This window comes from Triturus cristatus, chromosome 5_1 (genome assembly GCF_964204655.1).
Source record: "Triturus cristatus chromosome 5_1, aTriCri1.1, whole genome shotgun sequence".
Taxonomy (NCBI): domain Eukaryota; kingdom Metazoa; phylum Chordata; class Amphibia; order Caudata; family Salamandridae; genus Triturus; species Triturus cristatus.
Genome location: NC_140587.1, coordinates 73466117 through 73754474, shown reverse-complemented (window position 1 = coordinate 73754474; position 288358 = coordinate 73466117). Strand labels below are relative to the sequence as shown.

General features: G+C 48.4%; 2 long non-coding RNA genes across 4 annotated transcripts; one reads left to right on the top strand and one right to left on the bottom strand.

The window, feature by feature from the left end:
• Positions 1 to 132736: 132736 nt before the first annotated feature.
• Positions 132737 to 146025, bottom strand: LOC146830213 (uncharacterized). 3 transcript variants are annotated; one of them, XR_014961386.1, is made up of 6 exons: positions 135511 to 135582; positions 134824 to 134913; positions 134622 to 134711; positions 134457 to 134529; positions 133599 to 133685; positions 132737 to 133161 (listed from the first exon to the last, which is right to left on the bottom strand). It is a non-coding gene; the product is annotated as an uncharacterized LOC146830213 (long non-coding RNA). The 3 variants fall into 3 exon arrangements; XR_014961384.1 differs by lacking the exons at positions 134824 to 134913; positions 135511 to 135582 and adding an exon at positions 145773 to 146025; XR_014961385.1 differs by lacking the exons at positions 134457 to 134529; positions 134824 to 134913; positions 135511 to 135582 and adding an exon at positions 145773 to 146025.
• On the top strand, positions 144079 to 266042 carry LOC146830212 (uncharacterized). Its single transcript, XR_014961383.1, has 2 exons — positions 144079 to 144287; positions 264348 to 266042. It is a non-coding gene; the product is annotated as an uncharacterized LOC146830212 (long non-coding RNA).
• The last annotated feature ends 22316 nt before the right edge of the window (positions 266043 to 288358 follow it).

Below are 288358 nucleotides of genomic sequence, written 5' to 3'. Positions count from 1 at the left end.
GAGTTAGCTTGTCAAGCTTAGAGCCCGAGCCTGCAGAGCACACACACACATCTCAGAGTTAGCTTGTCAAGCTTAGAGCCTGCAGAGCGCACACACAGATCTCAGAGTTAGCTTGCCAAGCTTAGAACCTGAGCCTGAAGAGCGCACACACAGATCTCAGAGTTAGCTTGCCAAGCTTAGAGCCTGCAGAGCGCACACACAGATCTCAGAGTTAGCTTGTCAAGCTTAGAGCCTGCAGAGTGCACACACAGATCTCAGAGTTAGCTTGCCAAGCTTAGAGCCTGAACCTGCAGAGCACACACACATCTCAGAGTTAGCTTGTCAAGCTTAGAGCCTGAGCCTGCAGAGCGCACACACAGATCTCAGTTAGCTTGTCAAGCTTAGAGCCTGCAGAGCGCACACACAGATCTCAGAGTTAGCTTGCCAAGCTTAGAGCCTGAGCCTAAAGAGCGCACACACATCTCAGAGTTAGCTTGCCAAGCTTAGAGCCTGAGCCTGCAGAGCGCACACACAGATCTCAGAGTTAGCTTGCCAAGCTTAGAGCCTGCAGAGCGCACACACATCTCAGAGTTAGCTTGCCAAGCTTAGAGCCTGAGCCTGCAGAGCGCACACACACATCTCAGAGTTAGCTTGCCAAGCTTAGAGCCTGCGGAGCGCACACACAGATCTCAGAGTTAGCTTGCCAAGCTTAGAGCCTGAGCCTGCAGAGCGCACACACATCTCAGAGTTAGCTTGCGAAGCTTAGAGCCTGAGCCTGCAGAGTGCACACACACATCTCAGAGTTAGCTTGCCAAGCTTAGAGCCTGCAGAGCGCACACACATCTCAGAGTTAGCTTGCCAAGCTTAGAGCCTGAGCCTGCAGAGCGCACACACATCTCAGAGTTAGCTTGCCAAGCTTAGAGCCTGAGCCTGCAGAGCGCACACACATCTCAGAGTTAGCTTGCCAAGCTTAGAGCCTGAGCCTGCAGAGCGCACACACACATCTCAGAGTTAGCTTGCCAAGCTTGGAGCCTGAACCTGCAGAGGGCACACAGATCTCAGAGTTAGCTTGCCAAGCTTAGAGCCTGCAGAGCGCACACACATCTCCGCGTTAGCTTGCCAAGCTTGGAGCCTGAGCTTGCAGAGTGCACACAAATCTGAGGGTTGGTTTGCGAAGCTTAGAGCCTGAACCTGCAGAGTACACACTGATCTCAGAGTTAGCTTGCCAAGCTTAGGGGCATATTATCAAGGTCCGGCGTTAAAATGATCGCCACTTTATCGGCAGAAAACTGCAGCTAAAGCGGCGATAATGGGCTTGATAATATGCTGCAGAGAATTCCCATAGAAGCCCATGTTCTGGTGTGAACATGGGCTTCTATTGGAATTCTCAAGGGCATATTATCAAGCCCATTATCGCCATTTTAGCGACAGTTTTCTGCCGATAAAGCGGTGATAATTTTAACGCCGGACCTTGATAATATGCCCCTTAGAGGCTGAGACTGCAGAGCGCACACACATCTCAGAGGTAGCTTGCCAAGCTTAGAGCCTGAGCCTTTAGAGCGCACACACATCTCAGAGTTAGCTTGCCAAGCTTAGAGCCTAAGCCTGCAGAGCGCACACACATCTCAGAGTTAGCTTGCCAAGCTTAGAGCCTGAGCCTGCAGAGCGCACACATATCTCAGAGTTAGCTTGCCAAGCTTGGAGCCTGAACCTGCAGAGGGCACACAGATCTCAGAGTTAGCTTGCCAAGCTTAGAGCCTGAGCCTGCAGAGCGCACACACATCTCAGAGTTAGCTTGCGAAGCTTAGAGCCTGAGCCTGCAGAGTGCACACACAGATCTCAGAGTTAGCTTGCCAAGCTTAGAGCCTGCAGAGCACACACACAGATCTCAGAGTTAGCTTGCAAAGCTTAGAGCCTGAGCCTTTAGAGCGCACACACATCTCAGAGTTAGCTTGCCAAGCTTAGAGCCTAAGCCTGCAGAGCACACACACATCTCAGAGTTAGCTTGCAAAGCTTAGAGCCTGAGCCTTTAGAGCGCACACACATCTCAGAGTTAGCTTGCCAAGCTTAGAGCCTAAGCCTGCAGAGCGCACACACACATCTCAGAGTTAGCTTGCCAAGCTTAGAGCCTAAGCCTGCAGAGCACACACACATCTCAGAGTTAGCTTGCCAAGCTTAGAGCCTGAGCCTGCAGAGCGCACACACATCTCAGAGTTAGCTTGCCAAGCTTAGAGCCTAAGCCTGCAGAGCACACACACATCTCAGAGTTAGCTTGCCAAGCTTAGAGCCTGAGCCTGCAGAGCGCACACACATCTCAGAGTTAGCTTGCCAAGCTTAGAGCCTAAGCCTGCAGAGCGCACACACATCTCAGAGTTAGCTTGCCAAGGTTAGAGCCTAAGCCTGCAGAGCGCACACACATCTCAGAGTTAGCTTACCAAGCTTAGAGCCTGAGCCTGAAAAGCGCACACATCTCAGAGTTAGCTTGCCAAGCTTGGAGCCTGAACCTGTAGAGTGCACACAGATCTCAGAGTTAGCATGCCAAGCTTGGAGCCTGAACCTGCAGAGCATACAAAGATCTCAGAGTTAGCATGCCAAGCTTGGAGCCTGATCATGTACAGTACACACAGATTTCAGCGTTAGCTTGCCAAGCTTGAAGCCTCAACCTGCAGAGTACACACAGGTCTTAGAGTTAGCTTGCCAAGCTTTAAGCCTGAGCTTGCAGAGTGCACACAAATCTGAGGGTTGGTTTGCGAAGCTTAGAGCCTGAACCTGCAGAGTACACACTGATCTCAGAGATAGCTTTCCAAGCTTGGAGCCTGAACCTGCAGGGCACACACAGATCTCAGAGATAGCTTTCCAAGCTTGGAGCCTGAACTTGCAGAGTGAACACAGATCTCAGAATTAGTGTCCCAAGCCTGGAGCCTTGTTAGAAATTGGATTTCTGCTTGGCAGAGGTAGGCACCCTGTCCAAGAAGTAACCACAATCCTAGTCAGGGTAAGTCAGATACACACCCTAAATTAACCTGTCCTCAGCCTCTGGTAGCTTGAAACAGAGCAGTCAGGCTTAACTTAATAGGCAATGTTTAAAGTAATTGTGCAACATTGAATACAGGGAAACCATGAAAGCACCACACAGAAATATACCACACCTGGTTAGAAAAATAGAGCATATTCATTTTGAAGAAAACAAGACCAAAACGACAAAAATCCAATAGTAGAACTGGACTTATGAATTTTTAAACAATATCTACAAATATGATGTTTAAAGCGCAACGGGCCAACTGTGGCCATCTGGTCGTGATTGACCGGGGTAAAACCGAATGTTTACTCTGATCGCGATGAAGTGCGGGTTGGATGCAGGGGCCAACCTTGTCCTGCTGAAAAAGTAGCTTGGTTGGAGAATGCTTTGATGTCGAGGCGAGATGCGAGGAGCAGGGAGGTAATGCATCAGGTTCAATCCTTAGGACTCATAGGCGATGCATTGTCATTGAGACGTGCACTGAGTGATGCGTCGTTGTCGAGCAGCACTGGATGTAGTCTACGTGTTGTTATCGAAACCACACAGCAGGCAATGCAATGTCCTTGTAGCAGGTGATGCGTTGACACCGAAGGAGATATGTCAGTTCCGACCGGCACAACAGCGGGGATGCATGGATTTTGAAGGTACAGCATAGAAAAACCTACTTCCAAGGGCCCAGGACTAAATTGGCACCACTTGGTAGGGCAAGACTCACAGATGGCAGAGTCCAAGTGCTGTTGCATGATTGCTGGAAGTCTTTGATGTCCCTGAGAATTTAGAACAGGAGGCAAGCGGAAGCCCTTGGAGTCACTCTGGGTTCAAGTGCTGTAGGTCCAGTTCTCCAATCAAACCACAAAAAGATGGCCAGAGGAGACTTGGAGACCAGCAGGAGTTAACCCCCCAATACTCATCATATACTCAAACAAACATCTGGGTCTGATAGAGAGAAGAGAGACAACAAGAGTTGGTGTACCTAACGGATGTGGGGTGTGCCTTTATAGGACAAATTCCCTCACCCACCAGAGGTGGCATGCTTCATCATTGAGAACCTCCTCACACTGGGATGCCTAGTCACAGTGCGGGCTACAACCCTGTCACTAGAGGGAGGGGCTGAGAGATGTTTTCAGAGGTATAATAAATACCTTTCTAATGAGCACGATATGATGAGGGAAGCAGGGAATGAGTAAAGGGTGTGTAAATTGAAACTGGCTCCTCGGTACATAACACAGTTTATTCATACATCCCTGGGGACGGATTAAAATCAAACAGAGGCAGACGGGCATGATCATACCCGCTGGATTTTCTCAAAAGAGTAGGTTGACATGTTTCAGACTTTGACTCTCCCCAGAGGTGTTGCGGAATTCCTCAGGACCTATACCACAGTGCTCCTGCTTACCTGCTAAAAGTGATAGACTAAATATGATGGTACAAAGATACAAAACCAGCAGTCCAATTGTAAATCCAAGATAGGGATTCACTTGTAGTTTCCTGAAAGAAATACCATGTATAGTGTTAGCCATTTACCAGAAACAACAGCTAGGAAGAACCAAATCTCAATCAACAGCCATGCAAACCGATTAAGATATTGTAGGATTTCTATGTACATATTTTCTATACATCATCCATGCAACACACCCTGTGCCCTCGTGGAACAACTAAGGGGACAGGTGACTGTAACGGGGGTGGTCAAGACGTACCCACTAACGTCATGCTTGAGGCTTCAACTCAGGTAACACTCTCCCCTACAGTAGCATCATAGGAGAGAACAAGAAAATAAAAGAACAAAAGATATAATTTGTTTTTTTGAAATTGGGAGTAATTAATACTGCCGAGAATCAAATTGACTTCAAAGATGTTAAAAACTAAAGCTAAGTACAGATAGGTGGTGCTGATACCAGGAGCCAATTAATTCCTGTCTGCACAGCTGACCCCTAGGTATTGTGTTGTAATTGCATTTATATAGCGCTTACTACCCCTGACAAGGCGTTGAAGCTCTTTTTCGGCGAGTGGCATGCTACTCTGGAACCCCAAAGGATTAGTGGTGAATTAGCATAATGAAATATGAAATTAAATTGTGCAATGGATTCTTTAGTCTGTTATTTGGATTGAGAAAGATAGTGGGGGGATGGAAGAGGGAAGGGTTTGGATTCATATAGCACCTGCTACCCCTGAAGAGGTGTTGAAGCACATTTCGATGAGTGGCACGCTACTCCTGAACCCAAACAGGATTAGTGGGGAATTACTACATGTAAATATGAAATCAATTTGAGTGGTGGACATGTGAGTCTGTTATTTGGATAGTAAAATGATAGTGGAGGGATAGTAGAGGGAAGGGTTTGCATTTATATAGCGCTCGCTACCCCCTGATGAGGTGTTGAAGCACTTTTTGGCTGGTAGCTACTCCGGAACCAAAACAGGATTAGTGGGGAATTAGTCTATGGAAATAGGAAATTCATTTAAACGGTGGGCATAGTCTGTTATATGGATTGATAAGGAATAGTGGGGAAATAGAAGAGGAAGGGTGTGGGAAGTATTTTTTTCTTTGGGAGTTCAAATCAGTAGTAGAGGGTTTGGGATGAGTTAAATGGAAGAGTGAGGTGAGGGTTTAGAAAGGTTTGTTTGGGAGATCTGAATAGTGAAAGAGGTATGAGATGATGCAAGGAGGAGTAGAGGAGGGAAGTCTCCAAAGGGTTATTTTAGGTGTCACATTTTTACAATGGGGTTTGGGATGAATGAGAGAGTTGAGGCAGAGGATTTGGGGGCATATTATCAAGCCAGGCGATAAAATTATCGCCGCGTTAGCGGCAGAAAACTGCCGCTAAAGCGGCGATAATGGGCTTCATAATATGCTCTATGGAATTCCAATTGAAGCCCATGTTAGACTCCTTCACATTTAACATGGGTTTCAATTGGAATTCCGTAGAGCATATTATCAAGCCCATTATCACCGCTTTAGCGGCAGTTTTCTGCCGCTAAAGCGGCAATAATTTTATCGCCTGGCTTGTTAATATGCCCCATAGTGAGAGAGGTATAGGTTGAGAAACAGGGTAGTGCATTGGAGAGTAGTGGAATGAGGTTTGTGATGAATCAGAGTGGGGGTAGAGGATATATTACAGAACTCACTTGATAAACTCTTGCGGAAGTTGGAGGACAATGAGGGAGAACAAGGCACAGGCAGAAAATTTAGAGAACACACAATAGCAAAAAACATCTAGAGGGAGGGGGGACACAAACCTTGCCCATCAGGATAACCACACCACAACACAGGGTACACTCTAGCTCTGTATCCCCGCACTGGGACTCACATATGTTAACAGATTAGATACACTCTGAAAAGCGCAAGCACTAAGGCCAACCCAGCAAACACCCCTGTGTACAATCCTAAACCACCAAGGAGCTGTCATTTAAAGCCCTGTCCACCTAAAGCTGCTTCCCACCCTGCGACGCTGCTGGCCTGTGCACATAAAGTGACCCCAACACCACCACTCGTATTATTATCTATACCAAACCTGATCTCAGAAAATCGCAATACTGCACCAAAAGGCTACAGTTTTGTGGTTGTTTTAAAGTATTAAAACCTAAAATTAACAATGGCATAGCAGCATAAACGCCGCAGTATTGTTAGGAGAAATACCCTGCCTACCCTGTTCTATGAACACAGGCCTCTGTGCCCTGAACCTGCTCACCATTGGAGCAACAAACATGCCTATTTTGCTTAGTGCATACCAGCCCCAAATAGTTGGCCCCAACAACCACCAGACAGCATGTACGCACCACCAACTGACCGCGTGCTCGAACGACCGCCCCTTCATGACCATGGCCCCTGTACATACGGGGTAAAAGATTTTCAAGATATTCCTGGAATTCTCAGCCACTTTAGTGATCATTTACTTAGAATCATGACCTGATGCCAAGAATATGACGTTACCGGGGACTTCCCGTCCCATGGTTTCATACCCCCTCCCACTCCAAATCCCATTCCTTTGGAGGCACACAGCTCTATAATCACATTTTCTTTGTATTTTCCCCATTACTCCAGCCCCCTTACCTGTGGAGTCCTGTACAAGGGCTGTCCGCGGCTGCCGGGACTGACGGGTCAGTGGTGTCCCCACGGCTGCGCAGCCCCCCCTGCCTCCAGCTCCAGGTGGACCTCCATATTGTGGGGAGGGGGCTCAGTCAGGACCCTCGTTGGGTAGCCGGGGTAGGCAGGGGCGGACATAGTCAGCAACTGGTTCAGAGTCAGGGTGGCGGTTGGGGAACCCACTAGGAAGTTCTGGGGGCCTCCAGGGTAGGGCTTGGCATGATGGTAGGGCAAGTACAAATTAATATAAATATATGAAGTGAGCCAATTGTCACAGCGGTGTGATGGCTCGTTCCGCTTTGAAACCACCTGTCATCAATGCCTATAAAAGGTCCTCGGACCTGCATTTAAACGAAGAGAATGCCGCTGCCCGCGTCCCACGCAGTGGGACATCAGCAGGGCAGCATTCTAGTGGCCGCCCGTCGGAGCCTTCCCCCCCTTGCTGCCTCGCGCGCGAGGCCTACACCCACTTGGGAAAAACCCCTATCGCGTGGAGCTGGGGGCGGGGCGGGGGCGCGGCTTACTCCCTACTCTACTTAGTGGGCTCTCTCGCCCAGTTCCTCCTCTGTCTCCGGCGCGCCGCCCCCTGCCTGGACACGCGTTCTTTTTTGCGTTGCAGGCGGAGTTACAGGGCGATCTGGATGCAGACTGGTACAGTAAGGGTACCTCTGCGACAGGCGGTACAGTAAGGGTACCCCTGTCCGGCACAGTAAGGGTGCCCGAGCCAAGGTCCAGGAGCCGAAGGGGGTTCTGGGAAGACCGCGACGGCGCCCCGTTAGTCCTTCGGGCGGTTGGGGGGCCTGACCAACCGGGGGTGGCCACAACACGCTCCGCCCCTGTCGGAAGGGGCGGGAGTAGGAGGCAGATCACGTGACCCAGTGGATGATCTGCAGATATTTATGTGCCACACTGCCGGGCATCGACCCACCGTGTGTGCTGGCTCACCAGGCGGGCGGGCAGCAAGGGGCTGCCTGCCCTGGATCGCCCGTAAGATAACCCAATTTTATTCATACTGTGTTGTATGAAATAAACCTGCAGCAGTTCTTCACCCACAAATAAAGTGTCAGTGTAATCTTTGGGTGATGTCTGTGTATGCGTGTTGACTGAAGCGGATGACGGTGTGGTCACTAAATACAACCCTCCTTGATGTGACTGTCTCAAAATGCTAGCGCACTGGATGTTCTCTGGTGATTAAAGTCTAGGCATGCAAATAACCCTGCAGTTCTCTCACAGGTGCGCAGCTGTGGGACCCTGGCTACAAATAATCAGAGCGTTTCTAAGAAACCCAGCCACAACACAAGCAAAAGCCGACCAACGCCATAAATCCACCCCTGCTGGAGATAGCAGTACCACCCCCCACGCCAGGTCAAAGGGCAGCGGCCATCGCACTGCTCTGCTTTAAGTAGCCAGTGCAGCTGCAGAGGTACCATGCCTCATGGGAGAGGTAGTACTTTTGTTGCTTGGATACCAAGGGTCACATGACGGCCTTGGTACTGTGGGGCATTATAGTGTTGGTATTAGCGTGGGGTATAAGTGAACGGAATTTTTGATTTTTTTCACGGCCAAACCACCCGACCATGAGTACTATTGGGAGGGCTGCATGACCCGACTTGATACACTAATTACGATTACTCGAGTAATCAGAGGACTACAAACCCACATAGCCTCATGGGAAAGATAGTCGAGGATTTCCAAAAAGTCACATGACATCCATGGTTCTATGGGAACTGTAATGTTCCGTTACAAGCTTGGTTCTATGGGAATTATGTAGTGTGAGTACAACCCTCAGAAGACAAAGATGACATTTCCAGTGAACAGGTTTAGTATTAGCGTGAATGCGACCCGTCAGAAGGGTGATGCAAATGAATGGATGGCGAAACCACCCGACCAATCATCATGCTAGTATTTTTCCTCAACAGCATGACACTTCTGCGCAGCTACAGTCACGGAATGGATAACCACGGAATCTCCTCATTGAGGCCATAGATGTGACTACGTAGCCTGAAAACCCATTTCTGTTCTCTGACAAATGAACTGGGAAGCATTTGCGTTGGGGGGGGGGGTATATTTGGCTTCTCTAAAACAGTCCATCTCAAGTCAACAGCTGAGTGACCCTTTTCAATGATATGATTTGCAATCTTTGTTGTTTGCCTCTTGCATCTTATTGTGCTCTTATGTTCTGTGATGCAAATTCTGATTTTGTACGTTGTCATCACACGTACTTGAGGCCACAAGGACATGTGATTAGGTAAACAATCGCTCGCTGTACAGTTTGTGTGCAGTCGCTGTTGCTAACAGTTTGTCTTTAAGATTGCCACTCCTTTTAAATGTGAATAAGGGGCGTGAAATTGACCTGTTTCCTTTGTTCAGGATACGTCAGTTCTTGCAAATTGTTTTCTTTATAAACCCACGGAAACTGCTGTAAGTGTTGACACACCAACCTTCCAGTTGGAGGTTTAGGTGGAGTGATGTCAAAGTCAGCCTCTTGATTGTTGTTCTTGGCTCTTTTGGCCGACTGGCGTATGAGACGTGCAGGATATTGTGTTTCTATCAGGTGGCCTGAGGGTGTTTTGGCATGCTCTCTGTATTTCTGAAAGGTAGAACAATTGCGTCTGACACGTAAAAACTGGCCAAACGGCATATTGTCTCTTATTACCATTGGTTGATAGGTCTCATAGGGCAGCAGGGCGGTCCGTGCCATAGGCTACTTTATAACTCTGTTTCCAACGAGCCTGCTTTAGGGAGTATCAGAAGATCCATAAAAGGTAGTCTCTCTACGCTAAATCCCCATGTGAATCACTAAAATGCCACTGGTGGAAACAGTTAATGGAAGAAGCATCTCTATGCCAAATGACGAAAATGGCGTCTATGTAGAGCTTCCACATACCCAGATGGGAGCCAAATGGGTTGTCAGGGCTGAGGATGTGTTCTGTATCAAAAGCATTCATGTAAACATTTGCCGGGCTGGGAGCAAAGGAGTTTTCCATGGAAGTCCCTGACGTCTGCAAATAAAAGCATTCTTCAAACTGAAAGAAATTCTCCCTCATCGCAAGATTGATGTATTTCATAATGAGGAGAGTGAAAGGCTGAAACATGGAGACTTACTCTTTTGGGAAAATCCAGCGGGTATGATCATGCCTAGCTGCCTCTCTGTTTGATTTTAATCCTGACCCAGGGACGTATGAATAAATTGTGTTGTGTACCTTAGAGACAGTTTTACTTTACACACCCTTCACCCATTCCCTGCTTCCCTCACCATATTATGCTCATTAGAAAGGTATTTTTTATACCTCTGAAAACATCTCTGATCCCCTCCCTCTAGTGAGGGAGTTGCAGCCCACACCGTCACCAGGCATAAAGATGCGAGGAGGTTCCCAATGAAGCATGCCACACTGGTGGGAGAGGGAATTCATCCTATAAAGGGAACACCCCATATCAGTCAGGTACACAACTCTCATAGTTTCTTTCTACAAGACCCAGGTTTTTTTGTGGCTATGATAAGTATTGGGGAGTCAATTCCTGCTGGTTCCTAAATCTCCTCTGGCCCTTTTTGTGTGGTTTGGTAGGTCCAGTTCTTCTCACTCAGGCAGAGAGGGCAACAGGTAGCAGACAGGTCAACACAGAAGAAAAGCAGGTCTTCCAGAGCAGCAGTCCAGCAGAGTGGAAGTCCTTCAGCAGCACAGCAATCACTTCTTCATGGCAGAGTATCCACAGGTACAGAAGTGCACTGTGTTGGTAGGGTCAGAATTCCAGTTTTTATACCCAGTGGTGGTGTCTTTGAAGGAAGTGGGGGAGACTTCAAAGAGGGGATTTGAAGTGCACAGAGGTCCTCCTTTTCCTGCCCTGGCTCCAGACTCACTTCAGGGGGTTAAGCAGTCCTTTGTAAGATGACAGGACACAGCCCATTCAGGTGTTAGTGAGAGACTGAGTCCAGCTCCTGCTTCCCATCCTGCCCAGAATGGTCCATCAGGATATGGATGGCCCATCAGTCACACCTAAGCTCCCTTTGAGTTTGGCTGTCTAGAGGTAAACTACAATTTGCAGCTGTCACCCACCCCAAACATTTATTGGAGGCAGTCAGCAGAAAAATGCCAACTTGCTAAAGGTGACATTTTAAAAGTTGTAATCATAAATCAAACATTACCATTAAAAAGGATTTATTATTACAAGTCCGGAGTTATCAAACATGATAGATTAACTCCCTTCCAATTGGGATTTACACATATTAGATGTAACAAGGAATCCCAAATGGTAATCTATGAGAGGGGTAGGTCTCAAAGTAGTGGAAAAGAAATTTTGGAGTTTTTCACTACTAGGACATGTAAAACTAATAAGTATATGCCATGCCTTTTACTTACCCAGGACTTTGCTCTGTGGGCAACCTAGGGCCTACTTGTGAGGTGATTTATATGTAAGAAAAGGGGAGTTTAAGGCTTGGCAATGGGTTCCAAATGCCAAGTCGACATGGCAGTAAAACTGAACATGCAGACCCTGCAGTGGCAGGCCTGAGGCAGGTTTTAATGGGTTACTGAAGTGGGTGTCACAATCAATGCTGTGGGCCCACTAGTAACATTTAATTCACAGGCCCTGGCACGTGTAGTGTAGTTTACTTGGGACATATAGGTAAATAAATATTTCAATTGTGGTTAAGCCAATGGTACCATGTTTTAGGGATAGAGGACACGCACTAGTTAGCAGTAGTAAAGTGCCCAGAGTCCTAAAGCCAACAGAAATGAGGTCAGAAAAAGGGGAGGAGGAAGGCAAAGCTTTTGGGGGTGGCCCTAACAAATGGGCCATTTCCAACAAGCCTGAACATGCAGAGTAAACACAGATCTCAGAGGTAGCTTGGCAAACTTGGAGCCAGTGACCTACATGTTTTCTATGGGATTCTGCAGCAGTTTAATTTACCACTATCATCTTACTGGGATCAGAATGGCTGTGCATGTAGGCACATGGCTCATGAACGTTACACCCAGACCATCAAATAAGGAGCACTAACTCGTTAAACTATTTTCTGAGATTGAGACTTGTGATCTATGGATCAAACAAGAGTTTTACCCCCTGATCTTACCTACTGGTAATGGAGCTTGGGACACCTAGATTGTACACGAGTGCTGTAAAATACGTTTAACGCATGCACATGTGGAGAGCATCGCCATGAGCTAAAATCATTCTCAATTTCAATTTCAAAAAAGCTTTATTTCGATATCCAGTATCTTGAAAGCATTTCATCCAATACATACATTAAATAGAAAAAGTTAAAAAGATATAAAACATCAGTTAAAAGAGTAAAAGCGACCAACATTAAGCTCATCACATACAAAATACCTACAAATCTAGAAATAGAAATTGCAATCTTTGGTTGAGTACCCTTCTAATCGGGGGGAGCCCTTTTTCCTGTTGGTGCCAAATAGCTCTCGAGTATAAAGTGACTGTGCAATGGATAGGGAAAGGGGACATAGCAATAGCGATAAGAGCATAATTGAATACTAAACTTTGTTCAGATATTTGAATCTAACAATCCAGGCACGACCAAGATATTTGGCTACACCACAGGCGAAAAGAGTTCGCGGTTCGGCCTTCAAGATGCGTAAGGCAATACAATAGTCATGTGTTCCCAGATCTCTGCAAATAGGTTTTAACCATTTTGCCCTTGCACTTTTATAGGCAGGGCAAGCGAACAAAAAGTGGGCTAAGCTTTCAGTCGGGGCTTTGCAGCAGGGGCACCTCAAAGGTGTTTGATAGGGGGTGCTCCATGCCGCTGTGAGTTCTCTAACCGGCAGAGAGCCAACCCTGAACTGAATATATAGCGCTCTATCTCGTGGTGTTGTTATAAAGTTGAGGTATGGTTCAAAAGACGCACAGTTCTTATGGAGAAAAAATTCTTCCGACATTCTGCCAATTCTTGGGTTGCTAAGTTCTTGTGCATCAACCCAGGCCCAGTAGTATTTTTTAAGTTCTGCCTTGCCAGGGGCAGTTTGCATGTCCCAATGTGCCTTTAGACCTAAGGCATAAATAGATTTTTTGATATTGGCCAGCCAGCTGATTTTTTTGCTGACATCTAAAGTCATGATTTCTGTTAGAGCTGCAAAATAATTGGCCAATTCAGGGGTCCGACATAGACGGGCCCAAAAGAGCAGAGGTCGTAGTCTCGCTATGTCTTTAAAAGAATGTCTGCCTAGGTCTTTTAGTAGTGGTTTTAAAGGCGTGTTTCTGGGAACCATCACTAGTTCCCTTAGGAACTTGTGCTCGGACTTGCAAATGCTTTCGCTATTTTCGAAGCCCCACAATTCTGCTCCATAGAGGGCGGAACTGACTGCCTTAGCTGCATAAATTGACAGCGCAGGGGCCACAGGTCTGCTCGACGACAGGCGATGTTTTTTGCTTAGAATGCCTGTAACACGCTTGTGACTTAGGAGCATTTTGTCAATATTAAACCTCCATCGCATTTTTTCGTCCAGTCTTATTCCCAAGTAATCAAACATTGGGACTTTTTCCAAAGTTGTTCCTTCTAAACGGAAATTATTTCTGAAAGGTTTGTAGGGATTTAACGCCATAAGTTTGGTTTTGGCGGTATTTATAGTCAAGCCCCTAGTTTGACAAAAATAATAAAATCTATCAAGGAGTTTCTGAAGCCCTGCTGGCGTTTTAGAAATGAGGAGCGTGTCATCTGCAAAAAGTAGAGTAGGAACCCGTCCGCCCGCCAGGGCTGGAGCATCAGATGGAAATTCCTGTAAATGGCTAACGACCCCATTAATGTATAAGGAAAATAATGTGGGGGCCAGTACACAGCCCTGTCTGATTCCTCTATTTACCGTGATCCTATCTGTTTTTTGACCCTGGGATCCCCACCTCGCTTGGGCGAAGTTATCTTCGTGTAATCGAATCAAGATATTCAATAGTAGGGGGGGCATCCCCATATCTTCCAACATGTGACAGAGCTGGGCACGGGGGACCAGGTCAAAGGCAGTCTTTAAGTCAATAAATGCCAAATAGAGACTGCCTTTGCCAAATAAAACTACCTTCCAATAGATTAAAACAAGTCTGAAGGCTTGGTCCACTGTCCCTGTACATGCCCTGAATCCAGCTTGGTATTGAGAGAGTATATTTTCTTCCTCAATCCATTGCTGGATTCGCTGTAACAAAATCCTACCAACTACTTTTTGTATGACATCTATCAAGCTGATAGGACGATAGTTGGCGGGGTTGTCCCTGGCACCTTTTTTAAAAATTGGGACAACCTCAGCGCCCTTCCATGAATCTGGCACTGGACTCCCTCTAGCGATTGAATTGATTAGGAGAGTGATATAGTTGGCCCAGTTCCGGGGATCTGCGAGAAGGAGGTCTCCTGGAAGGCCATCTGGTCCGGGAGCTTTGGATGGAAGTATTTTCTTTATGGCCTTCTCGGCTTCTTCTAAAGTAAAGATATCAGTGGGGTTCGGGATAGGATGGGAAATAGTTTGTTTGGAAGTCCTACTACTCCCCGGGATGTCAGGTTCTGAGTACAGGGTCTTAAAATGATTGAACCAATCCTCAGCTAAAATATGATTGGGAATCATGTCAGGGTCCTCAGTATCGACCCATCTGGCCTTGTTCCATAAGAGCTTGGCATCCCTAGCCAGACTTGCATCCTTTAGGTCTTGCCAGTAGGATTCATCCCAGTCAAGTTTAGCTTGGCGAATTGCGGATTTGTAGGCCTTTCTAGCCTCTCTAACTAGAGGACAGTTTTTGCTTTTAATCGCCATAATAACGTCATTTTTTTCCCCTACAATCACCATTGTACCAGGTATGAGATTTTTTGGTTCTGCGGATTGTCTTACCTTGGGTATCAATTGTAAAAAAAGCTCCTATCTGAGCTATCATGTTGTTATACAAAATTGGTATTTTCGTTAAACCCTCTGATTCCTTGCTGGCCTCGGATAGTAAGCGAGTTCTTGCACTTAGAGCTTGGCTTATGCCAGCAATCGATGAATCTTGAGCAAGAACTTTGGGCCATTTGAGAGATCTTCTGGAGTTAGAGGGCACTAGTTCTTTTGTAATCAGCAGGGGGTTTAGAGGTTGACAGTTGGAGGTGAGAGGAGCCCAGGGATTCGTTATGGTCATACTTAGAATGTTGTGGTCACTGTCGATGGAGGAAACCACTTCCATGTCCGGTGCTAGTTTCCATAACCTCAGATCCAGTAGGATGTAGTCAATTCTCGAAGAGCTGCCAATCCTATTAAATGTGTTTGCACCTGTAATATCAGAGGGAGTTCTTCCGTTCACTGCTCTAATACCAAACTCGAGTGTTAGGGCATTGATCTGGATTGCGAGCTGAGACCATTTCTTGATTGGGGGTAAATTTAACAAAGGGACTCCATGCTTATTGTCTGCGTCGACTTGCCCCAACAAATCCTCTCAATCTAAGGGTTCAAAGGTACAATTAAGATCAGCTCCAATCATGATACATGAATTTGGGGAGCAGTTAGCTAGTTCCTGTTCTAGATAGGATACAGTATTTGACAACTTGCCCCCAGAAGTACCTCTTATGTATGCATTAAACAGGTCCACAGTTGTACCACTTCTATGACCCTTGATCGTGAGCCGTATGATATCCAGATTGTCACAATGACGTTCAGTAAGTGCGCACCCCATATCTATTTTAACCCAAATGGTAAGGCCTCCAGAAGGCCTCCCCTTCCCCATAGAGATAGCAGGTTTGAAGAAACAAACATAACCAGATTTATATAGTGGAGAAAAGCTCCATGTTTCTTGAAACATACAAATATGAAATTTCTCAATCAGGGTGTTCCAATCAGGTAAAAGGGCTTTCTTGTAAAGACCTGCAATGTTCCAAGAAAGTACCTTAATCTGTGTTGATGGAATTCCATTGTGGGGAAGATTGGAACATTTCGGGTGAGATAAGATCGATGACTGGTCGTGAGTATTATTAGCTGATACCTCCCTCACAGTTGTTGAGCCAATAGACGAGTGATTATTGATATGGGCAGGTGATGTTTGGGAAACTTGGGCTTCGCCAATAATGATGTTTAGACCAATGTTATCAGAGATGGTAGATATATTAGATGATAAAGCATGATCAGACTCCCTACGGGCAGTCAACCCTAGTCAGACTACAGCTTCAAGTAGAGAGCTGTTAGGGGTAGGTAACAACTGGACTTTATCGTGAGCCCTGGCCATAGCGGTTGTAGGGAAACGCTTGACCTGTATAGCGGAGGAGACAGGTGAGCAGGATCTATATTCTAGTGCCAGGAGATTTTCTGCCAGCCTGGGATTGACCAGGGTAAGCTCGATGCAGTCCCAAGATTGACTGATCGACGTGCATCTTCTCACCCTGGCCAAATCCTCCCTGATCAGCGAACGACAGCCCCTAACATGACGCAACCAGTGGATGGATTTATTTAATAATGAATCGGTATTTTCAAACTTAGTGCCTATTTTGGGTACATTAACCATGTAAACTGTCTGGGCTTGAGGGTTGGAGGGTGTCGGTTCCAATTTTGGTCAAAAGAGTGCATGGCCACCGCTGAAGGAAGTGGGTAAGATATTCGTTGGGCTTCTATGTTTTGCTACCACTTGAGAATAGAAGGGTTTGTGTAAAGTATTAGTAGGGTGTTGCCCAAGAGAGTTTACAGATGAATTAAGTAGAGCCTTGTTAGGGCGTTGGAGGGGGTGGGAGAGGATTTTGAGGCGTAAAACTTTCTGGGTGGTTTCCTAGCGGTGCAATGCAGTGTGAATTATGAAGTGTATGATTGGTACTTGGGTGCAGGGTACTGTTAGTGACTAGAAGTTTGACAGTAGTCACCAGCTCCTCTATAGTTGATTTCAAAGAGCCAACCTCCTCCCTGAGTGATTTGACCATGTTGTTAAGGGTCTTAAAGGATAGTGGATCTTTATTGTTTGCCTCATTTTGTTTCTGATTCAGGGTGACAATAGGATATATTGTTTGAACATCGTCTGTATTATCAGATGTGTAATCGGATCCTCCTGCTAGTACTGCAAAACGATTTGTGCATGTAATTGGAGAGACTATATCAGACACTCCACCATGAGAGGGAGCAGGAGCCGATTGGGGTGAGGAGCCAGGTGGATTGGAAACTGGCTCTGGTTGGGTGGGCTTACTACAGGCAACAGTTTCCTTACATTGCGGTTTTTGGAACATTAACGGCATGACCAGAGGGTGTGGGGCTGGCATATCTTTGTGGGGTGCCAAATTGGAAGAGTCGGTGTTAGCTGACGGACCGGCCCCCACAATCCCCTCACATTCAGAAATGAGGGAGTCAATCCTATCGATGACACAGTTATTAGGACTAGTTTTTTTCTTAGCTTGCTTCCTAGCTTTTTTCTCTTTGCCTGCCCTGTTATTAGGGCCATTTGGCCCACCCGCACCCTCTATTTCCTTTCTTTTGCCCATTAGAGGATCACAGTGGTGACAGGGTGTGCTTTAGGTTAATAACAATTGGCACAAGTCTGCAAGCACGACCCTCACAATGTCCCGATATTGCTTCCGCATACCCTATACAAGGGCATGTATATTACTCAATCCTTAGTCAATACACGTTAGTACAGTACCTGATGTGTCCAACCTTTAGGGTCCGAAATGTTCTGGGTGTTGCCGTAGATCAGGGTACAGGAGCCTGGGGGGGAACTGGAAAATAATGGGGCCCAGCCCGGCCTCCTCTGGCCTCTGACGGCCGCAGACGGTCCCGCCCTTCTCCCGGGCTTCTCCCAGCATGTACCGCGCGCATCCTCACGGGGCGAGGGACCGAGCCGCTGTTTATGCGCCACCTGGCGCGTGGTGACCTCACGACCTGGCGCCCTAGCACAGGGAATCCTGGGGCATGTAGTTTGAGGCTCCGACGAAGTGGAGCCCGGCCAGTCCCTTCTTCCACTTGCGTTGCGGGCAGACAGGCAGGCAGGGGGAACTATGCCCGATCACAGAGGCTGCAGGATGGCGTGAGGGCTGCAGCGGCGAGATGACAACCAAAGGGTGCAGCAGGGGAACAGGGGGCTCCGCACCGAGCCGCCGTTTATGCGCCTCCTGGCACGTGGTGACCTCACGACCTGGCGCCCTAGCACAGGGAATCCTGGGGCATGTAGTTTGAGGCTCCGACGAAGCGGAGCCCGGCCAGTCCCTTCTTCCACTCGCGTTGCGGGCAGACAGGCAGGCAGGGGGAACTATGCCCGATCACAGAGGCTGTAAGATGGCGTGAGGGCTGCAGCGGCGAGATGACAACCAAAGGGTGCAGCAGGGGAACAGGGGGCTCCGCACCCAGCCGCCGTTTATGCGCCTCCTGGCGTGTGGTGACCTCACGACCTGGCGCCCTAGTACAGGGAATCCTGGGGCATGTAGTTTGAGGCTCCGACGAAGCGGAGCCCGGCCAGTCCCTTCTTCCACTCGTGTTGCGGGCAGACAGGCAGGCAGGGGGAACTATGCCCGATCACAGAGGCTGCAGGATGGCGTGAGGGCTGCAGCGGCGAGATGACAACCAAAGGGTGCAGCAGGGGAAAAATCATTCTGTGAAGTACTTTATTAAACTAAGCACTTGGACATCCAGATGAAATATTACATGTCTGTGCAATGCTTTAAATTGACTACTTGAAGTGGTAACAAAAGTGTGTTAGGATTACCAGCTCAATGGTTCTCACTTGATCAAACTCAAGTGATGAAGGGATGAGTTCTGTATGTTAGTTATACAGATCTCAACAGTAGGTGCATTAGCCTACTCAGCTATCCATGAGTGGGAGATGCTTTGGCTCATACTGAAGTACTTTAAGCGAGGTTCACCCCTGAGGGGGCTGCGAGGGTTCCAGCGCTGAGACACCAGTGCACAGTTCAGGTTAGGTTCCAGGTTCCCAGTTCCAGGTTCTCAGTACTGGGGCGACGGTGCGTGGTGTGAGTGAGCACATAGGGGCACTCTTAGAGCTCAGTGGATGTCTCAATCCCGTGATAATAGTGCACGGTACACATCAGGCGGTGCTTGATCAGAGCCAGTGGTTGCAGGTGTGACCCTCCGGCACAAAAGATGGAAGAGAAAGATGGAAAATCAGTGAGAAAGCAGGGATGAAAAAGAACCTACAAGAGTGAGATGAAGGGGCAGAGAGTGTCTGGAGATGGATTAAGGAGGTGTGAGGTGGAGTCAAGATTATGCAGCCTTGATATTCGTAACCATGTCTTTGATAGCGCTGGTCCCGGGCTTCTGAGCAAAACTTTGGGCCCTGGCTCTTATCTTTTTTACAAATTAAGCACTGAAATCAGAATAGAAGTGGACTGTGGGACCTCTATGGATGTCTCCACAGTGCACATGGCACTGACAGTGCAGGTCAGTCAGTGCAGGGTAGGATACAGGGATAATATAGCCTGGTTTAATTATAAAAGGTCACATTCATTTAGGCACACAGAGATTGCGTGAAATGCCCAAAACCACAGCATGCTGATCCGACACTGATACTCAAACCAGAATCCACAGTTCCTAAGTTGGCCATAAACCCACATCCTCTTCGCTTGGGCTCCCTACAACTATGTCTTTCCCCACTGCCCCACTACTCTAAGCTCCTTACCCACCTTGTCAGACCAACCCACGCCACCTAAACAAGGTGAAAATAAATAAGCTAATAGTTTAGATTTGGAACACCAATTGTTTCGAAATATATGCCAGAGGTTTGGAAGGAACAATATTAAAGCCGAAAGGAGATCTGGCCAACTGGTGGAACAGCTGGCTGGCCAATGGAGTTCCTGAACCTAGCTTTACCACTTGATCACACTGAGTCCTGCACAAGCTGCTTAACCCTCCATGTCCAAATCCATTTTTCTGCAAAAGGTATAACATTACAGCTTGTATAGTATGAAAGATTTCCAAAAAAAGCGAGATCAAAGGTTTACAAGTTTTCATTAGCTACATGCACTTGTTCTGTGGTGTGAGATTATTGAGAGTGCGCTAGTCTTATAAATCAAAAACAGGTTGCAACTCCTGGCAGACACAGAACATCAATCTGAGCCAGCTGCAGACGCAGTCAACAAGAAATGGAAACAGGTCTCTTCAATATATGTGAAGGTCGTTGAAACATGCCTGGCGACCAAGACATCAAAGATGAAAGAATAGATAAGACATGACAAGCTACTGAAGACAGGAGGGCAACAGAGAAGAAACTCATGGAGGTCAAATCTGATGCAACAGCACATTAAAGTAAACAGAGCAGTCAAAAGAATAACAAGAGAAGACACGTCGGCGTACATGGATAGCCTTAACAGCCAGGAAGAGTAGTCAGCCAGTTGAGGAGAATGAAAGAAGGTCTTCAAGATCATAAAAATAGTCAATGGTAAATCTCGTACAACATACAACACCCCTATCATGGACAAGCAAAGTAGACTTCTCACAAGAGAGAAAGAGCAGGAAGCATGCTGGGCCGAGCACGTCAAAGAAGTCTTGAACAGACCAGCACCAACAAGCGAAGCAGACATCCCAGAAACAGAGACAGACTTGGATGTGAACACGACCCCGCCACAGAAAGAAGAAATCACCACTGGCATCTGATCTCTCAAGAACAGAAATGCTCTTGGCCAAGACATCCTGAATGCAGAAAAATTCAAGGCAGACCCTGAAGCATCAGCGAAGGTCCTCCAACAACTGTTTACATCAATTTGGGAGGGAAATAAAATACCAGATAACTAGAACCGATATATCATTATGCAGATTCAAGAAGGGGGACATTAACCAAGTCCAACAACTGGCACATAATCACACTTCTGTGAATCCCAGTAAAATCCTGGCAAAAATCATTTGTGATGCTTGGGGCAAGCAGTTAAAAAAAGAACAGGGTCGGTTAGACACAGTCAATCAGATAATTACTCTATGCAGCACCATAGAGCAGTGCACGGGGTGACAGTGGCAACTATATATCAACTTCACTTATTTTGGGAAAACCTTTGACAGTATCCACCGTGGCATATACTGACAGCCTCTGGTGTATTCTGAGAGCTTCTGGCATATACTGAGAGCCTCTGGCATATACGTAGAACCTATGGCATATACTGAGAGTCTATAGTGTATACTTAGAGCCTATGACATATACTGAGAGCCTATGGCATATACTCACAGCCTATGGCATATACGGAGAGCCTATGGCTTATATTCAGAGCCTCTGGCATATACGAAGGGCCTATGGAGTATACTGAGAGCCTATGGTGTATAGTAAAAGCCTATGTCATATAGTGAGAACCTATGGCATATACTGAGAGTCTATGGTGTATACGGAGAGCCTATGGCACATACTGAGAGTCTATAGTGTAAACCGAGAGCCTCTGCCGAAAACTGAGAGCCTATGGTGTATACAGATAGCTTATGGCATATATTCAGAGCCTCTGGCGTATACTGAGAGACTCTGGTGTATACTGATATCCTCTGATGTATGCTGAGAGCCTATGGTGTATACAGAGAGCCTATGGCACATAATGAGACTCTATGGCATATACTGAGAGTCTATAGCGTAAACGGACAGCCTCTGGTGTATACTGATAGCCTATAGCATATATTCAGAGCCTCTGGCGTATACTGAGAGCCTCTGGTGTATACTGATATCCTCTGATGTATGCTGAGAGCCTATGGTGTATACTGAGAGCCTATGGCGTATACAGAAAGCCTCTGCATAAACTGAGAGCCTATGGTGTATAATGAAAGCCTATGGCGCATACTGAGAGCCTCTGGTGTATACTGAGAGCCTCTAGTGTATTGAGAGCCTCTGGCGTGTACTGAGAGCCTCTGGCGTGTACTGAGAGCCTATGGAGTATACTGAGAGCATGTGGCGTGTACTGAGAGCCTCTGGTGTATACTGAGAACCTAAGGCATGTACTGAGAGCCTCTGACGTGTACTGGGAGCTTATGGAGTATACTGAGAGCCTCTGGCGTGTACTGAGAGCCTCTGGCATGTACTGAGAGCCTCTGGCATGTACTGAGAGCCTATGGAGTATACTGAGAGCCTCTGGTGCATATTGAGAGCCTATGGAGTATACTGAGAGCCTCTAGTGTACACAGAGCCTCTGGCATGTCCTTAGAGCCTCTGGTGTATACTGAGAGCCTCTGGCATATACTGAGAGCCTCTGGGGTATACAGAGAGCCTATGGCATGTACTGAGAGCATGTGCATGTTCAGAGAGCCTATAACATATACTGAGAGCCTCTGGTGTATACTGAGAGCCTCTGGCATGTACTTAGAGCCTCTGGTGTATACTGAGAGCCTCTGGCATATACTGAGAGCCTCTGGTGCATATTGAGAGCCTATGGAGTATACTGAGAGCCTCTTGTGTACACTGAGAGCCTCTGGCATGTCCTTAGAGCCTCTGGTGAATACTGAGAAACTATGGCCGATAAAGAGAGTCTGTGGTGTATACTGAGAGCCCATGGTGTAAAATGAGAGCCTAAGGGGTATACAGAGAGCCTCTGGTGTATTCTGGGAGTCTATGGAGTATACTGATATCCTCTGATATATGCTGAGAGCCTACAGTGTATACAGAGAGCCTCTGACATATACTGAGATCCTTTAGTGTATACTGAGAGCCTCTGGCGTGTTCTGAGAGCCTCTGCCGTACACTGAGAGCATATTATGTATACTGACAACCTATGGTGTATACTGAGAGACTATGGTGTATACCGAGGGCCTATGGTGTACCCTGAGAGCTTCTGGTGCATACTGAGAGCCTGTGGCGTATACAGAGACCCTATGGTGTATACTGAGAGCCTCTGGCATATACAGAGACCCTCTGGTGTATATTGAGAGCCTATGGAGTATACTGAGAGCCTCTTGTGTACACTGAGAGCCTCTGGTGTACACTGAGAGCCTCTGGCATGTCCTTAGAGCCTCTGGTGAATACTGAGAAACTATGGCCGATAGAGAGTCTGTGGTGTATACTGAGAGCCCATGGTGTAAAATGAGAGCCTAAGGGGTATACAGAGAGCCTCTGGTGTATTCTGGGAGTCTATGGAGTATACTGATATCCTCTGATATATGCTGAGAGCCTACAGTGTATACAGAGAGCCTCTGGCGTGTTCTGAGAGCCTCTGGTGTATACTGAGAGCCTCTGCCGCACACTGAGAGCCTATTATGTATATTGACAACCTATCGTGTATACTGAGAGAATATGGTGTATACCGAGAGCCTATGGTGTACCCTGAGAGCTTCTGGTGCATACTGAGAACCTGTGGCGTATACAGAGACCCTATGGTGTATACTGAGAGCCTCTGGCAAATACAGAGACCCTATGGTGTATACTGAGAGCCTATGGAGTATACTGAGAGCCTCTGGCGTATAGTAAGAGCCTCTGGTGTATACTGGGTGTCTCTGGTGTATACTGAGACCATATGGAATGTTCTGAGAGCCTCTGGTGCATACTGATAGCCTCTGCCATACACTGAGAGCCTATGGTGTATACTGAGAACCTATGGTGTATACTGAGAGCCTATGGTGTATACCGAGAGCCTCTGGTGTATCCTGAGAGATTCTGGTGCATACTGAGAGCCTGTGGTGTATACTGAGAGCTTAGGTGTATATTGAGAGCCTTTGGCATATACAGAGACACTATGGTTTATACTGAGAGCCTATGAAGTATACTGAGAACCTCTGGCATATACTGAGAGCCTCTGGTGTATAATAAGAGCCTCTGGTGTATACTGAGAGTCTCTGGTGTATACTGAGAGCCTTTGGCATATATTGAGAGACTCTGGTGTATACTGAGAGCCTATGATGTTTACAGAGAGCCTATGGTGTATACTGAGAGCCTCTGGTGTATACTGAGATTCTCTGGCATATTCTGAGAGTCTCTAGTGTATACTAAATGCCTCTGGCATATACCAAGAGTCTCTGGTTTATATCGAGAGCATATGGAGTATACTGAGAGCCTCTGGTGTAAACTTAGAGCCTACGGAGTATACTAAGACCCTCTGGTGTATACTGAGAGCCTATGGAGTATACTGAGAGCCTCTGGCATATAATGAGAGCTTATGGTGTATACTGAGATCGTCTGGCGTATATTGAGAGCCTATAGTGTATAATGAGAGCCTATGGCATATACGGAGTACCTCTGGTGTATACTGAGAGCCTATGGAACATACTGAGAGCCTATCAAGCCTATGGCATATACAGAGAGCCTATGGCATATACTTAGAGCCTATTGCGTATACGAGAGACTATGGTGTATACCGAGAGCCTATGGTGTATGTGGTGAGAATATGGTGTATACTGACAACCTCTGGCATAAACTGAGGGCCTATGACACGTACGGTGTGCCTATGGCATACACTGAGAGCCAATAGTGTATACTGAGAGCCTCCGGTGTATACTGAGAGCCTATGGTGTGTACTGAGGGCATATGGCATATTCTGAGAGCCTATGGCATATACTGAGAGACTCTGGTGAATACTGAGAAACTATGGCAGATACAGAGAGTCTATGGTGTATACTGAGAGCCTATGGTGTGAATGGAGAGCCTATGATATATACTGCGATCCTATGGCATATATGGGGAGCCTATGGCGAAGGTGGAGAGTCTCTGGTGTGTACTGAGAGCCTCTGGCATATACTAAGAGTCTATAGTGTATACTGAGAGACTATGGCGTGTTCTGAGTTCCTCTGGTGTATACTAAGAGCCTCTGCCGTACACTGCGACCCTATGGTGTATACTGAGAACCTATGGTGTATACTGAGAGCCTATGGTGTAATATACCGAGAGTCTATGGCATATACTGAGAGCCTCTGGTGTATACAGAGAGCCTATGGCATATACTGACAGCCTATGGCATATACTGAGTGCCTATGGCGTATATTCAGAGCCTCTGGCGCATACGGAGGGCCTATGGAGTATACTGGGAGCCTATGGTGTATACTAAGAGCCTATGTTATATAGTGAGAACCTATGGCATATACTGAAAGCCTATGGTGTATACAGAGAACCTATGGCATATACTGAGAGTCTATGGTGTAAACCGAGAGCCTTTGCCGAAAACTGAGAGCCTATTGTGTATACAGAGAGCCTATGGCGTATATTCAGAGCCTCTGGCGTATACTGAGGGCCCATGGTGTATACTGAGAGCCTCTGGTGTATCCTGATATCCTCTGATGTATGCTGAGAGCCTATGGTGTATACAGAGAGCCTATGGCACATAGTGAGACTCTATGGCATATACTGAGAGTCTATGTCGTAAACTGACAGCCTCTGGTGTATACTGATAGCCTATAGCATATATTCAGAGCCTCTGGCGTATACTGAGAGCCTCAGTTGTATACTGATATCCTCTGATGTATGCTGATATCCTCTGATGTATGCTGATATCCTCTGATGTATGCTGGCAGCCTATGGTGTATACTGAGAGCCTATGGCGTCTACTGAAAGCCTCTGCATAAACTGAGGGCCTATGGTGTACACGGAAAGCCTATAGTGTATACTGAAAGCCTATGGCCCATACTGAGAGCCTCTGATGTATACTGAGAGCCTCTGGCATGTACTTAGAGCCTCTAGTGTATACTGAGAGCCTCTGCCGTACACTGAGAGCCTATGGTGTATACTGAGAGTCTCTGGCTTATACTGAGAGCCTCTGGTGTATATTGAGAGACTCTGGTGTATACTGAGAGCCACTGCCATGTACTTAGAGCCTCTGGTGTATACTGAGAACCTCTGCCATGTACATAGAGCCTCTGGTGTATACTGAGAGCCTATGGAGTAAACTGAGAGCCTCTAGTGTATAATGAAAGCCTCTGGTGTATACTGAGAGCCTATGGAGTATACTGAGAGCCTCTGGCATGTACTGAGAGCCTCAGGCCTGTACTGAGAGCCTCTGGCATGTACTGAGAGCCTATGGAGTATACTGAGAGCCTCCGGCATGTACTAAGAGCCTCTGACGTGTTCTGAGAGCCTCTGGTGTATACTGAGAGCCCCAGGCGAGTACTTAGATCCTCTGACGTGTACTGAGCACCTATGGAGTACACCGAGAGCCTCTGGCATGTACTGAGAGCCTCTGGCGTGTACTGAGAGCCTATGGAGTATACTGAGAGCCTCTGGTGTATACTGAGAGCCTATGGAGTTTACTGAGAGCCTCTTGTGTACACTGAGAGCCTCTGGTGTACACTGAGAGCCTCCGGCATGTACTTAGAGCCTCTGGTGTATACTGAGAGCCTCTGGCATATACTGAGAGCCTCTGGGGTATACAGAGAGCCTATGGCATGTACTGAGAGCATGTGGCATGTTCTGAGAGCTTATGGCATGTACTGAGAGCCTCTGGTGTATACTGAGAGACTCTGGCATGTACTTAGAGCCTCTGGTGTATACTTAGAGCCTCTGGCTTATACTGTGAGCCTCTGGTGTATACCGAGAGCCTATGGCATGTACTGAGAGCATGTGGCATGTTCTGAGAGACTATGGCATATACTGAAAGCCTCTAGTGAATACTAAGAAACTATGGCAGATACAGAGAGTCTGTGGTGTATACTGAGAGCCTATGTGTACACTGAGAACCTCTGGCATATACAGGGACCCTATGGTGTATACTGAGAGCCTTTGGTGTACACTGAGAGCCTCTGGCATATACTGAGAACCTATTTTGTATAATAAGAGCCTCTGGTGTATACTGAGTGTCTCTGGTATATACTGAGAGCCTATGGAATGTTCTGAGAGCCTCTGGTGCATATTGAGAGCCTCTACTGTTCAATGAGAGCCTATGGTGTATACTGAGAACCTATGGTGTATACTGAGAGCCTATGGTGTATACTGAGAGCCTATGGTGTATCCTGAGAGCCTATGGTGCATACTGACAGTCTGTGGTGTATACTGAAAGCCTAGGTGTATATTGAGAGCCTCTGTGATATACAGAGACACTATGGTGTATACTGAGGGCCTATGGAGTATACTGAGAACCTCTGGCATATACTGAGAGCCTCTGGTGTATAACAAGAGCCTCTGGTGTATACTGAGTGTCTCTGGTGTATACTGAGAGCCTCTGGCATATATTGAGAGCCTCTGGTGTATACTAAGAGCCTATGATGTTTACGGAGAGCCTATGCTGTATACTGACAGCCTCGGGTATATACTGAGAGCATATGGCATACACTGAGAGCCTCTAGTGTATACTGAGATTCTCTGGCATATTCTGAGAGTCTCTAGTGTATACTAAATGCCTCTGACATATACCAAGAGCCTCTGGTTTATGTCGAGAGCCTATGGAGAATACTGAGAGCCTCTGGTGTATAGTGAGAGCCTATGGAGTATACTGAGAGCATATGGCATACACTGAGAGCCTCTGGTGTATACTGAGATTCTCTGGCATATTCTGAGAGTCTCTAGTGTATACTAAATGCCTCTGGCATATACCAAGCGACTCTGGTTTATATCGAGAGCCTATGGAGTATACTGAGAGCCTCTGGTGTATACTGAGAGCCTATGGAGTATACTAATAGCCTCTGGTGTATACTGAGAGCCAATGGAGTATACTGAGAGCCTCTGGCATACAATGAGAGCTTATGGTGTATACTGAGATCGTCTGGCGTATATTGAGAGCCTATGGTTTATAATGAGAGACTATGGCATACGGAGTGCCTCTGGTGTATACAGAGAGCCTATGGAACATACTGAGAGCCTATCGAGCCTATGGCATATACAGAGAGCCTATGGCATATACTTAGAGCCTATTGCGTATATGAGAGACTATGGTGTATACCGAGAGCCTATGGTGTATGTGGTGAGAATATGGTGTATACTGACAACCTCTGGCATAAACTGAGGGCCTATGGCACGTACGGTGTGCCTATGGCATACACTGAGAGCCAATAGTGTGTACTGAGAGCCTCTGGTGTATACTGAGAGCCTATGGCGTGTACTGAGGGCATATGGCATATTCTGAGAGCCTATGGCGTATACTGAGAGACTCTGGTGAATACTGAGAAACTATGGCAGATACAGAGAGTCTATGGTGTATGCTGAGAGCCTATGGTGTGAAAGGAGAGCCTATGATATATAGAGCGATCCTATGACATATTTGACATATATGGGGAGCCTATGGCGAAGGCGGAGAGCCTCTGGTGTGTACTGCGAGCCGCTGTCGTACACTGAGAGCCTAAGGTGTATACTGAGAGCCTATGGTGTACATACCGAGAGTCTATGGCATATACTGAGAGCCTCTGATGTATACTGGTGTATACTGAGAGCCTATGGCATATTCTGATAGCCTATGGCATATACGGAGAGCCTATGGCGTATATTCAGAGCCTCTGGCGCATACGGAGGGCCTGAGTGTGTATGGTGTATACTAAGAGCCTATGTTTTATATAGTGAGAACCTATGGCATATACTGAGAGCCTATGGTGTATACGGACAGCCTATGGCATATACTGAGAGTCTATGGTGTAAACCGAGAGCCTCTACAGAAAACTGAGAGCCTATTGTGTATACAGAGAGCCTCTGGCGTATACTGAGGGCCCATGGTGTATACCGAGAGCCTCTGGTGTATCCTGATATCCTCTGATGTATGCTGAGAACCTATGGTGTATGCAGAGAGCCTATGGCACATAGTGAGACTCTATGGCATATTCTGAGAGTCTATGGTGTAAACTGACAGCCTCTGGTGTATACTGATAGCCTATAGCATATATTCAGAGCCTCTGGCGTATACTGAGAGCCTCTGGTGTATACTGATATCCTCTGATGAATGCTGATATCCTCTGATGTATGCTGGCATCCTATGGTGTATACTGAGAGCCTATGGCGTATACTGAAAAATCTAACCACGACTTTCCCCAATGAAGCTAACAGGGGCTCGCGGCTGTGATAGCACACTGCACACGGCCTCCGTGGGTCCCCTGTGTCACTACCTTGGGTGGTTCCTTGGGGTCCCAGCGATTCTACAGGCTCTAAGCCTTTTGTCTAGTTGAGTCGTGTCTTATACCACTATTTTAGTATATGGTTTGGCTCACCCCTAGGACCGGACGTGTATTTGTGCTATTTTACTGTGATTATTGAAGTGTAACTTATGTGTTTGACCTCTAGTCTCATAAAGAGACTAGGAGGGTGTGTTTAGTAATAATTACATATATTTTATATAAATACCTGGTGTGGATATCTTTCATTTGATCATTCAAGAGATTATAGACTGGTAAAACAAGCTGCTTTACATTCCTTCAAGACTTAGCCTGAAGGCTGCTCTCCATAGCTACCACTAGGATAGCTTTCAATAAAGGTTGTCTTTAACCTATAACCAATAAGCGGTTGTTTGGACTGATACAAGGTGCCCACTATAACTAGTGGACAGCATATATCAGGCCAACTTCTCACATTGGTGTGCTGCGTGTGGGATACCAGCTTGCTATTGTTTTACTCAATTGAGTAACTAACTGAAAACCACTAAAGGTACCCTAGGTACATATAATACAAGCTTTAGACTACAGTAAGTTCTACTGAACTTAGAGTTGTGTGTTCAGGGATAGCACACCCTTTCTACAACTCAAGAGAGTTTAGTAGGCCACACTAGAGTAGGTAGTGCAATACACCACACCCCACTAGTAATGTCTTCAAGGCCAGGAACCAGTAGGTCCTTGCCAGAAGCCAATGGGCTTCAAGATTCCTAGTATGATAGACTCCCATTCTTGGAACTGAGAGCATTATGTACAACTAGGAAACTGAAGACAGGCAAAAGTCCAACCACCCAGCATCTCATAGAGGTACTCAGGCTGGATGACCTTAGTAGATCTTTAGGGTCTGAACGGCTAGGCAGAGTGGGTGGGACAGCACCTCACCTCTGAGGCTGGCCAGGCTGATAGCAATGATCTGGACCTGGAAAATTCAATTCCCATAGACAGTGATTGAGAGGACCAAAATGGACCCCTCTTTGTCCCTCCTGGGAGAGTTGGTGGTGGGCCAAGAAGGCCCAGGGAGTCTAACCAGTCTAACTCATCAGTAGGGACTTCAATCTCCTCTCATAGCATCTCAGGAGAAAAGGGAGAGACTGCTTAAGTTCTACCCTTGACCCACCCAATATTAAAACCTGGAACTGCCTTCTAGCCAATGTAAGGTCCCTCCCCAGGCACGCCATCAACATATGGGATCTCTTAAACGATAAAAACCCAGACATTGGATTTCTCACAGAGACCTGGATTAAACCTTCAGCTATCCCGGCGATCGCTCTGGCTTTCCCACCCAGCTTCCGCATCCAAAGACTTGATAGGCTGGAACGAGCGGGTGGAGGTGTTGCTATAATCCATAAGGACTCTATATCCATTACTATCCTAGACCAGCTCTGCACAGACCTATTTGAATGCCTTATTTTCAGGCTTGATCTCCACCCCCAACGTAGTTGGAAAGGAGCCCTTGTATACAGACCCCCGGGCCCGCTATACGACTTCAATAGCCGTCTATTAGAATTCATCTCCCCTCATATAATTGCCACCCACAATTTCCTACTTCTAGGGGATTTCAACATTCATAGCGAGGATGTCTACAATCATGAAGCTATGGTCTGTCTAGAGGACCTGGCCTCTTCAGGTCTCCTTAAAATGAATAATGACCCCACCCATATAGCTGGCCACACCTTAGATCTCATCCTCTCCAACTCCCAGAACATCTTATGTGGGGATACACTTCCTTTGACCTGGTCCGACCACTCCCTGATTAACTTTCATCTGACGAGTCCTACTACCTCCCCGACTCCCATATCCCACACGGACAGATGGTATAGACCCTGGCACAAAATCAAGGCCGACCACTTCATGTCCCCTTTTCTTACCTGGGACACAGACACTTTTAACTACGATGTAGAACACCAACTATCCCATTTTAATACCATCATCACCAACGTTCTTGATGAGGCAGCACCATTGAAGCCTCTCTCCCACCCCCCTAAATCCATTCCTTCTGACTGGTACTCTCCGGCCCTACGCACTGAAAAGAGTTGGTGCAAGAAATTAGAACGGACATGGCGACTCTCTCACAGAGAACAAGATAAATTGAGTTACAAAACTGCTTTAGCATCCTATCATATAAACATCAAAAATGCGCGCAAAATCCATATTGCTCATCAATTGGAGCTAGCTGGAACCAACTCCAGGACTCTATTTCAAATAGTTAAGTCCTACACCAACCCTAGTGCCTGTGATGCTGCAGAATCTCCTTCTCAGTCGCTTTGCAATAGTGTTGCATCTTATCTCACTCAAAAAATAGATACCATATATCAGAATATCATCTCTGCCAATATCATCCCCTCCCCTACCACAATAGTCCCCTCTGACAAACACATCATCTCACAACTACACTCCTTCCCCCCTCTCAGTCATATGGAAGTTATAGCCCTCCTTGCGACTGCCAAATCTGGCTCCCCACTGGACATCATCCCCGCCAAGATTTCGGCCAAATTTGATGACCAGCTTGCCCCTCCCATTTGTTCTATCCTTAATAACTCCCCGATTTCTGGCAGTCTCCCTCCAGCATGGAAAAACGCACAAGTAATACCCATACGAAAAAACTCTAAGATTCCTCCCACTGAACTGTCCAACTACCGACCCATATCTCTACTACCCTTGCAGACGAAGTCAATTCGAAAACATATCAAAAAGCACTTGTCCGAGTACATGGAAACCTCTCACCAGCTAGACGCTTCACAGTCGGGTTTTCGGGCCAAACACAGTACCGAATCCGCTCTTATTGAGGTTACTGACAACATCCGTATGGCCTTGGACAAGGGTCAAGCAGCACTCTTGGTGCTGCTTGACCTGTCAGCTGCATTTGATACCATTTCCCACCAGATTCTACTTGATAGACTTCAGGATATAGGTGTTCAAGGGCTGGCCTTGAAGTGGATTACCGACTTCCTAACTGACAGAACTCAGACTGTCACTCTAGGAACCTTTAAATCTACCTCTACTAAAGTTACCAAGGGGGTCCCGCAGGACTCCTGCTTGAGCCCGACCCTTTTCAATATTTATGTCACCCCTCTGGCCAGACTCATGATATCCTTGGGATTCACCCCCATCTCATATGCAGACAACACACAGCTCCTCCTCACATTTGACAAAAATAGACCTGATATTGAACTTATTTTCTCGGATGGCATGAAATCCATCGCTGCCTTAAACGGGCTAATTATTTACAACTCAACGCTGGGAAATCGGAAATCATGTTGTTTGGAGGAGCTGTCACACGCTGGTCGCCTACCTGGTGACCGGAAGAACTTGGTCCTGCCCCTAAAGAAGTGGTCAAGAACCTAGGTGTCAGAATTGATCACAAACTAACTCTTGCGATACATGCTAATAATACTGCTAGCTCATGCTTCTACATCCTCAGCCTTCTTAGAAGGGGTTTTCCCCTTCTACCTTCATCCACCAAGAAAACGCTAATGCAAGCCTTGGTACTAAGTAGACTTGACTACTGTAATGCTCTCTTATTTTCAGCTAACGAAGCCTCCCTCAACAAACTCCAGGTTGTGCAGAATACTGCCGCCCGTCTTGTTGCCGACGTCCCCGCCAGAACACCCTCTGTACCCCTTCTTAACCAACTACACTGGCTCCCGGTGAGAAAGCGGGTTAAATTTAAAATAGGCTGCACTATCTATAAAGCCCTCAATGGCCAAGGCCCCTCGTATCTCTCGAGCAAACTAGCTTTATACACCCCAGCACGAGCACTTAGATCAAGCTCGGAACTTCTGCTCACCACCCCCAGGGTAAAAAAGGCATGCAGTGGAGGCAAAGCATTCGCTTACCTTGCTCCTGTATTCTGGAATAGATTACCCTTTCATCTACGCAATTGCCAGAATCTACCTCAGTTCAGAAAGCTGCTAAAAACTCACCTCATCTAAATTTCTTTACTCTGATGTTCTCTGCCGTCCTAAGCGCCGAGATACCCTCATGGGTGAGTCAGCACTATACAAACCAATAAACTTCAAACTTAAGTATGAGGAAGCTCAGCTTGAAATCAGAAGAAAGCAGGTAGCCCTAGATAGGGAGGCCCTAGAGCTCTGCAGAGCTAGAAAAAAGATGGGACTAGAGTCCCATGGTGTCAGCAGCATCCCTAGTGATAGGGAAAGGTCTCATGACCATAGAAACCTGAATAAGATTGTCCCTCCCTACCAGAGTGGGGATGACATCCACAAATGGATAACTGCACTGGAAAGGGCCTGTAAAGTACAAAGGGTCCCCCAGGAGCAGTGGGCAGCAATCTTATGGCTCTCCTTTGCAGACAAAGGAAGAGAGAAACTCCTCACTGTTATAGAGGAGGAGTCAGATGATTACAACAGTCTGAAGAGTGCCTTAATTGATGGGTTTGGCCTAACCACTGAGCAATACAGGTTAAAGTTCAGGGATACCCAAAAGGCATAGACTCAGGACTGGGTAGACTTTGTAGATTGTGCTACTAAGGCTCTGGAAGGTTGGTTACTTGGCAGTAAAGTGCATGACTATCAAGGATTGTACAATTTGATTATGAGGGAGCAGATCCTTAATAATTGTCAGAATCAGCTGTTGCATCAGTACCTGGTAGACTCAGATCTGACCTCTCCCCAAGAATTTGGAAAGAAGGCAGACAAGTGGGTCAGAACCAGGGTGAGGCAAAAGGTACAGAAACAAGGTGGTGAACCCAAGAAGCAAGATCCTAAAAACTCTGATAAGGGTGGGGAGAAGGGTAAAGACCAGAAGTCTTCACAAGGCTCCCAAAAATCTTCTTCAGGTGGGGATTCACAGTCTAACAAGCGAAAAGGCCAAAAGAACCACGGTGCAAGATTTGCAAACAGAAAACTCACTGGACCAGTGATTGCACCAAGTCCAAAGAATCTACTCCAGCCACCATTGTCCCTAAGGCAACTGTTCCCTCTAGTACAGCTACAATTGGTGGTGGTAATGTTTAGAATAAGCTTGTAGTAGGGTTGACCCTGGGTTCTAAGATGGACTCTGGCCTAGTCAGAGTTCCAACTCAGGCTGTGCTTGTCTGTGATGGGGGCATGGATATGTCCCCCTTTGTGAGCCCCAGTAATCTGAGCAAATACAGACAACAGCCTTTAATAAATGGAATAGAGACTTTGGCATTCAGGGACACAGGAGCAAGTGTCACAATGGTGACAAAAGATCTTGTGGATCCTGGGCAGATTATACTTGGTGAAATGTACCAATTGACCAATGCTAGCAATGTCAGAACAGACCATTCTCTGGCAGTTGTTAACTTCTCCTGGGGAGGGGTAACTGGCCATAAGAAGGTTGTGGTAAGTGCAGACCTACCAGTACAGTGCTTACTTGGCAATGATCTAGAAACTTCAAGATGGTCTGAAGTGGAGCTCAGGACACATGCAGAAATGTTAGGGATCCCTGCTCATGTCTCTGCAGTGACTAGGCCACAGGCCAAAATGTTTCAAACTGGACAGGCCCTGGATTCTGGAATAATGGACCAGGTGCCTCCCAAGAGGAGGAGCAGTAGAGTTAAGGAAGTGCCTTCCCACCTGACTCAGAATGCAGATCAGTCTCCTCAGGGGGATGATCTTGACCCTAAAGAAGGAACTGTCCCAGAGGAGCTTGAACCTGACCAGGTTGAGTTCTTGGGGACAGGGGGCCCTTCCAGGTCTGATCTGAGCCAGGAGCAGAAAACCTGTCCCTCTCTTGAACCCCTAAGAAAGCATGCTGCTGATGAGGCTGCTGGGAATGCTAGTGGCACACAAAGTTTATTTGGATGATGGATTCCTTTATTCAGAGTGTAGAGACCCCAAGCCTGGTGCATCCAGGAGGTTGGTTATACCGCTGAAGTTTAGGGGCTTCCTATTGACACTAGCCCATGATATTCCCCTAGCAGGACACCTGGGCCAGAACAAGACTTGGGACAGAATTGTCCCTCACTTTCACTGGCCCCACATGTCTGAAGACACTAAGGAGTTTTGTCGCTCCTGTGTGACCTGGCAAGCCAGTGGCAAGGCAGGTAGAACCACAAAGGCCCCCCTGATACTACTACATGTGGTGGGGGTTCCCTTTGAGAGGGTTGGGATTGACATTGTTGGTCCCATGGATCATCAGACAGCATCTGGGCACAGGTTTATACTGGTGGTAGTGGACCATGCCACCAGGTACCCAGAAGCAATTCCCCTAAGGACCACTACAGCACCTGTGGTGGCAATAGCTCTCTTGGGTGTATTCTCAAGAGTAGGCTTTCCTAAGGAGGTAGTATCTGACAGGGATGCAAACTTCATGTCTAGTTACTTGACTGCTATGTGGAAGGAGTGTGGAGTGAACTACACGTTAACCACACCCTATCACCCATAATGTAATGGTTTAGTTGAAAGATTCAACAAAACCTTAAAGGGCATGATTAAAGGACTCCCAGAAAAGCTTAGGCGAAGATGGGACATACTCTTGCCTTGCCTTTTATTTGCATACATGGAGGTGCCTCAAAAGGGGGTTGGCTACAGCCCTTTTGAACTTTTGTTTGGTCACCCTGTCAGGGGTCCATTGTGTCTGGTTAAGGAAGGATGAGAGTTACCCCCCCCCAAACAGGACATAGTGGACTATGTACTTGGTCTCCGCTCCAGGATGGCTGAGTATATGAAAAAGGCAACCAACAACCTTGAGGCTAGCCAGGAATTACAAAAAGCCTGGCATGACCAAAAGGCTGTACTGACTGTCTACCAGCCAGGACAGAAAGTGTGGGTGTTGGAGCCTGTGGCCCCAGCAGCCCTCCAGAACAAATGGAGTGGCCCCCATACAATTGTTGAACAACAGGGGGGCTAGGTCGCCTACTTGGAAGTACCCTGTGGGGATTAGGAGTCCCCACAGGGTACTTCATGTCAACAGACTAAAACCATATGTTGGCAGGGCAGACATGGGCTTGCTCATAGCTTCTGATGAAGGAGAGGAGGAAGAGAGTGACCCACTCCCTGACCTGATTTCTCAGAACCCTGATGATGGGTCAGTTGATGGTGTAGCCTTGGCAGGCAGCCTCACTGCCCAGCAGCAAACTGACTGCAGGAAACTTCTCAGCCAGTTCAGACATATGTTTTCTCTGACTCCAAGTCAGACCACCTGCACCCGAAGGGAAAGATGGCGGCCGCTTCTGTGGCCGAGTAAGCCGGTGCTAGCGTTCTCTCCCCCCCAGGAGCTGCCTACCTGTGCACTGCGGTCTATACCTAGCGGATGTTGCTGTGGCAGCTTTTGTGTTCAAGCCGCGGTCTTCGTTCCCGGACCCTGGTGTGCCGTGTCTTCAGTGCGGGCCCGCACGCGAGCTGTCTTGTGCGGGGCTTCCAGTTGCACCGGCTTGAGTCAATATTCGGGATGCCGCCTAAGGGTTACACGCGGGGCCCGGCCCGGGGCACTGTGAAGTCCGCAGTGGGAGCACAAATGGCGGCTCCGGTCCGTCGCTCACCCTCGGCTCCGGCTCCTGCTGCTGGGAGGACCCAGGCAGTCACCACCTCATCTGGCAGAGTCCCCAGACCTCCAGCCCCGGTTCCAGCGATGTTTAAGCCGCGGGGGAGTTCGGCCAGCGGGGCAGTCCTAAGTCCTCTTGTTGTGGGATCTCCCGCTCTTCCTTCTGCCCCTATTGCAGCTGGTGTTCAGGCTGCGGATGACGCTGTCTCCTTTTCCCCCATTGTGCCGTCTGGGAGCACTGAAGGGGGTTCATCTTTGGCTGCTGCTTTCCATGGAGGGGAGGAGTTGGCTGGCGATTTGGCAGCGTCGGCTTCCTGTTCAGAATCCATTCAGGGATTTGGACAGGATTCACATTCGCAGGGGATGCTGGGAGATGTAGTTCCGTCAGCCCTTCTGCCTAGCCTGCAATTGGCTAACCCCCTTGCTCCCCACACTGTTTTGTCACAAACCTCTATCCTCCCTCCAGCTGCTGACGCTGATATAGATGCAGGTAATTTCTTTTTGCTTTCTGAGCATACTGGTTCTTCAGGTGAAGACGTTGGATTAGACAAGGATTGGACAGAGGATGAGGGTAGTGATACTGGGGACTGGCGAACCAACGATGTTTTGAACTCCATAGGGGCTCTTAGTGGTCCTCCCACAGTTCGTAAGGTTCCTACAGATCTTGGTTTAGATACTGGATCATTGGCATGGGATTATTCTTTTTCTGTACAGCCCGCTCCCCCAGGTAACTCTCAAGACTCAGTGCTTCATCCTCTGGAGCCTAAACCTACCCCCCCTTCTGGGGAGATTTCATTAGGTACAATTTACCAAATAATAATGGCTCATCGGGAGGAGACGCGACAGGAGAGCGCCCGTGCGCAGGGGGCTTGTCGCAGGGTCCAAAACTCCCTGCGCAGAGTTATCAAGACGTGCACGGACATTGCTTCTAGGGTTACGGAAGCTGAATCCCGGATCTCTACCCTTGAAGACGATCTAGTGTCTCACAAAGCTACCATTTATTCAATCCAGACACAGAGGGTTGACATTCAAGGGAAACTGATTGATATGGAGAACCGGGCACGGAGGAATAATCTTAGAATATTGGGGGTCCCCGAGGGCTTGGAGGGTCAAGACATCCGCCAGTTTGTTATAGATTTATTCACGGAAGCATTTCCAGAGGTGAAGGAGTGGGACTGGCGGCTAGAGATCCAGTGTGCCCACCGCTTTCCCTTTAAAGTAAAGCACCGCCCGGATCAGTCTGATAACAGACCACGTGCTATCTTAATATGTTTGCATAATTATTTGGCAAGAGAAAAGCTTTTCGATCTGGCCAGGCCTGACAGGCAAAGGTCTGGGAAGGGCTGCCAGATTTTTGTTAGGCCGGACTTCTGTCCAGCTACAGTAGAGCGGAGGTGGCGGCTCCGCCAGTTGATTGCACCCTTTCAGTCTAAGGGAGCACAAGTTTTCTTGTTAGCCCCTTCTAAACTTAAAACTATTTTTCAAGGCCAGACAAGATTTTTTGACTCTGAGATACAGGCTAAAGTATACTTGGATACGTTATAATGAATGTACAATGTAAAGGGAGACATTTTGAATCTTGCAATGTTACTTGGTCTTCTTTTCTCTAGCTTTTTTGGGTCTTATTTGTTTTTGTTTTGGGCAGAGACTCCTGGGGGGGGGGTCCTTGCTTATACCGGCTCCCACATCATCGGGATTACGATCCCTGCCCTGTTTGGGGGGAGGTTTGGGTATGGGCGATGGGGTGGGTTAGTAGGGGTGTGGGGGGAGGGGAGGGTGGGTTCAGGGTGTATGTAAAAAATAAGCTTGACAGCTATCTTTTTCTCTATGACAATCTTGGTTTAAATCAGCGAATTAAAACTGTGATGCTCTTCTTTAGATTTTCTCATGATAATGGATAAATTCTCTATTGCCTCATGGAAAGTTTGTGGTCTCAACAACGGCAAGAAGCGAGCTTTATTTGCACAGGTTATTCAAGCTTTTCATTTAGAGGTACTCTGTTTGCAGGAAACCCATGTTCCTTGGAACAATAGAGATTGTCTTAAAATTCCAGGGTTTGATCTGATAGTATGTTCTCGACAGACCTCCATGATAAGGGGGGGTGGATATTCTAATGAAGCGTGGGATTGGATCATGTCCAAGATATAACCAAGATGCTGGGGGCCGGTGGGCAATTGCGCAGCTTTTGATTAATGGCTCAACCTTGACAGTGTGTACTGTGTATAACTCAAATTTGGATGATCCTGAACTACTAGACTCTTTAAACATCGAATTGGCTTTATGGCCCAGCCTATCTGTCTCTGTGGGGACTTTAATCTCAATTTGTCAGCCAACTTTAATATATTTGGTGGGCAGGTCTATTTTGGTCAAAAACCCAGAGTATATAGAGCTCTGCAAGCCCTTGTCCAAGAACATTTTATGACTGATCTATGGTTTCATTACTGTAAAGATAAAGACGGCTCCACCTACTTTTCTGCCCCTCATAAAAAAATGGTCCGTCTGGATTATTTTTTTGTTTCGGATCAGTTGGCATCTTGTTCGTCAATCTCAATCTTCCCTAGAATTCTGTCAGACCACAATCCTTTGGTTATTAAATGCACTATGTCAGCTGATATGAGAACTCCAAGACCTTGGACTTTCGAGCGGAAACTGCTATTAGACTCAAACTATATTGACCATATGAGATCTTGGGTAATTGAATTTCTGAATATTAATAGAGGCTCGGCCCCCAACAATATAGTCTGGGATTCGTTTAAGGCTGCTATTTGTGGGGAGACTAAAAGTTTTTCTTTTTTTCGGCAAAAGCAAATACGGGATCAAACTAAGGATCGGATCGATGAATTACGTAGAGCTGAAACTTTACTTACTAGTACGATTAGGGAGGGCGGGGATATAACTCCAATTCAGACGCAGGTAGCACGAATTAAAGTCTCAGTGCAGGAGTTTTTTGGGCAGGATTTAGCGGCTAAATACCTGCAGTATCGCTCAACAATGTTTGAGTATGGTGAGAAATCTGGGCGGGTCCTGGCCAAGCGGCTCCAGCAGCGTGGATTAGCTAATCGTATCATTAGGATTCAGGATCCTCTGGGGGTTATTCATGAGACCCCTGAAGGGGTATTGTCAGTTTTTTCTGAATTTTATCGTTCTTTATATACTGAGGAAGTCGCTTCTTATACAATAGATTTCGAATTTGCTGCTTTTATTGAGGGACTTAAAACAGTTAAAATCTCGGATCACCAAAATACGGTTCTTGCCGCCCCAATCCAGTGGGATGAAGTGGAATTAGCATTGAATTCACTGGCTAGTGGGAAGGCAGCGGGCCCCGACCTTATCCCATTGGAATTCTATGGTATATTTCGGTCAGAAATTTAAGAGGATCTTTTAAGGATCCTTAGAGATGCCCAGATCGGGTCTATTCCAGACTCCTGGCGTTATACATCAATTATTTTGTTAAAAAAAAAGGATAAACCCGAGTTGGATCCCGCTTCATTTAGTCCGATTTCGTAAATAAATACGGACAGCAAAATCTATTCAAAGATCTTGGTGACTAGATTTGCTTTGGTTATACCCCCTTTAGTCTCTATTCGGCAACATGGATTCATCCCCGGAAGAGACACGACGGATCATGTCCGCCGTGTTATTGCTCTTCTGGACTGGGCGCAAGTTACTCATTCCCCTCTTGGAGCAATCCTGTTGGACGCCGAAAAGGCGTTCGACAGGGTTGCCTGGGGTTTCCTGTGGAGGGTTCTTCTGTGGAAGGGGTTTCCCCCGAATTTTGTTCATGCCCTCCAATAACTTTATATCGCCCCTCAAGCATTTGTGTCAATTTCAGGGACCTCCTCAAGGTCGTTTGCGATAAACAGGGGTACAAGACAGGGCTGCCCCTGCTCGCCCCTGTTATTTGCTCTCTATATTGATCCCTTCCTAAATAAATTAGAGCTCTCTAGTAAGATTTTGCCTGTTAAGATCAACGCGGTTGATTTTAAGGCACTAGCTTATGCCGATGATATCATAGTCATAACTAGTAATGTGACATCTTCATTTTTGGCCATTAAGACCCTTGCGCATTCTTTTGGGCGCCTCTCAGGATACAAGCTCAATGTCCAGAAAACCCAGATTATCCATTCATCAACTATGGCATCCACGGTAATACCGGTGGTACAAACTGCAACATATCTGGGGGTCAAAATCGCGGCAGCAGTAGAACAGATACCCGATATGAATATTCTGCCTATTATAGATGCCGCCAATTCTACGTTACGTAGGTTAGATAACTTACACCTTTCCTTATTCGGTAGAAGGAATGTACTAAAAATGCTGATTTTGCCGAAATTTTTGTATATCTTTAGGACTATTCCTCTCGAATTTTCTCAGTCTAGTCTTAGCAGAGCAGAAAGATGCTGCAATAGATTTATGTGGAGTTATCGTATGCCTCGTAGAGCCGCTAAGTGGATGGTCTTCACATTGGATAGAGGAGGGTGGTCAGTCCCTAGTCTTTTGTTATACAACTGGGCTGCCTTACTTCAGCATCTGGCTCCCCCACTTTTCGGCTCGCGTGGTTTACTTCCTTTATCTTGTAGTCCCTCTATTTTTGAGATCGGTTTAGGACAAGAGGCCAAGGGGTTACTCCTTAAGGTTCTTGAGCCGAGTTATTACAAGAAAACCAAATTTAAGGTTATTGCAGCTATGTATTCTGTTTGGAGGAAGGTATGTCGGAAATGGTCCATACCTAAAATAAATTTTTACACTCCTCTGGCTGCTGCTAGGCTTTTACCTTCAATCTTTCAAGACTCAGTTACAATCAGGTGGGGATCTCATGGTATCCTTACGTTGGGAGACTTACTGTATGAGGGTAAGATGGCTTCTTTTGCATTTTTAAAAGATAAGTATGCTTTGGCTTCGTGTGATTTTTTTAAATACTTGCAGTTACGTAGCTATATAGATCGTCTTACAATTATTTCCCCTAACGCATTAATTAAGAATATTTTTATGGATTTAATTCTGAGGAAGGCCCGCTTGAGTGCCCTTTACCAAAGCTTATTAAAGGGCCTTCCTGACGATCTTCCCTCTCAGAAAGCAAAACTAGAAGCCAAATTTGGTAAGGCAGATATAGATATTATTCATGCACTGGACTTGTCCAATTCTGTACTGATCTCGGGGAGCTTACGTTCTCAAAGCTATATGGCGTTGTTCGACTTATATTATACTCCAGCCAAAATCTGAAAATGGGGAGGGAGTGGTGTTCAGGGGTGTCCTAGATGCGGGTTGGCGGCAGCCAATGATGTTCATATGTTTTTTTCATGTGTTAAACTACGTACATTCCTTTATGATATCCAGTCGTTTATTAACAAATCACTTAACATTCAGATAGAACTCTCCGCCGAATTAGTAATTACGGGGTGTGTGACGGACTCAAGTCTAGATAGACCATTTTTTTAATCTGCTTTTCTTTGTATTGCAATGTCTTTAATTCGTTTGTGTATAACCTCTGAATGGATTAACCCCCTGCCTCCAACTTTTTTTAATTGGAGAGCAAGAATTCTCGCCCTTTATAATTTGGAATCAGCTGTGTTTCTAAAAAGCGGGAAAAGGAGGCAGGAGAAGGGTTTAAGGACTTGGGCGCCCTTTTTGGCTTGGTATAATAAGTAGAATTTGTTGGTTTTCTGTTATTGATGACAATTCGTGTTAGCAAATCTATATTTCGTTTTTGCTGCCATGATTGTCTATGGTCTGTGCTTTTTTTCCTTTGTTTTTGTCAAGCGGAAATAAAAAAACTAAAAAAAAAACAAAAAACAAGTCAGACCACCTGGTGCACTCATGCAGTGGACAATGGGGACAGTCTGGCTGTGAAGAATAAGATCTACAGGCAACCTGACCATGTCAGGGACTGTATAAGGACAGAAGTCCAAAAGATGTTGGATTTGGGAGTTATTGAACCCTCAGTTAGCCCTTGTGCTAGTCCAGTAGTCCTGGTACCTAAACCTCACACCACAGATGGCAAGAGAGAGATGAGGTTTTGTGTGGACTACAGGGGTCTCAATGCAGTCACTAGGACTGATGCTCATCCCATCCCCAGGGCAGATGAGCTAATAGATACTTTGGCCTCAGCCAAGTTTCTAAGCACATTTGACCTGACAGCTGGCTACTGGCAGATCAGACTAGCTGATGATGCAAAGCCAAAGACAGCATTTTCTACCCCTAGTGGGCACTATCAATTTGTGGTAATGCCCTTTGGTTTGAAGAATGCACCTCCAAAGGCTGGTGAATCAAGTCCTTACAGGCCTGGAAGACTATAGTACAGCATATCTAGATGGTATTGCTGTCTTTAGCTCCACCTGGGAGGATCACCTGGTCCACCTGAGGAATGTTTTGGAGGCCCTGCAAAAAGCAGGCCTAACTCTAATGCTACTAAGTGCCAGATAGGGCAGAGTCAGGTAGTGTACCTGGGCCACCTTGTAGGTGGAGGTCAGGTTCAACCATTGCAGAGCAAAATCCAGACCATAATGGACTGGGTTGCTCCAACTACCCAGACTCAGGTGAGAGCCTTCTTAGGCCTGACTGAGTACTATAGAAGATTTGTCAAGGGGTATGGATCAATAGTGACACCCCTGAATGACTTAACCTCTAAGAAAATGCCCAAAAAGGTTCAGTGGACAGCTAGCTGTCCAAAGGCATTTGAGGACCTGAAGCAGGCCATGTGCACTACTCCCATTCTGCAAAGTCCTGACTACTCCAAAAGGTTCATTGTCCAAACAGATGCATCTGAGTTGGGGGTAGGGGCTGTACTGTCACAGTTGAATGATGAAGGTCAGGATCAACCAGTAGCTTTCATAAGCAGAAGGTTGACCCCCAGAGAGAAACGTTGGTCAGCCATTGAGAGGGAGGCCTTTGCTGTGGTTTGGGCTCTGAAGAAGTTGAGGCCATACTTATTTGGTACTCACTTCATTGTTCAGACAGACCATAAGCCCCTCTTATGGCTAAAACAGATGAAGGGTGAAAATCCCAAATTGTTCAGGTGGTCCATTTCCCTACAGGGGATAGACTATACAGTGGAACATAGACCTGGGAGTAACCATGCCAATGCAGATGGACTCTCTAGATATTTCCAGTTAGAACATGAAGACTCAACTGGTCAAGGTTAGTTTAATGTCCCTGCGTTGGGGGGAGGGGGGTTGTGTAGGAGAGTCGGATCTGCTTCACATGTTTACCCCCACATTTTGCTTTTGTTTCACTGTTTTTCGACTTTAGTCTGGCTGGGACCCTGCTATTCAGGGCCCCTGCCTAGCTGCTTCCTCTCTAATATGATTCCATGTACTTTAGGTACATTACAGATTGGATCTGAGGTGCCCTTATAAGTCCCTAGTATATGGTATACTATGTACTCAGGACATAGGTACCCCAGAGGCCTACCAGGGTTCGAAGCATGTATTATGCCACCCCTGGGAAGCCACCCAAAATGACACCACAGGTCTGCAACTGCAGTCTGAGTAAGGTGGTGGATGCACCCCTTACTGAGATATAGGTTCACTATATCTCACCATATACTGCACATACAAACCTATCAGTCACCCCTATGGCTGGCCTTATCAATCCTGAAGGCAGGGTGCTTGGTTATATGTGAGGGGGTGCCCAGGCATGAGCTGAGCCCCTCTGCAGCCTTCGGAATCTCTTCTCCGGGGTTGTCAATAGTGCAGCCTGACCATATACTCTTAAGTGCATTATAACCAAACGGTAAATGCTAACTTTGGACTGGCTGCATGGAAACATGTTGTGTTTGGTATCAAACACCTTGGAATCATACCCCCACACCAGTAACTGATGTGGGAGTATGATCCCACCCTTCTAGAGGGAGAGACATGACAGCACTGGTATACCCAGTAGAAACTTAATAGAGCCCTGCAGGGAAACATGTCGTGTTTCGTGTCAAACACCTTGGAATCATACCCCCACACCAGTAACTGGTGTGGGAGTATGATCTCACCCTTCTAGAGGGAGAGACATGACAGCACTGGTATACCCGGTAGAAACTTAATAGAGCCCTGGAATCACAAAATGGATGCTGCAGCCACAGACACAGGTCTGGCCTCCTGCTGCTGACCGAAACTCCGGCAGGGGAGGCCTGGACAATAGGTTTCCTGTCACAGGGAGGTGTAACCAGCTCCCAGACAGGCTTATGTTTATTGGGGCTGGGTGGGAGCACTCTCTGAGTGCTTTGAAGTCCTGCACTGGGGGCACATTTGGTGTCCCTGTACATAGTCCAGCTCAAACCGGTTCATGGGCTTCCAGACCCTGCTCTGGTGCGAAACTGGACAAAGGAAATGGGTGTAGCCACCACTCTTTCCAAACGCTCCCATAGGTGGGTCCCCAGAGTATGTCCAACCCCCTACCTTAGTATAAGTACGGGACCCCAGTCCTTAGGACTTTAGATTACCCTGGACGAAACTCTAAAGCTTTATCCTGGACCTTCGACGCTCTGCTCAAGATCAGAGGACTGAAGAAGTCTCCCTTGGAGTCAAGGAGTGACTCCCCTGCTTGGCAGGCACCAACAAAGCAATTTGCCGGTCTGCATTATCGAAGCTCCCGCTGGACTCCAAAGTATTGGCAGCCCAGGAAGAGGATTTCCAGACATCTCAGAGGCCGACCCGAGTACCCAGCGTGCATTGACTTCTTGATGCCTCTTGAAGTCGTGCATGGGCTAACTTGAAGCCCCCACCTCGAGCACTGAATCCACCAAAGATTGTTGGACTGGTCATTCCGAGTGACCCGTGGACTGCCATTTTGTGTTTCGTCCCGAGGTCCCTTCGCGATCCCTTTTCCGTTGACTGGTGGGTCCCTGAGGGAGTAACTTTGCATTTGCTTTAGCTTTCCTGGTAGCTCCAGATGTGCCCTGACTCCCAACCAAGTGGTGAGTTCCACAGACCTTGCTGGTCTGCACCGAAGCATCTTTCTCGTTTCTGCGTAGGTTGCTGTTGCCAAGGCTTGTTGTGCACAATCCGGGCACCGACGCTGCAGCACTCGACATCCTTCGTGGGAATCCTCGAATACAGCTCCTGGTTGTCCTCGACGCCTCCTGGTCCTCGTGGCTGAAGAGTCAAGCTGCACCTCTTTCACCTGAAATCACCCGACATCGGTGGGCATCTGCTCATCGCCTTCTTGGTCACTAGCTAGTGACCCAGACTCTGTCCCCTCTGCTTTCAGGTTCTTCCCATCCTCGATCCAGGCTTGGATCTCTTCGGACACTTCGCATCTTCACGACAGCAGCACTTCTTTGCCAGCTCCCATTGAAATCGCCGACGTGACCCGACGCCAAAAGACACCTATGCACCCGGCTTCCCTGGGTGAGGTAACACGAGTACTCCGGTGCTCCCGTGGGTGCTAGCCCTAGAACTTCCTAAATCCAAAAGGGTTTGGTCCTGACTTGGGTGGTTCCTTGGGGTCCCAGCGATTCTACAGGCTCTAGACCTTGGGTCTAGTTAAGTCGTGGTTCTTAAACCACTATTTTAGTATATGGTATGGCTCGCCCCTACGGCCCGACGTGTATTTGTTCTATTTTACTGTGATTATTGAAGTGTAACTTCTGTGTTTTGACCTCTAGTCTCATAAAGAGACTAGGAGGGTGTGTTAAGTAATAAATACATATATTTTATATATATACCTGGTGTGGATATCTTTCATTTAGTGACTCAAGAGATTATAGACTGGTAAAACAAGCTGCTTTACATTCCTTCAAGACTTGGCCTGAAGGCTGCTCTCCATAGCTACCACTAGGATAGCTTTCAATAAAGGTTGTCTTTAACCTATAACTAATAAGGGGTTGTTTGGACTGATACAAGGTGCCCACTATAACTAGCGGACACTATATATCAGGCCACCTTCTCACATTGAGAGCCTCTGGTGTATACTGAGAACCTCTGGTGTATACTGAGAGCATATGGCATACACTGAGAGCCTCTGGTGTATACTGAGATTCTCTGGCATATTCTGAGAGTCTCTAGTGTATACTAAATGCCTCTGGCGTATACCAAGAGCCTCTGGTTTATATCGAGAGCCTATGGAGAATACTGAGAGCCTCTGGTGTATACTGAGAGCCTATGGAGTATTCTGAGAGCCTCTGGTGTATACTGAGAGCCTATGAAGTATACTGAGAGCCTCTGGCATATAATGAAAGCTTATGGTGTATACTGAGATCGTCTGGCGTATACTTAGAGCCTATGGTGTATAATGAGAGCCTATCGCATATACAGAGTGCCTCTGGTGTATACTGAGATCCTATGGAACATATTGAGAGCCTATTGAGACTATGGCATATACGGAGAGCCTATGGCATATACTTAGAGCCTATGTCATATACGAGAGACTATGGTGTATACGGAGAGCCTATGGTGTATGCGGTGAGAATATTGTATATACTGACAACCTCTGGCATAAACTGAGGGCCTATGGCACGTAACGTGCACCTATGGCATACACTGAGATCCGAGAGTGTATACTGAGAGCCTCTGGTGTATACTGATCGCCTCTGGCATATACTGAGAGCCTGTGGTGTGTACTGAGAGCATATGGCATGCTCTGAGAGCCTATGGCATATACTGAGAGACTCTGGTGAATACTGAGAAACTATGGCAGATACAGAGAGTCTATGGTATATACTGAGAGGCTATGGCGTGAAAGGAGAGCTTATGATATATACTGCGATCCTATGGCATATATGGGGAGCCTATGGCAAAGGCAGAAAGCCTATGGTGTGTACTGAGAGCCTGTGGCTTATACAGAGAGCCTATGGTGTGTTGTGAGAGCCTCTGGTGTATACTGAGAGCCTCTGGCATATACTGAGAGCCTATGGTGTATACTGAGAGCCAGTGGCGTGTTCTGAGAGCCTATGGTGTATACTGAGAACCTATGGTTGTACACTGAGAGCCTATGGTGTATACCGAGAGCCTCTGGTGTATCCTGAGAGCTTCTGGTGCATTTTGAGAGCTTGTGGCGTATACTGAGAGCCTAGGTGTATACTGAGAGCCTCTGGCATATACAGAGACCTTATGGTGTATACTGAGAGCCTATGGAGTATACTGAGAGTATCTGGCATATACTGAGAGCCATTGGTGTATAATAAGAGCCTCTGGTGTATACTGAGTGTCTCTGGTGTATACTGAGAGCCTCTGGCATATATTGAGAGCCACTGGTGTATACTGAGAGCCTATGATGTTTACGGAGAGCCTTTGCTGTATACTGAGAGCCTCTGCTGTATACTGAGATCATATGGCATACACTGAGAGCCTCTGGTGTATACTGAGATTCTCTGGCATATTCTGAGAGACTCTAGTGTATACTAAATGCCTCTTACATACACCAAGAGCCTCTGGTTTATATCGAGAGTCTATGGAGTATACTGAGCACCTCTGGTGTATACTGAGAGTCTATGGCGTATACTGAGAGCCTCTGTCATATACTGAGAGCCTCTGGTGTATAATGAGAGCTTATGGTGTATACTGAGATCGTCTGGCGTATACTGAGAGCCTATGGTGTATAATGAGAGCCTATGGCGTATAATGAGAGCTTATGGTGTATACTGAGATCGTCTGACGTATACTGAGAGCCTATCGAGCCTATGGCATATATGATGAACCTATGGCATACACTGAGAGCCTATAGTGTATACTGAAAGCCTCTGGCATATACTGGGAGCCTATGGCATGTACTGAGAGCATATGGCATGTTCTGAGAGCCTATGGCATATACTGAGAGACTCTGGTGAATACTGAGAAACTATGGCAGATACAGAGAGTCTATGGTGTATACTGAGAGCCTATGGTGTAAAATGAGAGCCTATGGTGTAAAAGGAGAGCCTATTGTGAGAAGGTGGCCTGATATATGCTGTCCACTAGTTCTAGTGGGCACCTTGTATCAGTCCAAACAACCCCTTATGGTGATAGGTTAAAGACAACCTTTATTGAAAGCTATCCTAGTGGTAGCTATGGAGAGCAGCCTTCAGGCTAAGTCTTCAAGGAATGTAAAGCAGCTTGTTTTACCAGTCTATAATCTCTTGAATAATCAAATGAAAGGACAACCACACAAGGTATATATTTAAAATATATGTATTTAGGTTAACACACCCCTTCAGTCTCTTTATGAGACTGGAGTTCGAAGTATTTAAGTGACAAGATAGCAATCACCAGTAATAGCACAAATACACGTTTGGGCCCTAGGGGCGTACCAAACCATATACCAAAAAAGTGGTACAAGAACCACGACTGGAATAGACACTAGGCCTATAGCCTGTAGAATCGCTGGGACCCCAAGGAACCACCCAAAAGGTAGTGACACAGGGGACCCACGGGGACTGTATGCAGTGTGTAAACACAACCGCGGGTTCCCGTTATCTTCTATGGGCAATGTCGTGGATGGAAATTTAAAGATTAGGGACACTTATAATCGAGTCAGGACCAAACCCTTTTGGACTTAAGCACTTAGCACCCACGAGAGCACCGGAGTACTCGAGTTACCTCACCCAGGGAAGCCGGGTGCATAGGTGTCTTTTGGTGTCGGGTCGCGTCGTCGATTTCAATAGACTATATAAACATGTGTATGCCTCTGAGCCCATAGATCAAAATGTTTCCTTGTTTTTCAGTCCTTTTTATTGACTGTAAGTATCAATTTAATTTTTCTGTTTTACACTTTTTTTAAAGAGAGAGAAACTTCATCAATAGACTTTTCACCTGTTTTTTACATAAAAATCACAAATGTCTTGTACACTTCTTTGCACTTTTAAGCTTCAACATATAACAAATCGTGCTTCTGTTGCACAAATTAAATCACTTACATACAAAAATATTTACAATACATTACAGTACACAAATGTCCAACTGATTACACTTTTGGAACCCTAACTTGGTTGGTCCTCAAACGTCACAATCTCTTTAGGTCCTTAGCAGGGTCAGAAAGAAATTTTTTAATCAGTTTTATGAGGGAACCTTGAATTTGTTGTTCCTACTCAAGGGAAACATAGCCACTTTGGTATTTTTCCCAATATATTCTGAATCGCTGCTTGTATGTTGCCAACGCGTTTCGACCTGTAATCTGTGGACCCGCGACTTTCTGGTGAGGTCTTCTTCAGGGCTTGTTAACCCCTTCCATGCGGGGCGGATTCCCCCGCTGTGCTGAGCGCTGCTTGCGCGGGCGTGGTCATGACGGAACGGTTCCGTCATGAGCACAGCTCAACCGACGCTCATGACGGAACCGTTCCGTCATGAGCGCCGAAGGGGTTAATGTTATGAAAGGACATCTTTTGCCTGTATGGGTAACAATGTGTCTAGTTTTAGTGTACATTCATTTTGATGCGTTTTAATAGTAAAATAGGTCTGGTAAACATACGTACCACATTTTCATTTTTTCGGGTTTTTTTCAGGCTGGCAGCTTCCTTTGTCCTACAAGCATATATATATTTATATTAGGACAGGAGTGACCCTCAGGTCATCTTGCGTATGCACCCATTTTGGACTTGCTAGGTTTGTTAATTATGTACCTACCCAGTCTGGTTCGTGGGGAAGCCTGTTCAATTTCGTACGATCCGCTGCTCTATGCGTTCATGCAGTGGCTCGTTTCTGGAAAATTTTAAGTTATGTTTTAGTGGACCCACGGATTTTCACACTGTTGACATACAACTATCTAGTGACTTGTCTCCCTTCCTACTACTTTTTAGAAATCGCTTCTGTGTGGGAAACGGAAGGTCGGCTATTTGCTTGTGTTGTTAGAGCGGATTAGGGACTAGCAGCGCTTGTTGTGAGTGCCCGAAAGTAATTCTTCTTGTCCCGCATATCACCCGTTTGTGATGTTAGTTCGTGAATCTTAGTTCTTTCTCTCATTTGAACTTACTTTCGATCAGGGGTCTCGGGCTTTGCTTCTCTTTCAGCTTGTTTTCTCCGCGTCCGCGCCGTTGTGATGCTTCCTGCATTTGAATTGCCGGCTGTTTGGTCTATTTGCCATGCGCGGGGACTACTGATAAAATTGGAAAAGGAAAATGTTACCTTAAAAAAAAACACAGAAGATGCAAAGAGATTAAAACTCCAAAAAGACATAACAAATTTTTCAGAAAAAAAGACATACCCATATCTTGACAAAGAATACTACAAACTCCCGCAGAACACAGGAGCACTAAAGACATACGGAGGAAGAAGTAGAAGACACTTTTTGAGATTTTCAGACGCCTCCTCTACATCAGGAAGCTCAAGTGAGAACGAAGCCTCTTCTAGCAATAGTAGCAATCAGCAAAGAACATTCTACCAGCCGGCCCCTTTTTTAGACAGAGGAAACAGCCGACCCAGAGGCAGATCACGAGCAAACAGATGGTACAATCCTCCATCCAACCAATATCAAGGGGAAATCACCACCAGGAGAAACGTCTATCGTTGGTAACAAATGACACAGAAAAAGAAAAGGAAAAAGATTGTATTTACAATTTGTCCACGTACGAGCTATCAACAAATGAAACCAATGTACTACAGAAGGGTCTCTCCTTTATTCCAACTGTGAGACCAGATCTGAATCAAACAAAATTGGAAATAATACAACTATTCCGCAAAATGCGACTGAAAATCTTCTTTCAGGAGAGTATGGAGACGACACCGCGTAATTTTTCTGGTCTAAAAAATCCTTCAACCTTCTTCCCAAGTTCCACAAACATGCCCGTCGAATTGCTCACATTTGAAAAAAACGTACTAAGAGACAGACATTCTCGATAAGAAGAAAGTGTTTACCAAATGGAATCTCACGAAAGATGAAAAACAGGCCCTAGACCACCTATCACGAAACAACAACCTGATAATCAAGCCTGCCGACAAGGATGGAGGGATAGTGATTTGGCCCAGAGAGAACTATGAGTTGGAAGTACACCGCCAACTATCTGACAAAAAATACTATCGGAAAACTGACGAAGATTGGAATCAAAAGATAAAAGCGAAACTAATGTCCATCATAGAGACTGGAAATGCAGAAGGATGGCTATCAAAACAAGCATTTACAATGCAATGGTCTCGGCAATATTATAGGTAGAGCTATTGGTATTGCTCATTATTTTTTTTTTTATTTTTGTATCCCTAAATAAATAATTTGTCATTTCTATTGGCATTAGCTTTTTTTTTGCATATGTGATACCTATTGGGCAGTTCCAAAATGTGCTCTTTCTGCACATTTTTAGTTCAAGGGAGTGTCCATACTAATTTGAGAGTGATTAAGCTATTGACATTGTAAATAACAATGCTGTTTCTTTAAATGTTTTAAAAACAAAAACATAAACAAAAAAAATGTCATGAGCAATGCCAATAGCTCTAACTTTAACAATGCCGAGACCGTTGCATTGTAAATGCTTGTTTGTCTTTACCAAGGAAAACTTAAACCCTACTTTTTATCTTTCATCTTCTCTTTTCCTTGTTTATTTGTTTTCCTGGGCTCTTTCCTACCTTTAAGTCAATTTTTTAAGACTCTTTTTATTGAGCTTTTTTAGATTTCTTTTTTTTATAGAAATGTTGGTTTTCGCATGTTATGGTAGAGAACCCAAATGCCGAGGTAATACAACAGTGGCTGAATAAGCAAGCTCCAAACAAGCATTGCCAAAGCAAATAGGTCCCACCTTTCAAGTGAAACTTTCAAGCTATTGGCCTTGCTAATGCTTGTTTGCAAAGCAATTTGAAAAAAAAAATACTTAAACTGGAACCAAAGCAAACCTATCTTAAAGTACTTAGGAATGTAACACTGAATTCAATATTTTCAAGCATTACGAAAAGCAATTTTTGTTTTTCAAAATGTGTGCAGAAAACTCTGATTAGGATCTAAAAAGTCATTGCACGTGAACCAGCATAAAGACAGCACAGAGGAATGTTTGTAGGTACTTAAAGAACATAACAGCTGTCTGATGAAGTGTTAAACTGTTTGCCATTAATTAGTTCCCTGATGCGAGACGTGCAAGGATGCAAGTCAAGGAACCAAAAAGAGATTTAAAAAAATGTTATGCCCCAGATTTAAAAAAATGTTATGCCCCAGAACTGGAACAAACACAAAAAGACAAAGGAAGTAGGCAAATGAGATTGACAAAAAAAGCAAACAAAAAGCTGTACAAAAACAAAATCCTACCAGTTTGAGTACAATCGCGACCTCTTTTTGTTCTCCTACTGACCACCCCCCCCCCATTCTCCATTTAACTTGCCAAAATCACTGACTCTGCTTTTTCTGTTGCTCGCCCCAAACATCTCTTCTCACTAACATACCACACCCCCACCTGGTGTTTCTGCTCTTTCTTTGATGCTGAATCCAAGTTGTACTGTGCAGTGGCAGTATGCATGGCCTGGGTGAGCGGTCTGCAAGGTGCTGCAGCCCCAGGGTACCCTCTTCGGTCCCAATGCTCTAGGTACCAGGGGTACCATTTACTAGGGACTTGCAGGGGTAGCTGAAGTGGTGTCGAACAAGGGACAGTTTTGGGGAAGAAACACTGGTGTTGGGAACCCGATTAGCAAAGACCCAGCACACTTTTAGTCAAAGTTGCACCAGAAGGGGGCGGGTACTGCAACAGAACACAATTTTCTCACACCAGGTAATGGACAACTGCACCCCAGCGGAGGCGCATAAACAACATCGTACCTCAGCACACGGACCTATACACACAGTGCTTTGTGAAGACCTGGAACACACGCGGACACATTTTCCTCTTTCTATTGACAAACAGAAGTCACATTTAAACCTACAATCTTCCATAAGCAAACACAACTACACCCTTGCCAGAGGCGGCTGGAGCGGAAGAGCTTGGAGAGCCGGCGGAACCCAGGAGGGAAAACTGTTTCAACATACACAGAGCACGTCTGGTCGGGTTGTTGAAGTTGTGTGGTTCTGTAATAATGACTAACTCTAGGGGGATACACTCACCGTCAGAAACAACACTACGCAGGGTGGGTGTGGCATCAAAAGCACTACAATGTATGGAGCCTGTGATTCGATGTAGGTCGATGCATTTCTCCTGTTTAAACTGCATTTTTAGAACATTTATAAAAAGTTTTTTGGGTTGTTGTTTTTTTTTTTTTAACTGCACTATGACCAGATAGCGCCTTAAAGGCATTCCAATGGCAGAAAGGCGGTATCAGATGTTGAGAACATAGCCGGTTATAAATAGAAACTCTGTATTGCATAAACGCGATGGGTGCCTGTGGCGGGAGGAGTCTCGAGTTCCTACAAACATTACATTGGCGGTGGTTCTGGGGCTCACTGCAGGCTCGAAACCAGTTCTGCTGCAATGCGAGGAGCGGTTTGGGAATGTGCCTTCGGTGGGGGATGGGAGAGCAGGAAACTGCAGCTACAGGACTCGGCCGGTAATTGGAGGGAACACCTCCTGGCAGAGAAGAGACGGAGCGGGGAACCACGGCTTCTGGACAGCGCTAGAACCCAAAAAGAACACACATTCGGGGATGAACTGCCTGCCATTCCTCCTCCCCCCCCACATCATGCGACATTTGAAATACGTCCACCTGCCGCCGACAAACATTTCACTCAGCCAACGACTGCAATATAAGGGCTATTTTAATGAACAAAGCGTCTTATTTCTGGTTGGCCTGCTTCTAGGCGATCCGTTTTTTTTCGCAGACAATGAAATTTAATTTTCTTTAATCCCAAATGTCCTAACAGACCACAATGTGTGATCCTGGGCACATCACTTTAGCGCTTAGTTTCTGGAGATGCCGATAGGGGTGGGGGGCGGGGGGCAGGCAGCGGGGAATGGGATGGAGAGCTCGAGACAGGACATCCCCAAAACTCAGCAATTTTTAAGAAATTCATCTTTGGCAAAGACAATAGCTTTGGCTTTTGCACAGAACAGTACCGGCGGCGCTGGCCAATAACGTCATCTCACTGAAGGCAGTCCTAAAAAAATGGCGGATGGAAGCTTCAAAACTTTTTCGGATTCGGGGGCGTGTTCCTGCTTTTCGAGAAAGGGCGTGGCTAAAAAGTGGAAAGAACAGCAAGGAACACGCCCCCGAATCTGAAAAAGACAGAGCCTATTTGGAGGGACGGCTCTCTCCTCCAATGGCTGGCCTCCGTTTAGGAAGCCAGCCAATGGAGGAGAAGCAAAAAGAGAGGCGGGCTAAATAGCCACTCTAGGAAACATTAAATCTCCGACTTCCGGTTCTGCCTTCGGCAGACCGGATAGTCCTCGACCTAAAAAGAGTCACAATTTCTCATCAATGAAAATCCAAGGACACCAATCATGTATGTCCTCCCAAAAATACATAAGGACCCGAGAAGCCCACCGGGAAGACCTATAATTTCGGGAGTCAATTCCATATTAGAACGACCCGCTAAATATGTGGACACTTTTCTAAAACCACTAATATGGGATACCCCGAGTTATATAAAGGACACCATGCAAGCAATTAACATGCTGGAAAACCATCCATTCGATGAGGACAATGAAATATTAGTGACCCTTGACATTGTCAATCTGTATTCCAATATTCCTCAAGAAGCAGGTCTAGAAGCTCTACAAGTCTTTTTAGACAAACGAGCTCGACCACATATTGTACCAACTTCTTCGATACTACAGATAGCAGAAATATGCTTAAAATACAATTTTTTTACATTCAATGATACACAATTTCTACAAATCATGGGTACAGCGATGGGTTGTCCCTTCGCGCCGGAAATGGCCATAATGTTTACGGCCTTATTCGAAGAGAGGTGGGTATATAACAACAACCCCCATGATGGACACATCAAAATCTGGCGTCGATATATCGACGATGTGTTCATGCTTTGGCGAGGCAATGAAGAACAACTTGAAACTTTTGTGGCTTGGCTTAACAACAGGAACCCCACTATTCAATTTACTGTAAACACCAACAAAACAGAAATAAATTTCCTTGACATTCTGGTGAAACATGAAGACGGCCGTCTATATACCACCCTTTTCACACAAAAAACTGACAGAAATACATTTTTACATTTTTCAAGTTTCCACCAACGCAACCTGCGAGAAAATTTACCATTCAGCCAATTCCTCAGGATAAGGCGCAACTGCTCAAAAAAGGAAGACTATTTCAAAAATGCAACAGAACTTCTGGAAAAACTGCAAAAGAGAAACTACCCAAAAAAGCTTTTGAAGAAAGCAATGAAAAGAGCGTGGTATACTCCGCGAGAATCTCTTCTGACTCCAAAAAACAAAAAGGAAGATATGCCCCTTGTCTGCGTAACAACATTTTCAGGATGTACAAATGAAATATAAAAAATCATCAGAAAGAATTGGAATACAGTCAAGGGTTTACCACCTTTCAAACAGACACCAATATTCGCCTTGAAAAAAAACACAAGTATAAAAGAAAGACTAGTACGCGCAAATACAACCATGCCAAAACCGGAAACTACACTAAGGACAATGTTGTCATTGCCACCAATCAAAGGACACAGAAAATGTGGAAATTGTGTCTTGTGTGACAGTACAATTGAAGGAACAAAATTCACATATGGCACTAAGTTCATCAATCATGATAACTTTACGAATTGTAACACTCAAAATGTAATTTACTGTGTGGTCTGCCCGTGCTCATTAGCATACATCGGAAAAACGACGCAACCCATAAAAAAACGGATTTCTCAACACCGGTCACGAATCAAATGTAAGACTCCAAATGCACCAATGGTTGCACACTGCATTGAAAGAAATCATGGATCCAACTAAATAAAATGGACAGTATTGCGACATATAAAAGGAAAAAATATTGACTCCCTTCTATCCAAGATAGAAGCAAAAACTATAATGTTCATGGGTACAATCGAAAATGGACTAAATGAAATGACAGAACTTTCAAATGTCATATAAAGGTTTCTTCCGTATTCCTCCATCCATGTTTATTGAGACTACAGGTCCACCTGTCTTCAATAAGGCATAAAATAGGTGAGAACCACAATCGAACATAAAAGGAACACCGAGCAGAGATAAGGGCGCTATGCAAGGAGACCAGTCAAGCACCCACTGCAACGTGCTGAGCAGTAGGCACAACATCACATCCCCTGAACAACATGAAATGTATATTCACGAAGGCATGAAAAACATAAGGCAAAAGGAAAGAAACATCGCCTAAAAGAAGCCGACGTAAATGGACACCGCGTATGCAATGAGAGAGAAAGTATCCATAACTTTATTAAACAACAAAAAAACACAGTGAAAATAAACAAAGTATCCCCACGGCAACAGTTAATGGACGACGCGGAATCGAAAATGCATGAACAAAACGTCCCCATGGTAACATCAACGGCATGACGTGGAACGGAGGCGCGCCCCGCGCATGGCAAATAGACCAAACAGCCGGCAATTCAAATGCAGGAAGCATCAAAACGGCGCGGACGCGGAGAAAACAAGCTGAAAGAGAAGCAAAGTCTGAGTCCCCTGATCGAAAGTAAGTTCAAATGAGAGAAAAAGAACTAAGATTCACGAACTAACATCACAAACGGGTGATATGCGGGACAAGAAGAATTACTTTCGGGCACTCACAACAAGCGCTGCTAGTCCGTAATCCGCTCTAACACCACAAGCAAATAGCCGACCCTCCGTTTCCCACACAGAAGCGATTTCTAAAAAGTAGTAGGAAGGGAGACAAGTCACGAGATAGTTGTATGTCAACAGTGTGAAAATCCGTGGGTCCACTAAAACATAACTTAAAATTTTCCAGAAACGATCCACTGCATGAACGCATAGAGCAGCGGATCGTACGAAATTGAACAGGCTTCCCCACGAACCAGACTGGGTAGGTACATAATTAACAAACCTAGCAAGTCCAAAATGGGTGCATACGCAAGATGACCAGAGGGTCACTCCTGTCCGAATATAAATATATATATGCTTGTAGGACAAAGGAAGCTGCCAGCCTGAAAAAAACCCGAAAAAATGAAAATGTGGTACGTATGTTTACCAGACCTATTTTACTATTAAAATGCATCAAAATGAATGTACACTAAAACTAGACACATTGTTACCCATACAGGCAAAAGATGTCCTTTCATAACATTAACAAGCCCTGAAGAAGACCTCACCAGAAAGTCGCGGGTCCACATATTACAGGTCGAAACGCGTTGGCAACATACAAGCAGCGATTCAGAATATATTGGGAAAAATACCAAAGTGGCTATGTTTCCCTTGAGTAGGAACAACAAATTCAAGGTTCCCTCATAAAACTGATTAAAAAATTCCTTTCTGACCCTGCTAAGGACCTAAAGAGATTGTGACGTTTGAGGACCAACCAAGTTAGGGTTCCAAAAGTGTAATCAGTTGGACATTTGTGTACTGTATTGTATTGTAAATATTTTTGTATGTAAGTGATTTAATTTGTGCAACAGAAGCACGATTTGTTATATGTTGAAGTTTAAAAGTGCAAAGAAGTGTACAAGACATTTGTGATTTTTATGTAAAAAACAGGTGAAAAGTCTATTGATGAAGTTTCTCTCTCTTTAAAAAAAGTGTAAAAACAGAAAAATTAAATTGATACTTACAGTCAATAAAAAGGACTGAAAGACAAGGAAACATTTTGATCTATGGGCTCAGAGGCATCCACATGTTTATATAGTTAATGTACTGATTCTGGCCTCTGCAACCCTTATTGAATCAATCCCCAGTTTTTATACACAGTCGATTTCAATGGAAGCCTGCAAAGAACTGCTGCTGCCGTGAAGAGGAGAAGTGTCCGAAGAGATCCAAGCCCGAATCTAGGATGGAAGGAACCTGAAAGCAGAGGGGACAGAGTCTGGGTCACTTGCCAGTGACCGAGGGCAGGATGGACTAATGCCCACAGATGTCAGGTGCTTCAGGTGAGTTGATGGGTGTCTTGACTCTTCAGCCACGAGGTCCAGGAGGCGTCGACGAAGTCCACGAGCCGGATTCGAGCTGTCCCACAAAGTCTGTCGAGTGCTGCGGTGTCGGCGACCAGAATGGACCTAACAAGCCTTGGCAACAGCAAGTCACTGGAATTTAGAGAAAGGACTGCGGTGCAGACCAGCAAGGTCTGCGGGACTCACCCAGCGAGGGTAAGTCAGGGCACGTCTGGAGCAACAAGGAAACCCCAAGCAGAAAAGGAGTTGCCTTTGTGGGGACCTGCTAGCCAACGGGCTAGTGATCGCGAAGGAGCCTTGAGTGGACGCACTTGGAGCTTGCCCACGGGTCACTCGTGGAGTGAAGGCAAACAATCTTCGGTGCAGGAGGTGCTCAAGGCTGGGGCTACTCGGAGCCCAAAGCACAACTTCGAGGAGGACCAGAAAGATAGAGTTGCTGCAAACATTCACGGTGTCCAGGGTCACGGTTCCACGTCACCCATGATAGCCACGGGCCTCAGCTTTGCTGTGGACTCAGGGTAGCCTCGGGGAAGTCTGGAAATCTACCTCTGGTGATGCAAAGACTTCGGCGTCCGGCGGGAGCTTCAGCGATGCAGACCGGTCAGTTACTTCTTTGGTGCCTGCCAAGCAGGGGAGTCACTCCTGGACCCCAAGGGAGATTTCTTCAGTCTTCTAGTTAAAGTAGAACGTCGAAGGTCCAGGATATATGTTGCAGAGTTTCGTCCAGCCTAATCTAAAGTCCTAGGGACTGGATTCCTATACTTATAGTAAGTTTAGGGGATGGACTAACTCTAAGGCCCCACCTATGGGTGGGCTTGGAAAGAGGGGTGGTTACACCCATTTCCTTTGTCCAGTTTTGCGCCAGAGCGGTTGCAGGGGCTACCTGAACTGGGCTATGCACAGGGACCGCACACGTGCCCCCAGTGCAGGACTTCAAAGCACCAGAGAGTGCTCCCGCCCAGCCCCAATACACATCTGCCTGTCTGGGGAGGTGGTCACACCTCCCTACGACAGGAAGCCTATTGTCCAGGCCTCCCCTGCCGGAGTTTCGGTCAGCAGCAGGAGGCCAGACCCGTGTCTGTAGCAGAGGCATCCATTTTGTGATGCCAGGGCTCAGGAGAGTCCTAACAGGTTTAGCCAGTGTGAACATGTCTCTGCCTCTAGAAGGGTGGAATGCTACGCCCGCCACCAGAATTGACGGGGGGGGTAGTATTCCAGAGCGCTTGACACCAATCACAACATGTTTTCATGCAGCCATTCCAAAGTTAGCATTTACCGCGATGTTATAATGCACTTAAGAGTATATGGTATGGCTGTATCACAGAACAGCTATAAGGAAGGATTTCCGAAAGCTGCAGAGGGGCTCAGCTCATGCTTGGGCACCCTCTCACACAAAACCAAGCACTCTGCCTTCAGGATTGTCAAGGCCTGCTGTAGGAGTGGCTTATAGGTTTATATGTGTCTGTATAATGGTAGTGATATAGGTAGCCTATACCACAGTATGGGGTGCAAGCACACCCTTACCCAGGCTGCAGTAGCAGACCTGTGGTGCCATTTTGGAGTGCTTCCCAGGGGTGGCATAATACATGCTTCAGCCCCTGGTAGGCCTCTGAGGTACCTATGCCCTAGGTACATAGTATACCATATACTAGGGGCTCATAAGGCACTCCAGAATCCAATTAGATATGTACCTAATGTACATGCAAACCATTTTAGAGAGGAACCAGCTAGGCTGTGGTCCTGATTAGCAGGGCCACAGCCAGACTAAGGTAGAAAACAGTGAAACACCAGCAAAAAAGTGGGGGTACCCATGTGAAGCAGATCCCACTCTCCTACACTTATGATATATACTGCGATCCTATGGCATATATGGGGAGCCTATGGCGTAGGCGGAGAGCCTCTGGTGTGTACTGAGTGCCTGTGGCTTGTACGGAGAGCCTATGGTGTATACTGAGAGCCTCTGGTGTATGCTGAGAGCCTCTGGCGTGTACTGAGAGCCTCTGGCCTATATGGAGAGCCTCTGGTGTATACTGAGAGCCTCTGGTGTATACAAGTAGCCTCTGGCATGTACTGAGAGAATCTGGCATATAAGGAGAGCCTATGGAGTCTACTAAGAGCCTCTGGTGTATACTGAGAGCCTCTAGTGTATACTGAGAGCTTCTGGCATATACTGAGAGCCTCTGGTGTATACTGAGAGCCTCTGGTGTATACTGAGAGCCTATGGAGTATAGTGAGAGCCTATGGAGTATAGTGAGAGCCTATGGAGTATACTGAGAGCCTCTAGTGTATGCTGAAATCCTCTGGCGTATACTGAGCGCCGATGGAGAATACTGAGACCCTCTGGTTTATACTGAGAGCCTCTGGTGTATACTGGGATTCTCTGGTGTATACTGAGCGCCTCTGGTGTATACTGAGAGCCTATGGCGTATACTGAGCCCCTTTGGAGTATACTGAGACCCTCTGGTGTATACTGAGAGCCTCTGGTGTATACTGAGAGCCTATGGCATACACTGAGAGCCTCTGGCATATACTGAGAGCCTCAGGTGTATACTGATAGCCTCTGGCCTGTACTGAGAGCCTATGGAGTATACTGAGACCCTATGGTATATACTGAGAGCCTCTGGCGTATACTGAGAGCATCTGGCGTGTACTGAGAGCCTATGGAGTATAGTGAGAGTGTACAGAGTATAGTGAGAGCCTATGGAGTATACTGAGAGCCTCTGGTGTATACTGGGAGCCTCTGGTGTATACTGAGCGCCTCTGGTGTATACTGAGAGCCTATGGCGTATACTGAGCCCCTTTGGAGTATACTGAGACCCTCTGGTGTATACTGAGAGCCTCTGGTGTATACTGAGAGCCTATGGCATACACTGAGAGCCTCTGGCATATACTGAGAGCCTCAGGTGTATACTGATAGCCTCTGGCCTGTACTGAGAGCCTATGGAGTATACTGAGACCCTATGGTATATACTGAGAGCCTCTGGCGTATACTGAGAGCATCTGGCGTGTACTGAGAGCCTATGGAGTATACTGAGTGCCTCTGGAGTATACTGAGAGCCTTTGGCGTATACTGAGAGCCTCTGGCATGTACTGAGAGCCTCTGGCGTATACTGAGCACCTCTGGCGTATAGTGAGAGCCTCTGGCATGTACTGAGAGCCTATGGAGTATAATGAGAGCCTCTGGTGTATACCGAGAGCCTCTGGCATATATTGAGAGCCTCTGGTGTGTACTGAGAGCTCTGGAGTGCACAGAGATCCACTGGAGTGTACAGAGAGCCTCTGGTGTGTACTGAGAGCCTCTGGAGTGCACATAGAGCCTATGGAGTATGCCGAGAGCCTCTGGTGTATACTGAGAGCCTCTGGTGTGTACTGAGAGCTCTGGAGTGTACAGAGATCCATTGGAGTGTTCAGAGAGCCTCTGACATGTACTGAGAGCCTACGGAGTATACTGAGACCCTATGGCATATACTGAGAGCCTATGGAGTATACTGAGAGCCTCTGGCATATACTGAGAGACTGAGAGCCTCTGGTGTTCACGGAGAGCCTATTGCATACTGCAGCAGATAGTTCTCCTCATCAACAGCTTCTATGATGATTTTACCTGCAAGGTGTTAGATAGTGAATATAGCTTGGAAGTCAGGGCCGGTCTTAGACAGGATCTGCATGATGTCAGATTTGCTGGGTGATGCTGCGCACCTCAGTAGACCAAGCCAGAGACATCAGATGTACCTTTCTTTCTACACTGAAGGACCCTGGCTAGGCAGATCACCTGTCCTTGCTCTCTCATAGACACTCGCATATGCTGGAAAAGATGTCTTGCTACAAGATCTATGCACAGCAAGTGGGTCTGAAGATCCATACGAAGGAATCAGAAGTCATGCTACTAAACATTCCAAACCGTTCACCAATTAAGGTGAATGGAGAGGACCTGGCCATGGCTCCCTAGGCAGTCCTATCAGACATGATGGATGGTTAGGCATTGACATCAAGAGCAGACTGAACAAGGCCAGGAATGCCTTCAGGAGGCTGACTGATGTGTGGAGGGTGTCTCACTACAGTATCAGTACCAAACTGAGGCTTTACCAGAGCTGCACTTTGTCCACACTCTTGTATGGATCAGAATGCTGGTGGGTGGTGACGTCATGAAACTGTAACCTGAGAAGAATTTTACGCATTTTCTGTCCGTGAATCAAATTTATCTAGAAACTACTCTCAGATGCAAGCATGGACAGTATTTTTGTGAGAGAAAGATGGGGATGGATAGGATGCACCATCATGACAGAACAAGACTCCATCACAAGGACGGCTCGCAAATGAACCCAGAAGGCAAACAGAGGAGAGGCAGGCCAAAGAATGCCTGGACCACGGCTGAGGCACTGTACAGACACTTGCTCAAGGCAGACCGAAGTGGAGGTCCTTCGCTGCTGCACTGCATGCTAGATGGCAGAACAGATAGTAAGTAGTAAGTAAGTCTCTAGTAAATCGCAGAAAGTTCACGCTTCTTCTCTGGAATGCAGTCTAAAAGATGAAACATAGAGGTATGTCTGTGCTGAGGATGTCTGCGTTTGTTGTCTTCCTCACTTGAGTAAATGATTGGTCATGTCCTCCCCGTGTTCTTTTTGCTTTTAGCGCTTCTTCAGAGTTAAGACAAGCAACAGAAGGTGTGAAAGCGTACCCATGTTAGACATGAACAACAATATGCATTATTAGATCACAAATGGAAAGGTAGGACTGGCTTTCTGTGGTTTGGCAATGTGGCCGCTAATAAACTACTATGAGAAGGAGATGGAACAGAGCATTGCCGCGTTCCAGGGGACTGGCATCTGAGAACGGCAGAAAAGTCCCTAAAGGGGAAGTACAAATGAAAGACAGGAAAAAAAGGTTACCTCCAGAGCCGGACGAGCAACTGAGATGTCCAGTAGGGACAGTCTTAGACCTGTCAGCCTTAGGGTGGTCTTCCCCCAAATGTTTTGGTTTACGCCTCCTGTTTTTGCTGAATTTTTTGTGTTGGCCATAGGACTTTGTGCCCTTTTCCACAGCTAACCAGTGTAAAAGTGTGTGTGCTCACTCCCTAAAACATAGTAACATTGACTTATACACAACTGGCACATTTCATTTACTTGTAAGTCCCTAGTAAACTGGTACTACATTTGCCCAGGGCCTGAAAAAAAAATGCTACTAGTGTGCCTTCAGCACTGATTGTGCCTCCCACTTAAGTATCCTTTTAAGCATGTCGTATGCCTGCCACTGCAGCCTGTGTGTGCAGTCAGTTCAGTTCAAATTCTTTATTTCGATGGTTAAAAATCATCATAAAAAGTACATATTATCAATACAATAACACAAATTATTATACATTTCATTAGTAAAAAATAACCATCTGCCGAACTGTTACAATTCATATAAAGTGCAATTTAAATTTTTTTAAATGAGTTAGTCTCTAGTATTCCTTAATCTTACTGCAGCTTTCAGAAAACTTATTATTGAGCATAAAGTGTGCATATCATTTGCTCTTTGAAGAAACAACAGGGCTACTTTCGCATGACGAAATTTTCCATGTTTTAAAATATCAACTAGAAACATACGCCTAGAAAAACGATAAAATGGGCACAATAATACAAAATGAAGGGTGTCCTGCGGAGACAAGTTGTCGCAGCTGCAGGCACCCTTCTGCTCAATAGTTGCAGTAAAACCAGATGGATAAGATAAAATATTATGCAACAAATTGAGCCTAAAACGACACATTAAAAATCTATCCTGCTGATTATGCAGCAAGAATAGATAGGGTTCCATACCCACTGTCTCTTTGATTAAACAAAGCGCTACCACTGAGCGTTTTGATGTTAGGGCTTTAGTCTCCCTGAGCATCTCCAATTTATCCAGCAACAATCTTTTGATTTGTGCTTTGCTGTTTCTTGAGATTAGAGCAGGGGTACTAAAAAGTGTATGCTGGCCTACAGATTCTAAAGTTACTTTCACATAATTCAGCCATGGGATTGACATTCCTTTGTCCCTTTGTAAACAATCAGTGAGAATTTCCTTGCTTAGTCCAGCATCCGGGTTAACCCAGATGCTGAGCCAAGCCAAAACTGGTCTAATCTTAATCTGATCAGCAATATATGGGATTCCGAGTTCAGAGTGGGCGATTTCAGCTGGTATTGTGTGTGGGTTCTTCTAATTGTAGCTGTTTGACATCCCTGAAGCCCCACACCTCTGCTCCATATACTGCTTTGGCTATACTTATTGAACTGTATAAGCTCATTACTTGCTCAGGAGACCAGCAACCTAATCTTTGGGCAAAATTCATGATTGCACCACATGACGAAACTAGTTTGGTACAATGTTCCTCCAACAATTTGTCAAATTGAATTTTGCCATCAAATAATAGGCCTAAATACGGGAAGGTGGTTACAATACCCATAGTGTGGGTCCCAATATTGAACACCGGTTTTTTAATTGGTTTTTTACCTGCAATCAACGTAAAGGACTTAGTCAGATTTACGGAAAGATCTAGTTTTTCCATAAAATCTACAAATCCATTGATCAATATTTGAAGACTTCGCGGTGTCCGGGCAAGGAGAACCGCGTCGTCCGCATACAGAAGGAATGGTATTTGACGCTTTCCTACCCTAGGACAGTCAGCTGCCTGGGCTATGAGGGTTGACTCCAGGTCATTGATATATAGTGAGAATAGGAAGGGGGCAAGAATGCACCCCTGCCTTACGCCACTGGAACATTGGAAGGAATCAGTTTGCCCCCCCTCCATACTATAGCGAACCCTCGCCGTAGTGTTCCAGTGTAGCTCTCGCAAGATGTTTATCAATCCCCGGTCAATCCCCAAAGAGATCATCCTTTCCCAGAGCTTGCTTCTGTTCACATTGTCAAAGGCCGCCGCCAGGTCCATAAATCCCATATAGATGGTACCATTACTTGCTCTAGTATATTTGGCGACCAGTAGGTATAAATTTAAGCATTGATCACTGGTCGATTTTCCCGTTCTAAAACCGTACTGGGTATCAACTATTGTGTGGTGCTCTTCTGTCCAGGCCATTAAACGATTTAAAACCACCCGCCCCAAAATTTTGGCCGAGACGTCAATCAGTGATATGGGTCTGTAGCATTGAGGATTGTCCTTATTACCTTTTTTAAAAATGGGTACGATTAAGGCAGTGGACCACAACCTCGGGAGTCCTGTTTTAATAGCTGCATTTAGTACTCTTGTTAAAATTGGCGCCCACAAATCAATATTACTTTTGTACAAATCTGGGGGAGTGCCATCAGGCCCGGGTGCTTTATTTGGTGTTAGCCCTTTAATTGCCTGCGTAATCTCCATGAGTGTAAAATCCTGCGCCTCATTCCTATTGCCAACCCATTCCCCTTCTTGTTTAAGATCTTTAGAATGATTATACAGGTTCTCAAAGTGGGCTACCCATTGCTGTGGAAGGATATTTGTGCTAAGGACCGGTGTACTGCTGTCATGAAAACAGGGCCTATTTATTATCCTCCAAAATTCAGTAAAGTCCCTGTTTTCTCCAGCCTCTCTTAAATCAGCCCATAATTCTGTTTTTAGGGTGGTCTTTCTTTCTTTAATCTTAGTTTTATAGATTTTTCTATACTTTGCCACTTCCACTATGTCCCTGGGATTTTCCTTAAGACTTGCTTTTAAATTTCTTAGTGCTCGTGCACAATTTGCATCGAACCATCTTGGGTGAGTCACTGATTTTCTAGGGCCTTTTGACTCTAATAGTTTTTCTACAAATTTGGTTAGTTCCCTAAAAGAGGCAACTAGGTCAACTCCCTCTATTTGGAAATCTAAACATTCCTCAAGCCACTTTCTCCCCTTTAGCACCAGTGCAATTTAAAACTCAGGGGCATTAATGTTTGCCCATTTTAAACGCCTTCCATGGTCTATGGGTTGTAAAATAGTGTCCAACTGTTTATTCATTTTAGCATGACCGTTATACAATATTTCTATGGACAAAGGATTATGATCGCTAAAGGCACTCCATTTAGTGCTTACCTTCCCGAGCCGATGTTTAGCAAAGGTGGATATCAAAATATAATCTATAATAGACGAACATCCCCCTCCTTTAAAAGTCGGTATCAGAGTGCCCTCTGGTTCTGGAGTTACCAGATCAATAGTGTGTGCTAATGAATGGCTACCTATTAGTTTTGTTAATAATATGCCCTCGGAGGTGTGCTCAAAATGTGGTCCCTTTCTGAGTGGGCAAAGATCCCAGTATATAGTTACCGGTATCAGGCGTGAACAAAGGTGACAATTTAAATCCCCCATTACAAGGACGAATTAGTTTTCTCCGCTTTTTCTTAGATCGGTTTCCTGTTTTAATCTAGCATCTAGTTCCTCTAACACGGCATTAGGGCCGCTTCCTGAGCCAGGGTTGTAGATGTTAAATAATTGTACCCTCAGCCCCAGTCCCTGAAAAGTTACTGCTTGCAAATTATCTGAGGTCCAAGATGATACAGTCCATCTCCCTTTTAAGTTAACATCAGCATATATTATTAAGCCTCCTTTTGCTCTACCAGCCCTACTCTCCTGCGCTGGGACAAAAAAGGCCTTATAACCCTCCAAATGATAGATATCAGGCTCAACTGCCCAAGTCTCTTGTAAGACTATTATATGGGAGTCCCTAAGTTGGTTCCTGCAATCTGTATTGGCTATTTTTCCAGCTAGGCCTGCAATATTCCAAAATGTTATTTTCACCTTTCCCCCCTGTGACCCAGTCAGACTTAGACCGTGGGTATCTAATTCATGTGCCTCCCTCCCTTCTGGCAGGGGGTCTTGCCTCTCTCCACTCTGATTTTGTAGGCCGGTTGCTGGGTGATTCAATGTATACCTTCCCTCAGGTGTTAATTCATTTGCTTTCATGGGCATCCTTGTTTCCTTCCCTGCCAAGCATATCTCTAGATTAGTTAGTCAATCGTTTTCATCCAGCGATTGGAGAGGACTAAATCTGTTCTTCCATTGCGGGCCATCCAAATGTAATAGTGGTAGATGGTTGTATTCATGATTCCTTGTCCAACATCCATCTGTTCCTCCTCCCTTCCTACCTAAATTGTGAGCCAGGGGGTACATAATTCCCTGTCTAGGATAGAAATAGCACAGTGGCATGGTCCGGATAGTACTGGTTGTATTTTTATTATAATTACCCAGTATGTACTCCACTAAATTTGGATTCCTAAAATTTGCAATAATGCAATCCCCTTCAATGTCCTTTCCTCTGTTACCTAACCATGGTACTCTTCTCACATGAATGATTTCTCCCCTTTCCCTCCCTTGGAGAGGTCTGTGTATGTTTAACCATTTTATAATCTTGTTTTTTAACTCTAGGTATGACTCCCTTTGGCCCACCCTGAGTCCAGGAACCCCCGCAAAAACCACAACATAGGGGCTTGCTTCGAGGGGTAAATTTACTCCAGGAGGGGGGGGATGAGTTTTTCCCTTACTATCAAGGGCTTTCTGCTGCGCATCAACCTGGCCGTGGGGCGCAGCCTGTCCTGACTGTATCTGAGATCTCCTAAGCTGATCTTGATTTTTAGAGTGACAATCTTTCATGTTCTCAGAGGGGCATCTATCCTGTGAGTGGTCTACGCTTGTGGGTGGGGCGTGTACCTGCACAGTAGTACATAGCTCATTTCTTGTGCCAATGTTATTCATAGTGAGTGGCCTTAGGGGGAGAGTCACAGTTGACGTTGAAATTCCAATAGGGGTGGGGTTAGTAGTTTCCTTCAACTTTGCCTGTTTTTGAAGCTCATTAGTAATTTTGTCTAATTTACTAATTAGCGGTTTTATTTGGGCGGTAATGAAGGTTTCCAGGTGTTTTTGCAAATCAGTTATAACTGGTTGCAGCCATCCTGGCGGACTTAGTGGACTTGGTGTATCTATTTCTATAATCTCATCCTCTATTGGTTGTTTCTTCCCACTCTTATTGGTGGATTTTGACTTCCTTACTTGTGTAATCTTTGAGCCTCTTTTGGGCAACCTAGGCTTAATTAAATTTGGTCTATTTGTTGACTTGCAAACAGGTGGCTCGGCCTCTGTTGGCTGCTGACCACAAGGTAAATCTCCAAATGAGATGTCCAGGTTATTATCCTGCGAACTATCACAAAGGTTTTCTTCTGGAGCTTGCAGAAAGCTACTTTGCATTTGTGTATGGGAGTTGTGTGTAGGAGTCATTGATAAGCGTCTCTGGGTACGTTCAATTTCACCATTTACTGCCCCAATGACCTTCCGTAGCATTAGATCTATGGCCATTGGGGGTGCAGAATACCCAACAGTAATATCTGTGTTAGATTGGCTATTTGTCGTTATCAAAGGAGTAGTTGCCTTACGCTTAGTTGATCTTGTTTTGGGTTTAGTAGCCATGGTGCCCTTTCAATTAACAACACCCTTTCCTCCTAATATAATCGAGGCAAGATGATCCAATGTAATTCTGTGTATGTTATTTAACCTAATATGCAACACAACCACCACAGGCTCCAACCGATAGGTGCTATACAAAGTGTCCACCCCTACCACTTTAACAAGTGAACCACAGACGTCTTGTATATGAGGCAACCCCACTGCCTAGATTTTATGCCAATGGATATGGCCCAGCCCGGCCTCCTTGTGCCTCTGAGGGCCACAGAGGGCCCGCCCTTTGCCCGGGCTTAGCCCGACGCTGCCCGTGCGCGGTCCCGCGACGCGGGGGGAGGGGTTATTTTTGTAGCGCCTACGGGCGCGAAATCTGTCGCTTCCGTTTCCGGGCAAAGGATCTTGGGAGATGTAGTCTTTATCTCCCCCCACACAGCGGCCGCGAAGTCCAGCGGCGGCGGGAGGGAGAAGGAACGAGCAGCAAGGAACTCTGCAGCCCCCAGCGAACTTCACCAGAGCACAGGTAAGCTTAGGGATGCTGGCGCAGTCGGTCCGTTTATGGCAAGAACCCCCCGCTTTGCCGGGGGAGGGGTTATTTTTGTAGCGCCTGCGGGCGCGAAATCCGTCGCTTCCGTTTCCGGGCAAAGGATCTTGGGAGATGTAGTCTTTATCTCCCCCCACACAGCGGCCGCGATGTCCAGCGGCGGCGGGAGGGAGAAGGAACGAGCAGCAAGGAACTCTGCAGCCCCCAGCGAACTTCACCAGAGCACAGGTAAGCTTAGGGATGCTGGCGCAGTCGGTCCGTTTATGGCAAGAAGTGTGCAGTCTGTAACTACCATTTTGGCCTGACAGACCCAAACTGTCTGTTTTAAGACATATAAGTCACCCTTAGGGTAAGCACTAAACAGCCCACTGGGCAGGGTGAATTGTACCTAAAGATTTGAACATGTACTTTTACATTTTACATGTCCTGGTAGTGAAAAACTTCTACTTTTCACTTCAGCAAAGCCTACCTCTCCTATAGGATAACATTGGGTTATCTTCTTATATTTAAGTGATAAGTATTAAATTAAGAACAGGTGAGAAAGTCGAGTTTGGTCTCTAAAAGATTTACTTTAAAACCCTTTTTAATTATATAGCTGGATCTTTAGTCACAATTCCTAAAATGCGACTATTAGAAAGTCCTAACCGTTTGGTGCCTGCACCCTGTATCCAGGGCCACATGACTAGGTGTAGCTAGCAGTTGGTATTGGTGTATCACTCCCAGACAGTGGGGCAAAGGGGGTATTGTTGTTGACAGAATGGTGCATCTCTGAAATTATAGTGGGGAGGAGCTGTTACCTACCTCACTTGCACATCACAAAGACTCTGGCTCAACACACTCACAAAAGGTGTCACACCAGTCTATTGTGCCCCCAGACAAGCTGGGACCGGGACAGGGAGGGTAGAAATTCCAAACACCACTGGGGGTGTAAATCTTTGGAATCTTCTCCTACTTCAAAACTGGCAGCAAGTGTAAATCTTGGACCCTCAGACCCAACTCTTCAGTACACATCTGGACCTGTGGCTGACTCAGATAAAGGACTGCTGTACTGCTCTGTTGAAAGAAGGACTGCTTCTCTGCTGCCCTGCTGTCCGAGTGAGAAGCACTGGACCTGTATCTTGATCTCAGGACCACCAGAGTGATTCCAAGGGCTACTCGGTTGGCCTTCTGATCAGAGCCTCAAGGACAGAAAAGGCTCCAACCATCTTGCACGCAGCACCTGAACTCTGCCTACTGTGAGTCTTGCCTCCCAAGGGGTACAACCCCAGTCCTTGGGAATAGGCCTGAAAGTGCTCTGCCAGGCCAGCCGTGTTGTCTTGGGCAGAACCGATGCATCGCGGTACACCTCCTCGCAGCTCCACGACGGAACTGCTACTGTGCTATGCAGTCCCCACACAGGAGCTCGCATTGCAGCTCACACCTCCTTGGAACCACCACTGCGCAACATATCTACAAACACAGGATTTTGCATCACATGCATTTGTCGAAAGCGTCCTCAATGACGACGCAAGACCTCCCATCGCAAGCCTGGTCTATGGTATCATCGTAACCACCACTGTATGACCCATCCTCAATACAGTACCTCATATCGCAGCCCGTAGCTTCCTCGGAACCGCGGCTGCGTGATGCCTCCTCGATGCAGGATCTCACAATGCTACGCAACCAGGATTTAAGTTGCTTTGTTCAGCAGGCCTAACTGGGTCCCTGTCTCTGACCCACACTCCATCAAGGCTGGCGTGAACTTGTGACTTTGTCCCGATTTATCGCAGCCAGATAACCACAGTTGGTGCTTTGTGCTTCTAAGTACTGATTTTCTCTTACATTTTTAAATTGCATAACTCTGGGTCTACTAACTGGATATTTGTTGTTTTAGTCTCAAATAATTTATTACATTTTACTTATTTTTTCTAATTTGGTGTGAGAATTTATTATGCTGTGTTTTCACTTTATCACTCTTTGAAGTGCTGTTTTAGTACTTTACATATTACCCTTATGTTAAGCCTGACTGCTGACTGCTTTTGGGCAAGCTAACAGCGGGTTGAGCCCTCTGACAAGAAATGTGGTTGCTGCTTAAGTAGGTTTTCAGCCCCACCCCCACCCATTAACCAGTAACCTAATTTCCTACAGGAAACAACAAGCATTGGAAATGCAATTGGTCTCGCATTTGTTTGATTTAGAGCTATTGCCATTGTAAATGGCAATGTCTTTTACCTATGTATTATTGTGTGTATGTATGTGGTGTGTAGTGGAATTAGGTGGATTAGATTGGATTAGTTAGTTGTTTAATTGAGTGGCATAGAATTGTGTGATGTGGAGTGTATTTGTGTAGTGGAATTACGTGGCATGCTGGGCAAATATGTGGATAGTAATTATGTGGTATTGAGTGTAGTGGAAATATGTGGAGTGGGATTGTTTGTTATGGAGTGCAAACTTTGATAATACAGCAGGTATTTGTCTGGGCAACGATTTTAATGCTAAATTGACAGGGAAGGATTCTCGTTTTAGCAACTCCAGCAGAGCTCCAACATGTAACATGGGCATAGAGTTAGTAGAACACCTGCTAATCTAAAATTTGAGTAACATCATGGATATCGCCACCCTTGTAGTAATGATATATCGCTCCTGACATTTACAGGAAGGGGTTGTGCCACAGCAATTGATTATATTTTTATCGATGGATTAAACCCAGATCTCTGACTGGGGTGAATATTTTGCCAATTTTTTGCCAATGTGCAACATTCCGTCCATCATCTTGTGTGTTTTGCTGTTTGCCCTATGTGGGAAGGGTATGCCCAGACGTGGGTCCGGTGCTCACTACGCCACTGGAGTCAAGCTATCCTGGCTGAAGAGGGGTGAAACCCCGAAACCGGCCCTAGGATGCTTGATTCCGGCCCAGGGAAGACATGGCTTGGCAGTTCGGACTGGACTGTTCCCATGAGGCACAGGGTCAAGACTGATTTGCATATGGCCATGTCTGAATTGGGGTGGCGTGGTGAGCAAAATAACAATGGATTAAACCCAGATCTGTGTCTGGAGGTGAATGTTTTGCCAATGTACAACATTCCGTCCATCATCTTGTGTGTTTTGCTATATTTTTATCTCCCCTAATCTAGAGGATCTTTTATTGTATGGCAAGGTTGTTGCCACACTGTATAGTGACCACAACCCAATAGAAGTGGCTGTCAAATTGTCGCCTAAGCCTGCATACAAAATAGAGTGTGGCGTAAGAAATTTGGTATCTTCCACAGATAATCTCCAATTGGAGTGGCGAGGGGTTGAGTCTGAGCAGTTACTTTATAGAACCTTGCACTGTTAGAGGTTTGTCTGGCACCGGCTGATCCTAATCCTGATGTGGTCATTACATTCTCTAATTTCTGTTTGACCATCACGACTGAGCTTATGAAATCTAATTACTCCTCACCTTACACCGCTAGATGGTTTAATCATGAATGCTCAGTAGCAAACCAAAAATTGTAAATCGTAAATCCGGTATTTGTAAAGCACGAACTACTCACCCCTACGGGTCTCAAGGCGCTGGTGGCCCTCGTGTAAATTAAGTGAGCTATTGCCCAGAGTCACATGGTGCTAAACTGAGCTGCTGCCGGAGCCAGGGATCGAACCGTGAACCCTGTACTCCAAAGTCAGCTGCCCTGGCCGCTGTGCCACACCTTACCAACAGCTGCATAGGGCCCTGGTGGCGAACCCAAGGTGTTTGCAGACAGTACAAACATTGTTGAGGAAATATAAACTGGTGATTTAATCAAGGAGGGAAGATTTACTGATCTCCCGATGGGACTCACTTGCTAACACTGCGTGCCAAAAGAATGGTAAACTCTTTTGGATCGCCACAAAAGAAATACAGGCGGTGGGCCAAGTTCTGTCACCGATAAGCAGTAATATAGCTAGTGAGGCCTGGGAGATGCATTTCTCAGCAATGTATCCAGCTCCACAACATGATAAGGAAATTCCAGAGCTTCCAAATCGTAAGGGAGTCGTAATTTCTCCTTCAGTAGTGGAGGAAGCTATAACTCAGAGCATAGGCAGGAAGGCCCCAGGACCAGAAGGGGTGTCGATAGACCTCATTAAACATAATCCTGATATCTGGGCCCCCCTCTTGCTAAATGGTTTTAACAATTTACCCAACTCCCCATTGAAAGGACATGGTCGACTTCTATTATTGTACCAATTTTTAAAAAGGCGATCGTTGCTACAGGCTCATTTCTCTCAGACACAACATTGAAAATACTGGGTAGTGTCCTTTCCAATAGGATCAAAGATTTGGCAGAGGAGAACCCCTATTCTGAATCCCTGCCAATTGGGTTTTAGAAATAAGGTGGGCACAATAGAGCAGCGCCTCAATTTAAATTTGATAAATCGGGAAATTCACAAGCGCCAAGCGCTCACCAATATACCTGGCGTTTATCAACTTGACCTCCGCATTTGATTTTGTTAACCTTTCGCAGCTATGATCTGTCCTATCGGTAACTGGAATGGATGAGACAATAGTGCCTTTCTTAGCCCATCTACATCGAAATATGAAATCTAGAAATAATACACAAGGGAAAGTTTTCAATGATATTGGTGTTTTAGAGGGGTAAGGAAGGGCTGTGTTCTGGCCCCATTACTTTTTCTCTTATATATTAACAATTTACATACGTTGTTAGTTACGCTCACTAATGATGTCCCAAGAATCAATGGGTTTACTTCCATCCTTATTATACGCGGATGATGGGGTTCTAATGGGCTGCACCCCTAAAGCCCAGCGTCTTTTAGCGCGAGGCTTTGTGATTTTATGACCTCTTAAGATTTGTTTACAAATTTAAAAAAATCTTTCATAATGGCCTGCGGACCCATGAAGTACGCGCTGAATGTCCTCCATGCCGGCGACCAGAGTTTATCAAGCACCAGCACTTTTTATTACCTGGGTTTGGTTTTTGCTGCAATGGTCTGTGGACAGACCATACTGCTCATTGCTGGACTACGTTTTCTAGGTCACTTAACAAAGTACTTAGCTTGCCCCAACCCAGGAGAGGCGGGGGCTATTTTACCTATTTTTAAAGATTTTAAGTGAGTGCACATCGACAGCTTCCTATGGTGCAGAGGTTTGGGGCATTGCCAAATGTCATAATATTCAGCTTGAGAAGAATAGGTTTTGTCGAAAGCTTCTGGGCGCCCCAATCTCTTCTTCTCTATTTGTGTACCATAGTGAACTCAAGCTACACTACATCGAAGATTTTCTCAGAGCGTGCCCTGCTCTATTTTGGTTAAGCATATGGAAAAACAAGGCAGCGTCCCTCACCAGAGATATTATAGTTGACTGTCTTAACCCCTTCAGTGCCACGCCCTTTCCCCCTCCTGTGCCGGGCGTTGTATTAGTGGGTGGGGTTCATGACGAGATAGTCTCGTCATGGGCACAGCGCAACCGTGCTCCATGACGAGACTATCTCGTCATGGGCACTGAAGAGGTTAAATGCGAGAAAAGCATGGAAATCCCATGGCTAGGGGATGTGATATCCAGTTTACGCAGGATTAGTTAGGTAAATGTTTTTGATAATCCGAATGATATAGGTACTGTAAATAAAAAAGAGTTGCGGGTGGGCCTGTATAGGTGCTATGGCAAAGAAAGACTGGCCACACAGTCTAGTAAATCTAGCATAGTTGTGTACTTGAATATTGAGAATGATCGACACTTGCCCAGCTATTTGACAAAACCAATGGGTCGATGGGAGCGTGGCCTCCTGTTCCGCCTTAGATCTGGGACTGTCAAGTACCTACTATGCTTCCCCCTGGGCTTTCAAGCAAATAGTTTGCTTTTCTGTGGTATGCAATTATGTGGTAGTGAGTTGAGCGTTGTTATGTGTAGTTGAATGATGTAGTGCTGAGTGGTATTATGCAGAGTGTAAATGTGCTGGGCGTGGGCGGTGTTGATTTGTGTGTTGGCAGATCTCAGTGGCATTGAGCTGCAGGGGTGGCATCACCAGTGCCTGCGGTGAGGCTCTGCCTCTTGAGGCCTCATTTAGACTCCTCTCTAATAAGTGGTGATGCCCAGTGTGATGCTTACAGGGACACAGTAGGACGTGCAGTAGTACGAATAATTAGGGGACTGCACGCAAGGATTGGGAAGAACTTGCTCAAATGACTTTACCTACGACTCTTCCTTCGGACGGAAGAGAACAGGAACAGGTTTGCATGTTGCTGCAGAATCTGGCGCTAGAGCGGTATCCCATTAATCCTAGCTCTCCTGCATTTTACCAGAACTCTACATGAGGGTTCTCGGTCCTAGCTGGCCTAGATGCATTTCTTGTCTCCACTCACGCCTCGGCAACATACACAAGCACTGGGAGATACCTGGTGCTGAGGGTACAGGCAGTTGTAGGCAGGCTTAGGGTGCACTACAGAATGAAAAAGCAAACACAACATACATGCTGAACTGAATTATTTGAACACAGATGCAATGACCTAGGATAAGTGATGCAATGAACATGCATTTGATATTTTTATGCGTTACAACAAACAAATGATGGACGGAATGCTGACAATGCAGACATTCTCCCCCAGTCAAGAGATCTGGGTTAAATCCATCGTTCTTTTGCCCACTACACCACTCCAGTTTAGACATGGCCATATGCAAATCAGTCTTGACCCTGTGCCTCATGGGAACAGTCCAGCCCGAACTGCCAAGCCATGTCTTCCCTGGACCGGAATCAAGCATCCTAGGACCCTTTTCTGGCTATCAGCCGTCATCAGCCAGGATAGCTTGACTCCAGTGGCGTAGTGAGCACGGGTCCCACGTCTGGGAATACCCATCCCACTTAGGGCGAAAAGCGTTACAACAAACAAATGATGGACGGAATGCTGACAATGCAGACATTCTCCCCCAGTCAAGAGATCTGGGTTAAATCCATCGTTCTTTTGCCCACTACGCCACCCCAGCAAAAAAACGATGGATTTAGGCCCAGATCTCTGCACTGGGGTGAATGTATGACATTGTTCTGCATTCTGTCCATCAATTGTTGTTTTTGCAATTGTCACCCCGAGTGGGAAGGGTATGCTCAGACGTGAGTCCCTTGCTCTCCATGCCACTGGAATCAAGCTATCCTGGCTGAAGAGGGGTGAAACCCCGAAACCGGTCCTAGGATGCTTGTTTCCAGTCCAGGGAGGACCTAACTTGGCAGTTCGGGCTGGACTGTTCCCATGAGGCACAGGGTCAAGACTGATTTGCATATGACTGGGTTCAAACTGGAAAGGCATGCTGAGCAAAAAACACGATGGATTTAGGCCCAGATCTCTGCACTGGGGTGAATGTATGACATTGTTCTGCATTCTGTCCATCAATTGTAGTTTTTGCATTTGTCACCCCGAGTGGGAAGGGTATGCCCAGACGTGGGTCCCGTGCTCTCCATGCCACTGGAATCAAGCTATCCTGGCTGAAGAGGGGTGAAACCCCGAAACCGGTCCTAGGATGCTTGTTTCCAGTCCAGGGAGGACCTGGCTTGGCAGTTCGGGCTGGACTGTTCCCATGAGGCACAGGGTCAAGACTGATTTGCATATGGCTGGGTTCAAACTGGAAATGCATGGTGAGCAAAAAAACGATGGATTTAGGCCCAGATCTCTGCACTGGGGTGAATGTATGACATTGTTCTGCATTCTGTCCATCAATTGTAGTTTTTGCATTTGTCACCCCGAGTGGGAAGGGTATGCCCAGACGTGGGTCCCGTGCTCTCCATGCCACTGTAATCAAGCTATCCTGGCTGAAGAGGGGTGAAACCCCGAAACCGGTCCTAGGATGCTTGTTTCCAGTCCAGGGAGGACCTGGCTTGGCAGTTCGGGCTGGACTGTTCCCATGAGGCACACGGTCAAGACTGATTTGCATATGGCTGGGTTCAAACTGGAAAGGCATGGTGAGCAAAAAAACGATGGATTTAGGCCCAGATCTCTGCACTGGGGTGAATGTATGACATTGTTCTGCATTCTGTCCATCAATTGTTGTTTTTGCATTTGATATTTTTATGAGCAGTGTCTGCTCTTTGAAAGGCCAACCAAGTGCTAAAGCTGGGTATTGTCCCCTCTAGCCACGCCTTGACTCTGGCGTAGGGACAAACCCCTAGTGTCACCCTTCCCGAATGCAATCTCCTGTCCTAGACAACAGTTCCCAGACCTTTTCATGTTTGGTGCCTTTTTTGCGGTGTGTTGCAGTGTGCTGCTCGTGCTGTGACTACAGACATTGTTACTGTTTGTCATGAGCACTGGTGTTTGTGCGTTGTGATGCACGGCGGTATTGGTGTTGTTTTATGTACAGCGCTGACTCCGTAGTGTGATGCAGTTTGCTTTTATTGTGCGATGCACAGTGCGATGTGTATCGCCACCCGAGGAAGGCCACGGCACAGGAAATGGAGGATACAGCAGACACGGAAGAATATGTCAGGTGCGTCACTGCTCGGTCATGCCCCATACCCCTCTCCATGGAAAGCCTACGAGAGGCAACGAGCCAAGACGAATGTCTTCGGCGCGCCAAGGCCGCCATCCGGAACAGTAACTGGCACCGAGCCAAGGAGGAGTGGAAGAGTCTAACAACCACTGCACAAAAGGTGATGGACAGTTTACACCATGTCCGAGATGAGCTCGCCGAATATAATACAGGGTGCCTGTTGAGAGGACATAGACTAGTAATTCCGACGTCGCTGACTCAAAGGGTGGTGGACCTTGCGCACATTGGGCATCAGGGTATGGTCAAAACCAAGTCGCGGCTTCGCACTAAAGTATGGTTCCCGCTGATGGACGACCTGGTGGAGGCCACAGTCCGGGCCTGCACGGCGTGTCAAGTAACTGGGGAGACACCCAGACCTGCTCCGATCATCGTAGAACCCCGACCAAGAACTCTGTGGTCTCGAGTGAGCCTTGATTTTGGCAGCCTACCGGATGGTCGCCACACATTGGTAGCCATTGATGACCACTCCAAGTACCCGGAAGTGGAAATAGTGTCCGTCCTCAGCGCCACGGAAATCATTCCGAAGATTGAAAAAATCATGGCGGCCCATGGTATCATGCAGGAACTGCAAACAGACAATGGGTCCCCGTTTCAAGAATTTGCGTCATATCTACAGTCCCTCGGCATTCACCACCGGAAGATCACCCCTCGCTGTCCCCAGGCCAACGGAGAGGCTGAAAGATTCATGCGGACGCTCAACAAAGTGATACGGATTGCGCATGACAAGACCCAGTCCTTGGAACTCGCTATATTCACGTTCCTTAGAAGCTATTGTCAAACACCACACACTACCACAGGCATTGCCCTGGCTCATTTGTTGATGGGGCGAGTAATTAGCGACTCTATCCTGCACCACCCGGAATGGCGGCCAGAGGCCCCCAATGACATCCTCATAGATGCCCAGCGCCATAAAACACACGCGCAGGTCAGCCTCCGACGACGATCCACGGTGCCCAACTTCCGTAGAGGGGACAGAGTGCTACTCAGAAATAGAGTTACCAGTGGAAAGTTTCGCTTGACTTTCGAAAAAGAACCATGGACAGTAGTCTATGTCAAGGGAACCCGTGTCGTGGCCACTCGAGGGAGAGAGAGAGTAACATGGAATGTGTTGCATTTCAAAAGATATTACCCTGAAAGGTCCGGACAGCCATCCAACCAGGAGGAGAGCCGTCTCAATACGAGAGTGGCAGTAGAGGTTAGACCAGATGGTGCCGAAATGGGGCCAATTCTCGAAGATGCAGAAGACGCCGGAGGTCCGGAGATCCAAATGCCCATCCCGCGCCAACGAGAACATGAACCAGCGGCGGGCGATGCCAGATCTTCTCAGAGGGTCGGGGACCCTACCCATTTGCTGGAAAGCAGGGGCGATGACTCCCTGGGTCGTGGACTGTCGCAATACAGCCTGAGGGGCAATCCTGAACCATCATGCCGGTTGAGAGACTACCTAACGTAAGACTGTTTGATTTTGTTTATTGGGAGCTAGTTTGGGGTCTGATGCTCGACTTTAAGATTTCAGTCAGCCGCTCTGTTTTGCTTTAATGTTGTTGGGGAGGAATGTAGTGTTGCGCCTGTTACGTAACAGGCGCCACACCGTAACATGAGGGTCATGTGACCCGCCAAGTAAGAATAAAGGCTGGTCGCGTGCGTGCGTGCGTACGCCAGTAGGGCTACGACCACGATACCAGATATACTATCCAACGCTGGCTCCGAGTATTATTTGCAGGCCCTGCATCACCTGTCGTGGGCTCCCACCGCAGCGGTAGTAGCCCCGCGACACAACAAGTAGCGTGATACACAATGCAGTTTGTTGCAGGGTGCTCAGTGTAGTTTGCACTCTGTGAGTGGTAGCATTATAGGATTGGATGTGCTGTTTGTAAAGCGGGATGCACAGTGCTGTTCGAGCTGTGTGATGAGAAGTGTTGCTTGTTCTAGCCGCTGCCTACGCTGCCTGTGATGAAGAACGTGATGCATGATTTGTGGTACTCCATGTGACTTGTCTAGTGTGATGCATAATGCTGTCTGTGCTCTGTGATGTCCTGTGTGATAAGATGCACAGTGGTTCGTATTGTGTGATGCTTCGTGTTGTGTGTGCTAGAAAGTTCTGCTTGTAAGTGGTGAGCACAGTGTTCCGTGTACAGTGTGATGCTCACTTTCTTGTGAGCTCTGTGACTGGCACAGTTGTAGGATTCGCACTGATGTTTGTGTTCTGAGACGCCCCGTGCTCTTTGCACTTCGTGGTGCCAGTGTCTGGAATGTTTCGTGGGGGCCACCTTCTCACACCAAGCAATACGGTCCTCGCAAGCCGCCTCTGCTCCTAAGGTGCCTGGTGACAGCTGCGCTGCGAAGCCAAGCCGCACAGTCCTCGCAAGCCACCACTGCTCCTAAGGTGGCCGGTGCCAAAGCTCCTCTCCTGGTGACTTTCCCATAAGTGCCTGGCGACAGCTGTGCTGCGAAGCCAAGCCGTACGGTCCTCTCAAGCCGCCACTCCTCCTAACGTGGGCGGAGCCAAAGTCCCTCTCCTGGTGACTCTCCCATAAATGCCATCGACAGCTTCTCTGCGAAGCCAAGCCGCACGGTGCTCGCAAGCCACCACTGCTCCTAACCTGGGCCAAAGCCCCTCTCCTGGTAACTCTCCCATAAGTGCCTGACGACAGCTGCGCTGTGAAGCCAAGCCGTACAGTCCTCACAAGCCGCCACTGCTCCTGACGTGGGCGGAGCCAAAGCCCCTCTCCTGGTGACTCTCCCATAAATGTCCCATAAATGTCCGGCGCCATCTGCGCTGCAAAGCTAAACCGCACAGTCCTCCCAAGCCGCCACTGCTCCTGCCGTGGGCAGGGCCAAATCCCCTCTCCTGGTGACTCTCCCATAAATGCCTGGCGACAGCTGCGCTGCAAAACCAAGCCGTACAGTCCTCTCAAGCCGCCACTGCTCCTAACTTGGGCGGACCCAAAGCCCCTCTCCTGGTGACTCTCCCATACGTGCCTGACGACAGCTGTGCTGCGAAGCCAAGCCGTACATTCCTCGCAAGCCTCCACTGCACCTAACGTGGGCGGAGCCAAAGCCCCTCTCCATGTGACTCTCACGTAAACGCCTGGCGACAGCTGCGCTGCAAAGCCAAGCCACACGGTCCTCGCAAACTGACACTGCTCCTGCTATGGGCGGGGCAAAAGCCCCTCTCCTGGTGACTCTCACGTAAACGCCTGGCAACAGCTGCACTGCAAAGGCAAGTCGTATGGCCCTCGCAAGCCGCCACTGCTCCTAACGTGGCCGGAGACAAAGCCCCTCTCCTGGTGACTCTCCCATAATTGCCTGGCGACAGTTGTGCTGCGAAGCCACGCTGTACGGTCCTCGCAAGCCGCCACTGCTACTGCCGTGGGTGAGGCCAAAGCCCCTCTCCTGGTGACTCTCCATAAATGCCTGGCGACAGCTGCGCTGCGAAGCCAAGCCGAACGGTCCTCGCAAGCCGCTACTGCTCCTAACGTGGGCGGAGCCAAAGCCGCTCTCCTGGTGACTTTTACATAAATGCCAGTTGAGAAGTGTGCTGGAAAGGCAAGCCGTACGGTCCACGCAAGGCGACACTGCTCCTGCCGTGGGCACGGCCAAAGCCCCTCTCCAGGCGACTCTCACGTGAAATCCTGGCGACAGCTGCGCAGCGAAGCCAAACCGTACAGTCCTCGCAAACGGCCACTGCTCCTGCCAAAGCCCCTTTTCTGGTGACTCTCATGTAAACGCCTGGCGACAGCTGCGCTGCGAAGCCAAGCTGTACGGTCCTCGCAAACCGCCAATGCTCCTGCCGTGAGCGGTGCCAAAGCCCCTCTCCTGGTGAGTCTCACGTAAACGCCTGGCGACAGCTGCACTGCAAAGGCAAGCCGTACAATGCTCGCAAGCCACCACTGCTCCTAACGTGGCCGGAGCCGAAGCCCCTCTCCTGGTGACTCTCCCATAAGTGCCTGGTGACAGGTGCGCTGCGAAGCCAAGCCGTACAGTCCTCACAAGCCGCAACTGCTCCTAACGTGGGTGGAGCCAAAGCCCCTCTACTGGTGACTCTCCCATAAGTGCCTGGTGACAGTTGCGCTTCGAAGCCAAGCCGTACAGTCCTCGCAAGCCTCCAATGCTCCTAACGTGGGTAGAGCCAAAGCCCCTCTCCTGGTGACTCTTCCATAAGTGCTTGGCAACAGCTGCGCTTCGAAGCCAAGCGGTTCAGAGCTCTCAAGCCGCCACTGCTCCTAACCTGGGCGGAACCAAAGCACCCTCCTGGTGACTTTCCCAAAAGTGCCTGGCGACAGCTGCTCTGCAAAGCCATGCCGTGCAGTCCTCGCGAGCCGCCACTGCTCCTAACATGGGCGGAGCCAAAGCCCCTCTCCTGGTGACTCTCCCATAAGTGCTTGGTGACTGCTGCGCTGCGGAGCCAATCCGTGAAGTCTTCGCAAGCCGCCACTGCTCCTAACCTGGGCTGAGCCAAAGCCCCTCTCCTGGTGACTCTCACATAAGTGCTTGGCAAAAGCTGCACTGTGAATCCAAGCCGTGCAGTCCTCGCAAGCCGCCATAGATCCTAACGTGGGCGGAGTCAAAACCCCTCTCCTGGTGACTCTTCCATGAATGCCTGGCGACAGCAGCACTGCAAAGCCAAGCCGAACAGTCCTTGCAAGCCGCCACTGCTCCTAACCTGGGCGGAGCCAAAGCCCCTCTCCTGGTGACTCTCCCATAAGTGCCAGCGACAGCTGCGCTGCAAAGCCAAGCCGTGCGGTCCTCGCAAGCCACCACTGCTCCTAACCTGGGCGGAGCCAAAGCCCTTCTCCTGGTGACTCTCCCATAAGTTCCTGGCGACAGCTGCACTGCTAAGCCAAGCCGTACAGTCATTGCAAGCCGCCACTGCTCCTAACCTGGGCGGAGCCAAAACCCCTCTTCTGGTGACACTCCCATAAGTGCCTGGTGACAGCTGCGAAGCCAAGTGTAGGAGAGTAGGATCTCCTTCACATGGGTACCCCCACTTTTTGCTGGTGTTTCACTGTTTTTCGACCTTAGCCCGGCTGTGACCCTGCTGATCAGGAACACAGCCTAGCTGCTTCCTCTCTAAAATGATTTTGCATGTACATTAGGTACATATCTAATTGGATTCTGGAGGGCCTTATAAGCCCCTAGTACATGGTATACTATGTACCTAGGGCATAGGTACCTCAGAGGCCTACCAAGGGCTGAAGCATGTGTTATGCCACCCCTGGAAAGCACTCCAAAATGGCACCACAGGTCTGCTACTGCAGCCTGGGTAAGGGTGTGCTTGCACCCCTTACAGTGGTATAGGCTACCTATATCCACATAAATATACAGACACATATAAACCTATAAGTCACTCCTATAGCAGGTCTTAACAATCCTGAAGGCAGAGTGCTTGGTTTTGTGTGAGAGGGTGCCCAAGCATGAGCTGCGCCCCTCTGCAGCTTTCGGAAATCCATCCTTATGGCTGTTCTGTGATACAGCCATACCATATACTCTTAAGTACATTATAACCTCGCGGTAAATGCTAACTTTGGAATGGCAGCATCAAAACATGTCGTGTTTGGTGTCAAATGCTTTGGAATACTACACCCCCCCCCCCCCCCCACCAGTTCTGGTGGCGGGGTTAGCATTCCACCCTTCTAGAGGGAGAGACATGTTCACACTGGTCAAACCCGGTAGAACTTTCCTGAGCCCTGGCATGACAAGATGGATGCCTCTGCCACAGACACGGGTCTGGCCTCCTGCTGCTGACCGAAACTCTGGCAGGGGAGGCCTGGATAGTAGGTTTCCTATCTAAGGGAGGTGTAACCACCTCCTCAGACAGGCAGATGTGTATTGGAGCTGGGCGGGAGCACTCTGGTGCTTTGAAGTCCTGCACTGGGGGCACACATGGTGTCCCTGTGCATAGTCCAGTTCAAACCGGTTGCAGGGGCTACCTGCCCCTGCTCTGGCACAAAACTGGACAAAGGAAATGGGTGTAACCATCCCTCTTTCCAAGCCCACCCATAGGTGGGGCCTTAGAGTTAGTCCATCCCCTAAACTTACTATAAGTAAAGGAATCCAGTCCCTAGGACTTTAGATTACCCTGGACGAAACTCTGCAACAGATAACACTTTCAAGTGCGACCGCTCAAGGCTCCTTCGCGATCACTAGTCCGTTGGCTAGCAGGTCCTCACGAAGGCGACTCCTTTTCTGCTTGGGCTTTCCTGGTTGCGCCACACATGCCCCGATTTACCCTCACTGGGTCAGTCCCTCAGACCATGCTGGTCTGCACCGCAGTCCTTTCTCTGAATTCCAGTGACTTGTCGTTGCCAAGGCTTGTTAGGTCCATTCTGGTCGCCGACACCGCAGCACTCGACAGACTTTGTGGTACAGCTGGAATCCGGCTCATGGTCTTCATCAACGCCTCCTGGACCTCGTGGCTGAAGAGTCAAGACACCCATCAACTCATCTTAAGCACCCAACATCTGTGGGCATTGGTCCATCCTGCCCTCGGTCACTGGCAAGTGACCCGGACTCTGTCCCCTCTGCTTTCAGGTTCCTTACATCCTAGATCCAGACTTGGATCTCTCCAGACACTTCTCCTCTTCGCGGCAGCAGCAGTTCTTTGCAGGCTCCCATTGAAATCGATGACGCGACCCGACACCAAAAGACACCTATGCACCCAGCTTCCCAGGGTGAGGTAACTCGAGTACTCCGGTGCTCCCGTGGGTGCTGGCCCTAGAACTTCTTAAGTACAAAAGGTTTTGGTCCTGACTTGATTAAAAGTGTCCCTAATCTTTACGTTTCCAACCGCGACATTGCCCATAGAAGATAACGGGATCCCGCTGTTGTGTTCTCACACTCCATACAGTCCCCGTGGGTCCCCTGTGTCACAACCTTGGGTGGTTCCTTGGGGTCCCAGCAATTCTACAGGCTATAGACCTATTGTCTATTCCAGTCGTGGTTCTTATACCACTTTTTTGGTTTATGGTTTGGTACGCCCCTAGGGCCCAAACGTGTATTTGTGCTATTACTGATGATTGCTATCTTATAACTTAAGTACTTCGAACTCCATTCTCATAAAGAGACTAGAGGGGTGTGTGTTAACCTAAATACATATATTTTAAATATATACCTGGTGTGGTTGTCCTTTCATTTGATCATTCAAGAGATTATAGACTGGTAAAACTAGCTGCTTTACATTCCTTCAAGACTTAGCCTGAAGGCTGCTCTCCATAGCTACCACTAGGATAGCTTTCAATAAAGGTTGTCTTTAACATATCACCATAAGGGGTTGTTTGGACTGATACAAGGTGCCTACTAGAACTAGTGGACAGCATATATCAGGCCACCTTCTCACATTGGTGTGCAGCGTGTGGGATTCCAGCTTGCTATTGTTTTACCAGATAATCTCAATTGAATTGATCAACTGAAAACCACTAAAGGTACCTGAGGAACATATAATATCAAGTTTAGCTACCGTAAGGTCTACTGAACTTAGAGTTGTGTGTTAAGGGATAGCACACCATTTCTACAACTCAAGAGAGTTTAGTAGGCCACACTAGTGTAGGTAGTGCAATACTCCACACCATATTACTAATGTCTAACCAGCCAGGCCAGGAACCAGTGGGTCCCTACCAGGAACAAGTCAGCTCCTTCCTTATAAATATGAGGATCTCTCCTTTGCTCAGCTTAGGGCCTTATGTTCCATTAGGAAGCTGAAGACAGGCAAAAGTCCATCCACCCAGCATCTCATAAAGATACTTAAGCTGGATGATATCACTGGGCCTAGTGGGCCTGATGAGGTAGACAGTGTGGGTGGGACAGCACCTGAGGGTGGGCCTAGGGGTGGAAACTCCCCTGACACTAACTCTAATGATGACCAGACGCTTGACAATGACCAGACTCAGGTGAACCCAGATCTCCTGGATGAGAATAAGGAGGATGACAATAATGCTCCTACCTTTATTCCTCCAGGTAGACCTGACAATAGTGCTAGAAGGGATAGATCTCTGTCAAGGGGATCTATCCAGTCTAACTCCTCTATAGGAACCTCTGTTTTTCTCAGAGGGAGGGACACCTCCAAGGAGAGGAGAGAGAGACTGCTGAAGTATGAGCAAGACAAGATCAACCTCAGAAAGCAGCAGATGGCCTTAGATAGGGAAGCCCTAGAGCTCTACAGAGCTAGTAAAAAGGAGGGACTAGAGCCCCTTGGTGGCAGCAATTTCCCTAGAGATAGGGAGAGGTATTATAACCATAGAAACCTAAGTAAGATTGTCCCTCCCTACCAGAGTGGGGATGACATCCACAAATGGATAACTGCCTTGGAGAGGGCCTGTAAAGTACAGAAGGTCCCTCAAGGTCAGTGGGCAGCAATCTTATGGCTCTCCTTTGCAGACAAAGGTAGAGACAAGCTCCTCACTGTAAGAGAAGAGGATGCTGATGGCTACAAAGTCTTGAAAAGTACTTTGATACATGGGTTTGGCCTAGCCACTGAACAATGCAGGTTAAAGTTCAGAGACACCCAAAAGGCACAAAATCAGGACTGGGTTGACTTTGTTGACTGTGCTGCTAAGGCTCTGGAAGGTTGGTTATTGGGCATTAAAGTGTGTGACTTCAAAGGATTGTACAATCTGATAATGAGGGAGCAGATTCTTAATAACTGTCAAAATCAGCTGTTGCACCAGTACCTGGTAGACTCTGATCTGACCTCTCCCCAGGAATTGGGAAAGAAGGCAGACAAATGGGTCAGAACAAAGGTGAGGCAGAAGGTACAGAACCAAGGTGGTGAACCAAAGAAGCAAGATTCCAAAAACTCTGACAAGGGTAAAGATCAGAAGTCTTCTCAAGGGCCCCAAAAATCTTCTACGGGGGGGATTCACAGTCAGCAAAAGGGTAGCGGCCAAAAGAAACCTTGGTGGAAAATCTGTAAACAGAAAACTCACTGAACTTGTGACTGCACCAAGGCCAAAGAAAATACTCCAGCCCCCACCATGCCCCTAAGGCACCTGCTCCCTCTAGTGCAGTTACAATTGGTGGTGGGAATACGCAGAATAAGGGTGTAGTAGGGTTGACCCTGGGTTCTGAGATGGAGTCTGGCCTAGTCAGAGTACCAACTCAGGCTGTGCTTGTCAGTGATGGGGGCATGGATATGCTGAAGTGGAGCTCAGGACACATGCAGAAATATTAGGGATTCCTGCACATGTCTTTGCTGTGACCAGGTCACAGGCTAAAATATTTTAAACTGGACAGGCCCTGGACAGGCCCTGGATTCTGGAATAATGGACCAGGTGCCTCACAAGAGGAGGAGCAGTAGGGTTAAGGCAAAGCCTTCCCACCTGTCTCAGGATACTGATCAGTCTCCTCAGGGAGATGATATTGAGCCTGAAGAAGGAACTGTCCCAGAGGAGCTTGAACCTGACCAGGTTGAGTTCTTGGGGACAGGGGGCCCTTCCAGGTCTGATCTGAGCCAGGAGCAGAAGACCTGCCCCTCTCTTGAAACTCTCAGACAGCAAGCTGCTGATGAGGCTGCTGAGAATGCTAGTGGCACCCATAAAGTTTATTGGGACGATGGACTCCTTTACTCAGAGAGTAGAGACCCCAAGCCTGGTGCATCCAGGAGGTTGGTTATACCTCTGAAGTTTAGGGGTTTCCTATTGACACTAGCCCATGATATTCCCCTAGCAGGACACTTAGGCCAGAACAAGACTTGGGACAGAATGGATTCTCACTTTCACTGGCCCCACATGTCTGAAGACACAAAGGAGTTTTGTCGCTCCTGTGTAACCTGCCAAGCCAGTGGCAAAGCAGGTGGCGCTACAAAGGCCCCCCTGTGGTGGGGGTGTCCTTTGAAAGGGTAGGGATTGACATTGTTGGTCCCAGGGATCCCCAAACAGCATCTGGGCACAGATTTATACTGGTGGTGGTGAATCATGCCACCAGATACCCAAAAACAATTCCCCTAAGGACCACTACAGCACATGTAGTGGCAAGAGCTCTCTTGAGTGTGTTTTCAAGAGTAGGCTTTCCTAAGGAGGTAGTATCTGACAGGGATGCAAACTTCATGTCTAGTTACTTGACTGCTATGTGGAAGGAGTGTGGAGTGAACTACAAGTTCACCACACCCTATCACCCACAATGCAATGGTTTAGTTGAGAGATTCAACACAACCTTAAAGGGCATGATCAAAGGACTCCCAGAGAAGCTTAGGTGAAAATGGGACCTGCTCTTGCCCTGCCTTTTATTTGCATACAGGGAGGTGCCTCAAAAGGGGGTTGGCTACAGCCCATTTGAACTTTTGTTTGGACACCCTGTCAGGGGTCCATTGTTTTGGTGAAGGAAGGATGGGAGTTACCTCTCAAGCCCCCAAAGCAAGACATAGTGGACTATGTACTTGGTCTCTGCTCCGGGATGGCTGAGTACATGAAAAAGGCAAACAAAAACCTTGAGGCTAGCCATGAACTGCAAAAAGCCTGGCATGGCCAAAAAGCTGTACTGACTGTTTACCAGCCAGGACAGAAAGTGTGGGTGTTGGAGCCTGTGGCCCCAGCAGCCCTCTAGGACAAATGGAGTGGCCCCCATACAATTGTTGAACAAAAGTGGGAGGTTGCCTACTTTCATAGACTTTGGAACCCCTAGGAGTCCCCATAGGGTACTTCATGTCCACAGACTAAAACCATATGTTGGCAGGGCAGACATGGGCTTGCTCATGGCTTCTAATGAAGGATAGGAAGAAGAGAGTGACCCACTCCCTGACCTGCTTTCTCAGAACCCTGATGATGGGTCAGTTGAAGGTGTAGCCTTGGCAGGTAGCCTCACTGCCCAGCAGCAAACTGGCTGCAGGAAACTTCTCAGCCAGTTCAGACATATGTTTTCTCTGATTCCAAGTCAGACCACCTGGTGCACTCATGCAGTGGACACTGGGCACAGTCTGCCTGTGAAGAATAAGATCTATAGGCAACCTGACCATGTCAGGGACTGTATAAGGACAGAAGTCCAAAAGATGTTGGATCTGTGTGTGATTGCACCCTCAGTTAGCCCTTGGGCTAGCCCAGTAGTCCTGGTACCTAAACCTCACACCAGTGGTGGAAAAAGAGAGAAGAGGTTTTGTGTAGACTACAGGGGCCTCAATGCAGTCACTAGGACTGATGCCCATCCCATCCCTAGGGCAGATGAGCTGATAGATATTTTGGCCTCAACCAAGTTTCTAAGCACATTTGACCTAACAGCTGGCTACTGGTAGATCAGACTAGCTGATGATGCAAAGCCAAAGGCAACATTTTCTACCCCTAGTGGGCACTATCAATTTGTGGTAATGCCCTTTGGTTTGAAGAATGCACCTGCCACTTTCCAAACATTGGTGAATCAAGTCCTTACAGGCCTGGGAGACTTTAGTGCAGCATATCTAGATGATATTGCTGTCTTTAGCTCCACCTGGGAGGATCACCAGGTCCACCTGAGGAATGTTTTGGAGGCCCTGCAAAAAGCAGGCCTAACTATCAAGGCTACTAAATGCCAGAAAGGGCAGAGTCAGGTTGTGTACCTGGCCCACCTTGTAGGTGGAGGCCAGGTTCAACCATTGCAGAGCAAAATCCAATCCATAATGGAATGGATAACTGCCTTGGAGAGGGCCTGTAAAGTACAGAAGGTCCCTCAAGGTCAGTGGACAGCAATCTTATGGCTCTCCTTTGCAGACAAAGGTAGAGACAAGCTCCTCACTGTAAGAGAAGAGGATGCTGATGGCTACAAAGTCTTGAAAAGTACTTTGATACATGGGTTTGGCCTAACCACTGAACAATGCAGGTTAAAGTTCAGAGACACCCAAAAGGCACAAAATCAGGACTGGGTTGACTGTGTTGATTGTGCTGCTAAGGCTCTGGAAGGTTGGTTATTGGGCAGTAAAGTGTGTGACTTCAAAGGATTGTACAATCTGATAATGAGGGAGCAGATTCTTAATAACTGTCAAAATCAGCTGTTGCACCAGTACCTGGTAGACTCTGATCTGACCTCTCCCCAAGAATTTGGAAAGAAGGCAGACAAATGGGTCAGAACCAGGGTGAGGCAGAAGGTACAGAACCAAGGTGGTGACCCAAAGAAGCATGATTCCAAAAACTCTGACAAGGGTAAAGACCAGAAGTCTTCTCAAGGGCCCCAAAAATCTTCTACAGGGGGGGATTCACAGTCAGCAAAAGGGTAGCGGCCAAAAGAAACCTTGGTGGAAAATCTGTAAACAGAAAACTCACTGAACTTGTGACTGCACCAAGGCCAAAGAAAATACTCCAGCCCCCACCATGCCCCTAAGGCACCTGCTCCCCCTAGTGCAGTTACAATTGGTGGTGGGAATACGCAGAATAAGGGTGTAGTAGGGTTGACCCTGGGTTCTGAGATGGACTCTGGCCTAGTCAGAGTACCAACTCAGGCTGTGCTCGTCAGTGATGGGGGCATGGATATGTCCCCCTTTGGGAGTCCCAGTAACTTGGGCAAATACAGACAGCAGCCTTTAATTAATGGAGTAAAAGCTTGGGCATTCAGGGACACAAGAGTAAGTGTCACAATGGTGACAAAAGATCTTGTGGATCCTGGGCAGATTATACTTGGTGAAATGTACCAAGTGACCAATGCTAGCAATGTCAGAACAGGCCATTCTCTGGCAGTTGTTAACTTCTCCTGGGGAGGGGTAACTGGCCTTAAGAAGGTTGTGGTAAGTGCAGATCTGCCAGTACAGTGCTTGCTTGGCAATGATCTAGAGACTTCAGCTTGGGCTGAAGTGGAGCTCAGGACACATGCAGAAATATTAGGGATCCCTGCACATGTCTTTGCTGTGACCAGGTCACAGGCTAAAATATTTTAAACTGGACAGGCCCTGGATTCTGGAATAATGGACCAGGTGCCTCACAAGAGGAGGAGCAGTAGGGTTAAGGCAGAGCCTTCCCACCTGTCTCAGGATACTGATCAGTCTCCTCAGGGAGATGATCTTGAGCCTGAAGAAGGAACTGTCCCAGAGGAGCTTGAACCTGACCAGGTTGAGTTATTGGGGACAGGGAGCCCTTCCAGGTCTGATCTGAGCCAGGAGCAGAAGACCTGCCCCTCTCTTGAAACCCTCAGACAGCAAGCTGCTGATGAGGCTGCTGGGAATGCTAGTGGCACCCATAAAGTTTATTGGGATGATGGACTCCTTTACTCAGAGAGTAGAGACCCCAAGCCTGGTGCATCCAGGAGGTTGGTTATACCTCTGAAGTTTAGGGGTTTCCTATTGACACTAGCCCATGATATTCCCCTAGCAGGACACTTAGGCCAGAACAAGACTTGGGACAGAATTGTTCCTCACTTTTACTGGCCCCACATGTCTGAACACACAAAGGAGTTTTGTCGCTCCTGTGTAACCTGCCAAGCCAGTGGCAAAGCAGGTGGCACTACAAAGGCCCCCCTGATACAATTACCTGTGGTGGGAGTGTCCTTTGAAAGGGTAGGGATTGACAATGTTGGTCCCATGGATCCCCAAACAGCATCTGGGCACAGATTTATACTGGTGGTGGTGAATTATGCCACCAGGTACCCAAAAGCAATTCCCCTAAGGACCACTACAGCACATGTAGTGGCAAGAGCTCTCATGAGTGTGTTCTCAAGAGTAGGCTTTCCTAAGGAGGTAGTATCTGACAGGGATGCAAACTTCATGTCTAGTTACTTGACTGCTATGTGGAAGGAGTGTGGAGTGAACTACAAGTTCACCACACCCTATCACCCACAATGCAATGGTTTAGTTGAGAGATTCAACACAACCTTAAAGGGCATGATCAAAGGACTCCCAGAGACGCTTAGGTGAAAATGGGACCTGCTCTTGCCCTGCCTTTTATTTGCATACAGGGAGGTGCCTCAAAAGGGGGTTGGCTACAGCCCATTTGAACTTTTGTTTGGACACCCTATCAGGGGTCCATTGTTTTGGTGAAGGAAGGATGGAAGTTACCTCTCAAGCCCCCAAAGCAAGACATAGTGGACTATGTACTTGGTCTCTGCTCCGGGATGGCTGAGTACATGAAAAAGGCAAACAAAAACCTTGAGGCTAGCCATGAACTGCAGAAAACCTGGCATGACCAAAAGGCTGTACTGACTGTTTACCAGCCAGTACAGAAAGTGTGGGTGTTGGAGCCTGTGGCCCCAGCAGCCCTCTAGGACAAATGGAGTGGCCCCCATACAATTGTTGAACAAAAGTGGGAGGTTGCCTACTTGGTAGACTTTGGAACCCCTAGGAGTCCCCACAGGGTACTTCATGTCAACAGACTAAAACCATATGTTGGCAGGGCAGACATGGGCTTGCCCATGGCTTCTAATGAAGGATAGGAAGAAGAGAGTGACCCACTCCCTGACCTGCTTTCTCAGAACCCTGATGATGGGTCAGTTGAAGGTGTAGCCTTGGCAGGCAGCCTCACTGCCCAGCAGCAAACTGGCTGCAGGAAACTTCTCAGACAGTTCAGACATATGTTTTCTCTGATTCCAAGTCAGACCACCTGGTGCACTCATGCAGTGGACACTGGGGACAGCCTGCCTGTGAAGAATAAGATCTATAGGCAACCTGACCATGTCAGGGACTGTATAAGGACAGAAGTCCAAAAGATGTTGGATCTGGGTGTGATTGCAACCTCAGTTAGCCCTTGGGCTAGCCCAGTAGTCCTGGTACCTAAACCTCACACCAGTGGTGGAAAAAGAGAGATGAGGTTTTTTGTAGACTACAGGGGTCTCAATGCAGTCACTAGGACTGATGCCCATCCCATCCCTAGGGCAGATGAGCTGATAGATATTTTGGCCTCAACCAAGTTTCTAAGCACATTTGACCTAACAGCTGGCTACTGGTAGATCAGACTAGCTGATGATGCAAAGCCAAAGGCAACATTTTCTACCCCTAGTGGGCACTATCAATTTGTGGTAATGCCCTTTGGTTTGAAGAATGAACCTGCCACTTTCCAAACATTGGTGAATCAAGTCCTTACAGGCCTGGAAGACTTTAGTCCAGCATATCTAGATGATATTGCTGTCTTTAGCTCCACCTGGGAGGATCACCAGGTCCACCTGAGGAATGTTTTGGAGGCCCTGCAAAAAGCAGGCCTAACTATCAAGGCTACTAAGTGCCAGAAAGGGCAGAGTCAGGTTGTGTACCTGGGCCACCTTGTAGGTGGAGGCCAGGTTCAACCATTGCAGAGCAAATTCCAAACCATAATGGAATGGGTTGCTCCAACTACCCAGACTCAGGTCAGAGCCTTCTTAGGCTTGACTGGGTACTATAGGAGATTTGTCAAAGGGTATGGATCAATAGTGACACCCTTGAATGACTTAACTTCTAAAAAGATGCCCAAAAAGGTTCAGTGGACAGGTAGCTGTCAAAAGGCATTTGATGACCTGAAGCAGGCCATGTGCACTGCTCCCATTCTGCAGAGTCCTGACTACTCCAAGAAGTTCATTGGCCAAACAGATGCATCTGAATTGGTGGTAGGGGCTGTACTGTCACAACTGAATGATGAATGTCAGGATCAGCCAGTAGCTTTCATAAGCAGGAGTCTGACCCCTAGAGAGAACCGTTGGCCAGCCATTGAGAGGGAGGCCTTTGCTGTGGTGTGGGCTCTGAAGAAGTTGAGGCCATACCTGTTTGGTACTCACTTCCTTGTTCAGACAGACCATAAGCCCCTCTTATGGCTAAAACAAATGAACGGTGAAAACCCAAACTGCTTAGGTGTTCCATTTCCCTACAGGGGATGGACTTTACAGTGGAACATAGACCTTGGAGTAACCATGCCAATGCAGATGGACTCTCTAGGTATTTCCACTTAGAACATGAAGAATCAAATGGTCAAGGTTAGTTTAATGTCCCTGTGTTTGGGGGGGGGGGGCTTGTGTAGGAGAGTAGGATCTGCTTCACATGGGTACCCCCACTTTTTGCTGGTGTTCCACTGTTTTTCAACCTTAGTCTGGCTGTGGCTCTGCTAATCAGGACCACAGCCTAGCTGCTTCCTCTCTAAAATGGTTTGTGTAGGAATGTGGAATCTGACTATATGGTTGCCCCCACTTTTTGCCTGGTGTTTTGCTGGTTTATGACTTAGTTGGACTGGGACCCTGCTATTCAGGGCTCCAGCCTATCTGCTTTCTCTGTAAAATGGTTTCCATGTACATTAGGTACATATCTAATTGGATTCTGGAGTGCCTTATAAGCCCCTAGTATATGGTATACTATGTACCTAGGGCATAGGTACCTCAGAGGCCTACCAGGGGCTGAAGCATGAATTATGCCACCCCTGTGAAGCACTCCAAAATGGCACCACAGGTCTGCTACTGCAACCTGGGTAAGGGTGTGCTTGCACCCCTTACAGTGGTAGAGGCTACCTATATCCATATATATATATACAGACACATTTAAACCCATAAGTCACTCCTAAGCCAGGCCTTGACAACCTTGAAGGCAGAGTGCTTGGTTTTGTGTGAGAGGGTGCCCAAGCATGAGCTGAGCCCCTCTGGAGCTTTCGGAAATCCTTCCTTATGTCTGTTCTGTGATACAGCCATACCATATACTCTTAAGTGCATTATAACCTCGCGGTAAATGCTAACTTTGGAATGGCTGCATCAAAACATGTTGTGTTTGGTGTCAAACATCTTGGAATACTACCCCCCCCCCCACCAGTCCTGGCGGCGGGGGTAGCATTCCACCCTTCTAGAGGGAGAGACATGTTCACACTGGTCTACCAGGTTAAAACTTTCCAAAGCCCTGTCATCACAAAATGGATGCCACTGCCACAGACACGGGTCTGGCCTCCTGCTGCTGAGGGAAACTCCGGCAGGGGAGGCCTGGACAATAGGTTCCCTGTCACAGGGAAGTGTAACCACCTCCCCAGACAGGCAGATGTGTATTGGGGCAGGGTGGTGGGTGCATTCAGGGAATGCTTTTGAGACACTGCCTGGAGCACACAAGGTGTCCCTGTGCATAGCCCAGTTCAAACCGGTTGCAGGGGCACTTAGCCCCTGCTCTGGCGCGAAACTGGACAAAGGGGAAGGGCTGTAACCACCCCCACCCCAGGTCCACCCATAGGTGGGGCCTTAGAGTTAGTCCATCTGTCGTGAATAAAATATTACGCTCTCAGAATTTCAGAATATTAATAAGATCATGCATAAAGCAAGAGGCTGAGTCTGTGGTATCAGGTTCAAAAAGGGCTTTATTCCAATAACTCGAGTCAAAGGGAGAATATTACCATCACCACAAAGGATCTGGAAGGGACTCAAAAGTATTCTCAATATTCTCAAAACATTATTCACAGAGTACAGTATATATACATCGGAAACGAAAAGAGCAAAAGAGAGTGAGATAAGAGCATGTGGGCGTGTAAGAGGGTGTGAAGGTGGGCGTCCATGTGGGCGTCCACTTGATGATAATGGGTAATTTGTCATGTGTGGGTGGATACCTGGAGGGGGTTGCGTGATCTGCTGGAATTGTACTGGAACTTTGCCTTACTTGTGCTCAACTCGAGCATGACGTGTAACTGACGTGTAACTGAAGGGTGAAGGGGACTTGACATTTAGCCCTACATGAGGAGACAGAAGTCTGGGATGTCAGAACAACCTAATCCCAAATCGTATCTAATATCTTGTGTTTAAGGAACTGTATTATCTGGAAGGAAAGGTCTCTCAGGCAGAGGCTATCCTATACTGACTGCTAGTGCGTGTATAAGCGTCTACGTGTCTACATGAGATGCGAGGGGGCATGGGCCTACCGTGGAACAGGAGCCATGAATTACTTGCACGGAGACAGTAAGGCCGGGCCCTTTGCTCTGTAGCTGGAAGGATGTTTACCTAAACTACTAGACAGGAATGCATTTCTCGAGGAGCGGAGCAGATAACTTGAAGGCTGAATACAGTCTTGGCAGGCAACAGGCCGGGCCAGGCACCGTTAGCCGCGCAGGAAGTAAGACAAAGGTCATTGATACAGATGCAGGTCCAGGCTGGAGCATTCAGAGGCAGAAGGCAGGAAAAGGCTCGATGGCAGAATTCAGGGCCTAACTTGCCAGAGCTGAAAAACGTGAAAAGTACACCATATAAAGACGGTGGCAAGGCATACTTAGGAACGGAATATTCGACCCATTCAGGGCGGATCTGAAAGAGGACATGTTGACGTTGGACACAATTGTATTTGCGTCTTCATAGCTTGAAGTGGAGGGAACATACATGTACTTGTAGCATGTACATGGAGCCGTTGGGGTCTAAGATAGGGGACACAATTGATCATAAAAATTCATATTTCCTCATTCCCTCCTTGTCCCCTACGGACCCTTCATGAGATATCGATCCTCAGGAATCCATCAATCTGTTCATGTAACATCATTTGCTCTTCTTTCTTCTTCCGGGATTTTGAATGAGAACTTGAACGTGGAATACATGATGTGGCACACAGGCCGCAAATCGCTGGCCCACATTGTAGACACAGGCAGCAACTGAATATTATTAATAGTATCAACCCACAGACGGTCAACACTTTCCATCCCCAAGCCGATATTAATCCCCAGAGCCAACCGGACCATGTCCACGTGCCTGGGTCTTGATGTATGCTTTGGGCAATCTTGTGGAGCCTTGTTATTGTTTTGTATACAGACGGTGCGTTATTAGGAATGAAAGAAATGATATGTAGCACGTCCCACCCCAGTCTAAGGGCAGTTGCACATAGGCTGTCTGGCCACAAATAAAGTAGGTGTGTCGTGATGCTCTGAAATAGGACTTTCCTTTGTCTTTGAATACTATTATAGTATCACACTCACTGTGCCCCAAATGTACTGAGCCTTCTTTTCTGACACACAAGTTCCCTTTTACTGGCAGAACAGTAATTGAAGGCGGACCTGACATGTGTTGGGGCTTTACGTTCAACACTATAAAATCGAGGGTCGCATTTCCTTGCAGATACTCTTCATTTTCTAGATCTGTAACTTTCATTTGGGGAAGACCCTCTTCATCTGGGAAACATGCTTTGTTCATGACTTTATTCAAGTTACCCCATACCCACTCGCCCCTACACTCCTTGTCTTGACATTCTTTGGCATCACCGTTGATGGATGTCATTAAGGCAAACCATGCTCCGCAAGAACCATTATGGGAGAACGGAAAAGGAAAAAGAGTCAACACTCCCTTTACCTTCTGATACGGGGGAAATCGGCCACAGACCCAGCAGTCTGTAGCATTGCTAACCTGATGTGAATGGTGCAGCATCTGAATAAAGGTATTGCTGCGTAAGGCAAGTCGATATGATAACTCATGGGATGGCAGATCACTAAATGTGTGCTTTATGGTATCATTAGTGGAGGAGTATAAGAGTGAGGCAATAGGAGGAAAAATAGCATGTAGTATTAAGCTGATACATATTATCGTGATGCACAGAAGAGATAGAAAAATCAGTCACTATACATCTACCACGTAATATTTTACAGTATCTGCTTCTTATCTTGCTCTTTTTTTTTTTTTTATGTTATTGTCCAAGATCTTATGCAAGCCAGAATACATGTTCAACCGCTTCACCACCTAGTGGACTTAATTGATCAAACGGGTTCTGACTTTTTAGATCTAAGTTTAACTCCTGCTGGGGAGTCTCCTCTAGAAAAGGGGGCTCAAAGTCCAAGCAGTCAGTGTTCTTTTGGAAAGTACAGTTATTCCCAAAGTAACGTTTGCAATGATGTATCCATCCTTTCCGTCCCTCGACTTTAACGGCGGTCCTTGTGGTTAGCAACACCAATTTCGGCGTCTTCCACCTCGGCTTAAGAGGGCTTGATCTATCAAAGTTCCGGATCAGCGATGGAGTGTCCCTTGACCTGGGTGTTGTCAGGGAAGGCGGCAGCAACCTGCTAACAACAAGAGAGTAGTGCAGACATCAAGGAAGCCAGGTAATCTGTCAGCATGTTACTATCAACATCAGTAATCTTTTAGGCATTGGAGTGCCCCACATATTTGGTGGTCTACCAAAGACCACTTCATAGGGAGATAAGCCTGTTCTAGAATGAGCTACCATTCGCATGTAAAAGAGGGCAACCGGTAGGGCTACCATCCAATCTACACCTTTGTCTGCGCAAATCTTTGCTAGTCTAATTTTCAATGTCTGATTATGTCTTTCTACAAGGCCTGCTGCTTCAGGATGTCGCACACAATGGAATTTCCAGGTATACCCTAACAGAAGGGACACCTGCTTCATTAGTACCAGGACATATTTGTAACCTCTACATCTGTTTATTTGGATATAATCCATTTGGAGCACTTCAAAAGGGTGGTCAGGTGGATGGAATCCACCTTGTTCCATCGGAATGCCTTTACCTGGATTGAATTGGCAACAGATCATACATGTTCTGACCTTTTGTTTCGCTGCTGCACGCAGGTGCTTGTTGAACCATATATTCTGTAAGCTATCCATCATTGCTTTCTCTCCTAAGTGTGCAGGACTATGTGCGGTATTTATAATCACTTGTACCATCGAATCAGGAAGAAACCATGTGGATTTGCCCTTATTCATCCAACCCTGATCAGTCAGTACACCTCCTTGTTCCGACCATTTCTTTAATTCGTCCATAGTAGCATGTGTCTGTATGTCTTGTACATCCTTGGAAGGATCCCTAACTGTCATGGCGTTGGACACTGATTGAACCTGTAACTTTGTCATGTCTAGTGGGGGTCTGAGCTGTCTGTTTAGCAGTTCGGTCTGCCAGATCATTGCCTTGGGAAATGGTATCTGTGGCTCTAGTATGTGCTTTACATTTTAGGATAGCTATGGCTGTTGGTAAATGTATTGCTTCCAGTAGGGCTTGAATAAGGGGGCCATGCTGTATCTTGGCCCCATGAGAGGTCAAGAAACCTCTTTCTCGCCACAGAATCGGTGTAAATGTTTACTCTCAGGTGCTTAGCTCTTATGCACGCTTGTGTCAGGGCGATGAGCTCTGCTGCTTGTGCTGACAATATGTCTATTCTTTTAGTCTCTATTATTACAGTATCAGTAGTCACTGCATATGCTGCCACTAATTCTCCCGCCCCTGTCCTCATGCATGAGCCGTCAACTTATAGTGTTAGGTCGGGGTCTGGGAGTGCAACGTCTGTCAAGTCTTGTCTTGGTTTAGTCACGGTATGTATTACTTCAACACAGTCGTGTGGTGAAACGCTTTCTGTACTGGAGGGCAAAAGGGTAGCGGGATTCAGTATGTTGCATCGTCTGATCTCTATGTGTGGTTGAAATAACGTTAGCTCATAGCCTGTCAGTCTAGCTACAGTCAGGTGTTGTGTTTGTGTCCGGTTCAAGAGAACCTCTACTGCGTGTGGTACTTGTACTGTCAGAGGGTGGCCCAGCACTATTGAGTCACTTTGTCTTATGGCTAAGGCCGTTGCTGCAACTGATTTTAGGCACGCAGGCAAAGCCTGTGCTACTGGGTCTAATGTACTAGAAAAATAAGCACAGGGCTTGTGTTTTCCTGCATGATCTTGTGTTAGGACAGATAGTGCTGTTCCATCCCGCTCTGTCACAAAAAGCATAAACGATTTGTTGTAATCAGGGTTTGCTAAAACTGGTGCTTGACATAAAGCTCTCTTTAATTCTTCAAATGCCACAGTGTGTTCTTGTGTCCAAGAGAGGACTTTAGTAGAAGCTGCCTCCTGTGTCGTCAACTGTATTAGGGGCTTGGCTATGTAAGCATACTGGGGAATCCACTGCCTGCAATATGAAGTGAGGCCAATGAATGCACGTACCTCCTTTTGTGTCTTGGGCTGTGAAAAACCAGAAATCAATTGAATACGTTCCGGTGCCCACAACTAATTCCCCTGAAAGATCACAATAAAACATGAGAAAAAGGGGAAAGCACCATACCTATTTCCTCGGCTTAATTTCTAAGGGGGCTAATTTCTAAGGGGCTTAATTTCTTAAGGGGCTAGCGGGAAGCGAACCTCCTCAGGGGCCAGCAGAAAGCCAATATTCTCCTCCTTCCCCCCTTTTTGACAAGTGGAAATCTGAAACAGATTCCACTGCTGTCAAACACTACCAAACCCTGCGTGTAGCAACTGGGCGTAAGCAAAATTATAGGAGATGCACAGCGCAGTTGAAATTCAAGAGAAATCCCTCCAGCAAATGTACAAACTTCATTGTGTGAGCTCATAGGCTGGCCAAATGACATCTCATATGCAAATGTCCCTATTATGTGAACCTACACCAACCTGAAGTCAATATTAATGCTAGGAGGCCCTAATAGGAATGCTAAATTACCTAAATATTCGGAAAACCAAGTTTAAGAACAGTTGTTAATGTTGATAATTAATAATTTATCTGCTAAAGAAACCAGTCATTCAGCAATAATTTCCACCTATACAATAAACTGAATCCCTCGCCTTTCATATTCAAACGTCTCTCTTCAGAAACCCAAACCCAATAGCCTAATTTAAAAACAAGTCAACTTTTGGGGCCACCACTTACAAGAATGAGCTTACTAAAGCAAACTTTAAAAAGGAAATCCTGTCAGATATTTTCTCATTACCCTAAATACCGAGCCTCATTTGTCACTCTGGGGTGGCAGTCCTTATCTAAAACAGGCTCTTCAAGAGCTAAGATGCGAGTGTACAGATCATAATTGTTCCTTAATGTCCAATCTGGAAACATATGACCGAGGCTGCCTGTCTATAAGAAAAAGGCAGTCATGTGATACATATTTTAGTCTTGCATAACTTTTTTCTTCTTTTATTCATCTCCAATACCAATTAGACATACACTGATAACGTGTTGTCTGCTATTTTGACAGCATGATAAAGGTAATATGTCTGTGAAATTTAGTAATTGTGAACAAGTTCCAGCCAAGCGCAGCGCAAAGATTTACGTCGTCACGACCATCTCTGTAACGCCCAGGAGAACTTGTATTAATGCTAAACATACAGGTCAATACGACACAAAAACAAAACATATATAAAATACATATGCCAAGCCATCAGTATACCAAGCACAGAAAGCATAGACAAATTACATTAACATATATAAATGAGCAGCGACGCCCAATTTCTGTACCTACAGCTCAGAGGCGAACATTCTGGCCTGCTTAATTTGTCAGGCTTATAATCAATAACTGATTTACCTGCCCTATACACCCCCATCTGACAGTGGGTCATCCCAATGATGACCAGCTGTCAGCTGAAATCACCGTGTCAAGTCTGACACACAGGATCAGCAACAATAATCAAAAATGAAGAACACACGAACCTGTCTTTTTTTTATAAAAATGAGCTATGCATCTTTGTACACAATGTACCCTCATGTCCTAGTCGAAGATGCATCTCCCATCTTTCCTCACAGACCCGTAACCACTGGATCATTTATCCAATGCAACTGGTGGCAGCTTGTGGCCACAATTCAAAAATGTCTGAATTTGAAAATCGTTTTTATATAGGCATATAGCCCTTAAAATTCCAAGCAAGAGCAACATTTTACTTTCTGGCCAGAAGCAATATAACATTTGCTAAAAAATGGGTGGTGGGTGCATTCAGGGAATGCTTTTGAGACACTGCCTGGAGCACACAAGGTGTCCCTGTGCATAGCCCAGTTCAAACCGGTTGCAGGGGCACTTAGCCCCTGCTCTGGCGCGAAACTGGACAAAGGGGAAGGGCTGTAACCACCCCCACCCCAGGTCCACCCATAGGTGGGGCCTTAGAGTTAGTCCATCCCCTAAACTTACTATAAGTATAGGAATCCAGTCCCTAGGACTTTAGATTACCCTGGACGAAACTATGCAACATATATCCTGGACCTTCGACTTTTTGTCACAACTAGAAGACGGAAGAAATCTCCCTTGGGGTCAAGGAGTGACTCTCCTGCTTGGCAGGCACCAAAGAAGCAACTGACCGGTCTGCATCGCTGAAGCTCCCGCCGGACACCGAAGTCTTTGCATCACCAGAGGTGAATTTCCAGACTTCCCCAAGGCTACCCTGAGTCCACAGCAAAGCTGAGGCCCGTGGCTATCATGGGTGACGTGGAACCGTGAGCCCTGGACACCGTTATCTTTTGCAGCAACACTATTTTCCTGGACCTCCTCGAAATTGTGCTTTGGGATCCGAGTGGCCCCGGCCTTGAGCATCTCCTGCATTGATGATAGTTGGCCTCCACTCCACGAGTGACCCGTGGGCCAGTTTCAAGTGCGACCGCTTGAGGCTCCTTCGCGATCACTAGCCCGTTGGCTGGCAGGTCCCCACGAAGGCAACTCCTTTTCTGTTTGGACTTTTCTGGTTGCTCCAGATGTGCCCTGACTTACCCTTGCTGGGTGAGTCCCTCAGACCTTGCTGGTCTGCACCGCAGTCCTTTCTCTGAATTCCAGTGACTTGCCGTTGCCAAGGCTTGTTGGGTCCATTCGGGTCGCTGACACTGCAGCACTCGACAGACTTTGTGGGACAGATAGAATCCAGCTCGTGGACTTCGTCGACGCCTCCTGGACCTCGTGGCTGAAGAGTCAAGACACCTATCAACTCACCTGAAGCACCTGACATCTGTGGGCATTGGTCCATCCTGCCTTCAGTCACTGGCAAGTGACCCAGACTCTGTCCCCTCTGCTTTCAGGTTCCTTCCATCCTAGATCCAGGCTTGGATCTCTCTGGACATTTCTCCTCTTCACGGCAGCAGGAGTTCTTTGCAGGCTCCCACTGAAATCGACGACGCAACCCGACACCAAAAGACACCTATGCACCCGGCTTCCCTGGGTGAGGTAACTCAAGTATTCCGGTGCTCCCGTAGGTGCTGGCCCTAGAACTTCTTAAGTCCAAAAGGGTTCGGTCCTGACTCGATTCTAAGTGTCCCTAATCTTTAAATTTCCAACCGTGACATTGCCCATAGAAGATAACGGGAACCTGCGGTTGTGTTCTCACACTGTATACAGTCCCTGTGGGTCCCCAGTGTCAATACCTTGGGTGGTTCCTTGGGGTCCCAGCAATTCTACAGGCTATAGACCTAGTGTGTATTCCAGTCGTGGTTCTTATACCACTTTTTTGGTTTATGGTTTGGTACGCCCCTAGGGCCCAAACGTGTATTTGTGCTATTACTGATGATTGCTATCTTATAACTTAAGAACTTCGAACTCCAGTCTCATAAAGAGACTAGAGGGGTGTGTGTTAACCTAAATACATATATTTTGAATATATACCTGGTGTGGTTGTCCTTTCATTTGATCATTCAAGAGATTATAGACTGGTAAAACAAGCTGCTTTACATTCCTTCAAGACTTAGCCTGAAGGCTGCTCTCCATAGCTACAACTATGATAGCTTTCAATAAAGGTTGTCTTTAACCTATCACCATAAGGGGTTGTTTGGACTGATACAAGGTGCCCACTAGAACTAGTGGACAGCATATATCAGGCCACCTTCTCACATTGGTGTGCAGCGTGTGGGATTCCAGCTTGCTATTGTTTTACCAGATAATCTCAATTGAATTGATCAACTGAAAACTACTAAAAGGTACCTGAGGTAGATATAATATCAAGTTTAGCTACAGTAAGTTCTACTGAACTTAGAGTTGTGTGTTAAGGGATAGCACACCCTTTCTACAACTCAAGAGAGTTTAGTAGGCCACACTAGTGTAGGTAGTGCAATACACCACACCACATTAGTAATGTCTAACCAGCCAGGAACCAGTGGGTCCCTACTAGGAACCAGTCAGCTCCTTCCCTATAAATATGAGGATCTCTCCTTTGCTCAGCTAAGGGCCTTATGTTCCATTAGGAAGCTGAAGACAGGCAAAAGTATATCCACCCAGCATCTCATAAAGATACTTAAGCTGGATGATATCACAGGGCCTAGTGGTCCTGATGATGTAGATAGTGTGGGTGGGGCAGCACCTGAGGGCGGGTCTAGGGGTGGAAACTCACCTGAACCTACCTCTAATGCTGACCAGACTGGTGACAATGATCAGACTCTGGTGAACACAGACCTCCAGGATGAGGATGAGGAGGATGACAATAATTCCACTTCCTTTATTCCTCCAGGTAGGCCTGACAACAGGGCTAGAAGGGATAGATCCCTGTCAAGGGGATCTATCAGTCTAACTCCTCTATAGGAACCTCTGTTTCTTCTCACAGAGGGAGGGAAACCTCCCAGGAGAGGAGAGAGAGACTGCTGAAGTATGAGCAAGACAAGTTCAACCTCAGAAAGCAGCTGATGGCCTTAGATAGGGAAGCCCTAGCGCTCTAAAGAGCTAGTAAAAAGGAGGGACTAGAGTCCCTTGGTGGCAGCAATTTCCCTAGAGATAGGGAGAGGTCTTATGACCATAGAAACCTAAGTAAGATTGTCCCTCCCTACCAGAGTGGGGATGACATCCACAAATGGATAACTGCCTTGGAGAGGGCCTCTAAAGTACAGAAGGTCCCTCAAGGTCAGTGGGCAGCATTTGTATGGCTCTCCTTTGCAGACAAAGGTGGAGATAAGCTCCTCACTGTAAGAGAAGAGAATGCTGATGATTACAAAGTTTTGAAAAGTGCACTGATATATGGGTTTGGCATAACCACAGAACAATACAGGTTAAAGTTCAGAGACACCCAAAAAGCACAAAATCAGGACTGGGTTGACTTTGTTGACTGTGCTGCTAAGGCTCTGGAATGTTGGTTATTGGGCAGTAAAGTGTGTGACTTCAAAGGATTGTACAATCTGATAATGAGGGAGCAGATTCTTAATAACTGTCAAAATCAGCTGTTGCACCAGTACCTGATAGACTCTGATCTGACCTCTCCCCAAGAATTGGGAAAGAAGGCAGACAAATGGGTCAGAACCAGGGGGAGGCAGAAGGTACAGACCCAAGGTGATAACCCAAAGAAGCAAGATTCCAAAAACTCTGACAAGGGTGGGGACAAGGGTAAAGACCAGAAGTCTTCTCAAGGGCCCCAAAAATCTTCTTCAGGTGGGGATTCACAGTCAGGAAAGGGTAGAGGATGCCACTGCTACTAACATGGGCGGAGCCAAAGCCCCTCTCCTGGTGACACTCCCATAAGTGCCTGGCGACACCTGTGCTGCGAAGCCAAGCAGTACAGTCCTTGCAAGCCGCCACTGCTACTGATGTGGGCGGGGCCGAAGCCCCTCTCCTGGTGACTCACGTAAATGCCAGGCAACAGCTGCGCTGCAAAGGCAAGCAGTACAGTCCTCGCAAGCCGGCACTGCTCCTGCCGTGGGTGGGGCCAAAGCCCCTCTCCTGGTGACCCTTCCATAAATTCCTAGCGACAGCTGCGCTGCAAAGGCAAGCCGTACGGTCCTCGCAAGCCGCCATCGCTCCTAACGTGGCCGGAGCCAAAGCCCCTCTCCTGGTGACTCTCCCATAAGTGCCTGGCGACAGCTGCGCTGCAAAGCCAAACCATACAGTCCTTGCAAGCCGCCACTGTCTCCTAAGCTGGGCGGAGCCAAACCCCCTCTCCTGGTGACTCTCCCATAAGTGTCGGGCGCCAGCTGCGCTGCGAAGCCAAACCATACAGTCCTCGCAAGCCGCCACTGGCTCCTAAGGTGGGCGGAGCCAAAACCCCTCTCCTGGTGACTCTCACATAAGTGTCAGTCGTCAGCTGCGCTGTGAAACCAAACCATACAGTCCTCTCAAGCTGCCACTGCTCCTAACGTGGGCGGAGCCAAAGCCCCTCTGCCTTTGACTCTCTCAAATGTCTGGCGCCAGCTGCGCTCGAAGCCAAACCGTACAGTCTTCGCAAGAAGCCTCTCCTCCTAACATGGACGGAGCCATAGCCCCTCTCCTGGTGACTCTGCCATAAGTGCCTGGCTTCAGCTACACTGCGAGCCATAGCCGTACAGTCCTTGCAAGCCGCCACTGCTCCTGTTGTGGGCGAAGCAAAGCCCCTCTCATGGTGACTCTCCATAAGTGCCTGGTGCCAGCTGCGCTGCGAAACCAAGCTGTACAGTCCTCGCAAGCTGCTACTGCTCCTAATGTGGGCGGAGCCAAAGCCCCTCTGCTGGTGAGTCTCACATAAGTGTCTGGCGCCGGCTGCGCTGCGAAGCCAAACGATAAAACCCTCGCAAGCCGCCAATGCTCCTAAGGCGGGCAAAGCCAAAGACCCTCTGCTAGTCACTCTCACAAATGTCTGGCGCCAGCTGCGCTGCGCAGCCAAACTGTGCAGTCCTCGCAAGATTCCACTGCTTCTAAGGTGGGCGGAGCCAAAGCCCCTCTGCTGGTGACTCACATAAATGTCGGGCGCCAGCTGCGCTGCGAAGCCAAACCGTACAGTCCTTGCAAGCCGCCACTCCTAACGTGGGCAGAGCCAAAACCCCTCTGCTGGTGACTCTCACATAAATGTCGTGCGCCAGCTGCGCTCGAAGCCAAACAGTACAGTCCTCGCCAGAAGCTACTCCTCCCAACATGGACGGAGCCAAAGCCCTGGTGACTGCCATAAGTGTCTGGCGTCAGCAGTGCTGCGAAGCCAAGCCGTACAGTCCTCGCAAGCCGCCACAGCTCCTATTGTGGGCAAAGCAAAAGCCCCTCTCCTGGTGACTCTCCCATAAGTGCCTGGCACCAGCTGCGCTGCGAAGCCAAGCCGTACAGTCCTCGCAAGCCGCTACTGCTCCTAACGTGGGCGGAGCCAAAGCCCCTCTCCTGGTGAGTCTACCATAAGTGCCTGGCGCCAGATGCGCTGCAAAGCCAAGCCGTACAGTCCTCGCAAGCCGTCACTGCTCCTGACGTGGGCGGAGCCAAAGCCCCTCTCCTGGTGACTCTCCCATACATGTCTTGCGCCAGCTGCGCTGCGAAGCCAAACCGTACAGTCCTCAAAAGCCGCCACCGCTCCTGACGTAGGCCGCTCTCCTGATGATTCTCACATAAATGTTGAGCGCCGCCTGCGCTGCGAAGCCAAACCATACAGTCCTCACAAGCCGCCACTCCTCCTAACATAGGCGGGGCCAAAGCCCCTCTCCTGGTGATTCTCATATAAATGTCGTGCGGCAGCTGCGCTGTGAAGCCAAACCATACAGTCTATGCAAGCCGTCACTCCTCCTAACGTGGGCGGAGCCAAAGACCCTCTGCTGGTGACTCTCACATAAATGTTGTACGCCAGCTGCGCTACGAAGCCAAACCGTACAATCCTCGCAAGCTGCCACTCCTCCTAACGTGCGGAACAAAAGGGGGTGGTGATGGACGGAGCATCAGAACCAATCAAACACTCACACCAAGTCAACAGATCTGGGTTTGATCCATCACCGTTCTTTAGCCCACTCTACCACCCCAGTTCAGACATGGCCATATGCAAATCAGTCTGACCCTGTGCCTCATGGGAACAGTCCAGCCCGAACTGCCAAGCCATGCCTTCCCTGGACCGGAAACAAGCTTCCTACGACCGGTTTCTGGCATTTCAGCCGTCTTCAGCCAGGCTTGCTTGAATCGAGTGACAAAGTGAGCAAGGGACTCAACGTCTGAGCATACCCTGCCAACTTATGGCAAACAAAGCGGTACAAAAGGGGGTGGTGATGGACGTAGCATCAGAACCAATCAAACACTCACATCCAGTCAACAGATCTGGGTTTGATCCATCACCGTTCTTTAGCCCACTCTACTACCCCAGTTCAGACATGGCCATATGCAAATCAGTCTGACCCTGTGCCTCATGGGAACAGTTCAGCCCGAACTGCCAAGCCATGCCTTCCCTGGACCGGAAACAAGCTTCCTAGGACCGGTTTCTGGCATTTCAGCAGTCTTCAGCCAGGCTTGCTTGAATCCAGTGGCAAAGTAAGCAAGGGACTCACGTCTGAGCATACCCTGCCAACTTATGGCAACAAAGCGGTACAAAAGGATGTGGTGATGGACGGAGCATCAGAACCAATCAAACACTCACACCCAGTCAACAGATCTGGGTTTGATCCATCACCGTTCTTTAGCCCATTCTACCACCCCAGTTCAGACATGGCCATATGCAAATCAGTCTGACCCTGTGCTTCATGGGAACAGTCCAGCCTGAACTGCCAAACCATGCCTTCCATGGAACGGAAACAAGCTTCCTAGGACCGGTTTCTGGCATTTCAGCCGTCTTCAACCAGGCTTGCTTGAATACAGTGGCAAAGTGAGCAAGGGACTCAACGTCTGAGCATACCCTGCCAACTTATGGCAACAAAGCGGTACAAAAGGATGTGGTGATGGACGGAGCATCAGAACCAATCAAACACTCTCACCCAGTCAACAGATCTGGGTTTGATCCATCACCGTTCTTTAGCCCACTCTACCACCCCAGTTCGGACATGGCCATATGCAAATCAGTCTGACCCTGTGCCTCATGGGAACAGTCCAGCCCGAACTGCCAAGGTATGCCTTCCCTGGACCGGAAACAAGCTTCCTAGGACCGGTTTCTGGCATTTCAGCCGTCTTCAAAAACAACAATTGATGGACAGAATGCAGAACAATGTCATACATTCACCCCAGTACAGAGATCTGGGCCTAAATCCATCGTTTTTTTGCTCACCATGCCGTTCCAGTTTGAACCCAGCCATATGCAAATCAGTCTTGACCCTGTGCCTCATGGGAACAGTCCAGCCCGAACTGCCGAGCCAGGTCCTCCCTGGACTGGAAACAAGCATCCTAGGACCGGATTCGGGGTTTCACCCCTCTTCAGCCAGGATAGCTTAATTCCAGTGGCATGGAGAGCAAGGGACCCACGTCTGGGCATACCCTTCCCACTCGGGGTGACAATTGCAAAAACAACAATTGATGGACAGAATGCAGAACAATGTCATACATTCACCCCAGTACAGAGATCTGGGCCTAAATCCATCGTTTTTTTGCTCACCATGCCGTTCCAGTTTGAACCCAGCCATATGCAAATCAGTCTTGACCCTGTGCCTCATGGGAACAGTCCAGCCCGAACTGCCAAGCCAGGTCCTCCCTGGACTGGAAACAAGCATCCTAGGACCGGTTTCGGGGTTTCACCCCTCTTCAGCCAGGATAGCTTGATTCCAGTGGCATGGAGAGCAAGGGACCCACGTCTGGGCATACCCTTCCCACTCGGGGTGACAATTGCAAAAGCAACAATTGATGGACAGAATGCAGAACAATGTCATACATTCACCCCAGTACAGAGATCTGGGCCTAAATCCATCGTTTGTTTGCTCACCATGCCGTTCCAGTTTGAACCCAGCCATATGCAAGTCAGTCTTGACCCTGTGCCTCATGGGAACAGTCCAGCCCGAACTGCCAGGCCAGGTCCTCCCTGGACTGGAAACAAGCATCCTAGGACCGGTTTCGGGGTTTCAGCAGTCTTCAGCCAGGCTTGCTTGAATCCATTGGCAAAGTGAGCAAGGGACTCAACGTCTGAGCATACCCTGCCATGCATGGCTTGGCAGTTCGGGCTGGACTGTTCCCATGAGGCACAGGGTCAGACTGACTTGCATATGGCCATGTCTGGGTGTGAGTGTTTGATGCTTCGTCCATCACCTCCCCCTTTTGTACCGCTTTGTTCGTCATAAGTTGGCAGGGTATGCTCAGGCGAAGCCGTACAGTCCTCACAAGCCGCTCCTAACATGGGCGGAGCCAAAGCCCCTCTCCTGGTGACCTTCCCATAACTGCCTGGTGACAGCTGCAGTGTGAAGCTAAGCCGTACAGTCTTCGCAAGCTGCCACTGCTCCTAACGTGGCCGGAGCCAAAGCTCCTCTCCTGGTGACTTTCCCATAAGTGCCCGGCGATAGCTGCGCTGCAAAGCCAAGCCGTACGGTCCTCGCAAGCCGCCACTGCTCCTAATGTGGGCGGAGCCAAAGCCCCTCTCCTGGTGACTCTCCGATAAATGCCTGGCGAAAGCTACGCTGCGAAGCCAAGCCATACGGTACTCGCAAGCCACCACTGCTCCTGCCGTGGGTGGGGCCAAAGCCCCTCTCCTGGTGACTCTCCCATAAATGCCTGGCAACAGCTGCGCTGCGAAGCCAAGCCGTTCAGTTCTCACATGCCGCCAATGCTCCTAACCTGGGCGGAGCCAAAGCCCCTCTCCTGGTGACTCTCCCATAACTGCCAGCGACAGCAGCGCTGCGAAGTCACAAATAGTCCTCGCAAGCCGCCACTGCTCCTAACATGGGCGGAGCCAAAGCCCCTCTCCTGGTGACTCTCCCATAAGTGCCTGGCGACAGCTGTGCTGCTAAGCCAAGCCGTACGGTCATTGCAAGCCGCCACTGCTCCTAACCTGGGCGGAGTCAAACCCCTCTTCTGGTGTCACTCCCATAAGTGCCTGGTGACAGCTGCACTGCGAAGCCAAGCCGTACGGTCCTCGCAAGCCGCCACTGCTCCTAACCTGGGTGGAGCGAAAGTCCCTCTCCTGGTGACTCTCCCATAACTGACTGGCGACAGCTGCACTGTGAAGCCAAGCCGTACAGTCCTCGCAAGCCGCCACTGCTCCTAACGTGGCCGAAGCCAAAGCTCCTCTCATGGTGACTTTCCCATAAGTGCCTGGCGACAGCTGTGCTGTGAAGCCAAGCCGTACGGTCCTCGCAAGCCGCCACTGCAACTAATGTGGGCGGGGCCGAAGCCCCTCTCCTGGTGACTCTCCCATAAATGCCTAGTGACAGCTGCCCTGCGAAGCCAAGCCATACGGTCTTCGCAAGTTGCCACTGCTACTAATGTGGGCGGGGCCAAAGCTTCTCTCCTGGCGACTGTCCCATAAATGCCTGGCGACAGCTGCGCTGCGAAGCCAAGCCGTACGGTCCAAGGAAACCACCACTGCTCCTGCCGTGGGCAGGTCCAAAGCCCCTCTCCTGGTGACTCTGCCATAAGTGCCTGGGGTCAGCTGCGCTGTGAAGCCAAGCCGTACAGTCCTCGCAAGCCGCTGCTGCTCCTAAAGTGGGAGGAGCCAAAGCCCCTCTGCTGGTGACTCTCACATAAATGTCGGGCACCAGCTGCGCTGCAAAGCCAAACCGTACAGTCCTCGCAAGCCGCCACTCCTTCTAACGTGGGCAGAGCCAAAGGCCAGCTGCTGGTAACTCTCACATAAATGTCGTGCTCCAGCTGTGCTCGAAGCCAAACCGTACAGTCCTCGCATGAAGCCACTCCTCCTAACATGGACGGAGCCAAAGCCCCTCTCCTGGTGACTCTGCCATAAGTGCCTGGCGTCAGCAGCGCTGCGAAGCCAAGCCGTACAGTCCTCGCAAGCCGCCACTGCTCCTATTGTGGTTGAAGCAAAAGCCCCTCTCCTGGTGACTCTCCCATAATAGCCTGGCGCCAGCTGCGCTGCGAAGCCAAGCCGTACAGTCCTCGCAAGCCGCTACTGCTCCTAACGTGGGCAGAGCCAAAGCCCCTCTCCTGGTGACTCTCCCATAAGTGCCTGGTGACAGCTGCGCTGCGAAGCCAAGCCGTACAGTCCTCGCAAGCCACCACTGCTCCTAACCTGGGTGGAGCGAAAGTCCCTCTCCTGGTGACTCTCCCATAACTGACTGGCGACAGTTGCACTGTGAAGCCAAGCCGTACAGTCCTTGCAAGCCGCCACTGCTCCTAACGTGGCCGAAGCCAAAGCTCCTCTCTTGGTGACTTTCCCATAAGTGCCTGGCGACAGCTGTGCTGCGAAGCCAAGCCATACGGTCCTCGCAAGCCGCCGCTGCAACTAATGTGGGCGGGGCCAAAGCCCCTCTCTTGGTGACTCTCCCATAAATGCCTGGCGACAGCATGGCCTGCGAAGCCAAGCCATACGGTCTTCGCAAGCCGCCACTGCTACCAATGTGGGCGGGGCCAAACCTTCTCTCCTGGCGACTGTCCCATAAATGCCTGGCGACAGCTGCACTGCGAAGCCAAGCCGTACGGTCCAAGGAAACCACCACTGCTCCTGCCGTGGGCAGATCCAAAGCCCCTCTCCTGGTGACTCTGCCATAAGTGCCTGGCGTCAGCTGCGCTGCGAAGCCAAGCCGTACAGTCCTCGCAAGCCGCTGCTGCTCCTAAAGTGGGAGGAGCCAAAGCCCCTCTGCTAGTGACTCACAAATCTCTGGCGCCAGCTGCGCTGCAAAGCCAAACCATAAAGTCCTCGCAAGATGCCACTGCTTCTAAGGTGGGCGGAGCCAAAGCCCCTCTGCTGGTGACTCTCACATAAATGTCGGGCACCAGCTGCGCTGCAAAGCCAAACCGTACAGTCCTGACAAGCCGCCACTCCTAACGTGGGCAGAGCCAAAGGCCAGCTGCTGGTAACTCTCACATAAATGTCGTGCTCCAGCTGCGCTCGAAGCCAAACCGTACAGTCCTCGCAAGAAGCCACTCCTCCTAACATGGACGGAGCCAAAGCCCCTCTCCTGGTGACTCTGCCATAAGTGCCTGGTGTCAGCAGTGCTGCGAAGCCAAGCCGTACAGTCCTCGCAAGCCGCCACTGCTCCTATTGTGGTTGAAGCAAAAGACCCTCTCCTGGTGACTCTCCCATAATTGCCTGGCGCCAGCTGTGCTGCGAAGCCAAGCCGTACAGTCCTCGCAAGCCGCTACTGCTCCTAACGTGGGCAGAGCCAAAGCCCCTCTCCTGGTGAGTCTACCATAAGTGCCTGGCGCCAGCTGCGCTGCGAAGCCAAGCCATACAGTCCTCGCAAGCCGCCACTGCTCCTGACGTGGGCGGAGCCAAAGCCGCTCTCCTGGTGATATAAATGTCGTGCGGCAACTGCGCCGCGAAGCCAAACCATACAGTCTATGCAAGTCGTCACTCCTCCTAACGTGGGTGGAGCCAAAGGACCTCTGCTGGTGACTCTCACATAAATGTCGTACGCCAGCTGCGCTACAAAGCCAAACTGTACAATCCTCGCAAGCTGCCACTCCTCCTAACATGGGCAGAGCCAAAGCCCCTCTCCTGGTGACTCCCCCATAAATGTCTTGCGCCAGCTGCGCTGCGAAGCCAAACCGTACAGTCCTCGCAAGCCGCCACTGCTCCTAACGTGGCCGGAGCCAAAGCTCCTCTCCTGGTGACTTTCCCATAAGTGCCTGGCGACAGCTGCACTGCAAATCCAAGCCATATGGTCCTCGCAAGCCGCCACTGCTCCTAACGTGGGCGGAGCCAAAGCCCCTCTCCTGGTGACTCTCCAATAAATGCCTGGCGACAGCTGTGCTGCGAAGCCAAGCCATACGGTACTTGCAAGCCACCACTGCTCCTAATCTGGGCGGAGCCAAAGCCCCTCTCCTGGTGACTCTTCCATAACTGCCAGCGACAGCTGCGCTGCGAAGCTAAGCCAAACAGTCCTCGCAAGCCGCCACTGCTCCTAACATGGGCGGAGCCAAAGCCCCTCTCCTGGTGACTCTCCCATAAGTGCCTGGCGCCAGCTGCGCTGCGAAGCCAAGCCATACAGTCCTTGCAAGCCGCCACTGCTTCTAACGTGGGCGGAGTCAAAGCCCCTCTCCTGGTGACTCTCCCATAAGTGCCTGGCGCCAGCTGCATTGCGAAGCCAAGCCATACAGTCCTCGCAAGCCGCCACTGCTCCTAACATGGGCGGAGCCAAAGCCCCTCTCCTGGTGACTCTCCCATAAGTGCCTGGCGACAGGTGCGCTGCAAAGCCAAGCCGTACAGTCCTCGCAAGCCGCCACTGCTCCTAACGTGGGCGGAGCCAAAGCCCCTCTCCTGGTGACTCTCCCATAAGTGCCTGGCGACAGGTGCGCTGCAAAGCCAAGCCGTACAGTCCTCGCAAGCCGCCACTGCTCCTAACGTGGGCGGAGCCAAAGCCCCTCTCCTGGTGACCCTCCCATAACTGCCTGGCGACAGCTGCACTGTGAAGCCAAGCCATACAGTCCTCGCAAGCCGCCACTGCTACTAACGTGGCCGGAGCCAAAGCTCCTCTCCTGGTGACTTTCCCATAAGTGCCTGGCGACAGCTGTGCTGCAAAGCCAAGCCGTACAGTCCTCGCAAGCCGCCACTGCTCCTAACGTGGGCTTAGTCAAAGTCACTCTCCTGGTGACTCTCCCATAAGTGCCTGGTGACAGCTGCGCTGCGAAGCCAAGCCGTACGGTCCTCGCAAGCCGCCATTGCTCCTAACGTGGCCAGAGCCAAAGCCCCTCTCCTGGCTACTCTCCCATAAATGCCTGGCGACAGCTGCGCTGTGAAGCCAAGCCATACAGTCCTCGCAAGCCGCCACTGCTACTAACATGGGCGGAGTCAAAGCCTCTCTCCTGGTGACTCTCCCATAAGTGCCTGGTGACGGCTGTGCTGCAAAGCCGAGCCGCACAGTCCTCGCAAGCCGCCACTGCTCCTAACGTGGGCTTAATCAAAGTCACTCTCCTGGTGACTCTCCCATAAGTGTCTGGCGACAGCTGCGCTGCGAAGCCAAGCTGTACAGTTCTTGCAAGCCACCACTGCTCCTAACCTGGGCGGAGCCACAGCCCCTCTCCTGGTGACTCTCCCATAAGTGTCTGGCGACAGCTGCGCTGCGAAGCCAAGCTGTACAGTTCTTGCAAGCCACCACTGCTCCTAACCTGGGCGGAGCCAAAGCCCCTCTCCTGGTGACTCTCCCATAAGTGCCTGGCGACAGCTGCACTGTGAAGCAAAGCCGTACAGTCCTCGCAAGCTGCCACTGCTCCTAACGTGGCCGAAGCCAAAGCCCCTCTCCTGGTGACTCTCCCATAAGTGCCTGGCGACAGCTGCACTGTGAAGCAAAGCCGTACAGTCCTCGCAAGCTGCCACTGATCCTGACGTTGGCGAGGCCAAAGCTCCTCTCCTGGCGACTCACCCAAAAATGCCTGGTGACAGGTGCGCTGCGAAGCCAAGCCGTACGGTCCAAGGAAACTACCACTGCTCCTGCCGTGGCCAGAGCCAAAGCCCCTCTCCTGGCGACTCTTCCATAAATGCCTGGCGACAGCTGCGCTGCGAAACCAAGCAGTACAGTCCTCGCAAGCCGTCACTGCTACTAACATGGGCGGAGCCAAAGTCCCTCTCCTGGTGACTCTCCCATAAGTGCCTGACGACAGCCGTGCTGCAAAGCCAAGCCGTACAGTCCTCGCAAGCCGCCACTGCTCCTAACCTGGGCTTAGCCAAAGCCCCTCTCCTGGTGACTCTCCCATAAGTGCCTGTCAGCTGCGCTGCGAAGCAAAGCCGTACAGTCCTCGCAAGCCGCCACCGCTCCTGACGTGGGCGGGGCCAAAGCTGCTCTCCTGGTGATTCTCACATAAATGTCGGGTTCCAGCTGCGCTGCGAAGCCAAACCATACAGTCCATGCAAGCCTCCACTCCTCCTAACGTGGACGGCGCCAAAGCCCCTCTCCTAGGGATTCTCAAATAAATGTCATGCGCCAGCTGCGCTGCGACGCCAAACCATACAGTCCTTGCAAGCTGCCACTGCTCCTAAGGTGGGCAGTGCCAAAGTCCCTCTGCTGGTGACTCTCACAAATATCTGGCGCCAGCTGCGCTACGAAGCCAAACCGTACTGTCCTCGCAAGCCGTGACTCCTCCTAACGTGGGCAGAGCCAAAGCCCCTCTCCTGGTGATTCTCCCGTAAGTGCCTTGCAACAGCTGCGCTGCAAAGCCAAGCCGTACAGTCCTCACAGGCCGCTAATGCTCCTAACCTGGGCGGAGCCAAAGACCCTCTCCTGGTGACTCTCCCATAACTGCCAGCGACAGCAGCGCTGCGAAGCCAAGCCAAACAGTCCTCGCAAGCCGCCACTGCTACTAACATGGGCGGAGCCAAATTCCCTCTCCTGGTGACTCTCCCATAAGTTCCTAGCGACAACTGCGCTGCAAAGCCAAGCCGTACCGTCCTCACAAGCCGCCACTGCTCCTAACGTGGGCGGAGTCAAAGCCTCTCTCCTGGTGACTCTCCCATAACTGCCTGGCGACAGCTGCACTGTGAAGCCAAGCCATACAGTCCTCGAAGCCGCCACTGCTCCTAACGTGGCCGGAGCCAAAGCTCCTCTCCTGGTGAATTTCCCATAAGTGCCTGGTGACAGCTGCGCTGCGAAGCCAAGCAGTACTGTCCTCGCAAGCCGCCACTGATCCTGACGTGGGCGAGGCCAAAGCCCCTCTCCTGGTGACTCTCCCAAAAATGCCTGATGACAGGTGCGCTGCGAAGCCAAGCCGTACGGTCCAAGGAAACTACCACTGCTCCTGCCGTGGGCAGGGCCAAAGCCCCTCTCCTGGTGACTCTACCATAAATGCCTGGCAACAGCTGCGCTGCAGAGGCAAGCCGTACGGTCCTCGCAAGCTGCCACTGCTCCAAACGTGGCCAGAGCCAAAGCCCCTCTCCTGGCGACTCTTCCATAAATGCCTGGCGACAGCTGCGCTGCGAAGCCAAGCCATACGGTTTTTCGCAAGCCGCCACTGCTCCTGACGTGTAGCAACCAACAGGGTTATACCCAATTGACCCTATATATACCTGGGTATGGAACAATTATATGCAAACAAAACGTGGTATAAAGGAATGGATATGGAGATTACTTATGTATAGAGCACACTTAGTTACTCTATCTCTAGTTTAATAATCTAGAAGGATTTTATCAAAACATTTTAACATTTCTGCATCAAGAATGACATAGGATCAAGAAGGAAACAACAACTCAAAAATGCAGATATACACATAAATTGTACATACGCAAATTCCTAACATACAAAAGAAAACAAGCAACTTATACATACAAGTTAACCCCTAGAAAAGCACAAATAATTTCTACTAGTGTCCTCCAAATAATTTTAGGACGGACCACTGGGAGATAGTCCAGGAAGTACGCTGCGACTCAATCAGTTAGTGTCGGACCTTCTCAGCGTACTTGACAGTGAGTTTCCAAACTTTGCTTAATTTCTGTGACTCCTCCTTCAAAAAAGGGTCGCTGGGGGTCACGTAACTAGTTAGCATGGAGGAGTCTCGTTCGTTATCGGAATTAACCAGACAAATCGCTCCACCGAACGAGACTCCTCCATGCTAACTAGTTACGCGACCCCCAGCGACCCTTTTTTGAAGGAGGAGTCACAGAAATTAAGCAAAGTTTGGAAACTCACTGTCAAGTATCTCCCAGTGGTCCGTCCTAAAATTATTTGTAGGACACTTTTCTAGGGGTTAACTTGTATGTATAAGTTGCTTGTTTTCTTTTGTATGTTAGGAATTTGCGTAGGTACAATTTATGTGTATATCTGTATTTTTGAGTTGTTGTTCCCTTCTTGATCCTATGTCATTCTTGATGCAGAAATGTTAAAATGTTTTGATAAAATCCTTCTAGATTAATAAACTAGAGATAGAGTAACTAAGTGTGCTCTATACATAAGTAATCTCCATATCCATTCCTTTCTACCACGTTTTGTTTGCATATAACTGCTCCTGACGTGGGCGGTGCCAAAGCCCTTCTCCAGGTGACTCTCTCATAAATGCCTGACGACAGCCGTGCTGCAAAGCCAAGCCGTACAGTCCTCGCAAGCCGCCACTGCTTCTAACGTGGGCTTAGCCAAAGCCCCTCTCCTGGTGACTCGCCCATAAGTGCCTGTCGTCAGCTGCGCTGCGAAGCCAAGCCGTAGAGTCCTCGCAAGCCGCCACCGCTCCTGACGTGGGCGGGGCCAAAGCTGCTCTCCTGGTGATTCTCACATAAATGTCGGGTTCCAGCTGCGCTGTGAAGCCGAACCATACAGTCCTCACAGGCCGCCATGCCTCCTAACGTGGGCGGGGCCAAAGCAACTCTCCTGGTGACTTTCCCATAAGTGACTGGCGTCAGTTGCGCTGCGAAGCCAAGCCGTACAGTCCTCGCAAGCTGCCTCTGCTCCTAACCTGGGCGGAGCCAAAGCCCCTCTCCTGGTGACTCTTCCATAAGTGCCTGGTGACACCTGCGCTGTGAAACCAAGTCGTACAGTCCTCGCAAGCCGCCACTGCTCCTAACCTGGTCTGAGCCAAAGCCCCTCTACTGGTGACTCTCCCAAAAGTGCCTGGTGAGAGCTGTGCTGCAAAGCCAAGCCGTGCAGTCCTCGCAAGCCTCCACTGCTCCTAACCTGTGTGGAGCCAAACCCCTCTCCTGGTGACATTCCCATAAGTGCCTGGCAACAGCTGCGCTGCGAAGCCAAGCCGTGCCGTCCTCGCAAGCCGCCACTGCTCCTAACCTGGACTGAGCCAAAGCCCCTCTCCTGGTGACTCTTCCATAGGTGCCTGGTGACAGCTGCACTGCGAAGCCAAGCCGTACAGTCCTCGCAAGTCGCTCCTGCTCCTAACCTGGGCGGAGCCAAAGCCCATCTCCTGGTGACTCTCCCAAAAGTGCCTGGCGAAAGCTGCGCTGCGAAGCCAAGCCGCGCAGTCCTCGCAAGCCGCCACTGTTCCTAACCTGGACGGAGCCAAAGCCCCTCTCCTGATGACTCTCCCATAAGTGCCTGGCGACAGCTGCGATGCGAAGCCAAGCCGTGCAGTCCTCGCAAGCCGCCACTGCTCCTAACCTGGCCTGAGCCAAAGCCCCTCTCCTGGTGACTCTCCCATAAGTGCCTGGCGACTGCAGCGCTGCAAAGCCAAGCCGTGCAGTCCTCACAAGCCGCCACTGCTCCTAACGTGGGCTTAATCAAAGTCACTCTCCTGGTGACTCTCCCATAAGTGCCTGGTGACAGCTGCGCTGCGAAGCCAAGCCGTACAGTCCTCGCAAGCCGCCACTGCTGCTAATCTGGGCAGAGCCAAAGCCCCTCTCCTGGTGACTCTCCCATAAGTGTCTGGCGACAGCTGCGCTGCGAAGCCAAGCTGTACAGTTCTTGCAAGCCACCACTGCTCCTAACCTGGGCGGAGCCAAAGCCCCTCTCCTGGTGACTCTCCCATAAGTGCCTGGCGACAGCTGCACTGTGAAGCAAAGCCGTACAGTCCTCGCAAGCTGCCACTGCTCCTAACGTGGCCGAAGCCAAAGCTCCTCTCCTGGCGACTCTCCCATAAGTGCCTGGCGACAGCTGCACTGTGAAGCCAAGCCGTACGGTCCAAGGAAACTACCACTGCTCCTGCCGTGGCCAGAGCCAAAGCCCCTCTCCTGGCGACTCTTCCATAAATGCCTGGCGACAGCTGCGCTGCGAGGCCAAGCCATACGGTTTTCGCAAGCCGCCACTGCTCCTCACGTGGGCGGTGCCAAAGCACCTCTCCAGGTGACTCATAAATGCCTGGCGACAGCTGCGCTGCGAAACCAAGCCGTACAATCCTCGCAAGCCGTCACTGCTACTAACATGGGCGGAGCCAAAGTCCCTCTCCTGGTGACTCTCCCATAAGTGCCTGACGACAGCCGTGCTGCAAAGCCAAGCCGTACAGTCCTCGCAAGCCGCCACTGCTCCTAACCTGGGCTTAGCCAAAGCCCCTCTCCTGGTGACTCTCCCATAAGTGCCTGTCGTCAGCTGCGCTGCGAAGCCAAGCCGTACAGTCCTCGCAAGCCGCCACCGCTCCTGACGTGGGCGGGGCCAAAGCTGCTCTCCTGGTGATTCTCAAATAAATGTCGGGTTCCAGCTGCGCTGCGAAGCCGAACCATACAGTCCTCACAAGCCGCCACGCCTCCTAACGTGGGCAGGGCCAAAGCCCCTCTCCTGGTGATTCTCACATAAATGTCGTGCGGCAGCTGCGCTGCGAAGCCAAACCATACAGTCCTCACAAGCCGCCATGCCTCCTAACGTGGGCGGGGCCAAAGCAACTCTCCTGGTGACTTTCCCATAAGTGACTGGCGTCAGTTGCGCTGCGAAGCCAAGCCGTACAGTCCTCGCAAGCTGCCTCTGCTCCTAACCTGGGCGGAGCCAAAGCCCCTCTCCTGGTGACTCTTCCATAAGTGCCTGGTGACACCTGCGCTGTGAAGCCAAGTCGTACAGTCCTCGCAAGCCGCCACTGCTCCTAACCTGGTCTGAGCCAAAGCCCCTCTACTGGTGACTCTCCCAAAAGTGCCTGGTGAGAGCTGTGCTGCAAAGCCAAGCCGTGCAGTCCTCGCAAGCCTCCACTGCTCCTAACCTGTGTGGAGCCAAACCCCTCTCCTGGTGACATTCCCATAAGTGCCTGGCAACAGCTGCGCTGCGAAGCCAAGCCGTGCCGTCCTCGCAAGCCGCCACTGCTCCTAACCTGGACTGAGCCAAAGCCCCGCTCCTGGTGACTCTTCCATAGGTGCCTGGTGACAGCTGCACTGCGAAGCCAAGCCGTACAGTCCTCGCAAGTCGCTCCTGCTCCTAACCTGGGCGGAGCCAAAGCCCATCTTCTGGTGACTCTCCCAAAAGTGCCTGGCGAAAGCGCGCTGCGAAGCCAAGCCGCGCAGTCCTCGCAAGCCGCCACTGTTCCTAACCTGGACGGAGCCAAAGCCCCTCTCCTGATGACTCTCCCATAAGTGCCTGGCGACAGCTGCGATGCGAAGCCAAGCCGTGCAGTCCTCGCAAGCCGCCACTGCTCCTAACCTGGCCTGAGCCAAAGCCCCTCTCCTGGTGACTCTCCCATAAGTGCCTGGCGACTGCAGTGCTGCAAAGCCAAGCCGTGCAGTCCTCACAAGTCGCCACTGCTCCTAACGTGGGCAGAGCCAAAGCCCTTCTCCTGGTGACTCTACCATAATTGCGTGGCGACAGCTGCGCTGAGAAGCCAAGCCGTACAGTCCTCGCAAGCCACCACTGCTCCTATTGTGGGCGATGCAAAAGCCCCTCTCCTGGTTACTCTCCCAATAGTGCCTGGTGCCAGCTGCGCTGCGAATCCAAGATGTACAGTCCTCGCAAGCCGCTACTGCCCCTAACGTGGGCGGATCCAAAGCCCTTCTGCAAGTGACTCACATAAATGTCGGGCTCCAGCTGCGCTGCGAAGCCAAACCATACAGTACTTGCAAGCCGCCACTGTCTTCTAAGATGGGCGGAGCAAAAGGCCCTCTAATGGTGACTGTCCCATAAGTGTCAGGCGCCAGCTGCGCTGCGAAGCCAAACCATTCAGTCCTCACAAGCCGCCACTGGCTCCTAAGGTGGGCAGAGCCAAAGCCCCTCTCCTGGTGAGTCTCACATAAGTGTCAGGCGCCAGCTGTGCTGCGAAGCCAAACCATACAGTCCTCTCAAGCCGCCACTGCTCCTAAGGTGTGCGGAGCCAAAGCCCCTCTGCTGGTGACTCTCACATAAATGTCGTTCGCCAGCTGTGCTGCAAAGCCAAACCGTACAGTCCTTGCAAGCCGCCACTCCTCCTAATGTGGGAGGAGACAAAGCCCCTCTGCTGGTGACTCTCACATAAATGTTGTACGCCAGCTGCGCTACGAAGCCAATCCTTACAGACCTCGCAAGCCGCCACTCCTCCTAACGTGGGCAGAGCCAAAGCCCCTCTCCTGGTGACTCTCCCATAAGTGCTTGGCTCCAGCTGCACTGCGAAGCCAAGCCATACAGTCCTCCGAAGCCGCCGCTGCTCCTAACGTGGGCGTAGCCAGAGCCCCTCTCCTGGTGACTCTCCCATAAGTGCCTGGCGACAGCTGCGCTGCGAACAGTGGCGGCTCCTCCATAGGGGCGTTTGGGCGCCGCCCCCCTGCTTTCCCGCACTGCGAGAAGGCAGAAACATAAATGGTAATAACTACCATTTATGTTTCTGCCTTCTCGCACTGCGAGAAAGCATAAGTGCCTGGTTGGGGGTGGGCGGTTCTGGTTGAGGGCAGGGGGGAGTGGCTTGCCCACTGTTGTGCATAGGGACTGTTTGGCCGGCCCTGGGGCTGATCAAACAGTCCGTATGCACAACACTGGGCAAGCCACTCCCCCCCTACCCTTGAGCAGGACCGCCCACTCTCCCTTCTCTCTATGTAGGCTGCTGCATGGAGAAAATGGCCCAGGTGGGGCGCGCTGAGATTCGCCTGGAGAGTTCTGATTGGAGGAGGGGAGGGAGGGAGGCTGCGTGTCCGATGACGCGAGGAGAGCTGCAGCCAGCCGGAATTGAAGAACGCAGGGCGGGAGTCCTGTGACGCTGCTGCTCCTGTTCACAAACTGAAGAGCGCCAACGCTGGACTCCGGCCCAGGAGCAGAGGCCGGTCAGGTAAGTTTTTATTTTATTTTAATTTAAAACTCCCCCTGTCCCCACCCGAGTCCACCCCCACATCGAGTATTGTAAGCCGCGACTGAAGGAGGCGGCTTTCACCACTTGCACCAATGGCACTTTAAGCGTTCACACTGATGGCGATCTGTAAAGGCTCTGTAGTGTGTGATGTTCACAAACAAACCTTGGGAGACGACGCACACGAAAGATAGTCAATGCACGTGGGTGTGGGGTTTCAGCTCAGCTCTTCTTTTTACATTTAGAACTTTTTTTGCAACTGGCACAGCAACTGCTACCTGTTTGTCTTGGACGCAGCTGTGGTGGGTGGGAGGACGGAGCACAGAGATGAAGAGACAGCAGGTGATTAAATCCATTAATCGGATTTATGGTGGTTATTTGTGCGGCACTGGAATGTGTTTATGGCAGCACCGGTATGCATGGGATGACGAAGACGGCGGGATCGTGACATTTCACAAGACTGGCCTCAGTGTGTCAGGAGTGTGTTTGAAGGGACAGGTGTGTTTATGATTTCACACGCGCTGCTTGTGATGGGGCAATCAGGCTCAATCTGGGGCTTTATCTCACGGGGTGGGTTGTGATAGGGGACCTATGCACTGGTACGTTTATGTGTGTGTGTATTCATTCCGTTGTATAAACTGGTGTCGTAGCACAAGCGATGTAGTGTGATTGCACAAGTGCATTTACATATGTCTGAATTCACTGTATATTTATAGTGCCAGAAGTGTTTACAGGATAGCGCCTACCATCACTACAGTGCTTAGAAAGGGACATATGTTTGTGCATGACATCACTTATAGATTACCCCCACCCCCCTGTTTTGCCAGCCACGACTGCATAAGCCCTCCGATGCCCCTTGACCAAGTTTGCGCTGTATAAAAACTACAAAAAAGGCCGTTGACCTGCCTTTCAGGTTAGCACATTATGTTGTCTTGCTCAAAAAGATCATTATATGCAAAGGGCTGCAAAGCGTTTGAAAATGATACCAATTTGTCACCCTTGAGTTTAATTTCACTTTTCATAGATCTTCACTCGTTTATTTATTTTGCATGTTTGTTGTCAGTTTTTGTCTCAGTCAAGGTTTGCTAACTAACATACATCGACACAAAAGTTGCCTGGATTTCCGCCCTACCACTTTCAAATGTCACCAGCCGCCACTGGCTGCGAAGCCAAGCCATACAGTCCTCGCAAGCCGCCACTGCTCCTAACGTGGGCGGAGCCAAAGCCCCTCTCCTGGTGACTCTCCCATAAGTGCCTGGCGACAGCTGCACTGCGAAGCCAAGCCGTACGGTCCTCGCAAGCCGCTACTGCTCCTGCCGTGGTCCCTTCCAACAGAACAAGCTCAAGCGTAAGAACAGCATTCCAGAGAGCCGGCGGAATGCGGAAAGAATGATTAAAGATAGGAGAGCAATTCAGTAGCTACAATCTCAAACAGGATTAATTAAGATCTTTTCTTCACTGCCACGGCGAGCACCCACTGACGCCAGTAATTCGAAACAGCAAATTAACATACAAACCGGTACCAAAAGTTTCCTTTAACATAATGATAAACTGAAGAAGTGGTGACTGTTGGAATTAAAGGAATATTTTTCTACAAAATCCAGTTACAGCCCTGAAGAGAGTCCCTGTAAATAGAGTGGGACTTGAAACGCATTGGCACTTTTCTACAATCAGGAAAAGAATTTAAATTAGAATATTGTGACCACTTGTTAAAAATCAGCACTTAAAGACTACTCAGAGTGGTCTCAAGGTCCGCCGGAGGCCCTCTCCGCCAGAGCCGTTGACAAAAAAACCAAGAAGCAGTCATACAAGAAAGGGGATTCCTTTTTGGCCTTTGACTCGCCTAAAAATATTCGGACTTTAACACTATACCGAGACTGTGATCTTGTCAATTAACCGTGACCCATGAGGACGGGTAGTGAGACCCTTTTCCCCAAAAAACAGGATGTTTCGAATCACTAAAAACCATGATGGGATGTCTCTTCTTTGACGGGAATTATTTATTTCTTTAGAAAAACAAGTCTTCCTTGGGCTTTATCGTTATTGAATATACCTTTGGTCCTGATGAAGGTGGCACCTATGCCATCGAAACGCGTCGACCACTGACCTTTGACATTAGCATCCTGCTCTTGCAGTTGTCTCATTAATTATGGGAGATTACTATGTACTTTATGCTTCCAATGTTTAGTATACGATAAAACTTTTCTCTTCTTTCTTTTTTTGATTGTGATAGATGTATGAATGTGGAATGTGTTGGTATGTATGCAATGAATTTTCTTTCTTATTAGTGTGCCCTAGGTTTTCTGTCTGATATGATGCATTATCACTGTAATGAATTTAATCAGTGATTATCAAATATTGCAAAAAAAAGGAAATGTACTGAGTTGTTCTAAGAAAAATAGAAAAGGTTAAATAAAAATTAAACCACTAAAAATCTAAAAAAATATTTTCTTGTGTGTTGCATCACTGTTTTTAGGCCTGTTTTTCCCTTACTGCAATTAAATTGTATTGTTAAAAAAAGAGGTCGCGAGGGAAGTTTTATTACATGATTGTCTTTATTTCCCCTTTTTCCCTGACCTTAAGTACATTTCAAGGGGGTCCCATATTTTTTGCCCTGCCGTGGGCGGGGCCAAAGCCCTTGGCCTGGTGACTTTCACTTAAACGCCTGGCGACAGCTGCGCAGCAAAGCCAAGCCGTACGGTCCTCGCAAGCCGCAACTCCACCTAATGTGGGCGGAGCCAAAGCCCCTCTCCTGGTGACTCTCCCATAAGTGTCAGGCGCCAGCTGCGCTGCGAAGCCAAACCATTCAGTCCTCGCAAGCCGCCAATGACTCCTAAGGTGGGCGGAGCCAAAGCCCATCTCCTGGTGACTCTACCATAAGTGTCAGGTGCCAGCTGCGCTGCGAAGCCAAACCAGACAGTCCTCACAAGCCGCCACTGGCTTCTAAGGTGGGCGGAGCCAAAGCCCCTCTCCTGGTGAGTCTCACATAAGTGTCAGGCGCCAGCTGCGTTCCGAAGCCAAACCATACAGTCTTCTCATGCCGCCACTGCTCCTGACGTGGGCGGGTCCAAAGCCCTTCTCCTGGTGACTTTCACGTAAACGCCTGGCGACAGCTGCGCAGCAAAGCCAAGCCGTACGGTCCTCGCAAACCGCCACTGCTCCTGCCGTGGGCGGGGCCGAAGCCCCCCTTCTGGTGACTCTTACGTAAACGCCTGGCGACAGCTGCGCTGCGAAGCCAAGCTGTACGGTCCTCGCAAACCGCCACTGCTCCTGCCGTGGGCGTTGCCAAAGCCCCTCTCCTGGTGACTCTCCCAAAAGTACCTGGCGACAGCTGCACTGCAAAGCCAAGCCGCACAGTCCTCGCAAGCCGCAACTCCACCTCACGTGGGCGGAGCCAAAGCCCCTCTCCTGGTGACTCTCCCATAAGTGTTGGGCGCCAGCTGCACTGCGACGCCAGACCATACGGTCCTCGCAAGCCGCCACTGGCTCCTAAGGTGGGCGGAGCCAAAGCCCCTCTAATGGGGACTCTCCCATAAGTGTCAGGTGCCAGCTGCGCTGCAAAGCCAAACCATACAGTCCTTGCAAGCCGCCACTGTCTCCTAAGGTGGCCGAAGCCAAAGCCCCTCTCCTGGTGACTCTCCCATAAGTGTCGTGCGCCATCTGCGCTGCAAAGCCAAACCATACAGTCCTTGCAAGCCGCCACTGGCTCCTAAGGTGGGAGGAGCCAAAGCCCCTCTCCTGGTGATTCTCACTCAAGTGTCGGGCTCCAGCTGCGCTGCGAAGCCAAACCATACAGTCCTCTCAAGTCACCACTGCTCCTGACGTGAGCAGGGCGAAAGCCCCTCTGATGGTGACTCTCACATAAGTGTTGGGCGCCAGCTGCGCTGCAAAGCCAAACCATACAGTCCTCACAAGCCGCCACTCCTCCTAAAATGGGCGGGGCCAAAGCCCCTCTCCTGGTGATGCTCACATAAATTTTGTGCGACAGCTGCGCTGCGAAGCCATACCATACAGTCTATGCAAGCCGTCACTCCTCCTAACGTGGGCGAAGCCAAAGCCCCTCTGCTGGTGACTCTCACATAAATGTCGTACGCCAGCTACGCTACGAAGCCAAACCGTACAATCCTCGCAAGCTGCCACTCCTCCTAACGTGGGCAGAGCCAAAGCCCCTCTCATGGTGACTCTCCCATAAGTGCCTGGCGCGAGCTGCGTTGTGAAGCCAAACCGTACAGTCCTCGCAAGCTGCTACCACTCCTAATGTGGGCAGAGCCAAAGCACCTCTCCTGGTGACTCTCCCATAAGTGCCTGGCGACAGCTGCGTTGCAAAGCCAAGCCGTACAGTCCTTGCAAGCCGCCACTACTCCTAACGTGGGCGGAGCCAAAGCCCCTATCCTGGTGACTCTCCCATAACTGCCTGGCGACAACTGCACTGTGAAGCCAAGCCGTACAGTCCTCGCAAGCCGCCACTGCTCCTAACGTGGCCGGATCCAAAGCTCCTCTCCTGGTGACTTTCCCATAAGTGCCTGGCAACAGCTGCGCTGCAAAGCCAAGCCGTACGGTCCTCGCAAGCCGCCACTGCTCCTTATGTGGGCGGAGCCTAAGCCCTTCTCCTGGTGACTCTCCAATAAATGCCTGGCGACAGCTGCGCTGCGAAGCCAAGCCATACGGTACTCGCAAGCCACCACTGCTCCTGCCGTGGGCGGGGCCAAAGCCCCTCTCCTGGTGATTCTCACATAAATGTCGGGCGCCAGCTGCACTGCGAAGCCAAACCATACAGTCCTTGCAAGCCGCCACTGCTCCTAAGGTGGGCGGAGCCAAAGTCCCTCTGCTGGTGACTCTCACAAATTTCTGGCGCCAGCTGCACTGCGAAACCAAACCGTACAGTCCTCGCAAGCCACCACTGCTTCTAAGGTGGGCAGAGGCAAAGCCCCTCTGCTGGTGACGCTCACAAATGTCTGCCGCCAGCTGTGCTGCGTAGCCAAACCGTACAGTCCTCGCAAGCCGCCACTGATCCTAAGGTGGGCGCAGTCAAAGCCCCTCTGCTGGTGACTTTCACATAAATGTCCTTCGCCAGCTGTGCTGCAAAGCCAAACCGTACAGTCCTCGCAAGCCGCCACTCCTCCTAATGTGGGAGGAGACAAAGCCCCTCTGCTGGTAACTCTCACATAAATGTTGTACGCCAGCTGCGCTACGAAGCCAATCCTTACAGTCCTCGCAAGCCGCCACTCCTCCTAACGTGGGCAGAGCCAAAGCCCCTCTCCTGGTGACTCTCCCATAAGTGCCTGGCTCCAGCTGCACTGCGAAGCCCAGCCATACAGTCCTTGCAAGCCGCTACTTCTCCTAATGTGGGCGGAGCCAAAGCCCCTCTCCTGGTGACTCTCCCATAAGTGCCTGGCGACAGCTGCGATGCGAAGCCAAGCCATACAGTCCTCCGAAGCCGCCGCTGCTCCTAACGTGGGCGTAGCCAGAGCCCCTCTCCTGGTAACTCTCCCATAAGTGCCTGGCGACAGCTGCACTGCGAAGCCAAGCCGTACGGTCCTCGTAAGCCGCTACTGCTCCTGCCGTGGGCGGGGCCAAAGCCCTTGTCCTGGTGACTTTCACGTAAACGCCTGGCGACAGCTGCGCAGCAAAGCCAAGCCGTACGGTCCTCGCAAGCCGCAACTCCACCTAACGTGGGCGGAGCCAAAGCCCCTCTCCTGGTGACTCTCCCATAAGTGTCAGGCGCCAGCTGCGCTGCGAAGCCAAACCATTCAGTCCTCGCAAGCCGCCACTGGCTCCTAAGGTGGGCGGAGCCAAAGCCCCTCTCCTGGTGACTCTACCATAAGTGTCAGGTGCCAGCTGCGCTGCGAAGCCAAACCGTACAGTCCTCACAAGCCGCCACTGGCTTCTAAGGTGGGCGGAGTCAAAGCCCCTCTCCTGGTGAGTCTCACATAAGTGTCAGGCGCCAGCTGCGCTGCAAAGCCAAACCATACAGTCTTCTCATGCCGCCACTGGCTCCTAAGGTGGGAGGAGCCAAAGCCCCTCTCCTGGTGATTCTCACTTAAGTGTCAGGCGCCAGCTGCACTGCGAAGCCAAACCATACAGTCCACTCAAGCCGCCACTGCTCCTAAGGTGTGCGGAGCCAAAGCCCCTCTGCTGGTGACTCTCAAATAAGTCTCTGGCGCCAGCTGCGCTGCGAAGCAAAACCATACAGTCCTCGCAAGTCGCCACTGCTCCTAAGGAGGGTGGAGCCAAAGCCTCTCTGCTGGTGACTCACATAAATGTCGGGCACCAGCTACGCTGCGAAGTCAAACCGTACAGTCCTCGCAAGCAGCCACTCCTCCTAACGTGGGCAGAGCCAAAGCCACTCTGCTGGTGACTCTCACATAAATGTTGTGCGCCACCTGCACTCGAAGCCAAACCGTACAGTCCTCACAAGAAGCCACTCCTCCTAACATGGACGGAGCCAAAGCCCCACTCCTGGTGATTCTGCTATAAGTGCCTGACGTGAGCTGCGCTGCGAAGCCAAGCCGTACAGTCCTCGCAAGCCGCCACTGCTCCTATTGTGGTCGAACCGAAAGCCCCTCTCCTGGTGACTCTCCCATAAGGGCCTGGCGCCAGCTGCGCTGCGAAGCCAAGCCGTACAGTCCTCGCAAGCCACTACTGCTCCTCACATGGGTGGAGCCAAAGCCCCTCTCCTGGTGACTTTCCCATAAATGTCTTGCGCCAGCTGCGCTGCAAAGCCAAACCATTCAGTCCTCACAAGCCGCCACCGCTCTTGACGTGGGCGCGGCCAAAGCCGCTTTCCTGATGATTCTCACATAAATGTAGGGCACCAGCTGCGCTGCGAAGCCAAACCATACAGTCTTTGCAAGCCGCCACCGCTCCTGACGTGGGCAGGGCCAAAGCTGCTCTCCTGGTGATTCTCACATAAATGTCAGGCGCCAGCTGCGCTGCGAAGCCAAACCATACAGTCTTCACAAGCCGCCACTGCTTCTAAGGTGGGCGGAGCCAAAGTCCCTCTGCTGGTGACTCACAAATTTTTGGCGCCAGCTGCACTGCGAAGCCAAACCGTACAGTCCTCGCAAGCCGCCACTGCTTCTAAGGTAGGCAGAGGCAAAGCCCCTCTGCTGGTGACTCTCACAAATGTCTGCCGCCAGCTGCGCTGCAAAGCCAAACCGTACAGTCCTTCCTCGCAAGCCGCCACTGGTCCTAAGGTGGGCACAGTCAAAGCCCCTCTGCTGGTGACTCTCACATAAATATCGGGTGCCAGCTGCGCTGCAAAGCAAAACCGTACAGTCGTCGCAAACCGCCACTCCTCCTAATGTGGGAGGAGACAAAGTCCCTCTGCTGGTGACTCTCACATAAATGTCGTATGCCAGCTGCGCTACGAAGCCAATCCTTACAGTCCTCGCAAGCCGCCACTCCTCCTAACGTGGGCAGAGCGAAAGCCCCCCTCCTGGTGACTCTCCCATAAGTGCCTGGCTCCAGCTGCACTGCGAAGCCAAGCCGTACAGTCCTTGCAAGCCGCTACTCCTCCTAATGTGGGCTGAGCCAAAGCCCCTCTCCTGGTGACTCTCCCATAAGTGCCTGGCGACAGCTGCGCTGCGAAGCCAAGCCGTACGGTCCTCGCAAGCCACCACTGCTCCTGACGTGGGCGGGTCCAAAGCCCTTCTCCTGGTGACTTTCACGTAAACGCCTGGCGACAGCTGTGCAGCAAAGCCAAGCCGTACGGTCCTCGCAAACCGCCACTGCTCCTGCCGGGGCGTTGCCAAAGCCCCTCTCCTGGTGACTCTCCCAAAAGTACCTGGCGACAGCTGCGCTGCGAAGCCAAGCCGTGCAGTCCTTGCAAGCCGCAACTCCACCTAACGTGGGCGGAGCTAAAGCCCCTCTCCTGGTGACTCTCCCATAAGTGTTGGGCGCCAGCTGCACTGCGACACCAGACCATACGGTCCTCGCAAGCCGCCACTGGCTCCTAAGGTGGGCGGAGCCAAAGCCCCTCTAATGGGGACCCTCCCATAAGTGTCAGGTGCCAGCTGCGCTGCAAAGCCAAACCATACAGTCCTTGCAAGCCGCCACTGTCTCCTAAGGTGGCGAAGCCAAAGCCCCTCTCCTGGTGACTCTCCCATAAGTGTCGTGCTCCATCTGCGCTGCGAAGCCAAACCATACAGTCCTCGCTAGCCGCCACTGGCTCCTAAGGTGGGCGGAGCTAAAACCCCTCTCCTGGTGACTCACACATACATGTCAGGCGCCAGCTGCGCTGCGAAACCAAACCATACAGTCCTCTCAAGCCGCCACTGGCTCCTAAGGTGGGCGGAGCCAAAGCCCCTCTAATGGGGACCCTCCCATAAGTGTCGGGCTCCAGCTGCGCTGTGAAGCCAAACCATACAGTCCTCAAGTCACCACTGCTCCTGACGTGAGCAGGGCGAAAGCCCCTCTGATGGTGACTCTCACATAAGTGTTGGGCGCCAGCTGCGCTGCAAAGCCAAACCATACAGTCCTCACAAGCCGCCACTCCTCCTAAAATGGGCGGGGCCAAAGCCCCTCTCCTGGTGATGCTCACATAAATTTTGTGCGACAGCTGCGCTGCGAAGCCATACCATACAGTCTATGCAAGCCATCACTCCTCCCAACGTGGGCGAAGCCAAAGCCCCTCTGCTGGTGACTCACATAAATGTCGTACGCCAGCTACGCTACGAAGCCAAACCGCACAATCCTCGCAAGCTGCCACTCCTCCAACTGTGGGCAGAGCCAAAGCCCCTCTCATGGTGACTCTCCCATAAGTGCCTGGCGACAGCTGCGTTGCAAAGCCAAGCCGTACAGTCCTTGCAAGCCGCCTCTACTCCTCACGTGGGCGGAGCCAAAGCCCCTCTCCTGGTGACTCTCCCATAACTGCCTGGCGACAGCTGCACTGTGAAGCCAAGCCGTACAGTCCTCGCAAGCCGCCACTGCTCCTAACGTGGCCGGAACCAAAGCTCCTCTCCTGGTGACTTTCCCATAAGTGCCTGGCGACAGCTGCGCTGCAAAGCCAAGCCGTACGGTCCTCGCAAGCCGCCACTGCTCCTTATGTGGGCGGAGCCTAAGCCCCTCTCCTGGTGACTCTCCAATAAATGCCTGGCGACAGCTGCGCTGCGAAGCCAAGCCATACGGTACTCACAAGCCACCACTGCTCCTGCCGTGGGCGGGGCCAAAGCCCCTCTCCTGGTGACTCTCCCATAAATGCCTGGCGACAGCTGCGCTGCAAAGCCAAGCCGTACAGTCCTCACAGGCCGCCAATGCTCCTAACCTGGGCGGAGCCAAAGCCCCTCTCCTGGTGACTTTCCCATAACTGCCAGCGACAGCAGCATGGCGAAGCCAAGCCAAACAGTCCTTTCAAGCCGCCACTGCTCCTAACATGGGCGGAGCCAAAGCCCCTCTCCTGGTGACTCTCCCATAAGTGCCTGGCAACAGCTGTGCTGCTAAGCCATGCCGTACGGTCATTGCAAGCCGCCACTGCTTGTAACCTGGGCAGAGCCAAATCCCCTCTTCTGGTGACACTCCCATAAGTGCCTAGTGACAGCTGCGCTGCTAAGCCAAGCCGTACGGTCATTGCAAGCCACCACTGCTCCTAACCTGGGTGGAGACAAAGCCCCTCTTCTGTTGACACTCCCATAAGTGCCTGGTGACAGCTGCGCTGCGAAGCCAAGCCGTACGGTCCTCGCAAGCCGCCACTGCTCCTAACCTTGGCGGAGACAAAGCCCCTCTTCTGTTGACACTCCCATAAGTGCCTGGTGACAGCTGCGCTGCGAAGCCAAGCCGTACGGTCCTCGCAAGCCGCCACTGCTCCTAACCTAGGCGGAGCCAAAGCCCCTCTCCTGGTGACTCTCCCATAAGTGCCTGGCGACAGCTGCGCTGCGAAGCCAAGATGTACAGTTCTCGCAAGCCGCCACTGCTCCTTACCTGGGCGGAGCCAAAGCCTCTCTCCTGGTGACTCTCCCATAAGTGCCTGCCGACAGCTGCGCTGTGAAGCCAAGCCATACAGTCCTTGCAAGCCGCCACTGCTCCTAACATGGGCGGAGCCAAAGCCCCTCTCCTGGTGACTCTCCCATAAGTGCCTGGCGACAGCTGTGCTGCTAATCCAAGCCGTACAGTCCTCACTTGCCGCCAATGCTCCTAACCTGGGCGGAGCCAAAGCCCCTCTCCTGGTGACTTTCCCATAACTGCCAGCGACAGCAGCATGGCGAAGCCAAGCCAAACAGTCCTTTCAAGCCGCCACTGCTCCTAACATGGGCGGAGCCAAAGCCCCTCTCCTGGTGACTCTCCCATAAGTGCCTGGCGACAGCTGTGCTGCTAAGCCAAGCCGTACGGTCATTGCAAGCCGCCACTGCTCGTAACCTAGGCAGAGCCAAATCCCCTCTTCTGGTGACACTCCCATAAGTGCTTGGTGACAGCTGCGCTGCTAAGCCAAGCCGTACGGTCATTGCAAGCCGCCACTGCTCCTAACCTGGGCGGAGACAAAGCCCCTCTTCTGTTGACATTCCCATAAGTGCCTGGTGACAGCTGCGCTGCGAAGCCAAGCTGAACAGTTCTCGCAAGCCGCCACTGCTCCTAACCTGGGCGGAGCCAAAGCCCCTCTCCTGGTGACTCTCCCATAAGTGCCTGGCGACAGCTGCGCTGCGAAGCCAAGACATACAGTCCTTGCAAGCCGCCACTGCTCCCACAATGGGCGGAGCCAAAGCCCCTCTCCTGGTGACTCTCCCATAAGTGCCTGGCGACAGCTGTGCTGCTAAGCCAAGCCGTACGGTCATTGCAAGCCGCCACTGCTCCTAACCTGGGCGGAGCCAAAGCCCCTCTGCTGGTGACTCTCCCATAACTGCCTGGCGACAGCTGCACTTTGAAGCCAAGCCGTACGGTCCTCACAAGCCGCCACTGCTCCTAACCTAGGCGGAGCCAAAGCCCCTCTCCTGGTGACTCTCCCATAAGTGCCTGGTGACAGCTACGCTGCGAAGCCATGCTGTAGAGTTCTCGCAAGCCGCCACTGCTCCTAACCTGGGCGGAGCCAAAGCCCCTCTCCTGGTGACTCTCCCATAACTCAATATGGAAAACACAAGGGGCCCCTGAAAAAAGGATGAACCCTAACAGGGATATCAATTATTTGGAAAAACACTATGCACCGGGTTAAGTACTATGGTGTCCTAGAAGGGCCTATAAACTCTAGAAACACAAAATCCAATACAAATATGTAGAAAAATTATATATGTAGTTGTTATTAATCTTCTTTTTGTTTTGTATATAAAAAAGTAATTGATAGAAAAGACATTTACAAATCATCCAACATTAATTTCACTGCATGAATGAATGCACATGATAAATATTTCCTGTATACATTAGAACCACCTGTTGATTGAAGTTACAGTACAACCTAGGGAGAATATATCATGAATACAAATTGAAGATACAAATATATCTGTGATGATATTAATTTCATAATCATCTGCATTATCCTTGTGCGATTAAGCATGTGATCAAAGCCATATCTGAAGACATTGGCAGTATTCATAAAATATCAGTTGAACATGTGATCAAGGCCATATCTGAAGACACTGGTAGTATTCATAAAAAGTCAACGCGTTTCGGCAAAGCCTTCTTCAGGATTTTCATACCAGTGGTTACTAAAATGACAAATAGAAACATAATTGTGATCTAGAGTTTAACCGCTCTTTCAATAATTCATTGAATATATACATACCTCACCAAAGAGATTTAGATTTAAAGATAACATACACTAAAAGATGTCTGAGATAGTTGGACTTGAACATTGCTGTGTGTAACAATAACAGGACAAATCAATAACAGTGAAACATTTTCTCTCTCAATCAAAAATGAAATAATATTAAACATGCATCTAAAAATAAAAATAAACAAAATTGATAAAAAGTTAATCATGTGAATGAATCCTCAAATAGGATCCTATATTGCGGTGACTGATATTCTTTATCTTATCATCGGCTACAAAGGAAGACCCTAAATAACATGATTTTATCTATCTGATGTAACAGACAACTAAAATTCAAATTTTTAAGATATGATATTACTTCTATAGCTTTACCTTTGGTTGAATCTATAGATGGTATAATCAACGACCACTCTTCATTTGTGAAAGATTAGAAATTGTGATCGATCGTTCTTGATGACACTATATTTTAGGGCGAAGAGGAACATGAGCACTCAATTAGTTTTAAATAGTGTTAAAAGTTTTTTTTTAGATACACTACAAACGCAAATCTCCATGGGGCATATGTATCAAACCCTTTTCCCGTTCGCAAACGGGCCGATTCTCAGAATCGGCCCGTTTGCGAACGGGAAAAGGCCTTTTGCGATTCTCTATTTTGCGATTGCATTTAAGGAATCACAAATTGCGATTCCTTCAATGCAATGTATGAAGCCTAGAAAAATTGCAATTTGGCCGTAAGAAATCGCAAATTACCACCAACTTCAAGTTGGTGTTAATTTACGATTTCATTGAAAAATGCACTTTTTGGCATTTTTCAAAGTGCCATGTGACGCACAGACATGCCCTGAGGGCATGTATATGCGCCACATGTGCATACATACATATTTCAGGGGTGCAACAGGGTGTCCTTTTGACACCCTAGCACCCTTGGAATTGCATTCTCATTTTGCGATTCTCAAATTGCGAATCGCAAAATGAGAATGTCTTCCCATTCATTCCTATGGGCCTCCTAGCCCATAGGATTGAATGGGAAGGTTTTCCTTAATTGCGATTAGCAATTTGCTAATCGCAATTAAGGAATGCCAAGGAATCGCAAATCATTTGCGAATTTTTTATTACATCCCGTTTTGCAATTCTCAAATAGCGATTCCCTAAAAATCGCTATTTGAGAATTGCAAAAACGCAACTTGATACATATGCCCCCATATCTATATAGCATGATGAAATGGATACCTTAATCAGTTCTGGATGTCTGTGTAGATCTGTAAATACTTCCTTGCCATAAATCATGAGAGACTTGAATTACCTTAATATGAGGAAAGAAATTTAAACGTTTCAAAAATTTAAACCAATCACTATCTGAAAACGGGCAATTTTATGTGTCCTGATGACACTTACCTTTCCTTTTATGTCTTGACTTGTAACTGCTTAATGACTCCATATTCTACTTGCTTTTAATTCGATCGAAATTACGGCTGACATCATATTCTGTAAAGAAAATATATTTACGATTTACTAAATGATGTTTGGTTAGTTTTTAAACCTAATTGTCCATATTTGTTTTTAAATGTATTATTTATTGAAGCTCAGATGCACTAACCTTCAATTATAGGGTGAATGCCACCAATAGCATATATCTCTGTATCTGAGCTTTTGATGGAATGAAATTAGATAATATGATCTGATGACCCTGCATGTATGAATGAATCATTAGACTAACCTCGCCAAGTTGACAGAATATCACTCTTCAGATATATTCTTAGCGCTATCTCATATGGTGTGCATTATTTTGTAAGCGAAACATGCTGGTAAGCTATCAGGGAAATAATACCCCCAAATTCAGTCCAATGAATAAAGGATCTGAATGTAAAGGACTGAGTTTCTAGGCATTCATAACTAAAATGGTTGGGCTTGCCAAGAAGTTAGCTATCAATTTGGTGTCAGACGAAGCAATGAATGTGCAGCATCATACTGCCTGCACAAAATTGTCAAATATGGAATAATTTTTGTCAACACTCAACAATTCAAAATGTCATGAATCCTGTGATATTGTGCTTATATATCAAATGACACGAGTACCCGCCAAAAAGATCGAAAAATTATGGTATGAAGTTTTAGCTGTACATATGCTACTCCGCCGTAGGTGGCTGCATGGCATAACTTAATTATGGCATAGAGGCTAGCGATAAGTTGTTATCCTAAAACAAGCTAAATGCACCATATGGCCCAAAAGATTTTTAATTCTAAATCAAAGCGAGAATATAAAACGCGTGCTCATTGAACATACCGAAAGAAATGGTCGAAACTGATTGTAGCCGCCGGTCCATGCCTCGATCAAAAACGCGCCCGAAATCAATTCTATGTCAGGACAGGAGGCTCCGATTATGCTTTCTCATTTCTTTATTAGAAATGCCCAGCAGCCAATCAGAACCGTTTATGAAACGAAAAAACTACAGTACCCATGAGCACCAGGGTACCACGTGACCAACCATAGAGTCTCTCATATAAAAGGTACAACAGGAGAAAGTACGTCCTCTTTCTTTGCTGCTCCGCAGCCAGTTAAGTGCCTTTTTCATTTTACTCTTGCTACATTGTTGCATTATTATCTGTGCGATACCGCTTTGACGCGCTCGCTTGCAAATTGTTATTTATTGCTAGTTACATTGTTGCGCGCTGTCTCACGCGGTTTATTTATTTATTCAGCTCCGCTTTCGCGCGGTGCACATGCAGGGAGCGTGGTCTCACCTCCCTAGGGCGTGACGCTCGCTCGAGCGTCGGTGTCCGTGTTGGTGGAGTGGGAGTTAAGGGGCTGAGAAGCTCGCGCTAGCGCGCGTGCTTCTCTGTTTACATCGGAATCTGAGGCGGCCGTTACCGCGCATGCGCGGCGGCCATTTTCTTTGTTTACAAAGCGTGTTTTCACACGGAGCTCAATAGAATCGGTTGTTCTTCACACCGCTGCCCACTGCCTCAGCTTCTCTTCAGCCCCATCGACGCCCTTGGCTGTTTAAAGGCCTGGGGCTGTACAATAACGCATAGGCTCTGCCTAGAGTGACTCAGCAAGCCCTCCCTCCACAATTAATTAATTTATTTATTTTGGTCAGGTTTTTTCTGTCCTTCTACGTGGCTTGCTGTGGGGTTTTTCACTCCCCCTGAATTGTGCCTTTGGCATTGTGATATCTATTGACATTGGAGTGTCATTTTGTGGGCATTACTTTCACTTTTCCAGTGAAGCAAGGTAAAATGGAGGAGTATTTTGATGAGGATGATTACTCCTTTGAGGATGAGGGCTCAAGTTTCCTCGAGCAGGATTTAGTAGAAGCTTTGGACCAAGGAGTTCAGCACTCTGTTAATAAAGCCCTGGTCCACGCTATTAATCCGCTGAAGCGTCATTTGACGCAATATGCCAAGCAACAGGGTTGGTTGCCTTCTTCTCGTTCTTCCAAGTCACCAATAAATCCGCATAGGTCGGATTTTAAACGTTTGGCTAAATCTCTAGCCTCAGAAAAGGCTTCCTCCATTCCTTTGGTAGGCGCTTCTACCTCGGCAGGCTGCCATACTGACACTGAAGGTCCTCCTTCTTCCTCTTCTGACCAGGATGTTCCTCCACCACGCAAGAAGGCTCGCAAGGAGCATTACGTGGACGCTCCTACTCACCCTCAGGTCCTAACCTTTGAACCATCGGAGATTTATCACCCCCATTCGTCTTCATGGCTTCCTTCTCCTGCGGTAGCGGAATATGTCCAGGCGCACATCCGTCAACCCTTTGAAAAGGATGTTAGGGCTCGCCTCCGCTCCGAGTGCCCTCGCCCGGATCTTGCAGATCACCTGGCAGACACTCCTGAAATTGACCCCACAATGCTTTCATATCTGAAAAAATTTGCTAAGGATCCAAAAAAGGGTCTAGACAGATCTTGGCGTTCCTGTCAGGATAAAATGCTGGATTTAATGGGACCCCTTACCAAGATCCTGGATCTCGGATTTCAGGCCAAGGAAGCTGACTCCCTTGTGGATCCGGATGAACTCATAGAATGGGCTCAGAGGGCTATTTGCCAGTTAGGCAACGCAAATTGTGCAATTTCAAGTGAGCGCCGCCGCTCTATTCTTCTAAAAATTGATCCCAAATTGACGGAACTCTCTACTTCCGAATCTGGTCCGGTGGCACAAGGTCTTTTATTCGGCCAACCGTTTCTTAAGGAACTCACTAAGTTTGTTGCAACCTTCAGCGGTTTGGATAAGGCGCAAGCTTCCATCAAGCGTGCACTTCGTCCGGTTTTTGCCAGGGCCGGACGACATAGGGGACGCTCGTTCGGCCGTGGCTCCAATAACCCCTCCCAGAGAGGTTATCAGTCCCAGAGAGGCGGTGGTCAGGAATCCGGCTACAACTCCCGCTCGAACTTCTATCCTTCCCGAAAAGGGAGAGGTCAATTCCGGAAAGGCCGCTCCGGTGGCAACCAAGGTGCTTATCAAGACTCTAATACCTCAGGTGAGTTTGATTTCTTTTTCCGAGGTGGTTCTGGGGGGCAGAATACGTTTTTTTCTCCAGAACTGGCGTCAAATCTCCAACGATGCTTGGGTTCTGCAAACTGTTCAAGGTTTCAAAATAGAATTCTATCAGACCCAACATCAATCCCTTCCCCCAACTCCTCTCCATTTTTCTCTTCAGGACCAAAAGTTTATTTCGGCAGAGATAGAATCCCTTCTCGCCAAAGGGGCAATCACCTCAACTGTCCCCCACCCTCACGGGTTCATCAGCAATGTTTTCTTGGTTCAGAAAAAAGGGGGTGGCAATCGTCTGGTCCTCAACTTGAAGGATTTCAACGGAAGTGTAGTTTACAGACATTTCAAAATGGAAGGGATCCATCTTTTGCGCGATCTTCTTCGCGAAGGGGACTGGATGGTTCGGCTCGACCTCAAGGATGCGTATCTTTCCATTCCCATTTACGAGCCTCATCGTCGTTTTCTTCAATTCAGTTGGCAGGGGATTTGGTACGAATACACGGTTCTCCCTTTCGGCCTCTCGTCAGCACCCTGGTGCTTCACGAAACTTCTGAGGCCCGTAGTGGAATGTCTGCGTGCTCGGGGTGTCCGCCTGATAATCTATCTCGATGACATTCTTCTCATGGCGGACAACCCCCTCACAGTATTAACACACCTGGAATGGTCTATCGACCTTTTACAATCCCTGGGTTTTCTAGTCAATCCGCAGAAGTCTATCTTGAACCCTACTCAAGTAATCGAGTTTCTGGGTTTCCAAGTGAATTCCCTATCCTGTCAACTATTACTACCACACCAAAAGATTCGGTACATCAAGAGGGAATTGAGGTCTGTTCTTTCCAGACAGATTGTGTCGTTGAGATCGTTAGCACGTGTAGTCGGTCTATTGGCGTCCTCCATTCAGGCGATATTCCCAGGTCCGCTGCACTACAGAGCACTTCAGAGATTGAAGATTCGTCATCTCCAAAAAGGTCTTCGTTATTCAGATCTGATTCCTCTTTCCGAGGATGCGAAGAGCGAGATGCAATGGTGGTTGGACCACATGGAGGCCTGGAATGGACGAGCCCTGTTCGGCTCCGCTCCGGATCTGGTGATAGAATCCGATGCCAGTCTTTGGGGTTGGGGAGCCCGGTGCGGTCCCATCTCCACCGGGGGTCGCTGGTCCCCCCAGGAACTGTCTCTTCACATCAATTGCCTAGAACTTCTAGCGGGGTCCTTTGCGATTCGGTGCTTCTCCCCTCATCAGACCAATTGTTGTATTCTTCTCCGCATGGACAACGTTTCAGCGGTCCGGTATGTCAACAAGTTGGGGGGAACACGATCCAAGATTTTGGCGGAGATCGCCAAGGATTTTTGGCACTTCTGTCTTCAACAGAAGATCACAGTTATTGCCGAATATCTTCCCGGTTGCCGCAATCAGATTGCGGACTGGAACTCTCGCCATCTTCGCGATTTCAGCGATTGGCGCCTTCACCCGCGCATTTTTCGCATTCTCCGTCGGACTTGGGGTCAATGTCACCTGGATCTGTTTGCGTCTCGCCTAAATACTCAACTCCCTCTATTCTTCAGCTGGAGGCCGGATCCGAAAGCCCTGGCCACAGATGCATTTCTTCAGACTTGGCCGTCCACTCTGTGTTACGCCTTTCCCCCGTTCATGTTGATTCCCAGGGTTCTGGCCTACTCGAAACGTTTTCAAACGGAGCTAATTCTCATTGCTCTGCTGTGGAGAGCTCAACCATGGTTCCCAGATCTTCTGGAGATGTGTTGTGCGGTCCCGTTCCTTCTTCCCCAGAAGTGGAATCTGTTGTTGGATCCCCTAGGCGATCCGCATCCCCTGGTTCTATCCGGCAATCTCCTTCTGTTGGCGTGCCGAGTTTCGGGGATCGCTGGTCGCTCCCAGGCCTTTCATGCGACGCTTCCAAATTCATCAGTGACGCCTGGTCTCTCAGTACTCACAAAAGATATAGAGCCTCATGGAAACGTTGGTGTGACTGGTGTGTTCAGCGGGAAGTTGATCCCACTTCAGCAGATGTGGCTCTGATTATTAATTTTCTAGCTTCTCTCGCTTCTTCTGGTTTGGCTTATCGTACGGTCAACAACTTCCGTTCCGCCATCTCTGCCGCCCACGTTCCCATCAATGGCAAACCGGCGGGTGAACATCCCTTAATTTCCAAATTGCTTAAGGGCATTCGTTTAGCGAATCCTCCGTGCCCTAAATATGTCTCGCTTTGGGATGTCTCCATTGTTTTGAGATTTTTGGAGGCTTGGCCTTCTAATTCATTACTTTCTCGCAAGCAACTCTCTGCTAAATTGACTATGCTGTTATGTCTCGTTTCTTGCAAACGAGTTTCTGACGTGCGGGCGTTAGACTTGGCAGGTCGCAGATTTACACCTGAGGGTGTCACTTTTCTAATTTCTAAACGCACCAAGACTGCTACCTCTTCGGTTACTTATCCTTCTTTTCCTCATCACCCCAACCTTTGCGTTGTTCAATGTGTCAAGGATTACGAGGTATGTACTGCCCCTTTACGTTCTGATACACAGGGTCAACTACTTATTGCCTTGCAGAAACCTTTTCGTCCTGTTACTCCTGCTACTTTAGCTCGCTGGGTTAGATGGCTCTTGTCTGAGGCTGGAATTGATGTTTCCATTTTTGGTGCTCATTCGGCTCGCGGGGCCATGGCCTCTAAAGCGTTCTCGATGGGTGTTTCATTACTGGACATCATGAAAACCGCAGATTGGTCTTCTGATTCTATGTTCAAGACCTTTTATTACAAGCCTATCGAACATATTGCTTCTGTAGTGGTGGATCAGCTTTGAACAAGCATAATCGGAGCCTCCTCTCCTGACATAGAATTAAAAATTTGCAAACATTCGTGACAAGAATTTTCAATTCTATTAAGGACAAGGAGGCGAGGATTATCCCACCCAAAGTCATGTTTGATTCTCATGTTTATCATTGTCACAGTTGCATTTGATTTATGACAATGCATTGATTTTCTCTCTGTTTACCCTTCCCCTTTTATTGCCTTCACTCTCTTTATCGGATGAGTATTACGGCTGTACTTTCTTTTCAGGTTCTGACCCGAAATAGTGATTCTGCTGTTTATCCTGCTTACTCCGCTTGGATGATCTGCTGCCTTCCTCTGTTCGGCGTTTGCTGTGTTTCTAGCGTCAGGATGATCACCGGCTGTGGCTGATGGACTCTGTTTCCTGGCATGCTTCGTTTTCCATTGGATTTCATGTTTTTTCCTGTGAACTGTTCCTCACCAAAGAAAGAGGACGTACTTTCTCCTGTTGTACCTTTTATATGAGAGACTCTATGGTTGGTCACGTGGTACCCTGGTGCTCATGGGTACTGTAGTTTTTTCGTTTCATAAACGGTTCTGATTGGCTGCTGGGCATTTCTAATAAAGAAATGAGAAAGCATAATCCTCGCCTCCTTGTCCTTAATAGAATTGAAAATTCTTGTCACGAATGTTTGCAAATTTTTAATTCCTGTTTATATTGACTGACGCGTTTGTCGTTTCCTGACTCAATGACGTCATTAGTACGCGCGCGCTGTTGTTTAAGCAATTTGATAGAAGCCCGGTGGCCATATTGGAGTGTCTGCTAGTCGTCGTTTTTCTAGTTAAAGTATGTTACAGTGACACCAGTTCTTCTTGATTTCTTCATATAACAAAGATGAAAATGGAAGACAAGAAAAAAAAAACATGCCATGGCATCCAATAGCTATACGGGGTCTGTGCGAACGTGGAAGTCTATTTTAACAGCGACGTATTTAATAGATATATTTCAAATTAATCGACCCTGGTAGCCATTACCTTGCTGTATCTATTGGGTTTTAAATCTTAACGAATTATAACACCTTTAGCTAACATTCATGTGTAGGATGCATCATTGCGTGCCATGAGTTACCACACACATAAATCTCCTAGAGAGACCCCATTTCCATCTCTATTGTCATATGGAGCCTGAACAGCTCACTTTTATGAATTTCAATATAACAACAAGCATTTACAATGCAATGGTCTCGGCAATATTATAGGTAGAGCTATTGGTATTGCTCATTATTTTTTTATCATTTTTGTATCCCTAAATAAATGGCATTGTCATTTCTATTGGCATTAGCTTTTTTTTTGCATATGTGATACCTATTGCATTAGCACAGAGAGAGTGAGGTAGTGAGATAGAGAAAGAGAGTGAGGTATTAAAATAGAGAGTGAGGTAGTGAGAGAGAGTGAGGTAGATAGAGAGTGAGGTAGTGAGATAGAGAGAGTGAGGTAGTGAAAGAGTGAGGTAGTGAGGGAGAGGGATGTTGTGAGGTAGTGATATATAAGCATAGAGTGATGTTGTGATGTAGTGAGATAGAGAGAGAGGTAGTGAAAGAGAGAGTGAAAGTGAGTTAGTGAGATATAAAGAGTGAGGTAGTGAGATAGAGAGTGATTGAGGTAGTGAGTGAGAGAGAGTGAAGTTGTGAGATTGTGAGCTAGAGAGTGAGGTAGTGATGTTTTGAGAGAGAGAAGTTGTGAGATAGTGAGGTAGTGAGATAGAGTGGAGTAGTGAGGTAGAGAGAGTTATGTAGTGAGAGAGAGTGAGGTAGTAAAACAGTGATGTAGTGAGGGAGAGGGATGTAGTGAGATGTAAGCAGAGTGGTGTTATGATGTAGTGAGATAGAGAGAGGTAGTGAAAGAGACAGTGAAAGTTAGTTAGTGAGATAGAAAGAGTGAGGTAGAGAGATAGAGAGTGAGTGATGTAGTGAGTTAGAGAGAGAGTGAAGTTGTGATATAGAGAGTGAGGTAGTGAGAGAGTGAGGTAGTGATCTTTTTAGAGAGAGAAGTAGTGAGATAGTGAGGTAGTGATATAGATAGAGGGGAGTAGTGATGTATAGAGAGTTATGTAGTGGGAAAAGAGAGAGAAGTTGCGAGACAATAAGGTAGTGGAGTGTGTGATGTGTAAAATCAGCGCCGATAGAGCTCACAAAAGCATCTCCCAAAACTCTTTTACATTGTCTGGCAGTAATTAATTTTAACTTTCTTTTTAGCAATTGTTCAATTGGCTATAAACCCTAATCTAAGGCCAACAATGTGAAATGCTGAAATAAACACACCAGAGTGAGGAAAAAGAAGTATATATTTCTTTGTAAAACAGAAACGGACAGTAAATATTGTAAAGTAATGTATATTTTTGAATGTTGATAAAGTGGTTAAAAAAAAAAAGCTGTTCCATTTACAAGGTAACTTTTTATGCAATTTGTAGATGTACAGTATTTAAAAGATCTTTACTATTTTGCTGGTATACAAAATCTTTTTTCTTTTATATTGTAATTTCGCGACTGTGGCATCACACTTAAAAGTGTCCGCCTGTAGGAAGTGAGAAAGCTGGACGTTGTTTTGGTGTGACCTTTGATGTAACGTGGGGGCTTTAAGCTATTAAACAACTGGTAACTGTTATCAACAGAGCGAACTCTGTGCCATGACGTAGGAATGAGCGCTCCGGTCTTCATTTCTTCCCAGCGCCAAGAAGTCTGGCATGGTGGGAAATCTTCCAATTGTTCTTTTATAGGAGGCTGTGGCAGCAAATAAAACCCACACAGCCTGACTTTGAGATTGTTATCTGTTTGAGAGCAACGAATGATTGATGTCTGGTGACCCATAGGTAAGAAGTATCCCACAAACACTGCTATGTTGCTTTGAACCTTAGATCCCGTTTGTGGTGATTGCTACAGTTGTAGGCGCTGTGCTGTTTTATAGGAGCAGTGAAAGGGAATCCCATTATGATAGAAGGAAGACGGAAACTTTATAATAAGAAAAGAGCAAACTGTAAGTGTGCTAGGAGAGGAATACTAACATATATGAAGTTGAGGGTAAAAAGGCAAAAAAATACTAATTTTGAAAAAAGTATTTAACAAACCTGAAGTCCTATTGGTAATTATTATTCCGTGTTAAATTTTAATGCATTCTGGGATATATACAAAGCGACAGACGCGTCCACCTTTGATAAAGGGCCAGGCCGGATGACCTGTGCAGCTAACGTTAAAAGAAGGACTTTTCTACAGTGTCTGCTTTAATTTTCCAGCTCCTGGGTAATCCCGGCCTGTGTTGGAGTTTTGCACAAGGAAATGCCTGAATTTAAAGGAGCAGATGAATGAGGAGCGGATAATGGGAAGGGCAGAGAGGGGACCACAGGCAGAAACACTAGCCCTGTGGGCAGCAGTCGGAAGACCCTGTTTCGGTGTGGCCCCAAGCCTGGCAACCTGTTCGTAAAATAATAGGGGTCTGCGGGTTTTATATTGTGAAGGGGGAAAATTGCATGTACTTGAAGCGCAAACTTTATAAACTCGGTTACTGGCAGCAGAGGAGGGAAAAGTGCCTAGCACGTTAGAGTTCCACCGAGGGCGTGCTTTTGTCACTCTAGCTGAGGGGAGGGAAGGGGGAGGTGAAATGAAAGGGGGAGGGGGAAGCAAATGGAGGTCTGGCAGCACCCTGCCGCGGAGCTCTAATCTCGTGCTTTAAGAATGGAGGCGGCGGGGGAGGAGCAGGGGGACAGCTGGTTTCAGTGCGTGAAGAGGTCAGTGCTCTGCTTTATATAACACAGCCCCCCTTCGGGGGGTTTCTAGGGTTTGACTCTCCTTTTGCAGCAACTGCTGCACAAAGTTGCACAGGGGACGTCTCCACGCAGCTCTGTTTCCTGTCCCGTTTGCTTTACGTTTAACCGCTCTCTGACCAGTTATCTGCTCAGTATGTTGACGAGCTGTTCTTTTCGTCCACACCGTAAATAAACACATAATAATTTTCTTGCAAAGCAACAACAAAAAATACACGCTATTACTGCACACCCCTTGCATTACGTTGTGGCTGCTAAAATAAGGATGGTTGTGTATTTGGACATAAGCGAAAGCTGAAATATCGAACAAAAGTACCTGCTGCGCAAGTCTCTTTGTTGCGTTGACATATTTGAGAAGACACATCAGTAGCAGAGACGGGAGTTGTGGACCGCCGTATTATTGTGGTCAGGATAGAATAATCTTTGCACTTAGACAAAGTGCTTAATTTGTGCTTGTTGTTGCAGGTGGTGGGCTCCGGCAGTTATTTCTGGGGGTCAGGACTTAATTTTCTTAATTAGTGTTTGAACTGTCGACGCGAGCATCGGAGGAGCGGTTTATGGGCTGGCTGCAGAAGAAAGGAAATATATATTCCTGTGGTGATCTGTGCGACGCCTTATGGAGTCCACATAGCACTTAAAATGTATGTGTGTATGAATGCAACTTGCTTGAAGCTGCTCACACTTTAACCTGTACTTAATTTGTCGGAAAAATAATAAGTACTAGGGCTCTCTTAAGGGTGTAATTTCTGCCTGCACTGCCCATTGCCACTGTCAGCACTGCCAACTACAGTAACAACACAATTACTAACCATCACACTCCTACAGTTATGAAAGTACCTTAAGAGTATATTAGAATGCCCCTCCTACCAATGTATTTAAATTAGTTCAAGAGATAAACACCCGTAAACCCCACCCACCTCATAACTTTGTTGATGACTCCGTTGCATTCGAAAAGTATTTGAAAAGCTCATTAGCTCCTGTGGTGTATTTACTACCTTGCAGCCTCAACTGGCCCTCTTCAATCACTTCGTTGCAGCACCACTTCCAAGCCAATGAATAAAGCTGCTGGGTTGCAGACTTTGCACGAGCACACCAGTACCTGTTTTCAGTTCATTGCGCATAGCCACCAGACAAACACATTACTATTGTGCTACCGAAGTTCAAAAGTTCCTTGCGTCTCCTGCCCTGGAGGCATACTTCTGGCGCACTAAACCAGCACGTCAAACTAGATCACACGCTGCATAGAGAACTCACAAGCGCACCTCACACCACGATTCACTAGAGCTGCACCCACCGACGGTCAAACGTGAAGCAGTTTTTAATAAGACGCGAGAGCTTCTGTTAAACAATGAATTACAGCAATGCCAATCCTAGGTTAGAGTTAAAAAACACAAACTTGGAAGCATGTTCAGTAGTATGTAATAGCAGCAGTGGAAGACAAAAACATACCGATACAGCTGCTCGTGGAGGCTTTATGTAATGTAGACAGCGTGCTCAGCATAATAACAAAGGAGGGTCACTGTGCGGCATTCTTTAATCATTGCTCCTTGAAGGGTGGCTCTTAGCTGAAAGTACGTTGGAGCTAGGGCTGCTGATACGTGGGGGCTGGAGGGGCCAGGCACCCCACCATCATTATGCCGATCGCGGCACTCGCGAGTTAGCTATAAACATCTGAAGCTAAAGCGCGGGTGCCGCAATTGCTTAAAAAGTAAGGAAATAGAACATTTGCATTTTTTTCTATTTCCTTACTTTTGAAGCAATCGCGGCACCTGCGCTTTAGCTTCAGATGTTTAAAACTAAAGCGCGAGTACCGCGATTGAAATTAAAGTAAACAAATAGGGGGGGGGGGGGGGAATGGCGGCCGCACGTTTTTTTTTAAATTCTGTTTGTTTACTTTTGTTATAATGGCGGCACTGGTGCCCCATTGTAACAAAAGTTAGTAAATGGGAAAGAACAAAAAGCAGTAGTCACTCAGTTGCCCGATTTCTATGCTGCCCTCAGAGGGAGAGGTTGTTGTGGTTCAGGGGTTGGAGCTGCCGGGCTGGGGCGGCATCTGCAGGGACTGGGCTTCTATTAACGCTGCCTCTGACGGGCTAATCCTTTGCTTCAATGGTGTGGAGCCTCAGCCTCGGAGCCGCTGCATGTGTCACCCAGTCATGGCGGGTCCCGGCCGTGGTTGCTGATTAAGATACAGGGCCTAACTAGGCGGGCAGCGCGCGAGAGCAACAACAAGAAGATCCTCACGGCCAGACACCAGCAAAACAATGGCGGATGGAAGCTCCGAAACTTTTTCGGATTCGGGGGCGTGTTCCTGCTGTTCTAAAAGGGCGTGGCTAAAAAGTGGAAAGAACAGCAAGGAACACGCCCCCGAATCTGAAAAAGACGGAGCCTATTTGGAGGGACGGCTCTCTCCTCCAATGGCGGGCCTCCGTTTAGGAAGCCAGCCAATGGAGGAGAAGCAAAAAGAGAGGCGGGCTAAATAGCCACTCTAGGAAACATTAAATCTTCCGACTTCCGGTTCTGCCTTCGGCAGACCGGTAGTCCTCGACCTAAAAAAAGTGAATAGTTGTGATGAAACTCATGGATATTGGTAGAAATCATGCAATTAGACTGAACTGATTTGGTCACTGAATTGAATAGAATTAAGTAAAACCCCACAGTAAAATATTATCTTATCAAGATGTTAATGAATGGGAGTTTTCTAGCTTGAATAGGAGGTAAAGGTCCGGAAGGTGACCATTACACATAGATCTATTTGATAGCTTGATCCCAAGGTATCTCAAGATTCAGACCTTTAACAGCTGTTCCCAGGAAAAAAATCCAGTAAAATCTCTGAATTTCCTGATTTTATCTGTACTGATACCTTCTTTGTGGCAAATCTTCTCAACAATATACCACTGCATATCATCAGGTGAATGATTTCTCTCTAAATAGTGATTTACCATAGGTGCCGTTGTTTTTTTAGATCTAATCGCTGACCTATGCTCAGTAAGTCTTACATTTAATGATCTACCTGTTTCACCTACATATCCAAGTTTGCAGGGGCATATTATCAGATAGATAACATTAGATGTCTTACAATTGTTGAAGCTATTCGGTGATATCACCTGGTTATTAAAGTGCAGTGTAGTGGCATCTCTGGCTATAGCACATGACTTTCAATTAGTACATTTAAATGTACCTACTACTGGATTTTTGCCTGTTAAACTCATCTGATGTGAAGTAATGGTTTTCTTCATACGAGAATGTACTACATGATCCTTTACATTCCTATTACGTCTGTATGCAAACATGGGCTTAGGTATCAACCCTGTTTTAGATGTATCTCCATTCAGTATTTGCCAACTGGAATATACTGCCTGTCTAATTCTATCATTTAACATAGAATGTCTGGTAACAAACACCAACAAGGGCTTTTTTTTATCCTTAGTGTTCGTAAGCAAATGTTGGCGATGGTAAAAACGAGCTCTTTTATATGAATCTCTTATGATCTTTTTAGGATAGCCCCTAGCTAGGAACTTCCCTTTCATTGCTTCTGCCTTGATATCATAGTCTTTGATATTTGTGCAATTTCGTCTTAGGAGTAGAAATTCGCCAAACGGAATGCTATTTTTTTGAGTCGTTGGGTGATAACTATCATAATGTAATAAGGTATTCCTGGCGGTCAGTTTTATAAATAAATCCACCACCAAGATACCTGAGTCATGTTGTATTAATACATCCAAATACTCAACCTGCTCTCTATTGATGTTATGTGTGAAATGTATGTTAGTATCACACAAATTAATCCATTCCAAAAATTGCTGCAAATTATCATAAGTATCATTCCAAATGAAAAAGACATACTTCTTTTCAAACAGGGATATATAGATGTTGGCCACCGTAGGTGCACATGATGCCCCCATGCTGACGCCTTGGTTTTGCTTATATAGCTGTTCATTAAACTCAAACATGTTATCAGATAGCACTATTTTGAGGCACTCTAGAATAAACAGAGATGGGCACTTGATATTATAAGTATGTATAAACCAATGTACGGCTTCAATGGCTCCATCAATAGGTATATTACTGTAAAGTGCCTCAATATCCATGGTCACTAAGAATTGGGTGTTCTAGGACACCATAGTACTTAACCCGGTGCATAGCGACTCTCCCATAACTGCCTGGCGACAGCTGCACTGTGAAGCCAAGCCGTACGGTCCTCGCAAGCCACCACTGCTCCTAACGTGGGCGGGGCCAAAGCCCCTCTCCTGGTGACTGTCCTGTAGGAGAGTAGGATCTGCTTGACATGGGTACCCCCACTTTTTGCTGGTGTTTCACTGTTTTGCGACCTTAGTCTGGCTGTGGCCCTGCTAATCAGGACCACAGCCTAGCTGCTTTCTCTCTAAAATGGTTTCCATGTACATTAGGTACATATCTAATTGGATTCTAGAGTGCCTTATAAGCCCCTGGTACATGGTATACTATGTACCTAGGGCATAGGTACCTCAGAGGCCTACCAGGGGCTGCAGCATGTATTATGCCACCCCTGGGAAGCACTGCAAAATGACACCACAGGTCTGCTACTGCAGCCTGGGTAAGGGTGTGCTTGCACCCCTTACTGTGATATAGGCTACCTATATCACTACCTTATACAGACACATATAAACCTATAAGCCACTCCTATGGCAGGCCTTGACAATCCTGAAGGCAGAGTGCTTGGTTTTATGCGAGAGGGTGCCCCTCTGCAGCATTTGGAAATACTTCCTTATGGCTGTTCTGTGATACAGCCATACCATATACTCTTAAGGGCATTATAACCTCGCAGTAAATGCTAACTTTGGGATGGCTGCATCAAAACATGTCATGTTTGGTGTCAAACGCTTTGGAATACTAACCCCCCCCCCCCCCCTCCAGTTCTGGCGGCAGGGGTAGCATTCCACCCTTCTAGAGGGGAGACATGTTCAGACTGGCTAAACCCGGTTAAATCCTCTCAAAGCCCTGGCATCACAAAATGGATGCCACTGCCACAGACACGGGTCTGGCCTCCTGCTGCTGACCGAAACTCCGGCAGGGGAGGCCTGGACAATAGGTTTCCTGTCACAGGGAGGTGTAACCACCTCCCCAGACAGGCAGATGTATATTGGGGCAGGGTGGGTGCATTCAGAGAATGCTTTTGAGACACTGCCTGGGGCACACAAGGTGTCCCCGTGCATAGCCCAGTTCAAACAGGTTGCAGGGGCACTCAGCCCCTGCTCTAGCACGAAACTGGACAAAGGGGAAGGGGTGTAACCACCCCCACCCCAGCCTTAGAGATAGTCCATCCCCTAAACTTAGTATAGGTATAGGAATCCAGTCCCTAGGACTTTATATTACCCTGGACGAACCTCTGAAACATATATCCTGGACCTTCGACTTTCTATCACGACTAGAAGATGGAAGAAATCTCCCTTGGGGTCAAGGAGTGACTCCCCTGTTTGGCAGGCACCAAAGAAGCAACTGACCGGTCTGCATTACTGAAGCTCCCGCCGGACGCCAAAGTCTCTGCATCACCAGAGGTGGATTTCCAGACTTCCCCGAGGCTACCCTGAGTCCACAGCAAAGCTGAGGCCCGTGGCTATCGTGGGTAACGTGGAACCGTGACCCCTGGACACCGTGAGCATTTGCAGCAACAACACCTTCCTGGTCATCCTCGAAGTTGTGCTTTGGGCTTCTAGTAGCCCCTGCCTTGAGCACCTCCGGCACCGAAGATTGTTGGCCTCCACTCCACGAGTGACCCGTGGGCCAGCTCCAAGTGCGACTGCTCGAGGCTCAGCCAAGTACCTTAGCACATTTGCCTTGACAGCTGGCTACTGGCAGATCAGACTAGCTGATGATGCAAAGCCAAAAACAACATTTTCTACCCCTAGTGGGCATTATCAATTTGTGGTAATGCCCTTTGGTTTGAAGAATGCATCTGCCACTTTCCAAATGTTTGTGAATACAGTTCTCACAGGCCTGGAAGGCTTTAGTGCAGCATATCTAGATGATATTGCTGTCTTTAGCTCCACCTGGGAGGATCACCTGGTCCACCTAAGGAATATTTTGGAGGCCCTGCAAAAAGCAGGCCTAACTATCAAGGCTTCTAAGTGCCAGATAGGGCAGAGTCAGGTTGTGTACCTGGGCCACCTTGTAGGTGGAGGCAAGGTTCAACCATTGCAGAGCAAGATCCAGACCATAATGGAATGGACTGCTCCAACTACCCAGACTCAGGTGAGAGCCTTCTTAGGCTTGACTAGGAGATTTGTCAAAGGGTATGGATCAATAGTGACACCCTTGAAGGACTTAACTTCTAAGAAAATGCCCAAAAAGGTTCAGTGGACAGCTAGCTGTCAAAAGGCATTTGATGACCTGAAGCAGGCCATGTGTACTGCTCCCATTCTGCAGAGTCCTGACTACTCCAAAAAGTTCATTGTTCAAACTGATGCATCTGATTTGGGGATAGGGGCTGTACTGTCACAACTGAATGAAGAAGGTCAGGATCAGCCAGTAGCTTTCATAAGCAGAAGGCTGACCCCTAGAGAGAAACGTTGGTCAGCCATTGAGAGGGAGGACTTTGCTGTGGTTTGGGCTCTGAAGAAGTTGAGGCCATACTTGTTTGGTACTCACTTCCTTGTTCAGACAGACCATAAGCCCCTCTTATGGCTAAAACAAATGAAGGGTGAAAACCCCAAACTGCTTAGGTGGTCCATTTCCCTACAGGGGATGGACTTTACAGTGGAACATAGACCTGGGAGCAACCATGCCAATGCAGATGGACTCTCTAGGTATTTCCACTTAGAATATGAAGCCTCAACTGGTCAAGGTTAGCTTAATGTCCCTGCGTTTGGGGGGGGGGGGGTTGTGTAGGAGAGTAGGATCTGCTTCCCATGGGTACCCCCACTTTTTGCTGGTGTTTCACTGTTTTTCGACCTTAGTCTGGCTGTGGCCCTGCTAATCAGGACCACAGCCTAGCTGCTTCCTCTCTAAAATGGTTTCCATGTACATTAGGTACATATCTAATTGGATTCTGGAGTGCCTTATAAGCCCCTAGTAATTGGTATACTATGTACCTAGGGCATAGGTACCTCAGATGCCTACCAGGGGCTGCGGCATGTATTATGCCACCCCTGGGAAGCACTCCAAAATGACACCACAGGTCTGCTACTGCAGCCTGGGTAAGGGTGTGCTTGCACCCCTTACTGTGATATAGGCTACCTATATCACTACCTTATACAGACACATATAAACCTATAAGCCACTCCTATGGCAGGCCTTGACAATCCTGAAGGCAGAGGGCTTGGTTTTATGTGAGAGGGTGCCCAAGTATGAGCTGAGCCCCTCTGCAGCATTCGGAAATACTTCCTTATGGCTGTTCTGTGATACAGCCATACCATATACTCTTAAGTGCATTATAACCTCGCGGTAAATGCTAACTTTGGGATGGCTGCATCCAAACATGTCGTGTTTGGTGTCAAACGCTTTGGAAAACTACCCCCCCCCCCCTCCTCGCCCGCCAGTTCTGGCGGCGGGGGTAGCATTCCACCCTTCTAGAGAGAGAGACATGTTCACATTGGCTAAACCCGGTTAAATCCTTTCAAAGCCCTGGCATCACAAAATGGATGCCACTGCCACAGACACTGGTCTGGCCTCCTGCTGCTGACCGAAACTCCGGCAGGGGAGGCCTGGACAATAGGTTTCCTGTCACAGGGAGGTGTAACATCCTCCCCAGATAGGCAGATGTGTATTGGGGCAGGGTGGGTGCATTCAGAGAATGCTTTTGAGACACTGCCTGGGGCACACAAGGTGTCCCCGTGCATGGCCCAGTTCAAACCGGTTGCAGGGGCACTCAGCCCCTGCTCTGGCGCGAAACTGGACAAAGGGGAAGGGGCGTAACCACCCCCACCCCAGGCCCACCCATAGGTGGGGCCTTAGAGTTAGTCCATCCCCTAAACTTAGTATAAGTATAGGAATCCAGTCCCTAGGACTTTAGATTACCCTGGACGAACATCTGAAACATATATCCTGGACCTTCGACTTTCTATCACGACGAGAAGACGGAAGAAATCTCCCTTGGGGTCAAGGAGTGACTCCCCTGCTTGACAGGCACCAAAGAAGCAACTGACCGGTCTGCATTACTGAAGCTCCCACCGGATGCTGAGAGTCTCTGCATCACCAGAGTTGGATTTCCAGATTTCCAGACTTCCCCGAGGCTACCCTGAGTCCACAGCAAAGCTGAGGCCCGTGGCTATCGTGGGTAACGTGGAACCGTGACCCCTAGACACCGTGAACTTTTGCAGCAACAACACCGTCCTGGTCATCCTCGAAGTTGTGGTTTGGGCTCCGAGTAGACCTAGCCTTGAGCACCTCCAGCACCGAAGACAGTTGGCCTCCACTACACGAGTGACCCGTGGGCCAGCTCCAAGTGCGACTGCTCGAGGCTCCTTTGCACTCACTAGCCCGTTGGCTAGCCGGTCCCCACGAAGGCAACTCCACTTCTGTTTGGGCTTTTCTGGTTGCTCCAGTCTTGCTCTTACTTACCCTCGCTGGGTGAGTCCATCAGACCTTGCTGGTCTGCACCGCAGTCATTTTTCTGATTTCCTGAGACTTACCATTGCCAAGGCTTGTTGAGTCCTTTCTGGTCACCGACACCGCAGCACTCGACAGACTTTATGGGACAGATCGAATCCGGCTCGTGGACATCGTCGACGCCTCCTGGACCTCGTGGCTGAAGAGTCAAGACATCCGTCAACTCACCTGAAGCACCCGACATCTGTGGGCATTGGTCCATCCTGCCCTGGGTCACTGGCAGGTGACCCAGACTCTGCTCCCTCTGCTTTCAGGTTCCTTACATCCTAGATGCAGGCTTGGATCTCTCCGGACACTTCTCCTCTTCCCGGCAGCAGCAGTTCTTTGCAGGCTTCCATTGGACTCGACACCAAACGACACCTATGCACCCGGCTTCCCTGGGTGAGGTAACTCCAGTACTCCGGTACTCTCGAGGGTGCTAACCCTAGAACTGTCTAAGTCCAAAAGGGTTTGGTCCTAGTTTGGTAAGAAGTGTCCCTAATCTTTAAAATTCCAACCACGACATTCCCCATAGAAAGTAATAGGAACCCGCGGTTGTGTTTCCACACTGCATACGGCTCCCATGGGTCCCCTGTGTCACTACCTTGGGTGGTTCCTTGGGGTCCCAGCGATTCTAGAGGCAATAGGCATACTGCCTATTTCAGTCGTGGTACTTATACCACTTTTTTAGTATATGGTTTGGTACGCCCCTAGGGCCCAAACCTGTATTTGCGCTTTTACTGCAAAGCCAAACCGTACAGTCCTCACAAGCCGCCACTGGTCCTAAGGTGGGCGCAGCCAAGGCCCCTCTGCTGGTGACTCTCACATAAATGTTGGGCGCCAGCTGCGCTGCAAAGCCAAACTGTACAGTCCTCGCAAGCCGCCACTCCTCCTAACGTGGGCGGAGCCAAAGCCCCTCTGCTGGTGACTCTCACATATATGTTGTACGCCAGCTGCGCTACGAAGCCAAACCGTACAGTCCTCGCAAGCCGCCACTCCTCCTAACGTGGGCAGAGCCAAAACCCCTCTCCTGGTGACTCTCCCATAAGTGCCTGGTGCCAGCTGCGCTGCGAAGCCAAGCCATACAGTCCGCGCAAGCCGCCACTGCTCCTAGCGTGGGCGGAGCCAAAGCCCCTCTCCTGGTGACCCTCCCATAAGTACCTGGCGCCAGCTGCGCTGCGAAGTCAAGCCGTATAGTCCTCGCAAGCCGCTACCGCTCCTAACGTGGGCGGGGCCAAAGCCCCTCTCCTGGTGATTCTCACATAAATGTTGTGCGCAAGCTGCACTGCAAAGCCAAACCGTACAATCCTCTCAAGCCGCCACTCCTCCCAACGTGGGCGGAGCCAAAGCCCCTCTCCTGTTGACTCTCATATAAATGTCAGGCGCCAGCTGCACTGCGAAGCCAAGCCGAACAGTCCTCGCAAGCCGCCACTGCTCCTAACATGGGCGGAGCCAAAGCCCCTCTCCTTGTGACTCTCACATAAATGTCTGGCGACAGCTGCACTGAGAAGCTAGACCATACAGTCCTCGCAAGCTGCCGCTGCTCCTACGATGGGCAGAGCCGAATCCCCTCTCCTGGTGACTTTCACATAAGTGTCTGGGGCCAGCTACGCCGCGAATCCATCCATACAGTCTTCGCAAGCCTCCACTGCTGCTAAGATGGATGGAGCCAAAGTCCCTCTGCTGGTGACTCTCACATAAGTGTCTGGCGCCAGCTGTGCCTGGAAGCCAAACCATACAGTCCCCTTGCTAGCGGCCACTGGCTCCCAAGGCTGGCGGAGCCAAAGCCCCTCTCCTGATGATTTTCTCATAAGTGTCAGGCGACAGCTGCGCCGCGAAGCCAAGCCGTACGGTCCTCGCAAGCCGCCACTGCTCCTGCCGTGGGCGGAGCCAAAGCCCCTCTCCTGGTGACTCTCACATAAATGTCTGGCGACAGCTGCACTGCAAAGCCAAGCCGTACAGTCCTCGCAAGCTGCCAGTACGCCTAACGTGGGCGGAGCCAAAGCCCCTCTCCTGGTGACTCTCACATAATTGTCTGGCAACAGCTGCGCTGCGAAGCCAAACCATACAGTCTTCGCAAGCCGCCACTGCGCCTACGGTGGGCGGAGCCAAAGCCCCTCTCCTGGTGACTCTCACATAAGTGTCTGGCACCAGCTGCGTTGGGAAGCCAAACCATACAGTCCTCGCTAGCCGCCACTGGCTGCTAAGGTGGGCGGAGCCAAAGCCCCTCTCCTGGTGATTCTCTCATAAGTGTCGGGCGCCAGCTGCGCTGCGAAGCCAAACCGTACGGTCCTCGCAAGCCACAACTGCTCCTAAACTGGGCGGAGCCAAAGCCCCTCTCCTGGTGATTCTCACATAACTGTCTGGCAGCAGCTGTGCTGCAAGCCAAGCCGTACAGTCCTCGCAAGCCGCTACTGCTCCTAACGTGTCAGCATTCCGTCCATCATTTGTTTGTTGTAACTGCTCCTAACGTGGGCAGAGCCAAAGCCCCTCTCCTGGTGACTCTCACTTAAATGTCTGGCGACAGCTCCGCTGCGCAGCCAAACCATACAGTCTTCGCAACCCGCCACTGCTCCTACGGTGGGCGGAGCCAAAGCCCCTCTCCTGGTGACTCTCACATAAGTGTCTGACACCAGCTGCGCCGGGAAGCCAAACCATACAGTCCTCACTAGCCGCCACTGGCTGCTAAGGTGGGCGGAGCCAAAGCCCCTCTCCTGGTGATTCTCTCATAAGTGTCTGGCAACAGCTGCGCCGGGAAGCCAAACCATACAGTCCTCACAAGCCGCAACTGCTCCTAAACTGGGCAGAGCCAAAGCCCCTCTCCTGGTGACTCTCACATAAATGTCTACAAAAGGGGGTGGTGATGGACGGAGCATCAGAACCAATCAAACACTCACACCCAGTCAACAGATCTGGGTTTGATCCATCACCGTTCTTTAGCCCACTCTGCCACCCCAGTTCAGACATGGCCAAATGCAAATCAGTCTGACCCTGTGCCTCATGGGAACAGTCCAGCCCGAACTGCCAAGCCATGCCTTCCCTGGACCGGAAACAAGCTTCCTAGGACCGGTTTCTGGCATTTCAGCCGTCTTCAGCCAGGCTTGCTTGAATCCAGTGGAAAAGTGAGCAAGGGACTCACGTCTGAGCATACCCTGCCAACTTATGGCGAACAAAGCGGTACAAAAGGGGGTGGTGATGGACGGAGCATCAGAACCAATCAAACACTCACACCCAGTCAACAGATCTGGGTTTGATCCTTCACCGTTCTTTAGCCCACTCTGCTACCCCAGTTCAGACATGGCCATATGCAAATCAGTCTGACCCTGTGCCTCATGGGAATAGTCCAGCCCGAACTGCCAAGCCATGCCTTCCCTGGACCGGAAACAAGCTTCCTAGGACCGGTTTCTGGCATTTCAGCCGTCTTCAGCCAGGCTTGCTTGAATCCAGTGACAAAGTGAGCAAGGGACTCACGTCTGAGCATACCCTGCCAACTTATGGCGAACACAGCGGTACAAAAGGGGGTGGTGATGGACGGAGCATCAGAACCAATCAAACACTCACACCCAGTCAACAGATCTGGGTTTGATCCATCACCGTTCTTTAGCCCACTCTGCCACCCCAGTTCAGACATGGCCATATGCAAATCAGTCTGACCCTGTGCCTCATGGGAACAGTCCAGCCCGAACTGCCAAGCCATGCCTTCCCTGGACCGGAAACAAGCTTCCTAGGACCGGTTTCTGGCATTTCAGCCGTCTTCAGCCAGGCTTGCTTGAATCCAGTGGCAAAGTGAGCAAGGGACTCACGTCTGAGCATACCCTGCCAACTTATGGCGAATAAAGCGGTACAAAAGGGGGTGGTGATGGACGGAGCATCAGAACCAATCAAACACTCACACCCAGTCAACAGATCTGGGTTTGATCCATCACCGTTCTTTAGCCCACTCTGCCACCCCAGTTCAGACATGGCCATATGCAAATCAGTCTGACCCTGTGCCTCATGGGAACAGTCCAGCCCGAACTGCCAAGCCATGCCTTCCCTGGACCGGAAACAAGCTTCCTAGGACCGGTTTCTGGCATTTCAGCCGTCTTCAGCCAGGCTTGCTTGAATCCAGTGGCAAAGTGAGCAAGGGACTCACGTCTGAGCATACCCTGCCAACTTATGGCGAACAAAGCGGTACAAAAGGGGGTGGTGATGGACGGAGCATCAGAACCAATCAAACACTCACACCCAGTCAACAGATCTGGGTTTGATCCATCACCGTTCTTTAGCCCACTCTGCCACCCCAGTTCAGACATGGCCATATGCAAATCAGTCTGACCCTGTGCCTCATGGGAACAGTCCATCCCGAACTGCCAAGCCATGCCTTCCCTGGACCGGAAACAAGCTTGCTAGGACCGGTTTCTGGCATTTCAGCCGTCTTCAGCCAGGCTTGCTTGAATCCAGTGGCAAAGTGAGCAAGGGACTCACGTCTGAGCATACCCTGCCAATTTATGGCGAACAAAGCGGTACAAAAGGGGGTGGTGATGGACGGAGCATTAGAACCAATCAAACACTCACACCCAGTCAACAGATCTGGGTTTGATCCATCACCGTTCTTTAGCCCACTCTGCCACCCCAGTTCAAACATGGCCATATGCAAATCAGTCTGACCCTGTGCCTCATGGGAACAGTCCAGCCCGAACTGCCAAGCCATGCCTTCCCTGGACCGGAAACAAGCTTGCTAGGACCGGTTTCTGGCATTTCAGCCGTCTTCAGCCAGGCTTGCTTGAATCCAGTGGCAAAGTGAGCAAGGGACTCACGTCTGAGCATACCCTGCCAACTTATGGCGAACAAAGCGGTACAAAAGGGGGTGGTGATGGACGGAGCATCAGAACCAATCAAACACTCACACCCAGTCAACAGTTCTGGGTTTGATCCATCACCGTTCTTTAGCCCACTCTGCCACCCCAGTTCAGACATGGCCATATGCAAATCAGTCTGACCCTGTGCCTCATGGGAACAGTCCATCCCGAACTGCCAAGCCATGCCTTCCCTGGACCGGAAACAAGCTTGCTAGGACCGGTTTCTGGCATTTCAGCCGTCTTCAGCCAGGCTTGCTTGAATCCAGTGGCAAAGTGAGCAAGGGACTCACGTCTGAGCATACCCTGCCAACTTATGGCGAACAAAGCGGTACAAAAGGGGGTGGTGATGGACGGAGCATCAGAACCAATCAAACACTCACACCCAGTCAACAGTTCTGGGTTTGATCCATCACCGTTCTTTAGCCCACTCTGCCACCCCAGTTCAGACATGGCCATATGCAAATCAGTCTGACCCTGTACCTCATGGGAACAGTCCAGCCCAAACTGCCAAGCCATGCCTTCCCTGGACCGGAAACAAGCTTCCTAGGACCGGTTTCTGGCATTTCAGCCGTCTTCAGCCAGGCTTGCTTGAATCCAGTGGCAAAGTAAGCAAGGGACTCACGTCTGAGCATACCCTGCCAACTTATGGCAAACAAAGCGGTAATAAAGGGGGTGGTGATGGACGGAGCATCAGAACCAATCAAACACTCACACCCAGTCAACAGATCTGGGTTTGATCCATCACCGTTCTTTAGCCCACTCTGCCACCCCAGTTCAGACATGGCCATATGCAAATCAGTCTGACCCTGTGCCTCATGGGAACAGTCCAGCCCGAACTGCCAAGGTATGCCTTCCCTGGACCGGAAACAAGCTTCCTAGGACCGGTTTCTGGCATTTCAGCCGTCTTCAGCCAGGCTTGCTTGAATCCAGTGGCAAAGTGAGCAAGGGACTCACGTCTGAGCATACCCTGCCAACTTATGGCGAACAAAGCGGTACAAAAGGGGGTGGTGATGGACGGAGCATCAGAACCAATCAAACACTCACACCCAGTCAACAGATCTGGGTTTGATCCATCACCGTGCTTTAGCCCACTCTGCCACCCCAGTTCAGACATGGCCATATGCAAATCAGTCTGACCTTGTGCCTCATGGGAACAGTCAAGCCCGAACTGCCAAGCCATGCCTTCCCTGGACCGGAAACAAGCTTCCTAGGACCGGTTTCTGGCATTTCAGCCGTCTTCAGCCAGGCTTGCTTGAATCCAGTGGCAAAGTGAGCAAGGGACTCACGTCTGAGCATAGCCTGCCAACTTATGGCGAACAAAGCGGTACAAAAGGGGGTGGTGATGGACGGAGCATCAGAACCAATCAAACAATCACACCTAGTCAACCGATCTGGGTTTGATCCATCACCGTTCTTTAGCCCACTCTTCCACCCCAGTTCAGACATGGCCATATGCAAATCAGTCTGACCCTGTGCCTCATGGGAACAGTCCAGCCCAAACTGCCAAGCCATTCCTTCCCTGGACTGGAAACAAGCTTCCTAGGACCGGTTTCTGGCATTTCAGCCGTCTTCAGCCAGGCTTGCTTAAATCCAGTGGCAAAGTGAGCAAGGGACTCACGTCTGAGCATACCCTGCCAACTTATGGCGAACAAAGCGGTACAAAAGGGGGTGGTGATGGACGGAGCATCAGAACCAATCAAACACTCACACCCAGACAACAGATCTGGGTTTGATCCATCACCGTTCTTTATCCTACTCTGCCACCCGAGTTCAGACATGGCCATATGCAAATCAGTCTGACCCTGTGCCTCATGGGAACAGTCCAGCCCGAACTGCCAAGCCATGCCTTCCCTGTACCGGAAACAAGCTTCCTAGGACCGGTTTCTGGCATTTCAGCCGTCTTCAGCCAGGCTTGCTTGAATCCAGTGGCAAAGTGAGCAAGGGACTCACGTCTGAGCATACCCTGCCAACTTATGGCGAACAAAGCGGTACAAAAGGGGGTGGTGATGGACGGAGCATCAGAACCAATCAAACACTCACACCCAGTCAACAGATCTGGGTTTGATCCATCACCGTTCTTTAGCCCACTCTGCCACCCCAGTTCAGACATGGCCATATGCAAATCAGTCTGACCCTGTGCCTCATGGGAACAGTCCAGCCCGAACTGCCAAGCCATGCCTTCCCTGGACCGGAAACAAGCTTCCTACGACCGTTTTCTGGCATTTCAGCCGTCTTCAGCCAGGCTTGCTTGAATCCAGTAGCAAAGTGAGCAAGGGACTCACGTCTGAGCATACCCTGCCAACTTATGGCGAACAAAGCGGTACAAAAGGGGGTGGTGATGGACGGAGCATCAGAACCAATCAAACACTCACACCCAGTCAACAGATCTGGGTTTGATCCATCACCGTTCTTTAGCCCACTCTGCCACCCCAGTTCAGACATGGCCATATGCAAATCAGTCTGACCCTGTGCCTCATGGGAACAGTCCAGCCCGAACTGCCGAGCCATGCCTTCCCTGGACCGGAAACAAGCTTCCTAGGACCGGTTTCTGGCATTTCAGCCGTCTTCAGCCAGGCTTGCTTGAATCCAGTGGCAAAGTGAGCAAGGGACTCACGTCTGAGCATACCCTGCCAACTTATGGCAAACAAAGCGGTACAAAAGGGGGTGGTGACGGACGGAGCATCAGAACCAATCAAACACTCACACCCAGTCAACAGATCTGGGTTTGATCCATCACCGTTCTTTAGCCCACTCTGCCACCCCAGTTCAGACATGGCCATATGCAAATCAGTCTGACCCTGTGCCTCATGGGAACAGTCCAGCCCGAACTGCCAAGCCATGTCTTCCCTGGACCGGAAACAAGCTTCCTAGGACCGGTTTCTGGCATTTCAGCCGTCTTCAGCCAGGCTTGCTTGAATCCAGTGGCAAAGTGAGCAAGGGACTCACGTCTAAGCATACCCTGCCAACTTATGGCGAACAAAGCGGTACAAAAGGGGGTGGTGATGGATGGAGCATCAGAACCAATCAAACACTCACACCCAGTCAACAGATCTGGGTTTGATCCATCACCGTTCTTTAGTCCACTCTGCCACCCCAGTTCAGACATGGCCATATGCAAATCAGTCTGACCCTGTGCCTCATGGGAACAGTCCAGCCCGAACTGCCAAGCCATGCCTTCCCTGGACCGGAAACAAGCTTCCTAGGACCGGTTTCTGGCATTTCAGCCGTCTTCAGCCAGGCTTGCTTGCTTGAATCCAGTGGCAAGCCAAGCCGTACAGTCCTTGCAAGCCACCACTGCTCCTAACGTGGGCGGGGCCAATTCTCCCTCCTGGTGATTCTCACTTAGATGTCTAGCGACAGCTGCGCTGCGAAGCCAAACCATACAGAACACACAGGATCAAACGTTGCTTCCCCAAGCCCAATTGACCTTTCCAATTCTTCCAGTTCTGTTTGAAAACGAATAAAAGATACTGACTGCTCTCACATGCCCAGGCGATGCCAGCAGTATGCATAGTCCCATTATGGCACCAGGCCCCACCCTTACCACAACAGAGTATGCATGCATAAATAAATACACAACACAACTTTTCTTTGGGAAAAATATTGCTGCAGGTTTATTCCAAACAAAAGTATGCAATATGGTGGGTTATCTTACGGGCAATCCAAGGGCAGGCAGCTGTATAAACCTATGCTGCCCTGACCGCCTGATGAGCCACACACTGTGGAGAAACCAATCAGCGCTACCCTTATGGGGGGTGATCCCCTTACTGGATCACGGGTGATCCCCTTACTGGATCATGTGACACATTGGTCCCTTATTACAAACGCCCTTTTCAGGGCGGAGCGTAGCAAGGCAAACCCCCGGTTGTTCAGGCCCACAACCGCCCGAAGGACTAACGGGTCGCCGACGTAGTTGTTCCAGGACCCTCCACACGAGGTTCCTGTGATTTGGCTCTGGCACCCCTATTGTGCTCTTGCAGAGGTAAACTTTCTGTACCCATATGCTTCCAGATCGCCCTGTAACTCCGCCTGCAACGACAAAGAAAAACATTACAACATCCTATGTAAATCGCCTGCCAACCCCACGCCGGTTAAGCGGTAGGGTGTGAGACGGCGTGTCCGGCGCAAAGAGGGCGCCAAGATGGCCGGGGGAGGCATAAATACCTCCCCCTCCTCTTTGTGCCGGAAATGACGTATCTGGCCAGGGGACTCCTCCTATAGTCCCCCGTATTAGTGTGGGTGGGGGAGTGCCAAATGCGACTAAGGGTGGCTGCCCGCTGAGGGTGGCCCCATATGCTTCCAGATCGCCCTGTAACTCCGCCACGGCTCTGGAGGCGGCTACCGTCGCCTAAAGAGCCCCCCACCAAAACAGTTCCTTTCTCACTGCCACCTGCAACTTCCCGGGCCATATTCATGTCCTGTAAGAACAGATCCAAGCCCACCTGTGCCATGTGCACCCCAACTTTGTCACAATAAGCTTTGGGGTTCGCCCGGCATGGCTCATGCCTGATGAAGCCAAAGCCCCTTGCCCTGCGAATTTGCGCATGGAGCGGTGCATGCTTCTCTGGGAATGACCAGTGCCTCGCATGCCCTGCAAGGATGTGATGGCCTCACAGGAAGCACATAAGAACATACCTTTGGCCATAAGAAACTTGAATAATGTCAGGAGCCATTCCAATAGCTCTAACTTTAACAATGCTGAGACCATTGCATTATAAATGCCTGTTTTTGTTAGGCACGGGGAGATTAATTGATTTGCCCAGAATGACAGGATGTTCAGCGTCATTGCCGAGACTCGAACCAAGTTCCCCAGATTCGAGGCCAACGGCCCTAGCCGTTAGGCCAGCTCCTCTCCGTTTGCTTTGGCAGGGAGCAAATCGTTGAATCTGACATTCTACCCTAAAGGGTGGAACTACATAACCCACGGGACCACGGACTCGTGTGTATATTACCAGTGATACTCTTAGAAATTAAGGTTCCCAGTGTCAAATGAGGGCTGTCCCGCCATGGACTGAGACATGGTCACTGGGTTTCCCACTTGACCCCTACAGGGTGGTGATACTAACATCCCCCAGCATAAGCTGAAAGTCTTGGGTTGCCATCATACCACCTGTGTCCTTTGAATCACCCCCATTTCCTCCCTGCAGTAGTTATACTGGTAAGTGGGCAATCAATTCACCATCCCTCCTTTCCTGTCAGACTGGTGCCTGTTCGGTTTTATCTGTGGTGGCTGTCCACAGACTTCCTAAGCAGCCGCACTGCTAAAATTGTGAGCAGTTGCTAACATTGATGGGAACTCATGCTTGCAACTACAGTGAGTATTTAAATTATTATGATCCGAGTGTCCGGTCGAACTATGCACAGGTAATTGACACTCTCCCACGTGTAGTCGCTGTGAAACGTTTGAAATAGTCCATCAAATTCAGCCAGTCACCCTCCTAGGTGGAGACTTGCCCTCCCAACTACTGCTAGTCTAAACCCCGGTCATACCTCCTGCTCAGTTGAATTTAGAAATTCACGACACTGCCAACCCCAGGGACCTATTACTGGGCTGTGTATATGCGGCCCCAGATGACCTTAAACAATTTGCTTTGATTGGATGGGCGTTACCATGGACTGGCTGCCAACCCGCCTGCCGCCCCGGCTAAGTGCGGGTGAATATGTCTAACACGGGCTACCTGTACCCTGCCCTTGCATGCAGAGGGCACCTATAGCTGCATCTACCATACCTAGCAAGACACGACAAGATAGCGAGCCCTATCCACACACAACCAATATTAAAACATGGTCCCTCAGGGGCCGAAGCCTTGACTTTGCCCTCAGTTGTGTGACCTGGATTGCTCAGACGGGCGACATGAGGGCACAAAATCATGTGTACCCGTTCTTGTGCCACACTTGCAGGAGGATTAGTATGTTCCTTGCCTGTTTGCTTGGAATTAGTGATGGTCCCTTGCGGGGTGAAAGCTCAGGGCCTTATCCCTGAAGCTTGTCCATCTATACTTCCCCAGGAAAACTAGCTAATCGTACGCCTGCCTAATACCCAGGGCTGGCTGGTTTAATGCTTTCCAAATTAAACTGTCCAACCAAATGAGGCCATGTACTAAAACTTTACTGGGTTGTCTCAGGTTTCTTTTAGCGCTAGAAACGCCCCCAAGTGTACATGATACCTGTTTCTATATGGTGCCAGCAGATGTTCCTAAAGGCACTTGTAGCCCATTGCCCTATGCAGTCACAAAACATTTCGCGGCACCTCTTATGCGTTGTAATTGCCCAGAGTAAGTGTAAAATTATACTTTCCCACCAATGGGCTGGTAACCGGTGGCCAAGAAAGACAGAAACCGGGCATAACCTCCCCGTTTCCTACAGTAATGCAATGATTCTCTTGCACCAGTATGAACTGTGCCACATGCATCCATGCCCTATCATCAGTTGCTATGCAGCTGGCAATCCAATTCAATGACTTGTATGTTTGTGGGCAACCAATTCCATGAGCTGGGATTTCACCACTACTATCTATGATGCTGAACCTGGACTTCCAAGGCAAACATGAATCGACGATCGTCCCATGCTAATCGCCATATTTCCAACCCCTCAATATCGTCTGACTTACTGAGGGCACGACGAGGACTCGTGGGACGGAATAACGGTCTGAAGCATTAGCGCCAATTAAGAAACCGCCAGGAAACATCGACATCATGCCAAAGGGGGGGCCCTTCCCTGAAGAACGGCCCCCTATCCAGTACACCCCCATAATACTGCAACCCCGACGTACACCCGGGGAGCCAACATGCGACTTTGGTAAAGGTGAAAGAACGTGCAGCTTACATCCCTGCAACCCAGGCATAATACTAAGTTATTCCCACAGATCAATATAGGCGACCAAAAGGACCGCCGAGCCCAGCTGTGCCACATCCAAGAAGAACCATCTACGGTTTGAAGACCACTGAGGGGAGAAGTACAGTTCCCGCGTACTTCGCAAACCATAACACTAATGAGGAAGTAGACGTCTCTGGCATGCCCACTTCGGCCTCCAGACATGCACGAGCGCTAGGGGGAGGTGAGGACAGAAAACAAAGACCAACTGATGCCCCAGGTGGGCTTGCATCCCTAGTCTTGGTGGGAGCACACACCGCGTCCCTGGGAAAAGCTGGCTCTACATACCCATAGCAAACCGTGCCCATCGCGCCTTGCTGCTGCGCGCACGCCACATGCTCCGCACAGCCCCCAGAGCTGAGGTGTAAGCATACTCCGCGCTCCTGTAGGGGCAATCGGCAGCTGAACTAGCTGTTGCTGTGTTAAAGTATTGAAAGCCCGACCCCGTCCGCCCATATTGGATGGAATCCTTCAGAATTTGGACGAGTGTGTCTATGCAATGTCAGTAACCTTCCTCAAGGTGGGCATGAAAGAACGGGCAGTCTCAATAAAAAGCCCTTCCAACGGGTGTCCCCAAAAATTTCTGACGATGGCGGCTGGTAGTACTACCACATGTGTGATTGAAAACAAGTAAATGCACTCCTGACCTCAACCTTCAGGGTGACGTGTTTTAAACGCCTCAGAGCCACCCACGCGTGCTGAATAAGGCCATGCCCTTGCCTAGTATTTTGCCGCTATGTCAATGCGTCCCTGTATTTCCTACAAAAGGAGCACTAACCTACAACAAGCCTAACCATTGTCATAGTCAATACTTCTATTTGCATAGGGTAACTAGGCCACCATTATAGCTACGTTGCATAGCCAAACGAGAGCTAGCCGCCTCCATCCATAGCTGCCAAGGTTTCATATTGCTATGTATGACATTTGATAATTTCCGCGCCACTGTGAGTGACATTCAAAGACTATAAATGACACTTCCTTGGGAGCAAAATCAATCAATGATACGGCGCATATCCGACCTACCCATGCACATTTCGGAAACATGTTAGGGCAGCGGGACCTGTGATGCGATCTGCGGGTATAGATCAAATTCTCTCGCTGGCTCCAAAAGTCAACCCCATCATGGGAAAGAACTCCCACTCAGTCTGTACCCCTAACTGTATTTGCATTGAGTGGTCCTATAATGAAATTAAACAAATTGTGTACTTGTGTGAAGGCGTCTGCGAAGCATGGTTCATGTCGTGGCTGCTCACTCAAACACGTGACGTATCCTGTGCTGACCTCGACACTGTGGGACTGTTGTTAAATGGACATGCTCCCTGCGGCCTAATATTAGTCAAACATTGCAGCACATGACAACGGAAATAAATTCCACTATATCTCCTCCATATTACCACTTCTTTCCGACTTAGTGATGGTACCACAGCCCCAGTGCCAACTGGTGGCGTACCATATGCAACATGGGCAAGCATAGAACTAGTGACTGTCTTATAATGTACTAGAAGCAACAGGTTCTATATTAGACCCTCAGCCGGCAAGGCATCCTTAAATGTGCATCGCAAACTCCCTGTATAAAGTTTTGAATTAAGCCGCAGCATGGCCTTATACCAGAATGAGCTGGCGATAAAGGAGAATCACAAAAGCCGCGGCACAGTGCCACCCGGGGGCATAAACACCTTATAGCTCTCTGGAATATTCACCCACAAACAATAGAGTGTTCGTACGTAAAACAACCAACAACGAAACCCGCGGGCAGGCCAGCAGACTCACTCACACCGAGGCCAGCATGGCCTTACACAAGAACAAGCTGGCGATAAAAGAGAATCACAAAAACTGCGGCACAGCCCCTGTCACTGTGGCACTGCAGGAGGCCTACAGGGTCGTACCGTTCTCCTGACCACCACAGTACCAACCACAGTCCAAACCGCAACTCCCTCCATGCAGCCAATGGCACACTGGCCCCTATGTCCTGCACAATGCTTGTTTGAAATTAAAGGGGGTGGGGTCCAACGCCTCCCTCGTGTGCAGGATTGTAACCTTACCCCAGAATGCATCCCCCTCATACTTCCCTTCAATGCACACCGAGCGAGTATCAGGCTGAAAGTTGCTCAAAAGCATGCAGAGATTTGGACCGACTGAGAGGCAAGACCACTAAACTGGAACAAATAAAATATGACCACTTATCACCAAGACATAGCCGCCTGCTGGAAAGTCAGGGATCGGTGCTACGCTCCCATATCAATGGAGTGGCTCGGGAAAGTCAACACGGCCAGAAGCCAGGCTTAGCCTTATCGCGGCCCTACAATGGGGGAGCTCTGACTACTGTTGGGAAGACTCCGGTTGCCCTGGCCGTAAATAGATTGCCCTGGGGGGGAAAAGGCAGCCTGATGCTGTCGACGCCGCCATACGCCAAATAGCAGACATCTGGCCCGCAGCACAAACAGTGAGTGTCCCGTACGGCACAGCACAATGCAGAGGTGATTAACTTAAAAACAACGAATATTGGTTTCTGGGCATGTTACACCTTTATGACAATGAGCAGCCCTATTGACCAGTTATGAGGGGATACCCCCTTTGCAACGTTCCGGCAATGTGCAAATTCTCCCAGACTCCCGGCAGAAACACCGACACTGCTCATTCACCGGACAGCGGGGGACCGGTATTTAGACCAAACCGTTAGCATGTCTACCTGCCTGTGCTGCTAAGCATGTATGCCGCATAACGAAAACACTGCCGATGAGCGCGATACCCCTTGGCTACTGCAGAACAATGTTGCCCCGAACTTGCAGCATTAAAACTCTCTCTTCCCCAGGGAACAATGTAGAGATACCTGTAACATGCAGAGCTCATGATGCATCCAGTGCGTGGCATGTGGCCATCACATACAGAGATAAACCAATTACACAACGTGCGTAGAAACAACATTGCCCAGCAACACTACATGTAGTCAGCGCAGACTAATGCACAAGAGGGTCGAAAATGTGCACATGCCTGAGTGATCGCAACGCTGCTCATTCTTCGGGTAATCAATCGACGCAATGGACTGCGTTTAGAAGTAAGGCCACCGGGATAACATGTTAAAAGTATCCTACTAACACTCACAACCAACAGGGTGGTGAATCACATCAAGTTACGGTACAGTAATAACACGCCTGTGTACAATGGGATCTCAAACATTTCTACCATGAGACCTACTTGAGCCTAATGAAGCTTGTCCCGGGCAACAACCTTATTAATGCTTTGATAAGGACCACATCAAACAGGGTTACATTGGTGGCCCACCTGGGCCAGATTACTAGCAATGAACACATCTGTGCAGTGTATTGAGTGCATTGCCAGCCCCTATTACCTGTTCCGCGCTAACACAATGATCCTGATGCAGCCTACTTAACTTCGCACAGCTGTTTGACCTTTTATGCATATAGGCTATTCAAGATGTAAACGCGGCACGCGAAGTAGGCTCGTGCCGAAGGTACCCAGACAACAATGACCCCCAGTATTGCCACATGATCCTAACTAAACCCGTCTTCTCCTGCAATCTCCTCCTATAAAGACACGAGGGCGCGCCCCCCGCATAATGCCACGGGACGCCTCCCACCGCGAGCCGCATCTCGCCTGTAACTGGCGTGGCCGAATACAGTGCAGGTAAGAATAGTAGGAATCTAAGTACTAAGGGAAACCATAAAATGAATTAGGCCAGCCACACTTTCATGAATGGATACAAGAGTAAGCCACTGTCCATCGCCATATTAGCGCCATGAGCCGTATATGCGAGCAGCCTCCTTTTGCGAGCAGAAAAGAAGAAAAAAAAAAAAAAACCTTGAATCTTTTAAGACCAAACTGCTTGGCGCCCTTACCGTCGCACGACCATTAAAACCCGCACCATTTCCAAATATTGTTTATGGCAAGGCGGGATCAAACCCGTACTAATATATACTTCGACAGTACCTTAACAGTCCATTCCGTCACCTCTGTGAGAGCCTGCACCACTAAGCAACAAGGCGCGTCCTCCGCCTAAGGCATCGGCACCCCCCCTCTCTGCCAGTCGTTCTTGACTTGGCACAATAGCTAATGCCAGCCTCTTAAACAGCCTAATTTATCGACAAAAGTAACAGAAATGCAAATGTCCTGTATTTGTAAAGTGCAAACATTTACCCGAAGGTGTCAAGGCGCTGGGGGGCATCGGGAAGATTAAGCAAGCTATTGCCCAGAGTCACAATTAGTTTAAAGTGGGGCCCTGCACAAGGACTCCGATAAGCAGGTGATTGCCAAAACCCCACGCGCAGCCCGCGTATCCCCCTTTCCAAAGGATTTCGGGCACCAGCAAGAAAAACCCCTCCCGGTGGTTTGCCCAGAATCAAAAGACGTTGAGGCCGAGACTCCAACCCAGTACCCAGCGGTTCCAAGGTCGACCGTTCAGGCCGTTATGCTACATCCTGTTATAAATGGACTCGCACAGTGCCCTCCCGTGGGGACCCGATGGCCCGCAGCCAATGCCGAGACTCGGCTCTTCCGTGTTAACGCGGGCCCAGTCGCGCACAGCAAACGAATGGAAAACAATCGTGGACCGATCAGGTCGTCAGCCATGAGCGAACTCGAAACGCCGCTCAACACTTCAACTAACCACCCGCACCACGTTGCACATGAGAATGTCTTTTTAATACATCCACGGCACGCCCCATTACCACCCGGCACTCGGAAGGATGGAGAAAGACACATCCACAAAGCTGCTGTTGCCGCCCATAAATTCCGACCTGACATATAAGTACATCGGCTCGGTCTCGAAACCTGGCTCGAACCCCCCACCGGCGCGAGCGAGGTCAACTTCCCGTACGCAACCATACAAAACCAGCAACCACCTCAAAAACGCCCCTTCCCGCGGGCCCCCTCAAACCTCCTGTGGCATGCTCAGTACCACGACGACCGCCTCCAATATACTACGCTGCCCAAAGGAAATACACGCCAAATCGTGCTCAAACAATATGGTGCGATATAGGCGCGGCCTCAATGGCCGCAACCCCCTCCCCCCGACGCCAACAGACCATGCTGGGCTGCCCCGCTATGTCGCACCAGACTGGGGTGACCGGGGGCCTGGGGGGGATTCCAACTCACCGAAACGAGCACGCCGTGAAAACCGGTGTGAAGGGCAGCAAGGAGGACCCGGCGCTGGAGCGACACATGACGTGGCGAAAGAGTCCACGGTAGGTGCTGTTGTGTACCTGTATTGATTGCCTGGGGACACCGTTGTGTCACTTGCTTTTGCGTGTCCCTGCGAGGACACCGTATCGTTGTTCTAGACCAGCTGTGACATCACCAGCTGGCAGTTGATGACAGTTGACAGCTGGTGATCCTCAGCAGCGGCTGCATTCTTGCGCTCCACGTTTGGAGCTGTGTTGGCGAATAAAGAACTTCAACTATCTTCACGGATCCGCTTTGTTCTTTACAAAGTGGCGACGAGCGCCAACACCGGAACCCACTACCGGTATTTTTACAAAAGAAAAACCGGCGATTAAGAAAACCTGCAGTCCCTGAACAATTACCTTCACGCTAAGGTGTTGACAAACTGAGGAGTAAGCTGCTGCGGAGGAAAATACGAATTTTGAAGAAATTAAGGGTGCATTAAGCAACCAATACGAAAAAGAAAATTTAAAGCAACAATATACGAAGAAAGAAATGCCGATGGAACTGTGATGGAAAAGCCTGAACGAGTAAAGTGGACACTGTGAGTAACGAAGTGTGACAGTTATTGTCAGCGTATGAAACGTTAAACACCGTTATTATCTCTGTCTGTGAGGCTTCCGTGAGGTAAAACGATTCGCACTCTCCAACGGCAAAAGTTTGACAGTTTAACGAAGTAAACTGCCAGCTGATCCAGCGTCACGCATGCAAATTAGATGTGACGTAAGCCGACGCGCATAGGAATTCTTCAGAAATACTGCAGTGACGTATCACGTACTCAACGTGCGGCCATTTTGGAATGTGTGAAATGTAAACAAGCCAAGTGAAATTGAATCTCCTGGGCAACGCGCGTCACGCGCTAGGAAAAAAAACACCGGCAACTCTGAACTGAGCTTCAAATCAGCTGCCGGAAGTAAACCAAAGCTGAATTTCGCATGCCAGAAACACAATTTAAAGAAAAAAACACCAGTAAGCAAAGACACTAAAAGTGAACTTATATCACAGTTGCAGCACTGTATTTAAAATAAAAAAAATAATAATAATAAATTAAACGCAGAATGTCATCAGGTTACTTGTGGAATCTTTCCCCACCACAATCATTCCTACCTGGCAAGGGAGAACCATTACTAAAATGGGAAGAATGTAGGGAGTATTTTAATAACTACATCTCGCAGTTTGATGATGATGACGAATTTACACCAAAAAAGAAATACAAACTCCTGCTACATTGCCTTGGAGCAGGTGGAATAAAAGTGTACTACAGCATCAACAAGAAGGCAAGAGGTGAGGGAGAAGACGACGTTTACGCAAATGCAATAGATGACCTGAATGCGTATTACAAACCTAATGTGTGTGTTGGTGTGGATAGATATAAATTCTTCCACAGGAAGCAAGGGAAGGAAGAGTCGGTCGATGACTATGTTTCTGCACTAAAGGAGTTGGCGTTGAATTGTCGTTTTGGGAATCTACACGACGAGTTCATTAGAGACCAAATTGTTATGCAGGGGTCAAATGCTGACATACAGGACAGCCTCTGGGCTAAAGGAGAGTATCCACTCCAGAATATTATTGACGTTGCAAGAAAATCTGAATTAACAGGACGCTGTGCAAAGGCAGTTATAGCTGAAAGCAATGGGAAAAAAAAAGGCGGAACTGTCAGCAAGGTGACACATGTCAAACAAAATACGAAGAATACATGGAACAAGTCAGCAAAGAAAATAAGCAACAAATCTGCGGATAGCGAAGCAAGGCGTTGCTACAGATGTGGTGACAATACACATTGGGCCGACGACAAAAAATGCCCAGCAGGTGGAGCAAAATGCACATACTGTGGAGTCATTGGGCATTTCCAGAAGGCATGTCGAAGGCGTAAAGCACGCTCTCTGAAGAACATCTATGAAGCAGATGAATCAGAGAGTGAAGAATCAGAGGATGACGACGTCAACATGTATGTCCTCAGTATCGAGGAGGAAATGATAAACGAAGTCAGTACAGATGGTATAAATAAAAAAAAGAAACCTACATGCAACATGGCTATTGGAGGCGTGGATATCAACATAGTCGCTGATTCAGGCTCACCATATACAATAGTGAACAAAAAAGTATGGGAAGAAAAGTTTACACCACATATTGGCAATCACCTTGAGAAAGCTGACATCCTGATCAAGTCATTCACTGGAGAAGCAATTGACGTGTGTGGCTACAGAAAACTAAATTTCGCCTACAAAGGGAGAGAAGCAGAAGGTAAACTCTATGTATCCGCTGTGGGGCCATCGGTCTTGGGCTGGATGGACCAAGGGAATTTGAGCATCATCTTGGACCCCAGCAGTTCTGACCCTGTTCTAGTGGTGCAAAACGCGTACGACTACAACAAATCCATTCTAAACAAGTACCCCAATGTCTTTAAGGAAAAAATTGGTGCACTTAAGGGATACCAACATAAGATAGTCGTCAAACCAAATGCAACACCTGTGGTACACAAGTCTCGCAATCTACCATTTGCAATCAAGGACGAAGTTAAGGGTCAAATCGAGAAGCTCCTAAAGGAAGGTATAATCGAACAAGTGGAGGCAAGTGAATGGGTCGCACCTTTGGTGGTAGCCAAACGACCCAATGGAAAATTGAGACTCTGTGTGGACTTACGGGACCTTAACAAGAGTATAATAATTGAGCAATTCCCGTTACCTAAAATAAGCGAAATGCTTGCAACAACCAAAGGGGTCAGATGGTTTTCAACAATTGACCTAAAGTCTGCTTACCACCAGGTGCCACTGCACCGTGAGAGCAAAAGGCTTACGACGTTCATCACACCATTTGGGTGTTACCAATTTACGAGAGTACCTTTTGGATTGGCATCCGCTGCTGCGATGTTTCAGAGACTAATGAACAACATATTCAAAGGAGTAAAGGGTATTCTGATGTTTCAAGATGATATCCTTATTATGGGAAAGACAAGGGAAGAACACGACGACAAAGTTGAGCAAGTGCTAAAAATCCTGGAGACGAAGGGACTCACGGCTGAGTACAGTAAATGCAAGTTTGCATGTGAGTCAGTGAACTATCTTGGGCACGAAATTAATGGTAAAGGAATCTACCCGAAGAAAGACTTGATGGATGCTATTAAAAACTCTCCAGTGCCCAAAAACAAAGAAGAGCTGAAGTCTTTCTTAGGCCTTGTAGAATTCTATGCGAAGTTTGTAAAGAACTTTTCGGAAAAGACGTACGATCTACGACAACTATTAAAAATGAGAAGCGAATTCATTTGGACTGACACATGCCAAGCTGCATTCAACACCATAAAGGAAGACCTGTGCAATGCTATACCCCTACAAGGATTTGACCCTTCACTCTACAACACCATCACAACGGACGCAAGCTCTAAGGGTCTGGGAGCCGTTTTGACTCAAGGTGATGACAAAGGCCTACAGTACACCATAGCATTTGCATCACGGTCATTAACACCGACGGAAGAAAAATTATCGGTTATTGAACGTGAAGCATTGGCGTGTGTGTGGGCCTTGGAGCATTTTCGGAATTATGTGTGGGGAAATAAGGTCACACTATGCACGGACCATAAGCCACTCACCAAGGTGTTCACTACTAAGGGTCTATATTCGGCTTCACCTAGGCTGGCGCGTTTATCGGTACGCCTATTTGACTTCAATTATAATATTGAATACGTGCCAGGGGTGAAGAACGTTGTAGCTGACTATTTGAGCAGATTGCCGATAAAAGATGAAAACCAGGAAAATGGAACTGACGAGGTAGAATACTGTATTGCCAGCCTAGATGACAATATTCAGGGAATCTCAAAGGAAGAGTGGCTCACTGAGCAAGAGAAGGACATGGACATCTGCCAAGTGATCAGAATGTTAGAAGGAGAATGGACACACAAAAATAAACTCACTGAAACTATGAGACATTTCTATGAAGTGAAGCAGGAACTGTCACATGAGAATGACTTACTGTTGAGAGGTTGTAGGGTGATACCCCCAGTCACGTTAAGAAAAAGAATCCTTGATATTTGTCACGAGGGACATTTAGGCATAGTTAAATGTAAAAGGAGAGTCAAGGAAAGCTACTGGTGGCCCGGGGTAAGCAAGGACATGGAAAGAGTAGTCAGAAACTGCAACATGTGTCAGCAATCTGACAAGACCCAGGTCACTCTTAGACCACCATTACACCCCATTAGTTGTCCGACTATGCCATGGGAAAGAGTGGGGATTGACATCATGGGCCCCATAGAGGGAAAAGAGGAGCAATGGTATATAATAGTACTCATTGACCATTTTACCAAGTGGCCTGAACTTACGTTCACGGTTAAACCTGATTCCAGGGCGGTGGTAGAGTTTCTAGATTCTGTTTTTACGCGAGAAGGGCTCCCCAAACAAATTACCAGTGATAATGGCCCGCAGTTCCTCTCAGACCTGTTTAAGGCCTATACTTCTAGGAACCAAATTGCACACAAAACCACATCAGTGTACCACCCTGCCGGTAATGGAGCGGTGGAACGCTTCAATAGAGTACTCAAAGGCATAATCCAGTTGTCCAACGACAACAGACTGTGCTGGAAAAATGAGATCCTAAAAACTGTGTGGGCCTACAGGATCACACCGTGCGAATCAACTGGTCACAGCCCTTTCGTACTTATGCGAGGCAGAACGCCTCTCTCTAAGGATAATGTGGGTTGGGCATTAGCTTCAAAGAGTGTACACTGGTCCAGTGACCAAGTAAGAAGGAAGGTTGGGCATGGTCAGAACAAAACAAAAAAAAGATACGACCACAAACATGGTTGCAAGGATGTGCAACTCTCCTTAGGGGAAACCGTTAAGGTAAAGAAAAGTGGCCACATAGCTAAGGGACAGAACAAATTCTCTCCACCCCTTACGGTTAAAGAGGTGTATTGCAACTCCGCCCTCTTAAGCGACGGTAAGGTGCATCACTTCTCAGCCTTATCCGTGTGCAAGCCTACCATGGGAGTCACCAACGGAGTGCACTGTAAGCCAAAGGATAACAAGCACCACATTTCCCTATCTGACTCATCCGACAGTGAAGCCACCCAGTACCCTCTCACTACACACGCTGAAGCTCCTAACCCCGAGACACGCACCCCTAGCACAGATCCGGGTAGAGTTGTCAGAGTTTTGCCACCCACTCCTAGATATGACGAGTCACTACCTTCTAGTACCAGCAGGTGTGGCAGGAGGATAATACCACCTGCTAAACTAAACGATTACATTTGTGACTAGGCTTTTCTGTTTAGCTTTGTTAGCCTTTGTCTCTCTGTTCATAAAGGGGGAAGATGTGTTGTGTACCTGTATTGATTGCCTGGGGACACCGTTGTGTCACTTGCTTTTGCGTGTCCCTGCGAGGACACCGTATCGTTGTTCTAGATCAGCTGTGACATCACCAGCTGGCAGTTGATGACAGTTGACAGCTGGTGATCCTCAGCAGCGGCTGCATTCTTGCGCTCCACGTTTGGAGCTGTGTTGGCGAATAAAGAACTTCAACTATCTTCACGGATCCGCTTTGTTCTTTACAGGTGCTGGAGCAAACACGACGTGACAGACGGCGTGTCCGGCGCAAAGAGGACGCCAAGATGGCCGGGGCCGGGGAGGCATAAATACCTCCCCCTCCTCTTTGTGCCGGAAGTGACGTATCTGGCCAGGGGACTCCTCCTATAGTCCCCCGTATTAGTGGGGATGGGGGAGTGCCAAATGCGACTAAGGGTGGAAAAAATATATTTTTGTTTAAACGAGTGACCATTCTAAGCAGCTGTCTAAAGATGTATTTTTTTAAAAAAAATAATGTAACGTGGGGTGCATGTTTGAAGCGGTGATGTATCTATTGCTTTATTGAGCACAAAACAGGTGCTTAGCACCATCATCCGAAGCCAAGCTGTCCTTACCAAGGGGGTGCTGCCTACGCGCAACCCTAAAAGAATCCAAGTCCCAGAGCGAGGCGGGGACACCGCAGAGGGCACTAGAGAGGGCGCGGAAAGACACCCGGGTCATGCTGTATGTTACACTCTGGTGTATAGCGCCCATCCTTCCGGTACTTCCTCATCACAGCGCTAAGGGGCCAGGTGCACAATGGCAATGCCCACTCACCGCCAGAGGTGCAGCCCCACCCAGGAAAGAAGAGGGCACAGCAGGACGAGACTGGCAGACAAGGAAACTTCAAAACGATGAAATACAAGCTTCTTTTCAGTAAAAACAAAAACAGATCTTTTAATAGGCATACAATGTGCTGGATTTGACTTTCTTTTAGAAATAACAACAATGCAACAGAGGAAACCGGGGCATCTGCTGCCGAGATTAACGGCTGCTCCGTTCGAAGGCAGCCTGTCAGCACTCACTCACCACAGACTGACTTCCACTCACAGCTGTTTACAGCAAAACTCGTGCTTGTAGTCAGCTGACTCCAGGGTTCTTGTGCCAGCTGCGTCGTTCTTGGCACTAACACTCTGCGACTTGGAAATGAAGTCTGTGCCAGTCATGGTAATAACCGCGTTACTTTCCCAAGAGCCCAGCAGGCAGCCCGAGGGTCCGAGCCGGGCCCACGCGTGGCCCTTGGGGGTACATAGCTCACATTTCAGCCCCATGAAGGGAGGCATTGTCCCAGGCTCGGTGCCCTGTGTGGCACGCCCAGCTGTGCCCATGGCCAGGCCATGCCAGCGGCCCCCTGTCTGAACACGGATCGCGTTCCCTCCTCTCAGTGCCGGCCTTTGTTGTGGATGCCAGGCTGGGTGGGGGTCACTCTCCCCCAACACGCATCGGGACAGGAGAGAGGCGCTTGGGAACAAACAGGCGCTCGCGCAGCGCTCGCCAGAGGAAAACAAGCAATGGCAAAGCCACCGGTTTCGTTAATGTGTTTTAGACATGATACACAGCAGCGCGAGCAGCTAGGCAGAAAGGATGAACGTTTTTGTTTGGTTTTTAAGAAGCGCTGGACGCCTCATAGCGCTTTAAATTTAAAAAAAAGAACTTAAACCATGTTGTACAGCCGCACATGTATGTAAATATTTGGACAATAGTATTGGTGAATTTTCGAGTGCATTGTGGTGTCGCGATGACTTAGGCGACTCCACATTCACGTGCATGCACGTGCGCTCTTGTGTAATGTGGGTGCGTCTTTGTGTCCGAGTGTCTATGCACCGCATGGGCTTAGTGCCAATATCGGCAACACTCGCCATCCCCACATACGGCAATATCCTGGAGCAATAACTAGACAAGACAACTTCTTTGTGGAGAAAAGTGTTGCAGGTTTATTAGCATTACAAATATGCCAACATGGTGGGTTATCTTACGGGCGATCCCAAGGCAGGCAGCCCCTTGCCGCCTGCCACCTGATGAGCCAAATTACACCGTGGCCCTACCCAACGGTGTTTGCCATATTTTGGGGGAGGGAAGACCCCTCCCACCGGTGGACCAACAGCCCACCACCTTGCTCACGCCCCATAAGGGGGCTTAGCTTGCCAGGCAACCCCTGGTTGCCTGAACTAACAGGGCGCCGTCGCTCCTCCAGGGTCCAACGCGAGGACCTCCCTGTGTATATTTGGCCTTTGCACCCTTGTTGTGCTCCTGCAGAGGGTACCCGTATGTACCTTACAGCCTCTGGATCGCCCTTTAACTCCGCCAACCAATCAATCAATCAATCAATTAGTCATTTGTTAAGCGCACTACATACCCGCGAGGGTCTCAAGGCGCTTGGGGGGGGGGCACTACTGATCGAACAGCCAGGTCTTGAGTGTCCTCCTGAAGGTCAGCAGGTCTTGGGTCTGACGTAGACTCAGTGGGAGGGTGTTCCATGTCTTGGCAGCGAGGTGGGAGAAGGATCTCCCGCCGGTGGTTGCTCTTCGGACGCGCGGGGCGGTGGCAAGTGAGAGGTCGGCGGAGCGTAGCTGGCTGTTGGGGATGTAGAAGGAAAGTCGTCTGTTGAGGTAGGCTGGGCCGGTCTTGTGGAGTGCCTTGTGTGCATGGATGATGAGTTTGAAGGATATCCTCTTGTTGACGGGGAGCCAGTGCAGGTTTCTCAGGTGGGGGGTGATGTGGCCGTGGCGTGGTATGTCGAGGATCAGTCGTGGCGAGGCGTTTTGGATGCGTTGTAGTCGTTTGATGAGCTTGGTCAGGGCTCCCGCGTAGAGGGCGTTTCCTTAGTCGAGTCTGCTGCTGACGAGAGCCTGGGTGACTGTCTTTCTTGTATCTGTCGGGATCCATCTGTAGATCTTGCGGAGCATGTGAAGGGTGTTGAAGCAGGAGGAGGAGACGGCGTTGACTTGCTTGGTCATTGAGAGCATTGAGTCGAGGATGATTCCCAGGTTGCGTGCGTGGTCGGTGGGTGTCAGGGCTGCCCCCAGTGCCGTCGGCCACCAAGAGTCATCCCAGGCTGAAGGGTTGGAGCCGAGGATGAGGACCTCCGTCTTGTCCGAGTTCAGCTTCAGAAGGCTGATCTTCATCCAGTCGGCGACGGCCTTCATTCCTTTGTGGAGGTTGGCTTTGGCTGTGATGGGGTCCTTGGTGAGGAAGAGGATCAGTTGAGTGTCGTCGGCGTAGGAGATTATGTTGAGGTCGTGCTGTCGGTTGACGTCTGCGAGCAGGGCCATGTAAATGTTGAACAGTGTCGGGCTGAGGGAGGATACCTGGGGTACGCCGCAAATAATCTCGGAGGCTGCGCATCGGAATGGGGGAAGGCAGACGGTGTGGGTTCTACCGGAGAGGAAGGAGGTGGTCCATTCCAGAGCCTTGTCTCGGATCCCTGAGGCGTGGAGGCGTGCGCGTAGTGTGCGGTGGCAGACGATGTCGAAGGCAGCGGAGAGGTCTAGGAGGATGAGTGCTGCAGTCTCACTGTTGTCCAGCAGGGTCCTGATGTCGTCGGTGGCGGCGATGAGGGCGGTCTCTGAGCTGTGGTTGCTGCGGAACCCTGACTGGGAAGGGTCCAGGATTCTGTTTTCTTCGAGGTATCGGGTTAGCTGTCTGTTGACGATCTTTTCGATGACCTTGGCCGGGAACGGGAGCAGAGAGATGGGCCGGAAGTTCTTGAGGTCTCTTGGGTCTGCTTTGGGTTTTTTGAGTAGGGCGTTGATCTCGGTGTGTTTCCAGCTCTCTGGGAAGGTCGTGGTCTCGAGGGAGAGGTTGATGACGTTGCGCAGGTGGGGTGCGATGGAGCTGCTTGCTTTATTGAAGATGTGGTGCGGGAATGAGTCTGACGGAGAGCCGGAGTGGATTGTACTCATGGTCTTGATGGTGTCATCGGTGCTCGCGCTGGCCCAGGCTAGCAGGGGGTCGTGGTCGATGATGTGTGGAGAGTCTGTTGTGTTGCTGTCTGTTGGGGCTGTCTGGGTGTTGAAGCTGTCGTGGATGTCTGCTATCTTGCGGTGGAAGAAAGTGGCGAGGGAGTTGCACAGGGCTTGCGACGGTGGTATGTCGTTGGTGTTGGAGCTGGGGTTAGAGTTCCTTCACGATGGTGAAAAGCTCCTTGCTATTGTGTGCATTGTTGTTGAGTCGGTCTTTGAAGAAGGTCCTCTTGGCAGCCCTGATGAGGTGGTGGTGGTTGCGGATGGCGTCCTTCTGTGCTGCGTGGCTGTCTGGGGTCTGTTCACTGTGCCATTTCTTCTCTAGTTTCCGGCAAGCTTGCTTGGAGGCTAGGAGTTCTGGGGTGAACCAGCTGGCCCTCTTGCTGGTGTCTCTGTGGGGGGGGTTTCTTCAGTGGGGCGAGGGTGTTGGCGCAGTCCTCGATCCAGCGTCTGAGGCTGTGGGCAGCGTCGTCAGTGTTGGAGGGTACGGTGGGTGGGTTGAGAGCGAGGTTTGCATGTAGTTGGCCTGCGGTGATTTTGCTCCAGCAGCGGCGGGGGATCTGTTGGGTGCGGTGGTGTGTGGTGGGTTTCAGGAAGGTGAAGTGGACGCAGCGGTGGTCGGTCCAGAGGAGTTCGGTGGTGTGGTTGAAGGAGACATGCGGGTTAGAGGAGAAGACTGGGTCGAGCGTGTGGCCGGCGGAGTGGGTGGGCGTTGTGACGAGTTGTCTCAGTCGGAGGTTGGTGAGGTTATCGATCAGGGTTGTGGAGTTGCTGTCGTTGTTGTTCTCAAGGTGAAAGTTCAGGTCTCCGAGGAGTATGTAGTCGGTGGAGGTCAGGGTGTGCGTGCTGATGAAGTCGGCGATGGAGTCGCTGAACTGGGGGCGGGGTCCAGGGGGTCGGTAGACGAGGGTGCCTCTGAGGGTGGAGTTGGGGTCTGTGTGGATCTGGAAATGCATGTGTTCGGCGGTGCTGAGTGTCATCGGTGCTGGTCGAGACCCTGATGCTGTTCTTGTGGATGATGGCAATTCCTCCTCCAACTCCGTTGGTGCGGTCTCTGTGGGTGATCTTGTAGCCGTCTGGGATGGCTATGGCGATGTCAGGTGCGAAGGAGTCGTTCATCCACGTCTCTGTCAGGAAGGCGACATCCGGGGATGTTGTGTCGAGCAGGTCGCCACAGCTCTGGGTGTGGCCCCCCTCACCCCAGAACCCCCCACCAAGATAGCTTCCACTACTTACACCCTGCTGTCTCCAAGGCCTCCCCCAGATCAAGTAAGAACACGTCCATACCCACTTTGGACAGGTGTACCCCATCTTAATCCAAACACCCTGTGGCCTTAGTGTGCAGTAACCCCTGATGGATGAAGCAAAAACCCCTTTGCTCAGTGAATTTCCTCATGGCACTGTTAACCTTCCTGCGTGAGACCTCCATGGCTTCCTTAGATCGTGCACCCTGCCACACCCGCCGGGGCGTTATCTCAGACCACCATATTTTACAGGTATCCAGCTGGTTGCTCAATTTACACATGGTAACCATCATTTCTTGAAGCAGTGCCCTTCTCCCCAGAGGTGCCAGTTCATTCCCTCCCAGGTGTATGACCAACACATGAGGAGGAGGAAACGCCCCCCCAGTTTCTGCTTCAGCTTCTTCAGCAATCAGTGATAATGGGGTAACCCAGTAACCCTCAGAACTGGGTAAGTACACTGGAGAAAGAAAGAAAGGGGTTCTGTGAGGTGTATGCAACTAGTTTGCACGTAGTATTTAATAGATAAAGGGGAAGAATTATGTGTTAATCATACATTTCTGTTTCACACCAAGAACAACAACTTGTTTCTATAAGCAATGAATTTCTTTACTTTTCGTTCATATATAGGCAAATGAATGAAATGGCTGTCTATGATATGCAACAAAAAAAGGAGATACCCTACTGCAAAATAGGAACAGGGCAAATAAAAACACATGGCAGGCCTGATACATAAAAAACAGCCTCCCTGCATCCAACGAACAGCACTTCTGGGTTCCAGTTACTGAAAATGATTTATCTTTTGGGCAAATCTAAAAACACATGGCAGGCCTGATACATAAAAAACAGCCTCCCTGCATCCAACGAACAGCACTTCCGGGTTCCAGTTACTGGAACCCGAAAGTGATGTTCGTTGGATGCAGGGAGGCCGTTTTTTATGTATCAGGCCTGCCATGTGTTTTTAGATTTGGCCAAAAGATTAATCATTTTCAGTGTGAAAACCTACATTAGGGTCACCTGTAATTTTGGGTCTGTATCCAGTCACGACTCATCACTTGGCTCGAATAGGATCCACAACAGGCCATTTTTAATAATTCTTATCTACAGAATAATAATTCATGTTTTAATAAAAACTAGACGGTGGCTCCAACGAACATTTCTTATACCCCATGGGCATTGACCTAGCGGTTTTAAAGTTTGGGACATCATCAAGATCCTTTGCCCCGGTTTAAATGTTTATCAATAAGGAAGATAAACAGTCTTCTTTGTATTAGAGAAAACTGTCCTGAAGAAGGTGAACATCTGTCTACTCACCAAAACGCTGCGTCGACTTTGTTTTCTAAAATGTTATGATGAAATGTTTTTGATGTACAAAAATTGTCTTTAAATTCTTGATTGTAATAATGTATAGAATACATTTTTAATGATATTTATTGGACTTTTAATTTTTTTTATTGTGTTTGTCTGACGTACCTTACAATTATAATATCTTTTGTATTATCCCTTTTGTATTATTCTTGATACTGTTGATGAGTTTATTTTCAATATGGTTTGTGATACAATCTTGGTTAAGCTGTGCCTTTCAGTAGGGACACCCTTGGTTTTTGAACTGTCTATGATATGCAACACATACGGCGAAAAAACAAACTAATACAATTTATATTTAGTGCCTGATAGTGATATGTGATACAGTGCTATACAAGTGTGACATACATGACATATGTGATATACAAAACACGGAGATATGTTTATCTTTTAAGTCCAAGGATGAATGCATAGATCCCAACCATGATAATGATTTCTAATTCAAGTTGGGGAAATTGCGTGAACTTATTTAAGACAGTAACATCGACGTTTTGACCCTTGGTAACAGCGCAGCTTGTGAATCATCAGACGTGGGTCTTCATCAGGACAAAAAAGGGGGAAGAAGGGGATGACAGCCGGGAACAAGGGGTGCTAACATCTGGGCATGAAATAAATAGGATGTCCGTTGAGGTGTCAGTGGACACCATAGACTCACATCTGTGGATTGTGGTCTGCGTTTGAAAACTGATTATAGTATTCACCAGTCGGTGGAATTAGTTAAAGCGGCCGCCGAGGCGATCCCAAACATAGAGAGAGATGTCCTCGTCCGTCAACGCCCGATGAGTTGTGTGCCAAAATGTATTTGATGCCCGTATGTTATTACCCCTTGTTCCCGGCTGTCATCCCTTTCTTCCCCCTTTTTTGTCCTGATGAAGACCCGTTTCTGATGATTCACAAGCTGTGCTGTTGCCAAGGGTCGAAACGTCGACGTTTCTGTCTTAAATAAGTCCACACAATTTCCCCAACTTGAATTAGAAATCATTATCATGGTTGGGATCTATGCATTCATCCTTGGACTTAAAAGATAAACATTTCTCCGGGTTTTGTATATATCACATATGTCATGTATGTCACACTTGTATAGCACTGTATCACATATCACTATCATCTAGTATAAACCTCTAAACCGGCCTGTATAATTCTTCAGCAGATCTGTATAGATTCTGTGTTTCCCAATCTAACTATTTGGAGGATTGTATTACCACATTATTTTCATAGAATCCACTAAAATACAGTGTTATAAACAAAGTTAAATTTTTATTTGTTTTTACTCTTTTTTCATCTTAAGATAATTTGTACATTTTTTTGGAAGAATGACGCTAATCAATTTTCACACATAATTTAGAATACAAACATTATTACAAAACAACATGATTGTGAAAGAAGACATCCTAGACATCTACAATATATTAAAAAAAACATTTACTATCCATTCATACACTATACTTGCATTCAAACAGAAAACAGTAAAGAAAAATAGTCTAAAGAATGAGAGCTAAAACTGTGAATTGGTCAGATTTTTCCAGTTGACTGGGAGTAGGGAGGATGTTGAATTTCAATATCTTCGATATTGGCAATTTTGATGGTCAACGCGCGTTTCAGTGGGTGAACCACCTTCTTCAGGACCAACTGCCGGAATTAGCAAGTAGGAATGTTAAAAAAGGATGTCAGAGTGTCTATGAGTTCATCTCCTGAGATATAGGTATATAGCCTTGCAAATCTGCTATTTCTTGGAGAAAGCGGTACAAGGTACTTCTTAAAAGGTCTGGATGTGAGCATATGTTCTCACACTATAGTATATCTGTTCAATTTTCGGTACTTGTCAGAGGGATGGTACCTGGAATTCTTAAATACGGTTTCCCATTCCCAAAGGGTTTCACATACAAGCAGCAGTATAGGCGTTCCTCCTGGCTATCATTCTTCGGGATGCGTATTAGATTTAAAGTGGTTCGTCCTGTTACGGCATAACGCTGAGTTCGTCTTATCGTCGTAGGGCATCCTTCGCCAGGAGTCGACGGTCGACTCCTGGCGAAGGATGCCCTACGACGATAAGACGAACTCAGCGTTATGCCGTAACAGGACGAACCACTTTAAATCTAATACGCATCCCGAAGAATGATAGCCAGGAGGAACGCCTATACTGCTGCTTGTATGTGAAACCCTTTGGGAATGGGAAACCGTATTTAAGAATTCCAGGTACCATCCCTCTGACAAGTACCGAAAATTGAACAGATATACTATAGTGTGAGAACATATGCTCACATCCAGACCTTTTAAGAAGTACCTTGTACCGCTTTCTCCAAGAAATAGCAGATTTGCAAGGCTATATACCTATATCTCAGGAGATGAACTCATAGACACTCTGACATCCTTTTTTAACATTCCTACTTGCTAATTCCGGCAGTTGGTCCTGAAGAAGGTGGTTCACCCACTGAAACGCGCGTTGACCATCAAAATTGCCAATATCGAAGATATTGAAATTCAACATCCTCCCTACTCCCAGTCAACTGGAAAAATCTGACCAATTCACAGTTTTAGCTCTCATTCTTTAGACTATTTTTCTTTACTGTTTTCTGTTTGAATGCAAGTATAGTGTATGAATGGATAGTAAATGTTTTTTTTAATATATTGTAGATGTCTAGGATGTCTTCTTTCACAATCATGTTGTTTTGTAATAATGTTTGTATTCTAAATTATGTGTGAAAATTGATTAGCGTCATTCTTCCAAAAAAATGTACAAATTATCTTAAGATGAAAAAAGAGTAAAAACAAATAAAAATTTAACTTTGTTTATAACACTGTATTTTAGTGGATTCTATGAAAATAATGTGGTAATACAATCCTCCAAATAGTTAGATTGGGAAACACAGAATCTATACAGATCTGCTGAAGAATTATACAGGCCGGTTTAGAGGTTTATACTAGATTTTTGTACTTACTCCCTCCTCTAGGGCCTTAACTTAAATAGGGAGACCCTCCTTTCTTTATCTATCACATATCACTATCAGTCACTAAATATAAATTGTATTAGTTTGTTTTTTCGCCGTATGTATTGCATATCATAGACAGCCATTTCATTCATTTGCCTAGATATGAATGAAAAGTAAAGAAATTCATTGCTTATATAAACAAGTTGTTGTTCTTGGTGTGATACAGGAATGAATGATTAACACATACTTCTACCCCTTACATATTAAATACCACGTGCAAACTAGTTGCATACACCCGACAGAACCATTTTCTTTCTCCAGCAGCTTCTTCAGCAAGAAGGTCCAGTGCTTGCCTGGGTATCCTAGCCAGATAATGTCTGTGGCCGTGAGGCCGTGCCTCCATTTCCTGTTCTCGGTCCACCGTGATACTCGCAAGACACCTGAATGGCCAATCACCCAGACCATAGTTCCTGGTAATTAAAGAGATGAAAGCGTGCAAAGTTTTTATTGACTCACTGCACATCTACAATAAATAAAAGCACATATTGCACTTCACTGCAAGCCACCGGCATCTGGTGCCTGCAACATGTCTTGACGTCTCTAAGTTTGTCATTGCCAAAAGTTTTTATTGCCTCACTGCACATTTCTTAATAAATAAAATGCACATATTACACTTCACTGCAAGCCACCGGAATCTGGTGCCGCAAAATGTTCTTGACTTCCAAACGTCTGTCAGTACCAACACCTTCCCCCAGTCCATAGCCCCATTTCAGTGGCCTTCAAGAACGGATGTATCTCTTGTAACACTGGGACTCCCTGCGCCCCACCTGTTTGATGCGTTTAGCTGACAGGCCTGCCCTAAACGCTGTGGTGGCTGCTCCTATGCGGAGTGAGTGGCTGCAGAATCGTTTGTCCTGTACCCCGTTGCCTGAAAACGCCAAACATGCCTGCATTACGCTCTGTACCTGGAACTTAGTGAGGGGGGTACTGTCTGCATGTATCAATAAGTAACCTTCAATTGCTGGGTGCAGTGCCAGGTAGGCAGCCACCAGGCGCACTGGGCAGTACCTGACAGTTTCAAGCTGTTGCAGTACAATCACCCTCCCCTTCCCTGCTTGGTCCGTTTTCGACCTCCTTAACACTATTGTGAGGGCGTCTCCCGCCAGGCTCGCATCCTGCCTGCTCAATGCCACCCAAGACCTGTCCTGCTTGGACCTTGCCACCAACTCACCTACTCTGAGTGCCCCAAAAAAGGCCAGGCTGAAAGTGGCCGAAGAGAGTGCCGCTTCAAATGGTGAATGTGTAGCCTTGTGCACCCAGTCCAGCATCCATTGCAGAGTCTCAAAATTAATAGGGGACCTAGTGTCTGGCAGCCGTGGCTCACACCTGGCCCAGCCCATAAGCGCCGCCCTGATTAAGAACTATTTTGTTGGATCCTCCTGCCTATTTAATTTTGCGTGGTGGCTTATTGTTGACAAATGGCCCGCTATCCAAGGGTGGCACTTCCCCTCGTCTTTGGCCCATATAACGCACTTTTGCACCCTGCTCTCTAGTGATGCCCTCCCTTCTTCCCATGTTCCTGCCACTGTACAAAACGTTGCCACACACGCTCTATAACGCTTAGTGGTCCTTGGCGCCAGGGACAGCTCGCCCAGCCTCCTCAATCGCATTTCCACTTCAGAAGGAACCAGAGGTGAGGTGGAAAAGGTGTCATCTCCTCTCTAGCTCTCGGCCACGCCTCCCGGAACCGGCACCACTGAAAACGAGAGAGAGCGTCAGCTGCTATGTTCTGCAGTCCTTGGATGTGTCGCGCCCTGCATTCAACATTGTTAACTAGGCAAGCTTGCACCAGTTCCCTCAACAGGCACAAGACCAGGGGACAAGTCGCTGACTGTGAATTGATGGCCTGAACCACAGCCATGTTGTCTGACCAGAACACCAGCCTTCTCGCTGTTAGCACTGCTGGCCAAAGGTGGAACGCTAGCACTATGGGGAACAACTCCAGGACTGTAATGTGGGCCGTGATTTTCTTTTTGTGCCAACCATTGGGCCATTTCTGCGCACACCACTCAGTATTTAGGATCACCCCAAAACCTTCTCTGCCTGCCGCGTCTGTAAGTAGCGCAAGTTCTGGGATCCCCGCCCTAGGTGCCCTCCAGATAACTGAGCCGTTGAAGCTAGCCAGAAAAGTAGCCCACATGGACAGGTCTTCCTTCATATCTTTACTTAACTTCACCATGTGGTGCTTCTTCTTTACCTTCGCCGTTGCCCTGGCTAGCCTATGCGCAAACACCCTCCCAGCTGGTATTACTCTGGATGCAAAATTGAGTTTACCCAGAAGACTTTGAATGCAACCAAGGGATGCCTTGTCCTGACCTAAGACTGACTGAATCTGATTTGCCAAGTCCTGGACCTTGTCTGCTGGCAGCCTGGACTCTCCTGTTATGGTGTCGAGTTCGATCCCCAGGAATGTTAATACCTGCGCCGGACCCTAGATTTTCCCTGGCGTGAGTGGGACACCCAGATGACGAGCCAACTCTTCAAACTTCTCCAGGGCCTCCCTGCAATCCTGCGTGCCCTCACCCCCATAAAAAGGAAGTTGTTGAGGTAGTGCATGACGCCTACCACCCCGTAGCTTGCTTGCAGGGCCCACTGCAGGAAAGTGCTGAACGCCTCAAAGTAGGCACAGGAGACTGCGCAACCCATGGGCATGCATCTGCCATAAAAGTACCTGTCCTCCAGCCTGAAACCCAGCAGGTGTTGGCTACTCGGGTGAACTGGTAGCAAGCAAAATGCAGATTCGATGTCTGCTTTTGCCAAACAAGCCCCCTTGCCCGCCCTCCTGACTAAGTCCAATGCTACCTCCAGAGTACAATACGTTACAGAGCAGGATCCCTCCTCCTCCAGCCCATAGCTGACCGATTTTCCCTCAGGGTAGGACAAGTGATGGATTAGTCTGAACGACCCTGGCTCCTTCTCTGGCACCACCCCCAGGGGAGAGACCACAAAGTTGTCCAAAGGGGGCCGCAGGAAGGGTACCCGCCACTCTGCCTATAACCTGCTTCTTTTCCACCTTGGCTCTGACTACTGCTGGTTGATCCCTTGCTGACTTAAGATTGTCAGCCTTCCGACTTCCCAGCGGGCCCACATAGGGAATCTTGAAGCCCTCGCTAAAACCTTCCAGCAGCAAAAGGCTGTCCTGTTTATTTGGGTACTGTCTGAGGAGAGGCAGGAGGTTGACCAGGCTGACTGGCAATGGGCCCTTGACTGCCTGCATGGGAACTGAGGCGACGTCCAGAGAGGGTAGGGGTACTGCTGGTGTTGCCAGATGCTGACGCTGTGACAAGGATGTGCTGCTACTGGGAGGGGGGTTGTGACATGATGTTTAGATGTGCCGTTGTACTCAACTATCCTGCCTGCCTTTGCCGGCGGGCTGTCGCTCTTGTTGAGAGTGACAAGAGACCGCAGGGTGTGGTCCCCCCCATCTGTTGCATGCATGCATGAACTTGCACATTTTGCCCCACGAGCATGAACTTTTATTGAACAATCGGCATGTCCCTGGGGGAGACCTCCTAAAGCCCCCTCCTCTGGCCACCTCTTCTGAACCCCCCGACCCCCGAAATGTCTACTTAAATCCATGCGACTCCCACAGAAAAGAGCCTTTGCCTGTCCCCCGCCCTGCCTGTGCCTGGCCCAGTGTCCCTGTGCTCTGCTGTGCGCGAGATCCCATGTGGTCTAACCTTAGCTGGACCTATTTCTGGTCCCACGCCATCTCCGGACACATGGACATCTTTTTCCTGAACTCCCTGTCATAGTTTAGCCATCCACTTACCCCCCACTTAATCGCCTCGTTTTGGATTAACCTGCCATATTGCAAGAGCCCTTGCCCTACCTCAGGTTGTTTTTCTAGGATGACAGCAGACAAAATGGAGAAAGCTTCCAGCCAATTTTCTATACCCTTCTCAGGCCAGCCCTAAAACTTTACTTTTTTGTCTTCTTCCTTTCCCCCCGCTTTCCTGTCATCTATGCCATCCTGTCCAAGCAACAGCAGAGAGAAAATGTCTATCAGTTTGCGCCTCCATATGGCTTCCTTGGCCGCCTGGGGCACCTGCCAAGGCAGGGAGCAACGACCAGATAGCAGTGGAGCTGCGGTAACCAACTATATTGGCGCGGGATGCGTGCACATCTGTAGAGGAGTTACCATAGCGGGCACCGGAGTAGTTTGTGCTCTTGCTGAGAAATCTCTTGTTATGGAAAGGGGACTAACACTAGCAGCGCTGGTGGCAGTTAGCGGCCCCACCCCGGCGGCCGGTGTGTCCGCCACTGTCCCTGCGCTTGCTATCTTCGAAAGGGGCTGGCTGACTGTCGTGAGTGCACTCGCTTCCCCCACCAATGCAGTAGCTGACTAGAAGTAACTTGTTTGGTCACCACCCGCTAACGCCAGAGCAGCCACGGCAGGGACCCCTTGCTGTGCTTGTTGATTGCTCCCCTGGCTTCCCCACGCAGCCGCAGCCGCAGCCGCTCGTGCCCCTCCTACATCCAAACCTGTCTTGCACCCCACCTGCGGTGAGCTGGGCCCTGGTTGACCTGCTCTGACCTCCGCCATGAAGTCCCTGATCATGTCCATGATCTTGCCCAGGTCTTCCTGGGTGGCGCCAAACTGTCTGGAGGGGTAGCCGACCCCATGGGCGGGGAAGCGTTCAGCTGGGAACCGGCATCCCTGGGTGCAGGCGGTGCCCTGGTCTTAGGGGATGGCGGATCTGCCGTGAAGCCCTTGGTCGTAGGCTTGCGGACCCGCTTGGGCCTAGCTGGACCTGCCTCCGAACTGTGCTGCTGCTCTGGGATAGGGGTGTCGACGACAATCCCTGAATCCTCCAGATCCCCCGCCTTCAAGAGACCCGTGGCCCTTGCCAATCCCTTGGTCTTGGCCATCATGATAAATGCCGCCCTCTGTGCATCGTGGGACGTTTCGGGCAGGGAGTCCTCCACCTGAGACGTCTGCCAAAATAGGGTGGGAGAGCCCTGGCCTTCCATGCTGCCCTGCTGTCCCAACGGTCAAACCAATCTGAGGAGACAAATTTCGGAAACGGAAGAAACCCCACTGGGTTAACCCTGGTCTCAGTTGGACCTTCAAGACCTTATACGCCAGCTGCTCAGGCCCCGTCCCCACCTTATACTTACATAATTTGAATTGGGTGGTGGACCTTATTCTATGGTGCGCCCTATTTCGGATTCCATGGATGCTCTGCGTGCGGAGATGAAGAAAAGCATGTTAGCTGTTGCCCCCGGGCTCGGACCTGAGTCACGCCCCCCCAGTTGGTCAGCACCCCGCGGCAATTAAATACCAACTTAATCCCCAGGGGCCCGATTCACAGAACTAACTTAAGACAAAATCCTAAACTTACTACCATTTTGGTATTCACAGAAGGCACTTACTCATTTTGGTATTCACAGAAGGCACTTACTCATTTCCGTATTCACAGAAGTTAGGAGTCCTAACTTTAGGGCTCCTAAATGCCTTCTGTGAATACCGAAAGCCTTAAAATTAGGATTTTTCTCAATTTAGTAGTGGTAAAGTTAGGACTCCTAACTTTAGGACTACTAAATGCCTTCTGTGAATACCGAAAGCCTTAAAATTAGAATTTTTCTCAGTTTAGTAGTAGTAAAGTTAGGACTCCTAACTTCAGGACTACTAAATGCCTTCTGTGAATACCGAAAGCCTTAAAATTAGGATTTTTCTCAGTTTAGTAGTAGTACAGTTAGGACTCCTAACTTCAGGACTCCTAAATGCCTTCTGTGAATACCGAAAGCCTTAAAATTAGGAATTTTCTCAGTTTAGTAGTAGTAAAGTTAGGAGTCCTAACTTTAGGACTCCTAAACTGAGAAAAATCCTAATTTTAAGACTTTCGGTATTCACAGAAGGCATTTATGAGTCCTAAAGTTAGGACTCCTAACTTCTGTGAATACCGAAGTGAGTAAGTGTCTTCTGTGAATACCAAAATGAGTAAGTGCCTTCTGTGAATACGAAAATGGTAGTAAGTTTAGGATTTTGTCTTAAGTTAGTTCTGTGAATCGGCCCCAAGGTATGCCTGCACGCCTCCCCCTTCGGTGTGCGCCCTATCCATACCTGCTCCTGTTCCCTGAATCTCTTCCCTGTACGGTGCCTGCCTCTTGCTCCAGTGAGTCCTGTAATTATGAAAAAACGTTACCCACACTCTATGCATTCATGTGTCCAGGTCCCTGCGACCCTGTCCAGCGTGCACCGTGTGCCCCTTGACCAAGTACCTGATCCTTGGCCTAGCGCAGGCCCGGCGTTTGGCGTCGTATCTGTCATCACTGTGCAAGCGCTGGAAGGGAAAACCAACAGGTATTAGCATATCCCCCTGCCTGTTAGTTAACCCCCTTGTGAGAAGTGGGCCTGGTATATGATGTTCACTACTTAAAGTGACCACCTTGTACCATGCCAAGCAACCCTTATGGTGTGGTTGTAAGTCAACCTTTTCGGACCAGCTGCCCTAGTGGTAGCGTAGGCTAAGCAGTCTTTCAGGCTAAACTCGTTTTAGCATGTGAAGCAAGCTGTTTTACCATATGTAACCCCCTTTTATACCAATGAAAGGACACCACACAGATATATATTCAAAATATGTATGTATTTATTACTCAAAGTATCCCCTAGACTCTTTATGAGCACAGGAGCACAAATCGTTAAACAAGAAAGTATTACAATATACAGAAGTTGCACTTTATATGGATAGGCCCTGGTGGCCGCTCGAACCATATACTAAAATAGTGGTATAAGTACCACGAACAGGAAAAGGAAAAGGCCTAGGGCCTCTAGAATTGCTGGGCCTACAAGGAGCTAACTTCAGTTAGTGACCAGGAGGTCCACGGGTCGCGTGTGCAGTGAGGAAAGTTACACGCGGGCTCCCATAGGTTTTCAATGGGTGCGTAAAAGTTCAAAAGTTACTGCTAGAAGGGTCTTCTGGGCGGACTACGAATTTAAGACTTAACACAGACACTAGAGATGTTTCTCTACACTTGTGCACCGGAGTGCCAGCTTTACCTCACCCACAGGAAGCGGGTGCATAGGTCTCGAAGTGCGTCGGGTTTCGTCTATCGATTCAATGGGGCCTGATGACAGAGATGCTGCAGGGGGTCGGTCCAGAAGAGATGCGGTGGATCCAAGGGTGGATCGGAGTTGTAGAAGACCTGAAAGCAGAGGGGACAGTGTTCACAGTCACTAGCCAGTGACCGGCGTGGCACCAGGTAGGTACCAGGCGATGTCGGGTGCAAACAGGTGAAGAGGTGTAGCTTGTCTCTGCAGCCACGTGGTCCCTGAAGGTCGACGACGTCCAGGAGTCGGTTCACAAGCTGTCCCACGCAGGATCTCGCTGTCGGCGGTGTCGGCGACTCAAAGGAAGCAAACAAGCCTTGGCAAAAGCAGGAGTCGCAGGAATTGAAGAAAGCTGATTACTCTAACCAGCAAGGTCAGAGGGGCTGCTCCTTTGGAGGGAAGCAGGGGCCAGTCTGGAGCAACCAGACCAGCATCGTAGTTTTCAAAGTTAGTCGCCAAGATGGCCACTAGCCAACGGGCCAGGGACCGGGCAGGCGCGTTGAGTCGCAAAGTGCAGAGGGGCCCCACGCAGATCGTGGAGATGCTGGAGGGCTCACCTTTGGTGCAGATGCTGCTCGGATGTTGGGCTTCTCAGGACCCAAAGCACAACTCGGAGGGAGCATCTGTTGTTGCGCTTGCAGCTTGTCAAGTGTCTTTTCAAGATGGCTGGCTCCACGTGTCTCGGTGCCTCCACGGGCTCCTTCTTTGCAGGGACTGTGGATCGGGCTGTGAGAGGTCTGGAGGTCTAGTTCTTGTCGGTCTCTGGGCTCGGGCTCCGGCGGGAGGCGGCGGCAAAGCAGACGTCGATTCGCTGGTTGGTGCTTGCGTTAGCAAGATGGTCACTCCCTGACCATAGGGGAGATTTCCTTCAGTCCTCTGTGCAGCAGAGCGTCGAAGTTCCCGTCCTCTTCTTTGTGTTAAGTTGATTCCAGGATGTCTGAAGTCTTAGGACACAGCTCCTACCTTTAAGCGGATTCTAGGGGCCGGACTACCTGCTAGGTCCCTCCCTAAGGGTGGGACCAGGAGGGGGGGTGGTTACACCCCCAATCCTTTGTCCAGCTCGCCCCAGGTCCGGGGCTGGTGTGCCCCAGGACCGGTTTGAACTGGCATATGCACCGAGGCTCCTCGTGAGCCTCAGGCATGTCTGATTCCATTCAAGCCCTACCTGACCAATACACAAAATCCTGTCTGGGGTCGTGCACGCACCTCCCCTGGCAGGAAACCCTTTGTCCACATCTCCCAAGCTGGAAGGACTCCCAGCAGCAGGAGGGCAGACTTGTGTCTGTGGTGGCAGCGTCCATTTTGTGGAGCTGAGGCCATGTCTGATTTTACCCGGGTTTCAGGTGCTGTACATGTCGTGTCCCTCTAGAAGGGTGGAATGCTAACCCCGTCGCCAGAATTGGCGAGGGGTTAGTATTCCAATTCGTTAGACACCTTACTCGACATGTTTTGATAAAGCCAAACCAAAGATAGCATTTAACCGCGAGGTTCATAATGCACTTAAGAGTATATGGTATGGCGATATCTGGAAACGGTAGAAGGACGTTGTTCCGACCACTGCAGACAGGCTCAGCTCATGCCAGAGCACCATCTCACATGGAACCAAGCACTCTGCCTTCAGGATTGTTAAGGCCTGCCATAGGAGTGACTTATAGGTTAACATGTGTCCCATTTAAGGTTAGGGACAGGTATACTACACCTAAGTAAGAGGTGGTTACACCAACGTACCCCAGCTGAGTGATCAGCCAGTTGTGTCAAATTTGTTAGGCCAGTCCAGGGGTGGCACAATACATGCTTCAGCCCCTGGTAGGCCTTAGATACACCAATGCCCTGGGTACCTAGTGTACACTGGTACAGGGGCTCACAGGGTGATCCAATTCCAATTGGTTATGCACCTAGAGTGCATAGTGTCAATTTAGTAGAAAGAACAGCAGGCTGGGGGTCTGATTAGCAGGCCCACAGCCTCAATATGTCAAAAACCAGTAAAGCAAAAAGCAAAAATTTGGGGTGACCATAGGATAGCAGACCCTACTCTCCTACACAACCCCCCCCCCCCCAAACGCAGGGACATTAAACTAGCCTTGACCAGTCTCGTCTTCATGTCCTAAGTGGAAGTACCTGGAGAGACCATCTGCATTCCCATGGTCTGTACCTGGCCGGTGCTCCACTGTAAAGTCCATCCCCTGTAGGGAAATGGACCACCTAAGCAGTTTGGGGTTTTCACCCTTCATCTGATTTAGCAACAAGAGGGGCTTATGGTCGGTCTGAATCTTGAAGTGAGTGCCAAACAAGTATGGCCTCAGCTTCTTCAGGGCCCACACCACAGCAAGGGCCTCCCTCTCAATAGCTGACCAATTCTTCTCTCTGGGGGTCAACCTTCTGCTAATAAAAGCAATGGGTTGGTCTTGACCATCTACATTAAGTTGTGACAGCACAGCTCCCACACCCAACTCAGAAGCATCTGTTTGGACAATAAACTCTTTGGAGTAGTCAGGACTTTTCAGGATAGGTGCAGAGCACATGGCCTTCTTCAGGTCATCAAATGCCTTTTGACAGCTTACTGTCCACTGAACCTTTTTGGGCATCTTTTTGGATGTCAGATCATTGAGGAGTCACAATGGACCCATAGTTCTTAACAAACTTCCTGTAGTACCCAGTCAAGCCCAAGAAAGCTCGAACTTGAGTCTGGGTGGTTGGAGGAGACCAGTCCTTGATGGATTGTATCTTACTCTCCAGTGGTTGAACTTGGCCTCCACCTACAAGGTGGCCCAAGTACACAACCTTACTCTGCCCTATCTGGCACTTAGTAGCCTTGATAGTGAGGCCTGCCTTTTGCAGAGCCTCAAGTACCTTCTTCAGGTGGATCAGGTGATCCTCCCAGGTGGGGCTAAAGACAGCAATGTCATCAAGATATGCTGCGCAAAAAGTCATCCAACCCAGTAAGGACTTGATTCACCAACCTTTGGAAGGTGGCAGGTGCATTCTTCAGACCAAATGGCATCACCAAAAATTGGTAATGTCCTCCTGGGGTTGAAAATGCTGTTTTGGCCTTAGACTCCTCAGCTAACCTGATTTGCCAATAGCCAGCTGTCAAATCAAATGTGCTCAAAAACTTAGCAGAAGCCAGTTTATCTATGAGCTCATCTGCCCTTTGAATAGGATGTGCATCTGTCCTAGTGACAGTATTGAGTCCTCTGTAATCCACACAGAACCTCATCTCTCTCTTGCCATCTTTGGTGTGAGGTTTGGGGACCAGAACCACTGGGCTAACCCAGGGGCTCTCAGAGGGCTCAATGACACCCAGTTCCAGCATTTTGTGTACCTCAGCCTTTATACAGTCCCTGACATGGTCAGGTTGTCTGTAAAGTTTGTTCTTCACAGGAAGACTGTCACCGGTGTCCACCGCATGGGTACACCAGTCAGTTTGACTAGGTATCAGTGAGAACATATGTTGAAATGATTGTAGAACCTGTCTACATTCAATCTGCTGATGCTCAGTGAGGTTGCCTCCAAGGGTCACTCCTTCAACTGAACCATCTTCAGGGTTCTGAGACAACAGGTCTGGGAGAGGGTCACTCTCTTCCTCCTGTCCCTCATCTGTAGCCATGAGCAAGCCCATGTCTGCCCTGTCAATATATGCTTTTAATCTGTTAACATGGAGTACCCTGTGGGGACTCCTGGGAGTGCCTAGGTCCACCAAGTAGGTAACCTCTCCCTTCTTTTCCAGGATTGTATGGGGTCCAGACCATTTGTCTTGGAGTGCTGCTGGGGCCACTGGCTCCAACACCCATACCTTCTGTCCTGGCTGAAACTCAACCAAGACAGCCTTTTGGTCATGCCAAGCTTTCTGTAAGGCCTGGCTTGCCTCAAGGTTTTTGGATGCCTTCTCCATGTACTCAGCCATCCTGGAGCGGAGACCAAGTACATAGTCCACTATGTCTTGTTTAGGCTTTTTGAGAGGTAACTCCCATCCTTCCTTCACTAAACACAGTGGGCCTCTTACAGGGTGCCCAAACAACAATTCAAAGGGGCTGTAGCCAACTCCTTTTTGTGGGACCTCTCTGTAAGCAAACAGAAGGCAGGGTAGAAGGATGTCCCATCTTCACCTGAGCTTTTCAGGTAATCCTTTGATCATACCCTTTAGGGTCTTGTTGAATCTCTCAACAAGCCCATTGCATTGTGGGTGATAAGGGGTGGTGAACTTGTAGTTGACACCACATTCCTTCCACATAGCTGTCAAGTATCCTGACATGAAGTTGGTACCCCTGTCAGAAACCACCTCCTTAGGAAACCCCACTCTGGAGAATACTCCCAGTAGGGCCCTGGCCACAACAGGAGCTGTTGTGGTCCTAAGGGGAATTGCCTCTGGATACCTGGTGGCATGATCCATTACCACCAGTATAAATCTGTGCCCAGATGCAGTGGGGGATCCATGGGACCCACTATATCTATCCCCACTCTTTCAAAGGGGACCCCCACCACAGGTAGTGGTATTAGGGGGGCCTTTGTTGTGCCACCTGATTTGCCACTGGCTTGGCAGGTCACACAGGAGCGACAAAACTCCTTGGTATCTTCATTCATGTGAGGCCAGTGAAAGTGAGGGACAAGCCTGTCCCAAGTCTTGTTCTGGCCTAAGTGTCCTGCTAGGGGAATATCATGGGCCAAGGTAAGAAGGAAGCCCCTAAATTGCAGAGGTATAACCAACCTCCTGGTTGCACCAGGTTTTGGGTCTCTAGCCTCTGAATAAAGGAGCCCATCATCCCAATACACTTTATGGGTACCTTGAGCATTCCCAGCAGCCTCAGCAGCAGCCAGCTGTCTGAGGGGTTCAAGAGATGGACAGGATAACTGAGCCTGCCCCAAGTCAGCCCTGGAAGGTCCCCCTGTCCCCAGAAACTCAACCTGGTCAGGTTCAAGCTCTTCAGGGACAGTTCCTTCAGGGTGCTCAAGATCATCCTCCTGGGAAGACTGATCATCACTTGGAGGCAGGGGGGAAGGCACAGCCTTAACCCTCCTGTTCTTCTTCTTGGAAGGTGCTTGGTCCATTGGTCCAGGATCCAAGACCTGAGGTTCAGTGAGGCACTTTTTGGCCTGTGACCTGGTCACAGCAAGGACATGTGGTGATATACCTAACATCTCTGCATGTGTCCTGTACTCCACTTCTGACCATAGAGAACTCTCTAGGTCATTGCCCAACAAACATTCTACTGGGAGGTCTGCACTAACCACAACCCTTTTGAGGCCAGTTACCCCTCCCCATGAGAAGTTAACAATAGCCACACTATGAGAAGTAGTGGCATTGCTGGCATTGGTCACCAGGTAATTCTCACCTGGTATGTACTGTCCAGGATCCACAAAGCCTGGTGTCACCAGAGTGACACTGGCACATGTGTCCCTGTAGGCTTGAAAAGCGTTACAACAAACAAATGATGGACGGAATGCTGACAATGCAGACATTCTCCCCCAGTCAAGAGATCTGGGTTAAATCCATCGTTCTTTTGCCCACTACGCCACCCCAGTTCAGACATGGCCATATGCAAATCAATCTTGACCCTGTGCCTCGTGGGAACAGTCCAGCCCGAACTGCCAAGCCATGTCTTCCCTGGACCGGAATCAAGCATCCTAGGACCGGTTTCTGGCTATCAGCCGTCATCAGCCAGGATAGCTTGACTCCAGTGGCGTAGTGAGCACGGGTCCCACGTCTGGGAATACCCATCCCACTTAGGGCGAAAAGCGTTACAACAAACAAATGATGGACGGAATGCTGACAATGCAGACATTCTCCCCCAGTCAAGAGATCTGGGTTAAATCCATCGTTCTTTTGCCCACTACGCCACCCCAGTTCAGACATGGCCATATGCAAATCAATCTTGACCCTGTGCCTCGTGGGAACAGTCCAGCCCGAACTGCCAAGCCATGTCTTCCCTGGACCGGAATCAAGCATCCTAGGACCGGTTTCTGGCTATCAGCCGTCATCAGCCAGGATAGCTTGACTCCAGTGGCGTAGTGAGCACGGGTCCCACGTCTGGGAATACCCATCCCACTTAGGGCGAAAAGCGTTACAACAAACAAATGATGGACGGAATGCTGACAATGCAGACATTCTCCCCCAGTCAAGAGATCTGGGTTAAATCCATCGTTCTTTTGCCCACTACGCCACCCCAGTTCAGACATGGCCATATGCAAATCAATCTTGACCCTGTGCCTCGTGGGAACAGTCCAGCCCGAACTGCCAAGCCATGTCTTCCCTGGACCGGAATCAAGCATCCTAGGACCGGTTTCTGGCTATCAGCCGTCATCAGCCAGGATAGCTTGACTCCAGTGGCGTAGTGAGCACGGGTCCCACGTCTGGGAATACCCATCCCACTTAGGGCGAAAAGCGTTACAACAAACAAATGATGGACGGAATGCTGACAATGCAGACATTCTCCCCCAGTCAAGAGATCTGGGTTAAATCCATCGTTCTTTTGCCCACTACGCCACCCCAGTTCAGACATGGCCATATGCAAATCAATCTTGACCCTGTGCCTCGTGGGAACAGTCCAGCCCGAACTGCCAAGCCATGTCTTCCCTGGACCGGAATCAAGCATCCTAGGACCGGTTTCTGGCTATCAGCCGTCATCAGCCAGGATAGCTTGACTCCAGTGGCGTAGTGAGCACGGGTCCCACGTCTGGGAATACCCATCCCACTTAGGGCGAAAAGCGTTACAACAAACAAATGATGGACGGAATGCTGACAATGCAGACATTCTCCCCCAGTCAAGAGATCTGGGTTAAATCCATCGTTCTTTTGCCCACTACGCCACCCCAGTTCAGACATGGCCATATGCAAATCAATCTTGACCCTGTGCCTCGTGGGAACAGTCCAGCCCGAACTGCCAAGCCATGTCTTCCCTGGACCGGAATCAAGCATCCTAGGACCGGTTTCTGGCTATCAGCCGTCATCAGCCAGGATAGCTTGACTCCAGTGGCGTAGTGAGCACGGGTCCCACGTCTGGGAATACCCATCCCACTTAGGGCGAAAAGCGTTACAACAAACAAATGATGGACGGAATGCTGACAATGCAGACATTCTCCCCCAGTCAAGAGATCTGGGTTAAATCCATCGTTCTTTTGCCCACTACGCCACCCCAGTTCAGACATGGCCATATGCAAATCAATCTTGACCCTGTGCCTCGTGGGAACAGTCCAGCCCGAACTGCCAAGCCATGTCTTCCCTGGACCGGAATCAAGCATCCTAGGACCGGTTTCTGGCTATCAGCCGTCATCAGCCAGGATAGCTTGACTCCAGTGGCGTAGTGAGCACGGGTCCCACGTCTGGGAATACCCATCCCACTTAGGGCGAAAAGCGTTACAACAAACAAATGATGGACGGAATGCTGACAATGCAGACATTCTCCCCCAGTCAAGAGATCTGGGTTAAATCCATCGTTCTTTTGCCCACTACGCCACCCCAGTTCAGACATGGCCATATGCAAATCAATCTTGACCCTGTGCCTCGTGGGAACAGTCCAGCCCGAACTGCCAAGCCATGTCTTCCCTGGACCGGAATCAAGCATCCTAGGACCGGTTTCTGGCTATCAGCCGTCATCAGCCAGGATAGCTTGACTCCAGTGGCGTAGTGAGCACGGGTCCCACGTCTGGGAATACCCATCCCACTTAGGGCGAAAAGCGTTACAACAAACAAATGATGGACGGAATGCTGACAATGCAGACATTCTCCCCCAGTCAAGAGATCTGGGTTAAATCCATCGTTCTTTTGCCCACTACGCCACCCCAGTTCAGACATGGCCATATGCAAATCAATCTTGACCCTGTGCCTCGTGGGAACAGTCCAGCCCGAACTGCCAAGCCATGTCTTCCCTGGACCGGAATCAAGCATCCTAGGACCGGTTTCTGGCTATCAGCCGTCATCAGCCAGGATAGCTTGACTCCAGTGGCGTAGTGAGCACGGGTCCCACGTCTGGGAATACCCATCCCACTTAGGGCGAAAAGCGTTACAACAAACAAATGATGGACGGAATGCTGACAATGCAGACATTCTCCCCCAGTCAAGAGATCTGGGTTAAATCCATCGTTCTTTTGCCCACTACGCCACCCCAGTTCAGACATGGCCATATGCAAATCAATCTTGACCCTGTGCCTCGTGGGAACAGTCCAGCCCGAACTGCCAAGCCATGTCTTCCCTGGACCGGAATCAAGCATCCTAGGACCGGTTTCTGGCTATCAGCCGTCATCAGCCAGGATAGCTTGACTCCAGTGGCGTAGTGAGCACGGGTCCCACGTCTGGGAATACCCATCCCACTTAGGGCGAAAAGCGTTACAACAAACAAATGATGGACGGAATGCTGACAATGCAGACATTCTCCCCCAGTCAAGAGATCTGGGTTAAATCCATCGTTCTTTTGCCCACTACGCCACCCCAGTTCAGACATGGCCATATGCAAATCAATCTTGACCCTGTGCCTCGTGGGAACAGTCCAGCCCGAACTGCCAAGCCATGTCTTCCCTGGACCGGAATCAAGCATCCTAGGACCGGTTTCTGGCTATCAGCCGTCATCAGCCAGGATAGCTTGACTCCAGTGGCGTAGTGAGCACGGGTCCCACGTCTGGGAATACCCATCCCACTTAGGGCGAAAAGCGTTACAACAAACAAATGATGGACGGAATGCTGACAATGCAGACATTCTCCCCCAGTCAAGAGATCTGGGTTAAATCCATCGTTCTTTTGCCCACTGGAGTCAAGCTATCCTGGCTGAAGACGGCTGATAGCCAGAAACCGGTCCTAGGATGCTTGATTCCGGTCCAGGAAAGACATGGCTTGGCAGTTCGGGCTGGACTGTTCCCATGAGGCACAGGGTCAAGACTGATTTGCATATGGCCATGTCTAAACTGGGGTGGCGTAGTGGGCAAAAGAACGATGGATTTAACCCAGATCTCTTGACTGGGGGAGAATGTCTGCATTGTCAGCATTCCGTCCATCATTTGTTTGCTGTAACGCTTTTCGCCCTAAGTGGGATGGGTATTCCCAGACGTGGGACCCGTGCTCACTACGCCACTGGAGTCAAGCTATCCTGGCTGAAGACGGCTGATAGCCAGAAACCGGTCCTAGGATGCTTGATTCCGGTCCAGGAAAGACATGGCTTGGCAGTTCGGGCTGGACTGTTCCCATGAGGCACAGGGTCAAGACTGATTTGCATATGGCCATGTCTAAACTGGGGTGGCGTAGTGGGCAAAAGAACGATGGATTTAACCCAGATCTCTTGACTGGGGGAGAATGTCTGCATTGTCAGCATTCCGTCCATCATTTGTTTGCTGTAACGCTTTTCGCCCTAAGTGGGATGGGTATTCCCAGACGTGGGACCCGTGCTCACTACGCCACTGGAGTCAAGCTATCCTGGCTGAAGACGGCTGATAGCCAGAAACCGGTCCTAGGATGCTTGATTCCGGTCCAGGAAAGACATGGCTTGGCAGTTCGGGCTGGACTGTTCCCATGAGGCACAGGGTCAAGACTGATTTGCATATGGCCATGTCTAAACTGGGGTGGCGTAGTGGGCAAAAGAACGATGGATTTAACCCAGATCTCTTGACTGGGGGAGAATGTCTGCATTGTCAGCATTCCGTCCATCATTTGTTTGCTGTAACGCCCTGTAGGCTTGAGCCACGTTTGCATTAATCAATGGCGTCTGTCTGTACTTGCCCAGGTTACTGGGGCTCACAGTCAGGGACAAATCCATGTCCCCATCACAGATCAAGACTGCCTGTGTAAGGGTTCTGTCTAAGTCAGAATCTCCTTCAGTTCCCATAGTGATTCCCACTACACCCTTTGTCTGGGGACCAACACTGCTAACAGTAGTACTGGGAGCAGGTGCCTTAGGGGCAACAGTGTTGGGGGCTCCACCCTTCTTACAATCACTAGTCCAGTGAGTTGTATTCTTGCAAGATTTGCACCAGGGTTTCTTTGGACCTTCTTTCTTCTTCCCTTTAGGTTGTTGGGATCCACCCTCATTAGTACTAGTTTGGGGCCCTGTTGAAGACTTCTGGTCTTTGGATTTCTGATCACCCTTTTGGTCTGTTTTCTTCTGATCACCCCCTTGGCCCTGGTTCTGGTTCTTTTGCTTAACCCTGGTTCTGACCCATTTGTCTGCCTTCTTTCCCAATTCTTGGGGAGAGGTCAGATCCGAGTCAACCAAGTGTTGATGCAGTTGCTGGTTCTGACAGTTATTTAAAATCTGTTCTCTCATCATCAAATTGTACAATCCTGTATAATCAGACACCTTACTTCCCAGCAACCAACCCTCCAAAGCCTTAGTGGCACATTCAATATATTCAGACCAGTCCTGAGTCTGTGTCTTCTGGGTATCTCTGAACATTAACCTGTACTGCTCAGTGGTTAAGCCTAACCCATCAACCAGGACACTCTTCAGGGCTCTGTAGTTTCTGACATCCTCCTCTCTAACAGTGAGGAGTCTATCTCTGCCTCTACCTTCAAAGGAGAGCCATAAGATTGCTGCCCACTGGTCTTCAGGAACCTGCTACACTTTGCAGGCTCTCTCAAGAGCAGTCATCCACTTGTGGATATCATCCCCACTTTTGTAGGGGGGCACAACCTTGGACAGGTTCCTATTGTCAAAGACCCTATCCTTGTCCCTAGGGACAATGCTGCCACCAGTGGGTATAGACCCACTCTCTCTAGGTTGCCTAGCCTTGCTCATCAGGGCTACTTCTAGCTCCTGCTTCCTGATCCTCAGCTGGACTTCCTGCATTCTGGCCTCATGCTCCCTCCTCTGAGGGGTGGTCATCCTTCTCCTGGAGTGACCTTGAGAGCCTCTAGAGGCATGAGAGGCATTAGAGTCACCTGAGTGATTCCTCTGTCTCCCAAACCCCTGGTTAAGTCCACTAGGGAGATTCAATGGGGGGAACTCATTGTCAGTCCCAAGTAGTCTTAAGTTAGCTGAGCCAGGTATAGCACCTGGCACTGGGCTATCTCTCCCATCAGAACTACTACTACTGTCAGACTCACCCCCTTTGTCATCCCTGTCCCTATGCTGATTCTCATCATCTGTAGTCTGATTCTCAACTAAGGGGCGACTGTTAGAAAGGGGTACTTCAGTAGCATCTTCAGAAGGAGGGCCTCCTGTTCCAGTCCCTGAGGGGTCTAACTCCGAGGCTTTCTTGAGAGCTCTCTGATCTTCATCAGCTTGTAAGAGTTCTCTGAGCTCAGCAGATGTAGGGTTTCTGGGCTGTTTAAGGCCCCTGATATTAGCCAACTGCCTGAGCTCATTTTGGTTTAGGGTAGCAAAGATGGATGGTGCCCTCTGGGGGTCACTCTCGACAGAGATGGGTACGTTGGACCCCTCTGCCCAGCCATTGCTCTTAAGTGTGGGTGGATGTGTTGCAACTACCTACACTTGGGTTTTCCTACTAAACCTATCTAGTAGTTGTAGTCAGGGTGTGCTACTCCCTTTGCTCTACAACAACTAAGTTCAGTAGAACTTAAGTATATAACTATTCTTGTTTTATATGTACCTAACGGTACCTGTATGATCTTTCAATTGGTAACAAAGAGATTACAGAGGTAAAACACAGCAAGCTCAAATCCAACCACTGCTCACCAATGTGAGAAGTTGGCCTGGTATATGATGTTCACTACTTAAAGTGACCACCTTGTACCATGCCAAGCAACCCTTATGGTGTGGTTGTAAGTCAACCTTTTCGGACCAGCTGCCCTAGTGGTAGCGTAGGCTAAGCGGTCTTTCAGGCTAAACTCGTTTTGGCATGTGAAGCAAGCTGTTTTACCATATGTAACCCCCTTTTATACCAATGAAAGGACACCACACAGATATATATTCAAAATATATATGTATTTATTACTCAAAGTATCCCCTAGACTCTTTATGAGCACAGGAGCACAAATCGTTAAACAAGAAAGTATTACAATATACAGAAGTTGCACTTTATATGGATAGGCCCTGGTGGCCGCTCGAACCATATACTAAAATAGTGGTATAAGTACCACGAACAGGAAAAGGAAAAGGCCTAGGGCCTCTAGAATCGCTGGGCCTACAAGGAGCTAACTTCAGTTAGTGACCAGGAGGTCCACGGGTCGCGTGTGCAGTGAGGAAAGTTACACGCGGGCTCCCATAGGTTTTCAATGGGTGCGTAAAAGTTCAAAAGTTACTGCTAGAAGGGTCTTCTGGGCGGACTACGAACTTAAGACTTAAAACACAGACACTAGAGATGTTTCTCTACACTTGTGCACTGGAGTGCCAGCTTTACCTCACCCACAGGAAGCGGGTGCATAGGTCTCGAAGTGCGTCGGGTTTCGTCTATCTGTTCAATGGAGACTGATGACAAAGATGCTGCAGGCGGTCGGTCCAGAAGAGATGCGGTGGATCCAAGGGTGGATCGGAGTTGTAGAAGACCTGAAAGCAGAGGGGACAGTGTTCACAGTTACTAGCCAGTGACCGGCGTGGCACCAGGTAGGTACCAGGCGATGTCGGGTGCAAACAGGTGAAGAGGTGTAGCTTGTCTCTACAGCCACGTGGTCCCTGAGGGTTGACGACATCCAGGAGTCGGTTTACGAGCTGTCCGACGCAGGCTCTCGCTGTCGGCGGTGTCGGCGACTCGAAGGAAGCAAACAAGCCTTGGCAAAAGCAGGAGTCGCAGGAATTGAAGAAAGCTGATTACTCTGACCAGCAAGGTCAGAGGGGCTGCTCCTTTGGAGGGAAGCAGGGGCCAGTCTGGAGCAACCAGACCAGTGTTGTGGTTTTCAAAGTTAGTCGCCAAGATGGCCACTAGCCAACGGGCCAGGGAACGGGCAGGCGCGTCGAGTCGCAAAGTGCAGAGGGGCCCCACGCAGATCGTGGAGATGCTGGAGGGCTCACCTTTGGTGCAGATGCTGCTCGGATGTTGGGCTTCTCAGGACCCAAAGCACAACTCGGAGGGAGCCTCTGTTGTCGCGCTTGCAGCTTGTTGAGTGTCTTTTCAAGATTGCTGGCTCCACGTGTCTCGGTGCCTCCACGGGTTCCTTCTTTGCAGGGACTGTGGATCGGGCTGTGAGAGGTTTGGAGGTCCAGCTCTTGTTGGTCTCTGGGCTCGGGCTCCGGCGGGAGGCGGCGGCAAAGCAGACGTCGATTCGCTGGTTGGTGCTTGCGTTAGCAAGATGGTCACTCCCTGACCATAGGGGAGATTTCCTTCAGTCCTCTGTGCAGCAGAGCGTCGAAGTTCCCGTCTTCTTCTTTGTGTTAAGTTGATTCCAGGATGTCTGAAGTCTTAGGACACAGCTCCTACCTTTAAGCGGATTCTAGGGGCCGGACTACCTGCTAGGTCCCTCCCTAAGGGTGGGACCAGGAGGGGGGGGGATGGTTACACCCCCAATCCTTTGTCCAGCTCGCCCCAGGTCCGGGGCTGGTGTGCCCCAGGACCGGTTTGAACTGGCATATGCACCGAGGCTCCTCGTGAGCCTCAGGCATGTCTGATTCCATTCAAGCCCTACCTGACCAATACACAAAATCCTGTCTGGGGTGGTGCACGCACCTCCCCTGGCAGGAAACCCTTTGTCCACTTCTCCCAAGCTGGAAGGAGTCCCAGCAGCAGGAGGGCAGACTTGTGTCTGTGGTGGCAGCGTCCATTTTGTGGAGCTGAGGCCATGTCTGATTTTACCCGGGTTTCAGGTGCTGTACATGTCGTGTCCCTCTAGAAGGGTGGAATGCTAACCCCGTCGCCAGAATTGGCGAGGGGTTAGTATTCCAATTCGTATGACACCTTACTCGACATGTTTTGATAAAGCCAAACCAAAGATAGCATTTAACCGCGAGGTTCATAATGCACTTAAGAGTATATGGTATGGTGATATCTGGAAACGGTAGAAGGAAGTTGTTCCGACCACTGCAGACAGGCTCAGCTCATGCCAGAGCACCATCTCACATGGAACCAAGCACTCTGCCTTCAGGATTGTTAAGGCCTGCCATAGGAGTGACTTATAGGTTAACATGTGTCCCATTTAAGGTTAGGTACAGGTATACTACACCTAAGTAAGAGGTGGTTACACCAACTTACCCCAGCTGAGTGATCAGCCATTTGTGTCAAATTTGTTAGGCCAGTCCAGGGGTGGCACAATACATGCTTCAGCCCCTGGTAGGCCTTAGATACACCAATGCCCTGGGTACCTAGTGTACACTGGTACAGGGGCTCACAGGGTGATCCAATTCCAATTGGTTATGCACCTAGAGTGCATAGTGTCAATTTAGTAGAGAGAACAGCAGGCTGGGGGTCTGATTAGCAGGCCCACAGCCTCAATATGTCAAAAACCAGTGAAGCAAAAAGCAAACATTTGGGGTGACCATAGGATAGCAGACCCTACTCTCCTACACCCCTCAATTGATGTTGGCCCTCCCAGGCCTCCCTCCAAGTGTTGTACCCTTTCTGCCCACCCCGTAGCCACCCTTTACTCCAGGTCGGGAAATGATGGGTCACTTTGCTCTAAAGTATGGCTTTGCTACTGAATGCAGATTTTAAACAACAAAAACATAACAGTGCTGCCTGTGATGGCCTATAGGCCAGAGGCCTCGTGGCTAGCGCGCTGCAACGCGCAGTAAATTACACGGACACACGATGCAGTTTCCAGCGTGGTCCCGACTGCCGTTTGCGGGCCTCGCCCCTTTATTTATACCAAGCACCTGACGTCATGCGTCAGCGCTCACACCTCACCTCCGACGGGGGTAGACTATACCGCTACCCCACGTCGGAGGATACTATATTCCTTTTAACCTTTATCAAAAACAAACAATAAACATTTTGACCTTGTAGGTCTGTTACCAGTCACTGGATTTCCAGTCCCAGGTCCGTCACACTAGGAAGTCAGCCAGCTGGGAGGATGGCGCCGGATTTCTTCTCAGGCTGTATCTGGACTGCTGTCCCCGCACTGATGGTGTTGTCGGGACCACTCCTTGCGAGGCTGCGCTCCCTGGGGACCTCTCCTGAGGGCTGGGCGACCTCCCACCTGGTGTTCCTGGCGGCGACGTTGCACTCTGGTCTGGTTGATTCTCGTAATCGGTGGGGGTGGACCCCTGACTCCCTTCTGGACCTCCATCCGCTGGCGGCTGACTCGGCCAGTCGCCCTGGCGTTCCGACGGACGCTGGTCTGTGGTCCCGGGGTGCACTCTTTTGAAGAACGATATGTTCCTGGTGACCTCCTCGGTCCCTCTCCTCGCGGTGACCAGAGTTCCAGTTCAGCGGACTACTGTCCAAGGTTTGTGTTCAAAGGGGAGCCGGAATTTGCTCCCAGGATACCTGTCCTTGAGATAGACTCTGTCTCTTACTAGAATGGTTGACGTCCGGGCTCCCCGGTCGGCACTGGCTTGTTCATTGGAGTGGGTCCTGTTGGCTAGGACCTTCCCCGCGTCGATCTGAGGCGGAATCCAGCTTGGGTGATGCGGGATGGTGTCTCGCACTACTCGGCCCATGCTCGCCGGTCCAGGGGCTGCCTCTGTCGTGAGATGAGGCGTCAGCCGATATTCTCTCAGGAAGCTGTAGATGGCCCTCTCGAGCGGCGACCCATCGGCGTGCGCAATGCGTACCACTTTGTTGAGGGTCCGCATGAACCTCTCCGCTTCCCCATTGGCTTGAGGCCAGCGCGGGGTCACTTTCCGGTGGTGGATTCCCCACTCCTTTAGATAGTCCGCAAATTCTTGCCCTTGGAAGGGTGGGCCGTTGTCTGTCTTGACCACTTCGAATATTCCGTGCGTGGCGATAGTCTTCTCGAACTTTGTGATGACCTCCGCGGCGGTCTGGCTTCCCACCACCTCGACCTCTGGGTACTTTGTGTAGTCGTCGATGATCACCAGGGCATAGCGTCCATCTGGGAGGTGCCCAAAATCTGGGCTCACCCTCTCCCATGGTCGTTGCGGGTTTTCCTCGGTGATGACGGGGTGGGGGTGATCCGGCTGACCCGACGCCTGGCACCAGGAGCATGTTCGGACCGTTCGCTCCACCATAGGGTCCATCCCCGGGAACCATACCTTGGCTCTCAGCCGACTCTTTGTTTTCACCATGCCTTGATGGCCCCGGTGTGCCAGGTCCACCGCTGGCTGGGTCAGACGGGATGGGATCACTAGTCGCGGGCCCCGAAGAAGACACCCGCTGGTGTCAACCGAGAGTTCATCCTTGACCCGCATGAGCGACTCCAGGATGGCCTTGGCTTGCAGCGTTCGTCTGGCCATGGAGGACTGGATGGGGCGCCAGTCATTTGACTGGACGGCCGTCAGGACCAGTTGCAGACATTCGTCCCCCTGGGTGGCAGCTACGATCGTGTCGAGGCTCATGGGCAATGGCCGGGACCTCTCTGATACCATCCGGACATATTCTTCCGTGTCTTCAGCGTCCTCGTCTTCCGCTTTTCCGCCACCGTCTGGGCTGCCTCCTTCCGTGACTTTGTGGACCGGCAGACTGCCGCAAAATGGTTCATCCACCCGCATGCACTGCATCTTTTCCCTCTTGCCGGGCAGTCTTGCAGGCGATGGGGCGTGCCTCCGCAGTATCCGCATCCTTTTTTCCTGCCTTGCGGCTTTCTCCCTGCGTTTTGGCGCGACTTGGGCCTTACCACGTTGGTCGTGTCCACCGCATTGACCTGCTCCGTCTTGACAGGGCGGTGGAGCGCCGCCTCCATGTGCGTCGCCCTGGCTTGCGACAATTCTTTTGACCGGCCCAGAGTGAGGATGTCCGCCAGGGACTTGCCGTCCTCCTGAAGAATGTTGACTCTGAGTTTGGACGAGTAGCATCCTTGTATAATCTGACCTCGGATCTCCTCCTGTTCGTCGCGAAAGCTGCACGTGCTGGCCAGTTCCTTCAGGCGCCCATGGAATGCGTCCAGCGATTTTTCTGCTTCCTGCTTGGCCTGGCGAAATATGAACCGTTCGTAGTCCCTGTTCGCCATCGGCTCGAAGTGCACATTCAGGGCATTGAGAAGCGTGACGTAGGTCTTAGGTGTAGCCTCCACCAACGTCTTGTAAATGCGATGGATGTCTTTGCCTCCCAGGTGGAGGAGTAGGGCCCTGCGCCGCTCTCGGGTTATGCCCGCCCCTTCGAAGTAGATCTGGAGACGATCGGTCCAGTCTCTCCATCGTGGGGCAAGAGAGGAGGAAGCTCCGTCGACCACAAACGGCTCAATGGCGGGAATCGACGCCATCTTGGCGCAGTCGCAAAGACACTCCGCAGCACGTGCGCTGCTTACCTTCCTGGGACAGTGGCAGCCGCTTGGCTGAGGTCAGGTTGGACACCCTCATTGCTTCTCCAGCGGCCTGGCCGTGTCAGGCCTCGCTGCGGGGTCTTCCGCTCACCAGGGTGCCGGGCGCATACCTCCGCAGGCTCCGCCGGCCACGTGCGACGCACACACCCATCAGCAGGCACACCCCCGAGGAAAGGGGCCGAGCATGGGGTCTCACAACCTGCCTAGGGCACATAGCAGGTGAGCTGTACCCAGGCGAGACAGCAAGGAGCCAGGGTTGAGGGCACAGTAGTGGTGCACGAAGAGATGGCTGTCAGCACCATAGCATGGGGTCGTTTCTGCCCCTCGTCGCCAGTGTGATGGCCTATAGGCCAGAGGCCTCGTGGCTAGCGCGCTGCAACGCGCAGTAAATTACACGGACACACGATGCAGTTTCCAGCGTGGTCCCGACTGCCGTTCGCGGGCCACGCCCCTTTATTTATACCGAGCGCCTGACGTCATGCGTCAGCGCTCGCACCTCACCTCCGACGCGGGTAGACTATACCGCTACCCCACGTCGGAGGATACTACACTGCCCTATGATCAAATGCCATGTCACCAGCGCATTGGTGCAGTATGTTGTCTGAGGCTGCTGAGACGTGCAAGGTATGCCGGCTGCCAGGGGACCGCCCTAGTCGAAAAATAAATAAATACCCGCTTCGAACCCTATTGAACGCTGTGGGCGGAGCCTCGCAGTCGCACTTAGAAGCAGGCGCGGACCTCAGAGCGAGAAGCCGGGGTATGAAGCATCGCATGCTGTCCCCCCTTTTCCCCCCATGCCCCCCTGCAGAAACAGGCCTGCTAGGTCGAAGCTGCAATTATTATTATTATTATTATTATTATTATTATTATTATTTGGAGTTTTGTATCGCGCAGGGTTACCCTTGAGCATCCCAGCGCTGTCCATAGATCAGACGACCACCCAACGCATGACACCTTAGACCGGGAACAGATGAGTTTTTAATAGTTTGCGAAAGCGCAGAGTATTGCTCTCTGCCCGCAAGCTAAGTGGAAGCGAGTTCCAGGCGGAAGCCGTATTCACTGAGAACCTTCTCCCTCCGGTGCGGGCACGCCTTACTCTAAAAGACTGGAGGAGAAATTTATGATCCGAGCGAAGAGCCCTTGCTGCCTTATAGGGTTGGATCATGTTCCTGAGGATCGCTGGACCCTTCCCCTGCAGACTCTTCTGTGCCATGCAGAGTGCTTTAAAGGTTACTCTTTCCCGCACCGGGAGCCAGTGCAGCGCCTTCAGTGCAGGTTTGGCAGACTGTCTTCTGGGAACATTGGTCAGCAGTCTGGCCGCTGCATTCTGCACCTGCTGCAATTTCTTAAATGTGGATTCCGGCGCGCCCATGAAAAGTGCATTACTGTAGTCCAGCCTCGAAATGATGAGCCCCTGTATAAGCAACTTACGGGAGGTCTCAGGAAGGAGTGACAGAATCCTGCGGGCTGACCGGAGCATACCGAAACATACACCGGCGGTCTTTTTGGCGTGTGTTCTGAACGTCAGGTCCTGCTCCAGCCACACCCCCAGGCTCTTAATCTCCTTCTTCGGGCTGGGAGGAGCTCCCATGCAGTCGGGCCAACTGCTGGGGGACAGGTCGAAGGAAGATTGACCTAAGATCATGAGCTCGGTCTTAGAGCCGTTCAGTTTAAGGGATGAATTACACATCTACCCAAACACTTCCTCCAGGCAGGAATGAAGCGCCGCTGGTGCTTTCTCTAGCTGAGAGAGCCCCACCACCATCTGCGTATCATCCGCATAGCTGATGATGTTAAAGCCAAACGGAGACCCACATCCTCCAGGGGGGCCATATAGACGTTAAATAATGTAGGGCTCAGCGACGAGCCCTGGGGAACCCCACACTGGAGGGCAAAGGGGGGAGACTTCTCATTTCCTTCCCATACTTCAAATGACCGTCCTCCTAAAAAGGTGGCAAGCCATCCCAGAGCCATCCCTGTGACACCCAGCCCTTCCAGTCGCTGGAGTAATACCTGATGATTCACGGTATCGAAAGCCGCACTCAGGTCCAGGAGGATCACTGCCACTGACCCTCCTGAATCCAGAATGCATCTGGTTTCCTCCACCACGGCCAGAAGGGCGGTGTCTGTGCCCTGTCCAGGACGGAATCCAGTCTGGGACTCCCGTAACAGGCCATTGGCCTCCAAGAAATTCGAAAGTTGGTAGTTGACCAATCTTTCAGCCACCTTGCTCACCCCTGGGAGCAGGGAAATCGGCCTAAAATTAGCCAGATCAGTGGGGTCTAGGCTCGGCTTCTTCAGGAGGGCCTTCACGACCGCTCCTTTCCATCCCGGTGGCACCACCCCCTGCGATAGCGACAGGTTAATCAGCTCGGTCACTGGAACCACAATGGTCGACGAAACCTGTTTTAAGTATCGCATCGGGACAGGGTCCTTGGGAGAGCCACTCTTCAATTTCCCAAGCACACTCAACACTTCCTCCGTTGCAATGACAACTATACTGCAGGGCCAGCATGGCGGTGGGTGCCCTGGTAGGCCCGGTAAGCTCAAGGAGCCAGGGAAGGGCGCATTGCACGCTGTCTCACCCCCCCCCCCGCAACAGGCCTGCGCAGGCGACACTGCGAGGACAACTATACTGCAGGGCAGTATGGAAGTGGGTGCCCTCGAAGGCCCGATGAAGTCCGCCCTAATGTTCGTGCAGCCCGGTGGAAAAAACTTGCTTCTGCACCGGAGCACCCCCTTTTCCCCCGCACTCCCACTGTGTGACAACCCCCACCTCGAGAGGTCAATAAAGTAGATGGGTGGTAGGGGCCTGCCAGCGGCCCGCCGGGCCTGTAGTCCCTCCCCCTATCCCTATACAAAATCACGGGGCCTTGTTGACTCGGGCCTGCACCGCAGAACCCAAGGCCAAAATCGTGCGCCGGAGAGGAGGGCTCACACGGCCATCATCCACAGCCAGCAGGCCACGAAAGAGTGCTGAGATACCCGGGCCTGTAGCCCCCACCCCTTGCTATTTAGAGGCCCATCGAAACTCGCCTCGGGCCTGCCCGCCCTGAAACCCCACCGTACAAAATAACCGGGACCCTGCCCAGATATTGCCAGTATTGGCTGCGGTGCCCCCCATCTGGCGTACAAGCCCGCTAACCGTGCCTGACTCCCTGCTCTGCCTGTAGCCAAAGGGGGCGGGGGTGATAGGGGGATAAGGCCGTGCTGGTGAAGGCAGACCCCGGTGACAAGGCCGCGACCTCAGTGGGCAAACCACAGGACCCCCCCTCCCTCCCAGGTATACACTGGGTATTGGCTACGGTGCACACCATAAAGCAACGACACCGCTAACCATGCCTGACTCCCCGCTCTACCTGTAGCCAAAGGAGGCGGTGGTGAAAGGAGGATAAGGCCGTGCTGGGGACCGTGCTGCTGAAGGCAGGCCGCAGTGACAAGGCCGTGACCTCGACCGCGCCGGGCCAAACCGCCGGACCCCCTCTCCCGCTCTGCCCATTGTCCCACCCCCGGTACCAGTACCCCCCAGTCGACGAAGCGACCTCGCGAGGACCGTGACGGGCCTAGTGATGGCGCAGGCATGGCCCATATAGTGGGACCCAGATGGGGGGGGGGGGGGGGCAGGGCAGCGAGTAGGCCCACCCCAACCGCCGGAAAACTAACCTCCTGGTCACTCTGTCCAGCAGCAGTCACGCAACACGTTTAAAACGGCGTCAGGGTAGTGGACAAAGAGGGAGCCCAGTGGGCTCTTCCCGGAAGTGACGCGGTGCACCGGACTCTTGAGGGTCCAAAACACTGGGAGGCTGCCTCCTGTACCATCTTGTGGCACTAAGGTGGCCGCCCGCTTAGCGGGTCTCCTTCGTGGACCCCGGGCAGCCTGCATTCTATGCAGTTTTTCTTGAGTCTGAGGCATTGTGTTTGCTGGTGCTCATGTTTTAGCGTTTGTTGACAGATGGAGCGTGTGTGTTTCGTATATAAAATTGTGCAGTTGCATTTGCATAAAATGTGTGCTAATGTGTGCGTTTGCAATGTGTGTCAGATGAGCAAGACATTGAAAAATCGTGGGATTTTATTTCCAGTGCTAGGTAAAATATGCCATTTAAAAAGAGGCGTGTGATGGGTGCGTTTTTTTCTGACTGGTGCATACATAGTTTTGTCAGTGTTTCTTAAGGACATGTTTCTCAGCGGCGCTGAACTCCACCCAGCCTGGCTTGCACAACAAAAGTACTTTGTTCTCCGAGCATAAGTTGTACAAGGCCCCTCCTGTGAGCAGTGTGTTCAGGCTGGTCTGAACACGATTTTTAAGTTGGTTGATACATTAAACAGTGCTCCCGAAAATTTCCCCCAGTTTCCCTCGTATCTAAATCATTATATTGACAAACATGGTAGGGGTTTATAGTGGGAAAACATTTTTCTTTTGCATTGTTACATAGTACAAACTCGACTCGAAGATTTGTGAGCGCTTCACATAAGCAATGGTTGCATTACAGACAGACCAAACACACAAGAGGGGGCTAGGGGAGATCTAGAGACCAGCAGGAGTTACCGCCCCACCCCAAACTTATTATTATCCACAAGATAAACGCCGGAACGAAGGAAAGAAAGAGTAGAATTGGTGACACCCAAAAATGGGGTATTCCCTTTTCAGGACGGTTTCTGCCACCCACCAGAGGTGGCACGCTTCATCATAGAGAACCTCCTCAGACCGTGATGCCCAGTCACGGTGCGGGCTACAACCCCCTCTCTAGAGGGAGATGAGGGAATTTGTCTTCTTCATCTATTAGACCCCGGCGTTCCTCTTGTGGTTAAAGCGTTACAGACAGACACATTTATTAGGTGAGCCTTCAGAATATCGCTTCAGGATGATCTGTTGTATGCACTTTGAGGGGTTTGACTCCTCCCATCGCTTTGGATTGGTCTAGTCAGATGTCTTGTAAAAATCCTTGCTTGCTAATAGGTACTTTGGTTTCCTGGTCACTCCCTTTTTCAAGCTGCTCACTCCCTGGGAGATTTGGAGGCTTCCGCTTTTATCTCAGTTATTTTCTGTTCAGGGACTTTTTTTTATTTGAATGAGTGTTCCCCTGGCTCAAAACGGGTCCCAATTGATAGACGCCGCTCTTTAATTTATACAGACACTCGCTTTCCTCCCCCTGTGAGTGTTTCCCCGGCTCAGGCGTGCAGCCTGCTTGCTCTCACGTTCCTCTAGCTGTAGCTTATACAGCCGAGTTCCTAACCTTTCTGCTTCAGACTACTCATTGCCCCACCCCTTTCTCACCACCAGCCCCCGTCATCAGCCCTCGCAGACCTGTGGCCGAGTCTCATCACCGAGGTTCCAATTGCGGTGACTTTGTGCTGCAGCTTCTTCCTAACGAATGGCCACCTGTGCCGCAAACCGTGCAGTACAAAAGAGAGGTTCTTTCAGCACATACACTCCCTGCCAGCAGTCTCAGATGAGGGGCACCAGTAGCGAAACTGTTCAATGCAATTTATTCACACAACTAGGAAAGTGATGGCCGTTTTTATGTGCTGAGCAGGCGTCAGTTCTGTCACAAACACAGAAAGGACTCGGGAAATGGATGTACAGAGTACCGACAGCTTGGCCCCGCTTTCCGGTTGTCCACCAGGGTACAGCGGCCCTAGTGAACCCCATCGCGGCTCCCCTTTCAGCCAACGGCAGCCGACATAAACAAAGGGTGGTGGGGCGGGTGAGGTCACACGGAAGGCGTCATGAGGGGGAATACAATATTTTAAAAAAAGAATAAACTTTATTTTGCCGACGGCTGCCTCCAGCATCGTGTCTCATCGCACTGCCTCTCCTCTTCCTGCCTGGTCCCAGCAGCCCCTGGTACAGCTCCCCATCCAATCCCTGAACAGCAGAGCAGCACCGGGATTGTTCTGAGCAGGCAGGAAAGACGCCCTGCTCAGACCAGGGAGTCTGTGGGATTTCTCCAGCTCAATGCAGCTGAGCTGAGAACCCATAAGTGTGCATGTGTGTTTTTGTCGGCCTGAGATGGCCGGCCAAACACACTTTAGCACTTAGGGAGTGGAGTCCACTAGCACTTCTCCCCTCCCATGCCTGGGCCCCGCCCCTCCCAACATCGCTGGCTAAGAGCCGGCAAATGTAAAATAAAACGATGCAAGAACATAATTTTATATTACATTTGCTGGCTTTGAGCCAGACAGTGGGACGACGCTCCTCCGCCATTGCGGAGGAGCTGCCACTGCTATGAGCCATCATAGGAAGTTAGTCTCTGGGGTTATTTGAGCCCTGTCGCAGTTTCCTGTGTCCACACTGTGCTCAGACCCTTGCTACCCTCGGTTTTAGGACACAGATGAAACAAGTCGGTTACCCTGGCAGTATAGCGTTCATGTTTGGGATACATGTCTGGGATGAGAGCAGAAAGATCAGTGCATTATCACTAACCTGCTTCGCGCTGACTAGCTATCGTTCGTGCATGCGTTGGCTGCTTCACTTGCCATGCTTGTTTACATTCTAAATACAACTTGTACTCTTTCATATAGTTCATGTGGTACCTCCACGATGGATGTTGCACTTCAATTGGAACAAGCAGTTCCCTAAACTCTTGACTTAATCAGCGCGCATTCTGAAAGAGCACTTAACACTCGCACTTTTCTCAAAGATTGTCGGGCAAAATAAACAATGCCTAGTGAGAGTAAAAGGCTACTTTATTGGAACAGGTACGCACTTCTGAAACTCATTAAAACACGTTACAAAATAGAATTAATCGCCTCACTAATAGAATAGTAGACCTGTAAGGCTGTGTGTTATACTTACAACACTGTGCGAAAAACACTTGTTGGGGCACTAGTAATAAGCTTCCTGGATTACTGTAATGCCTTCCTGATTGCGGCAAGTGATTCTTTGCTAAACAGACTCCAGGTGGTTCAAAATACCGCTGCCCGTCTCATTAAGAACTTACCAGCAGAACAGCCTCCCTCCCCCTCCTACGACATCTTCATTGGCTACCGATACGTAAGAGGGTTAGGTGCAGGATATGCTGCAGTGTGCTGGTTACTTAACTGAAAAACTCATCCCATACCAGCCAAATAAATCCCTATGATCAGGAGAGAAATCCATGCTCATCGCTCCCCATTTTAGAAAATCTTGTAAGGGCAGAATAGGTTTCTTCTATCTAGCCCCCTCATGTAAAGGGCTCCATTACCTTCAAGTAGACCCGAGCTATAAAGAACTGAATAATGATAAAGCAGGCCGACAGCACACATATTGGAATAAGGGAGGCAGGGAAAAAATACTTAGGGCCATATGTAGGTAAATTACATTTACCGATTCTTAAATATCGAATTTTACCGATTCGGTATTTATGAATCGGTAAATGTAATGTAGGTAAACAATCGGTAATTATTACCGATTCGGTAAATATCGGTATTTAAGAATCGGTATTTACCGAATCGGTAATAATGCATCCCTTCCCATTCATTCCTATGGGCCTGGAGGCCCATAGGAATGAATGAGAAGCCAGTTACCATTACCGATTCGGTAAATACCGAATCAGTAATAGGGGAGGCAATATCATGGGTGGCAGGGTGTCACATTGACACCCTGTTGCACCCCTGATTCGTGCATGTGTGCACATGTGGCGCACATACATGCCCTAAGGGCATGTATGTCTGCCACATGGCACTTTTCAAATGGCACAAAAATGCTTTTTGAAAGGTATTCATCATTTACCATCAACTTGTAGTTGGTGGTAAATAACGAATCCAGACACCAATGATCCACTCACTTGAGTGCCCCCTACATAGCATTTCTGGATTCGGTATTTACCGAATCGGTATTTTACCGATTTCTTAAATTCCGATTCGGTAAATACCGAATCCAGAAATCAGCCACCTACATCTCCAATGCCTAAATACCGGTCGGTAACGGGATATTTACCGAATTTCGGCCGTTACCGACCGGTATTTAGGTACCTACATATGGCCCATAGTACTGTCAAGTATTTTAAATACAGTTTCTCTCAAGTAATCATAATTTCTGCAACAAAAAGAAAAAAAACTGATTGGCCCTTAGGTCCGTGGGCAGGTGACCCAATGTGCATTTAAATGTAGCATTCACCATTCATTCTGCTAAAATTCATGGATGGAGAATCCTTAAATCCCACTATAGGATATTACGTTGAGACCAATGTTATTGGCCAAGTATGCTTTAAAATGCACCAATGACCACATGTTGTCCAGAAAACTGCTCCCAATACTATCCAGCATAAAACAGCAAAAACAGCCCCTACAAGACCTTTTGACCCAGGTTCTGCATATGCCCCCTCCACCCCCACGAAGTTTGAATCTAGTTTCACCCCTGCTCCTTGTGATATGCTAATTTTCACATGGATACCAGTCAGTCCGTTCAGATTTTCTCCAAATCCATGCAGGAATGAACCCTGCAAAATATAACTTTATTTGAGTGTCCGGCTTACATCAGCACACAACCTCTGTTAGCGCTGCAAGAATAGTGCTAGATACGGTCCGACTGGGCAGTGGGGTAATGATAATGACGCCTCACTCCTGCTAAATGGGATGAGGGCACCTAAATCCCCTATACCTTACAGATATTCATTGGCTGTGGTTGAATAAGGGGACCCTGGAGGGTTGCCTCCCCCTCCCCACACATCGTGCCGGAGGGACTGACAGACATGAATTACGTCCCTGTGGTTAGGCATACGAATCCAGCTACGAGTTACAATGCTCTCGTGGGTAAAGTAACATGTTATTATTCTCTGTTTCATTCATTTAATGCTGACCCTCGTGGGAAATAGTATTTGCACGGAGAAAGAACACCGCAGGGGTCGTGCCAGAGCCGGGGATGGCAGCGCTGATCGCTGCACTGATGTGAGGCGCGAGCAATGTAGTGTTGTGGTCTAGTTGACGCGCACTACGTATTCACGCAATTGCGTGGAGCGGCCATTTTGGACGCTACTGCGCATGCGCGAAAATGCGCGCGGCGATCAGAGCAATCGGAGCAGTCTGCCCGGCGCTCTCTTGGTGTAATAGATATTTGTCAATAAATATAACGCTACAACAGCTGCCAGACTACCACTCTTCATTGGGGGGACGCAGAGCAACATTACAGTGGTGCCGAGGGTGGGATCCGTCAACCCTGAAGGACACACCCAGAAAAGGAGAGACCCCCACCAGCAGGAGAACCGGAGGTGGCGGCTAGGCACAGCCCTACTGTAGTAAGTGCACCAGAAGGCCACAGGAGGGGCACTAGGGACACCACGAGAGAGCACGGCAGCGACAGACGGAAGCTAGAGGGAGGCACGAGGAAAGCAAAGGTGCCGGCCAGTCGCACGGAAGTGTAAGGAAGCAGGCCGGAGCGAGACATAGCGGAGGCCCTGGCGGAATCAGGGAGGAACAGCGCAGAGGGCACAGAAGAGGCCCGGACGACCCGAAGTGGAGAAGAAGGGACGGAAGAACCAGGCAGTCCTAGAAACCAGGCAGGAGAGAACAGGGAGCGCGCCGAAATGTGCGCACAGGTGTCAGCGCTCACGACACCAATCCCGTTCCTGCCAAGGCCCAGGGAGCCTCAAATGAAATGGGAGGACTGGAGAGAATATTTCAAAAATTACCTCGAAGCATTGGAGGATGAGAATGAAGAGGCGTTTTCCAGCAGCCGGAGGAAGAGGATACTCTTACATAATCTAGGACCAGAAGGCATACGAGTATTCCAAAATTTAGTACCGGCCACCCAACCACCAGCAGACGATGATGTGTTCAAACACGCCATTGAAGACTTAGACAACCACTACCACCCCGCAGTGTGCAAGTCTATCGACCGCTACAATTTCCAACAGGTGAAACAAGAAGCTGGGGAAACGATAGACGACTACGTCGCGGCATTAAGGAAGCTAGCGATAACGTGTAAATTCGGAGCTCTGCACGACGAATTTATAAAAGACCAAATAGTACTGCACACAACAAACAAGACGGTGCAGGATAAATTGTGGGCAAATGGAGATGCGACGCTAAAAGACGTGATAGCTATGGTGAAAAGGGCTGAACTGTCCAAGCGATGCGCAGACGCAGCTAAGAGAGAACAAGTCCCAAGACCAACGATAAACAAAGTAGAAGACGCCGACCAATATGGAAGAGGAAAACCGGCGCCAGAAGAGAACAAGGGAACCGTGAAGTACGTGACACAAGACCAAGGAGAGGAAGAAGAAGATCAAGAGGAAGACGACGACGTCCTTTGCGTGGAAGACCAAGTGCTAGGCATTGACTGCAGACGGTCTCGCAAACCCCAGTGCGACATGCGCATCGGAGGAGTGGAAATCACGATAGTGGCGGATTCAGGGTCCCCATACACTATTGTCCAAAGGTCCGTGTGGAATGCGAAATTTGAACCTATAGTAGGCCCACATATGGAATCTCCCGACATACGACCGGTCACATACACGGGGGAACCTATCCCAATGGTAGGGTTCCGAAGACTGCTCTTTCAATTAAAAGAACGCAGCGCCCAGTGCAAATTGTACGTCGCGCTGAAGGGGTTAAGGCAGAAGGAATGCGAAGAGAATATCCGAAAATATTTGGAGATAAGATAGGGAAATTGGGAAAATTCACCCACAAAATTGTGCTCAAGGAGAATGCCCACCCGGTAACACACAAAGTGAGAAACATACCGATCGCAGTGAGAGAGGCTGTGCAACAGGAGCTACACCGACTGGAGGAAGAAGGAATTATTGAACCCATCGACAGCGCAGAATGGTTGGCGCCATTGGTGGTGGCCATGAAACCGACGGGCAAGGTGCGCTTATGTGTGGACCTCAGAGAACTTAATAAATGTATCGTGGTGGAGAAGTTCCCGCTACCGCGCATAGAGGAAATGCTAGCACGGACAAAAGGAGTGAAGTGGTTCTCCACCATCGATCTCAAGTCGGCGTATCACCAGGTAGTCCTGCACCCCACGAGTAAGAAACTGACGTCCTTCATAACACCATTCGGATGCTATCAGTTCTGTCGCATGCCCTTTGGTCTGGCCTAAGCAGCAGCGGTTTTTCAAAAACTAATGGCCCGTCTGTTCCGAGACATAGAGGGAGTACAATACTTCCAAGATTACATCCTAGTGATGGGGAAGGAACAGGAAGACCACGACGAGAAGCTGGATGAGGTACTTAGGATCTTGGAGAAGAACGGACTAACAGCTGAGTGGGAGAAGTGCCGCTTTGGCATGTCATCAGTCACCTACATGGGGCATGAGATCGGAGAACAGGGAATAACACCAAAAAAGGCGAATGTAACAGCCATCTGTGATGCTCCTCCACCCGCCACCAAGCAAGAAGTGAGATCCTTCCTAGGGATGGCAGAATACTACAGTAAGTTCATCCAGCACTTTGCTACAAAAACACACCACATGAGGCAGCTCACGAGAGAGAAAACAGCATTCACATGGACGAAAGAGACACAACAAGAGTTTGACACCGTAAAAAGAGAAATCAGCCAAGCTATCTCGCTACAAGGGTTCGACCCCCTAGGAAAATCGATACTGATGACGGACGCCAGCGAAAAAGGGCTAGGAGCAGTGCTTATGCAAGAGAGACAAGATGGCATGAAGGAGACGATTAGTTTCGCGTCCAGGTCGCTAACGAATTCAGAACAAAAGTTCAGCGTGATAGAGAAAGAAATGTTGGCTGTAGTATGGGCCATGGGAAAGTATCGCCAGTTCCTGTGGGGCACGAGATTCTTACTGAAAACGGACCACAAACCATTGTGAAGGTACTAACGCCAAGTGGACATGCCAGCGCGACACCCCGCATAACGAAAATGACACTGAAACTCTTGGAATATCGTTATGATGTGGAATACATACCGGGCTCACGAAACAAGATAGCAGACTATCTCAGCAGAGCATCGGCAATGGAAAGTGCCGCCAACGGCACGGAAGAGGACGATGTGATGGTAGCCTTGACAGAAGGTCCAGAACGGGCAATAAGTAGACAAGAATGGAGGGATGCATATGAAGCAGATAGAGACCTGGTAGAAATCAAGAAATGCGTAGTTCAAGGGTGGCCCGAGAAGAAACAACAGACGCACCAACTTCGACAATTCTACGAAGTCAGGGATGAGTTGTCGGTGGGAGATGACGGAGTGTTTGTGTACAGAGGGGACAGAGTGGTCCCACCAGCGAAAGTAATACCATATCTATTGACAATATTACATGAAGGGCACCTGGGAATCGTGAAGACTAAAGCGAGAACCAAACAAATGTATTGGTGGCCAGGAATAGATCTACAAGTGGAGAGACACGTAAGAGACTGTGAGCAATGCCAAGGAGCAGACAAAATTCTGAAACCAATGAGACCCGCTCTAGGGAAGTTCACGAACCCCAATAATCCATGGGAAGAAGTGGCGGTGGACATCTTGTGACCAGTACTAGACAACCAGGGAATTCCAAAGTACATGTGTGTTATAGTGGACACATACTCAAAGTGGCCAGAGGTACACATTCAAGAGGAGATGGACACTGACACAATACTTCGATTTCTCACAACAGTCTTTCTCAGAGAAGGCATCCCCAGAGCCATAATTCGTGATAACGGACCCCAATTTACTTTGGACAAATGGGTCAGATTTGCAGAGAGAAATGGCATTATGCTCAAACACACGTCGGTATATCCCTCTGCCAGCAACAGTCAAGTAGAAAGGTTCAACAGGGTGATAATGGGCTCCATACAGGCAGCCATCTCCAGGGGCAAAGACTGGGAAAAGGAAATACAAAGCACGGTATGGGCCTACCGCATCACCCCTACTAGTACGGGGTACAGCCTGTTTCATATTCTACAAGGAAGACAACCCTTCACCAAGGACAATGTCGCATGGAAAGAGAAGACAATCACGAGCAAATGGTCTCCAGCGGTGGTGCAACACAACCTGGAGAAAGCACAGAGGATCTACACAGAACATTACAACCGCAGGAAAAACGTGAGAGAGACAGCCTTAGAAAAAGGAGAGTGGGTCAGAGTAAAATTGGCAGTACTCAAGAGAAAGGGAGATAGCAAATATTCTCCACCCCTAAGAGTGGAAGAGGTGTACGACCGAGCGGGGGTTGCTCAGCGATGGCAATGTGTGGTCCCAAGACCGTATGGCAAAATGCAACAAAATCCTACAGTGGCCCTGTGAAGACAATGAAGGAACGACACAACCAGAGGACACGAAAGATGAAGTAGAAGCTCCTCAAGGGGAGAAGGGAGAGAGTGTTCCTGACGACCGTAACAGCGAGAGGAAGGTACGAGAAGGACCAACAACGGAGGAAAGGACAAGGGAAGTGGGCGAGAATGGAGACAGAGAAAGAAAAGGTACCCAAGAGGAAAGAAGGGGGAGCCCAGTCGAAGAAAGAGGTCGAGAAGGACACCCCACCCTGGTGCGATGCACCCGAGCTGGCAGAGCGGTGGTGAGACCATCCAAGTAAAGACTATGAACTGGAGTGAACTTTCAGTGATATGTAAATCGTTTTTGTGTGTTATAAAAGGGGGAGATATGTAGTGTCGCGGTCTAGTTGACGCGCACTACGTATTCACGCAATTGCGTGGAGCGGCCATTTTGGACGCTACTGCGCATGTGCGAAAACGCGCGCGGCGATCAGAGCGATCGGAGCAGTCTGCCCGGCGCTCCCTTGGTGTAATAGATATTTGTCAATAAATATAACGCTACAACAGCTGCCAGACTACCACTCTTCATTGGGGGGACGCAGAGCAACATTACAAGCAACAATGGAGGGTGAGCTCTGTGCCACTCGTCAGGCTCCACGTGCCCCACTCCCACAACCCTGCGCGTGGCCAGGAACGCCCAACTTTAACATACATAGGGGCTCGTGCCAGAGCCGGGGATGGCAGTGCTGATCGCTGCACTGATGTGAGGCGCGAGCAACAACGGAGGGTGAGCTCCGTGGCACTCGTCAGGCTCCACGTGCCCCACTCCCACAAACCTGCGCGCGGCCAGGAACGCCCGACTTTAACATACATAGGGGCTCGTGCCAGAGCCGGGGATGGCAGCGCGGATCGCTGCACTGAGGTGAGGCGCGAGCAACTATGGAGGGAGAGCTCCGTAGCACTCGTCAGGCTCCACGTGTCCCACTCCCACAACCCTGCGCGTGGCCAGGAACGCCCGACTTTAACATACATAGGGGCTCGTGCCAGAGCCGGGGATGGCAGCGCGGATCGCTGCACTGAGGTGAGGCGCGAGCAACAATGGAGGGAGAGCTCCGTAGCACTCGTCAGGCTCCACGTGTCCCACTCCCACAAACCTGCGCGCGGCCAGGAACGCCCGACTTTAATTTAACATACATAGGGGCATATTAAACTTTTAATGTTTGTGGTAAATAATTTAATTACCGGTACTTAATTTGATGCGGAAAATTTATAAGAATAGCTCAGTAAAATAAGAGGCAGAATCCGTGGTATTAGAGATTCGGAACGGGCTTTATTCCTATACAAAGGAACACAATTCGAATTATGGGCCTTCTATTCCATCACCACGAAAGTTCAGGAAGGAAGGGACCCTACATTATTGACAGGTAATCATTTTTATAGAAGAGGCATTACAGTGAAACAGATGCAGGAGGCGTAACAGTTGATAACAGAGATAAAGATATACATGCGTAACTAAAATGGGTGTAACTAGGCGTAACTAAAGAACGTCATTAGGTATGATGTCACAAATGGGTGGTTCCATGAAAGAATTTCGCAATGTCAGCAAAAATACTTGGCAGAGATGCGCGCGCAGCAGCATGACGTGTGATTTGACGTGCAACTAGGGGGAGAATGGGACTTGACATTTAGCTCTACATGTGGAGACAGAAGTCTGGGGTTATGTCAACCTAATCCCAAATCATATCTAATATCCTATGTTTAAAGAACTGTGTTATCCAAAAAGAGAGGTCTCTTAGGATAGAATCTTATTCTATACTGACTATACTGACTGTTAGTGCGTGTACAAGCGTCTAAGTGTCTACACTAGATGCGAGGGGGTAGGAATATTCCATGGTAACAGGGTTTATGAATTACTTGCATGAGGACAGCGAGGCCTGGCCCTTTTGCACGGTAGCTGGAGGAATGTTTACCTAAACTGCTAGACAGGAATGCATCGGATGAGGGGCGGAGGAGATAATCTTGAAGGTGAAATACAGTTTTCTGGCAGGCTACGGGCTGGATCAGGCACCGTTAGCCGCGCAGGGAGTAAGACAAAGTTCATGGTCACAGATGCAGGCTCAGACTGGAGCTTTCAGAGGCAGAAGGCAGGAAAAGGCTTGGTGGCAGAATCAGGGCCTACTCGCCTGGACTGTAAAATGGGATAAATGAACCATATAAAGCCGGTGGCCTTTCATACTTAGGAATAGAATATCCGGCCCATTCATGGCGGATCTGAAAGAGGACATGTTGACGGTGGACGCACATGTATTTGCGTCTTCATAACTGGAACTGGAGGGAACATACATGTACTTGTGACTTATACATGAAACCGTTGGGGTCCAAGATAGGGGACATAACCGACCATAAAAATCCATATTTCCACATTCCCTCCTTGTCCCCTACTGGCCCTTAGGAGATATCAATCTTCATCAATCCATCGATCTGTTCATATAACATCATTTGTTCTTCTTTCTTCTTCCGGGATCTCGAACGAAAACTTGGATGTGGGATACACGAGGTGGCACACAGACCACAAATCGCTGGCCCACATTGTAGACATAAGCAACAACTGAATAGGATGAGAAAGCCAATACCTAGGAAGGAGAGCATTCTCCATCCCCAGGCTGACAACACGCCCCAGAACCAACCGGACCAAGTCCAGGTGCCTGGACTCTGGTGTATCTGGCTTACAATCTTATGAAGGCGGGTTATGGCTTTATATACTGACGGCGAATTTTCTGGTATGAAAATGCAACAACTTGATCCGATGACCCTACAAGCTCCGCCCCTATCGGCCAGGATGACGTCAAGGACAAGACGATTTTGAAGCACAACAATCCGCATAGCAGACTGTTCTTCTGTTAAATTGCCTAAGGCGGAAATAGTTTCGTTCACTACTGCTTCAAGGGTTCTGGTTAATCTACGTATCAACTTACTATTAGTGACTGTACCTATATAGGGGAAGAAACCTTTATTGAAATCTGTGTATTTTTCCCATGCTGTTTCAGTGTAATCGACGATTGGGAGATCTCTCCGCTGTCTATTGTGTACTAAATGAGTATTTCTATGATAATCAGGAGGAGCTAGGAAAACAGGTGGTAGGAGGAATGCTATGTAACAGGTACCATCCCAATCTAGAGGTAGGCGTATATATGCGGTCTGGCCACATATAAAGTAGGAATGACGAGAAGCTCTAAATGTAGACTTGCCTTGATCACTGAATTTTATCACAGTGGTGCATTTACTATGGCCCATGTGTATGGAGCCATTCTTTCTTATACATAGTTCCCCTTTTACTGGGAATACCGACATGGCGGGCAATATTGGTGTAGCTTCAGATTCAACGTTCAGGATCATGAGGTTAAGTGTAAAATTACCTAATCCATATACTTCATTTTCTAGATCAGTTCCTGTTCTTTTGGGAAGTCCCTCCTTGTTAGGGTAGCAGACTTTAAGCAAAACTAAGTTCAGGTTTCCCCATACCCAGTTGTCTTGATAAGCTACTGAGTTTGAATCTAAGGAATTAATTAAACTAAACCATGCTCCACAGGAGCCATTGTGTGTGAACGGATATGGAAAGAGGGGCAAAACTCCCTTATAGTTCTGATAGGGAGGGAGTCGGCCACATATCCAACAATTTGTAGCATTGCTAGTCTGATGGGAATGATGTAACATACTAATAAAAGTGTTATTGCGCAGCGCAAATCTATAGGACAACTCATGCGGGGGTAATTTACTAAAAGAATGTTCAGCAGTAACATTGTAAACATGTTTAGAAATAGGATAATATATGTGCAACAATATACTTGCAGCGATTATTAAAAGACATAAGAAAAACGAAATTAACAACGTCACTGTGCAATGACTACGCAGTGATTTACAGTACGCATGTTTTTTCAACTGCATCTTTCGGTTTCTTTCTCTATTCAGGTCTAGGGGATACATGTCAGAGACAAATTCGACCGATTCACCTTGGAGAGGACTTAAACAATCAAATTGTCTGACTTATTAGACCGTAATTTTAGTTTGTATAGTTCCTTATCGCTTTGTTCAACCAAAGGAAGCTTTGAGTCAATCGGTGAAGACACGCGAGGTGTAACGTTTACATCAGACGGTAGTCCATGAAATTTCTTGATATGACTTGAATGTAACCATCCTTTGCGACCTTCGATCTTCACGGCTGTCCTCGTGGTGAGTAGTACAAGTTGAGGCGATTTCCACCTAAGATCCAGCTGAGTCTTCCGGTCAAAATTCCGCACTAACACCAGGTCCCCGGGAACTACGTCATGGGGTTTCACCTCGGTGTTGTCGGGAAAGGCTGCAGCTACCTGTGAACGACAAGATTGTAGTGCAGACATCAAGGAAGCCAGGTAATCTGTCAGCATATTACAGTCAACATCAGTTATTTTGCGTGGTATAGGCGTCCCCCACATATTTGGTGGTCTGCCAAAGATCACCTCATAAGGGGATAGCCCTGTTCGAGAGTGCGCTACCATTCTCATGTAAAAGAGTGCAACTGGTAAGGCTATTACCCAATCGACACCTTTCTCTCTACATATTTTGGACAATCTAATTTTCAGAGTTTGATTATGTCGTTCCACGAGACCTGCTGCCTCGGGGTGTCGGACACAGTGAAATCTCCATTGATAGCCTAACAAAAGTGAAACGTGTTTCATTAGTTCGGATGAGAACGGCTGGCCGTTATCTGAGTAGACAACACGTGGTAAACCGTACCGTGGGAAGAATTCTCGGACTAACTGTTTGGCAGTAGTCGGGGCAGTGTAATCTGAAACCGGGTATGCTTCTGTCCAACGGGAAAGAGCACAGACAACTACGAGAACATATTTGAATCCTCGACATCGTTCCATCTGGATATAATCCATCTGGAGGACTTCAAAAGGGTGATCAGGAGGCTGAAATCCACCCTGTTCCACGGGAATGCTTTTACCTGGGTTAAACTGACAACAGATCATACAGGTACGAACTTTTTGTTTAGCTACTGCTCGTAAATGTTTGTTGAACCAAATGTGTTGAATGCTGTCTAGCATAGCTTTTTCTCCTAGGTGCGCTGGACTATGTATTGTATTAATGATAACTTGAACCATAGAGTCAGGAAGGAACCATACAGATTTTTCCTTCGTCATCCATCCTTGATTCGTTTGGATCCCTCCTAATTCAGTCCATTTCTTTATTTCATCTGGTGTAGCATGTGTCTGTATGTCAATTACGTCAAGAGCGGGATCCTTAACCGTCATGCAATGTGTTGGTGTCAGAACTATTGTCTTTGTTATGTCAGATGTGTGAGTTTGAGCAGTCTGTTTAGCTGTTCTGTCAGCTAGATCATTGCCTTGGGAAATGATATCAGTAACTTTCGTATGAGCTTTACATTTCATAATTGAGATTGCAGTGGGTAGATGTATTGCATCCAATAAGGCATGAATGAGGGGTCCGTGCTGAATGTGGGCACCGTGAGAAGTTAAATAACCTCTCTCTCGCCACAGTACGCCGAAGTCATGGACGACTCCGAATGCATAACGTGAATCGGTGTATATGTTGACTTTTTTATTTGTGGCTTGAATACAGGCTTGTGTCAGAGCGATGAGCTCTGCTGCTTGAGCTGACAAAGTGTTAATACAATTTGTTTCAATGACTTCAGTGTCTGTTGTGACTGCGTAAGCGGCCACTAACTCTCCTGTACTTGTTCTCATACATGAACCATCTACATACAACGTCAGGTCTGGATCTGACAATGGGACGTCTGTCAAGTCTTGTCTGGGTTTCGTCGTGATAGTAATAACTTCAATACAATCATGTGCTAGTGGGTCTGTTCCGTTTACCGGCAAAAGTGTGGCAGGATTCAATGTACTACAACGTCTGATTTCTATGTGTGGCTGAAACAATGTCAATTCGTAACCGGTAAGTCTTGCTATAGTCAAGTGTTGTGTTTGCGTTCGGTTCATAAGAACCTCTACTGTGTGTGGTACTTGTACTGTCAATGGATGTCCTAACACTATGGCATCGCTTTGTCTGATTGCTAAAGCTGTCGCTGCCACTGATTTCAGGCACGCAGGCAGAGCCTGAGCTACGGGATCTAATGTACTAGAAAAATAAGCACATGGTTTGTGTGATCCTGCTTGTTCCTGTGTGAGTACTGACAAAGCAGTACCTTCGCGTTCTGTAACAAAGAGTGTAAACTGTTTACTGTAACATGGTGTTGCTAGGACAGGTGCTTGACATAAAGCTTTCTTTAGGCTTTCAAAAGCTTGTGTATGTTCCTGAGTCCAAGGGAGGATAGTCGATGTGGCCGCCTCCTGTGTTGTCAACTGAATGAGTGGTTTTGCTAGAAATGCATACTGAGGGATCCACTGCCTACAATATGAAGTGAGGCCTATAAAAGCCCGTACCTCCTTTTGTGTCTTGGGTATTGGCATGTTAGCAATTAACTGGATGCGATCTGACGTAAGCTGCCTTCCCTCCTTGGACAGCGAGTGCCCAAGGTAAACAACTCGCTGGACACAGAATTGCAGCTTAGAAGGGGACACCTTGTGCCCCTTTTCGGCCAAAAATTGTAAAACCGTCAGTGAAGCTTTTTCACATTCAGTTTCGCTTCTAGCGGTGATCAGCAGATCATCGACATATTGAAGCAGGGCAGTGTTGACTGGCATGTGGATACTGTCAAGTTCTCTTTTCAGTGCTTCGCTATAGATGCTGGGGCTTTCTGTGAATCCTTGAGGTGCGCGTGTGAATTTAAAGCTTCGTCCATTTAAACTAAATCCGAACAAGTATTGGCTTTCCGGATCTATTGGGACGCTGAAAAAGGCATTCTTGAGATCAATTACAGTAAAGAATGTTGCTTCGGAATCAATGGCTGTCAGTAATGAAGAAATGTCTGGAACTACGGGGTATTGTGGTACAATACATTTATTTAATTCGCGCAGATCAATAACCAATCGATATACTGGCGGGGCTTTTGGATCAGTTCGTTTAAGGATCGGAATTATCGGGGAATTACATACATTGGAGTCGGTTTCCACAACCACTCCTTGGGTAATAAGCTCGTCAATGATTTGCAGTAAAGCCACTACAGCATCTGGGGGTAACTTGTATTGTCGCATACGTGGTAGTACCACTCCTGTCTTTAGTGTGACTCGATATGGTGTAATGTTCATGCAACCAACATCTGTAGGGCCTTGCGCCCATAAATGTGTGGGTAAAGTCTGCAGTCGGTGATCCATGTCTCGGGACACATAGTGCCCTTTGAAATCACGTAAAAACAATCTTACTCCTTCCGGAGAACAACATATTATAGCTCCTAGAGCTTTCAATGTTTTTATACCTAACAGGTTTTCTGGACATGATTTAGTAAGCAATAAATCTGTAGTTCGTGTCAAGGGACCAATCGTAAGTGGAAGAGGCTGTGATACTTCGTTAATGATAGGTTTTCCTGAAAAACCAAGGGAAATATTCTGTGAGCCTGAGAGGGGTGCCCCTGGAACTTCACTACGTTTTATGGTTGTTCGGCTTGCCCCTGTATCAAGTAAAAATTTTCTATCCTGGCCTAATAGTTCACTGTGTACATAAGGTCCTTCTTGATCTACAGGGACCTCGATAAGGGGTAAGCCAACTTCCCTCTCTAGGCTGTTTCATGAGTATCGTTGATAATCAGGGTAGTCATACTGTGCGGTCTGGTACATCTGTCGTGTCGTTGTTGGTGTGGCAGCAATAGGCTGCGGTGGTGGAGCTGGCATAGACTGTTGCGGAGCTGGCATGGCCTGTGCATGCTGCGGGGCTCCTTGTTGGTTCTGATCCTGTCTAAGTGGCCGTGGTCTTTCTTTTGTATTACCTATGGCGATATTATGTTTTAAAACTGGACAATCGTGTACATAATGACCTGGCTGTTTACAATAGTTGCATGTCCCTTTTACAGAACCTGCTGAAACACTGGACTGTGTCATACCCTTTTTATGACCGTCAGCTGGAACTGTCTGGGAAACTAGCATTTTCATTTTCGTGTCTTTCATGCGTCTTTGTTCATGTTCTTGTTCCTCTCTAATTCTATTGTGATGGTACTGTAGCATTTGTAACATTTGTGACGGAGTGTTACCTTGCCAGGAACTCTCGAATTTCAATACTCTATTCTTAACTTGGGGCAGGGCATTTTCAACTAATTTTGTCACAAACAGATGTGGATACGATTCGCTACTTGCTTTTATTCCACTATTTCTACCAAAACATTTTTCGAATCGGGCATAAAAATCACTAGTGTCTTCATCTTGCTTTTGTTTACAGGCTGATATTGCACCCCAGTCTTCCTTTTTCGTAGTTAATAAACGTGGCAGTACCTGTACTAATAAACCTGGTAGTATTTTGGTCTTTTCCCCAAGCCCTAAACCTGGACCTCGAGCTGTTTCTTCGTTTTCTAATGCTGTCCAATCTATCTTTTGGTCTCCCACCTCCCAATCCTTTTCTTTGAGTTTTTCATAAATGCCCGCAGGCATTAATACCTTTAATATTTTCATAATGTCGGGATAGGTATACTCTCCCATGAGCAACATGTCTTTAATTTCACGGTGGAAACCCGCTGGGTCTTTGTCATGACTGGGTACCACTTTCTTCATTTCTAATAGTTCCATTTTAGATATGGGTGTGTATACAAACACACGTTTAAACTGATTGTCATCACCTTTTATCGGGTGGACTTCGCGTAAGGGATTCTGTCTATCCATATAATACGTCGTTCTTTCCTTGATGGGCAGTGAGACATGTTCGGGGCATACAAAAAGAATGTACTGCTTTCTGGATTCTAGTATTTCTCTAATTAACTCAGTACCTGAACCTCTCCATTTATTCGTGAGTAATTCAGTTAATATATCAGGTAAGGGACCAGGATCGGAGTGTTGGCTTTTATATAATATAAGGAGTTGTTGAATCATGTAGATACCAGCTAAACGCTGTTCATCTGGGGTGAGGTTCAAAAACGTGTGTGCTAGTGTATCATCACTATATTTTCCGGGACTGTCAACCCAGTGAACGGCTGACCTGGCTAATTCTTGTTCGTCCATAGAATCGAGTATATAATAACCCCTTCGTTCTCGGAGTAATTTGTCAGCGGCTTGGAACGAATGTTCGGGGGACCTTATATTTATTATAGGGGTTTGGAAATTTCTGTTATTTTCTGGACGTATCGGACGTATCGGATCAGTAAAGCATCTAGTATTATTACAAGATCTTCCTCTACCTACATAGGCCATGGTTTCTAACTGTCCTGTGGGCAGTTCTAATTCTTCCTCCTCCTCGTTTTGTTCAGACTGGTCTACCGCCAATCTTTCTTCGTGTAGTCGTTCTACTTCTTTGCGGATCTTTCGGCACATAGCTACTATACTTAATAGTCTATCATGTCTCCCCTCTGATATATTCCGACTCCATGTGATAAGAATCCGTATTTCTTCCGGATTTACCCCTGGTCGGTCTTGATTTCTGATCACACAATTTATGAGGAAACGTAACAGTTCCCCCTGTATCTCCACTTTCTGGTACTCCATGGCTCTATTAATACTTTCAGAATCTCGCCCTGACTGGACAAAGTGATATATATTTTCTAAATGTGTAGTCATTCCTGGTAGCCTCCCTAAATATATTGCAGCTCGTCGGATACGTAATGATGCCAGCAGCATTTCATCCTCTTTGCCGGGCACAGGGTCATATCTACAATCTACTAGAAGTTCCTTAAGCATGTCGGGAGTTACTAGTTTGGGCGTACGTTGGTGGGCTAATTCTTGAAAGGAAAGTTTATTTACTCTGGGTGGCGTGGAAAAAATGTTTGTTGTACCTCCTGTAGCACCGCCTGGGGTGCTGGATGTGAAAGGATTCGTTGAACGTGATATAGCAACCATAGGTGTGGGTACAGCTGTAGAAACAGATGTGCTTGCCGGAACTTGTGTCGGAGTTTGTTGTTGCGGAGGTACAGACGGAGGGTCTTGGCGTTGAACCCCCTCGGCAGGCGGTCTATGTGGTGCAGTATTAGCATACTCGGGAGCTGCGTCGTCTAAATAAGAGGAAAGGAAAACATCTTCTGCGGTTCTGGGATGCCCTTTGGGATGTGATTTTATCGGAAACAACGGAGGTGGCAAGTCTTTTGGTATCTCCGGAGTAGCCTTAGGTAACCCTTCGGCCAGAAGAGGATACATACCATTCATAAGGGCATTTCTTTGTCTGTCTACTTGTTCTGCTTTTGCTCGGGTACCTTCTTCAATTAATAGATTTTCTCGGACTTTATTTGAATTCTCCTTACTCTTCTCTTCCTGTCTGAGTGCTTTTTCTGTACGTCTATACGATTCTTTACGCCATAATTCAATGGCATCTTTCTGTGATTGTCTAGCTTTCTTTTTCCATAATTCTTCCTCTACTTTCATGATGCAATCTGCATCCCAGGTCCCAGCTGCGGGCCACCTCTGACTTTCTGGTAATTCCTTGGTGTAGTCTACCCATAAATCAAGAAATAATATGGCGTCTAGGCCATGTTTATGATACATGAAGTACCCTGGAGTGTCCCTAGGAGGAATGGGAACAGCTTCTTCGAGTACCCCTTTTCTAGTTTTGATCTGTCTTAATTTCGAAAAGAGCGGCATATTGAGAACTGATCTGATACCTAATTTTGAACACGTTTAATACAACAAAACACAATAATGAACAGTCATTCACACCACAATATGCAGAACGTATTTAAAACATTTAACATTTAACATTTAATGAACAACAATGATGGCCATTTAGGGAACTAGTCACTAAGCATAATACTCGGCACTAACTAGGTAATTCTGAATTATATACTAGACATACTAGATATACTGCTAAACAGTACAGATACACTGCTGAAACAGTGCAGACCGGATTTGTGTACCCAAACCCGTCTTGACCGGCACAACCTATGTGCACGTCAGAACGCCTCCCCGGCAATGGTACTCACCGGGTAGCTCGGAACGGAAGGCCTCGGAACTGAACTGAACTGGACTTGGACCGGACTGGACTCGACTCGAAACTTCGGAACTTCGGAACCTGGTGGGCCTCTGTATACCTCGGATCTTGCTCTCTCAGCTAGGCTCTGGTCGGGATACTTCGCACTTCTCACCGCCTCGTCTGGGTGTTGATCGCAGCCTCAGTTACCCCCGCTCGGCAGGAGGGAGATACAGGAAATCCTGTGGGTACGCGTTGTTGTCCGTCCAGCTGTGGCAGGAGACCGGGCCTGCAACGCACCTCCGGCGCGTGAGATGAGAAAGTGTCCCTGTTCGGGCGCCATATATGTGGTAAATAATTTAATTACCGGTACTTAATTTGATGCGGAAAATTAATAAGAATAGCTCAGTAAAATAAGAGGCAGAATCCGTGGTATTAGAGATTCGGAACGGGCTTTATTCCTATACAAAGGAACACAATTCGAATTATGGGCCTTCTATTCCATCACCACGAAAGTTCAGGAAGGAAGGGACCCTACATTATTGACAGGTAATCATTTTTATAGAAGAGGCATTACAGTGAAACAGATGCAGGAGGCGTAACAGTTGATAACAGAGATAAAGATATACATGCGTAACTAAAATGGGTGTAACTAGGCGTAACTAAAGAACGTCATTAGGTATGATGTCACAAATGGGTGGTTCCATGAAAGAATTTCGCAATGTCAGCAAAAATACTTGGCAGAGATGCGCGCGCAGCAGCATGACGTGTGATTTGACGTGCAACTAGGGGGAGAATGGGACTTGACATTTAGCTCTACATGTGGAGACAGAAGTCTGGGGTTATGTCAACCTAATCCCAAATCATATCTAATATCCTATGTTTAAAGAACTGTGTTATCCAAAAAGAGAGGTCTCTTAGGATAGAATCTTATTCTATACTGACTATACTGACTGTTAGTGCGTGTACAAGCGTCTAAGTGTCTACACTAGATGCGAGGGGGTAGGAATATTCCATGGTAACAGGGTTTATGAATTACTTGCATGAGGACAGCGAGGCCTGGCCCTTTTGCACGGTAGCTGGAGGAATGTTTACCTAAACTGCTAGACAGGAATGCATCGGATGAGGGGCGGAGGAGATAATCTTGAAGGTGAAATACAGTTTTCTGGCAGGCTACGGGCTGGATCAGGCACCGTTAGCCGCGCAGGGAGTAAGACAAAGTTCATGGTCACAGATGCAGGCTCAGACTGGAGCTTTCAGAGGCAGAAGGCAGGAAAAGGCTTGGTGGCAGAATCAGGGCCTACTCGCCTGGACTGTAAAATGGGATAAATGAACCATATAAAGCCGGTGGCCTTTCATACTTAGGAATAGAATATCCGGCCCATTCATGGCGGATCTGAAAGAGGACATGTTGACGGTGGACGCACATGTATTTGCGTCTTCATAACTGGAACTGGAGGGAACATACATGTACTTGTGACTTATACATGAAACCGTTGGGGTCCAAGATAGGGGACATAACCGACCATAAAAATCCATATTTCCACATGTTGGTGACACACTTTGTAGACATTCATCATTTCGCGACATGGTATTTGAGTTCTACCAGCAAAATATATGATTTGTAAAATAATAACATACATACATTTCCAAGACTACTGTCATTTAGGAGTAACAATGTGTAAATATGTGCAAGAATTAAAATAATAATTTGTGGGGGGTGGCTCAGAGCACTGCACTGCAGGAGCCACCGAAAGTCTACTCACTACCACTGCCGCTGCCGGATGCTTCAGTGGATCTGCAGGAGGGTGGCTGCGAGCAGCAGCGGTGCTCCCACTCCAATCATGGCTCGCTGTCCACCACAGGAGACTCCTCCTCTTCCTGCAGGAACAGGTAATGCATCAGTAGCATGCGCAGTACCGTCCTGTATGATGCCTAGACCGCGTTGCCTAGACTCATTGTGTGACACACCTACAGACAGCAGCTGACACACTAACGTGTCGCGACACACAGTTTGGAAAGCACTGGTCTATGGAATTCCAATTGAAGCCCTTGTTAGATGTGAAAGACATCTAACCTGAGCTTCAATTGGAATTCCATAGAGCATATTCTCAAGCCCATTATCGCCGTTTTAGCGGCGATAATTTTATCGCCTGGCTTGATAATATGCCCCATAGAATCCTCATTGAATCTACAGCATCAGCATTATAGCCAATTTCCCAGAAAAACATTACAACACAAATCTCACTGAAAAGGTAAGAATGAGAAATGCACTCTGTGCTGGACATTAGGCGCTGGCTCTCAGATGAGTTTCGTGCCAGCTGTACTTTAGAAGTACAGGAGATGGTTTGTCCTTTATATCACAGTGCAGTGTCTTGGGTGATAAGGATGTCTGCAAGGATGATAGACTCGTGTTTCACTGCTCCTTTTGCAGTGTCCAGCACAGAGAAAATGTAGGCTATCGTTGATGCAGGGGAGCTCATGTGATGAGGCATGTACAGACAGATCTACGATACCATACCACATCATCGATGTAACCCCTCCACTCTCTGCCCCCTCCCAGTACTAAGAGGAACATCTCAACTTTCCAGTGGGTGAATGCTTGCGTCATTTGTAATCCTTGGTTATTCTCCCTGAGGCACACGGAGATACCTGCAAAACAGACGTTCTGCACGATCTAACAGAATATGGCACCCCATGCAAATAGACAGGTTATGCGGAAAAGTATCTTTTGAGTTGGGTTTCCACACATAGGCAGACCCTCTAAAGAAAAGTTAGCTTTCCTTCTCAATGGGGGATTTGGAGCGGCCTTTTAAATGGGAGAAATCCACATCACTACTATGCTACTATGTCAGCATCTTTGGTACCCTACAGGAAGCATGAGGGACGCGAAACGGTGATGGTTACCAACTTTATCTCAATTGTCAAAGGACTCACCACCTCACTCTAGCTCCCCTCAGTTTCACCTGGTAGTGGCAACCTACATTAGTGACTATGTTACTTCCTGTAATATCGATGCACATTTACCTTTACGCATTCACATTTACATAGTTTTTAAAGACGTCTTTAATTGGCCAGACACTAACCCTTTAGACACGGTAAAGTTGGTACCTTTGATAATTACTAAGCTCGAGACACTCACTAGCCGCTACAAAGATGCTCTACCTACCTTAAGACACATCACTGTTCTATTTTTTCAGTGGACAAGTCCTCCATCTCCAATATGGAACGTGTTGCATCTTTAAGTTAATAGCATTCTCAAATACTATTCTATTTATACTTTTTCCCTGCAACACGTCCATCAAAGTGTTCATCTCTGGGCGTGTCACATTCCACGCCAGCTCCTTCCAGCCACAGCCCACTTTAGCTATCAGACAATATGAGATGAACGTTTAGGGGCAGACAGAGTAGGGCTGGACTGGCAGCAAGGAACGGAGATTTATGGTTTGTTTGCTTGAGTGGCTGTTCTCACCTTGAAGTATGCGTACAGCTGAAACTTGTAGGGTTCCCTATCCAGAAACTCATCCAGGGTCTGTCGGGTGGGCTGGGACTGCCTGAAGATGGGCAGCCCCTGCTTACAGCGCTTCTGGCACTGCGTCCTTTGCAGGAGGTCCCCGAACACCCGCAGCTCGGAGAATCCTGCAAAGCGGTCTGCCGGTTCCCCTGGCCCCTCGGTGGGCTGTCTCTTGTCCTCCCGCGGCCCCTGGATGGGCTGCCCCCTTTCCTCCTGCTGCCTCCTGCGGACTGCTCCTGGTTCTCCCGTGGCTCCTCGGGCTCATTGGGCACCACCGGCGGAGGCCCCTCGGGGTTGGCCTGGCAGGCACTGCTGCAGTTAAGGTTGCAGAAAGCCTTGCTGTCCCACAGCAGGCGGTACAGCCGCAGGCTCACCTCCAGGTAGTGCACGCTCTTCTGCCAGCTCTCGTTGGTATACTGGTCCAGCCAGTACTTGTAGACCGAGTCCAGCGGCATTAGCTCATCCCCCGGGAAGCTCCTGAAGCTGTAGCGCTCATACTGAGCACCGCTCTCGCCTGCCAGCAGCAAGACGAGGAGGAGGGGTCCCATGACGGCCAGTAGCGTCCGTACCCTGGAGTGGAGAGGCATGGTGGGTGCATGGAGCCTGCCGGTGCACTGGGATGATCCTTCCACGTACCACAATCATGGATACGAAGGAGGCGGAGACTCAAATAGTTTCTACTCCACTCTAGTCAGGCTCCCCTCAGCTGGGGCAAGAGGAGTGGCAGCCTTAGCCCTAGGGCTCTCCCGCACTCATAGGATCAGCCCTCAAGGGGGGGGAGAGAGAGGCGAGACAGCCCCCAAAGACAGCTTTTATAGCAGCGATTCAGACCTCCTGTCTCCCATCAATTATGTGTGTCTGGAAATGATTTGTTTGTATTTTTCAAAAGCTTTTGGTGTGTAAATCATTTGCAATGTAATAGGACTCGCATTTACGCGAGACCTATTGCATTAGAAACGGGAGCGCGGGCGGGTGGGAGAAGGCACAAGCACGCTTAGGAGTGCACGGGAGAGGGGCGGTGGGCCCCAAGAAGTGACGAACTGGGGAAGGGGGGAGGGAGGGACGGTAAAAAAGTAGTCTGTGCAGTAAAGGGACCAGTAGCCATGGAAGGACACAAATGACGATATGGCCGTCATGGGGAGGGACTAACAAGTTTAGAATCAATTGGAAGGCAGCATTTAGGACCTAAGCCAATACAAAATATGTGCGGAGAGTTGGCGGAGCTTAAACAAAGCTTCCACACTATAGTATATACTGCATGTCTCAACGAGACAGCGCAAGCACTGCCTAGGCGAGACCTAAAAACTATCGGAGCCAGAAAAAGCTGGATGTTGCCTGAATAGCCTAAAACATGTTAGCACCTCCTTTGAAGGGCCAAAGTCAAGGATAGTTTTCCCCTAATTTTAAGTAAATACAATTCATTACCTACAACATCCTGCCTGAAAAACTGAAAATCCTCGTTTTTAATGTCAGAGTGTTTTAACAAACCTATACCCATACTTCTACAAAAACGTTGTATTTCCACATTATCTGTGCACCTTGCTTGTTCAACAGATGTAAATTTAAAATCACCTCTCCAAACGCTTCTAGGTATCGTAGCTGTCACAAAGATTTATGTCCCAGACCAAAAGTTCCCAACAATATCAAGATCTTGCTTAATTTCTTGGATCAAACCAAAACCTGACAACTGGACCAAGTCATTTTAACCTAAATGTAAGAGTAAAACATCAGGACACACTCTGATTGACACCTGTTAGAAATGGGGGTCTCTAGTTTGCAAAGGTAGGTACCTTTGTCCAAGTAGGGACCCTTCTTTCTAGTCAGGGTAAGGGAGTTACACTCCTAAAATAACCCCTGCTCCCCGCGTGGTAGCTTGGCACGAGAAGTCAGGCTTATCTCAGAGGCAGTGTGTAAAGCATTTGCACATAACCAACAGTATTACAGTGAAACCACTACAAAAGGGCACTGCACCAGTTTAGAAAAATATCCAATATTTGTATGTATCCAAAACAAGACCAAAATGATAAGAATCCAACATGCAGTACTTAAAAATATATACTTTGCAAGATATCCTTAAAATTGCAGAAATACCTCAAAAACACAGTTCGTACAAGTCTGTAGCTCCGTCCGGGGTTACCGCAATGCTGAAAACAACAGAGTCTAACAGTTCGAGCTGACTGTGCCGATACAGGCCAGCAAAAGCGTGGACAGACTCGATAACAGTACCTTTCTCGTTGCGGCTGGTACGCTGGTGCGAGCCGGTCATGGCAACCATTGCGGTTGCGTTGCGAAATGGAAGTGGTGCAGGGTGCGGTGCCCTCTCGATGCGCTACAGGCAGCGGCTCGGTGACAATCATCCAGACAGCGTCAGTAAGACCAAGGCTTACGGTGTAGGGCGAGGTGGTGCTTGATGCAGTGCTGGCAGGTTGCGGTGCAAGCGACAGAGCAGGTTAGCGGGAGCTGGCATTGATCGGCCCAGATGGCTGTGTGGGAAGAGGCGGTGCATCATGAAACTTACGAGCGGTGCCCCCAGCCACGATGTAGTCATTTTGTCAAAGTCAGCTGCAGCAACAGCTTCGGTGAGACCAGGATGGCAAAGTGAAGGGAGGTGGTGCGGAGTGCGGTGTCCACAGGTCACAGTGCAAGCAGCGGCTCGGTGGCAACGGCGTCGGCTATCGTCGGTGAGACCAGGGTTGCGGTACGAGATGCAGACGGTGCTTTCTGCAGTGCCGTCAAGACACAGAGCCAGCGACGGAGTAGGTGACGCAGTCAGTTGCGTTTCTCTGGTGAAAAACAAAATACACTGTAATTCACCACCAGGACATGTCATGCACACTATTTCATTCAAGAAGGTTCAGCACCGTTCAAAAAGATAGTCCATAACTGTTCAAAGAAATGTTCAAGACGTCAGTCATTTTCTTGAGAAGATTCTCTTTTTTTATTGTGCAATCACATGGAAATGAAGAGTCATATTCACATTTGACATGAAGAATCTTAGCCGACACGTTTCGTCTCTTACAAGGAGACTTCTTCAGGGCTAATAGAAAAACATATATGACATACAGTTATCACCATGAAGATAGAGCAACATGTGCACAGGTATAATTATCAAACTACACATACCTAGAGTACCAAAGCTGGTAAAACAATTCCAATTTGAGAAAGTACAAAGTCAAGAATGTATCTACGTCATGAATCATGTCTATAACAAACCCAAGTTAGAAATGTGTGCCATTTGAGTACATATCCTCAATACAACATGTCTATATCAAGCATAATGAAAGATGTTGATCACTTTACGTGTCAAAACATTTATCTACCATCATGTGAGTATTTGATTTCATACCTTTCTTTAAACATTTGACTGATGCAGACTGCAAGTTATTTGAAAATAGAGCCAGTAATCCAGATTTTTCACGCTGGCAAAAAAATTATAATGATGAATGTTAGTCTATGAGAGTCAATGTTTAAGACACATCAAAAGTCAAAATTTGTACATGGAGACAGCATCAGGATGCATATATCATATGTTTCATGTTGTCATGGGTTTGTTAAAATCAAACAGGTTATGCTAAAATACCAGAGTCAACTTCAGAATATAAATAGCTATCAACAATCTAGATTAATATTCACTCAAGTAGGGGATCATTGATGATTATCCAAATACCTTGTTATACAAGAAATTGTCAGTCAATGAGAGCAAGGCTTAATACATCATACCTAGGTTATTGTTCCAAGGAAGTTAATAGCGTGACAACTGTAACCTCCTGCTACCAATGAAGCAACAGTTACTGACATCTTGTTTAAATGAACAAATTTCATCCATTACAAAGAGAATTTACATTTATATAAAACAATGTTATATAAAATTCGCAAAAGGCACCCTGTGACAGTGAACTGCATGGTTCCACTAATTATAATATAGACAGTTTCCAATACAGTCATACATACCAATTCAAGAACAATCCACCAAATGAGTATCTATAAACAAATTGATAAAAGATACGGGATTAGTGATTATTTTAATAGGTCCTAAGTTTTAACAAACAGCAAGAAGAGTCTCGAGCAATAGATATCCTGAGCGCTGTCTGTTTGCAACATAAATACTTCTTCTGTATTACGGCCGCTACCCTTGATAAAACACGCTTTCAAGGAGCGAGGATTCACTCGCTCACCCAAGGTTGCATGCAATTCTTAATTTCTATAAATAAAAGGATCTGGCCAATCAGTACTGAATGAGATTTATATAGCGCTATATATAGCGTGTTTGTTAATGGGCTCAATGACGAAAGAGTTATGTATTATCTAAAATTATTGGCGGTTACATGGATTTTATTAAGCTGGCCAGGTTTATGCCAGAATTGCTTAGGTTGCACACAAAACAGGTGCACGCCCACACACGAAAACCGCTACCATTCATTTAAAAAAAAAAAGGTGTTTAAAACAAAGACGCTCAATTATTTACTTACTCCTAGTAAGGAGAGACATATCCAAGCAACAAGGAAATGACATGTTCTCATTTTTCAAGCGCTTACCTGAAGGGGTATGATAGCCCGTGTCTTCTGGTCTCGTTCTTTGCAATGGAGGAACAGAGTTACCAGAGGCGAGCGTTTTTAAATAATCCGCTCTGAAATTCCATTCACCTGTGTGAGCTTAAACATTAACGACGGGCCAAATGTTTAGGGATTCCTAGTTTTCGTGTCAGCCATTTTTAAATGGTAAAACGCGATGTTGATGTAGTACAAATGCAATAGTTTCTGGTTCAAACCCAGGAATTTACACAAATTAAGCCAAATATAATTTCTTTTGTTGATACGTTTAAAAAGACCATTGTCATAGTATCTAATTGATATCCTGTTAAGGAAATATTGAGTTTAAGCGCAACGTATTCAATCACGCTGTAAAGCGATGATATGGCGGCACTCGCATGGCAGCCATCTTAGAGGAGTAATCGTATTTCCCTCAACACGGTGCTAAATATGAGCATGGTCACAGGGGACATTCGGAACAAAAAATTACAAAGATACTGTATCTCACAGAGAATTCATATAAAAAGAACAGTATTTGTCAGATGTCGATAAAACAGAACGATCTATCGCAACTAAAACCACCTTCTTTGTGCGATATATTTATATGAGTCTAACTGAGAAACGTTGTTAAGTTCAAAGTTTCAAATTACTGTAAGTAAAAAAAGGGATATAGGTAATGCCTAGATAGGCTATCGCTGGTTCTTAGGGCGATGTTTCAGTTGTTTAGATATTCCTAATGGATAAATCTTGTTGTTACGGCGGCCATCTTAGTGCAGTATTCCTCAACCTAACAATGACATTCTGCTAGCGTAATATCGTTAAGGGCAGCACTACATACATCACTAAGATATTTGTTGGCAAATGGTTTAAGTGCATATCTGTACTTCTGAAATAGAGTGCAGAGAGGATCTCAAACAACTGAGGAACAATAAATAATATGTCGGAGACCAAAAAAAAAAAAGGGACAAGATTACATGTGGGTAAAAGAAAGAGCACAGTGAACGATATCAGGATCCTGTGCTAGTACATATAGAAAGTACAGTTGGATTTCATTAGTTCAGTAATTAGCATGTTTGCATAAATGTTTTTATACAAAATTATGGCAACAGTTAGATAATATAAACTGAGTATCCATAGCCATTGCTGATGAATTTTCACCATAGGCACATAGTATCCAGCTGGCCTATAAAAAATAATGTAATTCATCATTAAGGTTTAAACCAAACTTATTTGTTCTCAAGCGGCATATCCAGCTCGCTTCCCGTTGTCTAAGCAATAATTCTCTGTTCCCTCCTCTCCTTGGCATTTTAACATGGTCAATCCCACAAAAGGAGATATTTTTTTCTCCTGAGTGTTCCTGGTGTATGTGCTGGGCCATGGGGTATTTTGAGTCACATTTTCTGATTGCTCGCACGTGCTCCTGAATTCGCAGTTTCAAACTGCGAATACTGCTACCAATGTATATCTTATTGCAGGAACATGTGATCATATAAACTGTGAAGGTGGTATTACAATTGATGAAACAATTTATAGTAAACTCCCTTGATTGATTGCTCTTGAATTTCTTAAGCTTGTTCTGCCCCAATTTACAAACACAACAATCATTACATGTGTAGAAGCCTGAGGGTTTTTCAGGCAGCCATGTTTTGATGGACGTTTTATTGTTAGTGACATAGCTTGGACTTAGTATGTCCTTGAGAGTTTTACTTTTGGAATATACCACCTTAGGTTTTTTTTAGATGATGTTGCGCATGTGACCTTCTTTCTCTAATAAATGCCAATTTTTTCTTAAGATGTTGTATATGTGGTTGCTGAATACATTATATTCAGTAATGAATAAAACATCAGAATTATGTTTGGTAACAGGTCGCTTGTCGAGTGTTCTAGGAGTCAATGTTTCCTTTCTATTTAGAGAAAGAGCTCTTCTGCACACTAGTACAATTCCTACCTTTAACATACACAGCACACTGCCCACAGGGGTACCTTGAGCCTACCTTAGGGGTTACTTATGTGGAAGAAAAGGGAAGTGGGCGCACTTGGCAGGTCGATATGGCAGTTACAAACTGCGTGAAAACCCTGCAGTGGCAGGTCTGAGATACCTTTTCAGGGCTTCTCATGTGGGTGGCACAATAAGTGCTGCAGTCCCTGGCACACTCAATGCACTTTACTAGGGGCTTACCAGTAAATAAAATATGCTATTCATGGAAACACCAATCCATAACACAATTTACATAGAGAGCATATGCACTTTAGCACTGATCAGCAGTGGTAAAGTGCCCAGAGTCCTAAAACCTACAAAAACAGGTCAGGCAAACATAGGAGGAAGAAGCTAAAAGTTTGGGGATAACCCTGTAAAAAGGGCCATTTCCAACACAACCCCCTTCCAGCCTAAAGCCAGGGTAGACCAATCCATACCTCGATGGGCTTCCATGCTTGGGGCGATAGAACATGGAACCAGGCCTGCAACAGCAGGGGTCTATTCCCGTTCTACGACTTCCTGAACCCAGTTGGATCCCTCCATCCATACTTTCAGGGCCCACTAAGCTGACCCATGAGGAACCCTTCTCCTCACCTCTGGACATCATCTGTGCAGTGCCTAAACTTACTTGGCTCACAGATGTGTCCCAACAGGCAGACAGTACCCACATGGCCAATACAGTGGTGTCGCCCAGTCCACCCCGGGGTGTGACTCCTGTCCCCCGCCTAGGGTAAAAATCTGTCGACCAGCAAGCCACAGTGGCCACTGACAACTGTCAGTGATGAGAGCCAGGCCTCAAGCCTTCAAGGCCTCTCTAACCTCTGTGGCATCAGAGAGATGGGGGCGTTAGCCCCAGGTGCCTGGCACCCATTTCTCCACTCTCCCTCCTGCCAAGTCAGGTATGGCATCCTGACACTGGACCACCAACCCAGGGTCTGTACCCTGCGGCTTATAGGAGATTGGGGTGGGCTCTCCCACACCCTGTCCCCGTCCCCGGGAGTCTGCATCCCCCCACCGAGAGCAGTCCCCCTTGATTCCACAATTGTCGGGGCACCTGTGGCAGGTGTTCTGCAGAATTCTATCACCAGTTCAGGGGTGCTATCCTGCAACAAGTCCACCAGCCCAGGGTCTGTGCCCTGAGAATAGACACAGGACTGGGGTGTTCTCCCACACCCGGTCCTCCTCCCTGGGGCTCTGTACCCTCCCACATGGAGGAAAATGGGATGCATTAAAAAAAAAAAATGAAACGTTTTCATTTCATTTTTTAAGGGCAGGCAGTGATCCCTGGGACCACTGGCTGCCCTTGAAAAATATTTTTAGAGACAGTCACAAAGTGGAAGGGGTCCCCTGGTGACCCCTTCGAAATTGTGACTGCATTACCACCCTCTTGAAGAGGGTGGTAATATGCGAGTGTTTTGCAACCGCCATTGCGGTCACAAAACATTCACACATTGCATTGCGCATGCAATTAGGAAAGGAATGCCCCTTCCTAATTGCAACTCACAATTCCTAAATAGCAAGTCGCAAATAAATTGCGACTCGCTATTTAGGAATTGTACATAGCCAACAGTTATTTTGCATGTGCAAACAGGTTCGCAAACCCGTTTGCGCATGCAAAATCGTGCCATAAATCTGGCCCTAAGTCCATTCTTAGACATTGTAAGTGCAGTGCTGCCATTAAGAGTATATGATGCTGGAAGTTTGTCATTACAAAGTCCACAGCACCATAATGGCTACATGGAAAACTGAGAAGTTTGGTATCAAACTACTCAGCACATTAACCCCACACTGATGCCATTGTGGGATTTAATGAAAAATGCACACAGAGGGCATCTTAGAGATGCCTCCTGAAAAACGACCTACCACTAGTGTCCAGGCTGAGTGGCTGCTTTCAGCTGCCACCACCAGACATGTTTCTGAACCCATGGGTGGAGAGCCTGCTGCTCTCGGGGGCCTGAAATAATGACCATCCTGGGACGAGGTGCCAAGCCTTCTCCCCCAGGATGGGCAGGGTCCACGAAGAGAAAGCTACAAAGGCTTGCCACCTTTGTGAGCTTCCCCAGGCCACTTGCTGCTTTTAGTAACTGGTCCCCACTGGTTCTGACCCCCACTTTGGTCGGGAAAACCGGTGTGAAAAACAAGTGAGGAAGAGAGGTGTGCCCACCTCTGCCAACTCCACCCCTCAGGTGGGGGAGGCAAGGTGAAACACAACTCTCAGGCGTATGCCCCCCTTCCACTGGAGGGTGGCATAATAGGTAGTGTACCCACCCCAGGGAAGGGACCCATTGGTCCCAACCGTTTTCCTACCTGTAAAACCCCTAAATCTAGTATTTAAGGGCACCCCTGAAACTTGCTTCCTCAGACAAGAAACCAGAAGAAGAAAAGAAGAAGAAGGACTGAACAGCCATGCCGAAGCTAACAAGAGGAGGACGCCCACTGACTTGACCCCAGCCCTACCGGCCTATCCCCACCTGGAACCTGCTTCAGCAAAATCCCAGTGTGTTCTGCAGCCAGAAACCTCGAGAAACCGGACGACCTGCCTGCCTTCAATCCCAAAGACACTGTCCCCGTGAACATCGGATTTGTTCAAACAACTGACTCCAGCTCCGCAAGGATCTGCAAGTTTGCACCACTCTGCACCCGACGCCGATGGCCCGAGTTCAAGTGGCCCAACACCAAGAGGAGGTCTCCCCGGTGATCCTGACCCGAGATCTGGGGATACCCTGACCTGCCTCAAGCCTCCAGCCGATGCCTGCAGCCTCAAAACGGAAGGTCCCCCCAACTGCGACCAGGAGCTGGTAAGAAGATCTGACCCTAAAAGGCACCCCTGCACCAGACGCCCCACAGCCTTAGGTGCCCAAACCGGTGGTACCTAATCAACCCCTAACTTCCCAACTTACCTCACCAAGTGGTGGTCGCACCCAGGAGGCCTTCCTCTCCGAGCCTGCAGTGCTTTTGCAAACCGGAGACTCCCCATTGAAAGCTACAGGGCTCCAGATGCCAAAACAGCACTCTGCACCTGGCTGTCCCAGTACCGCTGAGGCTGCATCTTTTGTGCTGGCCTAAACCCCCATTTTCCCAGAGCTTAAGCACAGGAGCTTTGCTCCCACAACCCAGTGGCCTTCCCGTCAGCAGTCACCAACCGGAGGCCTCCTTATCCCCCATTGGATAACATTGTGCCTCTGCACCCGGCCACCCTAGTGCCTCTGAGGGTGTAACAAGAGTGCATCCTTGACCCTGGGGGATATTCGAGTCTTACCCCAGAATACCAACTCCCACAACAAAGTACTTACCTTTGAACCGATAACACTATTTTCCTCTATAGGATAACAGTGCCTGTTTTTCTGTGAAAAGTTTTTAAGTGTGGAGTTGGAAAATCTAAGAAATCCTTTAAAATTGTACCTAAATAACCAAAACACTTTTACTTACCTGTTTACAGGAAATGCCCCAGTGCAGTATCCAGGTATATTGCATTGTGTAAGAAAAGTAATCTTAAAAGTAACTTACATGATATTCTGCTAAAAATTCTATACAAAGTATATGTACTGTATTCTGAATAGCATTGCATTATCAGTAACACAACTGTATTCAAATCAAAGTACATTTACAATTGCAATTCAAACTGTGTTACAATCTGTATATTCACTGCAAACTATTTATCACTTACCTGTGCAAGGCTTGCTTGGTTCTAGGAAATAAAATAACTAAAAGAATATTTTTATACAAAAACAATTGGTCTGAAGTTCAGTCGTTGAGTGTGTGAATTCATTTGCTGACTGAGTGTGTACAGCAAATGCTTAACACTGTCCTCTAATAAAGCCTGACTGCTCAACCCCACTACCACAAATAGAGTGTGAGGTGCTATCTAGTTTACCTCTGCCTTCCTTTTGGTTACACTGGACTCTGTGCATACTATACCTCACTTGGTATAGTATATACAGAGCCAGCTTCCTACATTGGGGGATCAGTAGTGGGATATACAATTTTGCATTTGTTGGACTACTTGGTTATCCCCCGATTACACGACAGAACTCTTAAACTTTCATTAGAATACAGATTTTTTCAAATTGGCATTTTTGCAAAATTATTAAAAGTCTTGTTAGGACCTTGGTTAAATCCCTTTAGAATTTTAGAAAAATAAAAAGTCACTTTAGCTAGGGATCAGAGGGGTTAGTAATCTTTTTTTAAAATGTCTCAAAACAAGAACCCAGCTGTTAGTGAAAATAACCAGAATTTCATAAAGGACCAGGTTGAGGATATTGACCTCACCCCTTACCTTCACTTGTCCTTCAAAGGGGTAAGGCCCCTATGTAAAATTAAAAATATAAGCATGGGGTCCCATACCACCAAACAAAAGCTTCAGGAGCAGTTGGCTGGGTATGGTAAGGACCACCCATCTGAAAATGGTGAAAACCAATCAGATGAGGTAGAAATGGGAGGGGATGAGCAGGTTGACCAAGCCCCCCCCCCCACTTCATAGGGAGAGAGGGGCCCCAGTGGCCCTGACTCCTAGAATCAACCTCTCAGTACCTAGATCCCACAAAGGTAGATCAGGTACCACTGAGAACATTGAGGACATCCTTAATGAGGAGGACAGCCTTTTAGCAAGGTTGACCAAAAGACTGTATCTAGAGACCAGGTTTCTGGCTCTAGAAAGAGCAGAGATGGGCCTGGCACCCATGAATGGTGGCAGCAATTTAATCAATAGGGATAAAGAGCAAATCTTATGATCCCAAAATCTCCAAAGGGATTGTCCCTAAATATGAAGAGAGTGATGATATCACAAAATGGTTCACAACATTTGAGAGGGCTTGTGTAATGAGAAAAGTGAAGAAGTCACATTAAGGGGCACTCCTTTAGGAACTGTTCTCTGGGAACAGCAGAGACAGACTCCTGACCCTTTCTGGGGCAGATGCTGGGTCTTATGACCTCATGAAGAGAACTCTGATTGAGGGATTTGGACTCACAACTGAGGAATACAGAATTTGATTAATGGGGGCTCATAAGACCCAAAACCAATCCTGAATTGACTTCGTAGACTACTCAGTTAAAACACTAGAAGGTTGGTTAACTGGGCACAATGTGCATGATTTCAATGGACTTTACAATTTGTTTATGAAAGAACATATATTAAGTAATTGCACTAATGAAAAGTTACATCTGCATTTGATAGACATAGGTCTAATTAATCCCCAAGAATTGGGAAAGAAGGCAGACCATTGGGTCAAAACAAGAGAGACAAAAACAACTACTGGGGGTGACCAAAAGAAAAGGGTTACAAAACCTCCCCAGGGGAAAGGTTGTGAGAATCACCAAGATAAAAAGCCTGAATCTTCAAAAGGGCCCCAAAAACCTGCACGGGGGTGGGTCCCAAAACTCTTCCCAATCTACTAACAAGTACAGGGGAAATAAGTTTGATCCTTTAAAGGCCTCGTGTAACAACTGTAGAAAGTTGGGACACTTAACTGGAGATGCTACTTGTCCTAACAAAAATCTCCCTAGTCCTAGTACAGCTACTCCTGGTGTAGTCAGTCTGGTATGTGCCAGAAGCAAATCGGGATGCACACTGAAGCATATCTAGTTTCAAAAGGGGAAGTTGAGTTTGCACAACTTAAAGAAATATTTGCAATACCCTTGCACTAATGGAACTAGGATAGAAGCTCTGAGGGATACAGGTGCCAGTGTCACTATGGTGAGAGATACAATGGTTTCCCCTAAGCAATACTTGATTGGGCGTACTTACCCAGTCACCAATGATGACAGTGTTACCACTAATCAAGCAATGGCTATGATGACATTAGACTGGGGTGTGGGGGGGGGTTGCTGGCCTGAAACGGGTAGTGGTCTCTCCAAAGTTTCCAGCTGCATGTCTGCTTGTCAATGACCTAGAAACCTCAGCATTGGCTGAGGTATAATTAAAAACCCATGCACCAATGCTGGACATCCCTGAGATGGTTTGTGTAAAAACAAGAGCATAGAGCAGAAAACAGGGTGAAAAAGAAGTGTTGGAGCCTGAAAGTATGGCCCAACCTTCCGAGAGAAAAGGTAAGAAGTCTGAGAAACCAGCTTCTGTACAGCAAAAGAATCAGGACCCCTCTCCTCAGGGAGAGGACTTGGACACCCCAGAGGGAACTGAGTCAATAGAGCTTGACCCTTACCAGGTTGAACTCTTAGGCCCAGGGGGGCCCTCTGGGGAAGAGCTGTGCCTTGGACAGCAGAGCTGTCCAACTCTTGAAAGCCTGAGGCAGCAATCCTAAATTTTTAATTTGGAATATAGTCTCTTTTGTCTTAAGTCAATGAATCGGAAAAAACTGGGTATTCAGAAATGGGGCCCAATGATAGAGCATATAAACTAACCGTATGGACTTGGTAAAATCTTATTTTGATATTGTTTTTTTTGTAATCATGTTTATTTGTAGGATTATTTGTGTTATGGCTGTGAACAATCATTTATTTAAATATGTTCTGTTATAAGCTATGGATTGAACAAATAAAAAATAAAAAAGAAGATAGGAAAAGGGAGATGTCAGTGGTACCCACAGAGTTTATTGGGATGAGGGACTACTGTACACTGAGGCCAGAGACCCCAACCTTGGAGCCACTAGGAGAGTGGTAGTGCCTCAGAAGAACAGGGAGTTCCTCCTAACGCTAGCTCATGACATCCCTCTAGCTAGGCATCTGGGCCGGGCCAAACCAAAACCTTGGAAAAGCTAGTTATCCACTTACTGGGCCCAGATGTCTCACAAAGTAAAAGAGTTTGTCAGCTCCTGTGTCACCTGTCAAGCAAGTGGCAAAACAGGTGGACACCTACAGGCCCCTTGATACCACTACCTGTGGTTGGGGTTCCCTTTGAAAGGGTAGGGGTGGACATAGTGGGTCCACTTGAACCTCCCACAGCATCAGGAAACAAATTCACTTTAGTGGTAATGGATCATGCCACTAGGTACCCTCCTGCAGTAGCCACGGCCCTCCTTTCTGTCTTCACCAGGATAGGGTTTCCTAAGGAGGTGGTTTCAGGCAGAGGTTCCAACTCCATGTCTGCTTACCTAAAACACACGTGGATAGAGTGTGGAATACAGTACAGGTTTACTACACCCTATCACCCACAAACCAATAGCCTTGTTGAGAGATTCAACAAGACATTTAAAGGCATGATTATGGGGCTCCCTGAAAAGCTCAAAAGGAGATGGGATGTCCTCTTACCATGCTTGCTTTTCGCTTATAGAGAGGCGCCTCAGAAAGGAGTAGGGTTTTCCCGCTTTGAACTTCTTTTTGGCCATCCTGTAAGGGGACCACCCTGTCTTTTAAAAGAGGGTTAGGCGAAGCCTCTTCAAGAACCCAAACAAGATATTGTGGACTATGTGCTTGGCCTAAGGTCCAGAATGGCAGAGTACATGGAAAAAGCATCAAGAATGAATCTTGAGGCCAGCCAGGAACTTCAGAAGTACTGGTATGACCAAAAAGCTGCACTGGTAGAATTTCAACCAGGGCATAAGGTGTGAGTTTCGGAGCCAGTGGCATCAAGGACTCTCCAGGAGAGATGGAGTGGCCCTTACCCCATCTTAGAAAAGAAAAGTGAGCTCACCTACTTGGTTGACCTGCGCACAAGCAGGACACCCAAAAGGGAGGATCCATGTGAACCACCTTAAGCTTCTCCATGTCAGGGCTAACATCACCATGCTGATGGTGACTGATGAGGATCAGGAGACAGAGAGAGAACCTCTCCCTGACCTCCTCTCCTACAGCTCAAAAGATGGGTCAGTCGATGGAGTTATCTTTGCAGACACCCTCTCTGCTGAACAGCAGACTGATTGCAAGCAAGTCTTGCAGCAGTATGCAAAGCTCTTTTCCTTGACCCCTGGTCAGACGAACAGGTGTACCATGATGTGGACACTCGTGACAGTTCACCTGTCAAAAACAAAATCTATCTCCAGTCTGATCAAGTCAAGGAAAGCGTCCGAGCTGAAGTCAGCAAGATGCTGGAGTTAGAGGTTATTGAAATATCTGGGAGCCCAGTGGTTCTAGTTCCCAAACCTCATCCACAGGGTGGAAAGAGAGAAATGAGGTTTTGGGCGGACTATAGAGGGCTCAACTCTGTCACCAAGACAGAGTAGGTAGGTCGCTCCCCCACCACACAGCTCCGCCTGTGTTGTCCTGCCCACTACTGCTGCTGGAAAGTTCGCCCCTCTGCTTGTTGTCTCTGTGCCTTTGCCGGCTGTCCCCCTCGCTGCCCCCGGCTTTCTGTGCCCGCCTTCCTCTGTTTGTTGCCCATTTTGCCTTCTGTTCCCCTCGTGTGCCCCCGATTCTTTGACCATTTTGCCTTCTGTTCCCCTCGTGGGCCCCCGATTCTGTGACCATTTTGCCTTCTGTTCCCCTCGTGTGCCCCCGATTCCGTGACCATTTTGCCTTCTGTTCCCCTTGTGTGCCTCTGATTCTGTGACCATTTTGCCTTCTGTTCCCCTCGTGTGCCCCTGATCCTCTGCCCGGTTGCCCCCGGTTACCTCGCCGCTCCCGGTTCCCGCCGCTGCGTCCCCTGCGGCCCCGCCCCCCTCACTGACCATTCCCTGCTCCTCCCTCCCACCTCCCCACATATGGCAGCCGCTGCGCTGCCATGCCGAAGGCGTGCCTAAGGCAAGCCCGTTTGTGCCCGTCCGCGCCTGGACCGCGCCCAGCACCAGAACCCCTGGTCCTCGCGCCCCCCCGCGCCCACCACAACGACCGCCGCCGCTACAATGCCAGCACACTTCATGCTCTCAACCCCGGACGGACCCACACCTACTTCAAGGCTGCCTCGAAACGCCCTCATGGTCCCTTCACCTTCCGGAACTGCAGCTACACCAGCCTCAGAGCCGCCGAAGCACCCGCCAAGAAGAACCTCAACCACCTCCGATGCATCCTACTGAACACCCGCTCCGCAGGCAAACACGCAAAGCTCTGGGACCTACTCGACTCATCATCACTGGACGTCGCCTTCCTGACAGAGACCTGGATGAACGACTCCTCCGCACCCGACATCGCCATAGCCATCCCAGATGGCTATAAGATCACCCGCAGAGACTGCACCAATGGAGTAGGCGGAGGAATCGCCATCATCCACAAGAACACCATCAGGGTCTCGACCAGCACCGACGACACTCTCTGCACCACCAAACACGTGCACATCCAGATCCACACGGATCCCAACACCACCCTTAGAGGTACCCTCGTCTACAGACCCCCCGGACCCCGACCCCAGTTCATCGACTCCATCGCTGACTTCATCAGCACGCACGCCCTGACCTCCACCGACTACATCCTCCTCGGAGACCTGAACTTTCACCTGGAGAACAACAACAACAGCAACTCCACCACCCTGATTGACAACCTCGCCAACCTCGGACTGAGACAGCTCATCACAACGCCGACCCATTCCGACAGCCACACGCTAGACCCCGTCTTCTCCTCAAGCTCCCACATCTCCTTCAGCCACACCACCGAACTCCTCTAGACCGACCACCGCTGCATCCACTTCACCTTCCAGAAACCCACCACACACCACCACACCCAACAGATCCCACGCCGCTGCTGGAATAAAGTCACCGAAGACCAACTACTGGCAAACCTTGCTCTCAGCCCACCCACCGACCCCTCCAACACCGACGACGCTGCCTACAACCTTAGACGATGGATAGACGACTGCGCCAACACCCTCGCCCCGCTGAAAAAACCCACCTACAGAGACACCAGCAAGAGAGCCAGCTGGTTCACCCCGGAACTCCTAGCATCCAAGTGTACCTGCCTGAAACTAGAGAATAAATGGCACAGTGAAAAGACACCGGACAGCCACGCAGCCCACAAAGACGCCATCCGCAACCACCATCACCTCATCAGGTCCGCCAAGAGGATCTCCTTCAAAGACCGTCTCGACAACAACGCACACAACAGCAAGGAGCTCTTCAACATCGTTAAGGAACTCTCCAACCCCAGCTCCAACACCAACAACATCCCGCCGTCGCAAGCACTGTGCGACTCCCTCGCCACCTTCTTCCACCGCAAGATCGCCACATCCACGACAGCTTCAACACCCAGACAACCCCAACAGACACCGACACACCAGACTCGCCGCACACCATCGACCACAACCCCTTGGCAGTGTGAACCAATGTGAACATCGATGACACCATCAAGACCATGAGCACAATCCACTCCGGCTCCCCGTCAGACCCTTTCCCGCACCACATCTTCAACAAAGCCAGCAGCTCCATCGCACCCCACCTGCGCAACGCCATCAATCTCTCCTTCGAGACCGCGACCTTCCCAGAGAGCTGGAAACACGCTGAGAGCCACGCCCTACTCAAAAAACCCAAGGCGGACCAGAGAGACCTCAAGAACTCCGGCCCATCTCCCTGCTTCCGTTCCCAGCCAAGGTCATCGAGAAGATCGTCAACAGACAGCTAAACCAATACCTCGAAGAAAACAGCATCCTGGAACCATCCCAGTCAGGGTTCCGCAGCAACCACAGCAGCAAGACTGCCCTCATCGCCGCCACCGACGACATCAGGACCCTGCTGGACAACGGTGAGACCGCAGCCCTCATCCTGCTGGACCTCTCCGCCGCCTTCGACACTGTCTGCCACCGCACTCTACGCGCACGCCTCCATGACGCAGGGATCCGAGACAAGGCCCTGGAATGGACCACCTCCTTCCTCTCCGGCAGAACCCAGAGAGTCTGCCTCCCCCCATTCCGATCCAAAGCCTCCGAAATCACCTGCGGTGTACCCCAGGGATCATCCCTCAGCCCGACACTGTTCAACATCTACATGGCCCTGCTCGCACGCATCGCCGACAGCACAACCTCAAGATAATCTCTTACACCGACGACACTCAACTGATCCTCTCCCTCACCAAGGACCCTCTCACCGCCAAACCCAACCTCCACGAAGAAATGAAGGCCATTGCCGATTGGATGAAGAGCAGCCGACTAAAGCTGAACACGGACAAGACGGAGGTCCTCATCCTCGGCTCCAACCCTTCAGCCTGGGACGACTCCTGGTGGCCAACGACACTGGGGGAAGTCCCGACACCCACCGACCACGCACGCAACCTGGGAGTCATCCTCGACTCAATGCTCTCCATGACCAATCAAGTCAACGCAGTCTCCTCCTCCTGCTTCAACACCCTCCGCATGCTCCACAGGATCTACAGGTGGATCCCGACAGATACAAGAAGAATAGTCACCCAGGCCCTCGTCAGCAGCAGACTCGACTCTGGAAACGCCCTCTGCCTGGGAGCCTCGGCCAAGCTCATCAAACGACTGCAACACATTCAAAACGCCTCTGTATGCCTCATCCTCGACGTGCCACACCACAGCCACATCACCCACCACCTGAGAAACCTGCACTGGCTCCCAGTCGACAGGAGAACCTCCTTTAAACTCCTCATCCACGCACACAAGGCACTCCATAAGACCGGCCTAGCCTACCTCAACAGACGACTCTCTTTCGCCCGACATCGCCTTCTTCACGGAGACCAGGACTAACGCCGCCGCCTCTTCTGACATCAACTTCACCATCGCGGACGGCTACAAGATCCAGAGGAAAGACCACCTCAACCACCCGGGAGGAAGCCTCGCCATAGTTCACAAACCCACCCTCTGCCTCACCACCTCCAGCGAGACCCTCCCATCCGAAGAACACCTGCACTTCCAGATCACAACCAGCCCCAAGACCACTATCTGTGGGACACTCATCTACAGACCCCTGGTCCCGGACACCCTTCACCACCACCATCACGGATTTCATCTCACCCCACGCCATCACATCAGCAAACTACATACTCATCGGAGACCTCAACTTCCACCTTGATAACTCCAGCGACCCCAACTCCACCATCCTCCGCGACAACCTCATCAGCATCGGACTCAACCAACTCATCAACACACCGACACACAGGGCAGGGCAGGGCACACCCTCGACCCCATCTTCGCGGCAGGAAACTGCGTCCACTTCAGCCACACAACGCAACCACCCTGGACCGACCACCACTGCGTCCATTCCACCATCAAGAAACACAAGTTCCTAAACCTTCCCTGCGCCTGCCTCGAAGGAACTGGAGCAAGATCAACAAGCAACTGAGCTCCACCCTCTCCCGAGATGACCACACCTGGACATCCGACGCAAACACCGCAGCTAGAGAACTCCACACGTGGCTCTCCAACTGCGCAGACGCGCTCGCCCCGCTATGCAACCCCGGCAAACAATGCCCCAGAAAAGCCGCCTGGTTCAGCACCAACCTCCAAGAACCCCAACGCACCTGCAGACGCCTGGAAAAGAACTGGAGGAATACTAAGACAACTGACAGCCTACAAGAAAGCCATGACGGACTACCATAGCCAAATCAGAACAACTAAAAGGAACTTCATCCACAACAAAATCCTTACCAACTCCACCAACCCAAAGGAACTTTTCAATGTTATCCAGGAATTCACCAACCCACGTAGCGAAGCCACAGACATCACCCCATCCCAGGACCTCTGCGACAAGCTTGGAACCTTCTTCCACCTCAAGATCAGAACACTTTACGACAACTTCACCGACCACTCGCAAGACACCTCAATCAGCGTCTTGCCTCCCCAAGACACCAGACCTCCCACCATCTCCAACTGGACACCAATCACAACCGTGGACACTGCCACGACCATGAAAGGCATCCACTCAGGGGCCTCCACCGACTCCTGGCCCCCGCACACCTACCACAGAGCAGCGGACACCATCACACCCCAACTACAACACACCATCAACACCACCTTCAAAACAGGCACCTTCCCTGATGACTGGAAGCGTGCCGAATGGAGGCCCCTTCTCAAGAACTCCACGGCGGACCCCATCAACCTCAAAAACTACCGGACCATCTCGCTTTTCCCCTTTGTGGCCAAGGTGGCAGAAAAAGCAGTCAACAGGGAGCTGGCACAATTCATCGAAGAACACGCCGTCCTTGATGGCAGCCTTCGACACCGTCTCCCACTGCACTCTAATCACCAGACTACAAGAGGAAGGAACTGCCCTAGACTGGATCTGCTTGCTCCTCATCGGAAAAAGCCAAAGGATCAGACTACCGCCCTTCCTCTCCGCCCCCACGGAAATCACCTGCGGAGCCCCGCAGGGGTCATCTCTGAGCTCGGCCCTTTTCAACATCTATATGGCTCCCCTCGCAGACATCGTCTGACAGCACGGCCTCAACATTGTATCCTACGCCAACGACACCCAGCTCATCCTCTCCCTCACCAAAGACCCCACCACCGCAAGACTCAACTTCCAGAGAGGAATACAAGAAGTAGCAGTCTAGATGACCAACAGCTGCCTGAAACTCAACACTGAGAAAACAGAAGTCCTCGTCCTTGGAACCACCCCCTCAGCATGGAACAACTCCTGGTGGCCCTCTGCTCTCAATAGCCCACCCACCCCCCAGACCACGCACAGAACCTCGGCATTGTACTCGATGCATCACTCACCCTGAACCGTCAGGTCAACGCCGTCACCTCCAGCTGTTTTAACACCCTACGCATCCTCAGAAAGACTTTCAAATGGATCCCCCCGAATCAAGGAAAACAGTCACCCATGCACTCATCACCAGCAAACTCGACTATGGCAACGAACTCTACGCCGGCATCAACAAGTCCATACCCTGCAAACAATACAGAACACCGCAGCCAGACTCGTCCTCGACATTACCCGGCATGAACACATAAGCCAACACCTGCGGCGACTCCACTGGCTCCCCGTGGAGAAGAGGGTCACCTTCAAGATCCTCACTCATGCCTACAAGTGCCTGCATAACTGCGGACCCAAATACCTAACTGACAGAGTAAACTTCCACGTACCCAAAAGAAACCTGCGATCATCCAACCTCGCACTGGCTGAAACCCCGCAGATCAACAGAGCCAGATCAGGCGGAAGATCGTTCTCCCATATCGCAGCCAAGACCTGGAAGGAGCTACCAGTAGACATCAGACATGCCCCCTCCCTGAACACCTTCGGGAACACCCTCAAGACCTGGCTCTTCAGCTGAACGGAGCAGTGCACCCCCCCCCCCCCCCTTGAGACCCTCATGGGTGAGTAGCGTGCTTTATAAACCCCCTGATAGATTGATTGATTCTCCACACCTGATGGGAATTATCAGTTTACTGTTTCTCAAAGCTCCAGACTATGCCAAGCAGTTCATAGTGCAGACTGATGCCTCTGAGCTAGGGATAGGAGCGGTCCTATTCCAGACCAATGATGAAGGCCAAGGCCAACCTGTTGCTTTTATAAGCAGAAGGCTTCTCCCCAGGGAGTAGCTTTGGAGTGCCATTGAGAGGGAGGCATTTGCTGTGGTCCCTGAATAAGCTGAGACCATACTTGTTTGGTACTTACTTCGTTCAAACTGATCACAGACCTCTCAGATGGCTAATGCAAATGAAAGGTGAAAATCCTAAACTGTTGAGGTGGTCTATCTCCAAACAGGGAATGGACTTTGTAGTGGAACACAGACCTGGGACTGCCCATGCCAATGCAGATGGACTTTCCAGGATCTTCCACTTAAAAAATGAAGACTCTATAGGGAGAGCTTAGTCTCATCCTCTTTTGTTTGGGGGGCGGTGGGTTGTTTGAGAAAGTGCCCTCTTTCTGCATGGTAGCCCCCACTTTTTTCTGAACTGCTGATGTGCTTTGACTGAGTGTGCCCTGGGCTCCGCATCATACCATCCATCATTCATGGGAAGTATTTGGTTTTTACTATAATAAGTGCATACTGGTACTATCACTTCGATTACGATTTCTGTACCACGTGCTCTTTATCTTGTCACCGCACTGATAATCATCTTGATCTTCGTCACTTTCAGAGCATGCTGTACGTCATTACTTAACCATATTAAATGACTTTAGGTCTATCATTTACGTTTTAGTTCAGTGATTTAACTGATATCAGACCCTGTGCAATGATTGATTGAACATTTATTCTTGAATATTTGCAGAAATGTTTCCCCTGATGAAGGGCCATGGCCCGAAATGCATTGGGTAACCAGATACACCATGGTTATTTTGTAAGAATTGCATCGCTATGATTTTGTACTAAGAGTCGATTACAAAAATCAGTAAAAGATGTTTTTGGAAGAAAAAAATTAAATAAAGTTTGATTTGACAAAACTCAAGGACTACAATCTACTCTCAATGTTTATCAACTTGAAAATACTGTGCTTTTTGAATGCGAATGGGGGACGCCCCTCTATTGTGGATAATAGGGAGTGTACCCACCCCAGGGAAGGGACTCATTGGTCCCAACCTTTTACCTACCTGTAACACCACTAAATCTAGTATTTAGGGGCAGCCCTGACCTTGCTTCCTCCGACAAGAAACCAGAAGAAGAAAAGAAAAAGAAGGACCGAACAGCTGTGCCGAAGCTAACAAGAGGAGGACTCCCACTGACTTGGCCGCAGCCCTACCGGCCTGTCCCCACCTCGAAACCTGCTCCAGCGATATCCCGGTGTATCCTGCAGCTAGCAACCTCAAGAAACCCAGAGGACCTGCCTGCCTTCAATCCCAAAGACTGTCTCCTGTGAACACCGGATTTGTTCAAACAACAGACTCGAGCTCTGCAAGGATCCGCAAGTTTGCACCACTCTGCACCCGATGCCCACGGCCCAAGTTCAAGTGGCCCAACACCAAGATGAGGTCTCCCCAGCAATCCTGACCTGAGATCTGGTGATCCCTGACCTGCCTAAAGCCTCCAGCTGATGCCTGCTGCCTCAAACCGGAAGGTCCCCCAACCGCGACCAGGAGCTGGTAAGAAGATCTGACCATAAAATGCACCACTGCACCCGACGCCCCACGGCCTTGGGTGGCCCAGCTGATGGTGCCTAACCAACCCTCAACATCCAACTTACCTGTCCAAATAGCGGTTGCACCCAGAAGACCTTTGTCCCCGAGCCTGCAGTGCTTTTGCAAACTGGAGACTCCCCATTGAAAGCTACAGGACTTCCGATGCTAAAACAGCACTCTGCACCCGGCCGCCCCAGTGCCGCTGAAGGTGCATCTTTTGTGGTGGCCTAAACCCCCTTTTGCCCTGATCTTAAGTCCAGGAGCTTCGCTCCCACAACCTAGTGGCCTTCTCGTCAGCAGCCACCAACCGGAAGCCCCCTATCCCTCATTGGATAACATTGGGCCTAGTGCAGCTGAGGGTGTAACAAGAGTGCATCCTTGACCCTGGGGGACCGCTGAGTCTAACCCCAGAATACCAACTCCCACAACAAAGTACTTACCTTTGAACCCATAACACTATTTTCCTCAATAGGATAACAGGGACTGTTTTTCTATGAAAAGTTTACAAGTGTGGAGTTGGGAAATCTAAGAAATCCTTTAAAACTGTAACTAAATAACCAAAATGCTTTTACTTACCTGTTTACAGGAAATGCCCCAGTGCAGTATCCAGGTATATTGCATTGTGTAAGAAAAGTAATCTAAAAAGTAACTTACATAATATTCTGCTAAAAATCCTAAACAAAGTATATGTACTGTATTCAGAATAGCATTGCATTATCAGTAACACAACTGTATTCAAATCAAAGTACATTTACAATTGCAATTCAAACTGTGTTACAATCTGTATATTTACTGCAACGTACTTATCACTCTGGACTCTGTGCACACTATACCTCACTTTGGTATAGTATATACAGATCCAGCTTCCTACAACACCCAACAAGAAAACCAAGGTAAAAGTTGACTCTGTGTCGTGCTCTCTTCCCCCACCAATCAAACCTGATTTCATCACTTCAGAAGCCCAAATTCTTTCCAAAAAGACGTTTCTCAGCTTGCTTCACTGTCTACTTAATAAACGAGTGTCCGACTATCCAAATGGAAAAGAAAGCTACTGCAGGTCCAGCCATGGAACCTGAAATGAGAAATAAGAGTTAACAACTGCGTAAAAGCTAAGCATCCTAAAGCTCCCTAATATACCGAATACAACAATCAGAAGACCAATGACCGTTTTTTCACTTCGCTGAGGGAGAACCCCAACCTCTCTGCATCAGAAGTGGCACCAATTCTAAAGGAATGAGTTCCAAAACAAAACAGAACTTCGCCAATGTAACAGAAAACCTTTCTCATTACCCCTAGTACATGTGATGCAAGTAGCCGAGAAACAGCTTGGTGAGCAAAAACCAAACCTGAGTTAGTCCCTCCCTCTGCTTGGAAATCCTGCCACAAAACCACTGGACACACTATGCCATTGATTTTGTTTAGTGATACTTTTGCACCCTTACCTCTCTGGTCTGTTTTAGATCACCCCAAAAAGATCTGTATTGTTCCTCCTGACAATGTTATGTTTCCCACTCTCAACCCCCTGAATGGCCTCCCCAATATCCTAAATACACCAAAGAATAACCAGGGCATGCATGACCTAAATAACAACTGCTCAAATGAAGAGAAACATAAGGAAGAAAGGCCCCTAACCATATGCAACAACAATTTCATCGAAACAGGACCCCAAATAAATTGAAGTTTCAGATTTTCTTTTGGCCAACCTGCATCATTCCCCTACACATTTCACCAGCTAAGGGCTCATAGCCCCAGAAAAACTTGCCATAAAAACTCAATCAGCTAACTTACTAACAATTGTAGTAGCTGAAACATTCCTATCAATATTACTTCATAACAAATTTTAACACGTCATTTTTGCGTAACCATAAACATTGCTCGTCTTGACTCCTACGAGATGCACCCATCCTCAGACGTTCTTCCCAATCTCTCCTGTAAGACATTCTAGTACTCACTGCAGCAATATTTTAATCAGCTCAAGCATTCTCAATCGTCTAGCTCCCATACCGCTGTATTTTCTGCACATCTGCTCCGTGCACCAAACCACAGAATCTCTGCCACTGTGAATGAGACAATGCGTCTGCGATATTATTGTTCACGCCTGGCACATGCTTGGCTCTAAAAATGACATTAAACAACTAGCAACCTAGCATAAAACTCTACAACAACTTTAAAAGATATTTGTCTTTGGCTTTCTGCCCATTGACCAAATCCACAGCAGTCGTATTGTCTATATTCAAGGTAACCGTTTTGTTAGCTAAATTCTCACCCCACACCAAAAAGCCACCAACAACGGAAAGAATTTGAAAAAGACAATGCTCCTTCTCTCATTCACCTACTTCAAAGGCCACTTCTCGGCACACCATCTGCCTTCCCAGAATAAACCTAAACCGCTAGAACCAGCTGCATCTGAGTATATCTGGACCATCCAAACAAATTCCAACTCCAAAGAAGACAGAGTGAGGCCATTGAAACCTTTCAAAAACATTAACCAAACCTAAAAATCTGCCCGCACTGCTGCTGAAATCCAGATCCTGCGATGTGGTAAATTAGCTCTTGACATTGCAAAACCGACAAAAAGACCTGCTTGCCATCACAACACAACAAGCAAAATTCAAATGTCCCAACAGATGCTGAACTTCTGATTTGGGTGTTAACATTGCTTCTTCAAGTAACGCAACAATTTCTTGAACTTTAAATTCAGGCAATCTCACCTCCATTTTATCTGTGTCCAATTCAATGCCCAGAAAAACTAAACATGTACTAGGACCTTCCATTTTTTTCAGGAGCAAAAGGCACACCCAACTCATCTGCCATGTCATGGAACTGATTTAGGGCCCTCTCACAATCTTGGCTGCCTCTACAGAAAAATCATCAAAATAAAGATTAATCAATTCATAATTAGTTCTGTAAACAAAGCACCACTGCAAAAATGAACTGAATGACTCGAACAAACTGCAGGAGATGGCACAACCCATCGGTAACACTTGATCAACATACAACTGATTGTCAAATTGAATACCTAACAAAGAATTGTAACAGACAAAAGGCCAACTTGATGTCACATTTTTCTAACTCAGCTCCTAGGCCCACAGATCTCACCAAGGCAATGGTTCTCCCGCAGAAGCAAACTGCACTGCATCATCCTCTCTTGATATAAAGCCATTCACTGACATACCCTGAGGCCATGAAAGATAATGAATAATACGAAATTCTCCCATTGCTTTTTTAGGCACCACCCCTGGCGGAGAAATCATCAAACTAGGCCAAGGCCAGTATGTAAAAGTACTTGCCAACCTTCCTTCCGCTACTTCTGAGTCCAGTTTCTGTCTAACAATATCATGGTATTTCTTGGCTGACTTTAATTCTCTGTAAACCTGCGTGTCTCTGGGCCCTGATAACCAAGTCTAAAACCTTGTCTGAAACCGCATTCTAACCCTGTTGTCTCTTCTCTGTTAGGGTAACATTTTAGCCGATAACTCAAAGATTCCACTTTAATTGATGTAAAAGCCTTTGTAACCAGGTTGAAAGGATTCCCCCCACCTCTACCCAGTCTGCTACCCCTGAAGCTTGCCTGTTTCCTAAAACATTGAGGGACTGCATTGTTGTCCCTTCACGTAGAACACTCGTGCTTGTACGTACAAGGGTTTAGTGAGCAGTATCCCCTGTTAATACTCCAGCAGGCACCAGAATTGGGACTTTGGCCTGTACCCCATGTACCGAGGTGGGCTTTTCGAGAAAAGACTGGTGTAGAACTGCTAACCATCTTGCAGTATGCATTTAAAGGGGAGGTCTTTGTGGATACATCCATTGCACCTATAACTCTTTGTTCACTTCCCCCCAAGGTTTATCAGCTATAAGCACCATTATGCCGAAACTCCTCGTCGTAGTGTAACCGTGCAAACCCCCCAAACTCTGTGTGGGCCTTATGAATAGTATCTATATACATAAATATGGCCACAACCTGCTCAGGAATATTCTTAAAGTAGACACTTGCAAATAATAAAAATTCCGATGTCCATGTGTCTTTTCGCCAGTTCCCAGGCCTCTTCTCTAGAGCCCTCCTTAGATTGTATTTCTCTATGTGACAGTTTGTGTACATCGACAAATTCACCCCTCCATATCTTCTCTTTTATCGCATTGCTCAAATGCGACCCCAGTGGCATAGATAACTTCATGTCATGTTATGTTATGTTAAGGTAAATGGTAAGCTCTTCAAACCGTCACTTTTACTCTTCGCCCCATCTTCTTTTGATTGCTCTTCTCTGTCTACCACCAACTTTGATGTTTCATCGACATTCCCATTACCTTGGCGTCTTCTCTTGTGCCGATCCCCACATCTTTCCTACCTGTTTTCTCTGCTTCCTCATAGATAGAATCGGCACCCACACTTTTATCCACTGTGCTCGGCCCTGTCACCATGTGTACTTTTTTGTGCCATTCTCTTACATTGTTACCCTCCATGCTACACCACCATTGAGTCTCACCTGGTCTCAATCTGCATGCCGATTCTGGAGTTGCTCGCCTTCATCCCGCCCTTTTCTTGTGGTCTGTTAACACCCTACTTTCTGTCCAGTGACTCAACTTGTGAGTCCCCCGCCTGTAAGATATGACTTTTGGGAACAATTTAAGCATCCCCCCTTTTTCATGCCATCTGTTGTTTTGATCTCTATGTTCTTGCCAAAAAGGTACTTCCCCCACTTCCAATTCTTCATCATCCTCTTCATCATCATCATAATCCAACTCACATTCCAAATGCCCTCCCACAAACGCAGAGCTCACACCAGGGCATTCGCCGTCACCCACACCCCCATTTAAACTCTTCCAATCTACTTTTTTGGAGACTGCAAATGAAGTCTTCTTCTCCCGCACACGCTGTTGCACCAAACCTCTCCATCTTTTCAGGACGTCCATCCCTTGTAACTCCAAACCCTGCCGGCTGGACTTCGCTGCATCTGGGAGAGCCATGCAGCATTCCTGGACCGGTACCTTGCAAGGGGTTTGGAGTGGGACATTTTTTAAATATATTTAAGTTCTAATACATTTTTTAAATAACTTGATTTTTTGATTGCCAATTATTTATGTATATTGATTAATTGTTTTATTGCTATTTAAATTATTTGCTGCTTTGTAGTTAATTGTTGATCAGTTGATCAGTTTATTTAGTTATTGCATTGTATTAATTACATATAAATGCATTAATAGTTTTCATTTTGATTGTTTTATTCAATAATTTCATGTAATATTTATAATTTTACATGTTATTAATATTAATTATGTTTTCGTAAAAAATAATTGTAATTGTATTTTTCAGCATTTAATGTTTAGGCTAGCAGGGAAGAATTTGTTTAAATTTAAATATGATTGATTTGTTTTTATTTATGTTCTTATATACAATTGTCAGCTCTGCAGGATGCAAGGAGGCAAGCAGGAGGAAAGCATGATGGCGTATCTGTGACCCTTCATTCGTGCCCACCATGCTTAAGGTCACATTTGCAGAACTCTTGGAGTCTCAGGGGCTCACAGACTGAGGACACGCCCATCGCGTCAATCAAACACCTCTGGGGCAATCATAGAGCCCCCCTCGCAGCATCAACACATCTGGATTATCCACAAGCACACACCAGAAGGGGGTCCCTTTCACCATGTGTCAGTGGATTTCTACTATGAAACGGCGATCAAGAGAAACAACTTCTTAGCCCTAATACCCCGACTGCGAAAAGAAGAATTTAAGGTGGTCGCTTAGGCCCTGCAATGAAGAGTGTGACAGTCCATGGCCAGACTGCAGAACTGGCGGACCCAGGCTCCCAGTCAGCCTTTTAAGACAATTTGAAGGAGTCTAAGGAGGTGCCACGTCACAGCAGTCTGGTACCCCTCAAGCTGACCACAGTCAAATCAAAGACGTCAGCACCTCTTGGAAACCCACATTTCAACAAAATCCCCAGCGCCAAACCCACCATAGGCGCTCTGACAGGAAGGGACTGGATAAAGCTATGGACGTGCTGGCCATGACATGACACAGACAAATCGTCCAGCAGAGTGAAACTCTCCTAGTGCAAGACAAGGACCGACCAAAGAGCCAACCATGAAGTGTGGGGTGCTTGGACCGACCAAGATTCTATTTGAATCCTTTTCCATCCTTAAAGTGCTTGTGGATTTCTGTGTCCACTTTCACTAGAGACTAGGAGTAAGATTACATTTTTTGAGATCGCAAACGGCCCGATTCACGGAATTGGGTAGTTTGCAACTGCAAAAAAGCATCTTTAGTGTACATAGGCCCAATTTGCGATTCGATAGCCTATTAACAAATCGAAATTGGGTGATTTGGTATTGGTAAGAGGAGTGTTTCGGGAGTCCCTCCTATTACTAAATCACAGTGGTATGTGTGAATGTTTTGCAACCGAAATGTGGTAACAAAAGATATGCATTTTACTTCCTACTTTAAGTAGGAAGTAACCCATCCGCAAATGGGAAGAGGTCCTCAAGGGACCGCCTCTCCTTCCCCTTTGTGAATGTTTGTAAAAACATGTTTTAAGAACAGCAGTGGTCCCGCGGACCACTGCCTACACTTAAAAAATAAAAAGAAAACTTAATTTTTCTTTTTGAAACTCATCAAGTGGTGACCATACAATATTTGCATATGATTAAGACTCAGTGGAGTCGAAACGCATTATGTATGTATGTAGGGAATTTATAAAGGGTAGGAATCACCCCCGAAGGGGTATATCCGCGCTACTTTCTCGGCCAGAACAAAGGAGTTTTCAACAAAGCACAGTGGCCGGGCCTGATTACTCATACCAGGAGGTGGAGTGTGCTTTTCTTGTGGAATATATATATATGTAAATATATACTTTTTTGCCAATTTATATAGTGCAACCTAGCCGGGCAGGTATTCAAGCACTTTGCTTGAGCACTAGTCACAATACCCAAGGAAAGATTTAATTATCTATTTTATGCAGAGGGCGATGAAGTGAGTTGCCCAGATTCACAGGATGTTGAGCCAACACTGATTCTGGAACCTGGTTCTCCAGTTATAAACCAACAGCCCAGTGTATTGTAAGCAAACTTGACAAATAAAATTGGAAATGTAACAACCTAATATTTATTTACATTCGCTCAGTTACCCTTCTCCCACCTGGAAAACTGTCTAACTAACTGGTGGATGCATAGCTCAGTGACTTAAACAAGCATGACTTAAATGCATGACAAATCACAGGTTTTAGTGACTACGCAAGTTGAGGATTTTAAATGGTGTTATAGCAAGGTGTTCTATCTGCCACTCTGTGAGGAAAGTTTATCACTATTGAACTCGCACTGTTTGTATGTATGTATGTATTTTGTTTTTGTATAGCGCATGTACACCGACAGGTCTCTTAGCGCTTGGAAGAAGAAAGGCAGCGTCCGGGCGGGGGTGGTCTCCATGGTAGTCGGGAGTATTAGGTAGCGTCCCTAAAAAGAATTTTTTTTAGCTGTTTCCGAAAGGGAAGCAGACCAGGTTCTTTACGGAGGGTGTCGGGCAGCTGGTTCCAGAGTTGTGGCAGAAGGACTGAAAAAGCTCGTTCACCTTTGGAAGCCAAGTTACTCCGAGGGCAAACCAGCTGGGCGGCTTCTGCTGAGCGAAGCGCCCGCCCTGGCACGTACTTGATTAAGTGTTCCCTTATGTACCCTGGGGCGTGTCCATAAAGGGCTTTATGGGTGATACACAATCCCTTGAATTTTGATTGTTGCTTGACAGGCAGCCAGTGCAGCTTACGCAGCAGGGGGAGGCATGAGTTCTCCTGGGCAGCCTAAAGATCAACCTGGCTGCATCGTTCTGTATTTCATGGATGAAACTGAAAGCAGGGGAACCAGTTTCCTCAGTTGTCTTAGAAGACCAGTGCATGTGCCCACCACCGAATTGACTTGGTTACTCTTGGAGAGTTCGGAGTCGATCTTGATACACAGACTTTTTACAACTGGTGATGGGTTAGGAGAGGCCCCTAGTTTTTTTGGGCCAGAACAAACCTCTCCAGGGGTTGTCTTTTACCGGAATGGCTAGGACTTCGGTATTGTCCGGGTTGATTTTTAGGGAGTTTGCAGTCATCCAGTTTCTTGTAAACCTAAGGATGTTTTGGACTGCCTCTTGGGCACGGGCAGAGTTATCGATCCTCAGAATGAGCTGCGTATCGTCCGTGTAGTTAAAAACCCGGCATTCCATGTTGGCTAGCGCGGCCACCAAGGGCTGCAGGTATATGTTGAAGAGGAGCGGGGATAATGCGGAGACGTGAGGGACGCCGCAAGAGATGCTACCCTTATCTGATACCTGATCGCCAAGTTGGACCCTCTGCGAGCGTCCTGATAAAAACAATTTTAGACAATTGTAGGCATGCCCCCGAAAGCCCAGGTCCATCAGCCGAGTCAGTAGTGTTGTGTGGCTGACCGTGTCGAATGCCGCAGAAAGATCTAAGAGGATCAGGGCGCTTGACTCTTTGTTATCGGCCTTCATCCTGAGATCGTCGAGTACAGATAGCATGACTAGCTCCGTACTATGATGGGTTCTGAAACCAGCCTGGCGCGGTTGGAGCAACGAGTGTTCCTCCAGGAATTCTGAGGTCGTCTTCAAAACATGTTGCTCCACAACCTTTGCCAGAAATGGGAGCTGGGAGATAGGTCTGTAATTCTTCAGCTCTGTCTTGTCCGCTCCTAACTTCTTTAGTAGTGGGGTAACTCTAGCCTCCTTCAAGTTGAAGGGTACCTGACCAGTCACCAGGGAGTAATTCACGAGAGTGAGAATCTGATGGTCCAGGGCCGGAAAGGCCATCCGGAAAATCCTTGGCGGGCACGGGTCGGCCGGGGAGCCTGATTTAGTTCTGTTTATCAGGGCTACCAGAGATTCTAGGTCTAATGTGTGAGAAACTGGCCTGACGGGGGCAGGGGTGTGGCCAGCTCCACGGAGCTCAGGGTGATGGGAGTTTTTCCAATCCTCCAGAAGAATGTCTGTAGTACATTACAGTCGAAGGGTGCTGCTGTAGATTTTACGTGAGCCTTTTTACTGAGTTTGTTTAGGATCTTAAAGGTTTCCTTTTGTTTATTTGGAGCATCTATTATCCGTGCCTCATAGTACTCGGCTTTCCGGATGGTAATGGATTTTTTATAGAAAGTTAGTATGGCTTTGTAGGTGGTTAAGTCAGTGGGGTCATAAGCTTTCCTCCACTGTCTCCCAGCTTTACGAAGGTTCTGTTTGCTTTCCCTCAGTGCCTTATTGAACCAAGGGGCCCCCTTGCGTTTAAATCTTGTTCTTTCCCTACGTTCCGGTGCTAATTGGTCAATAGCCGATTATAGAGTGTTACTGAGGGATTGACTGTCTATATCAATGTTAGTGTTGCCTTCCTCAAATGTGGGTGCGGGTGACCTCTGTAGTGTGTCCACTAGATTGTCCGCCTGGATTTTGTGCCAGCTCCGCACTCTCCTCCACTCAGGTGGAAGTTGTATCGGGTAACTATCCAACGGGACCCAACAGGAAATTAGTGAATGGTCGGACCAGGCACACGGTTGAATATTTATTAGCCTGTCCCGGTAGTTAGATGACCAGACTAAGTCTAGGGTGTGCCCTTTGATCTGGGTAGGGCAGTTCACCAATTGGTGAAGTCCCAGATTTGACATTATCGTGTCAACTTGCTTTGCCTGTGGCTCCCGTGGTTCCTTCTCCCAGTGGAAATTGAAATCTCCAACTACCATGAGTCTTTGGTATCATGTACTGAGATCAGACATGGTCTCGGCAAAATGGTAATTGAAACCAGGAGTTGCATCCGGGGGGCGGTAGACTGTCAGGAGGAGGAGGCAGGAGGATTTGGAGGTAAATTTAACTCCTAGTATGTCTGTATTATCCATGCTTTCTGCTAGTATCATGGTGGTCGTAAGTCTGGTGTTAAAGAGAATCGTCACTCCCCCCCTTTTCTGTTATCCTGCCTATTATGCCAGATGGCATCAAAGCTCCCTGGCAATGCAGCAATAATGTCGGGGGCCGATGCGTCCCCCATCCAGGTTTCTGTAAGTGACAGTATGTTGATATCCCCCTCCTGGAGGAACGTAAAGATCTCTAAATGGTGTTTCTGAAGAGATCTTGTATTCAAAACCGTCACTTTTAGGCCAGGGGGATTTCCTGGCGAAAACATGGGTTGAGGTGTTAACCCTGGGATCGAATCGGTGTCTGTCCCAGTGTGCCTCAAGAGGTTTTCCGCTTTCAATTTGGTGGTGACATAGGGGTTCAAGCCGTGGTTACCTGTGGCAAGGGACAGCAGTTTCCTTGCTGAGTAATGTTTAGTTGGACCAGGGGTTATGGCCCCTGACCCCGGCCAGGCGCGGACGGGCGCAGACGGGCGTCCGCTCCAGCGTCCCAGTTAAGCTGCCCCCTTCCGCCCACCAACCAATCAGCTCTGCTGAGCAGCAGCTGAAACTTCCTCCCAGCACTAGACCGCGTTGCAAATGCGGAAGTGCTCTAATGCGGATTCACGGAAAAAGCCCGGGAGCAGGTGAGCCCAATAGGAACTCTCCCCGTAGTTCCCCGAGCAAGTGCAATCAGGAAAAAGTGAGTGGTTACTTTCTCTTTGTTCTCTTTTTAAAAAAAAAAACATTAGTGCATAAAAAAGCGACTGACTTTCACATAAGACGGTAGTAAAATCAAAGCATATTTGAGTCTTTAAAACCAGTTCTTACAGCAGTGCAAGGCGATTTTAGCAGCAGTTCATAGCAAACAGTGAGCAGGTGCAGATTCAAAGTACCACAATTATACATACGATGAGGACCTCCAGAGTACCTTGGCTTGTCTCTCTTACTGTACAAGCTTCTGAAAATGCAGATGATGAAGGGAAGTAGGATAGTTAAAATGTGTCTGTTGAAATGCTCGTGACAAAATTGCACTTTTCAAGTGGTTCTGCCACACTTCTTATAAGGCAGCTCCGAGCTCACAGTTAGGGGAAACAACTGTTACAACGCATGAATTACAACACATGCTTTTACCCTGCATGCCATTACAAGGAAAATGGATTGCTGTAGGGGGTATAAGGTGTTGGATTTAATGTCAACACCTTCCCATCTGTTGCACAGACTGGAGTTGGAATAGTAAATTATATTATTCCAAACTCCAGCGCACCCCTGATAGCAAGTCGGGGTAAAAAATTGCGTTGTAATGGCATGCGGGGTAAAAGCATACGTTGTAACGTCATAGAACCCACAGTTAGTGCAGACATGTTGTAATTGTTATTGCATTTATATAGCGTTTACTACCCCAGAAGAGGCATTGAATCGCTTTTACGGCAAGTAGCACGCTACTCCGGAACCCAAAAAGGATTAGTAGTGGATTTGCATAGGGAAATATGAGTTAATTTGAACCGTGTGAGTCTGTTAGTTAGATTGAAAAGGATAATGGAGGGATAGAAGAGGGAAGAGTCTAGAAAGTGTAGTAAAATGAGGTATGTGATCAGTATAAGGAGAGACGGAGGAGGGAAGAGTCTCTAGAAATGGATTAGGGAGATCATAGTGTAAAATGAGATTTGAGGTGAGTCAAAAGAGCGATACATGAAGGAAGAATTTAGAAAGGGTTGTTTGGGAGATCATACTAGTAAAATGAGGTTTGAGGAGATCCAAGGAGGGGCAGAGAAAGGAAGAGCCTAGAAAGGGTTATTTTGAAGATCACAGTGGGTAAATGAGGATTGGGATGAGTCAGAGAGAGGAGGTAGATGATACATTGAGAGAGGTACCATATCATACAATCACAGGCCATATCAGACAAAGACAGGCCACACTATACAATGACAGGCAATAATGTGCTATGCCATACCATTACAATGATAGTCCATACCATACTATACAGTGACAGACCATACCGTACTATACAGTGACAGGCCATACCATGCCATACTATACAATGATAGGCCATACCATACCATGCCATGCTATACAATAACAGACCATGCCATACTATACAATGGCAGGCCATACCATTCAGGCCCCCAAAATATTGCAGCATTGATTTGCAAATGTTATGGCACCAAAGGTGGACATTTTGGGGCATTTGTGTTTTTTGCAGCACTTTATTGTTCCATATCTGGTTGTCTTGTCTGACTATCCAGCTCATCCGCTTAACTCCTCTATTCCGACATTTCCCATTCAGAAATGCATCAGAAAGCACAAAAGCAGACTTGAAGGCCGATGTGTACTGAAGAGGCCAGTGAGAAAGCGGAGATCTTTGAGGCATAAGCACTACAGCAAACCTCCTCATGGGCACCCTTGTGATTAAGCGTGCACTCCTGAATTATGAATGTGTGACTGCCCAGGTCCCAGACCTTTCCTTGGCCAGCCCCATAATGCTCTCTCTGCCTTTTATTGTGTTCCCTATGCCTCGTCCCTGATGTGAAAATCATCAACACATGGATTCTATCTGGGTATTCATAAAAACCTTCTGTTGAAAAGTGGAGCGAGTACTGCAAATAATGCCTGTTGCAATGATTGTTTGTCTGTGTTTCTGGTATGAAAGAGGGTTTCACGTGGGACTACACCTTGGACGTCTACTGACCTTTGTGTGGCAGAGAGGTGGAATAGAGGGACAGCTATCATTGGTGCAGTGGCCCCGGGGTCCAGAAAAGCAGGGAACCCATTGCGCCCTAATGATTGCACATTTCTAATGACCATCCTGGGACCTGCACTCTCATTTTCTTCACTATCTTTTTAAGCGTATGCCACAGCCTACGTTCTTATGCCTCTCTGTGCCCTTTCCTGTTACGAGCACTTCAAATAGCATGTTTCCTCAGCCCTCACTTACCCATCCAACCCCATCCTGCTTTCTATCCTCCCTGTCTCTGATGCATGAGCCACACTACTCCCAGGGTGTCCCTCCTACAGAAGGCCTTGGACTCTTGGCTAGATGGAATCTTCTGCTCAAGTCTATTCTCCTCTTACCACATTAAAGTACTCTCATGAACTATGGTAGGTGTAGTGAGAGAGGGGGACAGGCCATACGCCCCCAGTTCTCTCAGGAACAGATCCAAGGTTTGTACTGCTACGTGTGGCAGCTGCGGCTTGAATTCTACCAGTCAGGGCCGGACTAGGAACCCAAAGCAGCCCTGGCAATATTGACAGACCAGCCCCCCTTCTGCTTTTGTTACTGGGGCCCGATATAGCAGCACCGCTGTAAAACTGGCTCCAGTAACAACAAGCATTCAAAAAATGCAATAGGTCTCGCCTTTGATTAAGTTACAGCCATTTGCTTTTCTAATGGTATTATATAGCAAAGCAAATGGCTTTAACTTAATAAAATGCGAGACCTATTGCATTTTGAATGCTTGTTTCCTTGTGGGTTGGATGCACTTTCCGAATTTTGCATTGATGTACAGAGTGTCTGTAGTGTTTCATAGGAGGTGTGAGATGTTTATATATTGGGCATGTATTGCTCAAGAGAGGAGTGGTTGCTTTCCAAAGAGTCGATGGGCATAATGGAGACATGGTGATGGTGGAAAGAATGAGAAGGGTGATATGGAATAAATATCGATGAGAGGTGAGAGAATCGGAATAAAAATGGTAAACTAAAAGATGCCACAAAGATATGAGAGCGAAGCGAGTATTAAAAGACTGATAATGCAAAGTGTGAGATGTAATAGTCACAAAATACAGAATCTTGAAAAGGAGAGAGGATGCGACAGAAAAGTAAAAAAAAACAGCTACCCATAAATGAGTGTGGGATTTGAGGCATTGACGTACTGGGTGGAAACCAATCTTGCTACAGAGGCCAGGATTATCAGAGATCCTGAATGTTGTTTTTATTGGTGTTAGTGAGATTTATTGGAGTTATATTTGGGAGCCGAGAGCATCCATGCCCCAGTAAACTTCTCAGGGCGACAGAGCCTGCGTTCGCGACTGGCTGCTCCTCCTGCCCCGAGGAGAGTTGAGGAAACCAAGTTATTGGGATATTCTGTAGAGCAGTGAGTCGGAATTACAAACAAGCCACAAAAAAAACGTGAAACCCAGAGAGAGCCTAGCCCGTCACCCCCACACCCCGAAACAAAGAGCAGCTCACGGAAAGGATCGGCAGGCAAAGGCTTCCGACAATAGCAGGACCTGTGGAAGTCTCCTAGGACCAGACAGACAATGAAGCCACACAAAAGGCCGAGAGGATGAAAAAAGCCTCAGTCAAAGCCCAGAACTCCTGCCCTGAATCGATCCTCAGCGACATCAGAAACCTGAACACGTACAGCCCCGTGGGCAGGAAGGGCGCCAGGTAGCAGAGATCAAAGTCACTGCCCGTAAATAAGGGAACACACTCTAGGTGGGCAGACAAAAGCATGGGTGACAGAAAATAATGTTTACAGGAGGGCACTTAAGCAGGACACTTACAGGTAGCCATCTGTCCTAGGGGCACCAACCTGACCCCTCCGCCCACCCACCTCGAGAATGATTGGCCATTCCGAGCAGAAGATATCACAGCGCGACGGAGCCAGAGTCGAAGGAAGCCGGCGTGTTTAAAGTGAAAGCACACTGCCATGCGCGCGCGCCTGCACTGTTGAAGTGAAAGTACGCCGTGTTTAAAGTGAAAGCATGCCGCCATGCGCTTGCGTGTGCACATCTCTTGACGAAGCCAGAGTTGAAGGAAGCCGGCGTGTTTAACAAGATGGCGGCGGACTGTCCACTGTCCTTACATGCACGAGCATGCTGTTAGGTTTGGACAAATGGCGAGAGCAGCCATCTTTGTCCATCCCTACGCGTGCATGCAAGGCTTTCGGAGAATCGACTGCAAAAGGCACTCGAATGGCGAGGGTAGCGCAAGCGCTGCTATTGCCAGGCGAGACCTAAAAACGTGCCCCCACCTCTGCAAAATCGCTCCAAGCCTCCAGCCTCCCGGGGAATTCCCCGAAGCCCACTACGTCAAGTCCGGTCCTGGTGCCAGTGGGTGTAGGCGTTCACCTCTTCCTATGAACTGCTGTATGACTTCCCTGGTAGTGAACCCGCTCCATCTAAAGACTGGTTTATGGCCTTTATCAGCCTGCCATCTCTGGCTCACCAGGGGAAATGACTCTTGAGTCAAATCAGCAGAGGCATAATTGCATGCCTTTCAAAGTGCAAGCCACCAGGAAAGACGGCTTCCCTGGGAGTTTTATAAAACACCTAAGGCCCTAAGGGGGGAACCATGGCGTCTGCTAGCTGAGCGGTTGCGCACGTTCCTGCTCTGCGTTCCTCCCTAACCTACCCAGCGAGAAACATATGCTGATATCACCGGGTTGAGTGAAGATTTTCTGCAGAATAAACGTCTTTTACCTACGTTGCGAGGTTCTCCGGATGAGTCCCGGTCTCTCCTGCCCTTTGTTTTTGCCGCGCTGGGACAGAGCCGTCCTGGAGCTGCGACGCGGTCGCAGAGCGGCGGCTCGCGGTCTCCTCCGGGAGAATACAGGCAGTGTCAGCACAAGGGGGATCGGAGCTTACCTCCTGCAGTGCGACGTTAAGGAATCTAAAGACGGTACGGTTGCTGTCTCTGCCACATCCAAAGAGGACAATAGCGAGGATCAAGGGCATGATTCTGTGGCCGGTAAGAAACATCTTAATCCCTCATTAGAGAGATCTAGTTCATCTTCCTCTACTCGGGCGAAGAAAGCCGGTCGGGCCGGTCGGGCCGGTCGGGCCGAAATTAACACTAAAAGGACACAGCAAAGTATATGTACCGCAGGGGGCAAAAGGAAGGAAAAGAGTGAGGTGAGATCCCGAGAGAAGTCGTTGGACTGGGTTTCCTCGGATTTAGAAGAGGAGGCAGGGGGTCAGGAGATCTCCCTCGTTATACCAGAACCAGGCAAGAGAAGGGGGGAGCAAACTGATCTGTCCCGGGTGGAGCAGATATCTCAGAAATCTTATAACATTTCTGTGAAGGGGAGGAGGGCAATAGAGTCAAGCAAGGAGAGCTCTGCTAAGGCCACTACTAGATCCACTACCGTAAAAGTTACCCCTTCTCTCCGCTCTTTCTTTAGGGTTCAGCCCCAGATATTAAATATTATAAGCCAAGAGGCTCCCCTCGAGTTGTGCTGTTCTCCCACCTTGGGGGGCGACCCAACAGCTCTCCCCCTCTCACCATCCAGGACGGAGAATCCTGATACCTTTGCTAGTTCTGATAGGGGGGCACCCAGTACACCTGATATCTTCATTCTATCTACCATGTCTACCTCTGTTGCTTCGGCCACTTCTAATGCCTCAGAAGCAAACAATTCCATAGTCTCTACACTGTCTCAGGCTATAACCCCTATGATAGCATCTGCAGCCCCAAACAGCACGATTTCTATCCCTGTGGACTTCACACCCACTACTGTTTCTTCGGAAGCGGCGCAAGATCAGGATCCGATCCAGGCTGTAACTCTGACTGACTCGGAGAAGGGAGGAGGGGCAGGAGTGGAGACTCACTCAATACAGGCCCTCTTTTTGTCAGTAAAAAACGACATTAAACAAGGGTTTGCGGTCTCTTCTGAGAACCAGGCTGAGATAAGAGCTGCATGTGATGCCTTAGAAAAGAAAATAGATTTCCTGAATGTGAGGACTGATAATCTGGAGGGCTCTGTTGAGCATCTTAAGGCTAATCTAGGGGTCGCTGAGGATAAAATTCAGGCCTTACGTAGAGACGGAGATGCCCTGAGGGAGAGAGTGGAGTCACTTGAAAACAACTCACGACTAAATAACTTACGTCTCCTAAAGATCCCGGAGGGGAAGGAGGGGAGTGATTTAAAGGCGTATGTCGTGGCTATGCTTAAAGACTCTCTCAATCTGGAAGAGTCACCGGAGTTCCTTGGAAATGATATCCAGAGGATTCAAAGGGATCCATTTCGATTGAATCCCGGGAGAATGAAACCAAGGAAAATCCTTATAAACTTCCTCACTTATGCGCTAAAGGAGGAGATTCTGAACCTGGCGCTTAAGGCAAAGTCTTTAAGGGGACCGGATTTTTCGTACGAGGTGCGCTCGGACTTATCTAAAGTAACTCTGGAGCGCCAATGGGAATTGGGTCAGAGGATGGATAAGTTCAGGGCAGTGGGTGCCACAGTTCAGATGAGATTCCCCGCCTTCCTCAAGATCATGCATAACAACAAAATGTTTAACATTAGATCTCCATATGAGGCTGATGAGCTATTAGAGTCCTTAAGTAGAAGCGAGAATGATTGAACGGATCCATCTTAGGAAACCCAATTTGGTATGCCCCCCCCTTCCCCCCCCCTCACTTCCAGGAAGCTGAAAGTTAGAGAAGAGTATGAGATGGTTAGGTACAAGCTAGTTTAAATGACTAGAATTGATGAGAAAAAGTGTAGGGAAAAGAAAAATGAGAAAGGGGGAGAGAGGGAAAGAGGTATATATAAAAGAGAAGGGATAAATAAGATAAGAAAAAAAAAAGATAAAAGGAGGAGAAGGAGGGGGAAGAAAAAAAAAATTTATGAAATTTAAAAAACAAAAATAAAAATATATAGTTAATTTAGTAATTTACTAACTTCTAATGGGGTTCTTAATCAACTCTCTCAACCGATGCTTGCACACCACTTAGTTTCGCTTTTTCTTTTTTTTCTTTCTCCTTGATGTATTGGTCACCTTTGTTTATAGTGTTGCAGATCTTAACCCTTTAGTAGTAGGTATGGGGGGGATCAGCAGAAGCAATGTGACGTAAATATGGCCTTACACCAGGTCATAGCAATAAGGGTGGGGTTTCCCATGGGAGGGGGGAGAAGGTTTGGGAAGGGTAAAAGCATAAAAAGTATCATTCTTTCGGGTTTAACTCTCTTTTGCAGGTTACGCAGAACTTTTCTGCTGTCTTTGTAAGCTTATTGCGCTGTTGGGCCGATGGGATGGCATTAAAGGTTGAAATAAGAATCTTAGTATGGCACTAATCCACTTTCTGTCCTGGAATGTGAATGGGTTGCGTACAAGGAATAGAAGGGCTAGAATTTTACAATATTTAAAAGATTCACCTGTGCAAGTCATTGCAATCCAGGAATCACATCTGCTAAAAGCAGAGACCTCTGAAATTTTAACTAAACAGAGATGGATCGACGTCTTTGCCTGCACTGATCAGACGGCCAATATTAGAGGGGTGATAGTTCTCTTTAAAAAAACAAGCAAAGGCTCAGGTACTAGAATGTAGGGAGGATTTCAGTGGAAGATGGCTCATATTAAAAACATTACTCTACGATTCGCTTTTTACTTTAGTAGTCTATTATGGACCGAATCAAGATGATCCTTCCTTTTTAGATACAGTTAGTACTCACTTGCTTGATTTTCCTGATCCCATCATTTGGATGGGAGACTTTAATATTGTGTTACATCCTGGATTAGATAAATCGACTAAGTCACGAGCCGGGGTTCCATCTAAATCACGCTCTACCCTATTAAGTATTATGAGACAGATCGGCCTTTCAGATGTCTGGAGAGAGCGTGCAGGAGACCAACCTGGGGTGTCGTTCATCAATCTGAAATACCATCATAAATCCAGAATTGATTATGCCCTGTTCAGCTATGCGTTAAGGGATATGATTAAATCTATTGAATAACTTCCATCCCATCTGTCAGATCACTCTGCATTAGCTTTCTCTTTAACACTTCCGCAGCAGCACCAACCTAGATCGTGGTCTTTTGACCACACTATATTACTAGTGGAGGACGAGATAAAATTTCTTAAACTTGAGACAACTCAGTTCCTCAACCTAAATCTGAACTCAGCGAAAATATCGACGGTGTGGGATACTTTGAAAGCCTATTAGAGAGGCTGCATCACTAATCGTGCCTCCTTTAGGAAAAAGACTTTCAGTAATGCTGTTAGGGGGTTAGAAGAGGACATCGCTAGAGTCCAATCAAAATTAAATGTTATACCAGGAAGTAACTCTAAGGTGGATCTGAAAGAATTAGATTCCCTGAAAAAACAATTGGAGAGTGTTCTCCAAGACAGAATCTCACGCAAATGGGAAGCAAGCAAAATTTCCCATTTTGAATTCGGGGAAAGTGCTGGTAAATTGCGCGCGTGGAAAGTAAAATCCGATCAGGTCCGGAACCATATCAAGCAGATAGTCGTGGATGGAGAAAGTTTACCCCGTTCTTCTAATCTAGAAATCGGGGCGGCTTTTCGAAAAAAATTTCAGAAGATATATACTAACGACACCACTGAGGATCTCGTGAGAAGATGTAACTGGCTGGATAAGATTAAACTACCAAGCCTCACGAGGGAACAGCATGATGCTTTGGATAACGAAATCACTGAAGATGAAATTAGATTGGTAATTAACAACTCCAAAAAAGGTAAGGCGACAGGGCCTGATGGCCTTCCAGCAGAGTTATATCGCCTTCTTATAGATCCTATAATCCCTGTTCTATCTAGACTTTTTAATAGTATATTGGTGGATGGAGATGACCCTCCGGGGTCTTGGAGCGAAGCGACAGTCGTTGTAATTTTAAAACCAGGAAAATCTCCTACTGACTGTGGTTCTTATCGCCCCATATCACTCCTCAATTTTGATTATAAAATCTTTACCGCCACCCTCTCAAAAAGGTTAGGAGGCATAGTAGATAAGGTTATCCATCCAGACCAGAAGGGCTTTATCCAAGGGAGACAACTAACAGACCTAACTTACGACCTAATAGGTGCTATTGACATTGCGTCTTCCTTTTCCCTCCCCTTGGCAGTATTAACACTAGACGCAACAAAGGCCTTTGATCGGGTTTACTGGCCATATATCATGGAGGTGATGAGAAAGTTTAACTTGGGAGCCGGCTTCTGCCGGGCAATTGAATTATTGTATAAAGCTCCGATTGCCAGATTACTTGTCAACGGGGGTCTGACAGATCCCTTTTCCATCACCAGGGGAACGCGACAGGGCTGCCCCATTTCCCCTCTCCTGTTTAATTTATATATAGAACCCTTTGCACAGGTTTTAAGAGAAGAACATAACATCATCCCTTTTAAACTAGGAGAGTGGGAAAGGATTGTGGCACTGTATGCAGATGACATACTAATCTTCACAGCAGATCTTGACAGTGCCTTTAATACGACCATCACACGCGCAGAAGAGTTTGGCTTGATCTCGGGATACGAGATGAACCTAAGTAAAACTGAGATCATGGTATGGAATATGGCACCCATGTATCATCACATCGTCACTAACATGAGATACCTAGGAATTAGAATAACTCAGGAAGTGGAAAAGATCCCAGAATGTAACCTTATTTTTTTTTTTTTAAAGAATGCCAAATTCCGTTGAACTCATGGGTGCATCTCCCTTTATCAATTTTGGGTAGGATTAACTTGATTAAAATGTCTATCCTCCCCAAGATATCGTTTCTCTTTGGTGCTATCCCTCTGGCCTTTGATATGAAACAATTGGTAAATGTCAAGGAGATTTAAATTCATTTATCTGGAAGAATAAAACTACTAGGTTAGCATGGAAGAAGCTTAGGCGGAAGAGGGAGAAGGGGGGTCTGGCTATGCTCGATTTGCAATATTACGCATGGGCATTCCAGTTGTCTCATTCTCGTATGCTGCTGAAGACACCCACTAGCACTACAGAGGGACACTTGTTCCGGGCTATGCTGAGGGGCTCAGATTTGTCAGAAGATGGCTTTATGTTTAAATTCGGAGACCATAAATACTTCAAAAAAGTTAAACTAAAAATCCTTCGGTCATTAGCTAGTAGCTGCTTAGCAATAAGAAGGAGAATAAGGCTGGGTTACTTTTCAGGAAAGGCCCCAATATGGGATTCCCCCGGCACTCCTGCATGCCTCCGTGACAGCTTGAGCATGCCCTTAAGAGATGCAGGGTTTCTGACGTGGGGGGATCTACTGGATGGTGCTGACCTCCCTCCTTGGGATGTGCTCTATGAGATGGTTGGGCCCGGACTCTCAAAATGTAAGTATATTCAATTGAGAAGCTGGGCACAGTCACAGGCTAAGAGTACCGGGCCTTTAGGAAGGGAGAGTAATCTAGAGGAGCAACTGGTTTCAAAGCCTAGAGTAAGAAGGGAGGTCTCTTTTTGGTACTGGGCAATAGTAGAGGAAGTAGATGGAGAGTTTAAACTAGCAGATGTTCTATGGGGCCAGCAGATGAGCATGCAATGTGAATCGATTTGGAGGGACTCTTTCAATACACTATTTAGAACTGTTAAACCTGCTTGGCTTAGGCGTAATCACATCTTTACAGCCCATAGAGCTTATCTTTCTCCTCTTAGGCTATCAAAATTCCAGCCCGATAAAGCATGCAATAAATGTGGCCTCCTCGCAGCATCGGACATACATATGTTTAAAGACTGCCCTCTGTTACAGGAATTCTGGGGCAAACTTTTTTCATCAATGGAATCCATTCTTAGGGTTCCTCTGACCATCAGTTTACCCTTAATCATTTTTGGTCTGGTCGATACTATTAGGGGGCCTGCAAGATCTTTACTTTTCTATGCGATTCTTATCGCTAGAAGACAAATATGCAAATACTGGGTAGAGGCCTCACCACCGACTCACTCAGAATGGTTGACATCGTTGTATGAAGTGTCTTAAGTGGATATGGCTAGATCCTGCAACAAGAAAAATCTGTTTTTTGGGGATTTACTGAGGTCATGGAGATAGGAGTCCGGGGTTTTTTTTTTGTTTTTTTTGTTTTTTTTCCCCGGGTCCTATGATTATGCCTATATCTCTCCTCGGACTAACAACAAAAGGGCCTCCCAGCATCATGGTCCGGCAGGATACGAAATATCCTTGGTGGAGCAAAAAAGATCCTCCCTTGAGCAATTGGAATCCCTTCGGCTGAGGTGCTTAAATAAAACAGCTGGCTCAACGGGATATTCTATGTGGGGTAAGGCAAATGAGGACACAAAAAAAAGAAAAAAAAAAAAAAACACCTAAGGCCCTGATAACGCAGGTGCTCTGCTGAGCATTAGCAGAAGCAGACACTACTGTCAGCCGAGGCTCCCTTTCCAATGGCGCTAAAATAACAATCCTTCCACAGGAAGGGAAAGACCCACTTCAATGTGGGAGCTACTAACCTGTCTTCCTTTTAAATGTAGATATCAAGTTACAAGCAAAAGTCCACAAAGTCTTGGAAAGTGATGCCTATAGCGCCCTCCCCAGCCGGGGAGCTTGCAAATGAAACAAGCCACACACTGAGCTCTGTAATAGATGTATTTATTCTTCAAGCCACAGCCACACACTGCAGGATTTGCGACATAACTGGTATAACCACACCTTACACCTCTCAGCAGATTACATACTTCCTGTTTAGAGTCTGCACTGAATTGCAAGGGTCCTAGCATACATATTCTTGACACTACAATACCCGCCTTATTCCACACATCACAAATTGGATTCATCCCAAGATGATCCTCAAACTTCCATATGTGGGACCCTGGCCCATCTCCTACAGGTATCACAGAACACAGACGAGGGTAGCCATGCCTCTGGATGCGGAGAAGGGCCTTGACAGTGTTGAGTGGCCTTACCTCTTTGGGATGATGGATCGTTTTGGGTTCGGACTGGGCTTTATCAAGATCAGGTGACTCAATAAAGAGCGATTGCACATATGAACTACAGAGGCCATCAGGCTCGTATGATTCCGATTAGACGGGCCCTCCCCAAGTCTGCCTCCTGCCTGCCCCTGCTATTTCTCCTGGCCCTAGGACGTCACTTAAGAAAGTCCTACCTTGACGGGGAACATGGCGGCCGGAAGCTAACGGCCGTGGCGGAGCTCCCTGACACTCGCTCCCGGTTTCTACGTGAAGCGCAGCAAGATGCACTCTTTCCGCTATTTCGGAATTCTATGAAGCTTTTCCTAATTTTACCGCGCATATCGTTGGAATAACTATACCTGGATGGTGCCTGCAGATTCTTCGGAGATCTCACAGCTTAGGCTGGGCGGAGCAGTTCGGGAGTGGAGGAAGCGAGTCCCGGAGCTTTGGTTCCGGGCTAACCCTGGCAGAGACAGAACCTGCAAACCCGGATTCACCGAGTGGAGGAAGTTTTGGTATTCAAAGGAGCTGGCGTGCTGGGGGAGACGGAAGCCTCGAGGTGAGGCTGTCCCTGCTATCGAAACCCAGGAAGCTCTGGGAGCTCTGGAATTCGACTCTTTGAAATTCGTTCAGGTTACTCCTAAAGAAGTAAGTGGAGTGATTTTTCCACATATTATTTATCAAGATTGTATGGATAGCAGGGAGTGCGATTCCCAGAGTGCCCCCTGTAGTATTATTTCACAGCAGGGGGGTTTGTTGAATATTAATAACATCAGTGACATAACCCAGGTCAGCAGATATACCCTGCGAAATAGAGCAGCAAGGCTGGAGATAAATACAGACCCAGCCCCCCCTGCTCCCAAGATTAAAGTTTCTGCTTGCCAGACAAAGAAAATAAACACCACGGAGGGTCTTTCCAGTGAAGGAGGGAAAGGTAAAGGAAGGGCAAAGAAAGTTCCTTTGTCTAAAGTCAGAGTGACCCCTTCTTTAAAGTCCTTCTATAGGGTATTATCTAATCCCTTAGACAGAGGTAAAGAAACAATCAATAAAAATAATATGGCTTCCTCGAACAAACAGAACTCACAATCAGAGAAATCACCCTCACTTTTATCTTCTAAGAATGGCATTCAGTCGAAGCTAGCTGAAGGAGGTGATATAGTATCTCTAACCGACACCCGAGACATTCACCCTTCGGTTAGCGTGTCAAATAGATATTCGGCTTTAGAAACCTTAGACAGCCCCCTCAGCTGTGAAAATCATGAAACTTCACCAGGGCCAGTCAAAATAGCAACGGAATTAGATCCAGTTGCGAAAACACCGCTGTTTGTCGCAGAAATCCCCCGTCCACCAGAAAGCGGATCCCCTAGTAATAGGAATGAAGGAGTAGGGGGACTTGCGGATATCTTACTGGCCTTAAAGGAAGACATTGGGAAGCGCTTCTCAATTTCCGAGTCTAACCAAGCCGATATTAAATCTTCATGTGAGGTTCTGGCGCAGAGGATTGAAGAGGTCTCTAAAAGGACTGATACACTGGAAGAGGAAATTCCTAAGCTAAGGGAAGCCTTACATAGTTCCACTGTTGTACTGGATAAGCTAGCCCTCCAAAATAGGGAATTAAAAGACAACATGGAACGGCTCGAGAATCATGCCAGGAAGAACAATCTGAAAATTTTGAATGTCCCGGAAGATCTGGAGGGAAGCGACATAAAAGAATTCGTGATAGCACTTTTGAAGGGAACAATCCTCAAGGACGTACCAGATATGGACCTAGTTACCGATATACAACGAGTTCACCGAGATCCCTACAGAAGGAATCCCACAAGGCCTAAGCCGAGGAAGATCTTGGTGAACTTCCTTACTTATACATCCAAAGAGAAAATCTTATCTCTTGCGCTGAAAATAGGTCCAGTGAAGTGTAACCTATATCCCAGCCCGTTCTCTTATACCATCAGGTCTGATGTTTCCCAAATAACGGCCACGAGACAATGGGAACTGGGTAAAAGGATGACAATTTTAAACACTTTAGGTGTTAAGGTTCAATTAAGGTTCCCAGCTCTCCTCAGAATAATGTGGAATAACCACATGTATAATATGCACCAGATTGAGGAAGTTGATGACCTTATCAGGAAAATAAGAAGTGGAAAGGAGGGAGAAACTTCCGTGTAATGAATTGTCAATAATTATTTCTGCACATAGCTCTTGCAGAGCGCTCTACTTTTTTTTCTGCATACATAGTGTCAGGGAGGTCCTGCCCAATGAGCTCATGCTCCGAAGAGAAGGGAGGGTTTCCCAGGGCAGTACGGTAGGGACACTGGGGTTGGATAGGATCACGGGTGTTAGGGGAGGTAGAAGGGGGGTAGGGAGCACAGGTGGGGTTGCAAAGGGAAAAAATCCAATAAAATATCCTCATTCTCATAGAAATTTTGTAAATATGGCACTCAGTAAGCAGCGTATAGAATCTCTGAATAAAACCCGGTTAAAGGGGTAGCCACAATGAATAGATGTATAAACTTCATCTCATGGAATGTCAATGGTCTTAGATGTTCACGGAGGCTGGGGTTGGTAATGAAATATCTCGAGCAAACCACAGCTCAGGTTTTCCTCCTTCAAGAGTCGCATTTAAGTCTCTTAGAAAGTAGGGCTTCCTTTAGTAAATTCCGCTGGGTTGAGCTGTATTATTCATCTGAGCAAGTATGCCATACTAAAGGGGTGGTAATTCTAATTAGGAAGGGTACTGGAGTGAGCATTAAATCAGTCTCCTCAGATCAGACAGGTAGATGGATTACTGCACAGATTGAAATTGAAGGGAGAGAGTTATCTATAGCTTCATTCTACAGACCAAATCTCGACGATCCAGCATATATGTATAAACTCCAGGCTAAGTTAACTGAAACCTCGTCCCCAATTATTATTGGAGGCGATTTTAATGTCCTTCTTAACCCTATTTGGGATAGATCCAATAATAGTCATTATGTTGGAAATCCTAATATCCGCCGTGGGATGATTAATATGATGCAGGAACTCAGGTTAGCTGACGTTTGGAGGATAAAGCAAGGAGAGAAGACAGGTTTCACCTTCTTCAGTAAGAAATACGGTCATTCTTCAAGAATTGACTACATACTAGCTGATAGGTCTGTCTTGGAGAATGTCCTTGATATCTCGATTCTACCTACCATCCTCTCGGACCATGCACCCATATTCTTCTCATTTTCATGTTCAGGAGGAAGGAGAACCCCTGGTCCCAGATGGACATTAAAACGGTCAATGCTTTCTAACATAGATATTATTAATGCTCTTAAAACCTCCACAGTAGACTATTTTCAACTTAATTTAGGTTCCACATCTTTAGATTTTGTTTGGGATGCTTTTAAAGCAAACATACGAGGGCAGTTGCATAGTTTGATTAGCTCAAAAAATAGAGAAGAAAAATTAATCTTTAAAAACCTGGAATATAACATAAGTAAGTTGGAGGACGAAAGGATGAATAACCCCCAGAACTCAAATGAAAAAATGATACAAATAAATAAAGATCTTGAACATCTACGGCAGGTCTATAGAGGTAAATTAGAGACTAAAATTAAGGCACAGTGGTCCGTCCAAAACATGCAACATTTTGAATATGGTGAAAAAGCGGGGGCTATTTTAGCTTGGAAAGCAAGAGCAGACCGCGCTAAAAATAATATAAGTGAGCTAATAACTGACGAGAGTGGGGAGAGCTCAGGAAAATGGGAGGATATGCAGAGATGTCTTGTGTCCCTGTTTTCAGACCTATATAGAGAGGAGTCTATTCCTAATGCAGATAGCATTCAGAAGTGGTTGCAAAACAAAGAACTACCTGCGTTAACTGAAAACAGTTGACTCACTATAGATGCCCCTATAACTGAGTTAGAAGTAAAACTATATATTAGTAAGATCAAGAATAATAAAGCTGCAGGGACGGATGCCCTTCCAGGTGAAATATATAAAATATTACAAAATGAGTTAGTCCCTGGGATGTGTGCATTGTTTAATTCAATATATAACCCAAGTGGTAGAGTTCCAAACTCTTGGAAAGAAGCTACCATTGTTCTTGTACTAAAACCAGGGAAAGATCCTCGGAAAGCAGACTCATACAGACCAATCTCCCTGCTAAATGCTGATTATAAGATCTTTATGAGCATACTCGCAGGGAGATTGGTCAAGGTAATCCCCCTCTTGATAAACGGGGACCAAAAGGGCTTTATCCCTGGTAGATACATTCAGGATCAGACTCTCCAATTAATGGGTAGTATCGACCTAGCGATTGCAAGGTCGGAGCCCCTGGCTATTGCTGCATTCGATGCAGCTAAAGCCTTCGATCGCGTTTGTTGGACCTTTTTATGGGAACTCCTGAAATCAATGGGCTTGGGCCCAATTTTTACTCAGACTTTGATTAATTGCTACCAGGGGGCCTCTGCTACAATTCTACTAAATGGCATGTTAACATCCAGCTTTCCAATAACTAGAGGGACAAGGCAGGGGTGTCTTATCTCGCCCCTGTTGTTCGATTTGTACATAGAGCCTTTGGCTCAAGCCATACGTCTAGAAGAGTCAATTACTCCCTTCAGTGTTAACTTATACAGCAGCAAGGTAGCCCTCTATGCAGATGACCTACTCATATATACCAATAATCCAAGTGAGGCACTCCCCAGAGTAGAATCAATCATGGATGAATATGGTGTCTTTTCAGGGTATCTTACCAACTCAACTAAAACGGAGGTGATGTGCTGGAACGTCGAGAATTGGACTGGCCGTATTTGTAAGGAATTCAGATATCTAGGGGTAACTATAGTGAGTAATTTAGAGGATATTCCGAGGGTTAATCTGAAAAAAGTGTCAAATGAGGTTGATCACCTATTCTTAAGATGGAAGAACTTTCCCCTAACTATATACGGAAGGGTTAACCTGGTAAAAATGGTAATCTTGCCTAAACTAACTTATCTATTCAGTACTATCCCTCTTAGTTTTTCTAACAAAGATATTAGTAAAATTCAAGGCAAGATTGGCAGCTTTATTTGGTCCAATAAAACCCCGAGGCTCTCATGGAAGAAGCTAAGGCGAAAACTTTTGAAGGGAGGTCTTGGCCTTCCCGATTTGCTTTTGTATTCTTATTCATTCCAATTTAAAAATGTTTGGACACTACTCACCTCCCCGGGAGATTCAAACTGGGGGATGATTCTGAAGGAAATGGCTACTTTCGAAGGTGGAGGAAGGGGTTTCCTATACAAATTCGGAGCCCCGAGGTTCTTCAAAAAGGTGCGCTTGAAGATACTAAAAGCTGCCCTAAATGGGTGGTATAAAATCAGGAAAATGTGGGGAATCTCATATTACTCAGAGTTTGCTCCAATCTGGGATTCCCCAGGTATCCCCGCCTGTCTGAAAGATAGCCTTGCTAAACCCATAAAAGATGCAGGTCTTACGATCTGGGCTGACCTCATTTCTCCAGAAGGTGTCCATCCTTGGGAGGTGTTAAAGTCCCGAATTGGTTGCTCTCTTTCAAAGTTCAAGTATTTACAACTGGTTTCCTGGTTTTCCGCAGAGAGAGAACATATAGGTGGAAATTGGGAAATTGAGTCTCTTTTCCAAAATACAAATCTCATCAAAAAAGAGGCCGGCTTTTGGTATAAAAGTCTTTTGGAAAATGTTACAACTGAGTCTCCCTCACAACAGATGGTTTGGAACCTGTCAGCCCTGGATAATGTTGCAGAAGAGCTATACGAATCCTCATTGGCTATACTATACAAATCCATCAAACCTGCCTCGTTAAAAAAGAACCATTTCTATGTCATAAACCGGTTGTATTATACCCCAAAGAAAATAGCTAGCCAAGTTTGCTCCCCTAGTTTCTGCAAAATGCCCAAGATGTGAATTCTCTCCGGCCGATGATTTACATATCTTTTTTGACTGTCTGATATTGAGGCCCTTTTGGCAGCAAGTAGAATATGCGCTCCAAGCCATTTTCAAAGCTAAGATCAACTTGAGCCCCTCGATAGTAATTTTTGGAATTGATAAGGATTTGATAGACTGGATGTCTGCAAAACAGAAAGGTCTGATTATGTATTTAATCCTTATAGCTAGAAGGGAGATATGCCGGCTATGGAAAGATCCATCACCTCCACTGTACGAAAAATGGCTGCGGACTTCTTTTAGTACTGCCCGATTAGATCTTGGTCATTTGGATGGTATGGAAACCAGCACGTGGTCACCTCTTTTAAGCTGGGGAAGAGATTTGAGATTGATTTAATACCCCCAGGTCCTATGATTACACCTAGCTTCAAAAGAAGCCGACCTGGGTAGGTCTATAGCTAATGCAAAATGCAGATGCCAGAGGGAGCTCAGGATCATAGTTGGCTTACTGCTCTTTATTGCAGGTGCTATATGGTGAGATGAGGACAAAAAAAAAAAAAAAAAAAAGTCCTACCTTTTCCTGGGTATCCTGACTGCCGCAGGCTTGATTAAGTCCTTTCTCTCTGCAGATGACGTTCTTATGACCATCTCAGAACCGCGGACCTCCATCCCACCCTGATAGATCTGCTGAATACTTTATCACCCTTCTCCAGCTGCTCTGTGAACTGGGGCACAAATAAACCCTGAATCCCCAGCATCAAACTACACACACACAAGGAACGAGGGCTCCAACTAGAAGATATGTGGTCATACCACCTACCTAATCACGTACCAGAACTGATCTACTGGTCACCACAGATCCATCATCCTCCTATATGTTGCCAAATAGAAAAGCATATCCTGTGACTTAAAGCCACCCTGGAGGCCCTCTATACCGCGAAACCTGATCCTTGAGCGATTACTGACCCAGTACTTTTAAACGTGTTCAGAAGATGGAAACAAGCACACATTTTACTGAAGATTCGCCTCAGGTTATCTGAATTGGCCCCCCTATGGAACAAGACGTGTGTACGAATAGGCA